The sequence below is a fragment of the Gopherus evgoodei genome, chromosome 1 (genome assembly GCF_007399415.2).
Source record: "Gopherus evgoodei ecotype Sinaloan lineage chromosome 1, rGopEvg1_v1.p, whole genome shotgun sequence".
Lineage (NCBI taxonomy): Eukaryota > Metazoa > Chordata > Testudines > Testudinidae > Gopherus > Gopherus evgoodei.
Window position 1 is genome coordinate 120,701,095 of NC_044322.1, and position 288,358 is coordinate 120,989,452.

At 43.0% G+C, this 288,358-nt stretch overlaps 1 protein-coding gene and 1 non-coding gene across 2 annotated transcripts; one reads left to right on the forward strand and one right to left on the reverse strand.

Annotated features, from left to right (window-relative positions):
* Nucleotides 1-31,645: 31,645 nt before the first annotated feature.
* On the reverse strand, nt 31,646-191,306 carry ATP10A (ATPase phospholipid transporting 10A (putative)). The gene is made up of 21 exons (XM_030571040.1): nt 190,568-191,306; nt 126,178-126,382; nt 106,481-106,566; nt 94,959-95,065; nt 94,728-94,859; nt 92,317-92,447; nt 90,225-90,477; nt 69,260-69,477; nt 65,946-66,140; nt 62,681-63,242; nt 56,020-56,123; nt 55,722-55,848; nt 48,896-49,080; nt 47,178-47,500; nt 46,072-46,147; nt 43,140-43,265; nt 39,154-39,354; nt 36,168-36,248; nt 35,976-36,080; nt 35,504-35,691; nt 31,646-34,989 (listed from the first exon to the last, which is right to left on the reverse strand). Exons 1-21 carry the CDS (start codon nt 191,014-191,016, stop codon nt 34,275-34,277), a joined length of 4,569 nt encoding a protein of 1,522 aa, XP_030426900.1. The 5' UTR covers nt 191,017-191,306; the 3' UTR covers nt 31,646-34,274.
* A 389-nt stretch (nt 191,307-191,695) lies between these two features.
* TRNAK-CUU lies at nt 191,696-191,768 on the forward strand. Its single transcript has one exon. It is a non-coding gene; the product is annotated as a tRNA-Lys (tRNA).
* Nucleotides 191,769-288,358: the final 96,590 nt, after the last annotated feature.

Consider the following 288,358-nt stretch of genomic DNA (forward strand, 5'->3'; position numbering starts at 1 on the left):
CACACTCCCTTGTGATGCTGCATTAACCTTGATTGTGGCTCCAGGTGCCTGGGGAGAGCATGGACTGGGCACCTGATACATACGTGAGTAACTGCGCAGAGCAGGGCATAAAGAGGGGTGGGGAATGGGTAGAGCCATGGCTAAGCCCCACCACTCACCAGTCAGCAACACTGGCCAGGCATGAGAAGGGCAGTAAGTGCCCTGAAAAGCAGGTATGCTCCCCGCTTTACACTGCACTAAACTAAATGGCTCCCTCTAGCCCACAGTGACATTGTCTAAAATAGAAACAGTAAAATAAATAGTGTTTGAGATAGTTAATTCAGTGAAGTGAAGCTTGATTATATCACACATGTATGGGTGTAAGGGGCATTCAACATAGGGTTTATGCTATGGACACAATGTAAGACCTATACTGGGTTCCCCATTCTGGTTGTTCAGCCCCAGATGGCCCTTCAGATATATCACCTACTGAAAAATCCACTAGCTTAGTCAGACCTCTCACAACCTGGGAACACCTGTATGCTTTGCTAACAGAGAAAACTGTGTGAGAGCACACCACAGAACGTAGGGCTTAGTACTGCTACTCTTATTCGCATTGTGCTAGATCACTGGCTGGTGTAAATGAGATCTCGAAGTCCAGGCAGCTAAGCCCATTGAATAGTCCCCTCTGTGTGAAAAGTCCCATTGAGTCCAACAGAACTGACTGCACAGGAAGCTTGTCACAGGAGAGTCCACCCCACAGCACCTTTTCTGGGGGAACCATGGTGCTGCAGGTGCTCCCTGCTTCAGTTTCCTCCTCCACGGTGGTTCTCCAGCTCAGTCTTTATAATGTAGCTCGTCCCTCCTGCCAAGTCACTAAACAAATTTAAGCTCTTCCAAGATTACAAAAGCCCAAACAATCACCATATTCTTCTGACCCCTTGGACTATTCTTCAGCCCATCTCCTCAGCTCCATTGTCAGCCCCTTCTGAGCTACATTTGCTTTCCTCTGTTCGGTTATACAGGGCTAGCTCCCAGGCTGCCCATCTCACATGCTACCACTTAACCGGAGCTTCCTGCAGCCCAGACTGTAACAATCTTGGGGTTCATTAAATAACAAGCCAGTGAATGAGAATGTTATATTAAAGTTTTATTCCTAACTCAAGAGCATCCCTGGTGAACTAATGCCCACAACCATGTGGTGATCCCAACCCCTGTCTCCAGGGCATATCTCCAAATTCCCATGTTCATAATACTGGCTCTTAAGAGGGAGCATCTCTAAATTACAATCTTCTACAAACATGTCTACACAGACCTCACTGCCTGCTACGGGAGCCCAATCTGCTCTGCACAGTCCTTCCCACCTGAATTCTCTCAGCTCTTATGAGATCCAGGGGTTCTTCAGTCCCCATTAGTCCCACACCCTCAGGCTAGGAAGCAGCTAATTATGGAACAGGTGAGGTCAGTTCAGCCAGGATGACTGGCCTAAGTCCTCCTGGCCCTGAAAGGGGCAGGCTGTCCTGTTCCAAAGGTTCTACTCAAACTAAGGTGCCCTGGTGTCATGTGCTTCTGGCATCATACACCACTTTATCAGGGGGAAAGGAGGGACCGTGTTTTGTAGCAGCTTCAGTTTGCAAGTGGAGTTAAGATGTAGCCCTGCACTGAGTGCAGTTTGAGATGACTAAGATACAGATAACTATAGCAAAATCTGTAACTGATCCAAAACAATCAAAGCTTTCTGACCAAAAGTAGACTGAAATAAAACCCTCATCCTGGCCATGGTTACAAAGTGGGGATCCTAAGCTGTGGACTCAACACTATCCCTGAGTTGTGAACTTGGTGACTAAGGGAATATGAGCACTCTCAATCAGAGGAGTAGATATTATTGCTGCCAATGCCTACAGTTACTTTCCCCACAGTCTACCATTACCACTTAGTCTTATCGAGAGTGAGCCTAAGCCAGATTGCTTTCATCTGTTCTTCCCAAATTGACTCAGGAAAAAAACGTGAATTTAACTTTATGCTTCAACTGATTGCCTTTGGCACAATCAGATTCTTTTACTGGTGCTCTAGCCATCTTCCTCCTCACTTCATTTGTTTCATGTTGTCTCTAAATCAGGGTTGGTTTTAGGCCTCATCCTCAAAGCCATTGACAGAGAGGTTTGCTGAAAGTACAGTATTTTCCTTGAAATATCTGCAAATGCACTGGTTCTACTATTCTCTGAGGGCAGGCCATCAAAGCATGTCCCTTGCCTCAATAGGAGAGATGTTCTCCTACTTCTAAACATGAGACAAATGTTGGTCATCATTGGCAATGATGGCATCAGTAGACTTTCCAGTTCCTTAATCTCTAATCCAATTTTTAGTTTCTATTTTTTATCTATATTATTTCTGATCCTCAGGTATACTGGGGCTGCTTTGTGCTGCTCTGAGCATGCAGATCCAGTCCCTAGTGGATTCTCCCTGCAGATAGGGGATCTGTAGTTGGCATAGAGCCATCATAGCAACTCCTAAGGCATTCTCCTTCTGGCTGCAAAGTATAGGTGATAAGACTGGGAGGTGGGGAAGGAGGCCTGGCTGTGGCTTCTTTATGCCATGGCAATTCCAGGCTGTCATGATGGCCCTTTGGGGCTGTTGGCTGCTGGCACAAATTAGAATAGCCTTCAGGATGTTCTGCTTACATTGGGTACCAGTTCACTGCCTTGATGGCCCCAGAATCGAGGGAAGTCAAGGGAGACCTAAAGACATCTCTGCACCACCTCATTGGCACAGGACTCTTCTCAAATCACCCTTGAAGTTCTGCTCTCATCACCTGGTTCAACTGGCCCCACAAGTACCATAATTAGTTGCCTCCCAGCCTGAAGGTGTGGAACTAATGCGGTAGAACCCATGGCCTCATGAAAGAACTGAGAGAACTGCTCACTGCAACATATAACAAGGATTTAATTGGTGTTTGTGGCATTACAAAAATCATACATTTATAAACAGCAGAATCTCCCTTGAGAATCTCTGAAAAGCTGTAAGAACTGAGACTCTCCAGCCCTGCTGCCACCATAAAGTTCTGAAGTCATTTCTCAAAGAAGGTTACTTGATTTGATTACTTTATGTATATTCTTTTCACCCTTAAAGATTATGGCAGAATGAAACTGCAATAAAATGAAATCTAACTAACAGAATTCACTCTAAGAGCACTGTAGCTGGGAGAAGTCTCTCTAGACCTAAGAGACCCATTCTTTTCTATTTTCAGGTCCACGTTTAATTATATCTCTAGTTTAGCCACGTAAAAAAAAAGCCTCCGAATTACTTGTATAAACTGAAAAAACAGCAAAAAATTCCTGCTGGGCTTTTAAATGAAAACTTTGCCTCTAGCAGTGAGTAGAAGAATCAGCTCTCACCTACTTTGCAGGGCTTGTAACCTCAAAGCTCTCACATCTGAGTAATCTTTTTGTTCCTGAAAGTGTTCATTACTGACAGCTGGTGACCCGCTTGTAACTATTTACCAGCACAAGGCTGGGCCTTCAATTCAGATTTCAGACCATAGCTGATGATCTCTGGACTTCCTTTGTCTGGATTCCTTTCTTCTCTCATACCACCCCCCGGCCTCCTTTTTTTGTACGCTTGTTTTTTTTTTATCGGCTCCATCAAATGAACTGAGTGTAATCATAACAGACATCTGTGTTGAGTTAAATGTTACTAAACATTTTAAAGCATTGTTAGAGAACTGAGTGCCTCCTGTGTGAAAATGGAATAGTTAGATATGAATCTCTTCAAGCAGTCAAAACATAATTTGAAGCAGTGTCATCTCATAGGCATTATAGATGTTCAAGCATAACACACACCTTTCCTATCAGAATATTTCTGGATCAATACAACATTTTGAAATCACATGAGGACCATGCAGGAAGGGAACAGTAATAAAGCTTGCCTGCCTGGGAGTAAAAATTGGGCTCTCTGTGTCCACTAACTGGGAAAGAGAATTACAGGAGAGTGATGCTGTGGGGAATGGGCTACTTGTACAGATGCAGGTTTGAACTGGATTGAGGTTCTGTGATGAAAGATGTTATTTAAAGGCTTAGTATCTCCAGTGGGACAGAGAACATTTGCTTGTAGCCCTGGTAAGTCCCAAGTCATCAGATGATAAAATCATGATGTTAGTGTGCCTATGCAATTTCAGGTTATTTTTAGAGGTAACTGACGGGGTTTGGGATGTGATCAAGACCAGTGAGCGGTTATATCACCACTTGTCCTGCTATCCTGGGTGTTTCACAATAGTTTGCTACTGTAGCATCCAGCCTGGGACACTCATAACCAGCCTACAGGCATGCAAGTCACACCCTGAAGTGTCTGTGTGCTAGACAGCGTGGTTCAGCAGTTCTGACTCCAGCAACCTCTCTACAGCCCCACTCTGGCTTCCACCAGCTTTGGTTACAACCAACAAGGTGACCCCAACACAATTCCAGTCTTGAGTTTTCCCAGAAGTGTGAGATCTGCAATATCCAGCCCTCTCCTTGACAGTTTAGAAGAACAAATTAACTATATTATTTCTCTGAAGACACAAAAACTCATCACAGCCTTATTAACTTAACAGGGGAAAATACACTCTTCCATTTAAACCCAGCACTGTGTTGGTTTATAGGAAAACTAAAACAGATTTATTAACAATAGGATATAGCAGGCGTTGGCAACTTTCGGCACATGGCCCATCAGAGTAATCCGCTGGCAGGCCATGAGATATTTTATTTACGTTGACTGTCTGCAGGCACAGCCCCCCACAGCTCCTAGTGCCACAGTTCACCGTTCTCAGCCAATGGGAGCTGCTTAGCTCAATGACTTTGTTTCAAGGGACAGGATGACCTCATGCTGTTCTTCTCTTTCTGTGGGCCTTCCATCACCCTTTATGTAATGGAGCTTCCATTCTTTTGATTCCACCGTGTTTCATTTACATAGCAGACAGGTAAATAGTACTCTCTCTCCTGTCTTGGAGGGAAACTGTTTCTCCCTGTTTGGCCACAGACTTTAAAACATTATATCATTAAGTATCTATATTTCCTCACAAAGTGTTCATACACATGTAACAATGCCAGAGTGTCTTTTCTGAAAGCTAAGACCTCACTCTATACACTCTTATAATACAGTAATAGTGTGCAATCAGTTGATTTAATTGCTTAGCACTTCATTTTCAGACCCCCCTTTTATAGACTAGTAAACCTTTGAGGGGTAACCCTCAGAAGAATCCCTTTCAAAGTAATGTTTATTCATTCTGTGAGGAAGGTGACACATGGAGTACTGTGGTGAAGGAAGTTCAATGCTCTTTCTTCCCTCGGTTGTGTTTGTTAAAATGGATATTGTTCTCTTTCGTGCCATCTCCTGCCCCTGCTGTCTCTTTACTGCTTATCTGTAAATCAAACTAAACACCCATTCCTTTGTTTAGGGCAGACCTGTTTAAACAAGTCCCCCTGACCTCTGGTTTACACACACTTCAGTCATAATTCTAGCATATATCCATAACTCAATACCCAGCACGTACATACATCATGCAAGAAAATTATAAGAGAGTTATTAGTTTTCAAATGATACCTCACAAAGCACGTTTTGTACAAAAATTACTACACTAGTGTGTTGAGTATGACTACAGGAGTTAGTGTTACAGCAACACTTATTAGTTATTATTTTCTTCTTCCTGTGAGATCCGTACAATTGGATATATGGCACTGGGACACCTAATTGGCAGAGGGAGATGAAACCTAGTGCAATATACTTATTTAAAACTCTCCCAAACTTTTTGAAAGTAATTCTTCTGTAATATATCTGGCATGTACAGAATACAGGGTTGGAACACGATGATGTTGGAAGGGAATATATCACCCTCAATGTTTTACTATGGTTTCCTCAGTATGCTGTAAGTCTCATGCACTCTCTTAGAGCTTGCCTATAGGGCAAGTAACTCACTGTGTGTCACTGCTACAGTGCAGTGGAAGTCCCAAAGTTCAACTTAGCATGCTGAGCTTTCAAGCACCACAGTCCTCATGGTGAGTTACTGTGCAGCAAGCGGGTGCACTGTAAATTCATACCCTGGTTTGCTGAGCAATAACTCACCATGTAGACAAACTCTTACCTACCCTCTTCCCCTGGACTTCAAACAGGTAATCACTGTACACATTGAAACTAAAATGGGCCCTAGTATGTACTTCAAGAATCTCCTTGGAAGCCACTTTCTGTACCTGAAAAAGTCACCACTTCTGATATATGTAAGGCCAGATTGTTATAAACTAATATAGCTTCATTGAACTGTCCCATACTCTATGAAACATCCTCTACAACTCTGCACATAATCATTCTAGCCTTCCAACAGAGGTCTCATTGTCATTACAGTGCAAATGTATATGGTGTCAAATACTATGAAGAATGAATAAGAACTAAGGCTGTCAAGCAATTAAAAATTAATCATGATTAATTGTGCAATCAAAAAATTAATTGTGCTGTTAACAATAGAATACCATTTATTTTAAATATTTTTGGATGTTTACTACATTTTCAAATATAATGATTTCAATTACAACAAAGAACATAAAGTGTACAGTGCTCACTTTATATTCTTTTTTATTACAAATATTTGCACTATAAAAAACAAAAAAATGTATTTTTCAATGAACCTCATACAAGCGCTATAGTGCAATCTCTCTATTATGAAACTTGAACTTACAAATGTAGAATTAGGTACAAAAAATTGCATTCAAAAATAAACAAAAATATAAAATTTTAGAGCCTATATGTCCACTCAGTCCTACTTCTTGGTCAGCCAATCACTCAGACAAACAAAGTTGGTTACAATTTGCAGGAGATAATGCTGTCCGCTTCCTGTTTACAATGTCTCCTGAAAGTGAGAACAGGTGTTCTCTTGGCAGTGTTGTAGCTGGCATTGCAAGGTATTTGCATGCCAGATGCACTAAAGATTCATATGTCCCTTTATGCTTCCACCACCATTCCAGAGGATGTGCTTACATGCTGATGATGGGTTCTGCTTGATAGTAATCCAAAGCAGTGCAGACTAACGCATGTTCATTTTCATCATCTGAGTCAGATGCCACCAGCAGAAGGCTGAGTTTCTTTTTTGGTGGTTTGGGTTCTGTAGTTTTCGCATCAGAATGTTGCTCTTTTAAGACTTCTAAAAGCATGCTCCTCACCTTGTCCCTCCCAGATTTTGGAAGGCACTTCAGATTCTTAAACCTTGGGTAGAGTGCTTTAGCTATTTTTAGAAATCTCACATTGGTACCTTCTTTGTGTTTTGTCAAATCTGCTGTGAAAGTGTTCCTAAAATGAACAACATGTGCTGGGTCATCATCCGAGACTGCTATAACATGAAATATATGTAGAATGCAGGTAAAACAGAGCAGGAAACATACAATTCTCCCCACAAGGAGTACAGTCAAAAATTTAATTGACACTTTTTTTTTTTTTTAACAAGCATCATCAGCATGGAAGCATGTCCTCTGGAATGGTGGCTGAAGCATGGAAGGGGCATATGAATGTTTAGCATATCTGGCATGTAAATACCTTGCAACGCCAGCTACCAAAGTGTCATGCGAATACCTGTTCTCATTTTCAGGTGATATTGTAAATGAGAAGCAGGCAGCAGTATCTCCTGTCAACGTAAACAAACTTGTTTGTCTTAACGATTGGCAGAATAAGAAGGACGACTGAGTTGACTTGTAGGCTCTAAAGTTTTACACTGTTTTGTTTTTGAGTGCAGTTATGTAACCAAAAAAAAATCTGCATTTCTAAGTTACACTTTTACGGTAAAAGTACTGACGTGCAATCTCATTATGAGGTGAACTGAAAAATACTATTTCTTTAATCATTTTTACAGTACATATATTTGTAATAAAATAATATGAAGTGAGCACTGTGCACTTTGTATTCTGTGTTGTAATTGAAACCAATATTGAAAATGTAGAAAAACATTCAAAAATATTTAATACATTTTAGTTGGTATTCTATTCATATAAGTGTGATTTATCACGATTAATTTTTTAAATCATGATTCATTTTGTTTAATTAATCACGAGTTAACTGTGATTAATTGACAGCCCTAATAAGAACCTTTAAACTTATTTTTAAGAAAACTAAGCAATTTTCAGAATGATTATTAATTGGCAAGCTGTGCAGGTATATCTATATCTATATCTTGGGAATTAGCCAGTTTCACTACTGCACTGTCTCAGCCACTCTCAACCTCCAACAGGGAATTCAGAATGATTTGTTTTAACTATAGTGGAGAGAATTGCTTAAACAGCTCATCCAGTCTATGGTACATATGAAATATATGTCTTGAAGGCCCTGTATTTAGATTTTTGGATGTGTGTTTGTTTAATCTGAAATAAAAACAAAACACCACCACCACAGCTCCTGCTTTGTGACTTGCTCCTCCAGTCAGGCTGCTGTAGTTTTCCTCTTCCAGGTGGGGTGTGTGTCTCAAAGTCTCTTGGGACCTCTTGTTCCAGGCAGTAATTCACTGCCCATTAACTATGCCACGTCTCTAGTGGCTCGGAGGGAAATGCAGGCCAACCCTCTACACTGGATTCCAGACCAGAGACCATACAACAAGTAGTCAAGGCCTGCACAGTCTTCAACCTTACTGCTGTATCCCTGGGCTACTTCCTACCTTGCCTTCATTCACCCTGAGAGCAACTGTAGCCTCACTCTCTGCATCCCCCTTCTGCTCTGAGCTACTGGGCTTTATGCAGGTCCCTTCTGCTTCTGTCCAGCTAAGCCTCCTCTTTAATCAATCATCATTGTTCCCTGGATGCTCTTCCAGGTACAACCTAGGCAGCTGATTGGCCCATCTGGCCACCTTCACCCCTTCAGGGCTTGTATGAGGTGGACAACCTGTCACAGTCTTACAGTGCCTATTGATATAGTAGACATATCCTATCAATACAACCAGATTTAGTTTGTTCTATCCAGTATTTACTATAGAAAAAGGAAGGAGAGTTTAAAATGTGCATAATGTATATGTGTACTGTTTCACAGGGAGTGAAAATATATAATCAAAACAGACATGAAACTGCTCAAAATCTTGGAGAGCAGTTCATTTTCCTCACACTAAATTTATTACAATTCATTCTGCAGTTGGGTTTACATTTGAAGGAAATAGTGTGACATAGAAATCTGACAGCTTTTTGTTTAGACTCCTGGCAAGAACACAGTGTTCCCCTGGGGAAAAAAAAAAGTTAATCAGATGTCATTAAAGGTACATTCCTAATACAAAAAATAGCTACAATTCCTGGACAATTATTTTACGGAAAAAATTCATGCTCCTCCATCACATTCCTCAGCTGCCAACTTCTCTATGTACTAACTCTATCACAGCCTCTTTACCAAGGCACCATTAAATGCTCGGGAAATAAACTAGGGGACATTTATCAGCACAAATGAAAAAGTATAGCGTTCAGTGGGATGTGATTGAGGCAATCCAGATATTTCCCCTATAACTGGCTTTATTTTTCAACGATTCCAAGGCCAGAAGAGCCCATTATGATCAGCTCGTCTGTTCTCTTGTATAACACAGGCCATCAGACTTCCCCAAAATAGTCCCTAGAGCATATTTTTTTAGAAACCCATTGAATCTCTATTTAAAAATGGTCAGTGATGGAGAATCCACCAGAACCCTTGGTAAACTGTTCCAATGTTTAAATCACTCTCACCCATAAAAATTACACATTATTTCCAGTCTGCACTTGTCTAGCTTCCACTGCCAGCCATCATATTTCTCTATTAAATTGAAGAGCCCATTATTAAATATTTATTCCCCATTTAGATACTTCTAGTTTGTGATCCTCACCTGTTAACAGTTTAGCTATAACTATTGCAGATTTTAATATTGAAAAAGCACAACGAAAATTAGGACTGTAAAATAATAGTTAATTCTAGTCCCAAACCCTTTGGGACAAATTCTACTCTGGCATAAACAGAAAACTTCATTACCTGTTATCATGGCTGAACTTGACCCATTGTCAAAAACCAAAGTTGTAAACGTTTTCATAATGTGGACTACACTTTAAAACAGTGGATCATCTCATGGACCATCTGCCCTCTCATTCACATAACAACCTGTGGCAACTACAGCAATTCTCCATGAGGAAAATGATTATTAAAAGTAGTTTCTTAAAATATGTGTTTAGGCTTCTGGAAAGAGGAGAAAAAGCCAGTACTATGTGACCAGTCAGATTGTTGTTTGAGAATCTGGTTCCCATGGGTTTTTTTCATGAGAGCACTGCCTGCTGTTTGCTACTTTATTCAATAAATCATTTTCAAAAACTGACAATTAAAAATATTGTAAATCCATTTTTTCACAGTGATTCCATCATCTAGATTCATAGGAAACTGAAGTAGGAGTCTTCTGTTTGCTGTGTTGCTTAGGGGTACCTCTACCTTTACTGTATACACAAAAGGTGTGTCTCTCTGAGGTGTACGTGGCTATGAGTCCTTTTCCTGCACTTTTAATTGTAATCTGCTAACCATTTGCTGAGGTGACTGTGTGGGGAGGTTCTGACAGAATGAGATCCTGCTTTCTCTCCCATAGAGATATCATTGTTCTGTCTTTGAATTCTTTCGTAATCTAAAATAAAAGCCACCCGGAATGAAAGTTCATATTTTGTTCTAACACCCTTATTTACAAACTACATTTTACAATTACCACATCAAAATATACTTGTGAGGTGCCAGGCCAGATAGGTGCTGTTCCATAAATGCACAGGTCAGCAGGAACCTTGCTGGACTGAGTTGCTATATTTAAGAGAGATGTTTGTCTGAGTAAATATTCTTCTTCAGTAAGTAAAGACTGTATCATTCATTTGTGACAATATACGTGGAGGGTAATGTAAAAAACATGGGACTAATCCCTGCAGTTCACCTGCTAAGAAAATGATACTTGGCTGCCATTTCTGGAGCACGTTAGGAAAAAAATAATCAGGGACAAATCTTTGCACTACTCAACTGGAAAAAGTGATGGGTGTGAATATCTAACAAGTTTTGACAGTGCTTGCTGTGCCTACTTTGAAGAATGACAGTGACTGCAAGATGTCCCAGCTGGAATCTCTCTGTTGAAATGGATGAGCCTGGATACTAATATGTTTTTCTCTTCAAAAAATTGTGAGTGGATTTAATCTTCATGGAAGCGAGGCACTGATAGCACAATCTTGTGCCAGGCACAGTGTGAGCAAGTGGTAGGAAGGTTTCCCTCGCATCTCTTCAGTGAATTGCTCTGAGCTAAAATACCCCTAATCTCTGCTATTACAGTCCTGGATATTCCTGATACAGAGTGCTAACTGCACTAAACTCTGGTGATTTTGCACTGTATAAAAGTATGAATTTATAGGACAGTTATTCTCACATCTCTGCTAAGTCAAAGAAGGCCTCTGCAGGTCAAAGATAATGCACCAACCCATAAAGCAAATGCCCTCTGCCCTCCAAATGGTGTTAAGTTCCAGACTCTCAGCAATAACATAGAAGATGTACTAGAAAATAGGAAGAATTTCCCACATACAATTCCAGCAACAGTTCCTAACATAGGTAGCATAGCTCACCTGAAGCTCTTCCACAGGGGTTTTCTGCATGAAGATGTTCAAGTAGGTGAATGAGCTAATCACCAACATTAAATGTTGCTTTGCAGCTCAGAAGATCCAGTTTCACCACCACCTGAAAAAACATGATAAGCCACCACATTTGTCACAGATATCTTCCATCATGGAGATGAATGGAACATATAATACACAACAGCACTATTCTACCAGAACAGCCTTCAAGACCAAACCTGTTGTTGAGTTTGTGTGTTCCTTGTCCTCCTTTAAAAAGATACAGCTTTTTAAAGGGAGGACAAGGAACACACAGAAAATTGAAGCATTCCGGGTCCTCGTAAGATTTACACAGGATAATTCTGAATGTTTGCACTGATCTGGATAGCATAGGCATCATTTGCTATGGCATAAGGGGGGCAGTTGCTCCTCCCCCCTGACTTTTCATAGTTGCATATGCTCCATTGTGTCTTCTACTTTTTGCTCCCTGTAGACGTCTGGCGTTGGGGCTCAGCCCTCTAAGGTACAGCTGGGAGTCAGGGCGTCTCACTACCGGCGGCAAAGAGTTTCAGGCTCCGGTCCTTCAGCAGGGGTTAGACAAATAGTCGATAGGCCTAGGCCCTGGGGTTAGGGCGGGGCACTAAGCAGTTCAGGGCTCCGCTCCTTCAGCAGGGGGCTGAGCAACAATTCAAACGAGGAAGACTATAAAGCCCAAGCCCTGGTTCAGGGCGAGGCAATAAACAGGCACAGGGCTCAGACCCCCAGGCAGGGGCACAGCAGCAGTTCAAACAGTAAGTTTATAAAGAAGGCCTCCTCAGGCCAGCAAGAGGGGGAGTCTGCCACCCTTGGATGGGTGGCAGGGGGAACGCAGGCCCTCCCACTCCACTGCGTTCCAGCCCGGGGCCCTAACAGGGGCCAAGACTTGCTGCTGTCAGTGGGGATCCTGGCTGCAACACACTGACATTGGTTCAGGCTCTCCTGGAGCCAAACCAAGGTCAGTTACCCCAGGACCACTTCCGACCTCCCCCTCTCTGGGTATCTGTCGCTCACTGGTGTCATCTGGTGGGTCCCAGACCATGGGCTCCTCTGGATACCGGGCGTAGGGAAGCTCAGGAAGCTCCTCGGGATACCGGGCACAGGAGCTCGGCCGCTCGCATCTGGTCTTTTCGGCAGTCAGCCTCCAAGTGAGCGCCGGGGCTGGGCTTTTATACTTCCTGACCCGCCCCTTGACTTCCGGGGGGTGGGAACTGGCGGCGGTGGCTCCACCCACTCTGGCAGCGTCAGTTGTTCGGCCCTCTCAGGTGCAGCTGGGAGCCAGGGCGCCTCACTACACTCCCCCTTCTGTAATGATGCCTCTGCTGTATAGTCAACCAACTGGCTACAAAAATTTGGAATCATAACAAGAGATGAGTCCTTGGGGTAGGAATGATGGATGGCTTAGAGGTTAGGTGATGGTCCAATCAATCCTTCATCTCTAGGTCACCAGTTTAAATTTCAGCCAGGGCAGTCATGACCAAAAGTTGATGCCATATGTCATCTGCATAGGGAACCTGTGTGATATCATTGGTGATCTCAGCTCATTTCCTAATGGATGAGTATCTACACATCACACATAACCAACCATTGAATGAGCCATAAACACTGCTCTCTCCTTACTCTTTCCTTTCTCACACAACACAATTGCCACAAAGAGAACTCACGCCTCCTTCCACCATCACCAATGACATCAGTTCTTGTCAGACTTTGGGGGACCACGCTTCATGGAGATGATATCCAGGTGGAAGGGGAGTGGGTCAAGATGGAATGGCAGCCCAAATTTGGGAGTCCAGATATTTGCTTAGAGTTTAAAGAAATGTTTTCCTATGGAGAAGGCGCACATGTAAGGTGAGGTGGTGCCTTGGGGGAGAATAGGGAGCAGGAGGTGAGAAAAGGGGGTGGGGGGAATTTGGGATGTGCAGGGCTGCGGTGACCAGAGAAAGAGGCAACTTTCCCCAGCTTCAGGGCTGTGGCGAGACCCTCATCCTTCCCAGCCTCAGCTAGGGGGCTGCTATTGCAGGGGAAAGAGGGCATATCCATTGCACTAGAAAGATAAGACTACTGATATTAAAATAGGAGTTGTGTGCTTTTATTTGTAGAACAAAAAACCTTAATTATTATTATGGTTTTTCTTTTTTAATATAGTGCTTTTATCCAAAGTGCTTTACAATAGTTAGCTAACGGTACAAACAACATTTGGAAAGATCATTAAGTGGTCTGCCAAGATCCGCTGCAATTTTCAAGTGGTCCTTGAAGAAAAAAAAGTTTGAGAACCACCGTTCTAGTGGATATATACTTTTATGTCTGTCTCCCATCAGCTTTTATTTCCTCCTCCCAGCTCCTGTTCTGTCCCCCCATCGAGTTCCTGTCTCTGTCCCACTTAGCTATTTAAATTTCCTATTTGGATTTCATGCAAAGTGATCTTCCCAAGATCATGTAGAAAGCCTGTTGCTGAGCAAGGAGCTGAATTCAGGGTTCCAGAGTCCAGGGTTCAGGGTAACCACAAGGCCATCCTCCTTTGAACTCATGTGTAGTGATATGTTGTTCCACCTCTTCTGGTTTCTCTGAGTGCACCCTGTCAGGTGTGAGGCCTCTTTCTTTCACCTGTTCAGGAGTGGAATCCTACAATTCTCCTACTCTTGGACTGCTGCTGGGCTACCTACCTGCACGTCTTCCCTTTGGGAGCTGTGATCAGTGGTTAATATGGTGACCCAAAATAGCCTTTTCAAAACAGCAGTATGAACAAAGCATAACAAGAGCAAAAAGGGTTTATAATAAAAGGTCTACATCAGGGATAGGCAACCTATGGAACATGTGCCGAAGGCGGCACGCGAGCTGATTTTCAGTGGCACTCACACTGCCTGGGTCCTGGCCACTGGCCCGGGGGGCTCTGCATTTTAATTTAATTTTAAATGAAGCTTCTTAAACATTTTAAAAACCTTATTTACTTTGCATACAACAATAGTTTAGTTATATATTATAGACTTCTAGAAAGAGACCTTCTAAAAATGTTAAAATGTATTACTGGCATGTGGAACCATAAATTAGAGTGAATAAATGAAGACTCGACACAGCACTTCTGAAAGGGTGCCGACCCCTGGTCTACATACATATCTATCTTAGCTAAAGGTTTCGGTAGGCCTACCTTATCCACATCCCTTTGCTTTGGGGAAAAGGGGGCTCAGTCTCTGTCCAACAGTCTCTGCCTCCTTTGCCCTGTCTGTCAATGAATGAATTTTTATTCACACAAAGTTCTTTGTTCCAGTTTTTCCTGCTTGGATCCCCTTGTGGTTACAAGTGGAACCCTCCAAGCTGGACTGCTGAGATCAGAATGAATGGAGATAAAACTTCAAAGCGAATGACACCTGCATTCAGGGCTGGTGCAACCATTTAGGTGACCTAGGTGGTCGCCTAGGGCACTAGGATTTGGGGGGCACCATTTTCTTCGGCAGCGACTGCGGCGGCTGGATCTTCGGCTGCCCTGGTCGCCACCAGCATTTAGCAGGGAGGGAGCTGGGGAAGGGGAGCGTGGGGAGGGCTGCCTGCAGCAAGTAACGGGGGGGGGTGGCATGCAGGGGAACTCCTCGCCCCAGCTTACCCCTGCCCTGCCTCCTCCCAGAGCACACCATGGCCGCTTCACTTCTCCCGCCTCCCAGGCTTGTGGCACCTAAGCTGATTGGCACCACAAGCTTGGGAGGCAGGAGAAGTGAAGCAGCCATGGCGTGCTCATGGAGGAGGCGGGGCAAGGGTGAGCTGCTTCACTTCTCCCGCCTCCCAGGCTTGCAGCGCCAACCACCTTAAGCGCTGCAAGCCTAGGAGGTGAGAGAAGTGAAGCAGCAACGATGTGCTTGGGGTGTTCGTGCTCATGTGCGGAGCAGGGGTGAGCTGGGGTGGGGGAGGTGCCTCAGGGCTGAGGGTGGGGAGCTGCCGCAAGGGGGGCACCTCAGGGCAGAGGGGGGAGAACCTCAGGGTGGGGCCATGAGGGGTGGGATGGTGCAAGATGGAAGTTTCACCTAGGGCACGAAACATCCTTGCTTGCACCGGCCCTGCCTGCATTTTCCTTTAAGTATCAATAAATAGGAGGTTATCTAAAGCTATTGTCCTCTTTCCTACATAGTCAACTAGCCCTTGCTTGAATTAACCACTTGTAATCATGTAGCAAACACCACAATAAGATAAATGGACAGAACATATAATATTACAGGCAGCTCCCACATCCTTCACACAGGAAGCATGCAGTGCAAGATAGTATATTCCTGAGGTACAAGGCTGGGAGGATTTGGCTGGTGCCTTTCTCTGAATGATTCATGAGTGGCTCTGGGAGCAGTCATGCAATGTAGCTGGGTGTGGGGCTCCACAGGCAGTTGTGCTGAGTGATCACAGCGCCTGGAGGGGTTTGCTGCTTGTCACTAGCAGAGCATTGTGAGACACAGCCCAGGCTGGAGAGAGAAGTGGTCACAGTGGTCCCACAGTTCCATGCTGCAATCCAGGGATCTCATCACACAGGGAACTCTTTAAAGGGTGTTAAAAGTGCATCTGCAAATACTTTGAAAAATAGTCTATTTTTAAAATTCTGCTTATATTTCTTGTTTTCTTTTTTGTTTGTTGTTTCCTCTATTATTTATCACTAAAATATGTTTCTCATGTAAATATGGTTGCTCTTTGCAAAACATCCACTTTTCCTTAAGACAGAATTCTTCTCCCTGGGCCTCATCCAACCAACAATGAAGTCAATGGAAATACATCCCTGGGGCTTGGATCAGGTTGCAGTTTTTGTTGTGGAAATGATTACTATATAAACAGAGGATTATGAAGTCAAGTGCCAGGGCAGATTAATTAAAGAAGAGATCCATTTTTATACAAATGGCCATATCCAGGAAGAACTAATATGACAAGCAGAATTGTTTCTTAGCAAAAGGTTTTCCCCAGGTTTCCTAGGAAGTCTCAGCAGTATCTGAAGTTTCTTGCTGACTCGCTCACACTGTTAGCAAAGAGAATTGCTGCACCAGAAGTCCCCGAGTGCTCGTTTGCAGAGCGTGCCAAAATCTACAGCAGGGGGAACCTGTGAACAGTTTTTATGACCGTACACTGGAAATTAACAGCTGACAGCCTCCACTGACATCCCCTTTCAGACACAAGGAGACAGATGATGCATTTCAAATGTACACTTCTTTTCGTGATAAAACACCCTCTGACAACATACATCCTTAGAAGCTATTAAGACATTTGACCCAGATCCTAAATTCTGCTCCCAACTGCCACTAGGTTCTTTTCTTCCAAAGATGATATACACAGGGACCTGCCCTTAGTGTGAGGAAGCCTTTTCTGCCTGCCAGGGGTTAGCTTCCCAACTCCGCTGGCCACAGGCAACACCAGCATCCCCCTAGGTCTTGCAGGCCTCGCTGTCTCTCTCCAGGTTAGCAATAGGGTACACTTCAGCCCTTGAGCCCTCCAAGCCTCCCCCGGGAGTGTGCAGCCCCTGATCTGCTGGAACCTTGCAGTGTTCACAGATTCACTGCTTCCAAAAGATACAGTGCACCCCAGCTTATCAGTTTTACCTCACCTCACCCCTCCGCTTAACTCACAGCACTTACATTTGTTTGTAGTGAACTCAGGTTAACAAAGCACAGAGATGCAAGTAGTAGTAAGAAGTAGTATTGGAAGTAAATGGTCATAGATGGAATAAAATCATAACACGCATTCTAGAGCCTCGCCTTAACTAACAAGATACTCATGTTCTGTAGAATATTGCTCACCCAAAATCCTTGCAGCATTTTACAGCCAAGCTGGCTGTGATTCGCCTTTCACGGGACAGACATGTTGTCAGTTTGCTTCCCAGCTGAAGGATTCTGTGTGTTTCTTTGCCCCCCACAATATACCAGTTCTGTCCTTTGTCTTTACCATAAACAGGGAACCCCTTGTTACTTGGTTCATCCTGTGAATTCCCTCTCTGGTAGATTTTGCAATCTATCCTTTTGCCTGTGAGTCAGTATGCAAATAGGCCTACACCGTGAAGCAGACAATGCACAATACCCAAATGTCCAGATGGAATGAACTACCTTAACTCCAAGACATTAGAACATAAATTTTAGCATAGCTACTCTTTTAATATTATCTGTACACACTTTTTGCAGTGATTATGACTACCAGTGCGTTACTGGCTCTCAGCAGAGATCTCACATACTACACTGTGGTGAACTATTATGCATATATCTGACCTGGAGATTCTTGTAAAACTCTATCCTCACTCCCATGTCCCTGCCCTGTTGGCACCAAAAGGTCCCTGGGGCCCAGTGGTTTTTCATGACAGGTAGGAGGTCTGCAGGCCATTGGAACAACTAGCCATCATACAATTGTCCACAGCCATTAGACACATCCAAACCTAGGTTATTTCTCATGCCAGCCCAGCCTCAGCCAGGTTTGCACCTGTGTGGTTCTCATGTGACTGAAACTCAATGAATCACTCAGTTATTCACCCATGTGAGTGGAGAAATCAGAAGATGAATGTGATTTGGTCTGCATGTGCTGCAGCAATGCTGAAGAAACAATTACAGAGAAATACTTGGCTTACTGCAAATCTCTGACTATGATATTTTACATTTTCTTTCCCATCAAATCAATGACTTTGTCACCTAGAGCAGAGGACAGGTAGCAGAGCTTACTTTTCCCCTTCTGTCCAGATTTAGAAAGGTGGTCAGCCAGACATGGATCATACTGTTATAGTTCTAAAATCCATGTGGCAAGGCACTATCTGTACTATCCTGGTCACTGAAGTGGCTGCACTACTGTGAGGACTACAAGCTTGTTAGGTTAATTAGCCAGTTGCTGGGGGGGGGGGAATTACAGACACCTGGGTGGTGACTGCTGCGCTAATGAGACAAATGACTCAATACCTGGAGGAATACATAACTGGGAGGACAAGACAGTAAAAGGAGAGCTTACAAGATAAGCTAAGGAGAGGAAAAGCAGCTATGTTAAAAGCTGTGGCTGTTATATATCTGTAGTATGCCCTGCCCTCTGTGGAAACAGAAAAGAAACTGTCTCTGTGTGTGAGAGAAAAAGAGAATGTGACTAGGAGTCTAGGAAAACAGGCTAGGCAATGTTGCTTGCTGGGTACCTACAGAAGCACTTTGTGACAATCCCCAAATGTTTTCCACTCTTTTTGGATGCTTACTTCTCCCTCTCACCCTAGGAGCTAAGCCCATGAGCATTTATAACTTTCTAACTGCTACCACACCCTGAAGAATGTTTCTCTAGTACTGCTGTTCTGAATTAAAGTACCATGCCAGAGCAGAATCAGCCTTACCAAATGAGGATTTTGTATGTTTAATAGAAGAAGCCAGTCCATGATTTCAGTGTGTTCTATATCTCTCTTATGCTCAGAAAGTCACTCGGGAGGTTTCCAATTGCTGAATCCTTCTGTAAGAGCATGTGATCCCCTGGAGAAAAGCTTCTGTGCAAAGCAGGAAACACAGCCGGTAACTGGAGAGTAACTAAGCCAATACCATGCAACAGCTTCATTGTTATGCAGACAAAATGAAGAAAGGTCTTTATGAAACAATTCTTCTCTTCACTGCAATTACCCTCACAGAAGTCAGGAGTTTTCTACATCCCTCTTTCTACACACAGCCAAACCTTTAGCATTCCCAGGCCTTGTCTACACCACAAAGTTGCAGCGCTGGTGAGGGGGTTACAGTGCTGCAACTTCGGAGGTGTACCCACCTGCAGGGCATTACCAGCACTGCAACTCCCTGTTTGCAGTGCTGGCCGTACACCCGGTCAAACCTCGGGTGTAGAGGATCCAGCGCTGGTGAGCGCTGGTCATCAGGTGTAGACACTCACCAGCATTTTTGTTGACCTCCGTGAAATAAGCAGGTATCCCAGCATACCTGAGGAAGCCTCTCTGGTAATCAAGCAAACTCCACTGCCCTGTGCTCACCTGACCCCTCCTTTAAATGGCCCGGGAAATTTAAAAATCCCCTTCCTGTTTGCTCAGCCAGGTGTGGCGTGCAATTAATCTATCAATCACTCAGCGACCATGCCTCCATGCACCAAACGAGCCCCAGCATGGACCAATGCAGAGCTGCACGACCTCATTAGTGTGTAGGGAGAAGAGGCTGTGCAAACACAGCTGCGCTCCAGAAGGAGAAATTATGATACGTATGGTCAGATATCGCAGTCCTTGATGAGAAGGGGCCATGAACGGGACGCCTTGCAGTGCAGAGTAAAAATTAAGGAGCTGAGGAGTGCGTACTGCAAAGCTGTGAGGGAAATCGCCGCTCAGGAGCTGACCCCACAACCTGCAGGTTTTACAAGGAGCTGGATGCCATACTTGGGTGTGACCCCACCGCGAATCCTAGGAGCACGATGGAGAGTTCAGAGCAGGGAGAAGTGGGGGATGGTGTAGAGGACGGAGACAGTGAGGCTACTGGCATGGAGGGAGACACCCCGGAGTCCCAGGACACATGCAGCCAGGATCCCTTCTCCAGCCCGGAGGAGGCTAGCCAGTCGCAGCAGCTGGAAGCTGACGGTGAGGAGGAAGCTGAGGATTGTGCTCGTGGTAAGTAGATTTCAATGTTTTGGGAGAGGAGGATTTTGGTTATGGCTGCCTGCATGCATGCCTAAACGTGGAATAGCCCATTGATTTGATCTATCCTTCCCTGCGGTTTGCTCTGGTGTCCCCCGAACCCCCTCTCCAAGCAGGCATCCAGCCCTGCGGTGTGCTGCCGTGTTCCCCAGCCACCCTCCAAGCAGGTATCCTTCCCCGCGGTTTGCTCTGGTGTCCCCTGAACCCCCTCTCCAAGCAGGTATCCTTCCCTGCGGTTTGCTCTGGTTTTCCCCACCCCCCCTCCAAGCAGGCATCCAGCCCCGCGGTTTGCTCTGGTGACCCCCAAACCCCCTCCCGAAGCAGGTATCCTTCCCCGCGGTTTGCTCTGGTGTTCCCCACCCCCCCTCCAAGCAGGCATCCAGCCCCGCGGTGTGCTGCCGTGTTCCCCACCCCCCCTCCAAGCAGGCATCCAGCACCGCGGTGTGCTGCCGTGTTCCCCAGCCACCCTCCAAGCAGGCATCCAGCCCCGCAGTGTGCTGCCGTGTTCCCCCCCCCCCAAGCAGGTATCCTTCCCCGCGGTTTGCTCTGGTGTCCTCCGAACCCCCTCTCCAAGCAGGTATCCTTCCCCGTGGTTTGCTCTGGTTTCCCCCTCCCCCCAAGCAGGCATCCAGCCCCGCGGTGTGCTGCCGTGTTCCCCAGCCACCCTCCAAGCAGGTATCCAGCCCTGCAGTTTGCTCTGGTGTCCCCCCCCCCAAGCAGGCATCCAGCCCCGCTGTGTGCTGCCGTGTTCCCCAGCCACCCTCCCAGCACGGAGGCAGCCACGCGGTGTGCAGGCATCCAGCACCGCGGTTCCAACCCCCCCCCAGTATCAGGACGGGTTGAAAGCGGACCAAAAAAAACCCCAACCCCCCAAGCAGCTAGCTCACCACCTTCCTGTTCACTACTGTCCCTTCTTCAGGACACCAGCTACCCCCTGTACCCACTGCTGATAAACCCCAGTGACCCAGTGGTCAATTCTCACTCCCAAGGGGTAATTTTTGCTAAAAACACTCACCCCATTGCTCGCCATGACTTAGCTTGCTTGCCCTCTCTGTGTTATGTGAGGTATGTGAGAAGGATGCTACCTAAAGTCTCAAAAGTCCTTCAAAATTTGATAATAAACAATGATGCCTCTGTGTATTACATGTTTCTATCTCTCTGTTTTCTAGGGACCTTGACTACTGCAGCTGTATCACCGCCCTCACGTAGGTTGCAGAACTTGAGACGCAATCCTAGGAAATCAAAAGAGGAATTGATCAAGTCTGTTCTGAGCCACTACAACAGGGAAAGTAGGAAGACAGAGGAATGGAGAAGCAGTGTACAGGGGTGGAGAAAGACTGTACATGAATGGAGGCAAACAGAAAGCAGGAGAAAGGAATTGTGTAGGCAAATAGAAAGCAGGAGAAAGGAATTGTCTGCCAAAAAAACAACAAAGCAGATGATAAGCCTCCTGTCTCGCCAAACTGAGTTTTTCGAGTCTCTTGTAGCCATGCAGACAAATATGTACCATGCTAACCCACAGCCCTCCCAAAGCCCTCTTCCTTGTCACCCTGTATATTCACAAAACAACTTTCTCCAGCAGCCAGTTCCTTATTATCCCCAGCTGCCCCCAACACCTATAAGATCACCTACTAGCCCTGATAACTATAATTCTTACCCTGTTCACTCCACCTCCATCATTCTGCAGCTTAGTAATGCTGAAGTGCAACAGACAGTGAATATTGATCAAAATAGGACATAGTAAAACCTGTAAATGTACTGTCAACCACCCCTACCCCCTTGCATGTTTTGTACTGTATGTTGAATAAAGTTTTTTTTTTCTATTTCTTTCACTACGTTTTATTGCTGCTGGAAGTGGTAAATAATACACAATGAGGTAGAGCAAAGCACATCAAATGCATCAAACATTACTGCTAGCTCTCAGCATCAAATTGCTCCCTTAAAGCATCCTTAATCCTTGAAGCCCTTTCCTGGGCCTCCCTATTAGCCCTGCTCTCTGGCTGAGCAAACTCATTCTGCAGGCGTCTAACCTCGGAGGTCCATTCCTCATTGAATCTTTCACCCTTCCCTTCACAAATATTATGGAGGGTGCAGCACGCAGATATAATAGCGGTGATGCTGCTTTCCATCAAATCTAGCTTCCCATAAAGACACCTCCAGCGAGCTTTCAAACGGCCAAAAGCACACTCCACAGTCATTCTGCACCAGCTCAGCCTGTAGTTGAACCGGTCCTTGCTCCTGTCAAGCTTCCCTGTATATAGTTTCATGAGCCATGGCATTAAGGGGTAAGCGGGGTCTCCAAGGATCACAGTGGGCATTTCCATGTCCCCTACTGTGATCTTGCGGTCTGGGAAAAAAGTCCCAGCCCTCAGCCTCCTGAACAGGGCACTGTTCCGAAATATGCGTGCATCGTGCACCTTTCCAGGCCATCCTGAGTAAATGTCAGTGAAACGCCCATGGTGATCCACAAGCGCTTGCAGAACCACGGAGAAATAACCCTTGCAATTAACATACTCTGATGCCAGGTGGGGTGGTGACAGAATAGGAATATGAGTCCCATCTATTGCCCCTCCACAGTTAGGGAACCCCATTTCCGCAAAGCCATCTACAATGTCCTGCACGTTCCCAAGACACACGGTTCTTCTTAGCAGGGTGCGATTAATGGCCCTGCAAACTTGCATCAGCACCATTCCAACGGTAGACTTCCCCACTCCAAACTGGTTCGCCACCGATCTGAAGCAGTCTGGAGTTGCCAGCTTCCAGATTGCAATAGCCACCCATTTCTCCACAGGCAGGGCAGCTCTAAATCTCGTGTCCCTGCGCTGCAGGGTAGGGGCGAGCTCAGCACACAGTGCCATGAAAGTGGCTTTTCTCATCCGAAAGTTCTGCAGCCACTGCTCATCATCCCAGGCTTGCAGGACGATGTGATCCCACCACTGAGTGCTGGTTTCCTGAGCCCAAATGCGCCGGTCCACGGAGCTGAGCACGTCTGTTACTGCCACAAGCAATATACTGTCTTCACAGTGAGGCAATTCAATATCATCGTCTGACTCACTGTCACTCTCACTATCACTCACTTTTTGCAGGTGAAGGAATAGCTCCGCTGCCAAGCGCGATGTGCTGGCAACATTCATCAATAAGGTCGTCAGTTGCTGAGGATCCATTTTTAAAAAAATTCGCAGAAAAAGCGCAGTACAGTCACAATGCTGCCACACTGCTCCGCATGTGTAACAAAGCACTGCTGGGCATTGGAACAGGAACAGGAAGCGGAAAGACAATCACACTTCCTTCCCCTTCCCACAAGCCACAGCGCCGATATGGGACGAGGTGCTCTGTGGGATAGCCGCCCACAATGCACCACTCCCAACAGCGCTGCAGCGTGGCCACATCTAACATCACTTGCAGCGCTGGTTGCTGTAAGTGTGGCCACTCTGCAGCACTGGCCCTATACAGCTGTACTAACACAGCTGTAACAACCAGCGCTGCAAAATTGCAGATGTAGACATACCCCCAAACCAAACTGGCTGTTGTTTGCATCAAATTTTCTGCATAGTGCAGGATTTGCAGAAACTTGATCAGCAGTAGACACATTTACCATTTTTTCTTGCACCGCTACTGTATTTCTATGGCCTTTCCTTCTGCTTGCAAATTTTCAAGGTTACTGGCTCCATGTTGCTCCCCATCACTTTTTTCAGTCAATTCAACTCTCTTGCAGAGGTTTTCTTGGGTTTTTGTAAAACACACCAAGGTTAAGCTTCACCATTTTTTCTAAGACCTCTGTTGCTTTCAAGCTTTTTTGTTGTTGTTTGTTTCTGCTTAGCGTCCCCACTTGAGTAGCACGGTTGGTCTACAAATCCAAGATTTGCAAATTTGCATTCAGGAGCACTTGGAATATGTCATCAATGCCAGCAGGAGCAAACGTACAGAGGTATGCCCATTCATTTAAATGCTCATGCTGCAGTTCAAGCACATGGGTGTTTGTCTAAAACCAATCAGGCCACATGTCAAAAACATGCAAGCCTTTTTCAAAGGATGTGCGTGTGTCAAGTGTGATTAAATAAAAATGGCAAACTATTTACTATTCTTACACTGATGTACACAGGATATAGATCTGTTTTAGGGCCTCATAAACAGAAGAAAGAAAGTGGAAGATTAAATATATAAAATCATAATTAGTAGTCTTGTGGGGGCTCTAGGCTTGGGGACCATAGGGCAGTCCATTAATGCAGCCTTGTATATGACATTATAATCCTTGAGGCAGAGGATCTTGCTAGCAATGGCTAGGAAATACCTGGAGGAAAATGACCACCACTGGGGGTTAGTGTAAGGCCTTTGTGATGTGATTTTCATTCATCTAGGGATATTTTTAGAACAGTCTTCTATCAACAAAATTACATTGGCCAGCTGATTTGAAGAAGGGTGAAAATGAATTCCTCATGACATGTACATCTTTAATTGCCCCTCCCTGTATAAATAAGTGTTTCATGAGCAGCTTGGACATGCTCGGTGACGTCTGTATCCAGGCCTCACTACAGCTAAGACAAAAGGATGGCTCCTGAGATTTTGCATCATTGTAACAGGATGATCCTGCCTGGTGCTGAGTCAGCTCCCACTAAAATCAAAGATGCTCAGCACCTCAAAGCATTGGGCTGGGAAGCAATGATTTTACATGCAGTGCGCTCTCATAACCCATTGATAGAAAACATCAGTTAGCTCGGTTTTTATAATGCCAGTGGGGATTAAAATTACACTGAGATGGAAAGATCACAGGACAAATGAATCAGTTCCAATGCCATTTTGATGAGTGTTGGGCTTTGGCCAATGAGCTACCTATAATGTGCAAAACCAACAGTGAGCTAAAAGCATTAAAAATACAATGTGGTGGATCTCAAGGGAGATCGGTTCTCATTTATACACTGAATAAATAATGGGTCTGACTCTTCCCTGCCTTGCACCTTGTGCAGTCATGTAAAGTAGAGCAGAATGCTGCTCTGCTGAGTTGACACCCACTATACAGAGATGTAAATAACTGCATACAGGCCCAGTATCAGCATAGTTCCTGCAGAGTAATAATTGTGCATTAATCACCCACGTTCCTAACTGGGTCTGAAATGTCTACACTGACTACCTGTGGACTTCTCCTTGCAGAACAGCTTTGCTCCAAGTATCTATGCATATTCCTGTATGCACAGAGTTTGTGGGGCTTGTTTCGTTACATTTTACTAGGGTGTGTGTTTCCATGTTTTGACTCTGATATAATATTCTGTTTTTCTTACTGCATTATTACTGATGGAGGTTCAGTCCTAATGCCAAATGTCAGGGCACAGATGTCTTCATGAAGGACATTTTGCAGAGGTGGCCTCTGATGTTGGGAGCCCAACTACAGATGGGGAGGTGCTGAGCAATAAAAGTTGGGCACTGGTGAAAATCAAGTTCAAGTTGTCTCAGATAACAGGACACCTATAAAATAAACCACTCAGAATCAGAGGCTATATGGAACACTTTTGGCTTGGAGAGGTGTGAATTTGGGAGTGGAAGGAAGGAATTTACGGTGGGCAGTGGAGCCAGTTCCAGCAGAAAAATTTAAACTTGCAAAAAGCTGCATCAGGAAGCAGAAATAGAAAACAGAAGATTGAAAGGACCTCTGAGGAAGTCATCTGCAGGTGCCGATGCACCTGGGCCTTGTTCTTATTTTGTGCATTATGTCAGTTATTGACTGGAGGGAGAGTTTTGCACATTCACACTTTTCAAATAGTGCTTCACGGCACTCAGAAATCTGTTTCATATCACACCTTGCAACCTAATTTAACACAACATATGTTTCCATGCATAAAATGCTATTTCTCCTAAGCACTTAGTAGAAGCACAGCAATAAAATAAAATAACAAACAATAAAAGCACTTTGCATGGTTCCCGCAAACACTTAGCTATATTCTTACAGTCAAGTAGTCAAGTGCATGTATAGTACTTTTCATCTCAACAGCTCAGACATTAATCTTCACATTACCTGATCCCCATCCAAAAAGGTAGGCAAATACTAAATAATTTGACAGTCATTAGAATAAGGCATCTCTGTGGTAAATAAAGGGGCAAGTTTGGAAATATCAAATACCATTGCTGATAACCATTAGTAAATGTTCACATTTTAATAGGAAACCCTTTAAATTAAAATTTCCATTTACGCAAAATAAATTTAGAAACCAACTTAATTTGGCTCTGTTAATTTTTTTCTTTTAACTCTGATTTCCTAGTTACTGTAATCTGTCTGTGGAGTTATGGATAGTGGCTGCCATTAAAGAGTCACTTACCAGTTCAGCAGTAAATGTGGGGAAATGACACTGCAATTGCAACTACTGTATTTCCACGGAAGAAAGCATGCTCATAGGTATGGGGCTGAGAGTGGGAAAGCATATGCTATTCTCATTTGCAAAGTGATAAGTATCTGAAGAACCTTATTGGTGAAACATCTCTATAGTTACTCATGTGATGGCCTACACAAACCCACTCTAATTTATAAAGCTGCTCATGTCAGTACTGGGCATGAGAATTTTCTCTCCCTCCATCTATCTATCTCCATGGTACCTGAGCCCCTCCCATGAGTTAAAAGATAACAATGCTCTCTCTTTCTCCTTCCTTCCCTGCCACCAAAAAAAAGCAGTTAGGGCTTTAGGTGTGTTTCACTTTTAATGGCTTTGTAAGAACGAGGGGGCTATTGTGGAACTCTAGGGCAAAGAACTGTCATTTTTGGATGTAGCTCTGAATGCAGTGAGGTTTGTGGGTGTTATTTCTGCAAGCAGTGGGTTCCATACACTTTGTGTGGTTCCTGTGAAGAGTGTGTCTCCTGTAGTCACCACTCTACTCCTATTGATTGACAGTAGCATTGCTCCAGTGGAACAGCTGCCAGGGGAGACCATTTTGAAGAAAAGCAGAATGCCTGGTGCTCTCGTGTACATGGCAACACCCAGCATAGTCTCACATTTCACAAATATTTCACAAAACTGGTGAGGTCCAAGCTCTGGTGAGAATAAATGGGAAGATTTATGTGCACGATATACCCTGGCTTTGACCCTTCACACCAGGTAAAAGGGCCAGGGCCTGGGCAGCGTAAAGGTGCCCTAAAAGCTGTGCATCCAGCTGTGGGAGAATTTCACTGATCTAGGAATGAGGGAGATAGTAGAGGACAGTCTGCTGAGGACTCCCTCGCAAGCCTTGGTATAGTGCGTGAAGCTGCAGCGCATAGTGCTAGGGTGATTCTGGGCAGCCCAGGGCATCTGCCATAATTTAGACAGCCCCACAAGGTTGTCTAATGATAAGTAACATCTTAACATCCTGCTGTGGACAAGCCAGGTATAGTTTTACCATGTATTGGCAGGTTGAGGGAACACTGGGCTACCCTCTAGTGTTTACCTCAACCTGCTAACTTGTGTTAAAATTACCATTGCTTTGTCCGTAGTAACATGCTCTCATGTGCTAGCTAACAACATTAAGAGCCCACCTTTTTTCCTAGTGTGGATGCACCCTCAGAGGCACAGCATATACCGAGCTTCTGTCACCTCATGGTCTTTTCTCTAGAAAATGCATGGAATAAATCAAGAGGGTGTCTCTTATTCTCAGTACATTGGCCTTCATAAACTATTCCAGAAATGGGTTTCTGATTGAAAATTCACAGTTGTTTTCTTTTTAAAAAGTCGCTGACCTTTCTGCTAGCTCACATCCTTTGGACACAGGAACATTTAATTTAACTAGGGGAAGGAGAAGGTGTTGGATGGAGTGTGAGAAGCTAAACAGGATAGAATCCTGTAAGCTGAACTTTATAGTGGTCTTAGTAGGTTAAAAGAAATAGAATCATATCCCCACTGAACTTGAGTGCAAATGGATTAACTTTCATTAGGCTCAGAAATTTAGCACAAAACCTTGCTAACTTTAGGGTATATTCCCCCCTTGATATATGCAGTCAACTCACATTAACGTTAATGATTTTCATATACACTGAGAGGAGAACTCTTTAGCCTTTAATTAGTGTCTTAATTTAAATTAAGAATCAGTGAAATAATTTTGTCTTGTTTCCAGTGACTGAAATAAAGGCATCTTTACATGGATTTTAAGATTAATTCCCTTTTAGCTATTGTAATAGTTCTCTGGTTGCAGAACATAAACTAACTAAAAGTTAACCGTATCTACAAAAGCAAACAGTATAAAAAGAAGACAGAAATATCACAACCCCCCAGTCCATTCAGAAACATTTAGTTCATGTGGGGATAAAAGTGCTAGCGATAATTAGGGCTACTAGAAAATTTTCTGTTGAAAAAAAAATCACCTGGATTTCTGACTGTTACAAAGCTGCTACCCTCAGAGTGCCCTTTCATGGGCTGGGGAGACTCTGCAGAAGATCTGCCTCAGTTTCCCCTTCTCAGCCTGCTTGGGCAGCTGCAGTGACTTGCTGTTGTAACTCAGTGCAGTGATTTGACTCTCCGGCTAAGTCACTAAATAAAAGTCCACCCCCTTCTGGAGTATCCAAGTCCAAAAATAAATTCAAAATAAAGTCTGTCTTACCCAGTTCCTCTTAAGCCCAACAGACTCTAAGAGAGCATGAGAATGACTGTGCAGCCGGTAGCACACTCACTTGGGAGGGAGGGACCCAGGATCCAGCCCCCCTGCCAAGTGCGTGCACTGCAGGTTACACTGATCAAGTTGGTAACAGCAAACGGGACAAATGCTCACTTTTGCCAAAAAAAGTTGGGATGGCCGGGACAGGGCTTAAAAAAGAGACTGCCAGGCAAAACAGGATGTATGGTTCCCCTACTTAGAGCACGCTCAGGAGAAGTGGCAGAGCCCTGTTGAAATCCCTTCCCCCACCAGGTAGAGGGGGAACTTGAATTGGGGATTTCCCACATCCAAATGCCCTAAGCACTAGGCTGAAAGTTGTGAGGGAGGTCATCATCCCCCACCGCCAGCTGTTTTGTCTGAGCTTGCTATAGTTTTGTTTCCTGTGAGCTTCTCCCTCAGCAGTGTCTTTTGATGTAACTCCTGGCAGTCAAACAGATTACTATCAAACATTTATACACATGTCCCAATTTGTCACAAATGGCACTTTAAAATTTGTCCTAATAAGAATTATCACATCGGCAAAACAGACTTCAAGAATTTGTGGACTTTACCTTCTCTGGGTACAATATGCTAACCCTTCTCCTGCATGGATATAGGTGGTGGTGCACTTTAAATGTCAAAGGGAAACTTACTGGACAGAGCAAACACCCCTAAAACTACTTGGAAGGCACTAAGTATCAGAGGGGTAGCCATGTTAGTCTGGATCTGTAAAAAGCAACAGAGTCCTGTGGCACCTTATAGACTAACAGATGTATTGGAGCATAAGCTTTTGGGGGTGAATACCCACTTCGTCAGACACATTCACCCATGAAAGCTTATGCTCCAATAAATTTGTTAGTCTTAAAGGAGCCACAGGACTCGCGGTTGCTTTTTGGAAGGCACTGTTCAAGTTGGAGATAAGGCCAAAAGATAAACATATGCCCCAGAGTTTAGTTTCTTAATAGGTTCTGCTTTCAATATAACTTATGAGCCTTGGAACCTGGCCCACATTTTCAAAAGTGGCCACTAATTTTGGGTTGCTTGGTTCTTGCGTTGCCAGCTTCAGTCACCTGGGGCTTGATTTTCCAATGTGCTAAGGCCAGGAAATCCAGCTGAAATCAATTCTGCTCCAACTAAATTTCAACGGGAATGTAGGTGCTCAGCACACCTGAAAAACAGACTCCTACACATTTAAAGCTGGGCATCCAAAATTAGGGGACTCTTGAAAATTTGGCCCTGCATGTACCTCTTAGGTTACCAAAAAGGATATTTTGCTGTAATTCCAATTTTATTTTTTGATTGAAGACACACAGGCTGGAACTGTTAAATGGCTTATTCATTAACATTAAGAAATCTTAATTAGCTTCGCACATAAGCGCTATCAGTTGTTGGAATTCTTTTCACTAATTAAGCATCCAGAATCCCCACGGCAGCAATCCTAGAGAGTCGAAGGCAGCCAATAGTTAGCACAGCACATTTTCAATAGTGTCTTAAACTGCAGACTGTGCAGCCACCTGCATAGATTTTTAATATAAGGGATTGTTATTGGAAAGTAAGGAGAAAATTAGACCCTGCCACGTTGTTTGGGGAGCCAGATTGTTTAGGTGGTTAGTAATGGAAGAGAGGATACGTCTACATAGCATTTTGGAGCAAATGGAAGCACACCTCTAGGCTGACAGACTTGAGCTAGAGCTCAGGCTCTGAAGCTTGGGGAGTTGGGGGTGAGTATTTGCTACTATTCCACTACAGTACATATTTATCCGGACTGTCTGGCCTACTATACCACCACCATTTCCCAGAACTCCTACATGTGTCAGGACACAAAATACATTTCCAAATTTAGTTGAGAATGAATAATGCTTCAGGGGCCTATAATTTGAACTGAAAAATAGCTGTGGCAAAAGATGTTTTATTTGGTTTGGGTTTTTTAATGTGGATTCCAGGATTAGGGCAGATCTTGAAGTGGAAGCAGATCACTGAACCACCAAATGAAGCAACATCCAGGTTTGGTGTAATTTATTTGATCCATACTTTAACACATCCATATATTGCAATATAAACAATATAAGTGCAAAATATTTTTTATATAGCACCTTTCATTAATAAAGATCTCAAAGTGTTTTACAAAGACTATCTGTCCATTGATAGGGATCACTTAACCCATGACCAAAATTCAGGCAGTGAGAGAATGGAACGAGCTTAGTGGGGCACTGAAACACTACACAGTTGCTTAAGACAGGAAATGACAAAGTGGCACAACGTCATAACCGATTGAGTGAAGTCTGGGACATTAGTTGTGGAAAGAATACCATCATGAGTTGTCATGTAAAACCCAATCTTGTAAGATGTTGAGCATTCTCACCATTCAACCCATAATTTGATATTAGGTGGATGGGAAAATTGCCCCTTGAAATCGGAAGCAACCTCTCTAGCTGTGTAACTAGAGAGGCCTGAGGAGCTTTCATTCCCTAGCAGCTATGGAATCAGCTGTTTTCCTCAACAAAGCCCTTAAATCAATGTGGAATGTAATCCAAATTGGGCTAGGGTCACAGATCAACTGTATCACCTCTGAACTTGTGAAAAGGACCAGAGTAGTGGTTCTCGAAGCTGGTCTGCCGCTTTTGTAAGGAAAGCCCCTGGCGGGCCGGGCCGGCTTGTTTACCTGCCGCATCCGCAGATTTGGCCAATCGTGGCTCCCACTGGCCGCGGTTTGCCACTCCAGGTCAATGGGGGCTGCAGGAAGCGTCACGGACTGGCTGCCCTTCCCATAGCCCCCATTGGCCTGAAGCGGCGAACCATGGCCAGAGAGAGCTGCGATCGGCTGAATCTGCGGACACGGCAGGTAAACAAACTGGCCGGGCCCGCCAGGGGCTTTCCCTGAACAAGTGGCGGACTGGCTTTGAGAACCACTGGACCAGAGGACTATCAATAGTCACCAGTGGCCACGGTCTTGGTTTTACATCTGCATCAAAAATAGAGGCATTATGATCTTGGCGCATAATTAAATACAGGTTAAATACAGCTGAACCAAGTAATAATACTGGGGTACAATTTTGCTTCCACTTCAAGATTTTATATGCCAGGTTTTGCCTCATAGTAAATATTTGCCAGAAATATAACATCTGAAATCGAGGCAGTAAGATGATAGAGTCCTTTGTGAATATTACTGTGCTTATATCTAGCTATTGAAAATCAATGTACAGGTCACTAGTATCGGTTTATACAGTGCCTAGCACAAGAGGGCTCCAGTCTTGGTTGGTGCTACTACAACACAGTAACAATAACAGAGAGAGAAGTGGAAGGGCCACATGATCTGCATTTACATGGATCCAGTGGCCCCAACACCCTGCACACCTGCTGTGGGGCATCTGGATCTGTGCTGCAATCGCAGCCACAAGGGCCATACAGAGCATCCTCCTGCCCTGGCCACAGATATTGTTGGGCAGGGAGTGGATTTCATGGCCCAAGCCTCTCCAAACTCCACCTGCTTGGTATCTGACTATTCTGGCTTTATGTGGGTGGAGTGGATTTCACCCTGACATCCTGTTTTACAGTTGAGGAACTGTTGCTCCCAGATGGCAATATTTTCACACTGATATTGCTTTAAAAAGATGAGCCATTACTTCCTTTGCCATTAAAAAAAGAGATTGTAGCTCCACCTAGGAGAGTTCTTTGTTCTGGCACATTCTGCATAGTCCATGTTAAACATCTGCAAGATCAATTGGACAAATGAATCCTTCCAACAGGATTCTGTGGGATGCATTTGGTGATCTAAGCATGTGTAGAAATCTATTGCCTAATTCCTAAGGCAACCATATAGAATGTAGATGCATTACAACACTTTCTGCCAGTAAGAATCTGTTAAAAAGAAGAGAGATTTCCTCTATTTTAGACCTAACACATTCTTTTTGGAGGTGAGGAAAAACTGATAACATCCTGCTTGAATCACAAGTCCTTCTCCAAGTCAATCTCATGTTCAATGAAAAGTTAGAATATATGAATGTGGTGGATATATTTAGCACATTCAACACCTACTTCATAATGAGGATAGAAATATTCTCATTCCAAAATGTAGTTTGATGTATGATTGCGTGTCACATTTTATCAGGGCATCATAAATAAAGGCTGATACTAATCCTTTATTGATATTGCTTTTACTTCTTCCCTTTGTTCAGGTTTCACATTTTGATATGACCAATTCTGTCTGTGTTTGTGGGAAGAGACCAACATGGAAACCCTTTTAAAAATACCCAGAGAGGCTTAGAAACCAGTGTCTGGCAAATATTGGGGCTTAAGGTTGAGGGACTCCATGGGAGCCAATATGGCTGGGGATTTCCTGTCAACACACAGCGAATGAGCTGTGCAAGTTTTGAGCTTATATAACTAATAGTAAATAATAGGATGTTCTGAAAACTCAAGCTGCAAAGACAATACATGACAACTATATCCCATGTTAGTTTGTGTGTGGAGATGGCACATGCTATGTGATTATGGATGCAAACCCAAAACAGCCTCCCAAGGTAAAGATGGTCACTAATGACTCGGGCTTCAAGTCACTGGACTAGAAGTGAAAGAGGCTGTAATCTATAACAAAGGGCTCTCCCTGTATTCTTTAGCAAACTGGACCTACATTCTTCAGCAAGTTCTGTGGCATTTCAATGGAGCAGACTGCTGCATGCTGAGAGTACTCTCAGTTCCCACTGACTGATATCATACTGCACATACAACATACAATCACCCCACCCCCAACATCTCTTTACAAAGCAAAACAGTCTTTTTTAAAAATGAATGGCCTGCCCTGCCAAATGCAAGCTTTTTTTACTGACTACAAGTGAAGCTCTGAACTCTTATTAATGCCAGATTGGGCAACCACTTTGTATTATGGATGGTCATTTATTTATTGTTTTATCACGAGAAATAAAATGCTGAGGAGATATTCAGTTATGGTGACATTTATAAGATGCTGGTGTATTTATATGGTGGTGAGATAACTGTTAATATTTACAAAGAGGTATGTTATTTTCAAAAGATGTGTCCAGCAGTTTTCACCTTAAAAACTTGATTGTCAGACCTCACAGAGGTTTTTTATTTTAAATCAGATGACAAATTATCCAAACTGCTGGGATGTAGTGTTATCATTATATTTTTTCCCCTCCATGATTGCTGAACCAACTATAATCATGTCTATAATTGCTCCTGAAATTCAAACCTTTTGGACAAGGTAGGTAGGTCCATTGCTTGCAATACTTGCCAGAATGAAAGAGAAGCAACTGAAAAAGAAACAACCTGCATTTTCTTATAAAATGAGATGAAAAAAATAAAGAGAGCGAATTGGGAAATTCAAGTGTATTTTCTTCTTTATATTTAAAGCTCTTATTTTAATATATAGCACTTAAACATTTTTTTAAATAATTTTTTTGTACCTTTGATTGCCCGTTTCATCTCTGGAAACAGAGTAATTTCACTATACATCTGTGCAAATAGAAAATATATAAATGTACTCAAGGCCCATATCATAAGAAGGTGGTTTCAAGAGTTTCACTTTTACAGCAATTAGTTGGGGTCCCTTTAAGTTGTTCCTGGAAATCATTTGAGTTCTTCCCTGTTAAGCCTTTGAAATCCCGATGCAAAGAAGATATGGAGCCAAGCACACACATGTTGTCCTGTGCTTCATTTTGTAAACGATGTGGTGATAGTTGTAAAACTCTCCCAAACCGACTGAACAGGGGAGTTGATGTGATCCAGTTCAATAAACTAAAGCCTGACTGGTCGACTGTTGTGTTCCATGGGAACGTTTCTTCTACAGACATTGACTCCATCTCTGAAGTGTTGTGAATAATTTCATGAAATCCCAGGGATTGTTCTTGACTGTTTGCCACTGAGGAGCGTTTATTTCCCCCACATAACAAAGATTCAGGAGGAGAAGCAGTGACACTCAATCCTGTTGTGTGTTCTGCCTTTGTATTTGATGGGAAAGCTGGATCATTTCCATACTGAGATGATTGCAAAGAGGGGGTATGGTTGCAGGCCTTAAAACAATCACTATCATTTGACAGAGGATTCTGTGGGGAATGTTCTGCACATGGCGGTTTCTGGGGAATGGTTTCCTTTTTGATATTCAACCTGTTCAGAATCTGGCTGTGAGTCTCTGGAGGCAATCTATTCAATTGGCGTCCAAGCTGAAGTTGGGTTGGGAAGATAGTTCCCTGAAGGGTTCTGTACAGAAATCTGAAGGAGGAAAAATGTACGTATGAAAAGAAATCAAAGAAAGAGGATCTGCTTGAGATTTTATCAAGAGAAAAATGTCCACAGAACAGAGTATAACAATTACTTTAACAGAAAGAGTTTATACAGGCAAGTACCACAGTTAATTCATTTTCCTTAGATTAGACATTTAAAATAAAAAGATTGCCCAAAGAGCTCTGAGTACCCTGACAATAATGTGACCTACAATAACTACCCACCAGCGATAATACCAATACACAAGTAATTGGACTCTGCTAGCCAGCAGCCTTAAATAATCAAATGAAGCTAATAATATACTTCAGCTGACTAACAATAAAAAAGAAAAAAACAATTAGAAATGCCCATCACCCAAATCATATTCAGGCACATCCCTTCATCCTTCCTCTCATTCTATCCCAAAGTAGACAGCCACTAACATATACACACATATACACATGTATATACATATGTATATACATATACACACACATATTGGGGAAGGGGGAAGATACTATACCTGGGCAGTAATGCAACAACTGGTGATATAATACAAATCAAGTAAAACACAGGCTCTCCCATCAATTTTTCCATAGTCCAGTAGGGATTGGATGGAGGATAACATATTGGGCAAGAAACGTTATAAACCAGAGCCACAATGAAAAATAAAAGGATACTGAAGATACAAGATGACCAGTGGAACAAAGTCTAGAAGAAACAGCGAAAAAAACTGATTTTTAATTTTCTGGTACAAAATCCATGCACAGAATGTATTTACACCAGTGTAATTTCATAAATCCTCATTCTACAAACAGGATTACAAAGCTGCTCACTGCTCACAGTTTCAAACCATTTTCATGTTTGGTTAAAATACTTGATAAAAATAGTGCTGAGGGAGTAAAACACACTTTTCTTGATTTTAAAGAGTGACACTAAGGAAATAGGTAAAATATCCCCAAGGCTCCTATATAATTTCCCTGTGGATGACTTACCCAAGTTTTGGTTTCAATAGCCAAATGTAATATAATGGTGAAAAGAGCTATCACGGTAATGGGAGTTCCCCAGGAGAATAGATCCACCTCTGAGTCATAGTAAGTCTGAAAAGAAGGAAAGGGGCTTTAATCTGTATTTTCAGGTCTGCTCCTCACACTGCATGAAATAGGATGTCTGAATGGATAACTTACGAAAAAAGGGATGTAAAAACAAACTAGACTTTGATAGAGCGCATCAATCATGTTCATCCAAAACATGTGTGGTTGGTACTCCTGTGACACAAAAACATACAGTAAGAGTCTAACGAAGAAGCCATTTGTTAGTACTAGACAAAAATCTGAATTGAAATGTATTTCTTCCAGTGCTTGTGCAGACAACCTCATCACTCTTCTCCTTTCCGAGGCCAACAAACCCCACCCTCTTGATGGAGTGATTAGTTGGGATTTCCATGACCTGAATTTCTGCCTCTAAAGCATCCTCTTCTGTTTGTTTTTCCACAAGAGGGTATAATTTCGAACTAAGCTCCTGATCCAGCACTGACTTGTATACATGCCTAACTTTTTGCATTATAATTAGTCCTATTGACTTCAGTGGAGTTACATACTTGTGGTATTCAGACTTCAACACATACTTACATCTTTGCAGGACTGGGGTTTAAGGGCCAGGTTTTTAAATTTATTTTGTGCCTGATTTCAGTGGGGAGTTAGGCACCTAAACACATTTAAAAATCTGGCCACAAGTCTTGTACATATAAAATAAAAAACTATATATTCAAGAAAGATTAAATGTGGAAGTATGCAGCTTACTTTGAAAGGAAAAGCCACAACAATATTTAATTAATATTTACACAGCAATATAATCAGTCCTTAAGAAACAGCACTGAATTTTACTAACCCATTAGTATAAATAATTTAACGATTTTTTACATTCACATGAATTATTATACAGAACAACTGGATATAGAGGAAATTTTGTAAACATCAGATTGGTAAAATGCTCATTTATTTTACTAATGTTCTTATGCAGGTTACACATTTCCCATGATAATTTTTTAAAATGAATTCATTAAGCTCTTTTTTTCCTCTAGTTCATGGTTTCCTAAGCCTAGAAATGAGATTTTCATAAAACTCTTGTGTTCTTTGGTCTAATGAAACAACATGTAGACTGTTCCAATTAAAATCTTTTCCAAAGAGGAGTGAGAATATTACTGGCTACTGTGACAAAGTTCCTCCTCTACCTTTGTAGGTCCTGTGCTTATCTGGCAGATTTGCTCACCTCAATGATCTTCCCCACAGTCTGGGACAGCCTCTCCTGTGTCTGATCAGGAGTTGGGAGGTTTGGGGGGAACCCAGGCCCACCCTCTACTGGACTCTGAGAAAGAATTCTACTGTGAACATGAAAGATTTCTCTTGTCAATCTGCTGACTGTTTGGCCAAACCAATCATCCTTTAGACTGGTTTGTCAATGAAGAAAACCAAATAAAACCTCCAAATCAGCTTAAACTAAATCAGTGACTAGCTATTTTTGTCATCTTTCGGTTGGGAAGTATATAGGGGCATTTATTTTGTGGAACTTTAATTGCAATGTTCTGGAGCAGCAGGCCAAAGGGCAGAAATATAAAACCCAGAAACAGCTGATGAAAAAGAAGATAAAGACAAACACACTGTAAATGAGCAGTTCTGCAATTCCCCACCTCTTCTTTCAAGTATAGCATCTAGAAATACTACTTGAAATGTAACGCACCAAGCACTGGGTGCACTGTTGGTTGAGAGTCAATGACTCCCGTTAGAGGCCAAGATGCCAGTTGTCTTTGAGGAAGCTGTTGTAAGGCTTCTGATCAAGAAGACTTCTCTTGACAATGATAGTCTGTTAACCTGAGAAGCCACCCTCATGATAAAACTGCAGTTGCAATCAGCAAAAGTGGTCTAGCTTAACAGCCTTATGCCCCTTTCCTTGCAGTTTACACAGAAATGGGCTGCAGCCAACGTGTTTTCCGTGAAGGGTTTCTGACTCTCAGGGGCGGCTCTAGGTCCCAGCATGCCAATGGTACCGAATAAAGCTAAAGAATGGGAGTCTGAGAAACTGTTTTTCTTGCTTGTTAGCCTTTCTAGGTGCAAGTCTGCACTGGGATAAAAGCTCCACAGCTGGTCACAAGGAGCGAGGGTCTCAAAGCCTGGCTTCCAGTCCAAGCCCAAACATCTACACTGAATTTTGTAGCTTTCAGCCAGAACCCCACGAGCCCTAATCAGATGACCCGAGCTTGGGGCGGCTTGGGGCGGCATGCTGCGGGGGGCGCTCTGCCGGTCGCCGGGAGGGCGGCAGGCAGGGTGCCTTCGGTCCTGCGCCTCCAGTGGACCTCCCGGTGGAGCCGCGGGACAGCGACCGGCAGAGCGCCCCCGCGGCATGTCACCGTGCTTGGGGCGGCGAAATGTCTAGAGCTGCCCCTGCTGACTCTGCAACTCACTTCACCACTCGGGCCACCAGAGCCCAGATTTGTTAACCCTCTGGGCCCACTTCCTGGTTCATCCTCCCCCACTCCTTGTGGAAGTGCTGGGGATTGAGCAAGTTCTTGTTTTTGGTGGGTAAACAGCATTATGTTATGGTAGGAACAGTACATTTTACTCTGTTACACAATATATAAAATGACTTATTTTGTGTTTATATTTGAAATTTGTAACAGCACCTAGATCCTAAAAGGGTAGGTGCTCAGTATAAGTTGGAGGAAAAAACAAACCCACTAACAAACATAAATCCATATATTTTAAAATACTGTTTACAAAAAGGCTTTTTTCTGGCATATTTAGTTTCTGGCATTTAGATATTTTGGTTAGGATTATTATAGGGTATATCTACGCTGCAAGGAAACACCAAGTCTCAAAGCTCGGGTCAGCTGATTAGGGCTTGTGGGGTTCTGGCTGAAGGCTACAAAATTGCAGTGTAGATGTTTGGGCTTGGACTGGAAGCCAGGCTTTGAGACCCTCCCTCCTCGTGGCCAGCTGTGGGGCTTTTATCCCAGTGCAGACTTACACCTAGAAATGCTAACAAGCAAGAAAAACAGTTTCTCAGACTCTCATTCTTTAGCTTTATTCGGTACCATTGTGTCCTTTGCCACCAAGATTGGTTTTCATTTAAACTCATGACCATCAGAAACAATCTTCTGAAAGGCAAAGTTTTTACCTCCATTTTCTGGCCACTTTTGTAGAGGTGAGGTACACCAATTAGCACTTCAGCTGGTATATCCTTATCCAGCACACCAGTGACCAGTTGTGGAAGAGAAGAGAATAATACATTAAAGAAGATCAGGTACCACTGATCAATCATTGAAGAGCCAGAGAACCCGCAATAGAACTGGTACCAGAAGAGAAGGGCCACAAACATCTGCAATCAAAACAGCAGTACAGGAAGCATGATCAGTCAGGAATTTAAAACAAGTAGGAAAAAAAACCAGTGTAAATCTCAATTCATCATCTCTCTGTGGCTCTGTGAAATCATGTTGAGTTTGATTCTGCAAAGACTTGCACATGTGCTTAACCTTAAAGTCATGAGTAGTCCCCACTGAGGACATCTGATCTTCTATTATTTATTATTCCCATTCCCTCTACTCATGCTTAAAGTTAAGCATGTGTATAAGTCTTAACAGGATTGCGGTCTTGGATATGACTGGGGCTTTGCCTCACATGAAATTAATTTTCAATCCAATTATAACTCTCGAATACAAAATGCAGCTAAACATAAATGAATGACACCATTTTTTGTGGCGTTCCACATATATTTCATGAATGTAGATCTCATTGTGTTGTTTATTACTGTCATAAGAAGGATCCTGTTTCTGTTTCAATATCTTGTGTTAGTCTGAGAATTTTCTGGAGACTTAGCTAGCTCACAAAGGCAAAGTAGATAGCACAAGAATAACTGGGCTTTTCAGCTCTTTTCAAGACTGTAATGAGAAAAGCACAGCCAGGAAGATAGAACTATACATTGCAGTGAAGTTGTGTTTGATTTGACCACCACAATATCTTTGATTTTCAATGTCATCAGATTAACAGCAGGTGGAGATTCATCATTCTGCAATCCTCACTGTAAAATGAAAAGGTAAATCATTCACGCTGAGGGAGTGTGATGACCTGGGTCTTGGGAATGTTGCCCCAAGCTTGGTTGGGGTCACCCAGGGATGGACAAAACACATAACCCACTTTTGCTACCATGTATGTGGGCTAGACAACCAGATCAGAAAGGCCAAAGTGTCCGTAGAACAGCTGGGGTTCATTTAAACTACCGAGCCCAGCTGTTAGTGATGTGTCTACCTATCAATAGAGGTAAAGTGTGTCTGGAGAGGAAGACATGCTTGTTTCAGCTTTGAGGGGAAACTGGATGCCACAACTTGCATCCTGGAAAAGGGAGGTGAAAACTGCTTGGCAGGTTTACAGCCAGGGAAGGAAATAAAGCTCCAAGCCTCAGTCCTTCTACGTCCCTGTTCTCCAGACTCGTCGATTATCCACCAAAGAATTACGAAAATTTAAAGCAAATCAACTGAAAATACTTGACTGTCATTCCTGAAAGGCTCTCTCTGCTTTAACTAGCTAGGAGGGGAGAGGCTGTGCCCTTTCCCTTAGCTCCCATTTGACCCAGCTTTCTCTTCCTTTTATACGCCGCCCGAAGCAGCCATATGACCAGCTGGGACCTACCCTGCAGCACCTTTTAAAATCCTGCAGCGTGGTTTCTTCAGCAGTCCGGGGCTTAAACTATGAGCTAGATAAATTCTACTGCAAAATGGAAATTGACACAATACAAGCAAACGGAAAAACCCAAGGAGGTAGAGATCTAGCAGAGTGTATGCAGCACAGTTATCCTGATTCCCTGTGGACAATTCATCAAGAGTGGTCTGCCTGTGAATGAATCCGGTACTTGCATCTTAGAGGAAGTTAGAATTCTCCTTCCCTGAGGGAAGCCACTATATGTCTGACTCATTCAGGTCTACTATACATTCTATTTCCCACTGTGGTTTCAGGGTTGGTAGCAACTAGGATTGCTCTTACGGGCTCTGAAGGCAGCAGAAGCAGAGCAAACACAAAGAGAGATTCTTAAGTTTCTTTCAAGCCTGGGGGCAACAGCTTCAGAAAATGTCTGCAGTTGGATGTCTTACTAAATACAGCATGAAAAAATAACACTTGTAATTGGGGGCAGGGGTGGGGAAAGGGTGTATTGGAATGTAAGATTTTACAAGTATTGAACAAAAATGCAAGAGAATAAATTGAATCCTTGCATGCTGATCACTGGGATGTACCTATATATATTTCTTGAGAGTGTTTTGATTTAAAAATAAAATTGCTCTGAGTACACTTCTCTAAAAGTATAATATTCCACTTTCATTGATGGGGTTCAGTTTTATCATGGTGATGGGCACAACAGAAATATATAGATAGGAAGGTGCAAATGCTCAGCACATCTCAGGATCAAGCCTAGAACCATGAGTCTGTGTACACCAGCATTTACCAATGGTAGCAGCACTAGCATAGGCCAACTATTCAAATTTGGCTTGCTTTTTAAGGCTTAGTGAGATCTTTGGAACTTCAGCACTTGGAAGTTTTTACTTTGATTATTTTTGAAAGCATGCAAGTATGACATTCTTGATCAGAACATGCTTGGAATATTTTTATCGTGCCCATGTTAACACAAAGATAGTTCAACCAATGATTATTTTTGAAAGCATGCAAGTATGACATTCTTGATCAGAACATGCTTGGAATATTTTTATCATGCCCATGTTAACACAAAGATAGTTCAACCAATGATTATTTTTGTTATTTACCTAGCACGCATGATGTTCCTATCCTGGTCAGCAATTTGAGCAAAAATACAATCCTGTTCCATGACAATTAAAAGTTACCTTTGGACTGAGACAGGGATCGGCAACCTTTGGCACATGGCCCGCCAGGGTAAGCCTCCTGGTGGGCTGGGCTGGTTTGTTTACCTGCCATGTCCGCAGGTTTGGCTGATCGCGGCTCCCACTGGCCGCGGTTTGCCGCTCCAGGCCAATGGAGGCTGCAGGAAGTGGTACAGGCTGAGGGATGTGCTGGCCGCCACATCCCACAGAGCCCATTGGCCTGGAGCAGCGAACCATGGCCAGTGGGAGCTGCGATCGGCTGAACCTGCAGCTGCGGCAGGAAAACAAACTGGCCCAGCCCGCTATGAGGCTTACCCTGGCGAGCCGTGTTCCAAAGGTTGCTGATCCCTGGACTGAGACCTGACATGGCATCTTTAGACCAAAAGAAAATTATGAGAAGGGATTATACAGAAGTTGGAAATCAACTTTAACTAGACTGGGTGCTACTTGCCCTCTCAGTTACACACGAGGCTATATTCTCACTCCCATTATGCTCTGGAGCATCAGGAGTGCTGTGTCTGGCCTGGTCCCACCCCATCCCACTCCTTCATGATCCCTACTTTCAACAGAGTGTGCAGGCGATGCAAATCCACAGTATCTTCATGCCAGTCAATGATTCTTCTGTGCTAAAGGAATCCTCAGCTGCATCTTTGAATATTGTGTGAGTGATACAAAGGGACTCAGGCAGGGCTGAGGAGGTGGGTTTCTAATAGCCCCGTATTTAGTAATGGAGTTATTCATGACTGGCACTGGTCATAGTGTAACTGGGAGGAGATACAGGCCCACACTTGGATAGGTATTGCAGTGTGCTCCTTTCTCGATGTATTTATTTGGCTGAAGGAAGTCAGGGAAAACAAAAACACTTCCAATATGCTTGGCTGATAAATATAGATGGCCCAAATTAGCTCAGATCTCTGGGGACAAATTACAGTTTGCACAAGGATTAGGAAGAGAAAACTCATCCGCTAGGGTGAACTTGGCATTAAAGGCTCCTATACCTAGCCAGCTAGATTTTTGAGAAAGGTACTGCTCTATAAAGAAACTTTCGTTAAGTAGCACTTCTTATTCATGTTACCTAATTTGCACATTCTGCAGCACACTGTCACTGTCACAGAGTGGGGCCTGCTATTCCTGTGAATGGCAGCCAGTTGTCTTTTAACTCTGCAAGCTTCTTTGGAGCTTATTTATAAACCCTTTGAAGGCTCACCTCATGTTCATTTCACACAAAATAAACCCTGGAAACATGCAGAGCCACAAAACTGTCAAGTCAAACACTTACTGCATTTTTGTAGAAGAAATACAGCACCATATTGGCAAGCCGGGAATAACACCAGTGCCCGTGAACAAGCAAGAGCTTTTCCAAATGCCGAAATCTTGGGACTGCAAAGTCACTCGCCATCACTGCCTTCAATGAAAGAAGAGTTGAAATCATTATTGTAAAGTGTCACCTAAGAGAGACAGATAGTACGTTTGAGTATCCTGCAAACATCCACAAACGTAAAGAAAGAGTAACTGCATTAAAGTCCAGTGGAGCTGGATTAGTTCCACTCTGGTATAAGTGAAAGAAGAGTCTGGCCCATTGTTTCCTCAATGCTTTCACAAATCGTTATAATTTTATAGTGCCCAAAAGCAAACCAGGTGCTTCAGAAAATACACAAAATGACAGTGTCCTTGCTCCTAGAAGATTACAATCTACACTACTACAGATGGTGACACGAGTGACAAACTGTAAGAAGGAAGTGGGGTGAGGAAGGACCAAGAGTTATAGCTGTGGGATGATGGCTGTGAGCTTTTTTCTTTTTAAGAAATACAAAGAAGATAGTATTATTTTGTGCAGAAGAAGGGAGTTTTCAGGAGGGATTCAAATGACTGAGATAAATAATAATACGCTACATTACAATTAGTGGAGTTAAAAAGGCAAAACACCCAAATAATTTATTTTAATTAATGATCATGATCTTGACTTGCAAAGATTTGCCCAACCCAATTCCCCTGAGATCTCAGTATTCTGAGGAAATTTGTTTTAACTATATTCAAGTTCCCTAAATTGTGAGAAATCATTACAGAAGAGGTTTCCCTGAAATTTTAGAACCTGCCAAATCACATCTATGGTATGAATCACCACCATTTCTTTCTATATCATAGCTACTTTTGACTGGCTAAATTTCAAGGTAAAGTATACTTAAGATTTAAGACCTCACCAGATCCCTCCAGGTCATTGAGTTGGCCACAGATTCCACCTACAGTTGTAGTGCTTTTTAAATTTACATTTTGTTTATTGTCTTATTCATTCACAAGGATGCCTACATCTGTTTCCTTCTCCCCTTCCCATTTTCTAATTCTATTATGGAATGATGAGGTAAAATTGTTTACTTTTCTTTATGTTTACACCAAATTATTCCAAAACACATTCTAAGAGTTTTTAAAGGTCTATTTTTGATATGGAGGGAGGAATGGAAAGATAGTTTTATCCAATTACACTTGCATGTTTATCTTATCCCAAAAAATCAGCTTGGATTTGACATTTTCATTCTCCTCCATCCCCCAGGTTTTGCATAGGAAAGCATGGTTCATGCTCCATGCTGCTCCTTCCATAGGATGTGAAAGAAAAATAAATCAGCCAGTTTGCTGTCTCAGAGATCCAGATGCTTGACTCCTTTGAAGTACCTGCATGTATACAATTTTGACAGCTGATTATTGTACAAAGGCATGCATGATTTCCTACGGAATCCTGGGATCAAAGGCAGGGAATCCATAAGCCTTCCTACTATGTGTGAACATTCATTAAAAAATAAACATAAAAAGAGAAATAATCCAGGTGGTTTAATGGAATAACAAGCGAAATGACAAGCTTTCAGAGCAGAATGCACTGAAATGGCTAGGGACACTGAAAGACCAGATGTCTCCGAATTACAAGATCAACTGAAATGAGGAATTGGAAGGAGGAAAAAGAAGAGACAGAGTGAGGGAGAGACGTGGAGTATTATATCTGGGAACTAAAACGATGTTCATGAGAAATCAGGAGTTTGAGTTCATGCAGAGATGCTAGGAGGCGATTCAAAGTGCAATGAAGTCAATGGAAAGACTCCCACTGACTTCAGTAGGCCTTGGAATAGGCCCTGTTACAACAGCCTGCTCAGGATTCCACACTTCTTAGGCTCTATTCAACCCAAATGTCCTCCCATGCTTGTAAAGCCTGGGGAAGCTGTGTGAGGTTCCCAGGCTCAGCATCTGCTGAGTTTACTCCTTACTCTGATCCTGATTACAGCAGAAAGCTGTGTTAAAAAATCCTATTTCAGTCTTAGCCCAAGCTTTCGTCTTTTACTGCCCAACTGCCCTGCCATATATAGCAATTAGGCTGTCTGGAGTGATGGCCAGAGACACAGGCATACTGAGTGAATCCCCCCAAAATCTCAGCAGGGGCAGCTTCTTCCCAGCTGATTGACAGATGAACGGAAAAGATTTTACACGGACTGCATGACAATGGGGGGGGAGGGGGTAGGGGGCTGAGCTCCCCTCCCCACCCAAACTAGCAATCCCTTAACTCTCCTGCAGCTATTCACATTACAAGGGCTGTAGAGTAAAACTCATATCCGACCTGCATGTCCCTGCAGGGAGAGGAGAGGAGGCCTCGTGTACTACTTAGGCATATTTTCTCAATAGGCTGGCCTGGAGTGCAAGTGGGATATGCAGCCTTCTGAGGCTTATACACTTTACTGCCACCTATCTTAGCTGCATTCGGTAAAGAGATTTGTCCAGCCACACCACAGGATAATTTTACAGGACCAGAGCAGGAAATAAGAAGAATAAAAGCCAGAGGAGGAAAACGAAGGAGGGGGAAGTCAATTTAATCTTTATTTATTATAGAAATAGGACATAGGTGAGGGCTTTTTAAAATTAATAATCGATTTCTTTAAGAAGTAAATGTGCTGAAAGACCTCCTGGAATTTGAGTTTTATGAGGTGAATGTAAAATGTTTAAGGTTACCACAGATTGGATAAGAAACATATGCTCAAACTCAAGCATAAGTGATTTTTACAAATCCCAACTGGTACACCTCAGGGCAGCTTGCAACTTGCTCATTTACTTTTGCTGACTGTTAAGAGGTAACTTGCTCTCACTGACTGGGAGGCAAGATGCAAGCAGATATACGGAAAACATTTAGTCCAACTTTTTCCTGGGGAAACTTTTCAATAAACAACCCACATTACCTGCATGCCCTCTGGACCAGAGATCCCCACACCCACGTCTGCTACCTGGATCATGCTGACGTCATTAGCTCCATCACCGAGTAACAATAGGATGCAACATTGTTTGATATTAATAAAGCAGAGATGATTAATGGCAGAAAAACAAAGGAAAAAATAGGTGACTGTAAAGCATCAGGGACCTGTTTGAAACACCTGTACTTCATGGAACTACAGTTTCAAAGCCTTAGAAGGGACCACCAAGCCCTTAACATCTTTCTATCTAGGTTTTTGCTATACCATGCCAAGGAAACATAAACTGAGTACTTCTGTATGAGTGAGTCTCTTTAACGGGACCTGGAATACAGAGATCATGTCTGTGTTCCATGGATACTAAGAGGTCCATGTGCAACAGGGGAACAAACTCCTGAAAACATTCCTGCCGCAAACCAACCGACTGGAAGTATGAAGGGACCCTAAAATTGGGCATGAGGCTGGGCACAATAGGATAAACTCTATGACATTAGACTCAGAGTGAGGAAAGGAGGGTTGTGTGAGGAATAAGGAGAGCCTTCTCAATTTAAAGTAGGGGAACCTTGTGGGTGCTGCAGGATTCTGACCTGGATGACTGACAAAGAGTCCCCACAATCAACCACATATTGGAAAATGGTTGTGAAGAACTGCATTAGCTGACATGATGCTGATCACAACTTTATAATCACTGTAGTCCTGGACAACTGGTGTTCAGCACCGACACCTACTCATGATAAAAAATTGATGGCCTTGGGTTTAATCATGAGTAGCTGAAATGATGCTGAACACATATTTGTCCTGATCTATACTCCCAAGTGATGGTCAATGGTGTCAGCTCTCTCAATTCTTTACAAAACGTTGTTTTATTCAAACACCATTGTGGAGTAGACCACTCCATTTGGCCAGCTTCTGCAGGGAGTAATCCTAGATGCCACCTTAGAAACTCTATTTCTTTTTGGAATAAATGCTCTTATGCTCACAGAAGCATCTTCAAACTAAAATTGAAGGGTTTAGGCTTCTAAAGTGTCCAGAAGAGAAGAGAAATTCAGAAGGGGTGTGTGCATGTAAATACAGGCTCATTTAAATGGAGATACTTGCCTATTGCCAAGGTCATTGCTTTGAGTTTATCTCTGATTAGTTTTACTACCATGCTTTTTTGCAGTGGGGTAGAGCGACAACACAGAACTGAGCGACATCTCCTGGCTAGTGAAAGAAATTTGTCTTCTAGTGTTTTATCCAGTGCATAAGCCAGAGTCTTTCCATCAATCACTAGGCCCAAGCTGGAATGCACTGAAGATGAAGATGGAGAGAGGGGGCAAAACCCAACTGTCGTGTTTCCAGCAGTCTTGTCTATTGTGTTGTTTGAAAACTTAGACTCTATATATTGTAGACAGTGGTCCAGCAGAGCAGCGCTTGTCTCCTGAAATACAATACAAAAATAAATATGTTTAAGTGAAAGTTGCTGCTGTGGGATCATGTAATCAACTTACTGTGCTCGTTATAAATTTCGAAATGGGGAACATTAGAGTCTGCACAATTGATTCCACTTTGACAATTTTTATTTCTATTATTCTTTCCCTCTTTACTCATCTAAAAACACTTAATTTTTGTTGCAGAAGATACTGCCAGCAATGGATAAATAAAGGGCTTAAAAGCAATTCTGTTTACTTTTTAACCCGCAGTGATGGCTTTTAAACTGATTTATTTCAGATTGTCCTCAGAATAGCAGAATTGACATGTGATATAATGAGAATCCAGTGCTGAGCTAACTATGGTGATGAGCATCACAGAATGCCTATTAATCAAATCATTGATCAGGTATTTGTAAATGCCAATTAAAGGTTATTTAACTAATTTTAAAATCTATATCCTAACCAAACTTAATTAACAGAATGTATAACTAACACATGAACATTTAAGATAAAATGTTACCAGTCTTGCAGCACAATATTTTTCAAGTTATCAGAAGTAAAGAAGTGAAATAATAGGAAATCAATTTACCAGCTAACTTGCTACACTAAGAATGGACCATAGTTATCTTTTCCTTCCTTTAGAAAGGAATTGTAGTTGGATAGTGCTAGTCTACCTCCAGTTCTGGATTTGAACATTGATTTAATCACCACATTCAATTACCTTGGTGCTATCAACCTAGTCCCTTCTATGTTTGACCATATCAGCAAACTCCTTGCTATTGTGTATTTAAGACAAGCTGAGCAATGCCTGACTGCAGCTCGAGTTATCAGTCCATTATGACTATGAGCACTGAAATTCAAACATTTTCTTTACTATCAAATGAAAAAGTCAACGTAGTAGAGTCTGAATTACTGAATTATCTAGTATTACTGTCCATTGGTATTAAAATAATTATTCTCAACAGGCAGTTCATTGTTTTCACCTTCAAAAACATATGATAGATTGCTTTTGTATTTTTAGAGGGTGCCAAAAAGAAATAAGTGAATACTATGTCCCGGCATGTACCTTACTATGGTATGCCGCAGTGGCTCTCAAGTAGGGGTCTGGGGCTCCCTGTGGGGGGCACGAGCAGGTTTCAGGGGGCCTGCCAAGCAGGGCTGGCATTAGACTTGCTAGGACCCAGGACAGAAAGCCTAAGCCCCACCATATGGGAGTATAAATAATTAATAAATAAATATCCACATACAAATCCTATCCCCAAAATATAGATTGCACAGGAAGAAGAAAGATAAAAAAGAAGAAAGCAATCAACCTTTTAACTGCAGCTGCCAAAATCAAAGCAAAACTACCCCACATTTGGACTTCAACCTAACATTTAACTATCTGATAAGGATCTGTTTACCAGTGATTCAGCATTCAAGGTGATGATTTCCTCATCATGACCTAGTAGCTTGCATGCATAAGCTATATTAATGGCTGTTTCTTGCTTGTCTCCAGTGAGAATCCAAATCTGCAGCCCAGCTTTGCGTAAGTTGGCAATGGTTTCTGGCACACCATCTTGTAAACGGTCTTCAACACCAGTTGCACCTGAACACATGAACAAAGCAAATAAATCAGTGTTAAATAAATACTTGGTTACTCAAACTGTTACGTCATGAGTTCATCTTAAAATCTGACTTTGGAAACACCACCAGTCACCTTCATTGGCAGATAATTCCTCTAATCTAACAAATGTATATGAAATTCTGACCACCATGATCAATAATGATGACATGTTCTTTGCAGGCAGCAGAGGGACTGTGAGGAGAGGGGAAGAATGAGGTTGGGGAAAATAACAAATCAGTCAACAGACAACATCATCCAGAGTTAAAATCCTAAAAAGCAGTCTGCTGACATTACCAGTACCAACAGCATTCGAATGTATGGGGAACCTCCATAGTACTCTTGTTGGGCCTCTGCCTGCTCTGGGTCCGGCTACACTGGCACTTCAAAGCGCTGCCGCGGCAGCGCTTTGAAGTTTCAAGTGTGGTCGCAGCGCCAGCGCTGGGAGAGAGCTCTCCCAGCGCTGCACGTACTCCACATCCTCTACTGGTGTAGCTTGCAGCGCTGGGAGCCGCGCTCCCCACTGTTTACACTGAGGCTTTACAGCGCTGTATCTTGCAGCGCTCAAGGGGGCAGTTTTTTCACACCCCTGAGCACGAAAGTTGCAGCGCTGTAAAGTGCCAGTGTAGCCATGGCCTCTGTTGCCTCCATTACTTCTTCTGGCTGTTGCTAGGGAAGATACTGTTGCTGCCAGGGGCTAGCTGCACCCCAAAAGGTCTTGTTCTGCTTCCCTCAGGCTACATGGCTAGTAGGGTCACAGGGTCTTGTGCCCTTTAAGGGGATCTCCAAGAGGGGATTTCATCAACTACCGGCTGGATGTTGGTAACAGAGCAGGAGGCCTGGACAGGGCCACTCCCTGCTCCACTGCTGGTTCTGGCTGCCACAGTATGACACTGGGTCCCAAATGAGATTGGCAGAGGATAAATCATAGAATCACAGAAATATGGGGCTGGAAGGGACTTCCAGAGGTCATCTAGGCCAGCCCCCTACATTGAGGCAGGACCAGAGTAAGCCTATTATTTCTAGTCTACCTTCAGTGGACAAAGAGAACAATTAATCACCTTCCTCTTTATAACAGCTCTTAACATATTTGAAAACTTATTAGGTACCCCCTTAGGCTTCTTTTCTCAAGAGAATACATATTGTTTTCTTATCTTTTCATCATTTTGTTGCTCTCCTGTGGATGCTCTCCAATTTGGCCACATCTTTCCTAAAGTGTGAATCTCAGAACAGGAGACAGGACTTCATCTGAGGCCTCACTAGTGCTGAGTAGAGGGCAATAATTATACCCCGAGACTTATGACACTCCTGTTAATATACCCCAGAATGATAGAAGCCTTTTTTACAACTGTATCATATAGCTCACTCATATTCATTTTGTGATAAACTATAACCCCTAGATCCTTGCCAGGAGTACTACTAGCCAGCCAGTTATTCCCCATTTTGTAGTTGTGTATTTTATTTTCCTTCCTAAGTATAATATTTTGCACTTGTTCTTATCGAATTTCATCTTGTTGCTTTTAGACCAATTCTCCAATATGTCAAGGTTGTTTTGAATTCTAATCCTGGCCTCCAAAGTGCTAGCAACCCCATCAAAAGTGGTGTCATCTGCAAATTTTATAAGCATACTCAACACTCCATTATCCAAGTCATTAATGAAAATATTGAATAGCACTGGCCCCAGGACAGACTCCGGAAGGACTCACTAGATGTGTCCCCCTAGTTTGATAATAAACCATTGATAACTACTCTTTGAGTATGATCTTTCAACTAGTTTTGCATCCACTTTATAGTATTTTAATCTAGACCACGTTTCCCTAGTTACTTATGAGAATGTCATGTTGGTTTATGCTAAAATGCTTACTAAAATGAAGGTATATCATGTCTACTCTTTCCCCCAGTAGGTTGGTCAAAAAAAGGAAATTAGATTGGTTTGGCATGATTTGTCCTTGACAAATCTCTGCTGGCTATTCCTTATAACCCTATTATCCTCCAGGTGCTTACAAATTGATTGTTCAATAATTTAGTCTAATAGCTTTCCAGGAATAGAAGTTAGGTTGAGTAGTCTATAGTTATCTAGGTTCTCTTTGTTCCTCTTTTAAAACATAGTTATTATATTTGTCCTTCTCCAGACATCTAGGACCAAACTCATCCTCCATGAATTTGCAAAGATTATTGCTAATGGTTCCAAGATTTCTTTAGCTAGTTCCTTAATTACCCTAGGATGAATTTCATTAGGCCTGCTGTTTTGAGTACATCTAACTTATCTAAATATTCCTAAACCTGTTCTTTCCCTATTTTGTGTTCCTTCCCCCGTGTTGTTAATATGAATAGTGATAACCATATGGTCACAATTTACCATTTTAGTGAAGATTGAAGCAGAATAAGCACTACACACCTTCTTAATATCATCTATTATTACCTCTCTTTCCCTGCTATGTAGTGCCTCTACACTTTCCTTCATCTTTCTCTTGCTTTTATTGCATTTATAGAGCTTCCTCTTATTGCCTTTTATGTCCCTTGCTAAGCGTATCTCATTTTGTGCTTTAGCATTTCTGATTTTGTCCTTACATACTTGTGTTGTAACTTGTAAATCTGACTGGGCTGCATTGTGAAGTGTATAGGAAAATGCCCCTTCTTAGTGTCCCAAGGAATGTTGGCTGCAGTATGGTTTATAACAGACTGGCAACATTCCTTCAACTTTAAAACGTCAACTGAGAGAGACAAGGCTTTTTGTAACAAAAGTAGTTTGGAACTAAGGGTATGGCTACATTTGGAATTTCAAAGCGCTGCCGCGGCAGCGGCAGCGCTTTGAAGTGTGAGTGTAGTCAGAGCGGCAGCACTGGGAGAGAGCTCTCCCAGCGCTGCATGTAAACCACATCCTGTACGGGTGTAGCGTGCAGCGCTGGGAGCCGCGCTCCCAGCGCTGCTGCCCTGATTACACTGACACTTTACAGCGCTGTATCTTGCAGCGCTCAGGGGGGTGTTTTTTCACACCCCAGTTGCAGCGCTGTAAAGTGTGAGTGTAGCCAAGGCCTAAGTTAAGTGTCACCACAAATACATCATTGTTTCACCACATTCCAGAAAGACTCTATTGTGATGCAATACAAGTCTTGACTAGTGGAGGATATAGAGATGAAAGGTGTGCAAATTAACTGAAACAGCAAGGAAAGCAAAGTAAACTTCTCCCAGCTATTTATATGTTCAAAGACATAGACTCATAGACTCCAGGACTGGAAGGGACCTCGAGAGGTCATTGAGTCCCGTCCCCTGCCCTCATGGCAGGACCAAATACTGTCTAGACCATCCCTAATAGACATTTATCTAACCTACTCTTAAATATCTCCAGAGATGGAGATTCCACAACTTCCCTAGGCAATCTATTCCAGTGTTTAACTACCCGGACAGTTAGGAACTTTTTCCTAATGTCCAACCTAAATCTCCCTTGCTGCAGTTTAAGCCCATTGCTTCTTGTTCTACCATTGGAGGCCAAGGTGAACAAGTTTTCTCCCTCCTCCTGATGACACCCTTTTAGATACCTGAAAACTGCTATCATGTCGCCTCTCAGTCTTCTCTTTTCCAAACTAAACAAACCCAATTCCTTCAGCCTTCCTTCATAGGTCATGTTCTCAAGACCTTTAATCATTCTCGTTGCTCTTCTCTGGACCCTCTCCAATTTCTCCACATCTTTCTTGAAATGCGGTGCCCAGAACTGGACACAATACTCCAGTTGAGGCCTAACCAGTGAAGAGTAAAGCAGAAGAATGACTTCTGGTGTCTTGTTTACAGCACACCTGTTAATGCATCCCAGAATAACGTTTGCTTTTTTTGCAACATTATCACACTGTTGATTCATATTAAGCTTGTGGTCTACTATGACCCCTAGATCTCTTTTTGCCATACTCCTTCCTAGACAGTCTCTTCCCATTCTGTATGTGTGAAACTGATTGTTCCTTCCTAAGTGGAGCACTTTGCATTTATCTTTATTGAACTTCATCCTGTTTACCTCAGACCATTTCTCCAATTTGTCCAGATCATTTTGAATTTTGACCCTGTCCTCCAAAGCAGTTGCAATCCCTCCCAGTTTGGTATTGTCTGCAAACTTAATAAGCGTACTTTCTATGCCAACATCTAAATCGTTGATGAAGATATTGAACAGAGCCGGTCCCAAAACAGACCCCTGCGGAACCCCACTTGTTATACCTTTCCAGCAGGATTGGGAGCCATTAATAACTACTCTCGGAGTACGGATATCCAGCCAGTTATGCACCCACCTTAGAGTAGCCCCATCTAAATTGTACTTTCCTAGTTTATCTATAAGAATATCATGCGAGACAGTATCAAATGCCTTACTAAAGTCTAGGTATATCACATCCACCGCTTCTCTCTTATCCACAAGGCTCGTTATCCTATCAAAGAATGTTATCAGATTAGTTTGACATGATTTGTTCTTTACAAATCCATGCTGGCTATTCCCTATCACCTTACCACCTTCCAAGTGTTTGCAGATGATTTCTTTAATTACTTGCTCCATTATCTTCCCTGGCACAGAAGTTAAACTAACTGGTCTGTAGTTTCCTGGGTTGTTTTTAGTTCCCTTTTTATAGATGGGCACTATATTTGCCCTTTTCCAGTCTTCTGGAATCTCCCCCGTCTCCCATGATTTCCCAAAGATAATAGCTAGAGGCTCAGATACCTCCTCTATTAACTCCTTGAGTATTCTAGGATGCATTTCATCAGGCCCTGGTGACTTGCAGGCATCTAACTTTTCTAAGTGATTTTTTACTTGCTCTTTTTTTATTTTATCTTCTAACCCTACCCTCTTCCCATAAGCATTCACTATGTTAGACATTCCTTCAGACTTCTCAGTGAAGACCGAAACAAAGAAGTCATTAAGCATCTCTGCCATTTCTAAGTCCCCCGTTACTGTTTCCCCCATAACAACAGTAACACACCACCAGTAACAGGTGTCTGTCCTATAGTCTGGTCACATAGGTTAAACCTCTGAAAAGAAGCACTGAGTTCAGCTGTGGCTTAATGCTGTTGACCAAAACATGGGCGACAGGAAGGCACAGAATCTGGCCAGGGCCCAAGCCAATGTCTTGGACCTAGTCCAATGCCTGTTAAAAATCAATGAGGGTCTTTTCACTGACTTTTGTGTGCCCTTTTGTGTAGTACCATTTTATACCAATAGAATTCTGTTGACGTCATCAGAGTTTAGCTGATTTACACCAGTGTAAGCTAGAAGAAAATCAGGCTGATTGTGCCTCAGTTAGGTACAATGTCTCTAGGAGATGAGGGGGAGTTTTACTTCTGCAGCACCTGTTCATAGGGTACAGCACATCTACTGGTTTGCTGGCTGGTGCTGAGGTCCTGTTGCCTCTCTGAGTACTCTGGGGAGACTAGTTCCAAGAGAGGTGCTAGCCTGGAGCAGTCCATGTGGTTACAAGGAATGCTATTGCCTATGCACAGCTGCAGGGGGAGAGATGTATCTCTCCCAGCCTCACTGGTGCAATCCTGCAGTGCTCACCATAGTGCACCAGTAGGTGATTAGACTCAAAGTCTCTTCTACCACAGTCTGAGGTTGTCAGAAGATAACTGGTGGAACAGATTGTTTAGTTCTGGCTGGAGTCTATTTGTACATATCCAGCTGTGGTAAACTATGTTTTTATTTATCATTAAGATGTGCCTGTACACGCAGTCAATAGAAGCAGCCCAGTCACATTTGCTTGAAATGATTAAAAACATTAGCACTGTTCCAGTTATCTTTGCCAGAGAAAGAAACTAATTGTCTGAAGAAATAATAGATATTTATAATTTATTGAGCTTTTGATATTTTAGTTAACTAAATAAATAGAAATACTTAGCACTTGTACAGTCCTTTACATTTACAAATTTTAATGACATCAAGAGATCCCTAGGAAGTAACTGTTATTATCCCCTTTCTTCGGAGCACGCAGGGCCTGATCATCCGAACATGCAAGAATTGAACTTTATGTAGACGCTGTCAGGAATCAGGGCCTGCAGCAGAGCTAATCTCCAGGCAGCCTCAAAACTACAGCTGGCTTGCAGCAGGCTGCCTGATTGGCCACATCACCTGATTGACTGGAGGGACCAGCAGGCCACTCTTAAGCCAGAAGCAACAGCAGTTCGCTGGATGCTCAATGCTCATGCCCAATACTGTGCCTGTTTCCGGCCAAAGGGAGCTGCGGGATGTGGTGGCCTGGCCCGCGCCACTTCCCGCAGCTCCCATTGGCCCAGAACAGTGAACTGCGGCCACTGGGAGCTGTAAGCGGCTGTACCTGCGGATGCTCAGGTAAACAAAGAGTCTCGTGGCCGGCTGGGGCTTACCCTGAACAAGCCATGAACCAAGTTTGAGAACCCCTGGTTAAGTTGGTATTACATCAGGGATAAAATTGTTAGCTAAGCAAGGCAAACAGGATGTGTCTTATGTTAATTATTATCCCATTCTCTTGCGATGCTGCAAGGGACACTCGTGAGGAAGTCTAGTAATAACCAATTTTTGTATGCATAGAAATCATTGAAAAGATAGAGCAGAGTTTTAAAATTGAACTTTGAAAATGTTTAACACATTTTAATTTCATGTCCAGCTCTCATGTAGTTACCGAGTAGATGCAGATTTGTCTCTATACGAAGTGCAGATTGAAACAGCAGCTCTTCACGGTTTTCAACAGAAGATTCTGCTTCTAAATGACTTTTTAACCAACTAGCATATTCCTCTTTGCTTAGAACCTATTTAAAAGGAGAAGGTAAGAGTACATCCAAAAAGATGCATAAGCATTCATGCATTACTGAGTAAAATGAAAAAAAATATTCCTAATAAATGTTCTTGCTAATGGACTGCAACTAAAAGATTTGTCAATACTCTCCTTAAAAGCAAACTTAGAGCTTGCATATACTTACTCTCTTGGCAATACACAAGGTCCGCAGCCCGTCTACAGCATACAGATTAAGGTAATTCTGAGTTTTGCTTTGGATTTTTTTTTGATGATTGCCTCTAGGGTCATCTAGTTAAAAATAAAGGAGAAAACGAATGAATGAAAAATAGCAGCAATTAAATGGCCTTAGAGAATATAATTGTTTCTTCAGCACTTACTGTACAAAAGCTTAAGAAGCGATACTTTAAAAGAGCTCCTGACGTCTCATGGGAAACTTTGAAAAGCTTTCTATTTAGAAACAATTCTCTTTACATACTATCTATTTTTTTAATTCCCTGTTTAAAAGTCACCAAGAACAACTGTATAACAATAAGATCTTTCCTTATTAAGCATTCATCTGCTCCTCAAGTATATTGTGACATCACGATAATCTCCACAGCAACCATGTATGTCATGAACAGAGGTATGATTTCAAATTAGCAATAAACAGAAGCAGATGGTCTATGTATCAAAAATCTTATTATTAACCAAATATTTTTAAATAAATGTGGGTAGAAAAGATAATTATATTTAGAAATAATACGAAGTTCTCAAAATGAGGTTGTCAAGAGTTGGAAAGGGATGATATTTTCATCCTCCAAGATCAAGACAGACTCAAGTACAATGTATGATTGCAGCAATAACCAATAATAAGAATTAATTGTAATAGTGATAAAGTGAACATAGAAACAGACAAGAGAAAGCATTTTAGATTGAAACAATGGAGTTAGTACACCTGAGAAACTTCGATAGCTTGAAGCAGCAATTTTTCTATAAACCAAAATAGTTTCTGAAAGTCTACAAGTTGTCTAGGTTTATAAGTCCTGTGACTTCAGAGAGATAGGCCTATGCAGTGTTTCTCAGGCAATATTGGTGTTATTGGTACTTCCTGCTTTACATGGGTCACAGTTGTGATTGAAACTGGAGATAAGGGGTTGGGAAGGCACAGTCTGGTGGATATAGCATTAGCAGTTCTTGGTAAGTTTGCTCTCATCCAGCAAGGATATTAGCAGCGGGTATGGAGAATAGAAAACTTTCTAATATCAGATCAAATGAGGAGAGTGATGATTGATATATTTATCCAGGGTATGGACATGTGATGTCTGTCTTATCTATCTCAGAGTTTTATACTGGCACTCAGCACCCTAGTATCTGAGCACCTGACAGATAAAATCAACAGCAGCAGCAAAGTCCCTAGTGAACTTCATGGAGTCTCTGGCCCTTTTTCCTTTTCATGGTAAATAACTCTGCTTTTCTTTTTGATCTTATTAATTTCCTATTTTTATTGTTATTTTCTGGTAGTTGATTTTTTGGGGGTAGACAAGAGTATTATTTTCTTTCAGCGTTTCCTTGTTTCAGGGCAGCAGGTCCCTGTCCTGAGTTTCCTAAGCAATGGCAGTGCATATTACTAACAATGGCTTAGCAGACTTACAGTAGAAATTTTTTTTGTCATTGTTTGCCCAACCTTGCTTAAATCTGGTTTGGCTTCACAACTTCAAGTTTCACGTTTCTTTTAGGAAACAGTTTTGAGGGAATACATATGCATATCAACAACGGAGAAAGTATCGTATCAAAAGATATGTGCTGATACTGAAGTAATTTAAGACAGGTTTCTTTGCCGGCATTCTTGGATTTGGTGCGTATGCAACTCTTTTACAACAATTGGCAAGATAATTCTTTCAAGGATGTCCAGCATTTAAATCTGGTGTCACTCTTCTGGTAGTGTTCCAATTCTCTTATCTGAAAAATCTGTGATAATAATCTTCAACAATTATATAATCTAAGTTGTTGCAGATAAACGGATGATCTTGTTGGCATTTCAGTAGCATCCTTGCTTGTTTTGTTTCTTAATAGGACTCATACACTGAACCTTTCAAGTGTTACTGACATCATTAATGATACTTTTCAATTTGCTGACACATACACAGCTAAAAAAGAACATCTTGGGCTTAGTTTACATTTTCCCATGTCCATGAACCCACACAATATTGTGTATTACCACAATGTACGTTCATGTTAGCTGTTTTATATATATCTATTTTCTCTCCTTTAAAGATTGTGCCATCCAAAAGCACATCTCTGTAGTTCCATTAATCTATAATGCTGGGAGTACAACTTTTCTACTGTCTGGCCATTCATCCAGTATTACTGGCTTCAGAACCTTTATTTGTTCATTTTCAGTTCCATCAATTTCTGTCATTTTCTGGAGTACCATCTGTAGCTGCATGCCCATTCATTCACTAATCTTATGTGGATATTTTCTTGACAGAGTACCTGCAACAGATTTTATCTTTGCCTGGAAGATGAGCAATTTCAGTATTGTATTTATGCAATCGGAGAGCCATTCCTGGGTGCTTTTGCCAGAGACAGAGATTTCTTCAGGAATTATTCAAACAGTTCACAAGCTGATTCAGCTGTAACACAGGGCTGGAGCACACATTTACAGAACTTGCAGCCAACTACAATTACATATAGTTTCTTTTATACATGTACATGATTATTCTCTCTAGTGTATGAGACTTGCAAAGATATGGCCTTCTGGGAGCAGTCCTAAAACAAGTCCATTTTAGATGAATCTAGTTTTAGAGAGTCAGCATTTTTTTAAAGGAACAAAACATGGAAGCACCCAACCTATTTCATCGTGATAAGATATTTTGTATTCTAGAAAGCAATATTGTTTGCTTGCTTATTCCAGAGGAAGTATCTCACTGTAGAAGCCATTACAGTGATGCAGGGACTTTGGATAGGTTTGGTGCAATCTTGGACAGGTGGTTAAAACACATGAAGAACTGTTTCTGTCACTATAAGCTTAAGTGGCATTAACTGGATCTGGTTTAATACCACCACCATTAAGAACAGGTTGGAAAATAGAAAATGATTTTCTATGGATGGAGACATATACCTTTTTCATATGATCTCTCATGTACAGCATGGAGGATTGCATCACATTCCTTATTTTATTGAACAAATAACAGGGAATCAACAATGAAGGCTGCAATTCCTTTTAATCCTTCATATGCCTCATCAGTCTTGCACTGAAATTCACTTTCTGGTCAGATGTAAGTAAGTAAATGAGTAAATAAAAAGGCAGAGAAAAGGAATCTGCTAAAGTTATCAAAAGATATGTGCTGATAATCAAGTACCCTAAGACATGTTTCTTTGCCAGCATTCTTGGATTTGGTCTGTATGCAAGTGTTTTACAACAGCTGGCAATTATAATTCTTTCAAGGATGTCCAGCACATGTAGCCAAAGGAATCAGCCAAAATCTATTTTGAAAGTTGATAGTTGTGATGTCTATGCAGTTGTTCAGTACCTTGACCTTGCATTCACCCACTCAAACAGTGCACATTCGTAAACGTGTATGTGATGTCTTCAACAGCTGGCACAGGATGACATAGTTCTTTAATTACTCAGAACCAAAGAGAGTCAAGTTTGCTTGTTTGGGCTTTTTCCATGACCACAAGTGAGTTAATCAAACTTGTCATTGCTTTAGTAATGAGACCTGTATGTAATCTGATTTTGGCTCAAGTTGATTACTCAGTTTAAACAGTAACTTTCCTCTTTATGGACTGTAGAGGTCCCTGTTTGGCAAGGTGAAAGGAATATTCTCCTGGGAATAATCCAAGTGCTTTGAAAAATTCTGCATATTGTGTGAAAACACCAGCTTTCATAGTCAAAACAAATAGCTCCAATGTAATAAATTCAGAAATTTCACAAGTTTTCAAGCTTATTGGTGGTTTCTGATTATTTACTAGATAACACTCAAGCTATAGCATGGCATTTTTGCATCTGCTTTCTGGCTTTCACGTACATCATACTTTAAAATGTCCTCCTGCGTAGCAAGATAGTTTGTTCCAGTAATGGAACCTGACATTTGGCTATTGTAGTGGTCTCTTGGTCTCAGTCTTGGAGGGAGGCCACTCTGTCTTGCTGCATCAGGCACCAAACAATAGTAAATTAGCCATCAATGGCTCTGGGTCCTCTGGGTGGGACAGAGCAGTAAGCAGTCTCTAGTCCCAGCTTCCTGGCTAGGGCAGACAGCAATCACAGTTTAAGGCTCTGACCCACTGGGAGGGCCAGAGTAATAAGCATGGTCGCAGGCCTTTGGGCCTAAGGGACTATTGAAGATCAGGACCCTGCAGGATGGATCCTCAAGTGCAATTCCATGAATGAAGCTGAACAACCAAGATAGCATTTGTACCCATAGACAGATTAACTGATACTTAAGGTCACTCAGAGCAGTTTACTAAAGACAACCTACTTATGGCAGCTGATCATAGTGCTGGGAAGGAAGGTAAGAGCAATTACTACACTTTGCTACATTTATGAATCCAAAAGTTATAAAACATCATGACTCAATTCTCGATAAGAGTCTTTATTAAAAAAAAAATCCAAAATTGTAAAACCAGGATCAGTTTAGACATCTCCAAGTGCTGTGGTTAAGAGTTGTTCTATTTCCGTGTGCCCATCGGTAACATTTACCCCTTCCAAACAGCAATTTTCAAAGCTCTCCCCTTATCCTTCTCTGACCAATACCAGAATATTTGTTTTACATTAACAGCAGATTTTTTTTTGCAACTGCCTATGTCTGAAAGAAAGCCGTTTTTTTCTCCTAACTTTAATCTCTTGGTGAGTTCTATTAAACTTTCCCGGCACTCCAAATTTTTTATTAACACTTTGGAGGGAAACAAGTAACTTCAGATGCGTTATGTGCATTCCTTGATATCAGTAACCTTATCAGACATTATTCAAGAATACTTTACAGTGAGCTAAGGACAAGTTCTTGAATGTCTGCCTCTGCTGTGACCTGTATAGCTGTAAAGCAGAAAACTAATCATGACAGACTGAAATCCTGTAATATCCTGGACAAACTTTATTGAATTAAGTTAAACCTTATTGAATTACGGTTAATACCTCTGTAGTCCATTGTATTAAAAATGCAGTTGTATATTGTTATTGTGGAATTGTATGTAATTCCCCTAGGAAGACAGGGATGCTGATGTAATTCCTCTGGTTATCAGCCCTTTGAAGCCACTCCATGGAGAGCTACACATATACAAAGTCAAACTTGATTTTCAAGAGTCCAACAAAGAAAGGACCTGGGATCCTGCAAATAGACAGGATTCCAGGTCCATGGAAGGCCCAATCCTTATGGAAGGGTTGGAAGGACTTGGCCTATTGAGGCCCCATAAGACTGGGTATTTGTTATGAGCTGATGCTGTGATGAACTTGAAACTAAAACAACCCTCCTTAGGAGGAGTGTGGAAGGATTGCTCCTGCCAGAGCCCATGTAAGGGGTGGGGTGATCTCTGGTAAGCTTATTAGCAGGTAGCAAGATTCCTTTATTGTTTTTAATATGTTTTCTCTGTAATGCTTTTTACCTTAAGAACAAAGTAGGCTTTCTTAGAAAGAGCTGTGTGATAACTTATAACTGTGGGCAGTCACACTGCTAACACTCTCTGAAGAGGACGCAAGCACATGTGCTTGGCCAGCCTGTCCAAGCACATGTGACAGTTGTTCTGAACTGTGACATTAAATTAACATTTCCTGTAGCTTTTTAATGAAAATCACACAGTATGATCCTTTCACTGGTATTTACTGCAGCAGCCGTCAGTAATGTGAAAGTAACCATAAAGCCATCACACTAGTGAGATACAGAAAATTTCTAATACATTAGATTTCTGTCCAGTCACACTGGGTTCACATTTGAATGTTGTACATAATTAAATGTTGAACACAGTAAATCAGACATCACACATATTGAAAAACCTAGGTCTCAAATAAGTGCATAAGAGCCACCAAGGTCATCTTTAAATCCAATTGGTTATAATAAAAAGGCATTAAAATTGCTTCTGGTTCACAGCATGTTCACATATTTGAGACTTTGTAACTGAAAAAACACCTTCCAAAAGATAAGCTTCCTGTTCACAGTTAGAAGTCTATTCCTCACTAATCATCTGCATCTTTAAAACTAAGACCACTTTTAGTAATTACCTAAACAACATTTCTCTTAATACAAAAACATCTGAGTAAGCAAGCAATGTTGGGAAAATGTACTCAATGAAAGGTAAATTGATTTGGCAAGGTCTTGAAAAATGTTCACTTAAAATAAGGTTTGCCATTGGGAAAGCTGATACTGAAATCAATATTACTGACATTTCTTTAGGCAAAGTACCAACAATCCACTTTAAGAAGTTACTGGTTATTGAGTTTATAAAAGAAGCAGAGAGGTCCACTATAATATATTTCTGCAGACCCGTAAATGATATAGACTTGACTCTGTGCTAGAGAACTGCAATCAGACATGCTGAGATCAGGGGCGGCTCCAGGCCCCAGCATGCCAAGTGCGTGCTTGGGGCGGCATGCCGCAGAGGGCGCTCTGCCGGTCACCGGGAGGGCGGCAGGCAGGCTGCCTTTTGCAATATGCCTGCAGAGGGTCCGCTGGTCCCGCAGCTCCAGTGGACCTCCCGCAGGCGTGCCTGTGGAGGGTCCACTGGAGCTGCAGGACCGGCGACCGGCAGAGCACCCCCAGCGGCATGACGCCATGCTTGGGGCGGCGAAATGTCTAGAGCTGCCACTGGCTGAGATTGAAGTTCTCTAGCACTGTCTAAGGGTTAATTGGAAAAAAAGTAAGCGAGAACTATACCTGAAGAACAGGGCAGAAGAAGATCCATAATAACCGAATCCGCTCCTTTAGTGTAAACACTTATTTCATCTGTAAGGGGATGCCTAACTACCACTGACATTCTTTTTCTGATGGAATCAAAGCCCAGTGTGTGCAAGAGTTCAAAGGTTAACCTTCCCAGATGAGGTAGCTCTACTGATACCTGGTCAGACAGTCTTCCAACCAGAGCACAGTTATATGCCCGAGCTGCGTAGACAAGTGCAGCTTCATCTGGAGACTCTGCCTCATAACGGAGTTCTCCTTCTTCAGGTCTACCCCCTATAGCCCTTCTGTCCTGCTGTGACCTATAGTCATTGTTATTCATCTGCGGAGAGTGCGCCAACTTCTCTTCCAGTTTTAGTAAAGTGCTCTCAGAGGATACAGATGAAAGAATACTAGAACCGAGTCTGGGCATTGATTTACTGGTAGTCAGGCTTGATGAACTGCTGCTGTTAGATCCAGAGGTCAGACGGCTGGGAGTGAATCTTCGAATGAAGTCTTCTATGGTCTTTACTGGTGACTTCAGTTCAAATCTAACTCTAACCTTGAGAAATAAAAACCAACCACCAAAAAAAAGGATATATAAGAAATCGGACATTGTCATTTGATAACTCAAAGTAAGAAGCAAATCTCAGTGTGTGGCAAAAAGCTATGACAATCAGAGATGGACAAGTAAGTGAACAAGAACACCTAGGCTGATACTGTACCAGAAATGTTACTGGAACCAGTATGTATACACTTCAGAATTTACACTATTGTTGATCCTTCCTTGTGGAACCAATGTTAGAATTGCACCCTAAAAATAATGTTAATATAACTAAAACCTTTTCATTCTACGGGTATGTTTAAGTGTGTAAATTCAGCTTGAGGAGACATATCCCTGCTAGCTCTGATCAAGCTAGCACATTAAAAATATAAGTTACTCCTGGGGGAATTCTGTGCCACTGCGTATGTGCATAATTAATGAGCCACGCATATTTTTATTTTTTTGCTCAGAAAAAAGCTTCTGCTGGAATGTTGCTGCAGTTCTGCCTTTTGCCCATCAGAGGGCACTGTGGTGATAGACTAAAGCAGCGGCTCCCAGGCAGCTAGGGAAGAGAAAGAGGCTGCAGTGCCTTCTCCACAGCACCTGTTGGATCAGGTCATGCAATGGGGCCAATGGGGAGGCAGACAGTGTGGGGCTGCTGGGGGTCAGACAAGTGATCATAAGGGCTAGTGGGGGAGGACAGTCTGGGGTAGGGGCTGAATGGGAGTGGAGGTGTAGGGCCACATGGGGATGGAGTGGGGGTGCAGAGCTACAGTGGGATGGGGGATGGCTGAGTGGGGATGGAGGGACACTTGGGGACAGGGTCAGTTGTGCCTGAGTGAATGGGAGATGCTAGAGGTCAGCCAGGGTCTGCATGGGTCAAACTACCTAACAATCACTGCCCACCCCCAAAGTGTGTTCCATATTTTTCCCACCCATATGCAGCAGTGCTCCAAATCACACCCGCGCTCCTTCCCACCAATTACTTCCCTCTCCCTCAGCTCCTCCATTACCCCTGACTACCTGAAGTCTTTGCACTGCTTCTGAGGGGTGTGGGAAATACGGTTCTGTATTGTAGTTTAAATGAATTAGTACTCAGGGTTCTGTATTAATATGCCTAGTAAGGAATCTATTTGTCAAAAAACATTTCCTGAATCTTTTTTGTTGTCTGTATTCTTACAGACATACTTACTGACAGGTACTTTGAAATACATGACCAAAAATAATTGACACTAGTGTGATTATATTGTGGTATTTTGACAAATAAAATATGCAGAATTTGAAACTATTGTGTGCAGTATTTTAAATATTTTATTGGAGAATTTTTCATTTTTTGGTGCAGAATTCCCCCAGGAGTAAGAAGTGTAGCCATGTTGGTATGAGCAGCAGGAGGGGCTACCCACACCAAGTATGATCCCATCTGAGACTATAGGTATGTAGTTGGGGCAGTGAGCTCCTCCTGCCACTTGTGATGCTGTGGCTACACCACTATTTCTAATGCACTAGCTTGATCAGAGCTAACCAGGCATGTCTCCTCCTACTGGAATTTACACATTCCAGCTCTAGCGTAGACATACCACTTGTGCATATTCATTAAAGTTGGTAGAAAAAATGTTTCTGGAACACTTCTGTGGGAAAATGCAGTTTTGATGAAACCAAAATGTTTCATGGGAATGTGTCCATTTCAACACAATTTTAGACCAGACGAAGTTGAAACAAATCATTTCAACTTTCTCTCTCATTTTGATAATGTTGAAACATTTTGTTTTGATAAGATAAAATGTTGTATTCTGATATTTTAATTCATTTTGTTCAGACTTGTATATTATACTAAAATATTAATTTACAATTATATTATATTCATTACATATAATTTTACATATTATAATGTTTTAACATCAAAAGAAAATGTTTCAATGGTTCCAAATTGAAATTCTTTGGAATTTTCATTTTGTGGGAAAAATTGACATTTCTGCTAAGAGAGAAAACAAATTTAGAAATGTTAGTATTTCCTGTGGAATGGAAAACTCCAGCTTCTGATCAACTCTAATATTAAGTCTAATTATATTTGTGTGATATGCATTAGATGATGAGTTTTGTTCCACTTCTCATTAATAAATGATATTACTTTCTAAGTACATAAGTCTGCCAAATCATCAGCGGTCATAATCTTGCCCAATTTTTATTATTAATTTTCTTTTACATAATTTGCAACATTTAAGAGGAGATTTTGTCAGCACACTCTCTTTATAATATTTTTAAAAAATAGCATAGCCTTCTACAAATGTAGTTGACATAAGCAAAATATTTACAAAGAACTGCCTATGTGCCCCTTATTCCAAGGGACTCTGACAAATTAACCTAAAACATGCCCAGAGATGTGAATTATGTTGATTTAAGAAGTTTCAGTATGTGAACTCAGTAAGGAAAACACAGTTTTAGAACAGCTTCAAAAATTGCAGTACATACAAATAATCTGTTGGGGTTAAGAGAAACAGTTGAAATACATCTGTTAACTAATGCTTGACCTCACCACTAATTTTAAACTTATATATGTTGTTTTCCTCATTGATGTATGAATTGGTGCCAAGAATTGTATCATAAAATCTCTGTTTCCTTCAAGGAAAGGACAGTTTTATGTCTCCTATTTATACATCTCAGAGATAATCAAATACAACATAATGGAGACTCACATTCCATTTTGCTGTCTCTCTAACCTACCTTTTGCCGTGGCTGATCTGGAGAGGTAACAACAACTGTATTGCAAATAGTCAATGCTATGAAAAAGTCAAAGATGTCAGAAAGTTCAGGTGTGAGCTTGGATAATGGCTGTTCATGGCTTCTCGTAACCTCAAGACTCCTTGCACATTCATTTACTTTTTCTAGCAAATTAGGATCTGGAGTGATGTCTTTTTCCTAGAAATACAACAGGAACAGTGTTAATACTTTGCAGGTTCGTATATTATAAAGTCTCAGACTGAACTGGTTCTGCCTGATGCATCAGCACCTCTCTGGTGGCCCCTATATATTTCTGGAGAATTTCAATTTTCCATTAAATGACACTTCCCCTGTCCTCTTTCCCCCAACCAGACATGCAGAAATTTGTACAATTGTAGGCCTTATGATTGCAACATTAATTTTGTGAATGTAAACAGATGCAGGGGTGTCTTCCTCTCCCTGGTAGACCACTTAAAATTGCTCGAAAAATGATGTGGACTGTCTCTATTAATTTCAAATCATTGTTAATACTGAAGCCTAATGATGACAATTACATTGTAAATGAGCTATTGTTAATCCTTTAATTGCTGATCATTGTAACAGAAACATTCTGCTATTTTGGCATTATGGAATGGAAATCGAGTAATGTCCTGACATGTCGTCCTCTCTTCAATCTTACCTGAGAGAATTATTTTAGGCTGCCACAATATATAGACTTATATCATGAAAAACAAGACAACAAAACTAAGAGCTAGTTCTGACATCAAAACAGTAGGCTTACCCATTTTGCACTACTAAGAAATTGTTTACCTCCCCTATATTTTAACCACTTTGAACTTGAGAGAAGCTCATATGCCACTGAAATCAAAATGTGGCATGTTTTCCACTGTGATTAAACAGCTATTACATTCCTTTCAGAGCAGAGATATCCATTTCCTAAGAAGGCATAATGCTGGTTACAGAAAAGATACAAAGCGTGCTCCATAAAGATATGAGCCCTAAAGCATTGTCTTTATTGGGAATATACTCCAGTTTCATCAGCTGTTGCACAACTAGTGAGATAGCTGCACCAGTACAAACCTCATGTGTCAAAACAACAAGCTGAACGCTGTGCAAATAGAGCTTACCTTTGATTAAACCTGAGGTTAGCTCCATCAGTGCAAATTGCAGCTTTCCTTTTCTACACTTGGGGTTTGCACTAATGCAGCTTCATTGCTGACTGAACATCAAGAGTTGGAATTAGGGGAGACTCTCAAAAAGTATAGGTTTCAGAGTAGCAGCCGTGGTAGTCTGTATCCGCAAAAAGAACGGGAGTACTTGTGACACCTTAGAGACTAACAAATTTATTTCAGCATGAGCTTTCATGAGCTACAGCTCACTTCTTCGGATGCATAGAATGGAACACACAGGCAGGACATAGTTATACATACAGAGAACATGAAAAGGTGGAAGGATGCATACCAACAGGAAGAGTCTAATCAATTGAGATGAGCTATCGTCAGCAGGAGAAAAAAAACTTTTGAAGTGATAATTAAGATGACCCCTAGAAGGTGTGAGGAGAACTTAACATAGGGAAATAGATTCAATTAGTGTAATGACCCAACCATTCCCAGTCACTGTTTAGGCCTGAGTTAATTGTATCTAATTTGCATATTAATTTGAATTCAGCAGTCTGTCTTTGGAGTCTGTTTTTGAAGTTTTTTTGGTGCAAAATTGCCATCTTCAAGTCTGTCACTGAGTGGTTAGAGAGGTTGAAGTGTTCTCCCTCTGGTTTTTGAATGTTATGATTCCTGATGTCAGATTTGTGTCCATTTATTCTTTTGTGTGGAAACTGTCTGGTTTGCCAATGTACATGGCAGAGGCGCATTGCTGGCACATGATGGCATATATCACGTTGGTAGATGTGCAGGTGAACGAGACCCTGATGGCATGGCTGATGTGATTAGGTCCTATGATGGTGTCACTTGAATAGATATGTGGACAGAGCTGGCATTGGGCATTGTTGCAAGGATAGGTTCCTGGGTTAGTGTTTATGTTGTATGGTGTGCAGTTGCTGGTGAGTATTTACTTCAGGTTGGGAGGCTGTCTATTAGCGAGGACTGGCCTGTCTCCCAAGATCTGTGAGGAGATCTTTAAGGATAGGTTGTAGATCTTTGATGATGTGCTGGAGAGGTTTTAGTTGGGGGCTGTAGGTGATGGCTAGTGGCATTCAGTTATTTTCTTTGTTGGGCCTATCCAGTCTCCAAAGAGAGACTGCTGAACTCGAATTAATATGCAAATTAGATACAATTAACTCAGGCCTAAACAGAGACTGGGAATGGTTGGGTCATTACACTAATTGAATCTATTTCCCCATGTTAAGTTCTCCTCACACCTTCTATGGGTCATCTTAATTATCACTTCAAAAGTTTTTTTTCTCCTGCTGACGATAGCTCATCTCAATTGATTAGACTCTTCCTGTTGGTATGCATACTTCCACCTTTTCATGTTCTCTCTATGTATGAATATCTCCTGTCTGTGTGTTCCATTCTATGCATCCGAAGAAGTGAGCTGTAGCTCACGAAAGCTCTCAAAGTATACAGGACCTAATTCTTCTCTCCATTCAAGCAATTTAACTTTGGCAAAATTGCATTGGCTTCCATGTAAAAACACTGTAACAGAGTAAAACAATCTGGCTATGCAATATTAACGAGATAGCAATTTGCAGGAGGAAAACCATACACATGACACTTAAAAAGACATGTAGAAATTAGTCATGGAAAAATTATGAGAACATTGTTCCACTTAACTTTTCTGCATATGCAGGAAGTTTTTCTTTGTTTTTCTTTTTAATGTAACTTGCTCTATTTAATGATAATCTTGAACCATTTACACTTGAAACTGTGGAATGACCTACATTTGCAATTACAGGGTGAATCTGAATATATTAATAGCACAGTTCCCAATCCAGTACTTACTATTCATGCATTTGTAAATCACTGCTTCCCAAAAGCTAAAATAGCAGACATAGACCAATTAGAACCCTTGTTTCTAATCCTTAATCTAACATCAATAACTGTAAACAAAGGGATGAAACACGTTGTTCTTGAAAATCAAGGAATACCCAAAACAAAGGCTTGAGTTTATCTTTCTGAACTCGGGCGATGACTCTTTATATAAGATCTCTACATACTTGGTTGTTTTAACAAAAAAAAGTGATGAAAAGGAAAAAGCCAAGAAGATGAAAGCTATGAAAAGTACAGATTTCTTCGTCTTTTCTCTTTAAAGAAATTGATACAAAAGATACAAACAAAGCACATTTGTTACTCACAACTGACCATGGGGCTACTGAATGCAGTGTGCTTTGAGAGAATGCTTGCTCTTTTTGCTTCAGCCCTGCTGCCGGTGCGTCGGTGGGATTTCATACTCAGGCTTCTGTGGACAACCTTAATGCTCTGATGACTGCTGACACTGTTCCGCTGGGATAATGTTCCTCCTTTAGCTGCTGTTTCTTCCTCCTCGGAATCAGCTTCCTGGTACATGGCTAAACGTCTGGCTATTGACAAAAATACACAACGTGTAAGATTACACGTTTTTTAGGGAAGAAGACAGAAAGAGAAGTGGTGGCTAAAACTCTCTCTATGTGGTCTAGTTTTGGTATTATATTGCACTTTACTGTAAGAATGAATGATACTATTATTACAATATAACAGGCTAGTCTTAACTGAACAGCAATATCTTTTGACTAATGCAGATAAAAGAATTAGCAATTTAATTCAGTACACTGCCTGCCACATCTTCAGCTCAGAGTGACAAGGCTATTCAGTTCTGCAGCTGCTCACAAATCAATTGATGCCCATTATAAAATCTCCCTCCATAACATTTTTCTTGCTAAAACTATCGAGAAAATTTGCTTTTCAGTTATGATCTGTGAAGGAAAAACCTAAACTTTACTGTCCTGCAGCAAAGATTGGGAAATTTCACCTCATGTATTTCTGCCCACAAAAATTTCAGAATGAATCTATCTATCTATTGTACTTATAAGGCCTTCATTATCTTAATATCGGAGAACTTCACAATCTTTCCATTTTATAAAGGGGAACTGAGGCACAAAAAGGCTAAGTAACTTGCTCGAGTTCACACAGAAAGTTTGTAGGAGAGCAGGGCCAAGAAGCTAGGTTCCCAAGTTCTAGGCTAATCATTGGACCATCCTCTGAATGAAATCCTAAGCAAAACAAACATGACAATGCTAGGTAAAAGTACAGTAAATGATCAACTGCAACACCTCATCAACAATGATTTTTAAAACCTCTCTCTATGTGTAGAGTCATACTGTAGTTTATTAGCGCTGTAGGATTGAAAACTGCTATGAATCGGGGTATTGCAATGGCTTGATTCTATTAGTTATATACTGCAGAGCACAAATATTAAGTGTACAGAATTAAGTTTGCTTCAGAGTTTTCCCAGCAAGTTTTCCCATTTTTTAAATCAAATCTTTGATCAACTGTGAAACTACAAAAGTTTATGATAACAAGCTACATTGGCAGTTTAATCCACATAAGGAAGATACCACTGAACAAAAAAATGTGCAAGGCAGTCTTGATGTAGTGCACATCTATTTCTAGCAGATTTCATTATTTCTAGGGCTGTCAAGGCCAAACCCAAAATTTGCGTTTTGTCAAAACCCAAAATTTGCGTTTTGTCACAAATTAATTGTGATAAATGGTGAGATAAAAAATAATCACAATTAATCAGTTATAATCACACTGTTAAACAATAACAGAATACCATTTACATAAATATTTTTGGATGTTTTCAACATTTTCAAATATATTGATTTCAATTACAACAGAACACAAAGTGCACAGTGCTCACTTTACATTATTATTTTTGATTAAAAATATTTGCACTGTAATAAAGATAAACAAAACAAATGGTATTTTTTTCAATTCACCTCATGCAAGTACTGTAGTGTAATCTCTTTATTATGAAAGTGCAACTTACAAATGTAGAATTATGTATAAAAAACTCCATTCAAAAATAAAACAATGGAAAACTTTAGAGCCTACATGCCCACTCAGTCCTACTTCTTGTTCAGCCACTCGCTCAGACAAACAAGTTTGTTTACGTTTATGGGAGATAATGCTGCCTGCTTGTTATTTAGTGTCACCTGAAAGTGAGAACAGTCGTTTGCATGACATTGTTGTAGCCGGCGTCACAAGATATTTATGTACCAGGTGCCCCAAAGATTCATACATCCAGTCATGCGTCAACCACCATTCCAGGGGACATGCGTCCATGCTGATGACAGGTTGTGCTCAATAACGATCCAAAGCAGTGCGGACTGATGTATGTTCATTTTCATCATCAGAGTCAGATGCCACCAGCAGAAGGTTGATTTTCTTTTTTGGTGGTTGAGGTTCTGTAGTTTTTGCATCAGAGTATTGCTCTTTTAAGACTTCTGACAGAATGTGTCACACCTCCTCCATTTCAGATTTTGGAAGGCACTTCAGATTCTTAAACCTTGGGTCGAGTGCTGTAGCTATCTTTAGAAATCTCACATTGGTACCTTCTTTGCATTTTGTCAAATCTGCAGTGAAAGTGTTCTTAAATTGAACAACATGTGCTGTTTCAGTGCACATTATAGTGCTAGATGAAAATGTACTTGTTCTTCACCAACATTTGATTAAAAGTATGAGAATTTTTCAGGGCAAATGCATCTAATTAAACTTTGTCTCCATTCTCTCTTACACATACAGCAGAACCTCAAAGATATGAACACAAGAGTTATGGACTTACCAGTCAACCGGACACTCTATGAAACCACACATACAGAGCAAATACTTTACTGCCTCAGGGATTTTAGCCCTGGGACTCAGGGCTTCAGCTGGGGGAGATGGGGTTTAGGGCTGCAGCCACTGGGTGAGTGGGGTCAGGGTTCTGGGCAGGGGGTAGCGGTCAGGGCTTCTGGCCTTCAGAAAAGACGGTTACTCACCTTTGTAACTGTTGTTCTTCAAGATGTGTTGCTCATATCCATTCCAGTTAGGTGTGTGCGCCGCGCGTGCACATTCGTCGGAAAACTTTTACCCTAGCAACTCAGTGGGCCGGCAGGTCGCCCCCTAGAGTGGCGCCGTCATGGTGCTCAATATATACCCCTGCCGGCCCACCCGCTCCTCAGTTCCTTCTTGCCGGCTACTCCGACAGTGGGGAAGGAGGGCGGGTGTGGAATGGATATGAGCAACACATCTTGAAGAACAACAGTTACAAAGGTAAGTAACCGTCTTTTCTTCTTCGAGTGATTGCTCATATCCATTCCAGTTAGGTGAATCCCAAGCCTTACGTAGGCGGTGGGGGCGGAGTGAAATGTGGCAGAATGAAAACTGCTGAGCCAGAGGCTACAGCATCTCTTGACTGTTGAACCAGGGCATACTGCGAAGCAAAGGTATGGACCGAGGACCAATGGAGCTGCGCGACAGATCTCGTGGGTAGGAACACGAGCCAGCAAGGCGACAGATGAAGCCTGAGCCCCGGTAGAATGCACGGTGATGTGGCTTGGGGAAATATGAGCCAAATCATAACAAGTGCGGATGTACGCCATCACCCAAGATGAGATCCTCTGAGAGGAAAACAAGCAAGCCTTCCCTTTGGTCTGCTACCGTGACAGAGCTGGGGCACCTTACAAAATGGTTCTGTCAGTGCAATATAAATGCGAGCACAGATGTCCAGGGAGTGCGACTGTTGCGCCCATTGCGTTGAGCTGTGGGTAACATGAAAGGCCGAAACCAACTTAGGGAGGAAAGCCGGGTGTGGTCATAACTGCACCTTGTCTTTGTGAAACCTAGTGTACGGCGGAACCACCGTAAGAGCTCTGAGCTCGGAGACTCGTCTGGCCGATGTAACAGCTACGAGGAAAGTTGTCGTCCAAGACAGGTATAGCAGAGGGCCGGTCGCGAACGGCTCGAATGGGGGAGACATAAGTCTGGTTAAAACTAGGTTGAGGTCCCAGGTTGGGGCTGGGCGGTGCACCCGAGGGTGCAAGTGCTCCAAGCCCTTGAGGGATCTCGAACCCATAGAGTGTGAGAACACGGAACGTCCACCTTAGCCTGGCTGGAAGGAAGAGACGGCTGCCAAGTGTACCCTCAGCGATGATACCACCAGGTCCTGCCGCTGAAGGCCAGAGGCAGGCCAAATAGAGGGGATCGAGACCTCAGTAGGAGCAAGATCGAGCGTATTGCACCTGTAGAAGAAATGCTTCCACTCGGCCAGGTACGTTGACCAGGTGGAAGGCTTCCTGCCAGCCCGGCTCAGTTACGCAGCAGCCACACCGTGAGGCGAAGAGGCTGCAGGTCCGGGTGACGAAGCCTGTCATGGCCCTGAGTGATGAGGTCTGGGTGGGGTGGCAGGGTAATTGGGTTGGTTATTGACAGGCCGAGCAACGTGGTATATCAGTGCTGCCTGGACCACGCTGGAGTGATCATGATGATGTGCGCTCTGCCCCTGCGGAGTTTGAGTAGGACCTAATGAACCAATGGGAACAGTGGGAAGGCATAAAGGAGTTGGCCTTTCCACGGCATCAGGAATGCGTCCAAGATTGATCCCGAGGAGAGACCTTGGAAGGAGCAGAACATCTGGCATTTTCTGCTCTCGCGGTGAGCGAACAGGTCTATGTGAGGAAAAATCTCCACTTCTGGAAAGCAGAACGCCTCACATGGGGCAGAGTGACCACTCGTAAGACAGGAAAGACCTGCTGAGTCAAAGCGCCAAGGCGTTCCGAACACCTGGGAGAAAGGATGTCACCAGCTCCATCGAGTGGGCCATGCAAAAGTCCCAGAAATGGATGGCCTCCTGACAAAAGGGGGGAGGACCATGTCCCTCCCTGGTTATTTATGAAGCACATGGCCGTTGTGTTGGCTGTAAACACCAAGATACCACGGCCTCGCAGCTGCCGCTGGAACCCCTGGCATGCCAGGCAGACTACTCTCATTTTTGGGGCATTGATGTGGAATGCCAGCTCCCGAGAAGACCAAAGGCCTTAAGCTCGGAGGTGACCATGAGCACTCGAGCAGAGAGATGATGCGTCCGTCGTCAGGGGCAGTGAGGGCTGGGGCGGATGGAACCCTGCCCACACCAGGGAGGGAGTTAGCCACCACTCTAGGGAGCCTAAGGTGCTCGAGGGAACGGTGACTACCATGACCATTGGCTCCCTGTCCGGGCGGTACGCCGAGGTGAGCCGGACTTGGAGAAGATGGAGGTGGAGCTTTGCGTGTTTGGTTACAAACTTGCGGGCAGCCATGGACCCAGGAGACTGAGACAAGTGCGAGCCGAGATCGTTGGGAAAGTCTGCAGACCTCGGATGATTGTTGCCATCGCCTAAAACTGTGGCTGTGATAAGCAGGCTCCGGCTAGGTCAGAGACCAGGATAGCCCCTAGAAAGTCCAACCTCTGCGTGGGAACCAGAGTGGATTGCTCTACAGTAATCATCAGGCCTAGACCTGTGAATAAGACCGTGACGATGCCCACGTGCTGAGTGGTTTGTGTCTCAGAGTCTCCTCGAATAAGCGAATCGTCCAGATATGGAAAAACGCATATCCGACATCAGCGAAGGTAGGCGGCGACTATGGCCATATACTTGGTCAATACCTGTGGGGCTGCAGAAAGGCCAAACAGTAGGACCGTAAACCAGAAGTACTGACAGTTGGCTAGAAAGCGGAGGTATCTCCTGTGCGGAGGGAAGATGGCGTTGTGAAAGTACGCGTCCTTCATATCGAGGGCGGCATAGCAGTCCCCAGGAGGCAAGGATAGGATAATGGTTCCCAGGGATACCATGCGGAACTTCAACCTTATCCTAAACTGGTTGAGTCCGCGCAGGATTAGGAAGGTCTGAGACCTCCGTTCGAGTGGGGGACTAGGGCATAACGGGAGTAAACCCCCTTGCCCCTTTCGTCCGTCGGCATCTGCACCTCTTGTACGAGGAATTGCTCGTGAGAGGGGTCCCTGAAGGGGGACAGGGTTGGAACAAATTAGAGGTGGTACCCATGCTCCACCGTGCGCAGGACCCAGCGATCTGAAATTAACTGGGGTCACGCCAGGAGAAAGCGGGATTGGGATCCCGGCCTGTGACTGGTACACCGCCCTCTGGCGCACCTTGGAAGGTTCGTCTTTGGTCCCAGTGGTAATTGTGAGGGACCTTGACCTTGGCTCTTTAGGGGTCCTGACGTTTGTCTGCGACCACCTTGGCCTCGCCGTTTGCCAAAGTCCTGTCTCTGGCTAGGCACAGAGTATGGCGGCTGGGGACAGAAAGGCCTGCGTTTGGTCGCTGGCATATGCATGCTGAGAGAGCGCATTAGGACTCTATTGTCCATCAGGCTTCGCAGCCTGGGGCTGTCTTTGCCGCGAAGAGGCCTTTACCAACAAAGGGTAAGTCCTGAATGGCATACTGCAGCTCCGGCCGGAGGTTTGAAACCTGAAGCCATGAGATGCACCTCATGGTGACACCAAAGGCCAGAGTCCTGGCTGCTGAGTCTGCTGCGTCCAACGAGGCCTGGAGGGACGCTCTGGGTACCTTTTTCCCCCGTCCTCCAAGACGGCAGCGAACTCTTGGCGGGAGTTTTGAGGGAGAAACTCCATAAACTAAACTACCTTCACCCAGGTGCTATAATTATAGCAGCTAAGCAAGGCTTGTAGCTTTGCTACCCAGAGCTGCAGGGCCTCTGCAGAGTACACCTGGCGGCCAAGTAGGTTCATTCGCCAAGCCTCCTTCGGTTTCGGGGCTGGTGCCAGCTGGCCATGCCAATACCTCTCCTTAACAGACTGAAAGACTAGTGAGCAGATAGGAGAGCGGACAGACGAGTAGTCGTACCCCTTAGAGGGCACCATACCGGGTCCTCTACCTCTAGGACCTCTTCCGCCTCAGGTTGTCGGGGGGCGTATCAGAATCGTGGTCCTGAGCATAAGATCTGCGCATGTGGGATGACACGGATACATGTCTGGATGGCCATGGAGGTACTAAAAAAAAAAGCAAGGGCAGAGTCTCTGACTCTATCGGACCTTGCCCAACTCGGCACTGGGGACTGGCACCGGGAGGCGTACCAGTACCTGGAACGAGATTCAGACCTGCAACCAGAAGGGTGCCAGGAGGTCGACCGAGATCTCGAGGCTCGGGGAGAGGTTACGGGAGTCACGGAACCTGTTGCGGTGCCGGGAGTCGGAACGGTGCCGATAGTAGCGGGTCGGTGAACGGGATACTGACCAGTGCGGCGAGTGCGAGCAGTACCGATGAGGAAAACAGCACCGGGACTGCAAGTGGTGTCGGGTGTGCCGACGGGACCTGGAGCGTCTGCGGGACCGTGATCATGAACGGTGCTGCTCTGCTGTGCTGACAGAGGACGGTCATATGAAGAGACTGTATTACCCACACTGGCGGTGCCGGGGTCAGGCAGCATCGACTCTGTCATGGCAATGAGATCCCTCGCCGTTGGTAATGTCTCTGGCATGAAGGGAACAGCAGGCTCAACCACAGTGCATACTGGGGAGCTGTCAGGCACCGGATTCGACGGACCTCGCGGGACCGGGGTCGACGGTACTGAGGTCGTCAGAGCTTCGGTAGGTGTCGGTGCCGGGCGATCCGACTTAGACGAGCTCTCTGGCTGCGGTGCAGTTGGCACGGAAGCAGCAGGAGCAGTAAGCTCAACCACAGAGCGTGTCGGGGAGCCGTCAGGCACCGGATTTGACGGCCCTTGTGGGACCGGGATCGACGGTGCCGACGTCGTCGGTGCCTCAGCAGGTGTCGGTGCTGGGCGATCCGACTTAGACGAGCTCTCTGGCTGTGGTGCAGTTGGCACAGAAGCAGCGGGAGCAGTAAGCTCTACCATGGCGCGTGCCGGGGAGCTGTCAGGCACTGGATTCAATGGCCCTGGGGGATTGGAATCGACGGTGCCGATGTCATCGGTGCCTCTGCAGGTGTCGGTGCCGGACAATCCGACTTAGACGAGCTCTCTGGCTGCGATGCAGGTGGCACGGAAGCAGCAGGAGCAGAGGGCTCAACCACGGCGCGTGCTGGGGAGCTGTCAGGCACCAGCAGGAATTGTAGGCTTTCTCGACCTCGGAGAAAGGGAGCGGTGCCGAGTCGACTTCGGTGCCGGCGACGGCTGGTGCCGAAAGGCCTTGGCAGTACCGGCGGGGTCCGGTGCTGAGGAGGCGCTTCTGCCAGCCGCTTGATCATCGCTCGGTGCCAAAAGGTGGAGGGGTAAGTGAAAGTCCCACTCCTTTTTGTTCTCGGCTTAAAAGCCTTGCAAATGGGGCACTTAGCTGTCAAGTGTGATTCCCTGAGGCACTTCAAACAGGAGTCATGTTTCGGCATGGGCTTCTGGCAAGCCGAGCCCATTTTAAAACCCGGTGAGCCGGGCATGGGCTCCGGCACCGGGTGCAGGAAAGGGGCTACTTCCTGAACCCCGCTAACTATTACTAAACTAACTATGTTAGCAAAGAAAAAATGTATAACTATACAAATATATATAAAAAAGGATTATAACTGCATAACTATATACGAGAACTATGAGTTGCTAGGGAAGTGGAGGTCAGCTAAGCCGCGCTCCACTGTTCCAACGACCGACACAGGCGGTAAGAAGGAACTGAGGAGCGGGTGGGCCAGCAGGGGTATATATCGAGCACCATGATGGCGCCACTCTAGGGGGTGACCTGCCGGCCCACTGCGTTGCTAGGGTAAAAGTTTTCCGATGAATGTGCACGCGCGGCGCACACACCTAACTGGAATGGATATGAGCAATCACTCGAAGAAGAAGCACCAAGGCTGAGGGCTTCACCCCCATGTTGGGTGCCGAGGCTTGGGGCTTTAGCTATGAGGGGAGTGCCAGTTTCAGTTCCAGCGGTCCTCCCATAGGGAATGCCCCAGCATGCTCCCCCCAAAGCTGAAACCGGGATTGGAGCTGTGGGAAGCCCAAGCCCTGGTGCTCCCCATGGTACAGAAGCCAGGAATGGAGTTGCGGGTCTGAAATTCTGAGCCGCAGCATGCTTCCTAGATCTAAAGCCCAGATCCCTGGTGCTCCCGAGGGTCAGAAGCACTGACTCCATGCTCTGGCTTGGAGCCCTGACATCCCTCCCCCACATGGCTGCAGCCCCAACCCCCCTCAGTGGCTGAAGTCCGTAACATCTTGTTCAGGGTTAAAGACATTTCAGAGTTACGGAAAACTCCCATTCCCGAAGTGTCCGAAACTCTGAGATTCTGCTGTACACACCAATGTACTCTGGGAAACATATGCTCATTTTCATTAGCATGTTTTCACCTCAAAGCAGTATTACCAATTCACTTTGCTAACCATCACAGATACACTTTTACAGCTGATCCTGCAAGCTTTGGAGCAGCACCCTCAATTCCCAGCAGAGTCCATGGGAGTTGTAGGTACCCAGCATCTCACAGGAACAGGCCCCAGTGGCCTAAGATTGCAGACTCAAGTTTGCCACAAGCAATAATCTTTCTTACAGTTGATAATGTGCACTTGAATGGCATGCCCAGTGAATGTCATACTGCTCTGTATTATGCACCTTTGCCAGGGAAAAGGACCAGACAAAATGACTATTTTTATCTTTATAAAATGTTCCACACAGCTGGTCAAGCTCTTCTCCAACTATATTGCTTAATAACAGGCCATGGCAGTTTTGGTTGAATGCCTGACTTGCAGAGTCTTTCCAAATAAATATGAGATCTTATCATCACATTCAGGAAAAGTTTCTGTTTTGAAAACATCTTTCAAAATGCAGGACTCCAAGCACAAACCCCGAGCTAATTATTATTTTATTCTACAGATGCACAAATCAGAAACTAAGTGAAAATGCATTACATGGAAAATGTACCAAAGTCGCCTTTGCATTCCTTATCTATATAATTATTCATTGCTTTTGTCTCTTCTATTTTTAAAAAATCTTTTGTTTACTGAAGAAGCATAGAGTAAGTGTTTTCCTTGAATGACGTTCAACAAGCTTATCAATATTATATGTATATTGTAGTCATCTCTAGTCTGCACATAAGCAAATGAAAATATTCCGTTCCCAAGAGAGATTTTCTTTAGAACTTTAGTCATTCTTGCCATTTTAAGCCTAAGCTTTACCCCTAAGCTGAAGTAGATATAAGATCACAGTCTGAAGTACAAACACTCAATTCTCATCTCATGAGAATTTGTGTTCAGCATCATATCAGCTAATCTCTGGTGGTCCTCCAGATTTACACCAGCGTACATGAGATGAGGCTCAGGCCCACAGAGTGGAATAGGATTTTGCTGTTTCTGAAACAGTCTTATATTGTATATGGTAATTATTAAGAGGTGTTAGAAACTAGGATATGTGGTTTAATCTATGCACTATGGTTCATAACTCTTCAACTGTGTAAAACATGTTTCTTTAGGCACACTATGTTCTCTCCACCCATCCCTCCTTCTAGTCTCAAATTCAGAACCTTTTCTATGAACTTTACATCATGAAAGACATTGTTTTGGGATGGTTTCCAGTATCAACAGCTTTTACTCACTGAATACTGATGTCCTTTCCCCATGTAGAGGATTCTTTATTTGGAGTAAATACGTACACACCTTTCAGAACCACAATAATGTAACTGGGAATATCAAATTACACAATCACATGGCTCATGTTCTATAATCTTTCATATTAAACAGAGTAATAAATAGAAAAAACATTGATTTTTTGGTATGAAACAAGAAGCTCACTTCTATTACATTTGTCCTATTCAAATGCAACAATAAAGTGTTTAATATAACTACACTATACTAATAATCAACTAGGGTATTTAGTGAGATTTTTTTTAAAGATTTATTTTTACTTAGCCCTTTTCTTCACTTATTAATACAAAATGACCCTCCATGTCATCCTGCGACCTCTACTAGAGTAGCACTGTAGCTTCCCTATTAGGATAAAGGAGTCACCCTGGCACGTTGGTAGCTAGACACCTGCAAGAGGTAGTCATGACACACCAGGGGAAGCTCCATGATCAATATCTTCCAGGTAAACTACAATCAGTATTCCCCCTCCTATACAAGCGATTTTTCAGCTGCTGTATTCTATGTCAGGAATACAGCATTATAAACATTGCCCTGCCACCATGAGCTGAAACAAGGGAAAGATCAAAATTAAACTTATTTAAATTAGTAAAAATGGAGTGGTGACAGTGAATCCTAATGTTACAATGCATATAAATGTGTAATTGTTTATAATTATAAGGATGTAATAATTAATAAAGACAGTTTCAAGTAGTTACAGCTAGGGATAACAAGATGGTGGTTTTGGAATAATTCAGCCTATAAGAATCAGGCAGGCTAAGATGAAATAAAGGTTACTCCAAAACCTGAAGGGAAGGTTCAATTGAGCATGGCACAGGTTTTCAATCAGATCAAGCTTTGATTGAGAGATGAATTCAGTGACTGTGACTGGTTCACAAGAACAGACCAATCAGGGAAGGCTTAAAGATGATTGGTGGAGGGTATGCTAATAATAAGGATTGAGGAAATAACCAATCAGAATAGGCCAAACTCTATATATAAGGCAGAGGACTGACAAACTTGAGTCACTTAAGAGAAGAGCAAGTGAAAAAGCAGGAGAGGAAGAAGGAAGATCAGAAGAGGGCTGAAATCACTTAAAAAGGAAGGAGCCATGGCAGCAATCGTTAAGAAGTAGCCATGACAGAATACAGGGGAAGAAGATGGAAGAGAAATAAGCATGAGGACTATAGTATAAGGAATCAATAGGACATATGAGTTGTCTGCCTGAGATAACAAAGTTGGATGTCCATGTATGTGTGTATTTATTACTAAGTATGCAGTTTTAATGTTTAAGAACTTGCTGTCAGCATCCTAAATGTGACTGATGACTGCATGTAGACTGTAACCACTTAAAAACTATTTCCAATTGCATAGTATTGCAGTATTGGGTACTTTGATATGCATACCTGAGCCACCCCCTTTCACCTAACCAAAACAGACAAATTGACAAGTGGGTTACTGATATAGGCAGACCATTGTGAGGGTGCCTGGAGTCTGATTTTGGGGGAAGCATCTGAGACCCCCTTCTCCCCTCACAGATCAGTGCATGACACTCAGCCCCCTCCCACCCTGTTGCCACTTCTGAGGAAGAAAAGTGCCAAGGTTCCACCCTTCCTTCCCCTCCAGTTCCTTAAGGCAGACTCACCAAACCTTTTCTTCCCTTAATGCCTGAGAACTATTTTAATTCTTATGAGAATTTCCCAGGGCATAAGCTAAGAGAAAACTTCCTCTGTGTATTGAAGGCCTCCGATTACATCCATGCTGAATGCCATTGTGCTTGCGTATTAGATGGGTTAAAAACACACACTAAAAATACACTTAAAACACATAATTCTAGCTTTGCTGACCCACCTTCCTTCCTCAGGGACAAATTAAACTATTATCCTTTTCACAAAGCAAAAGAAAATGAAATAGGAAAAAACAAATCAGCTACATGAATGTGTTTAAAACATCCCACCCTGTTAGCAGGTGTTGAACCTGTAGGGAAAGGGTTAAGTGGGCCCTGACACTGATGACTTGTTACCCTGTATAAACATAAGGGAGGTGAGCAGTCATGAGGGTGCAACAGCTGACTGTGGGGAAAAGAACTGAGTTGATCTTTATCATCTTTTTTAAAATTTCCTATTAATAAAGTGAAATCCCCAGGATGGATGCAAGGTGAGTTTGGACTGGGCAAATTATGTCTGTAGGTCAGATAGGGAAAGACATCTGTGTTGGGATATGTAAGGGTTAAGTAAAGACCTGGGTAACCACTAGCATGGTATTAGGGAGGAATGCACGGGCAGGCACTGTCTCTTTGCTTGATAGATAAAGTGCTATCCTTCTCCCTTCCCTTCTGCTTGTTAAGGATCGATAAGCGTTGCAGCTGCATAAGGAATGTGGGTGTCTAAAGAATACCCTTTGTGTAAAGAAGTGTTATCTCTTCCTTCCTTCCTTTCCCAGCTACATAAACGAGCTCTGGGTCATGGATCCCTCTTCCCTTCCCTGTGAACTGCTCATTAATGGAAACTGTGGCTGCAATTACTGCAAAGAAATATATCTTCAAGGTAAAAATGTCTGTAAAATATGCTTAATGCTGTAAACAGTAAATAGGGGTGGGGATAATTATATTAAGTGTATGGGTATTCATATTACTAAATAAGGGTTTGGGGGGCATTGTAGTAAATGTGGGTATTTCCATACGAACTTGGATAAAAGAGCGTGATGGAATTAATTCAGTGCTTACTCGACAATTAGGTTGAAGGGAACAAGTACTGCAATAAAGAAGCCCATTTACTCCATCTGCCTCTGGCTCAGCCTGCTCTTCTTTTCATTCTCTAACAATCTGCTCGCAAGAAAACAACAGTTATGGTGCAAAACTGACGTAAAACTGAGAAAGTGATCTTGCTGCATGATGTACGCCACCCCAGCCGAATCTTCACCAAGGACAGACAGACCACATGCCAAGAGGGATCTCATTTTCCCAAGACAGTGACTAAGAAATCTGGCTAATCCAAATGGAAAATGATAGGGTTTTCACCATTCCTTTCCCTCTGAGCTTCCCTTTCACTCTTCCACTCTCTGGATTCACCCCTCCCAAAAAAAATTGGAGGGAGGGGAAAATGCAAAGAATGAAAAATTATAGGTTCTCTACTGTGTGTGACTGAGCTCTTGGGAATAAACTTGGGTTTGGACAGTCAATCATTCCATACACAGTGAAAAAGTAAAATTAGAAGGATTGGTGACCACATCCCTGGACGAGTCTACTATAAAGTTAGATTTTGGAAAAACATCTGGGGCAGAGGCCAGGCTGATCATCATCTGGCTGTAGCTAAATCATATCATGTGTGTCACAGACACAATCAGGTCATTAACTGCTGCAGGGATCTGTATGGTCAGTTTTGAGACGTTAGGTGTCAACTAATTGTGTCAGTAATTCCATGGATGTTTGAAGAAGAGCATTCTGAAATCATGGTTTTTATTATAAGATGGGGATTATCTTTTCTTTGGTTGTCTATACAGTTATTTTTAGACTGCTAGTGTGAAGCCTACTAGCCTGAGTCTGTCGACTTGGGCTGGAAGGTTCACTCCAAAATGCTGCGTAGACACTGAGACTCTGGCAGGATGATGCTCTGAGCCCTATGCTGGCCTATCTCATGCGCCTGCCCCCACACACACTCAGCCCATCACAGACCCAGACAGCAGAAGGTGGAAGTGGTGCTACATTTATCTATTCTTCACACCTCAAATCTAACAGAGGTGCCTCAGATAAGGCATCTTCATTCCAATTCATTCATCTGACAACAGAAACCAGAGCCAAAGCTCATTGACACCTTGTGCAGACCATCAGCTCATTAAGAAGGCATCAGAGCTCTCCCAGCTCCCAGGGAACAAGAAAGACCTCTAATCCCGATTCAACCACAAAGACCTATGGACTCCACCAAATTCCCAAGCAAGTTAAAGGACAGAGGCACTCCCCTCTACATCACTGAAAATATCACACGTTTGGGATGGCTTTCCAACAGCCTGGATCTGTTCCCCCTTTGTTGGTGATTTAACCAACAAAAAAGTTACCTGCATTCCCAGAGATCAGCATATTTAATTCTCAAGAAGTACTGGAAACCCTGAAGAAGTCTTGACCCAAGCTCTGTGAATCCAATCTATGCCTTCACAGTTCAGGCAACTGCATTTGTCTGGTCAACCCTCAGTAGTTCGGCCCAGGTACCCACTCTCAAGCTTCCAGCTTCCCAGCTATTGCCTTTCTTGGGTGTCTCCCTCCCTTCTGACCAGGGTATTTCCAGGCTGCGGAGTTCCCTGTCTTCACTGTGTTATTCCCAGCAGAGACAGGATGCCTAAGCTCTCCTGCGTGCTCTCTCTTGAGGGAGGGTTAACAGAGTGACTGCCCACAGCTGCCATACAGCTCCCGCTGTGCAAGCCCATTTTATTCCTAAGGTAAAAAAGCATTACTGAGAAAACATTAAAAACAATAAAAGAACCTACCCTAACATGGGCTCAGGCAGGAATAGTCCTTCAGTACCCCAGCCAAAGGGTTTCCTTGTGGTTTCAAGTTCATACTGAACTTGAATTAATATGCAAATTAGATATAATTAACTGAGGTTTAAACAGAGATTGGGAATGGTTGGGTCATTACACTAACTGAATCTATTTCCCCATGTTAAGTTCTCCTCACACCTTCTATGGGTCATCTCGATTATCACTTCAAAGGTTTTTTTTTTCTCCTGCTGATGATAACTCATCTCAGTTGATTGGACTCTTACAGTTGGCATGGCTACTTCCACCTTTTCATGTTCTCTGTATGTATAAATATCTTCTGTCTGTGTGTTCCCTTCTATGCATCCGAAGAAGTGAACTGTAGCCCATGAAAGCTTATGCTGAAATAAATTTGTTAGGGCTTGTCTACATCAGAAAGTTGCAGCGCTGGTGAGGGAGTTACAGCGCTGCAACTTAGGAGGTGTACACATCTGCAGGGCACCACCAGCGCTGCAACTCCCTGTTTGCAGCGCTGGCCGTACTCCCGTTCTGTCTCGGGTGTAGAGGATCCAGCGCTGGTGATCCGGCGCTGGTAATCAAGTATAGACACTTACCAGCGTTTTTCTTGACCTCCGTGGAATAAGCAGGTATCCCAGTATACCTGAGGAAGCCTCTGGTTATCAAGCTGGTCTCCTTCCCCGGCTTGCTCTCGCGTTCCCCGAACCCCGAGCAAGCAGGTCTCCTTCCCTGAGGTATGCTGGGTGGTTCCGGGAACGCGAGAGCAAACCGCGGCGAAGCTGGTCTCCTTTCCCGGTTTGCTCTCTCGTTCCCCGAACCCCCGAGCAAGCAGGTCTCCTTCCCTGAGGTTTGCTGGGTGGTTCCGGGAACGCGAGAGCAAACCGCAGCGAAGCTGGTCTCCTTCCCCGGTTTGCTCTCGCGTTCCCCGAACCACCCTGCAAACCGCAGGGAAGGAGACCTGCTTGCTCGGGGGTTCGGGGAACGAGAGAGCAAACCGGGGAAGGAGACCAGCTTCGCCGCGATTTGCTCTCGCATTCCCCGAACCACCCTGCAAACCGCAGGGAAGGAGACCTGCTTGTTCGGGGAACGCGAGAGCAAACCGGGGAAGGAGACCAGCTTCGCCGCGGTTTGCTCTCGCGTTCTCCGAACCACCCTGCAAACCTCAGGGAAGGAGACCTGCTTGCTCGGGATTCGGGGAACGCGAGAGCAAACCGGGGAAGGAGACCAGCTTCGCCGCGGTTTCCTCTCGCGTTCCCCGAACCCCCCTTGAAGCCGCCCAACAGCGCTGCAGTGTGGCCACATCTAACACCACTTGCAGCGCTGGTTGCTGTAAGTGTGGCCACTCTGCAGCGCTGGCCCTATACAGCTGTACTAATACAGCTGTAACAACCAGCGCTGCAAAATTTTAGATGTAGACATGGCCTTAGTCTCTAAGGTGCCACAAGTACTTCTGTTCTTTTTAAGTTCATCACAGTTTCAGCTCAGAACAAGATCCTAACCTTATAGGGCCTCAGGAGGCCAAGTCCATCCACCTTTCCCTAAGGACTGGGGCCCTCCATTGACCAAGGACTCGTCCATTTGCTGGATCAGAAAGAAGGACCTAAGCCCATTTAAAACCAGGTGATTTAACCAAAAATCCTTTCTTTGTCTGGAAAATTCCATTTGAATTAGTATATGGATACCTCTTCAGGGGATGGCTTCAGATAAAAAGAGGAATTTTACATTAGCATCCCCCTCGCCCTAGAAGAGTTATGTGCACAATTGCCTATTTAATAAAATAGATTCCAAATGGTATCAAACCTAACTCAGTAAGGTTTATCTTAATTCAGTAAAGTTCATCTTAATTCCACAAGGTTGGACCACAATGTTGCAGGATTTTGTCAGTTTGTCACATCTTTCATGGTTCGTTAAAGGGCATCATGAGCAACTGGTGTCACTCCTGACTGAAAATAGCCAATGCCTTATTCAGGGAAGAAATTTTTCCTTCCTCATCTGAACACACAATAGCTTGACCAACACTGAAGAAACCCACTTCGGATATCAGTACTAGCTAACTACTGGCCAGAATCCAATCTCCTGTTCCTGACCAAGTACATAGAGAAGCTAGCTAAAGGCCAATTATACGCTTATCTTATTGAAGCTAGTATCCTAAATCCAGTGCAATCTGGATTCAGCCCAGGATGTGGGATGCAAACAGCTTTAGTGGCACTGATGCATTATCTCCTGCTGTCAATGGATAGAGAGTAGACTTCCATTATCATCCTCCTGAACCTCTCTGGAGCTTCTGATATTGTCAACCATTAGATACTTCTGTCCTGCCTTAGAGAAGTTGAAGGGGACCAGGGAAATGTGATATAATGGTTTAAGTCCTTCCTTGTGGACAGTTCCCAAAGAGCAGTGATGGAAAATTACACCTCATCACTAGACCTCTCATTTGTGGAGTCCCACAAGAATCAATTCTTTCAACTGTCCTATTCAACATGCAACACCGGTGTACTGATCAAATGACAGGGACTTAAGTACTAGCAACATGCAGGTGACACACAATTCTGCCTGTCCTTTGCTATCTACAACCACATCATGACCATCAATATGCTTGGACAAAATCAGCTCATGGATAAAACACAACTGGCTGAAGCTGAATCCAAGCAAGACAGAGGTGATGCTGATGGGTTGAGAAAAGCAATCTGAAGAGCTCACAGCCACAGTTCAGTCTTCTTTGATTCAAGATACACACTTGCAACTGATCAATTTAGTCTTAATTTAGAAGTAGATTTCCCACTAACCCTAAGCTCTCACATCGCAGTGTCCCTGAATAATACTTTCTACCATCTCCAGTTGGCTAGGAGATTATACACAACTTTGTGACCTCCAATCTGGACTACAGCAATGAAATATATCTGGACACATCAGCCCTTAGGACACTCTAACTCAGACAGAATGCTGCAGCAGTTCTCAGCAACACAGGCTACTTGAGAACATCACACCTATCCTCTTCTCCCTATACTGACTTGATATTCTGTGGGAAGCCAAGTTCAAGGGTTTAGTACTTATCTTAAGGTTCTCCATAGTCTTTGCCCAGGATATCAAAAAAAAAATCTAAAGCTTTCGGATGAAGATTATGATTGACAGTTCTGCTTCTCAGGCACAATAGAACTTTCTACCATAAGGGTTAAACTTGTCTGTTCTGGAGACAAGACTTTCTCAGGGGCTGGTTGAAACTGTGGAATGAACTCCACATAGGAAATAAGGATCATCACAAACCTCATCATCTTCCAATTCAAATGCAAGGTACATTTCAACCTTGCCTTCCCTAACATAAACACAGGGTAGTGTATACATTAAACCAAAACCAAAATTCTACCAAAACAAAATTCTGCACGGTACATGCAAGTTTCACAGTGGGAAGAGGATGAATGAAAGTACACAAAGCACATGTGACAATTGTTACTTATGCTGCTTAGTGCACTGCTGGAAGGTGCTAAAATACTGTGGTGATGAGGGCAGTATAAAAATCTAGACAGAACAGAAAAAAAACCCGGGTGTGAACAAAGTTTGTAAACATAACACAGGTCACAGAACTAAGATGGGAATACCAGGCCAAATCTGCCAGATGAGTTACCAGGTACCACCAGATTACATTCCTATATAACAAGCTCAAACCAAAAAGCTCAGAATAGAATTTCTACTTCAAGTACTTTCGCTCCCACAAGGCACCACAACAGAACATGAATTGTGCATTTCAGCATCTAAATCATGACATTGACGTAACAGTTTTAAATCAGATCTTGCCATGAGTTTTAATTTTATTTCATCACCTCACAGACTATTCAGTTTGGTTCCTAGTGTCAAATTACTATGACTGAAAGAAATACTATGATTAACAGAAAAAGGCATGGATCTTTAAAAACAATAGCTAAGATTATGCAGGGAGGCCAATGGGTTTAGTCTGGTTTTCTGGGTCCTTAGTACTCAATCAGTTTTAAACTTGCATATGTGGCAAGACTGGATCTTGTTATAAGTGGCTGATTTTAGAGTTCTATAAACCTCATTTTAATCCGCAGCCAGAACTGACTGGGTCAGATGGACAGCATCAGTTATTAAATACATCCCAAACACAGCCTGGTAGGATTGCTGGCTTCTGGTATGTATAATGGAAAGGCTTCCTCAAATCCTTTGTATTTAAACACAGGAGCATAAAGTGTTATAGATGTTTTTAATGACAGGAAAAACAATTGAAGGAGGGATCTTATGTGACCTGAACTAATGGGTAGCCAGCAGGTGGGGAGACAAAATATCAGTGGAGTAACTTCACAGAAAGAATGGGCCTGGGAATCAGCCAGGAGAATAGACATTAAAAATCTTGAGTGAGAACACTTATTTACTGTGTCATTGATCCTGAAAGTGGAGAATAAAAACAATGAAAATTATGACCATTTATACACAGAAAGGCAAAGAATTAGGTCAAGATCACTTTATAGAGAGAAGAGATTCAAATACTATGATTAAAGGGAATTGCAATCTTAAAAATCACATTTCAATCTGAAAATTTTGCACCAACTAGAATTACAAGTGAGCATAAAGATGCCTATAAATGAGAGATGGTAAAGAAAAAACACTACTGTATTTTGTTTGCTTTGTGTTTTTGATAATTTTGTATAATTGTCAGTTTTGCTGTTTTGTTTTTATTATTTTCTAACATTTATCCTGTAATCCCAAATCACTTAAAAAAAGTATGAGTAGACTTGAAAATGATATTACATGGTAAGATAAAACATTTGACACTTAATTTCTTCTTTACTTACCCATCAAGACCCAAGTATAGGCTTTTGTATTTGCACTGCAACACCTGATGCAATCTAACCCATAAAATACTGCCCTTCCTGCACTGCTTTAGTTAACCATAACGCCATTAACTCTTGGAAGGAACACAATATGCCCTGAAATATGAGGGTGGGAGGTAAACAAGAAGAATGAAGAGAAGCAGTATGGTCTACTATTTAGTGCACAGAACTGGGAGTCAGGAAATGTGCTCTAGATTCTAATTCTACTTCTGTCTCTGACTCACTGTGAACCCTTGGGGAAGTTTCAACTTCTCTTTTTCTCAGTTTTACCATCCATAACATAGTGTTAATAATATCATCCTACTACCTCTGGTAGGTGCACTGATTTCTTCTTAGGAAAAGTGGTGCAAGTGCAATATATGATTGCTATTTAAAAATATTTTATTTTAAAAATAAATTCACTCTGTAATTTAAGCCTCCACAATATTCTGTTACTAACTTGGGATCTCATACAATTGTAAATGTCTTTTTTAAGTTTACAGTTCACCTTTAATAAATCTCTCTTATTCCATTTCTGATGTGTTAGCTGAACTCGCCAAATGAACTTCAAGGAAAGAATAACGAACTGCAGGTTAAAAAGCTTAATTACGGCATTTAGAAAGCCAATAAAATATCTATCAAGTAAGCAAAGAAATTTGAGAATGTAACATCTTTCAAGTCCCAAAGGATACAGCTAAAATGTTAGGGGGGAAATAGTTTAATACAAATTACATACAATCACAAAATCGGAAGTCAATTAATAATTTTAAGAGGTTGACGAGATGACACCTGGGTGACAACTAAAGGGAACCTCATTCCCTTGGGGTAATTAATTACATTTTAATGCTTCAAAAGTTAGCTACTTGAGGATGTTCTGTTCAGTTACAATATTTGTTTGGCAGCAAAAGAATGATAATTCAGAGATACTCATCACACTGGGGCACTGAAGTGAACAGGATAAAGCTTAAATAGATGAAATATTATTACAACAGACTGTGCTATTGTGTTAACATGAAAGCCACACTAGTAACCTTGTTCACCTTTCGTTCTTCACACTGATTGAGTATCTTGGAGTGAAGTTACACATTAAGGGATAGATCTAGCAGTGTAGTCCCATTGATATCAATGGTACTATTCATGTGTTTAAAGTTAAGCACATTCCTAAATGCTTTGCAGGATCAGAGCGTAAACCTACAGAGAATAGCAACCTTGACAACATACTCGAGATCCCATAGAATTGCTGATAAGATTATAATTCCAAAATGAACAGACATCAAGTTATAGCTATTTTAAAACCATCATTGTGGTGTCTGATGCACATATCATAAATCCTACATGATTTGTTGTTTGTTTTAAGATCATAGTCACTTTTTTGTGTGATTGAAATCAAACTGAAGTAAAACCCTTGGATAGCAAACAAGGCTCACCATTAGCATCGTGGGAATACTCTATTCCAGAAACAGTGCATCTTCGGAAAACCATCTTGTTTTCAGTAAGAGTACCAGTCTTGTCTGAGAATATATACTGTATCTGCCCTAAGTCTTCTGTGATGTTTAAAGCTCGACACTGTAGCTGAGAGTCTGTCTCTTCATCATATAAATCCTTGTCTTGATGAATGAAAAACACTTGACATGCTTTAACTATTTCAATGGATACATACAAAGAAATCGGAATCAGAACCTAAAATACATGAAAAAACACACTAATTAGAAGAAAATAGAGGCATTGATATAATCTAATCAACTTCATGGCAGACGAAAATCACAAAGAGTGTATGTACTATACTGTACCTTAAAGAGTTTAATAGGCTTAGATTCAATATTGTAAAGTAATTAGAATGTTTGCAAGGAGTTTACTTGGACAGATTAGAAAAGCCTACGGTGCAATTGTACAGCTGAAATCCATAATTATGTCTGGAAATGTGATTATCAAGGCTTGGAGAGAAGCAAACGTTTTCGGGGTAACAAGATGAGCTTGAAAGAAGCTAGGAAAGGAAAAGAAGGGAGGGGGAGAGGAACATACAGTACAGTCAGAATCCTGCAAATACAAAAGAGTATCTTGCATCAAAAAAGGGATGAATAGCTCCCACATTTTATCTGTGTAAATAACAGGCTCTACTAAATTAGCTTTCCAGGAACAGGAGAGGTAAAGTGAATGATTGGTGGAAGGTTCTGCAGAGAAAGCAATATTGTCAGTTGCAAGTTTTGAGCAGCCGTTCAGCTGAATGAAGAACATATTTTGTAATTGCTGAACAAAGTGTTAACCTAAGAGAGTTTTCCTGAAAAAAAAATCAGCAGTTTCTTGGGGATTTTCAAAAATCCATGAAAGGCATTGTCAAGGTTTCTTTCCCCACTCTGAACTTATGGGTAAAAATGTGGGGACCTGCATGGACACTTCTAAGCTTAATTACTAGCTTAGATCTGGTAACACTGCCACCACCCAGAATTCCAGTGTCTGGGGCACTCTCTGTCCCCCCAAAACTTCGTCCCCTCCCTGGGCTGCCTTGAGGGACTTTACCAATTCCCTGATGAACACAGATCCAAACCCCTTGGATCTTAAAACAAGGAGAAATTAGCTATACCCCCTCCTTTCCCCCCACCAATCCCTGGTGAGTCCAGATCCAATCCTCTTGGATCTTAAAACAAGGAAAAATCAATCAGGTTCTTAAAAAGAAAGCTTTTAATTAAAGAAAGAAAAGGTAAAAAATTATCTCTGTAAAATCAGGATGGAAAATGCTTTACAGGGTACTCAGATTTATATAGCCCAGAGAAAACCCTTCTAGCCTTAGGTTCAAAGTTACAGCAAACAGAGGTAAAAATCCTTCCAACAAAAAGAAACATTTACAAGTTGAGAAAACAAACATAAGACTAACACACCTTGCCTGGCTAATTACTTACAAGTTTGAAACATGAGAGACTGATTCAGAAAGATTTGGAGAGCCTGGACTGATGTCCCATCTCTCTCAGTCCCGAGAGCGAACAACAACAACAACAACAAAAAAAAAAGCACAAACAAAGACTTCCCTCCACCAAGATTTGAAAGTATCTTTTCCCCCTATTGGTCCTATGGTCAGGTGTCAACCAGGTTTACTGAGCTTCTTAACCCTTTACAGGTAAAAGAGATATTAACCCTTAACTATCTGTTTATGACAGACGTCATTTCTAGTTGAATGTTCCTTGCACATGTTTTTCAGTGCAGAAATTTCTGGTTGTATACAAAATTTAGCTTGGTCAATTAGACTAGTGGAGTGAATTGCGGTACATATACAGGTACCAAGGATGGCTATTTAAACAAAACCTATAGTAAAGGGTGAATACTTCCGTAAATCTGTTCTGAGTTTTCTTTAATAGAAAAAAGCCTCTTAATACATTAAAATCATAATCTAGAAAAGGCAAAGACCACTATTTAATCCATCGCTCTTCAGTGCAAGATCATTCCCTTCACTAGTATGCTATTTTCTAGTGCTCTGTCAGTTCTAGTTTTACATGTCCCAAAGACATAGACATTCACACTTGTTACCTGAAAAACTATTATCATTGTCAAAAATATATATACTGCAGCTAGAACTGGGGATAAATAGTTGCCATCAAGCCCGGGAACATCGAAAACTGGTTTCTTCTCACCATATTGCCACACCCATAGGCCATGACCTGCAGAAAAGTTGAAATAGATGGAAACTTAAATTAACATCAAGAAATTAAAAAAACCCCACAGCATTAGTTTATTTTGTATGTGTTTGTCTTTTAAAGTGACCAGCAAAGGGGAAAAAAGGGGAGAGGGAGCTTGTGCCTTTTCCTACTTTGTTCTAACTTATGAAATAGGCCTGACATATTTTTTTTTAATATGCATTTTTTACATTGGAAACTCAAGTCTTGTCTGCCCTGGAATACACCATGGTGACTGGAGAACTGGTGAAAAGGTGATCATCACAAAAGTCAAAGGAATAGAAGCTGAGCAACTAAGACGAGAAGAGATTTTAGTCAGACTATTTCAATCTCTTTGTTTATTGTCTTTCTTTGTTAATTCCGATTTAGTGCAAGGAAAGTATTAACATTTTGGAGCAGTGATGTCTTTACCAAATATACGGCAATCCCACCCTTTTAATTAGGGTGTGAGAAAAATCAAACATATACTCTGAGACATATAACAGGTTCTCCCATCCCAGACAGTAAAGACCTGAGTTGATATTTCTGATATTGGGTTTTTTCTGCTTGATTTTAATATAAATACCTTAACACCCCCCACCTCCCACCCCGAAACCTAACAATCTTTCTCACTCTATTCTTTATATGTTATAAAGCAACAAAAAAGGAGTAAAGCCCATAAAAAAAAATCCTTTGTAAGGCACCTCTATCAAGTTTCTAAACTGCCCCTTGTCCCACAATGAAATAACAATAAATAAAAATGACATTGTCTCACTAACTATTTTGCAGCAGTTCAGAGATTTACATTATTTATGCTCTGTTGTGTCGATAGCTATTTTTAATAATCTGGAGTAAAAATGCTAAAAATTCTGCACTTGCAATGAATTATATCCAATTTCTTTTTATTAAATGTTTTGATTTTTAAAAGACCTAGTGATTTTTGATGCCACAAATTTATGAATTCCCAACTTATGGAGATGTCTTAAAAGGGCTTGGTTTTCAGAGGGTGGGTACTCAGCACTCTGACAAAACAGGGCCCTTCTCAAGGTGATTCAAGACGGGCAACCCAAAATTGAGGACCCCCAGATCTCTAGTCACTTTTTCAAATCATGGCCTCTCATTTTAGTTCATCTTTGATAGACAATATTTATAAGAAAGTTATGGGGATACACAACTCATTTTTAACAATTGTCAAAAAAAAGAAAAAAAGAACCACTACTGTTACTAGGGTTCTACTCTAAAACAAATTGGAAATTGTTAGGATGAAATGCTGGTTTTGGATATGCGAGTTGCCCATTGAACTCAGTGGGAACAAAGAGCATAATAATAGTTTTGCCCTCAACTTTCATATTTAAAAGAGGATTAGCAACAGCTGGAAAAAGGACACAATTAAGGGTATTAAAATGACATAGAAGTTTCAGTAAAATACATTTGGGGTTGCCAAGAAAAATTCCGAACTTATGTACTACACACAACCAGAATAAAACCCAAACATAACAAAATATGGAATTCAAAACAAATAGCTAAAGAAATGTTTTGCATACAAACCTTTACATGAAATTCTCAGTCTCAGACCAATACACACACACACACACACACACACACACACACACACACACACACACACACACACACACACACACACACACACACAGAGTCTAACCGGAACTCAAACAAACTTACCCCTGCCCCTCTATTTTTGTTAAAATTTTTGGTGCCAGTAACAATTCCATTGAAGTCAATGGTAGTCTTTTCTTTGACTTGTCCTTTGAATTTGACCTTTAAATATTTTTTAATATTATACGTTTGGATACTTAAGTATGGTAAGTTAATACTGTATATTATGAGTCCCTGTTTTCATCTAATAGAGCTAGGTGAATGGTATTGTGCTAGTTATGTTTACTCTGTGTTCATATATTACCTTGTCAACTAAGTATGTGCCAAATTCTGCCACCTTTAGTCATGATCAATTGATTTCAAAGCTACTACTTTTGAAGTAGGGCACTACTCATTGCTACTGAAGGTGGCAGAGCCTGACCCAATATTTGTCTGATTTGGTCTAGTAATGGTATGCAGTTGATGGTTATTAAAAGATTACTATTTGGATGAGCTTATGTACAAAGCTGAAGTTTCCTACAAAAAAACCCACCAAACTTTACATAGAAAAGGAAGTAGCTACATGAATCAAGAGACAGAAGATATACATTTTTGAATTTTGAAAGCAAAGCATGTGACTCTTAGGATAGAGTTTGGTCAACTTAACTTTTATTTGTAAAGAGGACTTACCAATGGTTGAAAATAGACACATGACTATAAGTATGAGGACACACCAAAGAACATCAATATTCATCTGTCTTTCAAGCTTACTGCGCTTGTAACGTGGTCCACTGTTATTTAACAAAGCTTTGGTCTCGTGCCCTGCAGAAGCAATTACATTAAACAATATAGACATTTGTTGACAGTCTAAGGAAAATATCAAGTGAACATGTAAAGTAAAAGAGAAAAGCTGTCTTTTACCTGCATAGATTACTATCCCTGCAACCTCTTCTGTGTTCCTAACAGTACATCCACGCAACAAAAGGTTTTCTTTATATAGTCCATCCCTTTTCCCACTTGTATGTACACTGCAAAAGATTTAATAACAGAACTCGACACAGAAAATGAAAACTTTCAGTTACTGAATCACATCCCCACTGAGTAAAACAAATCTGTGGATTATCCAAAGCTTCAATAGTCAGCTGCCCATACACTGGCCTGAGGACAAAGGATTCTGGGGCCACGTCCAGACTACCCGCCGTATCGGCGGGTTAAAATCGATTGCTCGGGGATCGATATATCGCGTCTAATCTAGACGCGATATATCGATCCCCGAGCGCGCTTATATCGATTCCGGAACTCCATCAACCTCAACGGAGTTCTGGAATCGACAGGGAGAGCCGCGAACATCGATCCCGCGCGGTGTGGATGGGTGAGTAATCCGATCTTAGATATTCGACTTCAGCTACGTTATTCACGTAGCTGAAGCTGTGTATCTAAGATCGATTTTCCCCCCCCCTTGTGTGGACCAGCCCTGGGATTCACAAGCAGTCTTGACAACACAGATATTACATGGAGGATATATTTGGGTCCAATGAAAGGGAAGTGAAGGGGAAGGATGTACGTGCATGAGTGAGAGCAAGATGACTGCACTACATATTTCTTACTGACTGCTCTTGAAAGAAGAAATGGCATGTACTTTACAAGTATGGAGTTCCTAGTTGTGGCTGTATTTCTGAGTTGAATTTTGCACTTAGAGAAGTATAAAGATTATTTTTGAAGAATTCTACAGAATATTTTATAAGTATCCAGTGTGTCTCTGTTCTTTTCTATTTTCTAACCAGTGAATTTTTCTTTTCCCCTTTCCAATTCTCAATCTCTTGAATTCCCTGGGCCTTTTTGGCCCAATTCTGTCTCTGGGAACTCTGTGACCCCTTTTGTGTTGCTCTTCTCCATTCTCTCCACAGCCTACTCACCCTTACTCTCTTTGGCCCCCTCACTCTGATCTCCTTACTGCCTGCTAAACAGGATCAAATTAAGAATTCTTGGGGTTCTATCCACAGAACATCCTGAAGCCCCATCCGGTTATAAAATACTTAAACTTTCCTGAGATGATTAAAAACATGTCATTTAAAGAATTAACAGCTTACAGGAACAACACAAGCACCATAGCCAGACATTAAGAATTATGTGTTTAGCTAAAAATTAAAAATTCACAGCTAACAGGTTCCCACTGCTGGCTTGATATTGTATGTGAATTTAGACATTAAATATCCTAGTTATTCCATGCAAGCACTGACAGAGAAAAAAGTTCACTACAGAGGAGCAGAGGTGGGTCAGGTAATTGGTTATTGCACCAACTTCTGCTGGTGAAAGAGACAAGCTTTTAAACAACATAGAGCTCTTCTTCAGTTGAACAGCTGAGAATCAATAATCTCTGGCTCGTGTCAGCATTTAGATTGTGGAAAATAGTTTTCTATCAATATGTGTATCTGAGCAATTGTTAACATTGCTGACTCCAATTACATTTAGGGAATGTGCAGCACACGGCACATAGTCTTTTGGTAGATTTTCCATGACAGATGGGCCCAAAGACTATTGGAACGATCAGTCACATCACTAGCATTATCATAGAATTGCCCACAGCCGTTAGACACATCCAAACCTAGGTTATTTATAATAGACAGCACAGCTTCAGCCAGATTTGCCCGTGTGGTTCTCAAGTGGCTGAAACCCAATTATTTGGCCCTCTGAACGAGAAATCAGAAAATGAATGTGAGCTGGTCTACAAGTGCAACATCAGGTGGTGAATCAACAATTACAGAGAAATACTTGGCTTGCTGCAATTCTCTTACTATGGTGTTTTAATTTTCTTTCCTATCAATTCAATGAATTTGCCACCTACAGTTGAGGACAGGTAGGATGGCTTTCTCCTTCTGTCCAAATTTAGCAAAGTGGTCAGCCAGACATGGATCAAACTGTAATATTAGCTCAAAAATCCCCAAATCTCTTCCATAGCTTTTGGATCCTAATACTTCATCCTGACCCTGGAAGACAAGCCCACAAATACTTAAACTTTGTAACTGTCACCACACACTGAAAAATGTCTCTTCAGTACGGCTGTTCTCAATTAAATTGGTGTGCCATAGCAGAGTCAACCCTACCAGATTGTGATTTTTTAAATTTTTAACCAAGTTAGCACATAGGTTCAGTGTTTCGTACCCCTCTCATGTCTGAAAGTTGCTTCAGATGTTTCCAATTCCCAAATCCTTTTGTAAAAGCATACAATGAGCTCGAGAAAAGCTTAATTGCAAAGCAGTAAACATTTCCAGTAGATGGAGAGTAAATAATCCAATATCATGTAACAACTTCACCACCGAAGAGACAAAATGAAAAAAAAGTTCTTCAGAGAACACTCTTTTCTTCTCTGCAATGACCTGCACAGAAATCAGGAAGTTTTCTACCTCTGCATTTCTATGCACAGCTGAACCTTCAGCATTCCCAAACAGTCTGTTGTTTTCATTGAATTTTCTCCACAGTGTGGGATGTGGAAATCTAGATGTTCTTTTTATCCAGGTAAATATAAGAAGCCTAAGATATTTCAAATTAACCACTAAGTGGTAATAATATCAGCCTCTATAAACAATTGCCTGACCACTGAAGCCAAACAGACAAAAAAGTGGGGCATCAGGATATATGAAAAACTCTTAGTAAACAAAATAACATCTATCCTAGCCGAGTACTTACTGTTTGTTATTTATGTACTGACAAAATCTGCAATTATGTCAGAGAAAGAGGGGAAAATGCCTGGGAGAATGGATTGCCACAAGGGAAATATTAAGAATAAAAAATTAACTTCTTAGATCAGTAGCACTAGAACATTGCTAAGGGGGAGAAGGGGGGAAGAAAAGTCAAATAGCTTTTATAGACTTGCTGTGTATGAATCCTGTGGCACCTTATAGACTAACAGACGTTTTGGAGCATGAGCTTTCGTGGGTGAATACCCACTTCCTCAGATGCATGTATTCACCCACGAAAGCTCATGCTCCAAAACGTCTGTTAGTCTATAAGGTGCCACAGGATTCTTTGCTGCTTTTACAGATCCAGACTAACACGGCTACCCCTCTGATACTTGTGTATGAATGAAATTCCACATAACACACTCCAGTATCTTAATGCTGTAGAGCAGATGGCGAAGGAAAATTGGAAATATTTTAACTACTGTGCATTCATATAAACAGCACTGGAAGTAGAATTCTTAATTTTTCAAAACAAATTGGAATGCAGAGCTAATAAATAAAGAGAAATGTTGAGAAACTGAATGCACTAGAATAAAGATATCTAACTGTTGTTGCTGCAGCATCCAATTTTATTTTTATGTTTATTTTTCTATATGTTATTTTATATAGTAGATTTTGCCACCCTTAAGTATGGTACAGTTTAACACCATGTATTGCAAATCCTGAGCATTTAAAAAAAAACACCATGAAGCAGGCCCCCCAAAATCATGAAATTGGCTAAAACATTGAGATTTTTTTCATTAAAAAAATTGGGTTCCTTTTATTTGTCTTTGGTTTATGAGCCTTTAAGATGCACTTGGGTCATGTGTTCATGATTTTCTTCACAACCTTGAGTGCTAGAAACTTATGCTTTTTAAAAACAAATGCTGAGATTCTAACCTTATCACATGCCTTTAGGAGCTGTGGCTTTAAAAACCACACCAAATATCATGAGACTATCAGCAAAATCACCAGAATTGGCAACACTTAATCTGTGAAAACACTGAGACTACTCTCAGAGTAAGGGGTTGCTCATTTGACTGGCCCTCAATGTGTGCATAAAGCATTACACAGAAAAAAAGAAAACACAGTCCCTGCCTCAAAGAGTTTGCAATCTGACTTAGATGACCAGGTGACAGAAAGAGCCATTGCCAAGCAGTGGGAAGGCACGGATTTAAGATATGTTATAGATACAGCAGCGATTATATCTGGCAAGAAACCAGAACTGAGGAGAGAAGGAAAAGGAACTGGTGAGATTACCCCGAGTTTGCAACTTTGAAGCACAAATGGTTTCTGCCACTCTAGTAGAGAATTCCCCTCAGCAGTTCTAAGATAGCACAACACATTTTCATTTTATTGATTTCAGAGTTACCAACATTCTGCTTTTGTCTGCTCTCATCACCGTCCCATCTCTTGATCATTGATTTCCTAAGTTTGTGCTCAGCACAAAAAGCAGCAGTCATTCACTGCCAGCTTGGAAGTCTGAATATTTGAGATGTATAAAAGATTTATACAATCTAGAAGGAATATTATTCACAAAGGAACTGCAGTAATCCTACTATTCTGAGTACTATACCTTCTCTTCTTTTTAAGACCAAATCCTCCTGCAGCTTGACTTGTGAATTACTAGGATGTTAGCTTAAGTTTCCAGTAAAGTCTCCAAATTGTAGTTATCTTACCTGTTAATAAGTTGACTTGATTTTCACAAATCTACTGGAGAAGTAATAGCTCTTGTTTATGATTTCATATCCCACATGTTTTTTATAGATGACTGTTAATGACAACGGACTGCGATATATATACTGTTCACTATAAAATTGTGTATACAGTTATAAGTAGGGCCCTACCAAATTCAGGGTCTAGTTGGGTCAATTTCATGGTCATAGGATTTTAAAAATTGTAAATGTCATGATTTCAGCTATTTAAATCTGAAATTTCATGGTGTTGTAATTGTAGGCGTCCTGACCCAAAAAGGAGTTGTGGGGAGTGGGTATCGCAATGTCATTGTGGGGGGGGAGTTGCGGTACTACTCCCCTTACTTCTGTGCTGTTGCTGGAGGTGAACTGCCTTCAGAGGTGGACAGCTGGAGAGTGGCAGCTGCTGGCCTGGAGCCCAGCTCTGAAGGCAGATCTGCCAGCACAGAAGTAAGGGTAGCAGGGTATGGTATTGTCACTCGTACTTCTGCACTACTGCTGGCAGGGCGCTGCCTTCAGAGCTGGGCACCCGGCCAACAGTCACCACTCTCCAGCCGCCCAGCTCTGAAGGCACTGCAGAAATAAGGGTGGCAACATCCCAACTCCCCTAAAATAACCTTGTGACCTCCCTGCAACTCCCTTTTGGGTCAGGACCCCCAATTTGAGAAATGTTGGTTTCCCCCATGAAATCTGTATAGTATAGGGCAGTGGTGGGCAACCTGCAGTCCATCATGGCAATCCGCTGGTGGGCCACGAGACTGTTTGTTTACATTGACTGTCTGCAGGCATGGCTGCCCGCAGCAAACAGTTGCTGCAGTTCGCATTAGTAGGAGCATTGCCAGCAGATCGAGGGAGGTCATTATTCCCTTCTATTCAGCACTAGTGAGGACACATCTGGAGTACTGTGTCCAGTTTTGGGCCCCCCACTACAGAAAGGATGTGGACAATTTGGAGAGAGTCCAGTGGAGGGCAACAAAATCATGAGGGGGCTAGGCACATGACTTATGAGGAGAGGCTGAGGGAACTGGGCTTATTTAGTCTGCAGAAGAGAAGAGTGAGGGGGGAATTGATAGTCTTTAACTACCTGAAGGGGGGTTCCAAAGAGAATGGAGCTAGGCTGTTCTCAGTGGTGGCAGATGACAGAACAAGGAGCAATGGTCTCAAGTTGCAGTGGGGGAGGTCTAGGTTGGATATTAGGAAAAACTTTCTCACTTGGAGGGCGGTGAAGCACTGGAATGGGTTACCTGTGTGTGTGTGTGTGGGGGGTAGAATCTCCATCCTTTAGAGGCTTTTAGGGCCCAGCTTGACAAAGCCCTGGCTGGGATGATTTAGTTGGGGTTGGTCCTGTTTTGAGCAGGGGGTTGGACTAAATGAATTCCTGAGGTCTCTTCCATCCCTAATCTTCTAGGATTCAATGAATTTGGTAGGGCCCTAGTTATAACATGCTACCGGCACAGGAAAGTAATACAAGGGAATCTCAAGCGTACTTGTCTTGTTATTAAAATATTTCAGTTGCACTCAGCAGCTCTCGCCCACCTCATGCCCAATGTATTCTTATTCATTTAGCTCAGATAAAACACTGAATTCTGACAGAACACAATCTGTGCCTACTCCACAATGGTGCAGCATTTCAAACTGCTCTGTGGATGCTCAAGACCCAAATCTATTTTCTTTCATTCATTGACTGGGCCTTCCCTCAAAAGCATAAGGAGGAAAAGTTGAAGAATCCTATGGCAACTTTTCCCCATCACTAAACAAATAGCATTTGCTACTAATTTTCATTTGTACATAACAGAGTAAATCACACTCATCCACTGGTGTTCTACATACTCTTAGAAACTGGCATGGAGGAAACTAAGCTATAGGAGAGGGGAATTGGGGGAAATAAAAGCAATTTATTTTCCTCCACTTTTCCCCACCCCATCCTACAAATGATTCACTAACTAGGTATATAGAAAAATGATGAGCTATTTGGACATGAAAATTTAAGGAAAGAAAATTACAAACTAGGGGATGTGCACAGAAAAATTTCAAAACCAGCGTGCTGTAAATTAGACAGGTCTGATAACTAGCTGTCCCAGGCTATACACAAATGCTGTGGGTCCACTGGGGAGATGGCTGAGCTCCCATTTCTGTCTCTGCGGGGTTGAACCTTTAACCTGGCACTGGTTCAGCACTGAATTTTCCCCTCCTGGGACTCATTCCACTATGATTTTCGAGGGAAAGAAGGAAACTTTTCTCTAGGAGTATTTTGTTTTTTTAAGTGGTGACTTTTTGAAGCTGCTCAGAAATTTGAAATGTTAGAGCTAGACTGCAGGAAAATGGATTAGTGAACAGAGTGTAGGTGAGATGGTCAAAGGTGCCTGATAAATACAATATGTCTCATGGCTCTGCAATTTCTCACATGGACATCATCCCAAAATATGTGACATATAAACACCCACTGAACATGCACATATCTATTATGAGAAATGGCTACAATAGCTGCATTTAATTATTGTTTCAATTCATAATTGAGAAGGTATTTGCACAGAAAAAGTCTTGTTTAACAGAGTAAACTGAAAATGAGCCTGTCTCCAACTAACTTCTGCGCTTTCCTGTTTGTTTGTCTTGTTTCCTATTTGCGAGAGTTGGATCAATAGGATGATGTATCAATACTGTAACAATTAAAAAAAAAAGGTAGAAAATGCTTCCTCTCACCTCCAACCCCATGCTTTTCAGATATCCTGAAAAATAAATTGTGGGGTTGTCATTATTTTCTTAATAGCTGAAGAGATATTAACAAATATTCAGCAATCCTGTAAAATATCTGCATGCCTGTGATTCCTGCTGCTATTGCCAGATGAAGCGTTCAATGTGAAATTAAAATCTCCCTGAATTTGTCTGCTTTTAAAATATGAAGTTCCTCCACAAATGTGCAGTGTTTACTGTTGCCTTTTTTTTTTTTTTTTTTTTTTTTTTTTTTTTTTTTACAAAACTGTTTGTATTGATAAAGATTTCTAAACTGAGCAGGGACGGATTTGTGTTATCTGGATGTCTGAATACTTCAAGCAGCTTTTACTAGTGTATTTCTAATTTTGAACTGGAATTGATTACATGGTAGAAGTCAAATGGATGAAGTCACTTAGCCCTTGTCTACACTGGGGAGGAGGGGAATCGATCTAAGTTACGCAACTTCAGCTATGTTAATAACGTAGCTGATGTCAATGTACTTAGATCAACTTACCGTGGTGTCTTCACCATGGCAAGTCGACTGCTGCTGCTTCCCCGTCGACTCTGCTTGTGCCTCTCGCGGCGCTGGAGTACAGAAGTCGATGGGCGAGCGCTTGGGGGTCGATTTATCACGTCTAGACTAGATGCAATAAATCAATCCCCGCTGGATCAATCACTGCCCGCCAATTTGGCAGGTAGTGAAGACATACCCTTCATGTGTTTTCTAGATCTTTGACTTGCCGAGCCTAACCCTTGCAGTCAGGAGGATTAGCACAAGTCAGTTTGACTTATTTACCAAAGAGAGTGTCCAGATAGTGTGTGCTCCTTCTAATTCATCCAAAAGAAAAAAATATATAGGAAAATCATGGCATCTCTTACTTTTCCATTGGCTTGAAACTTGAGCTTTCCCTAGCAATTACTCACCAGGGCATATGTGGGGCTGCTTGCCTCAGAGGCCTTTTAAGCAGATTCCCAGATGTTGTATGTAGGGGAACACTACTAAGCACCTCCTCTACCAGAGACCATGCTGACTTTGGAAGTGGCGGCAGTGGTCTTCTCTTTGAAAATAACAGAGGAGAATGGGCCTCTGGAGGGGAGTAGCAGACTACTAGTTCATTCCATGCAAGATGATGAAACAACAGATAAAGGGGATGAGGATTTGCTCAGAGGAAGATGTGTTGCAGGGCTTGTTGGGGAAGGTTGATTGCAGCAGGCCACAAAGAAAGAGAGACATTGAAACTTTATTCTGAAATGGACTTCTAATTTTTGCATGTCCCCCTATCACTAGCTTTACATTTATTTATTTATTTGATGATTTGCACTATGGTTTTGGACACATTTGTATGGTGTGAGTTAACACAACTCTCTTATACATACACAAGATTACCAGCTCTCACTATAATTGGTGTTTCTTAAAGCCCCAAGCTTCTGGAGTCATGTGATTATGTGAGGTTTTCAGCTTTTATTTAAAATTTAAAAATAATTCTAGCCCAGATAGCTCCAGAGCAAAGCTATAAAACCAGAAAGCACATACAGCTCCCATGCATTTTTAAAACAAAATCTCAGTATTTTTAGGCAAATTTCATAATTTCTGGGGCCCGAGTCATGGTTTTTGAATGCTTGCAGTTAGCAATACTGTATATGGTTTGGCTATGCTTATTCTGGGTTTTGATTTTTTTTTTTTACTTTATTCTTCTTGCATCACTAGAAGCAGGACAAGAACTATTTAAGGAGTGAGGGGAATGAGGAAATGAGTTTGGGATCCACAGAAGAGCAGAAATTGTGGCCATTATTAAATCAATTGTTGAGTGGAACAGACCATTTGCTTGCCACCTCAACATGCATTGGGTATGTTCAGTGCAGTTTATGACTGTGAGTAAAAAGGCCAGCTTCAGTAATGCGTCACATTTGCAACATTGAGAAAGCTGGGAGCCAGGCCTGCCTCAATGTATTTTACTGTACTTTTAATGGCTCATCGTGCCAACTAGTATGCTGGTCTGCATAGAGTGTACTGACCACCAGTATTGGTAATACTTTGTCATTCTGCTAGGGAACAGGTCAGCTTACTTGTTTCTGAATGTGCTGCTGCATGCAGAATTGTTAGTGTTTTAAAAGATGAGTGATGACTTTCTGGCATGCAGCTTACTAGACTGGAGTCTTGGTATCTAGAAGCCTCAGCAGTGCTTGCACTGGGATGCTAGGTTTCCTTGCTCTTTGGTCTTGATGGTGACTTTTCACTCCTCTTGGACTGTCTCTCAGGGGAATGGGGACTTTAAGTTAAGTCTGAGTGCCTAAAGTTGCCCCATGGTCCTGATTTACCAGAGCTGGAGATGAGAAAGTCACTGGAGTGCTCTGAGTGGCTGAACCTGAGGTACAGGGGGTGAATCGGACCCCATAGGTCCCAGAGAGCACTCTAGAGAGCAGTTTCTGTCTTCTTTCAGCTTCCTAGATGTGCTCTTGAAGCTGGAGCGAGCCTTATATTGCCATAGGATGTGGGATGCCCTCCTGGTCTACACTAGGGGCGGGGAGCAATCTAAGTTACACAACTTCAGCTACATGAATAACGTGGATAATGTAGCTGAAGTCGACATACATAGATCTACTTACCGTGGTGTCTTCACTGTGGTAAGTCAACAGCTGACGCTCCCCCGTCGACTCCGCTTCCGCTTCTCGCTCCGGTGGAGTACTGGAGTCGACGGGAGAGCGCTCCGCGATCGATTTATCGCGTCTATACTAGATGTGATAAATCGACTGCCGCTGGATCAATCGCTGCCCATCGATCCAGCGGGTAACGTAGACAAGCCCTCAGCGAAAAGACCTGTGGCAGGTCTGGCAGGGCTTTAATCCTTGGGGTTTTGGCATAACCTGCTAGGATAGGCTGCAAACAAACAGGGGCCAAAGGCAAGAAGGCCCTCACCACAAAGGAAAACTTAGAGAGGAACCCACCCCCCAAAACTGTATTGTATTAAAAAAACTCAAACTGAAAAACAAACAATAAGTAAGTAATACCAGCTCTCATCTTTACATGAAATGTATGTCTTGTGCGACTAGTACAGGGCCGCATTGTCAGCTGGTCTAAAATGATGTAGCTGCAAAGGAGCTATGCTGATTTGCACAAGCTGAAAATCTGTTCCATGGCACTGATAATGTTTATAATGTTTCAAATAATATATGAAAAAGTGTCCATCCTGAACTCATACTCTTTGAAGCTAATATGGATAAACACTTTATGAAATCTAAGGGCAGGGGGAGTGACAAAAATAACAGTTTGTGAGATGGAAGGTAATATCGATTAAAAGACTTTTTTTCAGTTTTCACACTATTCATCTAGTTTATTAACAGTGCTCATCACTGCTAATAAGAGACACAGGAATACATCACTGTCCACTAAACAGAATTATTTTCTTTTTTATTGTTTTTAACTGAAGTTTAGACAAAGATTTAGGTAAAGAAGTCTCTCATATTGTAGCTGACTACAGATTAAAGAATGCAAAGTTATTCCAGGACAATATTTCCTAAGCCAACCCCATTAAAACTAAGACAACTTTCTTCATTTTCTTGTAAGACAGGAAGAAAACATCAATGTGAGTGGAGAAATATCATTTCTGCTTCTGAGTTTCCTCCATGAGAACCATTTAAAAAGAAAAATCAGCCAGAGACAACTTAACAAAAATAATGTGCAACTGATTCCTCCCCACCTCCTTTCCAGGTGGGCTTCTTTTGCTTCTTGGGGGAGTTGGGGGGAGGAGTCTTTTATCTATTATTTCCCTGCTTCAAGTGTTTATAGCCATGGCGTTAGATGACCAATACTGACAAATTCACCTTCAGGAATGGAAGTGAGAGACTTCTAACTCAATCTGAATGGAGAGGCAGGAGTTTTAAATGACTGCCCCAAGACATGGAGTATTCAATGAACAGATGCACTTTACAAAAGAGAACAATTGCAGCCATTACTCTTGATAAGCAAGATAAAGCATTCCAAAGTTAAGAAATGCCAGAATTAAAGTTTCCTGTGCAACCTTAATTCAGCTCTCTTGTGTGCATGCATTGTGATACAGTCTTGAATTACATGATCACATACTATTTTTTCCTGTAGAACTGGTACCTCTGTAAGTGCACAAGATGGTCCTGCTCTGGGGATGAATCAGGGCTGTGTAGTGAAGGAGGCTGTTTTCTGTAGGATTCCTGACCCATTTGTTTCAGAAGTTGGAAGCAGTGTAGGAAATGAGGCAGGGGACCAGAAAAGGAGAGCCTGGAAGTCAACTGTGTCTTATAGAGAAGGGGCTGCAGACTGAAGGTAATTATATGAAATACTCACATGTAACCTCGAAATCTACTTAAGTCATTGTTTGGCTTCTCACATTCAATGACACTGGTGAACTTCAAGGGGTCAAATTCAGAGTCCTGGAATCATAAAAGTGTTAAATATTTAATCTTTTCATTAAGCGTTTAATTTATAAGCATAATTGTTTGGGGTTTTTTTGCACAACATCCATAAGATATTATGGATGGGCTTTTTAAAAGCACCTCCATCAAAATGTGTCACTGAAAGTCAATGAGACCTGTGCTTCAAAATTCCTTGGGTGCTTTTGAAAGTCTCCCCTTAAAAGGATGATTTACCACCCTCCAAAGTAAAAGAACACAAGTCTCAAAGGCATGAAATAAACAAAAAGTCAGACTGAGGAGCACATGTATTTTGGGTTGGAGAGGAAAGACCAAATTTGTTTGAGTAGGCTGGAAATATTCAAAGTATCATTACTAGGTTTCAAATACTTCAAATTTAAACAAAGCAACTACAAGTCTGGAACACTATAAATCCATATATTGTGAATTAGGAAAAAGTTAATTTGAACTTTCTGAAATATAAGCAATATTTCTTAATTACTTTATACTAGCTCAGATATATTAATCCAATAGAGTAATTAGACACAGGGCCGGATTCAGGTCACAGCGCGCCAAGCACACGCTTGGGGCGGCATGCAGCGCTCTGCTGGTTGCCGGGAGGGCGGCAGGCGGCTCCGGTGGGTTCGCTGGTCCCGCGGCTCCGGTGGCAAGCCTGTGGGAGGTCCACCAGAGCTGCGGGACCGGCGAGCAGCACAGCGCCCCCCGCGGCGTGCCACTATGCTTGGGGAGGCGAAATTGCTAGAGCCGGCCCTGATTAGACACCTACAGTAGGATTCTTTATTTCTCCTAATTAGCACTCAAAACTCTACTTGATACTCTGGCTAATGAGGCTGAAGTTGGTCATTGGACATTTACCAATAGCTAACAGGTTAGGGTGTTGAAGACAGAATGGTCTATCATAGAGCAATTATTTCATTTCATTAATGAAATGAGATGCTTCCTGTGGATGAAGTATTAAACACAGGGTGGACGGAGTTAAATCAAAGCCATTTAAATACTCTATCTCGATAATTTAAATCAGCAAGCAGCTTGATTTAAATAATTTATTTTAATCTTATTTTGCATTAGTAGTTTTTATTTATTTTCCTAAAGAAAAGTTCATTCTCATTGGTTGCCAACCATTATAACATATTGATTGACAACCAAATACAGAATTTACATGGGCTTGAAAGAATTAGATTTTTATCGGTATATATCAGTAAACGTAAATTTCACCGTTCCAATGAAAATCTATTTCTACCGATAACAATAACAATTTACAGATAGGCAAAATAAGAAAAATGCTGCTTGACAACTTATTAGAGTTTGATTTAGGGATATTTACTTTGTGATATAGTCACATATGATAGTGATAAAGCTTTATAACCATTGAAACACAAATTAACTTTTTGAATCTCAACATCTGTCATTAAATAATTATTGTCCAACTCCCCCACCCATAATTTATGAGTTAAGTAAAACTACCTTAAATGTATCATATACAAGAGAAAAAACGTTTAACAAAACATGTTTTGCATTTAAAACTAACTGATTTCTTAAACAAAGGAAATTATTTATTAGGCTATAATTGACTATAAGTAGTGAATGAATGGACTTTTTCTGGTCACCAAGGGTTAGATTTTTCAAAAACACGTAGGTGTCTAAAGATGCAGATTAAGTGCGCTGTGAGATTTTCAAAATGCCCGCCTATGACTTTGTTACATTTGTGAGAAGCAAGAGAAGAAGCAAGGCTGAGAAGATGGGATGGAGGACTATAGTGCATCTCAGACGGCCACAGAATCAGGTGACAGAGAGAGTCACATTTGTATACAGAATTCAACTTCCAACCAAGAAAAACAAACAAATAACATGAACAATGGGTAACTGTGAGCTGCCAGGAAGAGCATATCCTTGTAAAGCAAGCATCAAAGAACCTAAGACACAATAGGTAATTTGAGCACATATTGGGAGCCAGATAGGGAGTCAAAATATACAGGCTGAGGAGAATCGTTAGTGTTATCTCAAACAGATTGGGCTTTTGAATTTTTTAAGTGTAGTTCATTAAGAAAAGTGACTGTAAAAGAGCATTATTAGGTTCCATAGTTATTGTGAATCAATGACTTGTACATCAAATTGGTCAGTTTATGAGTAAAAGTGCCAGCCTCTCACATTCACCTGGAATCTAACAGTTAAATCTGGGTTCTTGCCTTCTCTGTCATATCAGTAGAATCATCATAATATTCGTCCAGAAGAAAGTAATGCAATGTGATATTGTGGAAAAATGTCTTAACCCCACGTTGTAAAATACCCCCTGAATGTTGTGAAAACACAACTGAAGAGTTTGTCCTGTTGGACAAATTTAGGTTCCAATCCAGCTATGCACTTGAGCATTTACTTAATTTTACATCACTTCAGAGGAGCTACTCAGGTGCTTAATTACTTAAAATCACTATGTATTACATTTAAATATTTTTTAAAAAAACATTGTTTTCTGAAGTCAATGGAAGTATTCAGATCTCAAGATTCCAGGCCAACATAAGATGAGAATATTGCATAAATTACACATTCAACCCTTTGGCCATGTGTTCCTCTACTACTCCCTTTAACCACCTTCCGAGTGGCGTAGACAACTTTTCAGATAGAACTGAGAGTTCACCAGTGAGAACACTCTTAAAAGTCTTCAAACCGTGAAGTCTGAAGTCTGCTTCCAAACACCTCAGTTGTCTCCTATCTCAGACTAGTCTCATTCCTACTTCCAGCATTCAAGGGTTCACACCACAAACACACTACCTTGGCAACTAGCACTATCTGGGAACTTCCCATTATATGCCTTAGCCACCAATCAGCAAAGTGCACGAATGAGGACTGGGTGATGTCCCTCCAAGTCAGACTAAGGCACATTATAGGGAGCAGGCTGGAAATCTTGCACTGCCCATATAATCCCGGTGTGTGGATAAATAGAAAAATGGGTCCACCAGACTGTCAATCCAGCGTCATTCACCATAAAAAAATATGCATAGGAGAAAACTGAGTTAATCTCTCTCACATACACCAACCCAGCAACATATGAAAATCATTCAAGATATTTCAGTAAGACACATTATTGTCCTAGCTGCGTATTACATGAAGGGTTAGTGTCACACCATTTTAAAGTATAGGGGTACATCTAAAACAGTGATAAAAGACCCATGGTACAGCTGCAACTGGTCTGGGTCAGCTAACTTGGGCTTGTGTGGCTTGGGTAGTGGGGCTATAAAATTGCAGTGAAGATGTTCAGATTCTGGGGGGTGGGTCTCAGAGCCTGAGCCCAAACACTGACACTGCAATTTTATAGCCCTGCAGCCTAAGTCTTGTGCCCGAGTCAGTTGACCTGGGCTCTGAGACTTAGCGCCGCAGGCTTTTTATCTTAGTGTAGACATACCTTCTGTGTAAACGGAAGGACAAACAATATTTAGGCTGGGAAGGGAAAGATTTTACCTTTCATTATACTACACAATGATGTCACTTTTGAGCACGCTTTAGTTTATTGAGCATACATTTTCATTCAATGCTCTTAAAAAAAAAGTCTTAATTCCTTTGATAAACGTCTCTCAGGAGATCCTAGAGACACTTAACACCAAAGGCCAAGCTAATCAAATGAAAACTCTCCGTGGCTGCTGAACTCAGCAAACAGAGTATGGTTCCAAAGCTGTGTAGCTACATTAGCTTTTACAGAAATTGCAAGTTTATGGACTATATTTCCTTCCTCCCAGGAACATCTGCCAACAAAGCCAACAGCTTTAAAAAAAAGTCCATTTTACATCAAGAACAAAGTCTATCTAAACAAAAATCCTGTCAAGATCTGAAAGAAGTAATATTAGCAGACTTCCACATCAGCACCATAAAGCATATTTGTTTTATCCTGCCTGGTGTATAATTTTCCTATATGACTCCTTTTTGGAACTAAAATTCTACCTTTCACTGCGGCTTGTATACTTGAGTTCTCTTACAATTTCCTTAAAAATATACCACTATAACCTTTAACCAGCTAGCATCCGGAATAGGGGAAAATCCAATTACAGTAATAGTCTGAGGTAAGCAATTCTGATTTACTGCTAAAGCTCTTTAACTCATAAATAAATCAGATGGCTTCTTCCTTTCCTTGTGAAATGAAAGTGTAGATACATTGTATTGTATTACAGATGCTGACAGTTTTGACATGAAATTGCCTTTTTGTAAATGAATGAGCAAATACATTAATACTGCCTGCATGAGGTTGCTTTAGATGCATATAAAGAAGTTACTAAGTTAACACAAGGTTTCATGCTGATCAAAGTTTTGCTCCTTTTTATGCTGGTCCTAATACATCAGCAAGTGAGAGGCAACTCTGTCTATATTCTTGTATAAGACAGCATCTGAAGGTGTTGCTAGGAGAATGAGGCCAAATGAAGACTGCCGTCTACTATCAAAGACTGTAATTCCTAGTGTACAAATAAGTATTTTGATTGTATAAGGTTAAATTTATATAGTCACATGCAAAAAATCCCCCTCAGCCACCCCCTAATATTTTTCCTCTCCCAATGGATTTTATTTTCCACCCTTAAAAAATATTTAATCACAAAAAGGGAGAAGTTGTTTAGCAAGGAATTTATGTGTTCAGATTCACTGAAGCCTGAATACATCGCAAGTCTAGGGTCCCTACAGCAGCGTACATCAGTCTTCATGGTAGTACTCAGCAGTGGTGTTACGTTAGCACCTACATACCCTCAGCTGAGACTAGAGTCCCATTGTGTTAGATGCTGTAATCCACCCTGCTCTGAAGAGCTTACAACCTAAAAAGACTTGGGAGAAAGGAAATATTTTTATCCCCATTTTACAGATGGGGAACTAAGACATAGAAGGATCAAATGACTTACCTAGGATCTTGCAGAAAGTCTGAGGCACAGCCAGAAATTGAACTCAGTTCTCCTAAGACCCAGATCAGTGCCTTAACCACAGGATCATCCTACAGTTCACTGTCAACCCTCCGGAGGCTACTTCTACACTTTGACTGAGGCATGTGATTTGCAGCTTATCTGCACATACTTGAGGTAGCTCAGGAATAAACAGCAGCATGGCTGTGGCAGCATGGGCAGGGGCAACACTGACCAAGGGCAAGTATGTGTATACAAGCTGGGAATCACACCCCTCACTCAAAGTGCAGACATAGCATGATACTGATGGCAACACTCTAAACTGTCATATCTTAGGAAGCAAAGCCCATTGCCTTGCCAAGTGAGACAGTTTTATGTTAAATAATGATGTATATTTACTATTAAAATGTTCTCATTCAGTGGTCTGGTCTGCTCTAGTCTACCACATAAAAAAATCTATCGCAGCCCTAAGGTCTTTTTCCAACATGGTGTCTGTATGGCCAATTGTCGGTCATCCAAAGGTCACACTGGTACTGTGTGCAGCACCGTGGTGCGGTGTGCAACATTAGAGTGCCGTGTGCATTTTTCCCTCGCTCTTTTTCCTGGTCACCTAGGGGTCAGGCTAGTGTCGTGTGCAGTCTCTCGCTCTTCTGCCTGGTAACCCTGGGGTCAGGTTAGTGCTGTGTGCATAACACCAGCGTGCCGTGGGCAAAAGGGCCCAATCTGACCAATTGTAGTTCAGTTCAAATGGTCAGATTAGGGTTGTGTGCAAAACTATGCTGGTGTGCTGGGTGCAGCTTCTAGCAGCTTCTAGTGTGCCGTGTGCAAATCCCATCTACGTAGGGGGCAACAGCTCGGAACCTGGAGGGCGTAGGAGCTAGGGACCAATCAAATCCTGACAAGTGTAAAAAGGGCCTTTGAATAAAACCATGCCTCGTGCCAGGATCTGCAGGAGTATCCACGTACTAACTGAAGGACCTGATCAACCCTTCGGCCAGGGGTCTCCTCCGGATATAGCCGGCTCGGGACGTGTCGTTTTATTGCTTTTTCAGCGTTATCTTCTACGGATTCGGTATGCTTCTGGTGTCTGTTCTGCTGGTCAGCTGCGCCTGGAATAGGGTACTTGCTTTCTAATTTTCCTCTCTGTGCTTTGCTTAGCCTATTCTTTTTTCCCCTCTCTTATTTGGTACAGAACTGCATATATTGTTATCTAATGTAAAGTTGTGCGTATATGGTATATAAGAACTAAGTCGCTATAATAACTGCTGTTGAAGTTAATGGGTGTTGTATTTGGTTTGGTAATAGTGTTTGGTCAGTGTGCACACAGTTTGTTTATTTGATATATTTGTTACCTGGTTTTACAGAGCGGTTAATTTTGAATCATTTGGTTCCTTGTTAATAAATGTAAATAGATTGCTTCAGGTTGTGTAAAGGTTTCTTGTTCCAATAGTACTGTTAGTTGGTAAACGTGCTCCTCCCCAGCCCAAGTTGTGATTTTCTCCCTGTTAATAAACAGCCACGTGGTGTTTTGAAGTTTACATTTGTCTGGTGTTCATTTTCCTCTCTCAATTAAATAATTCACCGAACCTGCATTAGGGACGGACAAAATCGAGTTTGATTTCTGGTCCTAATCCAGACCCTCCCCGGAATGGCATGAGCTGGCAGGATACTGGAGGAATGTACTCAACCCCTTGTACATGGGGATGGGGGAAAATAATCTCACATTACACAACTGTGACTTTTCTGGCCACTAGCCAGAGCATCTGGTGTTAATTGATGTTAATTCAGTCCTTTCCTTGAAGGATAATAGCTGTGATGGAGGCTTTAAGATTTTTTTTGGGGTGGAGGGAAGATATGCAAGTAGTCAAAACTCTAATTCAAAAGTTCACAAAAATAACAAAAACATATTCAGTGTTGATATATTTTCCCATGTTATTATTGCCTTATACAGTAAGCTACTTCATATACTGTCTAAAATTAATCTAGCATTTTATTAATGTGCAGTCTGAATTACATAATGATGTTATTTATCCAAAACATGCAGACTGCACTCTTAGCACTTGTTTATATATTAAAGTAGTGATCATTTTAAAATGTCTAAACAACATTAGCATTAGCAACAGAATTTATCTATGCTGCTAGTTCACAAGGGAAAAAAAAGCTGTTTGATCTATGGTATTTGGGGTGGGGGGACCAAACAGTAAATCAGAATTTAACAGCTTTGTTTTCCTCATTGACTACTACTATAACTAGATTTTTTTTCAGCCAATGTTTGTTTAAAGAGAACAAGGATGTATAGTTTCACAAGCCAAAAACACTTGGGGCCAGATCTAATGGAAAATATTATGAGTCATCGGAACAACATTCAATATGCAGGAAAATTTGATGTTCCTGAGAAGTACTTCACCATTCCTATCTAGCAATTTGGTGAAAAGATCTTAGCCAGACATGGGACAATCCACTAACCAAGAAGTTGACACATGTAGAACGTTTATGAGCATTTTTTTTCATATACTCCTATGCATCGGTGAGGTCTTGAGCAGAACATTAAATATTACACAGCTGCCAGAGAGATGTGAACAAGACAGATGGCTGAGCACAAACTTATTGTTTTGTACGGCAAGCGAGAGGATAAGCAATGTTCTAATAACCAAGTCCAGAGTAGTGAGCTAGTGAATCCTCTATTTATTTAGCGTGTGCATAGTCATCTAGCCAAGTGATGGCATCTTCAGTGGTGTGATGCAGTTCTTCTAGGCCACTGCTGAACCTAGTCAGCAGCCATTCATGGACAATGTGCATCGTCTGTGTTGTGCTACAGCTAAACAAAGAGCTGTCATAAAGGCCCCAGCGATACTGGTTGATTGCACAGAGATCTTGCCCAGTCCAGAAGCTGTTCAACAGGGACCATTGGTGATGGGGCAGGTCAAAACCAGGCAGGCAAATTGTGTGGTCAGTGACCAGGGACTGGCTGGGGATTATAACATATATCCATTCTTCTCACCAGAGTGTTTCCGCCCTAATATCCTGGTGTGGCGGATGAGACCATAATGGGCGATGTGGTGGCAAATGTGCAGCTGGTGGTTTTAAAAGGTCATTGTGTAGCGGCAGGCTTGAGTTGGCATGTAGTTTCTCTAGAAACATGCCAGTGGCAACCTTTCGTCTGATATGAGGAGGAGCAATATTGCTCAGAACTGGGAGTCCTGGAAGTGGAGTCAGACGCAGGGTGCTGGAGATGATACACATGGCGGCATGTAACTGCTTATCTGCCAGTTTTGTGTGTGACGATCGGCTCCATACTGGTGCGCAGTACTTCGCTACCGAATATGAGGTGGCAAGAGCTGACGTTTGCAGAGTTGGAGCACGAGCACCCCATGAAGAGCCTGCCAATTTGCTAAGAAGATTGTTGCTCATCTTAACTTTAGCTGCTGTCTTCTTCAGGTGGGCATGGTAACTCAGTGGGTGGTCTAAGGTCACACCTAGATAGACCAGTTCTATTTCATGCTTCATCTTCTGACCATTCAGATCAGTTCTCGGGTTGCATTGGCGTGATGAAGATGGAACAAACTGGAGACTGTTTTTATGACACTTGGCTGGAGGCGCCAAGTCTTACAGTAGTCAGCTAACTTTGTCATGTCTTGGTTTAAGATGGCATCAAGCTTGTGGAACGTCTGGACCTGGGTATCACAAAAGATGTCTGCTAAATGAACTTTCATGACTCTGTTGTTGGCAGGTCATTGATGTAAAGGTTGAACAGGGTTGCCGAAAGCACAGATCCCTGGGGTAGCCCATTGCTCTGCCATCTCCAAGCACTCATCCTCTCCCCCACATGGACTCTGAACTGCCTATCATGGAGGAACAGTTTGACGCCTGTAACCCAAGGTAGCAGAACCTGTGATACCTTCACGAGCAGCTCAGTGTGCCATACCATATCGTACGCCACTGTTAGATCAATGAAAACAGCGCCTGTTTTCAAGTTTGCCTGGAAGCCATTTTCAACAAATGTGGTCAGCGTGAGTACTTGATCATATGTGCTATGGCTTCGGCAAAAGCTGGTTTGGTTAGGGCTCAAAATTCTCTCCACATCGGGTAATATGCGCTATAGGACCAGGTGCCAGTGCCTTGAAGCACACCAACAATAAAGATATGGGACGATAGCTTGATGCTTGACTTGGATCCTTTCCAGGCTTTAGGAGGCCAATGACTTTTGCAGTGAGCCATATCTTCAGTAGCCTCCTTTCACTGATGACCCTGGTGAAGAATTTAACAAGTCATAGCCAAGCACGGTGGCCAAGGTTTTTTAGGAATTCTGGAGATATGTTGTCATAGCCCACGGCTGTTCCACACTTGATGCTACCCGGTGTCTGTTTCAGCTCTGTTCCAGTGAATGGTTCCAGGCAGCTTCTGATCTGATATACACGTTTAAACACACACCATTTGTTCCTCACTTGTCTTCGCACCTAAAGGAGACTAACACTGTAAGGCGGTAGTTATGAGGAAAAAGAGCATTTCATGGTTGAAGTAGCTTCCCAAATATGGATCCAGAACTTGACTGAAGGTTAAGAATGTGGAGACCATAGCTACCAAAGGCCAGACAGTGGAATGGATTAACTGGTTTATACTTAACAAGAACCAACCCAAACATTAGCCCAACCTTTGAATAAAAACAGAGACCAGAGCTTTAGTGTTTGAAAAAGTTGTGTGTGCAACATGGGCTGTTACCTTATAAACTCTTACTAATTTCATCCTCACAACCCCTCCAAGAGGATACACTGATATTCTTCCATACCTTGTCCATGTCCTCATAACTCCCCAGTAGTCCATGCTCTCCTCACCTTTGCTTGATACTGTTGCTCAACACCTCTCCTAGTCTTTCTGCTGGCTGTCAAAATTGCTAAATTAAAATCTCACATGCTGTGTGTTATGCAGTATTTTAATTTTCATTTGCACAAAATTTTAATTTGACAGCACTAAGGCCTAAGAAAGCTTCCAAAAATAAAGGGGCCTGCTGCTGCCGTTACCACAGCCTCTTAGGGTGTATCTACACAGCCTGTGGCAGCAAACCTCCCAGCCTGGGTAGAGAGACTTGGGCTTGTGGGGCTCACACTAGCGGCTCTAAACATAACTTCAGACAGCTCAGGCTTTGTAGCCTCGGGAGATAGGTGGGCTTCAGGGCTTAAGTTCCACCCTGAGCCATAGCTTCAAAGCAATGTCTACACAGTTGTTTTTAGAGTGCTAACTTGAGTATGCTGACTGGGACAGGGAAGCTCCTGCGAGCTGTGTAGACATATCCCTAATAGTCAGGGGTGAGGGCTGCTCAGACTACTCATGAGTAGAACTGTTGCTGGGAAAAGAAAAAAAAAAGCAGGAAGCAGGAAAAGTGCATTGTTAAGCCTCCTCCTCATCTCTTAAACCAAGCTGCTGGCAAGAGGGGAGCCCTTGGGCATACTCTCTCCACTCCCACAAAGATCTGCCAAAACGAAAGGGAAGGAGAGAAGAAAGGGAGGAAGAAGGGTCTCTGCCCTCACATGAAGAGGATCAGTCAGAGGGTAGGGGTGCAACTCTTCCATGTATTTATGTTTCTCTGATATTTCATGAGTTCTCTTGGAAATTGTAAGATAGGCTCTTTCATTGGTGCTGGCACACAGCTCTCTTGCTTTCTCTTTGCTGCACAATTTTAAAATGGAACTCCAGAGCCCCAACAGCACAAAGCAGTGACAGGTGATGGAAATGTCCTTTATAAATAGTAAATTCTGAGATTAATTGGATACCAGATGTGAATAGTGAAGCTAGATGTACCTATTGCATTTCCATCTCAGAAATGCAATTTAGATAAAAGAGTTTATTTCACGACATTACACAGAAGAAGTGTTTATATAGGCTGATTCTAATCTTATTTTGCAAATGGGTGAAATCTGTAACCTGCAGGGACCCTCTGCTTCTGTGAGATTCTAGTTCTCGCTGTTGGAGAAAACAGAACAGTTCTAATATGGATAATGAAAATAGAGCATTAGATTTGACTATTATAGGATACCATTAGTGATGACACCGCTGTTACATTTGTGCCAGTCTTTCCATTATAGTCTCTAATTTCTAGGTTATATAACTAAGTAATAACAATGTTCTCCAAATCAGAAACTGGCATAAAGCCTTAGCCTGGAATCATATTTTTTTTAACATCATCCATTATCACAGACTTGCTGAACTAGTGTTCCTGATGCTATTATAGTATTAAGAAGACCCCATCCTCACATAATACCAGAGCCAAGTACCTCTATGATAGCTCTGCTGAGGGAGGAGCAGGGGAGATGAGAGGATTAACAATAAATCTATGATTAATAACTCTGTAGTTGACATACACCATATCGGAGAGAGTTGGGGAACTTGAGAACCACTCTGGGTAAGTTAACATTTCTGCGATGCTGTTGTCTGGACCTAGCTAAGTGTCTGTTTTAATAATTAACTTGAGTTCCTTGTTGCGTAAATGTTGACAAGCCCACGAGCCATGCTTTAGAAACACAACCTCTCTGCTGCCTCCCCTACCTTTTTGGAGGAGAAATGGAGCCTGTGAAGCCCAGTTGTGGTTTCATGAAATAGAGGTGGTCCCATGCTGCTGAGCTTACCTCTGTGGAGTGGGAGGAGCCCTTGCCATTGCCCCTCCATGTGAGGGTGTGGCTATGGAATGGGAGTCGGGCACTAGGGGCAATGCCATGGGGAACTGCATGTCATGCTGCTCCTAGGGCTCCAGAGTGCCTTAGGCCACGTCTACGCTAGTACTGTACCGATGCAGCTGTGACTCTGTAAGATTACTCATGTAGCCACTCTATGCTGACGAGAGAGAGCTCTGCTGTTGATATAATTAAACCACCTCCAATGAGCAGCAGTAAATATCTTGATGGGAGACCGTCTCCCGCTGACATAGCGCTGGGCATACCAACGCTTCTATCGATGTAACTTATGACACTTAGGAGGGGTCTTTTCATACCCCTGAGTGACATAAGTTACACCAATAAAAGTGCTAGTGTAGACGTAGCCTTACTCTGGTCCTGAATTAAAAAATGCTCAGTGTTTGATAAGAAAATATCATATTTGGTAACAGATATTATAAAATGATTTCCCCTTCCCAACAGGCACAGCAATTAGTATCTACGACTAAGGAGTAACCAACCACGACATTTGGTTTTGTTAAAGAAAGCCATATTTAAATGATGCAAAACAGCCATGAAACATTGGAGTTGACAGCTCGAACCAGCAACAACCAGGAAAATGTAAAGAAAAGGCCAAAAAACCTGCTCTAAACATGCTTTAAATTTAAAAATGTACTCCTTTTGTAGCAGAAAATTAATTTAACATTTTTTCCCCAGATCTGAAATGTTTAATTTTTCCATCTGAAAAACTGTAATGTAGAGGTGCCAAACTGACCTCCTGGATTATGAAGTCTCCTATTTCTCCACAGAGCAGATATATACATGCGCAGTAGCATTACACATCTACCTCCCTCTCCCCCTCCCTCTAGCTTTACCCCTGCACCTTGACCCTGGGGTGAAGGAACCACCTTTAGGAACACAAGGGTATGTCAGTCTCCATGAGTAGGATTTTCAACCCTGGATACTTTAAGTTAGGCCCCATAACCCATATTTGAGCACAAAAGTAAAGGTGGCCTATGTCAACTGGAGATGCCAAGTGCTCAGCGCCTTTGAAAAAAAAACCCACACCATTTATTTAGGAGCTTTGGGTTAAATGACAGGTTTGAAAATTTTGACCTATACCTACTCAAATCCTTAGCCTCTGGAATGAGACTGCCAATAAATCTTGACAGTAAGAATAGTGATGTGGACACTTACACACTGGAAACCAGAAGGAGACAATCAACTCATTTTACATCGAACACACAGGAACAGAACTATTCTTTGATAATTTGCATAACTTCCCCCTGCCACTGCAAAAGTAATCACAAGACAACAACGCAAAGGTAGTGAAGGAGTGAAAAAGTGCTAAACTATTATATTAACAAAAAATTATAAATGTAAACAGATTTATAATCCTTCCACTTGCTAAGGACCCACTTTAAATTTTATACTCAATAAGATGTTCTATTTGTTGCTGTTTTACTTTGTCTTGCTAGTTGCTATATCATCTTGTTAGAAATATATTTTTATAATTAGAGACATCAACAATTTTCTCAGAAGGTGTCTCTGAACACAGCATTACCTGAAAGGATATGGTACAGCAGTACGAATGGTGTGCTTTTCACCCTGTTTCAACTTTTAAAAAATACATTTGTGTTGCTTTGGAAGGTTTTACTACTACTGACATGGTGAAAATTAAAAGCCTGCCTTTGAACTGTGGTTTTGAATGGGCTTGATGTGTTAGCATTTTGTGTTGCATAACAAAAAGCCTATATAATACGGTGTGACATGTCAAGTTTGGGAATTCTGAAAAAGACATGTTTCACTGAAAGCTTAAACTAAAAACTGACTATTCTTTTAGCTGAACTACACTGCAGTACGGCAGATACAAAATGAGGAAGTTGGTTTCTCTTTTTTGCTTGTTGTGGTTTTTTTAAAAACTCTCTTTTCCCAGTGGTGAATCTAATTTTGGCAAAGTGTGTGGGATAGAGCATTAGTCTGCTATTTTAACATTCACATATCTGGAATTTTAAAGTAACTTTACTTAACTCCATTAACTTTTTTTTTTTTTTTTTTTTTTAAAAGAGTGCAGACGGAATTACACCAGAAAGTTGCTAGAAATGTAGTGCGGCCTGCTCATGTCCATCCAAAGTATGCACACCTCTAAATAAGACCAAGCATTATGATTAGTCAATCTCCATCTAATTATTCATTAGAATTTAGTATTTTTACTAGTCCTTTCAGATAGGTACACACAGAGCTAGACTGAGGCTGGTCCTCGATGGATGGATGGATGGAATGGGCAGGAAAAGGAAAGAGAATTAAGGATCCTTCTTTTACCCTCCTTGTCCCTTCATGGGGTTCAGCCACAGTCTCTCAGGGCTAGTCAATATTATAAAGGCCATCCCCTTTGTGGAAACACAGCTTATAGCAGCAAAAGGAGTTCTTTTGCCACTACAGTTAAATTTTCTCCCCAGATAACAAGCTATACTGGCAAAAGCACTCCTTGTGCTGGTATAGGCTGTGGCTATATTGGGAGTTTTGCTGGCAAAGTTATGTTGGTTAGGGGTGTGATCCCCCCCCCCGCCACATCCTGACACAACTACGCTCGCAAAACTTTGTAGTGTAGACCTGACCTCAAACATACAGCTAGTGCACTGGTTTAACTTTAGGGAGTTACTTTAAACTAGTGTAGTTAAACCAATGCAGAAGGCTATGTGTGGATGTTCTTATTTAGGTTTAGACCATGTTTATTTCCAGTTTAGCGTAAGTTGATTAGGACTTGCAAATTGATTTTTTTACTGACTTAAGTTAAATTGAAACAGGAAAGTTTGAATCCAAAGTGTCAAAAATAAACCAAAATAAATGTGCCTCCACACAGGAATTTTCACTGGTTTAGCAGAACCACTTCATCTAAATTTATTTAATTAAACCAGTACACAACTGTGTGTAGACAAGGCCCAGCTCTTCAGAAAGAAAGAGGGCAGGGGTGTCATGGTATAAATCCCCACTCTGAACCTTAGCGTCCAAAAGATGGGGTACCAGCATGAATTCCTTTAAGCTTAATTACCAGCTTAGAACCTGTAGCGCTGCCACCAACCAGGAATTCCAGTGCCTGGTACACTCTGGTCCCCCAAAAACCTTGCCCGAGGACCCCCAAGACCCAGACCCTCTGGATCTTAACACAAGGAAAGTAAACCCTTTCCCCCACCGTTGCCTCTCCCAGGCTTCCCCTCCCTGGGTTACCCTGGAAGATCACTGTGATTCAAACTCCTTGAATCTTAAACAGAGGGGAAAATTCACCTTCCCCCCCTCCTTCTCTCTCCCCTTCCCAGACTCTCCCTGAGAGAGAAAGTAATCCTAACACAGAGAGAAATTAACCTCTCTCTCCTCCTTCCCTCCTTTCTCCCCACCAATTCCCTGGTGAATCCAGACCCCGTCCCCTGGCATCTCACACCAGAAAAAAAAAACTCAATCAGGTTCTTAAACAAGAAAAGCTTTTAATTAAAGAAAGAAAAACAGTAAAAATTATCTTTGTAAATTTAAGATGGAATATGTTACAGGGTCTTTCAGCTATAGACACTGGGAATACCCTCCCAGCCTAAGTATATAAGTACAAATTAAAATCCTTTCAGCAAAATACAAAATTGAACTCCTTCCAGCCAAATACACATTTGCAAATAAAGAAAACAAACATAAGCCTAACTCACTTTATCTACCTAGTACTCACTATTCTGGACATATAAGAGACTGTATCAGAGAGATTGGAGAGAAACTTGGTTGCACGTCTGGTCACTCTCAGAACCCAGAGAGAACAACAACCAAACACTAACAGCACACACACAAACTTCCCTCCCTCAAGATTTGAAAGTATCCTGTCCCCTGATTGGTCTTCTGGTCAGGTGACAGCCAGGCTCACTGAACTTGTTAACCCTTTACAGTCAAAAGAGACATGAAGTACTCCTGTTTTATTAACCCTTAACTATCTGTATATGACAAGGGGTTAAGACATGATCCTCCACTGTCCAGCTATGAAGAGAAACACAGTCCAGCTTTTCAAAGGGTGGTGCCACTGCTGCTCCAATATGCACTCCCCCCAGAGCCTTGTCCTGGGACTCCTGCCAAATTGATGCTCTCCACCTATGTCCCACAACATGGCCAGTGATTTTATGAACCATAATCTGGTGAACAACATCTAAAAGAGACTTTGTGGATTTTGTTAGGAACACACTAGATACAAATATTTGGGTTGTTTCATTCTGCAGTGCATTAAGACTGTAAATGTTTTTCATGAGTCTAGATTAATACTAGCAAAATATTCTAAATCATCCTTATGAAACCTGAAAGGAAGGATTGATTCCTGTAATGAAGGCTGCATCTGCTTAGCTGCTCTCAGAAGAGTGGTTGGACAAAATATTTTAAACACATGTACAACATTCCATAAGCAATTATAGAGGGTGTGGTGGTAAAACAGGCTGCACAGTAATACAGAAAACACATTGATTTTTCTTGCACAATGTGTCTCCTATTAGGTACAGCACACTCAAATGTTTGCTGTGACATAAGGAACAAATAGGGTGGGTTAGCGTTTAGAAGGAACTTGGTATATCACCAAGATACACTAAGCTTTTCCGAAAAGAGTGCTGGTTGTTCACTGCTAGAACTTTAGGTCACTCAAAACTTGGGTATAGCAAAGTATTCTCAGCTTAACTTTCCAATGTGTCTCAATACACACATTGATCTGATCCATGCCCCAGTATGAAATAAATCCCCTATATTTTTCTGATCTAAAGGCAAATTATATGAAAGGAAATTTCTGATTATTTAAGGTTTTTGAATATAACAATCTCCATAGTATCTAGGTCCAGAGACTACAGTACCTAAATATTAAGGGGGAGAATTTCTAAGGCATAAATGCCTTTGAAAAATCTCTGCCTATATTTTCCTTCCCAGAAGAACCATTTAAAAAAACCCAGCACTGAGTATCATGACAAGTTAAAAGAAAAAGAAAAATTTCTGAAATATTCCATTTCATGAGCTGCTTTATTAATTTTAAATAGAATTGTTCTCCAAAGATTTGTTTACATAAGATCAGACATACAGGGATACTGAAATAAAAGCTACTGGTTAAGTGCAAATCAGTAAAAAAAAAAAAAACTTAAAAAGAAATTGCCTCATAAATTTATGGCAAAATGAGGAAAAAAGATTAGTAAACTCAATTACCGTGCAGTAGCACTTCAAATATTGATTGGTTTCAGGAGAATCAGATCTTTAAACTGCAATTACACAAACAGATCTCTCACCTACTTGCTTAACTGATCGTTTATTTGCTAACCTACCTGATGTAAATGTATACCAAAGAATCACACATTCAAATTAGATTTTTCAAAAGCCAGAGAAATGGCAATACAGCCCATGAAATTAAAATCATGTACAGAGTCAAGGATTGATTTCACAGTTTGAGTATCAATGGGACATATGATCATATACAGAAAGTATAGGTTTTATGTCAGAAGTATCACATTTATTAACATACAAACAATACTAAGTAACAATAGTGTTCCCAACATACTAATATTTATTCAGATAAATCAAGGCAGAATTGAAATAATTTATATTTCTAGATACTCCATTCCAAAAATTAGGTTCTTGGGATTCGCCAGCCGAGAAGACCAATAGCAGCCACAAATGCTGCAGAAACAATTCTAGGATCTTCATGAGCCTTCTTCACATTTGTTTAGAGTGTGATAAGGCCTGCAAAGTGCTGCATCCTCAGTCTCAGGACTGCCACTGTAGTTGCTTGCTGTGATTCAGAGTACTGCTAACAAAGGACCCATCCAATCTCTGGTGGACAGATGTTGTTCCGGTAAGAAAACAGTATTTTCTGAGCACAGGACTGGCATGCAGGAATTCTGACTCTCTCTAGTTTTGGGAAAGTCACTGTCTGGGCCCTGCATACGTCTGTATGAGCAGAGGACATAAAGAGGGTACAGACTGCCCTGGAAGATCATACCTCTTTGCAGGGGAGTTCTCAGACCAAAATAGAGCTGGCATAACAGCTCTGCACAGGCTTCTCAGTCTGACCCTGACACATGAGAATGTGTTGGTATCTAGAAGAGGCATGAGTGTCAAGCACTACACTCTGGCTAGTCTGTATTGGTGACATGGCTCTTTATGGCATGCAACTTAGAGTAGACTTGGCATGCTGTAAATTGCATGGGTGGGAACAAGGTAGAGACTCTGAACTGGGACAGAATTTGGGAGTCTTGAAAGTGGCTTTCCCATCTCATGTGGCGTGCCACCTCCTCTCTTCCTCATGCCCAGCACAGGAAAGGGTACTAAAGAATTTGGCCCTCTCTCTCAGCTTCCCTGTCTGTAAAATGAAAGCCATTGTGACTTCTTGACCTACTTCACACATTTAAGAAAAAACTCATTTTGCCTAATAACATAAATGCAAAGTATTGATATTAAATCTTTCTCCATGCTTGCTACGGGAATGTTAGCTCAAATCCTGTGATGTGCCGCTGATATTTTAACAACGGGTTCCCACATCTTGCCCTCGGCCTGTGACGTGTGTGTGCTATAAAGAGGAGGGAGGAAGGATTGCACAATCTATTCATTTGTTTCCCATTTATACGAGAGTGCTGTGAAATGAGCCAGTGCCACATGGCAACAGACGTATTAAGAATAATTTTACTGTACATACTGATAATGTAGCAGCATTCAGCTTCAATGAATTAATGGTGTGGGGTGGACTTCTTATAGGGAATTTGGGGACAGGCTCCTATGGAATTTCTTTTACAATGATACTTAACATTTGGTGGAAAAAATATGCTCTTCAGAAACATATTTCTGAGCCCCAGGAATAAACTATCTCTGATGGGGATGATTTAGCTGGGTCCAGAGAAGAGGTGAACTTCATTTTAGGAACAGAGAACCCACTCCAATCTTCCCTGTCATTTGGTTGTCTAAAAAAGGGACACAGAGGAACTGCCTCTGACATATCACTGTTCAACACTCACCAGGGCAAGTTTTTCAAAGGTTGTAAAGACTCTTCTCATCTTAGTGAGACACATATAGTGACATCACATGCCAGGGGTTTTGGCCAGTACTTTAATAAGGACTGCTCACATATTGCTGAGGGAATTACAGGATGCTGCAGTTGCACTAGACTTTGAAATTTCAGGTACGCATGCTGCTGACAACTTAATTGACATTGAAACCAGGACTTGGGTATTTAGTCTTTCTGAGTTATTCTAGGAGGAGGTGGTCATGTGCTGTTTTCTTTGGAGCTCTTTTTCAATATTTGACTTTAGGAGGGGATATCGTTGAAATAAATGGCAGTTTTGTCATTGACTTCAATCTATATTTGGTACTTACATGGGCCCCATTACTGCAGTATTGGAGTGCCTCACAATCACAGCACCCTTGTGAGTTAGAGAAGTGCTATTATCACTATGTTACATATGATTAATACTCAAGTACGGTCGCTAGATTAAGTAAAAGTCAGGCTAGTTTTCCAATCATTTCATACAAAGCACCTCCTATTCCCGACCTTCTGGGTTTGTTCGTTTATTTGCAGCACAATGCTGTTGTGGAGAGATGAATGCCAACAAGAGAGCAGTGAGGCAACTTTTGTAGCTCGTGCTCTCACCAGCTGAAAATACACCATTAAAATACATGCATGCTGTACCTTTAAAGTTAGAGGGACATGGATTTTTATGTAGAATTTCCAACTGAAAGTGATTTGGCCCACAGACATGAAAAATAGTTATTTTCTATGTTGAAAACGATCTACAGAAAGAACAGTTGAAAATGTGATACAAAAACCAAAATACAATACAAGTCATTAAAAAAAAAAAGTAACATTTGCCTGTCCCACACAATTACCAAATATCTCCATTTTCAAATACGGGGAAAATGTAGCAATAACTGCATAATGGTATCTGAGGTAACTGTTGGCATATCCTAACAGTTTAATTCTAATTGCAGGGGAGCACCAGTCCTGCTAGAAGAAGAAAGGTTAATTGATTGGTGTGCTTTTGGATTGGTGAATCACTTATTGAGTTTAAACAAACCATTATCTTAAATAAAAATGAAAGATGTTGACTTACCAACTCTAAGAATCTCCTCACTACCTGTCTTTGTTTTAAATTGGTCTCCCCATCCAGGTTAGCAGTTTCTATATGACACAGCCCATCAGGGTCACTTGAAGAGAGCAGCAATATGTCAGCAGGTATGATTTCATTACAACGAAGCTGAACAAAGTCGCCAACTTCTACTTCTTTCCAATATCTGTTCATATATTTCTTTTCATTCCTGACAAAGAGACATGTACAGGAAATACATCAAAACACTGACCAGGTAGGGATGTCTCAGTCTAGTCTGTTTGGATTTTAGGCTGGACCACAGAGTCTTCGTGAAAAATCACCAAGATATTCTCAAATTCTCCCTCTTTAGAAAAATCAGATGGCCATAAAAAGGGTGATGAAGAGGTAATGTGGCTGGATAACAATTATTAAGGGCTAGATCAGACACCTTCCTTTCAGCCTCTAAATGGACTACCTACCTTGTGGGCATGAGTACATTGGGGTAAATAGGTTCTGTACACCCATTACTCCTACCCTTGACAGATGGGTTGGCCATGGCTCCTCCCTCATCGCAGTGCACCAATCAGTTCAGCTTAACTATTGCAGGGGAGGGGGTTAGTTACCTGCTACTGATGAAGGCCAGTAATAGATTTGTACCCCACCTCCAGGGGCGAGGGTAGGACAGGAAAGGAAATGGCCAGTCCCCTCTGAGGCACAACTCCTTCCTTGCACTGTTCCTGAGGCACCACAACTATGTGCCACCCTTTATCAGCCCAATCTAGCCTTCAAAAGAAGCAATGAAAATATTTGCACACATTGTAATGCAAATATATAAAGAGTCACTAACATCTTTGGGAATTACTCTTTAAAGAAACCCAGCATACAAGTGTTTTTCCTCTCTCCAATGACCACTAACAACTACTGTGACTTATAAGGATGAACTTTTTGTGGTGCTGCATGTGAAACTTAGACCCAAGAGCCAAAAATACACAACCCAAATGAATTCCAGTAAAAAACCCACTAAGCTAGAGTCACCACGAAAAACGCAGCCTCAAATAGAGTGTGGGGAGAGGACATTCTTGTTTCCTTAAAGTGAGCTTTTATAGTGACACATTAACTAGTGATATCTGTTGTATACAGTAGTTGTCTCTCTGCCCAACAATTATAAACCTTCTATTTTGCAACTGAATTTCTTTGTCACTTCAAAGATTTATCTAGCTGAAAAAGACGGTTACTCACCTTTGTAACTGTTGTTCTTCGAGATGTGTTGCTCACATCCATTCCAGTTAGGTGTGCGCGCCGCGCGTGCACGTTCGTCGGAAACTTTTTTACCCTAGCAACTCCAGTGGGCCGGCAGGTCGCCCCCTAGAGTGGCGCCGCCATGGCGCTCTATATATACCCCTGCCGGCCCGCCCGCTCCTCAGTTCCTTCTTGCCGGCTACTCCGACAGTGGGGAAGGAGGGCGGGTGTGGAATGGATGTGAGCAACACATCTCGAAGAACAACAGTTACAAAGGTGAGTAACCGTCTTTTCTTCTTCGAGTGATTGCTCACATCCATTCCAGTTAGGTGACTCCCAAGCCATACCTAGGCGGTGGGGTCGGAGTGAGAAGTCGCGGCCCGGAGCACCGCAGTTCCGAAGGCCGCATCCTCCCTCGACTGCTGGACCAGGGCGTAGTGGGAAGCAAAAGTGTGGACCGATGACCAGGTCGCTGCCCGACAGATTTCCTGGATGGGCACACGGGCTAGGAAAGCCAGCGATGACGCCTGCGCCCTGGTAGAATGCGCAGTCACACGGCCCGCAGGGACATGGGCCAAGTCATAACAAGTCCTGATACAGGACGTAACCCAAGAGGATATCCTCTGGGAGGAGATAGGAAAACCTTTCATACGATCTGCTACCGCCACGAAAAGCTGGGGGGATTTTCGGAAGGGCTTAGTCCTGTCTATGTAGAACGCGAGAGCCCTACGGACATCCAGCGAGTGGAGCTGCTGCTCCCTGCCCGAGGAGTGAGGTTTTGGGAAAAAAACCGGAAGGAAAATCTCTTGGTTGACATGGAAGGCTGAGACCACCTTGGGCAGAAAAGCAGGGTGTGGTCTCAGCTGCACCTTGTCCTTGTGGAAGACCGTATATGGGGGGTCTACCACAAGAGCTCGGAGCTCCGACACCCGTCTAGCTGAGGTGACAGCCACTAGAAAGGCAGTTTTCCAAGAAAGGTAGAGCAGGGAGCAAGTAGCTAACGGCTCAAAGGGGGGCCCCATGAGTCGGGACAACACCAGGTTAAGATCCCAGGTGGGAGCAGGGGGACGGACGTTAGGGAATAAACGTTCCAGCCCTTTAAGGAATCTCGACACCGTCGGGTGAGAAAAAACGGAGCGACCGTCCGCACCCGGGTGAAAGGTGGAGATAGCAGCTAGGTGGACTCGCAACGACGATAAGGCCAGACCTTGCCCTTTGAGGGACAAAACGTAGTCTAATATTTCGGAAACCGAAACTTCCATAGGGCGGAGATTTCTCTCTACGCACCAACAGGAGAAGCGCTTCCATTTCGCTGAATACGTGGCTCTTGTGGACAGTTTCCTGCTGCTCAAGAGCACCTCTCTCACAGGCGTGGAGCATCGCAGCTCTGGGCCAGTCAGCCACGCAGGAGCCACGCCGCTAGGTGCAGCGACTGCAGGTCTGGGTGACACAGGGTCCCGTGGTCCTGGGTAATCAGGTCCGGATGAAGGGGCAGGGGAACTGGGTCGGCTATGGCCAAGTCCAGCAGCATGGTGTACCAGTGCTGCCTGGGCCACGCCGGGGCTACCATGATCACGAGCGCCTCGTCCCTGCGCACCTTCAGGAGGACCTTGTGGACTAGAGGGAACGGGGGAAATGCATAGTACAGGTGGGTCGACCACCGGATGAGGAAGGCGTCCCCTATCGACCCCGGTTCCCTGCCCTGAAAGGAGCAGAATGCTGGGCACTTCCTGTTCCCCCTGGACGCAAAGAGGTCCACCCGGGGATAACCCCACCTCCGGAAAATGGAGAGAGCGACATCCGGGCGAAGGGACCACTCGTGCGACAGGAAGGATCTGCTCAGTCGATCTGCCAGAGTGTTCCGTACTCCAGGGAGGAAGGAAGCCCTGAGGTGAACGGAGTGGGCTACGCAAAAGTCCCAGAGACGTATCGCCTCGTGGCACAGGGAGGAGGACCTGGTGCCGCCCTGCTTGTTGATATAGTACATCGTCGTCGTGTTGTCCGTAAACACGGCGACACAACGACCCTGAAGCTGATGACAAAACGCTTGACAAGCAAGGCGGACCGCTCTCAACTCCCGTATGTTGATGTGGAGCCCCACCTCCTCCTGGGACCACAGGCCCTGTGTCCGCAGGGTCCCCAGGTGGGCCCCCCAGCCCAGATCTGAGGCATCCGTTGTCAGGGATACCGATGGCTGAGAGGGGTGAAAGGGAAGACCCGCACATAACACGGACTGGTCCAACCACCAGCCGAGAGAGTCCAAGACCTTCTGGGGGATTGTGACTAACATGTCTAAAGGTTGCCTTTGCGGCCTGTAACGGCTGATAAGCCACAGCTGGAGAGGCCTCATGTGGAGCCGAGCGTAGCCGGTCACAAAAGTGCACGCTGCCATGTGGCCTAACAGGGTTAGACATGTCCTTACTGACGTCAACGGGGCTGACCGCAAACGCTGAACGATCGCCGCCATGGTCTGGAACCGTTGCAGAGGCAGCGAGGCCCTGCCCATCGTGGCGTCCAAGACCGCCCCGATAAATTCCACCTTTTGCGTGGGCCTCAGAGTGGATTTGTCTGTGTTTATCAGGAGGCCCAGACTTGCAAATACGGCGGTGATCAGGCGGACATGGCTGCTGACCTGCTGCTCCGACGTGCCCCGAATCAACCAGTCGTCCAGATAAGGGAACACGTGGACACGGTTGCGTCGAAGATGCGCCACGACAACTGCCATGCATTTTGTAAACACCCTTGGGGCCGTGGACAGGCCGAAAGGGAGGACTGCAAACTGATAATGAAGAGCCCCCACAACGAAGCGGAGAAAGCGTCTGTGGCGCGGCCAAATGGCAATATGAAAATACGCGTCCTGCATGTCGAGGGCGGCGTACCAGTCTCCCGGATCCAGGGATGGAATAATGGTCCCCAGGGATACCATGCGGAACTTCAACTTCACGAGGTATTTGTTGAGTTCTCGCAGGTCGAGGATAGGCCTGAGGCCCCCCTTGGCCTTGGGGATCAGAAAGTAGCGGGAATAAAACCCCTTGCCTTTCTCGTTTTCCGGAACCGCCTCTATGGCTCCTTTGCTGAGGAGCGTCTGCACCTCCTGTCGAAGGAATTGCTCGTGAGAGGGGTCCCTGAAGAGGGACGAGGAAGGAGGGCGGGAAGGAGGAAACGAAACAAACTGCAGGCGGTATCCCGTCTGCACCAGGTTTAAGACCCAGCGGTCCGATGTTATTTGGGACCACGCCGGGAGGAAAAACGAAAGGCGGTTTGAAAACGGGGGGAAAAGATCCATAGGGGAAACTGCTACAGCGCCCTCGGGCGCACCTTCAAAATGAAGGCTTAGGACCAGGCGGGGGTTTCGAGGAGCCTTGGTTCTGCCCCCCTTGGTTCCCAGACTGCCTGCGCCTGCCGTTCCTGCCGCGGCGCCTGTAAGGGTCCTGCCGCTGGCGGAACTGGGAAAACGGCCTACGGTACGGCTGCTGCTGTGGCCTAAAGGGTCTACGCTGCGTCACGGGGGTGTGCATCCCGAGGGACCGCGCAATGACCCGGTTGTCCTTCAGACTCTTGAGTCTGGGGTCTGTCTTTTCCGAAAACAGGCCCTGGCCTTCGAAAGGAAGGTCCTGTATCGTGTGCTGGAGCTCTGGCGGAAGGCCGGAAACCTGCAGCCAGGAGATGCGACGCATCGTAACTCCCGACGCGAGGGTACGGGCAGCCGAGTCCGCAGCGTCCAAGGATGCTTGTAAGGCCGTGCGCGCGACCTTTTTGCCCTCGTCCAGGATGGCCGTAAACTCCTGGCGAGCATCCTGTGGCAGCAGCTCTTTAAATTTGTCCACTGCCACCCAGGAGTTAAAAGCGTACCTGCTCAGCAGGGCCTGCTGATTAGAGACCCTGAGCTGCAGGGCCCCAGCCGAATATACCTTACGGCCAAGGAGGTCCATGCGCCTGGCCTCTCTGGATTTGGGGGCCGGAGCCTCCTGGCCGTGACGCTCCCTATCGTTCACCGACTGCACCACCAGTGAACCGGGAGTCGGGTGAACGTGCAAGTATTCATACCCCTTGGAAGGGGCCATGTACTTTCTCTCGACTCCTTTCGCTGTCGGAGGGATGGAGGCCGGGGACTGCCAGATAGTATTGGCATTGGCCTGAATGGTCCGTACAAAGGGCAGGGCGACCCTGGTGGGAGCATCCGAAGAGAGGATGGTAACAATCGGGTCCTCTATCTCCGAGACCTCCTCTGCCTGCAGACTCAGGTTTTGGGCCAACCGCCTGAGGAGGTCCTGGTGCGCCCTGAGATCCAGCGGGGGGGGACTGTTGGAGGAGGTACCCGCCACCGCCTCATCCGGGGAGGAGGATGAGGAGACCCCAGGCACGATAGTGTCCAACTGAGGGTCTTCCTCAGCCCTCGCCTCTACCTCCGGAGCCACAGCGGAGTCCTGCTGTTTGGACCCTTCCTCCGCCTCCGGGGAGGGAGGGGGGCGAGACAAGGAGGCTTCAGGGGCCCTACGCTCCGCATTCGCCGGTGTGGGAGGGAGCTGCTGGGGGCCCTGGGCCTGATGGTATGCCCAGGGTGTCCAGAATCCCCACTGTGGTGGGCCTTGGTCTTCCAGCGGCGGATCCCCGAAGAGCGCCGCCTGCCGGTCGGTGCCGAGCGCATACGCACTGTCCGCCTGCGAAGATACGGACGGCTGTCTCGAGGGCCACGGCGGGGCCGACCCCGGATGGTACGGGCCGGCGCGGGTCGGCACGGAGGATCGTCTCGGTGCCGGGGACCGGTGCCGGGAGTCGTATCGGTGCCGGGATCGGGACCGGGACCTGGATCTGTCACGGTGCCGGGATCCTGATCGGTACCGGGTGTCGCTTCGGTAGCGGGACCTGCCACCAGCTCGGTGCCGGGAGGTCGACCGGGACCTACCACCGGCTCGGCGCCGGGAGGTCGACCGAGACCGGGACCTGCCACCATCTCGGTGCCGGGAGGTCGACCGGGACCTACCACCGGCTCGGCGCCGGGAGGTCGACCGAGACCGGGACCTGCCACCAGCTCGGTGCCGGGAGGTCGACCGGTGCGGCGAGTAGCGATGGGACCTGCTCCTGGAGTCGCGGTGCCGGTGACGCCGACTGGAGCTTGACCGCGACCGTCCGGAGGTCGACCGTTGCCGCGAGTGCGACCGGTGCCGCTGAGGGGAGCGGTGCCGGGACTGCGAGCGGCGTCGGGATCTGGAGCGCCCAAGACGTCGGGACCTAGATGGCGAAGGACTGTCTCTGGGCGGCGCCGACATCATGGGCTTGCCCCTGGACACGACCCGCACCGGAGGTACCGGGGGTGGCAGCCGAGTGGGCTCCGTCAGGGCAATAAGGTCCCGAGCCGAGGCGAAGGTCTCCGGTGTTGACGGGACCACTATCTCAACCCCAGATCTCATGGGGGAGCTCGGCGGCACCGGACTCAACGGACCCGCCAGGCCCGGAGTCAACGGTGCTGACGGTGCCGGCGGTGCCGCGGCCGATGTCGAGGCCGGGCGCTCAAGCCGGGTCTGCCTGGCCGGAGTAGCAGACTTCGACGGCCTAGGCTGTGATTCCGGTGCCGGAGAAGGTCGGTGCCGAGGAGTCTTCTCGGTGCCGGAGCGATCCGGTGCCGGTGCCGAGACCACGGTCCGCGAAGTCGACGGGTCAAGTGCCGCCTCCATGAGGAGAGTTCGGAGCCTCTGATCTCTCTCCTTTTTTGTCCTCGGCTTGAAAGCCTTACAGATGCGGCACTTGTCAGACCTGTGCGATTCCCCGAGGCACTTCAGGCACGCTTCGTGGGGATCGCTGGTGGGCATGGGCTTCTTGCAGGCCGCACACTGCTTGAAGCCCGGCGAAACAGGCATGAGCCTGGCGCCGGGTGCCGGGAAGGGCTAAGCCCCCGGCCAAGAACTATTTAACAACTATTGACTAAACTATTTACTTAACAACACTAATTAACACTATATAGAACTAGAGATAAGCGATTGAAAACTAGGAGAGCTAGGGACGTGGAGGACAGCTAAGCCGCGCTCCACAGTTCCAACGACCGACACGGCGGTAAGAAGGAACTGAGGAGCGGGCGGGCCGGCAGGGGTATATATAGAGCGCCATGGCGGCGCCACTCTAGGGGGCGACCTGCCGGCCCACTGGAGTTGCTAGGGTAAAAAAGTTTCCGACGAACGTGCACGCGCGGCGCGCACACCTAACTGGAATGGATGTGAGCAATCACTCGAAGAAGAACATTAAGATATATGTTGTTAATCTAAAATCTGCTCATTAAACCTCTCTTTTTCTTGAAATGAGTTAATTGGTAACTTATTTTTGTTAGGAGCAAGGGGAAAAAAGAATAGGTGCCTGTTTAACAAACTCTAGTTAAAAAAATGCTTTTTAAAAAGCATTAATGTAAATTCTTCACTTTGGTATTTTAAAAGAAATTTATTTTTAAAACAGCCAAGATATTAACTTTGCAAAACACATACTGCAAATGGGAAATAGCTACTTTTGACACTTTCCTAAACTACCAGTACATAACACTTAATGAAATGACACAGCACAGTATCCTAGATGGTTGCCATTGTTGTTACATTGCAATTGGCACTGCCGTTGTTCTTCCTTGACACCACCTATGCCAACAGAACAGGATTCTGAAATGGAAAAAAATTGGCCATTTTATGTATTTTACATGTATTCCTTAAAAATGTTTTGTATATGAAGATCCTGAATAGATTTTTAACCAGATCAAAACACAGAAGACCTGGTAACTTTTAGAATTACTGTTAAAGATTATGACCCAGATTTTTAAAGGTATTTAGGTATTGCTGCACTCAGAGATTGCAACGTCTAAGTGGTTCAGGAGCCTAAAACTCATTTTCAAAAGGCGGTTTAAGCATTAGGTGCCATCTCTTTTTAAAATGAAAGTTGGGCTCCTAAACCCTGAGCAAAGTGACACCTAAATACTTTTAAAAATCTGGACCTATGCATCTAATTCATTGTTGTTTTGACTCCACTGGTGTCAGAGTTACACAGCATCTATGTATTTATTTAGCATACACATCAAACAATAAAATGTCAGGTAATGGGGCAGAGGTGTATCTTTCTTAGCTGTCCCTTCCCTGTGCCCAGTTTATAAGAGACGGAATGAAAATTATGGTTGTATCCTCTCTTTCAATAAAGATCACTGCAGATTAATAAGAGCTCTAAGTGTAAAACATGATAGCCTAACAATGGCAGATAATTTTCACACTGGCTGTAGATACATTCCTTATTCCCTCCACCATCAGTCTGAAACTAGCATTTAACTTTTCCTACTAATGAGTATGAATTGCTTTGAAACCAAGAGTGCAGTAATGTAGTACAAAACACTGGATCACAGATCTGAAAAGTTTGTTGGCTATGCAGGCAGTAACTCAAGAACACTTTCACATGTGACTGCTACTCTTGATCTTTTCTAATTTAACTATGGAAGTGAATGAAGTTCAAATGCATTTGTAATCAGTGGTGCTATATAAGTGTTACAAGACTAAGAATGAGAGAACAGTCCTGCAGGCTATAGTGCCTAGCAACTTTTCATTATTTTTTATTGTTTAAAAAGCATTGCACTTCAAGCATTTCCTAATCTCCCACACACTTGGCAACTATCACACCTGTATACTATCTGCCACAGGAAGTGAGATCTTGGACTAGAATGCCAAATGCCTTGTTAAGGATGGATATACTGTAAGAGTGTTTGAACACATACCAGGGACAGAGAGTAGCTCCCCCTTAATTAGGAACAGAGGAACTGCCATATCAGGTCCATGTAATCTAGTTCCTGCCTCTGACACCTTGTATTGAGCTGTGATACTCTGAGTACCTTTCCCAGACCTGAAGAGCACTGTGTAGCTCAAAAGGTTGTCTTTTTCACCAACAGAAGTTGGTTCAATAAAAGATATTACCTCGTCCACCTTGTCTCTCTAACATATATTGTCTACTCATAGCTCCAGTCTTTCTGAGAGCCCCAGTTCAATCCCTCTTTCATATGAAAATCTTTCCATGCCTCTGAGAGCACAGTATTCCAGGAGAGGGTGTACCATAGATTTCTACAAAGTGGCATTATAATATGTTGGCATTGTCTTCCATTCATTTTTATGCATTCCACCTTTAAAACAAACAAACAAAAATTACTGCTGCACTTTGAAGTTCCATTTTTACTGAACTGTTCACAATGATGCCCAGGCCTTTTTCTTGAGCAGTTACAGTTAATTTAGAAGATAGTAAGGTGGAAGTGTAGTTGTTTGTTATTCCTTCTTATGTGTATTTGCCAACCATTTTTTTTTGTGCCATTGTACTGCTCATTTGTGAAATGGAGAGGTGAAGGGTCTCCATATCTTTTCTAGTGAATAATCTAAATTGTGTATCATCTGCAAATTGTGCCACCTCTCTTTTCACTATTTCTCAGCTCATTAATAAATACATTAAATTAATTGTGCTAAAATAGATCTTGGGCCACCCTACTGCGACCTCCCATGTAATCCTCTGCCACACTGAAATCTGTCCGCACATTCCTACTGTGTTCTTATCTCATAGCCTGTTTCTAATTCATGACAATACTTATGCCTATCACCCCTGACTTTAACAGCCTCTTGTGAGGAACTTTATTTAAGCTTTCACAAAGCCTTTGACAAACGTCAGATGGCTCTTGTTTAGCCACTATTTTTGACAGGCTCCAATAATTCTAGGGAGATATAATTTTCTTTTAGCCTATAAAACTGGAGGTGTAGATAAATGCCTCAGAATCTAGGTATTATGATGTACTACTGCCAGGCTATGGTACAGAACAAATGCTGTTACTGATGCCTTATGGTCCTCACTCTCCAGCTCCAGACAGCAACTGACTGACTCTAGCACTCCAGCTTCTTTTATATGGCCCTGATGGGCCCTGTTTGGCTGCTCCCTGAAGCCTCTCTGACTGGCTGCTTCCTCCCACAGCCACTCTAGGCAGCTGGGACAATTTCTCTACTGTTCCTTTCTGAGATGGGGTATAGTAGGACCCTGAGGCCTCCAGCTGGGGCCTCTGGGTCTAGCCCACCCTGTCACAAACACTAAGCATCCCCCTACGTAAACTTTATGTTGTCTTCAAAGTCTTGTGCAGGCCCTTAACACTCAAATTAATTTCATACCACCCCCATTCCAAGATAACCTGCCGGCTAGCTTTTGAAGCAACAATGGCCTTCACTTCAAAGGAGATCAGATGCTTTAGGAGGTAGAAAACTGATCCCTAAAGGACAAGATAAAGGCGAGAAACAAAAACAAAACAAAAGCCCACCAAGACACCACTTGGATCAGTGCTGGATGCCAACCAATTCCTTCACCCATTCCTTCTCAGGATGACATCAAATGGTGTGGGACAGGACTAAAAATATTAGGTCAAGCTCTGCCATAAAAATCCACTTAAATTAATTTGGCTACAAATGCAAAACTGGTGACAACATTCAAGATAGTCTTTTTTTTTTTAATTGTTGTGGTAGAAGTTGTATTGTTACCTAAACAGTAAAAGAGAAGGTGCCAGATATATAAGGTAAGACAATACCACAGAAGACAAGCAATATCAATCATCATTAGAAAATGGAGGGAATATGACAGGTTTAAAACAGTTAATGAAGTCAAAGTTATCCCTGAGCCTAATGTGTTTATTACTTAAGATTGAACAAGCTAAATAGCTACAGACACATGCTGAAAACCGTTTAAGTAAGATTACAGTGCTGAGGCAGAATTAAGGAAAAACATGTAGTAGAAACTAGAACCAAAGCAAGTTACACAATGTCCAGAATATCTCTCTGTTCCACCATAAACCGTAACATCTGATTCTAGGGTAAGATTCGCAAACAGAATCTGAATCTGATACTAATTAGATAGAACAGATGAAGAAAATATACTTCTCTTGAGGAACTTCTAATATAAAAGGCAGGACTCCTCCACGACAGAAGTTACTAAATGGATTCCTTGTCTTTAATATTATACTGAGAGTCCTTAACATTTTTTCCCTTGTTCATCGTCCTCTAAGAATTTACTATCAATTAGCAATTGGGTAGGTACATAAAATATGTTAATCTTCTCAAAAGAACAAGGAATGTGTATGAATAAGAAGACATAAATGTGCCTTTTAATGAATTTCAGAGCTTCTATCTTTCTTGTTACAAATCAATCTAATTTCACTTGCTCTGAGAAACCTAACCCCCTGGAACCTCAGCAGCTCAGGTTTTAGAATCTGAAGCAAATGCTGATTTTTTTTTTTTTTTGGCATAGTGCTATCTTCTGTGCTGAGAGCAATCTTACATTTGTTCACTGTAATGAAACATTTGATACCCGGAATAAATGATTTTTCAGCCAAGAAACTTAGTGTTGAGATAACAAGATTAAATGTAAAAGCAGAACACTTAATGAGATCTGACAAACAGAAAAAAGAAACACTAGCTGCCAACAACTGACTTTCCACTCAAAGTATTTTTTTAAGTTACAGGAAGCATTATAGTTGGATGATAAAATCCCCTCAACGTATATTTAGCGTTTATTGTTTTAAGTAATAGAATTTTTTACACTTCTCAATTTATTGCTGCAAATAGAAATAAATGAATATTCTCCTCCCAACAAGCAGACAGATTGTGAAGAAAGAATACCTACTGTATAGTTTCATTGTGGCTAGGTGTCATGTTGGTGCTCAAAGGAGTGCCCAATAGATACTATATAGTAATGTGGGGAAAGTGTAAAAATTGATTGGGGAAATTTGACCTGGCCATGGAAATCCATGCATTAGTCAGCTTCAGGCTTGACTACTGCAATGTACAGTATCTGTTGCTGAAAGTCAATGCCACACAAAGTTTCAGATGATATGATACATTGCAGCCCCTCTCCTAAGTAAGGCAAACATTTCACACCATTTAATGAAAATTTTTCACACCATTGCTCTACACACGCAGTTCAGACTCTCTGTCCACTTCTACCTTTTCTGGTGTAGGGCCTTGATCCTGTTCTTCAGGACTCTGAATGATCTTTGTCCAGGACGTCTTTGGTCTTGTCTACATGGAGTAGCAATGCTTACCAGAGCGGTATGTTTTCTAAAGCACACCAATGTGTTACTCACTAACTGGTCTGTGTAGAACCTGCTGGCATGAACTAAAAATTCCGTAGTGAACATTAAGGTAGTGCTGTTTCAAACAATGTTAGATTAACATGCAGTAGGGAACTTTTAGTTGTGCCAGCAGGATCTACCCAGGCCATTTAGCATGCAACACACTGGTGCACTTTAGAAATCACTCCCCTCTAGTGTACACTGCTGCTCTGCATAGACAAGCCCTTAAGAATCACCTCTTAGCAACAATGACATACCATGACAGCTGTGCTCTTCAGGTAGTAATGATACCCAGGATGAAACTCTCAGTTGCAGGGGACTGAGCCTCCTCAGTAACAGGCTCACACCCATTGAACTCCCTCATGCTGAATCATAGAGAGATCATACACTTTATTATTAAATGCCTATATTATGGTAGCACCCAAAGGACCCAATTGGGATTGAGAACCCATTGCGCTGGGGACTGTACAAACACAGAGGAGAGACAATACCAGCCCTAAGCAAAGCCATGATTCTTCTAGGATACATCAGACCTAAATTATGTAGCAGGCACCCCAGAATTTTAAAGCCCTCCTCCCTTAAGCTCTCTCCCATTTAATGCTCTCCCCTAGTTTAGCCAGTGCAATATAGTTTAGGATGTTTATTTGAATTTAAATCTCAAATTAAATTGCTTTTGGCTGCCTCATCATTGCATAACTTCCTTGCACAGTACCTTTACTGTTTATTTTGATCCTATCCAATCACACCTAAACTAATCTAACCAAGTGGGCATTTTTAGTCAAACACTTAGAGAGTTCCTCATACCGGTTCAGAAATCCAGAATGTATTGGGTTGTTTTCACTTCATATCCTAAACTATAAGTGTAGTATTACTGTGCCAAGTAGGTGGTGGAAACCACCTTTACAGTTTGGGACACGGACACCTAAATGGGGCAAAACATAGATAGCAGTTTGTAAAGAAATGGTAATTCATGAGAAGAAAGGCACTGCTTAAAGCAATATATTATTTTTATTTTTAAAATATTCCAAATCTTCCAGTTAAAAAATTAATCAAGGAAAGAATTCCATCAGTAAAAGTATTTCCTTGCCAATTACACAGAGACCTGCTGTAGATGTTGCTATCCTATTTGCAAGAATATTTCTTCACATATCCTCCTGCACATAACTGTGCCATGCAAAGATATCCCCTTTAGACACTGCTTTGAAACCTAAACATTATCTAACCACTCGGCTGTGTAAGCAGAAAGTAAACCAGAAACTATTGTGGCTCAATAACTGTAGTTCTACGTTAACGAGCATTATTAAATCATACGGAATTTCATAGCTTATCTTTACTTAGAACGAGACAAAGTGAATGAAGTTTCAGGATTTCCCGTCCTTCCTGTTCTTTTTGTTATGTTCCTGTAAGATTAAAATGACAAGAATCCCTGCTCCCTTCTATTCTTTCATTCATCAAAGAGAAAGTGGAAATAGTGTAAACCAAATTTTAGTTCAGGATCTGCAAAAAATTGCCCCTCCAAAGGCCAGGTGCATCTCAGGCATCTGAGCTTGTGATATTCTAAGTTTGGTTCAAGTGAGATGCAGCTTTGCATGCTGCTATCTGTAAGTCCTCTCAGGTTGGATCTCTATATTAAAGTTCCAGGGGGTAGCCGTGCTAGTCTGTATCCACAAAAACAACAGAGTCTGGTGGCACCTTAAAGACTAACAGATTTATTTCGGCATATGCTTTCATGGGTAAAAAACCCACTTGTTCAGATGCATCTTTTTTTTACCCACAAAAGCTTATGCCCAAATAAATCTATTAGTCTTTAAAGGTGCCACCAGACTCCTTGTTGTTTATATTAAAGTTGACGTAAACACTGGCACTGGCTTGTGCCACACTTTGCTGTATCCAACAGCACGCAACAATAAATGCCTAGAAGGGATCACCAGTAAAAGAAAGGAAGAAAAGCACCAAGACGATAGTCTTTAGAAAGTACCTTAAAGAAGGAGCAGTAAATAGGACTGGAACTTGCAAAAATCCTGTTCTTCATTGTAGTTGGCAGCACACTAGGCCTTAACTTGTACTCCAGTGTGGTGGATCTGAGAAGTATAGTTAAAGGCCTGGTCTACATCTAGGTCGAACCATATGCATCACTGAGTGTATGAAAAATTTCAGACACTGTGTGACATAGTTAGGTCAACCTAACTCCCACTGTAAATGAAGCTAGATTGATGGAAGAATTCTCTTGTCAACCTAGCTAGTGCCTCTTGAGGGGATGGATTTATTACAGTGATAGAAAAACCAATCTGTCACTCTAATAAGTGTCTACAGTACAGCACTACAGCAGTGTAGCTGCAGTGCCGCAGCTGTTACCCTTGTAGAAATACCCAAGCTGTATACTTAAAGCAGTAGTGATTTATCATAGATTATGTGTAGTCCAACTTCTCTATATTTAGCTGCTATCTCAGGTTATGTTGTCTGTCCTTATCTTTCTGGATCACTGCTTGCCCCAACAAGACAAGAATAAGTCATGTGAGGAAAAGGAAACAGCCTCAAGCTATATTTCAAGTACTAAGAATGCCGAAAGAACCATATTGGTCTCACAACAAACTCATGTTGTAGAAGTTCTTTGACTATTTATAAAAGAGTCTCCAATACTTTAGTATAAAACAATAACGAGGTGGTTCCCAAGGAGGGTTTTTTTGTTAAGGTTGGCAAAATAAAACTTTAACTCAGAGAGTATACAAAGGAGGAATGCCAATGAACCACCTCCTCCCACACCAAATATATATACAGCAAGGAACAGAGATCAGTCCAAACTCTATGAACATAACTGCATATAGTGCTATGATTCTTGAAGAGTTGGATTATGTAACCAAATCTCCATTTTTATGTGTGCCAGTTTTAAATCCAAAATGAATGGTGGCTTGCAAAGCTATGCCCGAAATAGAGGTTCTAATTGAAAAAAACTAAGAGCTATAAAATCTAATAATTCTATTATTAAAATTAAGTGAGAGTATTAGTAAGTATTACCAATGCCAGTATGCAACTTAAAACTAGAGTCCATATATATATATATATATATATTTTTACACATTTCGAGTCTGCTGCTGAAGTAAAGTCAGTCTTTCTATCTATCTCAATAATGTGTCAGACTTGCTGGAGCCAGTCATTGAGGATAGGTGGATCTCATAGACTCGTAGACTTTAAGGTCAGAAGGGACCATTATGATCATCTAGTCTGACCTCCTGCACAGTGCAGGCCATACAATCTCACCCATCCACTTCTATAACAAACCCCTAACCTATGTCTCAGTTATTGAAGTCCTCAAGCTGCAGAGAATCCTCCAGCAAGCGATCCGTGCCCCATGCTGCAGAGGAAGGTGAAAAAACCTCCAGGGTCTCTGCCAATCTGCCATGGAGGAAAATTCCTTCCCGACCCCAAATATGGCGATCAGTTAAACCCTGAGCATGTGGGCAAGACTCACCAGCCAGCACCCAGGAAAGAATTCTCTGTAGTAACTCAGATCCCATCCCATCTAACATCCCATCACAGACCATGGGGCATATTACCTGCTGATAATTTGGCAATTGATCACTGATCAATTGCCAAAATTAGGCTATCCCATCATACCATTCCTTCCATAAACTTATCAAGTTTAGCCTTAAAGCCAAATATGTATTTTACCCTCACTACTCCCCTTGGAAGGCTGTTCCAGAACTTCACTCCTCTGATGGTTAGAAACCTTCGTCTAATTTCAAGTCTAAACTTCCTAGTGTCCAGTTTATATCCATTTGTTCTTGTGTCCACATTGGTATTAAGCTTAAATAATTCCTCTCCCTCCCTAATATTAATCCCTCTGATATATTTATAAAGAGCAAGCATATCCCCCCCCCACCTTCTTTGGTTAGGCTAAACAAGCCAAGCTCTTTGAGTCTCCTTTCATAAGACAGGTTTTTCCATTCCTTGGATCATCCTAGTAGCCTGTCTCTGAACCTATTCCAGATGAGGTCTCACCAGTGCCTTGTATAACGGTACTAACACCTCCTTATCTTTGCTGGAAATACCTCGCCTGATGCATCCGAAAACTGCATTAGCTTTTTAACGGCCATATCACATTGGCGGCTCATACTCATCCTGTGATCAACCATACTCCGAGGTCCTTCTCCTCCTCTGTTACTTCCAACTGATGTGTCCCAAATTTATAACTAAAATTCTTGTTATTAATCCCTAAATGCATGACCTTGCTCTTTTCACTATTAAATTTCATCTTATTACTATTATTCCAGTTTACAAGGTCATCCAGATGTTCCTGTATGATATCCCGGTCCCTCTCTGTGGTATCAATACCTCCCAGCTTTGTATCATCGGCAAACTTTATTAGCACATTCCCGCTTTTTGTGCCAAGGTCAGTAATAAAAAGGTTAAATAAGATTGGCCCCAAAACTGATCCCTGAGGAACTCCACTAGTAACCTCCTTCCAACCTGACAGTTCACCTTTCAGTATGACCTGTTGTAGTCTCCCCTTTAACCAGCTCCTTATCCATCTTCCAATTTTCATATTGATCCCCATCTTTTCCAATTTAACTAACAATTCCCCATGTGGAACCGTGTCAAATGCCTTACTGAAATTGAGGTAAATTAGATCCATTGCGTTTCCTTTGTCTAGAAATTTGTTACCTTCTCAAAGAAGGAGATCAGGTTGGTTTGGCACGATTCACCTTTTGTAAAACCATGTTGTATTTTGTCCCAATTACCATTGACCTCAATGTCCTTAACTACTTTCTCCTTCAAAATTTTTCCAGACCTTACATACTACAGATGTCAAACTAACAGGCCTATAGTTACTTGGATTACCTTTTTTCCCTTCTTAAAAATAGGAACTATGTTAGCAATTCTCCAGTCGTACGGTACAACCCCTGAGTTTACTGATTCATTAAAAATTCTTGCTAATGGGCTTGCAATTTCATGTGCCAGTTCCTTTAATATTCTTGGATGAAGATTATCTGGGCCCTCCAATTTTTGTCCGATTAAGCTGTTTCAAGTTTGGCTTCTACCTCGGATGAGGTAATATCTACCTCCATATCCTCATTCCCATTTGTCATCCTACCATTATCACTAAACTCCTCATTAGCCTTATTAAAGACTGAGGCAAAGTATTTATTTAGATATTGAGCCATGTCTAGATTATCCTCAACCTCCATTCCATCTCAGTGTCTAGCGGTCCCACTTCTTCTTTCTTTGTTTTCTTCTTATTGATATGGCTATAGAACCTTTTACAATTGTTTTAATTCCCTTTGCAAGTTCAACTCTACATGGCTTTAGCCTTTCTCACTTCATCCTTACATGTTCTGACCTCAATAAAGTAGCTTTCCTTGCTATTCCTCCCATCTTCCACTCCTTGAGGGTTTCTGCTTTTCTTAATCACCTCTCTGAGATGCTTGCTCATTCAGCTTAGTCTACAACTCCTGCCTATGATTTTTCCCCCTTCCTTGGGATGCAGGCTTCTGAAAGTTTCTGCAGCTTTGACTTGAAGTAATTCCAGGCCTCCTCCACCTTCAGATCCACGAGTTCTTCTGTCCAATGAACTTCCCTAACTAATTTCCTTAATTCTTTAAAAAGTTAGCCCTTTTGAAATCAAAAACCCTAGTCCCAGATCTGTTTTTGTTTATCCTTCCATCTAGTTTGAACTGAATTAGCTCATGATCACTCGAACCAAGGTTGTCCCCTACAACCATTTCTTCTATGAGGTCCTCACTCACCAAAACCAATCTAAAATGGCATCCCCTCTTGTTGGTTCTTCAACTACTTGGTGAAGAAATCCATCAGCTATCACATCCAGAAAAATCTAAGCCCTATTATTGTTACTAGCACTTGTCCTCCAGACTATATCTGGGAAGTTAAAGTCTCCCATGATCACACAATTCCCATTAGTATTTACTTCATTAAAACATTAAAAGAGATCTCTATCCATGTCCAGATCAGATCCCGGCGGTCTGTAGCACACCCCAAGCACTATCTCAGGGGAGGCTCTAGTAGCTTTCTTCCCCAATGTGATTTTTGCCCAGACAGACTCCGTCTTATCCATTTCATCACTTCTTATTTCTTTACAGTTAACTTCATCATTGACATACAGTGCTACTCCACCACCTTTGCCTCTATTTCTGTCTTTCCTAAACAGCACATAGCCTTCAATACCTGTACTCCAGTCATGACTACTATTCCACCATGTTTCTGTTATCCCTATAATATCCGGTTTCACTTCCTGCACCAGTAGCTCTAGTTCCTCCATTTTGTTACCTAGGCTCCTCGCATTAGTGTACAGACATCTTAATTTTTGCCATTTGGCTTCACTGACATTCGTTACCTGATTAGGCACAGACATTCTTCCACCAGTATCACCTATTAGACTGGTATCTACACTACCCTTCCTCCTTATGTCCATTCTTCTGCCCACGGCTGTATCCTCTCTAACTTTGTTTTCTTCCCTCTCAATGTTGAATTCCGGTGTGGAGATCACCTGGACATCTCCAACCATCTTCCCTCAATTCCTAGTTTAAAGCTCTCTTAATCAGTTGTGCCAGCCTCCATCTTAAAGCCTATTTCCCTCCCTACTCAGGTGAAGTCCATCCCAAGAGAACAGTCCTCTGTCCATGAATGCTTCCCAGTGGCTGTACATCCCAAAGCCCTCCTTATAGCACCACTGCCTGAGCCATCTGTTGATCGCCATAATCTTGTTACACCTTTGTTGCCCTTCTCTAGGAACCAGCAGAATCCCACTGAAGATCACCTGAGCCTCGATTTCCTTAAGCGTCTTCCTCAGTCTGGCATAGTCTCCCTTGATATGTTGAAGCGAGGATCTAGCCGTATCATTTGTTCCCACATGAAGGACAATCAACCGATTCTTTCCCGCTCCCGTTAGGATCTTTTTCAGCCTCAGATTCACATCCCATATCTTAGCACCCGGCAGACAGCACAGTTTTCTGTTCTTTGGATCAGCTCTAGTTACAGGCCTGTCTGTTCTTCTCAGTAAGGAATCCCCACTCACGTAGACCTGCCTTTTCCTGGTAACAGTGTGATTCTCCGTCTATCCCTGCTCCCACAGGCTGCAAGTCCTCTCGATTCCTATTCACCCTTGCAATCCTCCGCAACCCTTCCCGTATCCTCCTGGGGCTCATATTTGGTGTTCTCTCCATTGACTCTTCTCCTCTTCCTGTAGGACTAGCAGGTCTTCTCTTTTTCTTTGCTCTCTCTCCTTCAGTGACCACCTGCTGTGCCCCTTCTTCATTTTCCAAATCCACAAACCTCTTCCTGAGCTCTATTTCCCCTTCACTGGCCGTCTTTTCCTCTGCCTGGTTCTCTTAGTCACATGCTTCCACCGTCCACTTTCCTCACCCAGCAGTCTCCCCTCAGAATTCTTTGGTTCTGCTTCCATCTGCAAGTCTGAGCTTGTCCCTTCAACCTCCTCATGTTTTTGCTCCATCATCTGCTCGAACCCCCTTCTAAACTCAGGCCATGGCTACACTGGCACTTTACAGCGCTGCAACTTTCGCACTCAGGGGTGTGAAAAAAACACCCCCCTGAGTGCTGCAAGACACAGCGCTGTAACGCCTCAGAGTAATCAGTGCTGGAAGCGCATCTCCCAGCGCTGCAAGCTACACCCGTAAGGGATGTGATTTACGTGCAGCACTGGGAGAGCTCTCTCCCAGCGCTGGCGCTCCGACTACACTCACACTTCGCAGCGCTGCCGCGGCAGCGCTTTGAAATTTCAAGTGTAGCCATACCCTCAATCAGAGTTTCCACCTGCATCTCCAGTCTTCGGATCTTTTCTTCCATCAGCTCTATCAGGCGGCACTTATGCAGACAAAACTCTTTTCAGGTACCCCCTACAGGATCATGTACATGGCGCAGCTTTCACATCCAGTCATCCTCATTGTGTCTTTCACTGCTGCCTCTGTATCGGTCATAGTCTTCCCACCTAAAACCTGTTAGTCCAGAAACACAAACCAAAACAAACCCCCAACAGGCACCAGAACACTGGCAGACCACCACCCGTCCCTTCACTAGCCTGTCAGTTCCTCTGCCTAGGTATCTACGTCTCCCCCGCAACCTCCCCCTGTAAACTCCCACAGAAACTCCTCTGTTTACAGCTCTGTTTGCTGGCTGCTGTGCCGCTGTGTCTGTTTCTCTATGCTTGAACATATCTTTTTTCCCCTCATACAAAGAGAGCTCAGGTTCCTTGTTCTGTCCCATTGATTTACAATCCATATGACTGTCAAAGATCATAAATGGGATAAAGTCAGCTGAAATACTCTATATATTTCTTAATATGCTGACATACCGGTATTCTTTTCAAAATAACTTACGTTTAGAGATCTCCGAAGAGATGCAAATCATGTTGCCATTTGCCCTCAACTACCATCAATAAAGGAGTCATGAATGAAGAATGAAATATTGTCAATATACATATTTATATGCTTTTACCATCAGTTTACTAGACAATACACTGTTTTAGACCAAAATATATCCTTCCATATCTAATAATGATCCATAATCTTTCTTATCAGTCAGACAGTCATCTTTAGAAAAGCATCCTGGTTGCCATACATACAAGAATCTTATTTGTATGACTTCCTGAATCTGCATTAGGTAGGGCATTCTACAACATCGTCTAAAATACCCGCCTATTCACTGAAACCTTTTAAGTTCACTTGAAGACTTGCATTTGTTCAAAGAGGTTGTATATTCTTAAAAATAGACCTGGTCAAATAACAGTCGTGAATAATGTTTTTTCAATATTTCTCTCCCATGGAATGAATATATTTGTGAATACTTTTTTCCTTGTTATTCAGCCGGGTCTATGCATGGTCTGGTCAAATAATTAGTTAGGTAAATTATTTGCAAGTTTTCCTCTCACAAATCTCAAAAACATTCAGCAATTACTTCTGGTTATTATTCACTAAGCTCCATTAACAGATCTGAAAACCAAGGCCCTGATTCAGCAAGTTGATGAAGTATGCACCCAACTTCAAGCCAGTGAATAGTCACATCGGCCTAAACAAGTGGTTCTCAAACTTTTGTACTGGTGACTCATTTCACATGGCAAGCCTCTGAGTGTGAATCCCTGCTATAAATTAAAAACACTTTTTAATATATTTAATGGCATTAAAAATGCTGGAGGCAAAGCAGGGTTTGGGGTGGAGGCTGACAGCTTGCGATGCCCCCCATGTAATAACCTCATAACTCCCGGAGGGTTTCCAACCCCCCAGTTTGAGAACCCCAGCCTAAACCCCAAAAGAAAACTTTTTGAGTTAACTTTCAAGTGGTCTTTGAGAGAAAGCCTGACAGAACATCAGAATGCAGTATCATAGAAAAAATAATTTTCACCTTAGCCAAAAGAAGAATGAAACTTTAGACAATTATGTTTTTGAAACACACAGAAACTGAAGTTGAGAGCAGGTGATACACAGGAATTATTCACTGGAAGGTTTCAAAATCATTAAAAGGAGAACAACCAACCTAAAAGGTTTTGAATCTGAAACACCTCAGCAAATTGCAGATAACCCAGAAAACCAACATTAGCAGCATTGTGCTTTCACAGAGACCAAAAAGTTACACTTTGCTTTAGGATTTTAACATAAATGTAATAAAGGCCAGAAAATTCAGTGTTAAACTGACACTTTGACCTCCTCTCTCAACAGAGCATTCAGAACAAAATCTCTCTAATCTGTAGCAGCAACACCGGACACTGCATAATAATTGTTTTTCTAAAAAAACTGTAAATGTACGAGAGAAAAAGAAACATTTTAAAAACTGTAATTCACGCCTCATCATCATATTAAGTTTAACAAGATCAAAGCCAAACTCCTAACCCTCCCTCCCAAACCTTTTCTACCTCCTGTGTTCTTTAGCAATGTCAACACCCCAACCTTTCTCCCTATTACTAAAACCATAATCTAGTACATATTTTTTACTCCCTCTCATTTGATCTATATACATCCAGGCCATATCCAGTATATAATATCTAGCATTTGTGCTTTTCTGTCTAGCCCTACAACTAAACTCTCAGTCAGGCCCACATTTCTGGTCTCAGCTAGTGCAACATCATATACCCACACTGACCTCTTACAACACATATAATGCTGCTACTAAAATCATTTTCATTACTCCTCAGTGTTGACTGTCACCCCCGCCTTGCAGTTGAAACCAGTGGTTCTTCTTCGAGTGATTGCTCACATCCATTCCAGTTAGGTGTACGCGCCGCGCGTGCACATTCGTCGGAAAACTTTTACCCTAGCAACTCAGTGGGCCGGCAGGTCGCCCCCTAGAGTGGCGCCACCATGGCGCTCCATATATACTCCTGCCGGCCCACCCGCTCCTCAGTTCCTCTTACCGCCCGTGTCGGTCGTTGGAACAGTGGAGCGCGGCTTAGCTGACCTCCACTTCCCTAGCTACTCGTTTTCGTATATAATTATGCAGTTATAACCCTTTTATAATATATTTGTATGGTTATACGTGTTTTCTTTGCTAACATGGTTTAGTTTAGTTAGCGGGGTTCAGGAAGTAGCCCCTTCCATGAGCCCAGTGCCGGAGCCATGCATGGCTCACCGGGTTTTAAAAGGGGCCCGGCCTGCCGAAGCCGCGGCCGAAGAGAGATCTACATGACTCCTGTTTGAAGTGCCTCAGGGAATCACACTTGACAGATAAGTGCCCCATTTGCAAGGCTTTTAAGCCGAGAACAAAAAGGTGCGGGACTTTCACTTACCCCTCCACCTTGGGCGCCGAGCGATGTTCAAGCGGCGGGCAGAAGCGCCTCCTTGGCACTGGACCCCGCCGGTACTACCAAGGCCTTTCGGCACCGACCGTCGCCGGCACCGATGTCGACTCGGCACCGCTCCCTTCTTCCGAGGTCGAGAGAGCCTACGATTCCTGCTGGTGCCTGGCGGCTCCCCGGCACGCGCCGTGGTTGAGCCCCCTGCTCCCGCTGCTTCCGTGCCACCTGCATCGCAGCCAGAGAGCTCGCCTAAGTTGCGTTACCCGCACCGACACCTGCAGAGGCACCGATGACTTCGGCTCCGTCGATTCCAGTCCCCCAGGACTAGGGAATCCGGTGCCTGGCAGCTCCCGGCTCGCGCCGTGGTAGAGCTTACTGCTCCTGCTGCTTCTGTGCCAACTGCACCACAGCTAGAGAGCTCGTCTAAGATGGCTCGCCCGGCACCGACGACGTCGGCACCGTCGATCCCGGTCCCATGAGGGCCGTAGAATCCGGTGCCTGACGGCCCCGGCGCGCGCCGTGGTTGAGCTACTGCTCCTGCTGCTTCCGTGCCAACGGCACCGCAGCCAGAGAGCTCGTCTACGTCGGATCGCCCGGCGCCGACACCTGCTACGCACCGATGACGTCGTCACCGTCGATCCCGGTCCCACAAGGGCCGTAGAATCCGGTGCCTGACGGCTCCCCGGCACGCGCCGTGGTTGAGCGTATTGCTCCTGCTGCTTCCGTGCCAGCGGCACCGCAGCCAGAGGGCTCGTCTAAGTCGGATCGCCGGCACCGGCACCTGCTGCGGCACCGATGACGTCGCACCGTCGATCCCGGTCCCACAAGGGCCGTAGAATCCGGTGCCTGACGGCTCCCCGGCACGCACCGTGGTTGAGCTACTGCTCCTGCTGCTTCCGTGCCAACGGCACCGCAGCCAGACAGCTTGTCTACGTCGGATCGCCGGCACCGACACCTGCTGCGGCACCGATGACGTCGGCACCGTCGATCCCCGGTCCCGCAAGGGCCGTAGAATCCGGTGCCTGACGGCTCCCCGGCACGCGCCGTGGTCGAGCTAATGCTCCGGCTGCTTCCGTGCCAACGGCACCGCAGCCAGAGGGCTAGTCTAAGTCGGATCGCCCGGCACCGACACCTGCTGCGGCACCGATGACGTCGGCACCGTCGATCCCGGTCCCGCAAGGGCCGTAGAATCCGGTGCCTGACGGCTCCCCGGCACGCGCCGTGGTTGAGCTCCTGCTCCGGCTGCTTCCATGCCAACGGCACCGCAGCCAGAGGGCTAGTCTAAGTCGGATTGCCCGGCACCGACGCCTCTGAGGCACGACAACATCGGCACCGTCGATTCCAGTCCCACAAGGGCTATCGAATCCGGTGCCTGACGGCTCCCCGGCACGCGCCGTGGTTGAGCGTATTTCTCCCGCTGCTTCAGTGCTGACGGCACCGCAGCCAGACAGCTTATCTAACTCGGATCGCCCGGCACCGACACCTACCGAAGCTCTGATGACCTCGGTACCGTGGATCCCGGTCCCACGAGGGCCGTCGAATCCGGTGCCTGACAGCTCCCCAGTACGCACTGTGGTTGAGCCTGCTGTTCCCTTCACGCCGGAGATGTTACCAACGGCGAGGGCTCTCAGTGCCATGACAGAGTCAGTGCTGCCTGACCCGGGCACCGCCGGTACGGGTAATACAGTCTCTTCAGGGGACTGTCCCCTGTCAGCACAGCAGAGCGGCACCGTTCATGATCACGGTCCCGCAGACACTCCAAATCCTGTCGGCACGCCGGACACCACTGGCAGTCCCGGTGCTGTTCCTCGGTACTGGTCACACTCGCTGCCGGTCGGTATCCCGTTCGCCGACCCGCTATCGGCACCGTTCCGACCTCTGGCACCGGGGCAGGTACCTTGACTCCTGTAGCCCTTCTCCGAGCCTCGAGATCTCGGTCGACCTCCCGACACCGTTCTGGTTGCGGGTCTGGATCTCGTTCCAGGTACCGATACGCCTCCCGATGCCGGTCCCCGGTGCCGAGTTGGGCAAGGTCGAGAGTCAGAGACTCTGCCTGTGCCTTCTTTTAGTACCTCCATGGCCGTCCGGACACGCATCCGTGTCATCCCATATGCGCAGATTTTATGCTCAGGACCACGATCCTGATCTGATGGCCAGGGGCGCCAGCCCCGAAGCAGAAAGAGGCTTGGCGAATGAACAGGCTTGGCCGCCAGGTGTACTCTGCAGGGGCCCTGCAGCTCGGGTAGCAAAGCAACAAGCCTTGCTTAGCTGCGATTATTATAGCACCTGAGTGAAGGAGTTTCTCCCTCAAAACTTCCACCTGGAGTTCGCTGCCGTCTTGGAGGACGGGGGGGAAAGAAGGTTCCCAGAGCGTCCCTCCAGGCCTCGTTGGACGCAGCAGACTCTGCGGCCGGCACTCTGGCCTTGAGTGTCGCCGTGAGGTGCATTTCATGGCTTCAGGTTTTAAACCTCCGGCCGGAGCTGCGGTATGCCATTCAGGATTTACCCTTTGTTGGTAAAGGCATCTTCGCGGCAGAGACAGCCCCAGACTGCGAAGTCTGGTGGGCAATAGGGTCCTAATGCGTCTCAGCATGTATACGCCAGCGACAAAACGCAGGCCTTTCTGGCCCCAGCCGCCATATCTGTGCCTAGCCAGAGGCAGAACTCTGGCAAACGGCAGGGCCAAGGTGGTCGCAGACGAACGTCAGGACCCCTAAAGAGCCAAAGTCAAGGTCCCTCGCAATTACCACTGGGACCAAGACGGACCTTCCAAGGTTCACCTGAGGGCGGTGTACCAGTCGCAGGACGGGATCCCGATCCCGCTTTCTCCTGGCATGGCCCCAGTTACTTTCAGATCGCTGGGTCCTGCGCACGATGGAGCATAGGTACCACCTTTAATTTGCTCCAGCCCTGTCCCACTTCAGCGGACGAAAGGGGTAAGGGGTTTTACCCCCGTTATGCCCTAGTCCCCACTCGAACACAGGTCTCAGACCTTCTTGGTCCTGCACGGACTCAACCGGGTTAGGATAAGGTTGGAGTTCTGCATGGTATCCCTGGGAATCATTATTCCATCCTTGCCTCCTGGGGGCTACTGCCGCCCTGGATCTGAAGCACGCGTACTTTCGCAATGCCATCTTCCCTCCGCACGGGGGATGCCTCCGCTCTATAGCCGACTGTCAATACTCCCGGTTTACGGCCATAGTCGCCGCCTACCGTCGCTGATGTCGGATATGCGTTTTCCGTATCTGGACGATTCGCTTATCCACGGAGACTCTGAGACACAAACCACTCAGCGCGTGGGCATCGCCACGGTCTTATTCACAGGTCAAGGCCTGCTGTTTATTATAGAGCAATCCACTCTGGTCCCCACGCAGAGGTTGGGCTCCCTAGGGGCTATCCTGGTCTCCTACCTAGCCGGAGCCTGCTTATCGCAACTGAGATTTTAGGCGATGGCAACAATCATCTGAGGTCAAGGCTTTCCCGACGACCTCAGCTCGTTCTTGTCTCAGTCTCCTGGGTCCATGGTTGCCCGCAAGTTGTAACCAAACACGCCAAGCTCCGCTCCGTCCTCTCCAAGTCCGGCTCACTGCCCCTGACGGCGGACGCCTCATCTCTCTGCTCGAGTGTTCATAGTCACCTCTGAGCTTAAGGCCTTTGGTCTTCTAGGGAGCTGGCATTCCTCCTCAATGCCCCAAAAGTTGAGAGTAGTCCGCCTGGCATGCCAGGGGTTCCAGCGGCAGCGGCGAGGCCGTTGTATCTCGGTGTTTACAGCCAACACAACGGCAGTGTGCTTCATAAGTATTCAGGGGGGAATAGTCCTCCCCCCTTTTTTGTCAGGAGGCCATCCATTTACGGGTCTTTTGCATGGCCCACTCGATGGAGCTGGCGACCGTCCTTTTCTCCCAGGCGTTCGGAACGTCTTAACTCTTGATCTCCAGCAGGTCTTTCCTGTTCTTACGAGTGATCACTCTGCCCCATGTGAGGCGTCCCGCTTTCCGGAAGTGGAGATGTTTCCTCACACAGACCTGTTCGCTCACCGCGAGAGCAGGAATGCCAGGTGTTCTGCTCCTTCCAAGGTCTCTCCTCGGAATCGATCTTGGACGCATTCCTGTTGCCGTGGAAAGGCCAACTGCATATGCCTTCCCACTGTTCCACTGGTTCATTAGGTCCTGCTCAAACTCCGCAGGGGCAGAGCTGGCATCATCATGATCACTCCAGAGTGGTCAGGCAGCACTGAATACCACGTTGCTCGGCCTGTCAGCCCAGACCTCATCACTCAGGGCCCCAACGACAGGCTTCGTCACTCGGACCTGAAGCCTCTTCGCATCACGGTGGCTGCTGAGTACATGAGTCGCGGTGGCACGGCAGCCTTCCACCTGGTCAACGGACGGGCCAGGTGGAAGCGTTTCTTTTACAGCTGCAATACGCTCGATCTGCTCTGCTGATGGGGCTCGATACCCCTCTATTGGCCCTGCCTCTGGCCTCAGCGGCAGGACCTGGCTGGTCATCCGCATGAGGATACACTCAGCAGGCCACTCCTACCTTCCAGCAGGCTAAGATGGACGTTCAGTGTTCTCACGCTCTATGGGTTCGAGGTCCCTCAAGGGCTTGGAGCGCTTGCACCCTCGGGTGCGCCGCCCAGCCCCGACCTGGGACCTCAACCTAGTCTTGGCCAGACGGGTCTCTGAGATCAGAGCTCTTACGGGGTTCCGCCGTACACTAGGTTTCACAAAGAAAGGTGCAGTTATGACCGCACCCGGCTTTCCTCCTAAGGTGGTTTTGGCCTTTCATGTTACCCACAGCTCAACGCAAGGGCACAACCGTTGCACTCCTTGGACATCTGTGGAGTGCTAGCATTATATTGTGCTGACAGAAATCATTTCCTAAGGTGCCCCAGCTCTTCCCGGGTAGCGGGGCCAAAGGGAGGGCTTGCTTGTTTTCCTCTCAGAGGATCTCATCTGGGGTGAGGCGGACATCCCCACTGTTATGATTTGGCTCATATTTCCCCAAGCACATCACCGTGCATTCTACCAGGCTCAGGTTCATCTGCCGCCTTGCTGGCTGTGTTTCTACCCCGAGATCTGCGCGAAGCTCCATTGGTCCTCGGTCCATACCTTTGCTTCGCAGTATGCCCTGGTTCAGCAGTCAAGAGAGGCTGTAGCCTCTGGTCAGCAGTTTATTCTGCACATTTCACTCCGACCCCCACCGCCTTTGTAAGGCTTGGGATCACCTAACTGGAATGGATATGAGCAATCACTCGAAGAAGAAAAGACGGTTACTCACCTTTGTAACTGTTGTTCTTCGAGATGTGTTGCTCAATCCATTCCGCACCCGCCTCCTTCCCCACTGTCGGAGTAGCCGGCAAGAAGGAACTGAGGAGCGGGGGGCCGGCAGGAGTATATATGGAGCGCCATGGTGGCGCCACTCTAGGGGGCGACCTGCCGGCCCACTGAGTTGCTAGGGTAAAAGTTTTCCGACGAATGTGCACGCGCGGCGCGTACACCTAACTGGAATGGATATGAGCAACACATCTCGAAGAACAACAGTTACAAAGGTGAGTAACCGTCTTTTCCCTTTCTGCTACACCAATTAGCTCTTCAACTGCATTTAAGAAAAAGCAAGGCTGTAATTGTGTTGTGACCACTGTTTATCACTTGGCCAATTGTTATCTTGTGCTCTGTTTGTGTGTTGTTGTATTTGCCAGTTGTCTCTCATCATACTCTTAGACTGTAAGATCTTTGGGCAAGGCCATCTTTTTTCCTCTGTATTAGTACATCACCTACCATAACTGGGTCCTGATCCCTGACTGGAGTTCAGGTAAAAAACCTGACACCTAACAACCCTAAATACAAGTAAATGAATGAAAAAATAAATACTTTACTAATGTTATTTTTCCATATGATCATTTGCTGTAGTCTCCTCGAGGATTTTATTCCATCAGAAGCAGGAGGTGGACTGTGTAGTTAAGAAGCATAGGGGAGAAGAGAAGCACTTCTCTAGACTGTCTAATAAGATGCAGTCCACACCATGAAAACCTTTGAAACTCTCCGACCTCCTGTGCTAAGCCAGCTACTATGCATGAGCACTGGGTCGGCATGCTAAAATTCCATATACACTACTGCATGACTTCAAACAAAATATTTAAATATTTTCTAAACAATCAAAAATGAACAACACAAACAAATGTGCCAGCCCACATTTGGATTTGGATCTGATTATTTTTTTTGTATAAGACAGGGCTGTTTTTGTTTTACAGAAAGTCATCTTAATTTTTTGTTTTCAGATTGTAAAGAAAGCTGCCAGTTGGCCAAGACCTTGTTTGAGAAATTTCTGTCCAAAGCAATTTTTTCTTTTGAACAACAGAGTAAGGAGAAAGTTAGCAGTGGAAACAATGACACACCTTAGTCACATAGGTGGGAATGAAGCTGCCATCGACATCTCAAAATACATTGCCTGCCCACAAAGCACTACCATTTTTGTTACTTGACAACTCCTCCAAAACAAACAGAAAACCACTTTCTGGATCGTCCACATGAGCAACCTAATGATCCACACTCATTTCTAATTATAATACAATTGGGCTTGACTGTGGCTTTGCCACAATTCCTAGGGATGCAGTCCTGAGCCACAGATTGCTGTGATCTCTCAAGAGTAGATTGGAAACCAGATTGTGAGTGTTGCAATTTGGTCACTGCTTCCCTCTAGCTCCAGGGCTGAATGAAAGGGCACGGCAGTAATCTATACAGCACTTGCTGATTGTGACGGTTCAGGAGTGAGCTGCATCTCAGCTCTCTCCTCCAGTTATGCAGTAGGGCTCAAAAAAGAGTTACAAAACAGAGACCACACTATGAAATCCCTTAGTGTTGGATTGAAGCTTAGAAGTCTCTAGAAACCCCAGCATAGGCTGAACTACAGCAGCAGTGACCCTTTGCAGCTAACTGGCTCTCCTATTCTAAATCCCTGCTCATAGCAGAGGCTGAATTGCTCTGAATTAGAGCTTTTGGTCTCCCACTGAAGTTAATGGATGACTTCATAGAATCATAGAAAGGGACCTCAGGAGATCATCTAGTCCAACCCTGCTCAAAGCAGGAGCAACACCAACTAAATCATCCCAGCCAGGGCTTTGTCAAACCTGACCTTAAAGCCTCTAAGGAAGGAGATTCCATCACCTCCCTAGGTAACCCATTCCAGTGCTTCACCACCCTCCTAGTGAAAAAGCTTTTCCTGATATTCAACCCAAACCTCTTCCACTGCAACTTGAGACCATTACTCCTTGTTCTATCATCTGGTACCACTGAGAACAGCCTAGCTTAGTGGTGGGCAACTACGCAGCCTATTATGGTAGCCCACTGGTGAGCCGCCAGGCAGTTTGTTTACAATTGCAAAGGTGCTCACAGCTCCTAATGGCCGCGGTTCACCATTCCCAGCCAAGGGGAGCTGTGGGAAGCAGCAGCCAGCACGTCTCTGTGGCCTGGCCGCTTCCTGCAGCTCCCATTGGCCAGGAATGGTGAACTGTGGCCACTGGGAGCTGCAGGCAGCTATGCAAATGTAAACAAACTGTTTGGCGGCCTGCCAGCAGATTACCCTGATAGGCTGTGCGTGGCCCACGGGCTGCAGGTTGCCCACCACTGGCCTAGCTCCATCCTCTTTGGAGCCCCCCTTCAGGTAGTTGAAGGCTGCTATCAAATTCCCCCTCACTCTTCTCTTCTGCAGACTAAATAAGCCCAGTTCCCTCAGCCTCTCCTCATAAATCATGTGTCCCAGCCCCCTAATCATTTTTGATGTCCTCCACTGAACTCTCTCCAATTTGTTCACATCCTTTCTGTAGTGGTGGGCCCAAAACTGGACACCTTAGTCCAGATGTGGCCTCATGAGTGCGGAATAGAGGAGAATAATCACTTCTCTCAATCTGCTGGCAATGCCCCTACTAATACAGTCCAATATGCCGTTAGCCTTCTTGGCAACAAGGGCACACTGTTGACTCATATCCAGCTTCTCACCTACTGTAATGCCCAGGTCCTTTTCTGCAGAACTGCTGCTTAGCCAGTCAATCTCCATCCTGAAGCAGTGCATGGGATTTTCTAAGTGCAGGACTCTGCACTTGTCCTTGTTGAACCTCATCAGATTTCTTTTGGCCCAATCCTCCAATTTGTCTAGGTCACTCTGAACCCTATCTCTACCCTACATCTTAGTGTAATCCATGACTTGCTGAAGGTGCAATCCATCCCATCATTCAGATAATTAATGAAGATAGTGAACAAAACTGGCCCCGGGACCAACCCTGGGGCACACCGCTTGATACCGGCTGCCAACTAGACATCGAGCTGTTGAGCCTGATGACCTGAGTTATGTAGTGTAACTTAGGTTGACTTACCCTGGTAGTGAAGACAAGCCCGTAGAGAAGTGGATCCCACAGATAGAGCAACTCCTCCCCTAAAACCCAACCAACAGTGAGGTAAGTTTTTCCATTGAAGACTTTTTTCCTCTAGGTAGGACCATAAGCTTCTGTCCTCTACCTAGCCAACATTAGATATGCCACAACATGTACTCATATTTGTAGGAAATAGTATCACCAGAAAAATACCTGAATGAAGTACTGCCACCTGGATTGCAGAAAAAGCACAGAATAAGATTTAGGTGCAGAAGATTAGGACTTAATATTTGACATGAATATAGATGAACCCTTCAAAATGCTTATTTTTAATATATGGTTAAATATTAACATTTTAGATTAAAGTTGCATTAGAAATCAATAGGAATTTTATTATTGATTTCATTGGGGCCAGGATTTCACCCCTGGAATGTAGGCCTTATAATTAGCTGCTGTTATTTTTCTTTTTAATTTAGAAAACAGCCATTTGGTTTAAGACATTGCCACTTTTACATATCTCTATGACATTCAGAGTTATGATTAATAATAAATCATCATCATAATATTAATAGTAATATGTAGCACTCATATAGTGCTTTCCATCTGTAGATCTGAAAACACTTTAAAGAGGAAATAAATCATCAATAACTCCATTTTACAAATGGTGAAACAGAGGCAGAGAGCAATGAAGTAACTTGTGCGAGGTCACTACCTGGCCAGTGATGGAGCCAGAAACAAAACCCAGATCTCCTGAGTTGTAGTTCAGTGCCCTACCCACTAAGTCACACTATAAACAAAATACTTGCAATCTGATAGTCTCTTGAGCCTATTCTCTGCCAAATTAGTTTGACTTCAGTGCAACAGGTATATTTATTCCTAAGAATTAACTCCGTCTCTTCTGATGATTTTTTGCTCCATTGTGTATTTCTTTGAAAACAGTATATGATCAGCTTCAGTCAAATTGGATGACAAGGCACAGAGATTACAGAAAGCACATGACTAGTGAGAAGGCAACCATGAATTCCTGATTTCTGTGATAGTATATGGAATACCACTAAATATATTCGCTGATAACAGAAAGCCTTCTGGGTGAGTGGCGATCTGTGTTGCCACATGCAGCACTTTAAGTGAGATGCAACTTTTAAAGCACAGTAACATTATTTAGTTTGATTACTTTAATGGAAGAGAGGAGGCTATGATCAATTGAGGAATGCATTTATTTTAGCCCTTGATCCCTTATTCATAAATATGCAGCTTTCCGGGCTTAAATTTTTCACTGTGTCAGTCTGGAACAAAGTAGTTTTACCAGAGCATGAAAAATGCATGCACTCAGGATGAGAAGTTTTTCCCAGGCAAGTGAGCTGAGGGGGGCTGAGCTGTTGCTGTCTCCATCTTTTACGGGACACCAGAAGGAAAAGAAGAGATTAGTCCAAGTGTTGCTGCTGTTTCAACAGATGAGATAAGGAAGGCAGGGAGCTGAGCTGTCCCCGGAGTTCTCATTGCTCTTTGAGGATGGGAAAAGGGAGGGAGGGAACAGAGCGACTTGAACCTCTATATTTCATAGCCAGGGAAAGATGATTGTAATATGAATGTATGTATTTAGAGCCACACCACACCTACCTTCCCCAATACTCCCTGCACTGCAACATATAGAACTCAGCTAACCCCAGTAGTTTTTTCAGTGTTAAAGATAATGGCCTAATTGTAGTAACAATGCACAGGGACACAACTCTACTGACTTTGCTCCTTACACTAAGAAGGAATTTGACCCAACAATTGTAACACTGACATTTTGTATACACTGTTTGAACAGTACTGCAATATAAATGTATAAAATTCTGCTGTACATGCGTTTATCCTTTACATTTAAAAATAAAAGGTTTTAAAACGTTCTTTTCCCCCCCGATACTCGTTTACTAAAAGTCACTTTTAAACAATCATCACTTGAGCAGTAGATAAAAGAGGCTGGCAAAGTGTGAAAGAACTGACCTCACAAAACAGCTTGCTAATGTGAGCAAAAAGCCAGTAAAACACATACTGCATACAGAAGGCCAGATGCTCTTAGGAGGCACAGCACAGAAAGCACAGCGCAGGAGGATGGTGGACCCACAAGGCTTGCTTTATGCCTCCTTTGTATCACTTGGATTCTGGGCTTCTGCAGGAGCTGAAACACCTGTTGGCATAAGCATCTCTAGGGCTGCTACAACAAGGCTGCTCATAAGCTGCACAGTCTCTGCAGAGCTGAGAAATACAGGCTGCTCATGGTAACTCCCAGCCCTGCCCCTTTCACTGGGGTTTGCAAAGGAAGGGTAGATCCATTTTCTCCCCCAATCTCTTGCTCCTTAATTACAATCCCTTATACACTATTGGACCTAGGATACATTTGGCCTCTTTAACTGCACTCAGTTTAATTATTCTAATATCAGAGATGTAGCTGTGTTAGTCTAGATCTGTAAAAGCAGCAAAGAGTCTTATGGCACCTTATAGACTAACAGACGTTTTGGAGCATGAGCTTTCGTGGGTGAATACATGCATCCGACGAAGTGGGTATTCACCCACGAAAGCGCATGCTCCAAAATGTCTGTCAGTCTATAAGGTGCCACAAGACTCTGCTGCTTTTATTATTCTAATAACATTCATTAAAAAAAAGAGAGTTTGTACTTTACAAGCCACTAGGTGTGAGGCTTCCTGGATGTACCCAGGATTGTGTGGCACCTCACTACCACCTGCCCTGAGCACAGGGAAGTCTTGTGTGTGCCTTCTGGTGGTCAGCTCCTTAATTCCACCGGTCACAGGCAGCACCTGCACTTCCCCCCTAGGCCTGTGCAGGCCCAGCTGTGTCTTTACAGGTTAGCAATAGGCACACTCTAACGCCCCCACCCCCCCCAGCATCTCTGGAATGTCAGCCCTCGTTCCATTGGACACTCACGCTATTTAGATTCACTGCTGTGCCTCCCTAGAAATATGAGTCCCATCCTTTGTCTTCATTCATAAACAAGACACGTCCTACCGTTTTGTTCCTTCATGTAGATTTTCTTTCTTACAGATTTTGCAAACTTTCAACTGGCACCTAGGCTCGGTATGGAAATAGGCCTCCATGGTGAGGCAGACAATACACAGATGACCAAACTGGGAAATAAGTGTCTGTTACCACCTGTTTGAAAGGAACCTGCCTAAGGCATGTCATCTCCTGGTGACCTGCCTTAACTCCAAGACCTTTAGAACCTAATTTTCAGTATTGATACATAACTTCTTAAATATTGTCCATACAAACATTCCATGATGATTAGGATGACCAGTGGGCTACTAGCTCTCAATAAAGACCTTATTTACTGCACTATTATGCATATATTTGACTGAGGGGATCGTCACCCTATGCACCTTTGTCTCTGCCAGCTGGCATCAAGAGGTCCCAGGGTCACACTGGGTCATCCTCAAGTTGCCACCACTATTCCTGAATAGTTATCCATATCAAGCACATATCACATATCAAATCTAAAGATTTGAACTTCTGACTCTAACATCTCCAGACAGAGCCTGTGCTGTTTCATTGATTGTAATTTAATGACTGTAAAATAATAAATTGAGATACAATCATACAACTTTTTAACAATGCAAATTTTATAATCTCTTTAATTAGAAGGCTGCAGCACATGAAACTATGCTGCTTTGAATTTCAGCACAACTGATGCCCCAATCCTGCAGTCTATTCCAAAGCAATGTCCCTACGGATGGCATTAAATAAGGACTGCATACGGACCATAGGCTTGGCCCTATTAAACTTCGCATTGATGATTACAAAAATTTAGGTTAATGTAACATTCAGATTACAAGTTTATATATTCAAAAGAAGTGAGAATGTTACAAGACAGGTTGCACTCAAGAATATTAACTTGGCTATTTTGCACACCTTGTATGTTTTATTGCACGTATTCAGTAACTAATGTATATTATAGTCAGCTACAACTTTAAAAGCGAAGGCATGAAAGGAAATTGTCACAAGGCCTAGTATTCGTCAGTACTGACCCCGGTGTGTTGAGAGGGGACTCAGCAATTGGGTCCCATATGCTTCTGAGCTCCCTGAGGTCTGGGCTAAGCCTAGGCTTGCCAACTTTCTAATCCCTGAACACCCTTCCCAGCCCCTTCCCCCAAGACACTGCCCCTGCTCTGTCTCTTCCTCTGAGGCACTGGCCCCAACTCATCTGCCCCCCATTATTGATCTCCACCCCCGCCCCTCACTCCCCCATCCCCTGGACTCACTTGCTGCCTCCACAGCCAGGCTGGGAGGAGCCAATGTGGAGCCTACCAACCTGCCGAATCAGGGCACAGCAGAATATGGCAGGGCTCAGCCCCCGGAGCGAGCAGGGTGGGGAAATTGGGGCATAGCAGGGTGGGGGGGGTCCCCTGGAGTGAGAGCTGGGGAGGGGAAATTGGGGCACAGTTGGGTGAGGGGGTCAGCCTCTGGAACGAGGGGCCAGACTGGGGAAATCAGGGCACAGAGGGGTGGGGGTGGTTGGTCTCTGGAGCAAGGGGGCAGGGTGGGGAAATCAGGGCACAGCAGATCGGGGGAGGGAGGCAGACAGGTTAGCCCACACACACTGGATTGTGCTGGTACCTACTTTGGAGCCCGGCCCAGGAGCGAGCCAGTTCTCTCCATTAAGGTGGGAGCTGGGAAAGCAGTAGCTGCTAAGCAGAGCTGCTCCTCCAGGCTCCAGCAGCAACTGTTGCTCTTCTCAACCCCCATGGCAGAAGCTAGTTACTGAAGGTAACTGGACTTTTTGCATCCAGTCAGCACAACTGCCAGACTCCTTTTCGGCCACACGTTCTGGTAAAAAACCGGACACTTGGCAATCCTAGCTGGTTTCTAGCTCAGGGTGTATAGGCACACTTTCAGGCTTAGACCTCTTACCTGACCTGAGCCTTTCCATGAGACATGGGACTCCAGCTGTCCTACACTCTGAAACCAATGTCTCAGAACTTCTGAGCCACTAGTGACTTCTACATAATCCCCACAGAGTTCCACCTAGACTGTGGGCTCTGTGAGTTTCAAGTTTAGCTGCTTGAGGGACAACACTGCATGGAAGCAAGGAACATAGGAATTTCTTCACCACAGTCACTGTACTTAAAAAGCTCTAGAGAGGTACAGACCTGTGCAAAATAACAAAACTTCTGTGACACACTCTCCCCTTGTCTGATCTTCTGCTTGTAAGTCTGACATTTCAGGCTAGGCAGAATTTATCCTGTCTCTCCAGCCAGGCCTTTCTACATGAGGCGATAGTGTGCCCTGCCTAGCACAGTCACACAAAGTCTGTGACAAAGCTGGAAATGGAACCAAGACCCCTAGTCCTATGTTTTAATCCCATGCTGACTCCAAATCCTATATTGTGAATGGCAGAGTAGCATGTATACAGTATTGTTTTTATTTTAAAAATTATACCAGTTTTAAAGTAGGTCAAATTCTGGGCATCTCTTAGTCCTGGATCCTGCAAGATGCTGATATGTTGGCCTAATGCAGCAAAGCACTTAAGCAGGTGAACTGCCTTATTGAGTTCAGTGAGTTCAACAAGTGCTTAAGTTAGGCATATGATACTGGATTGTACGAGCACTCTGGCCCATCTCCAATCAAAACCCTTAGGAAAATTGTAACATTTTACTGTTAAGAAAACCTGTTGGTATTTATTTCCTGTTTTACCCATCAAGGTTGATTAACAAGAGGTATGTGTAAAAAAAAAAACTCTCTCCTTTCTTAGGCATATTTGGGAGCCTCCTTACTAGTTCTCTTCCACCAACTCCACTCTGCCCTGTTCCAGGTGGGAACAACTGAAGAGCACTATTTGGATTAATTTATAGGTAAAGGGTTAGAATGATACAATTAGATTGTCCTTTAGTTTTGGCTTAAAAACTGACCAGCATGTTTATATAGGGCAAGTTTTGTTCAATATGGTGTCAACACCATTATCATTCAAAATACAATGGAAATCAACTACGGAAGAGAATTCTTCATCTTCTAAAAGAGCAACACTAGAAATTAGCATCGAAGGATGCATTTGCAGATCATAAAACATAGAAATACAAGTTATCTTTTTTTAAAAAAATTAATCCTTAATTTTTCTGAGTAAAGAAGGGCAAAATGCACCAATGTGAACAAAATAAGATTTGTAAATAGGGATAAATACCTAAAGAAAATGGATGGAACAAGGGGCAAATCCACACCAGTTATTAAAAAATATTTTGTTTGGGACTGATCCCAACAACTAGGAAACATTCTCTACAGTTATATGAATGAGCCTCTCTGTACACACTAGCTCCAGCAGCCTGAAGGGTTTGCATTATTAATATTGCTTAACTTACAATGTGATATATGACTGAAGAACAATTTCGAGTCAGGTTTCTTCCGATGTCAGTGATCTTGAACAAGAACACATGAACTCCTAAATCTCATTACAGTAGGCATCAGATAAATTAACTGAAAATCCCTCTCTCAGGGTGCAATGTACTGAATTCTTTTCCAGTCCTGACAGTAACCATTAATTTTTAAGTTTTAGATGTAAATCTTTTCAGGGACTGGTAATAAAAGTGGCCTCGAACTCTTTGGGTGCTGTGATGATCTGTTACATGTCTAGATTTGATGGAACAGTAGCACTTATGATGTAGGTACTGGGATACAGAATATGCTTCCTCAAGGATCTGAATTTTCCTGTTTCAAAAAATGGAGACATTTTAATAGCATGACTGTCATTGGTTTTCTACATAAATTGGACGCACAGATTTACAGAGAGAAGAACTTATTTATTGAGCTGAAATTTAATGATATTTCAATACTTCCTCACAGCAATCCCCACATTGGGATGGAATCTGAAAGCAATTGTTTCTGATCTAGTTATATCAGCAAGAATCTATTTTATATAATTTCAGCAATTAAAAAAAAGTGTTGCTACATAGTTAAGCAGTGTATTTGTGTTGGCCTATGAAACTAGTAGTAATAATAATCCCTACAAATGCCCAGCAATAATGCCTACAATTAGGGATGACTACTTGTCTTCTCTCCTTAGAACAGTGATACTCAGACCTCAGTGGTTTAGGAGCCAAATTAGCAATCAACATTACCCAAAAGAGCCATTATAGTGTGAATTCATTGTTTGATTTACTGTGGCACTATATATTCATATTTAAACCATATGATGGGGAAATATTTAGGTTTTATTATATTTAAATATAATTCTCACAGAGAAATGACTGACCAAGGATATTATTTTCAGGGCTGGCTCTAGGTGTTTTGCCACCCCAAGCAAAAACATTTTTGGCTGCCCCCATCCCAGCCCTGGGTTCTCACCCCCTCACCAGTGCCCTCCCCCACCTGCACCCCTGCCGCCCCAGTGCTGGGATCTCCTTCCCCCGCACCAGTGCTGACTCCGCCTGGTCCCTCCTCACCTCCAGCCAGTTTGGCACTGGCAGGGTCGGGGTAAGCAGTGGGGCTCTCGGGCCGCACCCCATCCTAGGGTGCCTCCAGACCAGCCTCCCGCCTCCAGGACTGGCCAGGACCTAATAGGGCAGAGCCAGGGGACCGCCTCATCAGGAGGCTGAGGAGCCGGGTCAGGGTAGCCCCAGAGGGAGCAGAATCCTGGAAAGCGGGACATGGGCCCCGCATGGCAGCCCCACCCTCTATGACCCCGCTGCTGCTGCTTCTGGCCACCCTGCCACAGTCCCTGGGCAGCTCAAGCGCTTTGTTCAGCTCCGGCTGCGGTGCTGGGAGAGGCTGCTCTGTGGCACCTGCAGGCGGCTTTGTGTGCCTTGCGAGGTGGCCCCCAGCCCAAGTGTCCCCTGCTCGGAGCCTGCCCGGCCCAGACATAAGGTGCGGGCGCTGTCCCACGGGCGTGAACCGCAGTGGCCCCAAGGTGCTGCCTGCGCACAACACTGCTACTGCCAGGGCTGGGTCTAGACTTTTGCTGCCCAAAGGGGACCAAAAAAAACAAAAAAAAAAAAAAACAAAGGATGGCCGGAATGCCGCCCTTGAAAATGTGCTGCCCCAAGCACATGCTTGGTTTGCTGGTGCCTAGAGCTGGCCCTGATTATTTTATCAACTACAATTGGTTAATAACATAGTAAAAACATCCTGATTAGGTTAATAATTAAATCACACCGTATTTTAATACAGTATTACAGGGGCTCAGCAACCTTCAGAAGTGGTGTGCTGAGTCTTCATTTATTCACTTAATTTATAGGTTTCGCGTGCCAGTAATACATTTTAATGTTTTTAGAAGTTCTCTTTCTATAAGTCTGATAATATATAATTAAACTTATTGTTGTATGTCAAGTAAATAAGATTTTTAAATGTTTAAGAAGCTTCATTTAAACTTAAATTAAAATGCAGAGTCCCCCAGACTGGTGGCCAGGACCCAGGCAGTGTGAGTGCCAGTGAAAATCAGCTTGCATGCTGCCTTTGGCACATGTGCCATCGGTTGCCTACCCCTGCAGTATCATATACTGCAGGAGACACATTAAAGAGCCAATTGCAGCTCATAAGCCTCAGTCTGACTATCACTGCCTTAGAATGTAACTCGATTGGCTTTTTTTTTTTAATATGCAGGCCACTCATTTCCTTTCCTAGTCCAAAATCATCCACATGCTTTTTAAATATTTAATATGAACTGATGGCTTGGTGGCAAACTTGGAATTAATTAGAAGCCTGGGGAGCATGACTATTTATAATATGTTAATGTCCTTCATTCAACTTATGCATAAGTAGACTACTTACAAGATCACTGCGTGTTTGTTTTAGTATTGAGACACAGTGGCCTTTAAATAGTACTGCTGGTTTTACTTTTTATTGGGAATATTTTGTCATCATCAGTTTTAAAGCAAAATACTTCCATTGAAATTAATGGAGAAGACTGCCTAACAATTATGGAACAATGTGGTCCCACATTATGATTTATTGTTTGTACTGCAGTAGTGACCAGGGACTCTAGTCAGGATCTGGGACACAGTCTAAACCACAATCATTAAGACCCTGAGTTTATCCAGCAAATATAAAAGGAACGGAACATATTTTAGTTTTGATTGACAGGGTATATAAAAATCATATCATCAGCATGTAATGAGACAACATGAGTTTAATTATCCTATTATATTCCTTGGAATTTAGGATAATGGCCTAATATGCGAGCCAAGAGTTTAAGTGCCAAGATGAATAACAATGATGAAAAGAGCAGACTTTTTCTGGTGCCACATTTTAAATTAAAACGGTAATCAGAGTTACCAATTGATCCAAAATTGCGGATTTTGTTCTCGCATGCCTGGCAGTAATACAGTGATAAAAACTGACCTATCAAGTCTATTTTGGACAAGACCCTAAACTTGATTACGTTTTTGAAAACGTTAGTAGAGCACAGAAAACAGTGGATATAATATTTTTGGATTTCAGTTAAGCTATCAATACAGTGCTTCATGAAAGTTAAATTGAAATGTTAATTTAAACTGGCTTGTGTATAAAGAGCACTTTTGCATGAATTATAAACTAGTTGGAGGACTGTCACCCTAGCTTAATATAAATGTCAATCTATCAAGTTGGGGGATGTGCACAATGGAGTGCTGTATTAAATACAGTCTTATTCAACATCCTGACTAATGACCTGGAACACAGGGGTATGTAGCCATGCTTGATTAAAAAACAGATGAATTAAACTGGCAGCATTGTAAACCACAGCTGAGGAAGATTGGGTCATTGAGAAGTGTCTCCTGGTAATTGCTACTATAAGTCGAAGTCCAACTGCAGCGTCTCTGCTCCGTCTATTGTCTCTCAGAACTGTGATCTCTTGGCAATTGAGCTTTCTCCCTAATGTGTTGCAATAAGTTCAGAATGATCTGTGAGGAGGGTAAGTGAATTTAACAAGTAATTCCATTTTGGGAGCCTGCAGCAGCCAGTGTATTTTGGGGTGTGTGGTTCATTTCTGAAGCTACAATGTTCTCTAGAAAAAGGAGTAAAATTCTTCCATACAGGGTGGGTACAGAAAGGTGGTTTTCAGATAAGCTAGTTCAATCTTTAAATAATTCATCATCTCCTCTCATACCCAGGATAAATAAATACTGCTTCCAGATAAGTTTTAGGTTTGTGTATCTCAAAACAATTTTGATTTCTTTTTTAATTAAGATTCCTGGAGTGATCCTTGACATATCCCCACCCTGTGGAAGATTCTGAAAATATTTAGCTTTTAATCCTCACTAAGTGCACTAGTATCATTTTCCCAGCTGAAAAGCGGGCCTTTTGCTACACACAGCACACCTTTGAAGTATAGTCAAAGCACACATGCATGCGTGCACACTCACACACACTGTCAAAATGGGAGCCTAAAGTTAGGTTCCATGGCTAGCATTTTCAAAATTGACTAAGGATTAAGGGTGCATCAGTGTTTTGGTGCCCAGCTTTGGTGATACTTTTAAAAAGGCCTGATTTTTTCAAAGTGATAAACAGCCCCACCCTCTGAAGTCAGTCACCTTTACTATGTAACAATTGCGCACCCAAAATCATCAGTCACTGTTGAAAATGAAGACCCTGATCCTGGAATTAACCCACATTGTTGCTGTCACTGAGCATGGTTTCAAGAATCAGAGAGTTTGTTGATGGATTGGAGCCTAATCCTCATTTAGATGCCAACATACCGTAAATAGCCTGATTTCTCACTTCTGAAAATCATGCCACTTATTCAGACACCTAATAAAAATTTAGGAGCTTAACTTAAGGCACTTATTTCTGAAGCTCTCGGCCATTACATGTACACATGAAGGGTTAAGGATAATCCAAGATATGGAAAGTTAAGGCTGCCACTTCACATTAATTTTTTTCCCTCACATTGGTTTTGGAGACTGGAAAGAGCAAAAGGCCTGGTATCAATCAACCTTAAACCAACAAAACCCAGGAAACAGAAACTTAAGTCAGGTTATATTATCAACAACATTTAAAAGAAAAGTTATGTATTCAGTATAATTTACTCTGGACTAAGTACAAAGCTTATACTTGTGTATTCTTTGTGCTGTAGTGTATACGCTGCACTGATTCTGAACAATCAGCTTGAGGAAACACTACTACAAAATAAATGCATTTTTTAATTCTAAAGGGAGAAAAAACAAACAAGGAATTTAAGTATACACCCAAAAGTTTTTTCCAAGAACATTTTTTATTAGATCAGTAACTATACTTCGCTGACACATCAAAGCACTTTCATTTATCTATAATCATTCTGTAATAATCTTGTAAGAAAATATCACTTTTTCCCTTTAACTTAAAAGAGCAAACAGGAAAAAATTATCCAGACTTCAAGCTAGTGCCCTATATCAAGTTACAAATCTTTCTAATCTTGACTAGTCCCTAAGAGTGGATTTTAAAAACAATGAAGTTCACTTTCTGATTCAAAACCATTTGTAATTACAAGTGTTTGTACTTTCCCTTCTGGAATGATCTAGTGCTTCATCCAAAGCCTCTTGAAGTCAATGGCAGGTTTTGCATTGACTTCTGTGAGATTTTGGAGCAGGCTCCTAGTAAAACTGAGATTTCTGGCACACAAAAGGTCTTAAATAACCTCCAGATTTATAAATAAGATGGGAGTGAGGAAGGAGAGCAGGACTGATTCTCACACAATGCTTTGTACCATCAACCACACCATGAATTCCCCCTGAAGTTAACTGGAGTTTGCAGAAAAAATCAATGGCAGTGCTGACAAACCAGCTGAGAAAAATAATTTGTTTATGGAATGAAGTTAAACAAAGAGGAAAAATTCATCAGGGTCTAAAATAAGCTGAATATATGAACTCTATCCAGTAAACTGACCTCATCCAAATCACTCACTTCTGATTTTATGTACAGTGTGAAAGTATGGGACTGATCTTGTGCCATTAAATTAATGCTATTGATTTCAAATTGGAGCAAAGCCCTATATTTGTTAAAATTTATAACTCAGGTTGTCAAAAACAAATTAACATTTAAATAAATATATTTGCCTTATCAGCTAACAGATCATCTAAAAATGCATAGGAAGAAAATCTAAGCAGAGATTGAACTGGCAATACAATCTATAACAAGAATAATACTGGGTTTCTATGTCATGTGCCAATCTATTTAGTTTAACGGAGAATGCTGATAGGTGACTTTATCACAATCTGAAAGTACATACATTGGGGAGAAGATGCCTGACAGTAGTGGGCTCTTTCATCTAGAAGACAAAGGCATAACTATCATAAGATCCAGTGACTAGAAGCTGAAGCAGGACAAATTCAGACTAAAAGGCACAAAAGGTAAAAGTGAGGGTAATGAGCCATACTGGGTCAGACCAAAGGTCCATCCACCCCAGTAACCTGTCTACTGACAGTGGCCATGACAGGTGCTGCAGAGGGAGTGAACCTAACAGGTAATGATCAAGTGATCTCTCTCCTGCCCTCCATCTCCACCCTCTGACAAACAGAGGCTAGGACAGTGTTTCTCAAACTAGGGTTGCCGCTTGTGTAGGGAAAACGCCTGGCGGGCCGGGCCAGTTTGTTTACCTGCCCCGTCCACAGGTCCAGCGGATCGTGGCTCCCGCTGGCCACAGTTTGCTGCTCCAGGCCAATGGGAGCTGCTGGAAGTGGCACAGGCTGAGGAACTTACTAGCCTGTGTTATGGCTATGGATGCAGATTCCTGGCCTAGCATCCAAGAAGTCTTGAACTCTTCCTAATGATTAAAAGGAACAGTATGAGTTTTCTGCCTTGAAATGTTTTCTACCTTAAAATGGTCCTTCTTTGAGAAGTCCTCCAAGTTATCAATTTTTTGAACTGGTTCTCCCATTACTGACATATAAAGTAATAACTAAAAAGCCATCAAGCTTGAAACAACAATATTTTGTCATCACGAGCTGCTAAGAACCACCATTCTTGAAAATGTGCTGGGGAAAAATAATGCTTGTGGAAATATGTCTGTTTTGCCAAGAGAAGGTGCTTATAAGTCTGTGTGTATGTGTGTGTTTGTAAGGTGTTAGTAATGTAGCTTATTTTAACTCCCATCTAAATTGCTGCAGAAAAAAACCCGTAAAAAACAAAAATACAAATGCTTGCCAAATGTAAAGGACAACATTGCTAGGAGAATAAATATTTACTTGCAGGCATCTAAAATTATTAGAGAGAATGGAAAGCATTTAAGAAAACCCAATTTAAAATTACTCAAGTATTCCTTTAATATCCATAAATGAAAGAAAACAGAGTCAATTCTATAAATCCTGCCACTGTTCTTTTTTCTCAGCAGTTTAAATTAAGTTAGCATCACCTCAGATTGCAACCTTATTGCTTCATCACCTTGGCTTTGTGCCTGTAGAGAGAGTGCACACATCCATAAAAATATTAAGTATTGAATTACCCTAAAACACATAGTTATACCAGAGGTTAAGATGGACCACAGCCTAAGTGAAATTAGACTACATTCCAAAGGATAGGTTGCAGCTTTCTGTGTTATACACCATATGCTCTGAGAGGTCGGTGTTCACTTTGGAGCAACATTGTGATTGTACTATGCATCATTTTCTTCATGATCTCTCTGGGTTCTGTGAGAAAGCACCTACCACTGCACTTGTACTGATTCATTCTCTATACCTGGTACAAAGTTGTCTACTGGGATGCTTTTTGGAATACAGACCCTGTATTGCATGCCAAACATCTTGAACATTTACAGATTGAGTAAATTCCCCCACCCCGTCTACAATCATCACGCTCAGTGTACAGCGTGCCACCTGCTTCACCAGAGCTAGCTGTCAATTCACTTGCCTTTGACAAGACAACTACACCATCACCTTGCCACCGGAGAGAAGAAAATGGTCTTATGGCTAACCCCTGGATTCTGTTTCTGACTTTTCCCACAGATTTCCTGAATAACTTTAGCCCCTTGATCCTTCTGTGCCTTAATTTCCTCATCCACATATTTTTCTAACACACTAATGTGTTTCAAGACTAAATTAGTGATGTTTGCAAAAAGTGTAATGTGTTCTTTGGATATAAGACAGAAATCCATAAAGGTGTTAAGTTTCATATGCTCTTTAAAGCCCTAACCAGCTCCCATTTCACCCTCCTCCAGACTTTCCTCACTCCAGACATTGAAAATTTTACAGCCATATTACCCTTTACTACTGACAGTGTTTGGAAGACATCTTAAAAATTCTACAATGGCAGACATCTTAAAAATTCAATTCCTTTGTAGTTAGGAATATACTCTGCTGTGTAAAGCACTATGGGCAAAGTTTAAAATATCTTCAGACATAGATGAAATGTCAAAATGAGTGGGGATTGAGATGATGAGAAGGTCTGAGATTAGTTTTCTGTAGCACTACATAGAATAAGATAAGGTTCACGGTCATCTGGGTTTCTGGGGACTAATATGTTGAGTACTTTTCATTCTTGATAAACATGTACCTACCTTTCATGATGGGTAAAGAGGTCAATCATTAGATTAATGTTCTTTGGGGGCATTTTAATGTTGTCTTTTCATCATATTTACTGAAATTTTGAACATTCTGCCTTTCAGCTATTATGGTTCTTGAAATTATATTGTTCTAGTAAGAGTTTTTCCCTTTGAACTTACAACTGTAACTACATTTCCCCCCCACCAAGGAACACTTATCCAACATTCATATTTACAAATGTTACATAGTTGGCTATAGGTAGCACATAAACATTTTTTTAATTAATATATTGGATAATGACCATACCATAGTGTACAACTATAGGTATTATGGTAAAGAAGTGTTTTACTAGCAAAGAGTATATTATTTTAAAAATCCAGAAATTAAATCTGGTCTGATTGAAGTCAATGGGAGTTCTGCCATGGACTTCCATGGGGCCAGGATTTCACTACAGAACTTAATACTGTACACATCAAGCATCTAAGCTATCAAACTTCGTATCTTATGATTTCTCTCCTGTATGATTCTGAAACCTGGTGTGAGCGGCTTCATTGCTGTAAAAACATTTAGTAAGTGTGTTCTCTTCAGTTTGTTTAAATTCTTCATAGAAGTGGATTTAGAGGACAGACATGCAGAACAATTTATGCAACATTCAGCTTCACTTGTTTACACTGGCATCTTTTGAACTTTTAAAACTTAATAGTGCTTTTTGCTGCTTTATGACAAATGTGAATCAAGTCGTACTTTTATTAGCACCGATATAGTAAGTTGCATCAGTTTCTTATGTCACATTTTAAAAAAATAAACTTTTGCACAAATGTTCTATTTATTCTGATTATTTTTTCATCATCCAAAATTGCTAAGAAAACATTGGGCCAGCACAGATGACTACATTTTAACATTAGTTTCATTAGGGTAAAACTGGAATAACCCCTAGGAAGTCAGTCAGATTTAGCTATATTACTCCTGTAGACATTAGTGGGTTTCTATGACTAGCTCTTTACAAACTGAAGATGTTCTAAAGCCATTACTGAAGTTCTAAAAATTGATACTCAAGAAATCAGTTCATCAGCTGCAGATTTAAAAAATGTATTTCTTTAAGATTTTGCCTATCATTTGACCATCGTTAGGGCTATGTAGTATGAATAAGAGTATAATATTTATATAGGCCTTTTGGAATTTGGACTGTGTCGCATAACACAGAGCTCTCACTAAATAAATAAAATATGGTAGAGGTATACAGTATAATGTATACTATAGGGAAGTTATATCATAAAGGATTTTTTAAAATCCTATCCCATATACATTTAAACTGAATTAAAAGTTTATGTTGTATATTATTCTGTGGAACTAATTGCTGCAGAATATTATTGGAATAAATCACTTAACTAAGATCAGATCACAAAGGAATTAGATATTTATATGAGAAGACATTGCCTACAGATGTTAAACAACATCTATGTGTAAGGCAGGTACATGGGAATTACAGGAAGTACAATATCCTCATCTTACAGGGCATAGAGGGATCATCAGTAGGATCAGAAAAAGTTTTGACACAATTAAGTTTTTCCCCCTATGGTAAAAGGCTATCAACACAGCACAGTTTTCTTCAGTCAGAACTCTTTTTGTAAGGATGTGGCACTATCTTCAAAGGTATTTTTTAAAGTTGAATTTGGAGAGCAATAAAGATGTTCCAGAAGCTGTCAGACAGGACAGCCCAAGGAGCAGTTGTTATGACTAAAAGACTGGGCTTGCTGCAAGAAACAGTAACAGCCAGTGATAAAACACAAAGTTCAAACAACTGGGCCCAAGACTGTCAAATAGAGAAGGGAAAGTTTCCAAGTTAGGAGCTATGGAACAGAGAGACAGTTTAGTTATCTCAGAACTGAGTCAGGATATAAAAATCCTTAAAGATAAACTAAACGCTACTGAAAATAAACTTAAGGACAAAAACATTAGAAATCGGGCTTTGAATTCTAAACATTCTTTCAAGATTGAGAATACTTTGAAAATCTCTGGCAAGCACTGGGACACAAATGTTGAGGGTCCCTGAGTCCTTTTGTGCTTAGAGACGAATACTGCAGTCCCTTTCTTGCTAGAACTGCCATTGACTTCAACAGCATTTTTATCTGAGGAAGTTCTGACTGTCCCCTTATAAGAACTGAAATGATCAAAATGATTATCGCAGTTTTGAAATCTTCCTTTTTAATTTATGAATGCAGCAAGGGCTTGAAGCTAAATTATCCTCCCTTCCAAAATACCCACAACAAACAACCATAACCACCACCCCTGAACATACACACACAGTTATATATATAAACCCTACCTACATTGGTGGTTTTCTTTCCAGTACAGATATTCGGTGGCATTAAATATGATGTAAGGTGGATCAGTCAGGGAACTATGTTTTGATATTTCTTATTAGGTTGCAGGATGCTTGAGGTGGACAAATGTACATCTTCCCATCTCCAACTGCCAAGCCACTTCACTGATATATTATTATAATAGCTTATGATTATATTTTATGGGTATTAGAGCTTTAAAGATTAAATCCACTCTTCAGTAACTGCAGCATTATTCAAATTGCTTGTATTGTATGCGTTGTTCATTCCATATTAATAGCTGTTATGGACCATTAGCTGGGCCACTGGTCCCCGTGCTGAGGAGAACAGTGAGAAGTCATCTCTACTGTATCCCCAAGAGTCATAGCTAGCTCAGCTCTTGCACAGACTTTGCATTAAAATTGCAATGTGAAAAGCACACCTGAGGATCAGACAGAAATAAATGCTCCCACTTACAATGATTACTTATCATAGAAGCAACATAGAAAGTAAGAACGGGAAAATGAGTGGAGGAAGAGATATCCAAGACAATAAATAAATAAATAAATAAATTAGAATTTAAGAAGGGGAAAAAAGGAAGAACAGAAGGTAAAGGAGACAGAGACAGTAAATAAAATCTGAAATATCACAAGGGGCTGAATGTCAACAGTGCACTACCATTAATATAAAATTTAGAAAGTTTAATATAAAAGATATACTTTACCATAAGTGGACATGGTGCTATAGACTAGCTACATAAGAAAGGCCATACTGGGTCAGGTCATGGTCCATCTAGCCCAGCATCTTGTTTTCTGACAGTGGCTAACACCAGGTGCTTCAGAGGGAATGAACAGAAGAGGTAATCAATCAAGTGATCATCTCCTGTTGCCCATTCTCAGCACTGGGCAAATAGAGGCTAGGGACACTTCACAGTATGGTTTTGCATCCCTGCCCATTCCGGCTAATAGCCATTGATGAACCTCTCTAATTTTTTTTTAGCCCTGTTATAGTTTTGGCTTTTACAACATTCTCTGGCAAAGAGTTCCATGGATTCACTGTGTGTTATATGAAGAAATACTTCCTTTTGCTTGTTTTAAGCCTGCTGCCTAGTAATTTCATTTCATGACCCCCTAGTTCTTGTGTTATGAGAAAGAGTACAGAACATTTCCTTATTTACTTTCTCCACATCAGTCATGATTTTATAGACTTCAATCATATCCCACCTTAGTCCTCTCTTTTCCAAGCTGAAAAATCCCAGTCTTTTTAATCTCTCCTCATATGGAAGCTGTTCCATACCCATAATCATTTTTGTTGCCCTTCTCTGTACCTTTTCCAATTCCAATATTTCTTTTTTGAGATGAGGTGACCAGATCTGCATATAGTATTCAAGACATGAGCATACCATGGATTTATACAGTGGCATTATATTTTCTGTCTTGTTATTTATCCCTTTCCTAATGGTTCCTAACATTCAGTTCACTTTTTTGACTGCTGCTGCACATTGAGTGGATGTTTTCAGAGAACTAACCACAATGACTCCAAGATCTCTTTCTTGAGTGGTAATAGCTAATTTAGACCCATCATTTTATTACTTTGCATTTATCAACATTTCAATTTCATTTGCTACTTTGTTGTCCAGGCACCAAGCTTTGTGAAGTCCCTTTGTAACTCATCACAGTCTGCTTTGGACTTAACTATCTTGGGTAGTTTTGTATCATCTGCAAATTTTGCCACCTCACTGTTTACCCGTTTTTTCCAGAGCATTTATGAATATGTTGAATAGGTTCCAATACAGACCACTGGGGAACACCACTATTTAACTTTCTCCATTCTGAAAACTGATCATTTATTCCTATCTTTTGTTTCCTATCTTTTAACCAGTTCTTGATTCAGGAGAGGACCTTGCCTCTTATCCCATGACAACTTATTTAGCTTAAGAGCCTTTGGTGAGGTACCTTGTCAAAGGCCTTCTAAAAATGTAAGTACACTATAGCCACAGGATCACGCTTGCTGACCCTCTGAAAAAAGAAATCTTGTAGCTTGGTGAGGCATGGTTTTCCTTTACAAAAACCATGTAGACTCTTCCCCAAGAAATCATGTTCATCTAGGCGTCTGATAATTCTGTTCTTTACTACAGTTTCAACCAATTTGCCTGGTACTGAAGTTAGGCTTACTGGCCTGTAATTGCTGGGATCACCTCTGGAGCATTTTTTAAAAATTGGTGTCACATCCTTCAGTCATCTGGTACAGAAGCTGATTTAAATGATAGTGAATACCATCTGGTCCTGGTGACTTATTACTGTTTAATTTATCAGTTTGTTCCAAAACCTCATCTAATGACACCTCAGCCTGGGACAGTTCATAAGATCTGTCACCTAAAAAGAATGGCTCAGGTTTGGGAATCTCCCTCACATACTCAGTAAAGAATTCATTTAGTTTCTCCACACTGGCCTTATTGTCCTTGAGTGCTCCTTTAGCATCTTGATCGTCCCCGCTGCTTCTGATGTATTTAATTTTTTTTTTTTGCTGTTACTTTTCGAGTCCTTGGCTAGCTGTTCTTCAAATTCTTTTTTGGCTTTCCTGAGTATATTTTTACACTTCACTTGCCAGAGTTTATTCTCCTTTTTTCCTCAGTAGGATTTAACTTCTACTTTTTAAAGGATGCCTTTTTGACTATAACTACTTCTTTTACTTTGTAGTTTAGCTACGGTGGCACTTTTTTGATCTTATTATGTTTTTTAATTTGGGTTATACATTTAAATTGAGCCTCTTTTGTAATGTCTTTAAAAAGTTTCCATGCAGGTTGCAGGGATTTCACTTTTGGCACTGTACCTTTTAATTTCTGTTTAACTAACTTCCTCATTTTTCTGTAGTCCCCCTTTCTGAAATTAAATGCTACTGTGCTGGGCTGCTTTGGTGTCACTCCTCTCCCCTCCAAGCACGTACAGGGATGTTAAGTTTTATTATGTTATGGTCACTATTACCAAGCAGTCCAGCTATATTCACCTCTTGGACCAGATCCTGTGCTCCACTTAGGACTAAATCAAGAATTGTCTCTCCTCTTGTGCGTTCCAGGACTAGCTACTCCACGAAGCAGTCACTTAAGGTGTGAAAAAACTTTATCTCCACATCCCATCCTAAGGTGACGTACCCAGTCAATATGGGGATATTTGAAATCTCCCATTATTAGTGAGATTTTTATTTTTACAGCCTCTTTAATCTCCCTGAGCATTTCACAGTCACTATCACCATCCTGGTCAGGTGGTTGGTAGTAAATTTCCACTGCTATATTCTTATTATTCAAGCATGGAATTACTATCCATAGAGATTCTATGGTACAGTTTTGTTCATTTAAGATTTTTACTTTATTTGACTCTATGCTTTCTTTCACATACAGTGCCACTTCCCCACCAGCATGACCTATGCTGCCCTTCCAGTATATTCTGTACCCTGGTATTACTATGTCCCATTGATTTTCTTCATTCTAACAAGTTTCTGTGATGTCTATTGTGTCAATATTCTCATTTAATACAACTCAAGTTCACCCATCTTATTTAGACTTCTAGCATTTGTATATAAGCACTTTAAAAAATGTCACTTTTTAGCTGTCTGCCACAATGTGATGTAATTGAATGAGACTCTTTCATTTGACTGTTTCTCATCAGATCCTACCCATGTTTTATCATCTTCCATCCACTCCTTCTTACTAGTATATACAGACTGTCCATTAACAGATCCTCCCCTAAGTGATGTCTCTGTCCGAACCATGTGTTCCTCCACACCTTTCAGCTTTCCCCCAGCCCTTAGTTGAAAAACTCATCTACTACAACCTTTTTAATTTTCCATGCCAGCAATCCGGTTCCATTTTGGTTTAGGTGGAGCCCATCCTTCCTACGTAATACATAATGCAAAGAGAAGGACAGCAATTCAAACACCGAAGTTAAGAGATTTAGGGTCAAATCGTGATTCCACAGAAGTCAAACGGGAGTTTTACCACTGATTTCAGTGGGGCCAGGATTTCATCATGTAATTCAAACCCTGTTATGTAGCATCATTATTTGTTGTATATAACATCTATACCTAGAGAGTGAGAAAACTTTACAAGTCTGTATACAGGACTGGTGCTACCATTTAGGCAGACTAGGCGGTTGCCTAGGGCGCCAGGATTTGGGGGCACCAAAAAGCAGCGCCCTTCAATTTTTTTTCAGTGTTTGAGTGGCCACTGCCCTGGGAGGGAGAGGGAGTCTGAGCTGCCACTGGCAGCCCAGGGTTTCCCTGGGGTCAGCGGGCCGCCGCTGGCAGCCAGCAGCCCAGGGGTTCCCCGGGGTCAGCGCATCGCCGGCAGTCCAGGAGTTCCACCGCGCAGTCGCTGCTTCGCTTCTCCCGCCTCCCAGGCTTGCAGCGCCAATCAGCTGTTTGGCGCCACAAGCCTGGGAGGAGAATTAGAGCAGGACAGCGTACTCGGAGAGGACGTAGAGCAGAGTTGAGCTAGGGTGGGGAGGTACTGCAGGGCTCCCCGGGCCTGGGGGCGGGAAGCTGCCGCGGGGGGCGGGGAGCTGCTGCAGGGGGGAGCCTCAGGGCAGAGTGGAGCTGCTGCAGGGCTAGGGGGGTGCAAGGTGGAAGTTTCGCCTAGGGGGCAAAACTTCCTTGCACCGACCCTGTCTGTATGTGACACTTTAAAGCTACTTTGAAATGTAAGCTTAATTTTCTGTTTTGCAAAACAGCAGTAAGCATGTTGAACACATACACACTTCTGTGTTTTTAGTAAATTATATATATTAAACCCTTTTAGTTGACCTAGTGTGAAGTGATTAACATAGAATCAAACACATGCTACAGTAACTCATATTTTAAAAACAAAAAACAAACCGCCCCCCCCAAAAAAAATAAAACAAGCAGACTGATAGCTATGACTTGAATGTAAAAGCAAACAGCAAAAGCAGAAAGAATACCACTTTATAGACTGACAATTCCACAAAAAGGTCATCGGTTATTCAAGGGAAAAAATTATTTATTAACAACACCTAATCTCTTACATTGTTTCTTAGCTTTGATATAAATTATGTAAATAGAATGTGCAAGTGTGAATAATATGTTAATGGATAACACTGAAAGCAGAATGCAATTTGAGATAAGGCATTTGAAACTAAATTAACCACTTCATCTAACAGAACACATTTAATCTATACTTTTTAAAATCTAGTTGTTAAACAGGCCATTTAGAAAAACAGCAGGACAGACAATGCACCCAGGATCCAGAAGTCTGATTGGATATTGATTGAAATGATGCATACATTGGAATTATTAAAATCCAGTTCCTGTCTGTCTCAGCGAGAGAAAAAAAAACCAAACTAATTACTTCAGACAACAGTCTGTCAGGTCAATGACACATTAATGGATCAACCTTTGTGTATGTGGAAGACACGTAACTGTACATGCAAAAAAGACCAAACAACCTGTCCACTCAGGGAAGAGTTATTTTCTACAATAATGAATAAAATGCGAATATAGAGTAGGTATTGGGGTTCAGAGAAGAGAGGCCACAATGCTCTCAGGTGTGCAAATATCATTCAGATGCTAAAAATAAAAGATCCCTTTTTTCCTGATGTGATGTATATGCTCAAGCTTTTATTTCACAGATCTGCAGGACTATAACAAAGAAGAAGGCAGAAGGAAAAAGCTGACAAAGTAGGCAGCCAAGACACTGGAATCCTGAAAGGGAGAGGCAAAATCCTGATGAAACGCAACAAACATCTGAGCCCTAACGATAAGGAGTAAATTTGTGACAGTGAGGGTAATTAACCATTGGTAGAGCCCTGCGCAGATACAAAATTTGTATCTGCATCCAATTTGCGATCCACAAACATGGACTATAGATATAAAGCAGATACCCATAGATTTGCAGGGCCCAAGATACAATATTTGGATCTACATCCATCCACGATCCACAAACATGCTCCATGGATATATCCACGGATATAAAGCAGATATCTGCAGATTTGCAGGGTTCTAACTTTTGGAACAATTTACAAAGGCTAATGGTGGATTCTCCATCACTGACAATTTTTAAATCAAGATTGGGTGTTATGCTAAAAGATCTGCTGTAGGAACTATTTGGGGGAAGTTCTCTGGCCTGTGTTAATCATGAAGTCAGACTATCAGTGGTCCCCAATGCAGTGCCCGCGGCCACCATGGTGCCCGCCGGGCATCTATGTGCACCCACATACTGGCTGGTGGACAAGCATCCGCCAAAATGCCACCGAAAAGCAGCGTCACCAAGAGGCATCGCTGTCGAAATGCCACTGATTTTTGGCTGAGACACCTCTTGACGTTGCCGCTTCTCGGTGGCTCGTCATCTGGCGCCTGCCACCCGGAAAAGTTTGGGGACCACTGGACTAGATGATCACAATGGTGTCTAGATCAGTGGTTTTCAAACGTTTTCTGGGGACCCAGTTGAAGAAAATTGTTAATGTCCATGACCCAATGGAGCTGGGGATGGGGTGTTTGGGGTGTGGGAGAGGCTCAGGGCTGGGGCAGAGGGTTGGAGTGCAGAATGGGGTCAGGGCTTTGGGCTGGGGGGTGCAGGCTCTGCAGTGGGGCCAGAGATGAGGGGTTTGAGGTGCAGAAAGGGGTTCCAGGTTTGGGGTGGGGCTCAGGGGTGGGGTAGAGGACTGGGGCACAGGGTTGGGGTGCAGACTTAACTCCAGCGGCTCCTGGTCAGTGGTGCAGCCGGGGTGCAGAGGCAGTCTTCCCACCTGTCCTGGTACTGCAGACTGCACTGCGCCCCAGAAGCGGCAAGGAACAGGTCCAGCTCCTAGGTGGAGGTATGCAAGTGGCTTTGTGAAACTCTTGTCCGCAGGCACCTCCCTCCAACTCCCATTGGCTGGTTTCTAGCCAATGGGAACGTGGAGCCAGTGCTCAGGGCAGGGGCAGTGCATGGAGCCTTGTAGCACCCTTGCCTAGAAGCTGGACCCACTGCTGGCTGCTTCCAGGGTGCAGTGCGGTGTCTGAAAAGACAGGCACCGGCCTGCCTTAGCTGGACGGCACTGCCAACGGGATTTTTAATGTCCCAGTCAGTGGTGCTGAGCAGAGCAAGGTGACCCAGTGCCTGACATGCTATGACCCAGTACTGGGTCGCGACCCACGGTTTGAAAAACACTGGTCTAGATGATCACAATGAAATCTATGAAAACATGTAAGTGACGACCTGCTGTAATCACTGTACTATAAGTGCAAGATTATCTGTTAGTTGACTTGATTTCATATAATTTACTTTTGATCTGAATTGATTTATCTTACTTTTTCTAATCATCTTCTAGTTAAACTCCTTTTGCATTAAGGAGTCCTGCAGCTAAGCACCAAAATCCATCCATAGGAGCCTAAATAGGTGGCCTGATTTTCAACGATGCTGCGCTCACTTAAATCCCATTGACTTCAATTTAGGAACCTAACTTTAGTCATCCTACTTTGAAAACGTTGGCTTAAGTGTTTTGGGGAAATTCAAGACATCCTGAGGAAAGGCAAACACCCCCCCACAGCGAATATAGGCATGCCTAAGCCACTCAGGTTCTCAGCCAGAGAACAGAAGAAGAGGGCCAGCAGCACAGATATGGTCATCCTACAGAATGACTAAAGCCTAAGACATCAGACAAAAGACAAGTCTAAGGGACCAAGGTGGTAGTTTTACAGTAGATAGAAAAAGGGGAGGAAGGGGAAATAAAAGCAACAATTATTTTGCAATGTTGCTAACATGTTAAGTGTTAAAAAAGCAGCATGGACACAACACAGCCAAAAAGCACAACCATCTAGACTGCTAGCATTTAAACTCTTCCTGAAAGTGGGTCATTACTTCTAGGCAACCAGAACATAAAACAAAACAAATCATCTCTGTACTCCCCAACAGAGTCTGAGTTTATGCAATGGCTCTTCATGTTGCAAAAGCTGGCTCTTGTTCCTGAGAGACCTGCCCATTTGTAGCACCACAAGGAGAAAACATGACCAGGCAGTGAAAGTATTTTAATAAAATACGCAAGAGGAACATAACTTTTTCCCATCTCTAGATACTATTAAGTAATCCCCTGCTATGCATGATTGTTCTTAAGGATTATTCTTAAGGGTGCGGGGTGCACTAGGTAAAGATCTGCATCTGCTTTCCTTTAGACATGGGGAAAAAGCAACAACCAGTGAGAGCAGGGGGCATATGGCAGTCTGGCAAGGTCAAGTGGATTAAACAGACATCTAGCAATGATGCACAAGACCAGGTTTATTTTCAGTTGGGTGGCTGGTTGGTTTCTGTGGGCACCATGATGTATTTCTGTGATCCCTGAAACAGTAAGATGAATGCTTTTGAAAAGTTATGTCTTCTGTGCATTTTAGAGCTCTCGGTTTGAAAAAACAGAATCACATTATTTATTGAAAGACACAGTTGGAGGGATACTCTTCCCCCCCACAACTCTGGCCCCTGTTTCAACACCACCATCCCTTCCACACAACCCCAGGGAGGAGATGGGTGGTGACACAATTTAGAGTACAACAGGGTGATTCTGAGCTGCTCCACACTTGTAGGTAGCCCTGAGGAGACTGCAGTCAATTGAAGGAGTCTAATTTATGCTATACCAGGGGTCAACAACCTTTCAGAAGTGGTGAGCCAAGTCTTCGTTTATTCACTGTAATTTAAGGTTTCGCGTGCCGGTAATACATTTTAATGTTTTTAGAAGGGCTCTTTCTATAAGTCTATAATATATAACTAAACTATTGTTGTATGCACAGTAAATAAGGTTTTTAAAATGTTTTAAGAAGCTTCATTTAAAATTAAATTAAAATGCAGAGCCCCCCAGACTGGTGGCAAGACCTGGGCAGTGTAAGTGCCACTGACAATCAGCTCATGTGCCGCCTTCGGCACACGTGCCATAGGTTGCCTACCCCTGTGCTAGACACTGATCCTCAGAAAATCCCAGATTCAGGAGAGTGCAAAGGTGGCTGACAGACACCTCATTCCTATCTCCACTCCCCAGGGGTTGTGCCTCATGGAAACGCAGCAAAGGAACTCTGCCAATGTGTTTTAAAATGTTCATGTCACCTTCCTCAAACTGGATTTTCGGTTTGTTTTATTCCTTTCAGGCACATATGCAAAGATTTGATTAAAAATGCTTCTGCATTATACTTTTTCTAACTCCCAATTATGAACATTAATTATACCTGTCCACGATCTAAATGCAAAACCAGCCTTAACTATAAAAGGACTTGAGATAACGGTACTCTTAGGAATGGGATTCGTTATTCTCGTGCCAATTTCAATGTGAAAAATTGGCTTCATAAGCAATTCAGACAGGTTTTTCAGGTTTTTTGTTTTGTTTTGTTTTAAACCACCTTAACTTGTCTGTGTGAAAGCTGGAACACTTTCCCAACCTTCAAGGATGACAGGGGATGAGAAGAAAGATCCTTTGAAGAACAATAAAGATATCACAATCAACAACTTCTGTTGCTGGAGATAGCTGGTAAAAGAGGGAGGCTTTCTTTAGTATTTGGTGTGTGTTTGTGCTCACAAAAAGCTGAGATTAGAGTCTTAACTATGCCAGTAATGATGTATCAATGAGAAGCTTCCTGAACAGTGGTCTACAGAGCTCTTTCTGGTAGTCTGCAAAGAACATGGTCACATGGTGCTGTATCTCTTTGCTAGATCACATTAAGTACTTTCTGAGTATTACTCTTCCAAATAAACAACTGCTGCGGAATGTTATTTGATCAACACAGGGAGGGAATGTGGTATACACAATTATGGATGGGCACACAACACTCTCTCTCAAGATGTGGCTATACTGTGAATCTGAGACCCCCTTCCCAATCTTATTGCTGGTGTACGGTGCAAATCTGGACCATAGTTCTGAGAGGTTTTAGTTCTGATGGTCCTGCCTCCCAGGGGAGGACTGATGCATGGCTCCTGTTTGTTGGGATGTTAGAGCTATCCATGTGCCTGAGGGTGATCTGTGAAGCAAAACCAGATTTTTGGACATAGTAAGTCCTCCAGTGCACAGTGCCCAAGGAGTGAGACAAGAGGGCTAACGATGCAGTCTTCATGAAGGGAGTGGCCAGCAGAAGCCTTTGAGATCAGAATTAAGTGTACAGTTCCCTGTGAAAACTCAAGAACTCTTAAGCTTGGTTGCCACCAAACATGGAAATAAGTGTCCCACTGCACTTCTTATAAAAAGAACCCAGGCAGACATGCCAGCTTGGATTTCTGATCTTATATTTCAGGCATGGTCTAGCCTTAGGCCTACCTTCCTGAGTCTCCGTGCATTAGTGATGATACACTGTCCACAGATCAACACAGGAACAGCAGAGTTTGTTGCCAGGCCTATTCTGCCTGAGTGTTTATTTTCTCTACTTTTTAACTACACCACCACTTTAAAAACCTCCGATAGGTCAATTAAAAGTAGACTTCACCTGGAGCTTGTTTTTAAAAACAAAAGTTTGATGGCCCAGCTCTCGCTTCCACACCCTGGCTGGGGAGACAGGCTGAAGGCATTACTCCAACATCATCAGCAGAACTTGTTGACACTGGGGATTTGCCCTAGTTACAATCACTGGTCGCTAGCCACCAGCATAGCTGCACCACTGCAAACTTCCAGTGTGGAAAGGCAAAATAGTTCTAAGTCATGGGGAGCACTACAGAAGGTAACTCCTCCAGCCTGCAGCAATGGTAATTTACAGGAGTGCATGGTCTGGCTTATAGCAGCTTTGCCTGTTTACAATAGGAGTTACAATGGGCAGCAATACGAGATAGCTGAAATCCACTGTTTGGCCAGGCCTCTGCCTGTCAGTTCCCTTGGGTCTCTGAATCTCTGCCTGGAGACCAGAAATATGACCCAATACCTTATAAAGTATGCCTAGATCATTTCTATAAGGCTCTCCTATGCATCATAAAGGGGCTAAAATATTCATTTTTTTAAAATGGGGAAACAGGTAGTTGAGGAAATTTGCCCAAAGTCACACAACAAGACAATGGAAGATCTGGGAACAGAACCCAGCTCTCCTGATGCTTGGCTTGGTTTCCACCCAACCACGATTGCTACAAAACACTTGTGTGTGGCAAGTCGACATAGTGAGTAAGTGGTGCCATCATGCTTCCCAATTAGTTATTCACAGTCAGTCTGGACAGAACATAGAAAACAGACAAAAAGAGAGTAACATTAAGAGGAATGTTCCCCTTGCCAGCTGAAAAAGGATACTGACCCCAATCACACAATCCTACTGTATTATTCTCTACAGTCAATTTCTAGTGTAAAGAGCTCCCACCAGAGGGAACAGACTAATCCTAAGTAGTTTCCTTTTGAATCAGAATCAGGAATGCTTTATTTCTGGAAAGGATGCAGAGAAGCGATTCCAGCCACCACATGGATGTCTTAGGATCCCAAGGGGCGTAACTTGCTTTGCCCCTGTTCCTCAGATTGTGCGTGGAGGTTACCTTGTGTTTCTTCTGTAGGGCTGAAAACCTGTTAATTAAGTGAAGATATTTTGGAAATGCCATGAAGCAAGTTCCTCATGCTCTCTTTTCTCTTTCCCTTGGGTTTTACTGAGGGAGGATAATCTTGATTTTCTAAGGCAATAAGCACCTGCAGCTCCCATTACAATCAATAGGAACTGAATAGTAGGAGTGCAACACCACTGGAAAAAACAATCAGGTCAGAAGTTTTGATTTGATAAATCTACATTTCCATGTCCACAAAAAAAACAGTATGGCCTTCTGATCTGTAAACAGAGATGCTCACACACTGCAGCAATACTTTTTCTGGACCTTAAAGACATTAGAGTAGGCACTAAAACTGAAACCTTTCATTTTGAAAATAACACTCCCTGAAAAATGTTAATTAACAGTGTTTCAGCACCATTGCATGAAGTCACTTACAAAATATAAATCCATACAGCTGTGTTTCCCAAACTTGGGATGCTGCTTGTGTAGGGAAAGCCCCTGGCGGGCCAGGCTGTTTACCTGCTGCATCCGCAGGTTTGGCTAATTGTGGGTCCCATTGGCTGTGGTTCACTGCTCCAGACCAATGGGAGCTGCTGGAAGCGGCGGCCAGTACGGCCCTTGGCCTGTGCCTCTTCCAGCAGCTCCCATTGGCCTGGAGCAGTGAACCGTGGCCAGTGGGAGCTGTGATCGGCTGGACCTGCAGACACGGCAGTTAAACAAACCAGCCCGGCCCACCAGAGGCTTTCCCTGAACAAGTGACGTCCCAAATTTGGGAAACACTGCCATACAGGATGAATTCCAATGTTATTCATATTAATTTTCTATTTATACAGCATGTGAATGCATATCATGCTTTGCAAGAATATACTGAAAACAAGACCTCTGCCTAGAAGAGCTTTTAAGACATGCACTCCCAGCCCACACTTGGTGTTGCCAAATATTTAAAAACAGCAGCAATGTGTATATCTTGGAATCAGTCTGAGAAAATGTTTCAGTGTGCAATCTGCATTTTTTTCTAGTGCTACAGGGCTTTGACTGACGTCTGAATTCACATGGCAATGATGACCTTATAAGGAGGGGTCATCAGAGTTCCCATGGGGGGAGGTAGGAGGAGAAAGGCAAAGCCCCTGCCACAACTTTTTTCGCATCCTGCTTGTTGGTGTAATATCAACCCTTCCTATCCTATTCTGTGATGTACAGATACAGGAAAGGTCTATTTGTATATTTATTACTGAAAGCCTCTTACTGAGGTTACTGCTTTTGTCAATATCTTGTTGGGGCCTTGTCCTGATTAGCTGACACTGACAGCAGCAGGCTCTGCCTATCATTACATTTCAATTTTGCAATTTATGCTCAAATAAGGAATGGATACTGTAGTCACGAGTAAAGCAACACAGTGACCAGAGATGAACAAGTCTAGGTAATGTAAGAACTGACTTCCATCTTCATCTGAACAGAAATGTTAAAACTATTAGAAAGCAAAGGCCAGTCTGTTCTGCATGGGCATTATTTACCAAAAAAGAAATGGTTTTCCCTACCATTCCTGGGGAAAAAAATCCCTGCCTCTGGCTCTTGAATATTTTGGGAGCTAATTGTCTGCTGCTGTCTCCCCCAGAGGTGGCTCCATTTCAACAGTATGGTACATAGATTCAGTAGTCTGTGAAGCACTTTAGGATCTTTTTGGGAGTACAGACATTACCATACATTTAAATTACTTAGGCTCAATGCATATGCTAAAATAGAGAGGGTATTGAGGGCACACAACTATCCACACAGTTAGGAGTAGATCACACAGCTGAAAACTTCCCCTTCCCAGCACAGCCACTTTTCTTCTCCAGAAGTGTGAAGTTCTGGCCTTCAAGGGAAAGAGCCCACTTGGGCTTTGCTCCTGGATGCAATTCCCTAACTAAGCAGCATTCAACTTCCATCCCGATTCAGAAATTTTTATTTGAGTAGCTGGACACACGGTTCTATGCTTTCAAGTTTACTACACCACAGGGAATAGATTGATTCAAAATCAGAAGGGTACCACCCAAGCTATTCCCCATTAACTCAGTAAAACTGTAACTCTAAAGTAATGTAGTCCACAAAATACTACGACTCTAATTTTGAGTTTAAACACAACATAAATGCTAAGCATAACAAACTAGAACAAAGTACAACACATTAAACGCTTAGCTGTGAATGTCAACGAGCTTCAATATCAATTTGAAAGCGACAGTAAAAGTACACATTTTCCATTGGTCACTTTTAACCATTCAGTTGCAGTTCAAAAAGAAAAGTTTTGGTGGGAAAAGCCAGCCCAGAATTACTATTAAGGCTTTTGAATGGCTTCTACAACATGTAGTTTTTCAGTTTTTAACTTTGGAGTCTAGATTATCTGTTCTACTTTATTCCTATTTACTAGCAGACAGATTTTGGAACTGCTCAGAATAAGGTACAGGAAAGTAACTGAAATACTTTCCTCATGGATTGTATTTTCTAAATGGACAACCTACCTAATTCTCAATTACTGAGGGACAGTCTCCACTCATTTTTATATTTTGCTTTCCACAATCAAATCTCTATACAACTCTTTTCATGTGTTATATACCCATGTATTCAGATTCTAATATCTAAACCACGGATCGGCAACCTTCAGCCCACGGCCCACTAGGGTTTGTTCACCTGCTGCGTCGAAAGATTTGGCCAATCGCGGCTCCCACTGGCCACAGTTAGCCGTCCCAGGGCAATGGAGGCTGCGGGAAGCGGTGCGGGCCGAGGGATGTGCTGGCCATGGCTTCTTGCAGCCCCCATTGGCCTGAGACGGTGAACTGCGGCCAGTGGGAGCCATGATCAGCCGAACCTGCAGACGCAGAGGGTAAACAAACTGGCCCAGCCCACCAGGGGGCTTATCCTGGGGTGCCCCATGCCAAAGGTTGCCGATCCCTGATCTAATCTGTATTGTTAAATCTATTCACCTAAATTTGGGATATTGCTGATTATGTACTCTATATATCATTTGACTTTATCCACAAATACAAAGTTTGCGTTTAATCTGAGCATTATACCCAGCTGTACAGACACTCTTTTCTCAATCTATGTATTATATAATTTTTTTTAACATTAGCTTTAATAAAAATTTTAAATCTGTTCCACGTCAGTTGAGGTGTCAGAATTTGGTCCTAACTAAGTGTTACTTGTTTGCATGTGCTTTGCCTTGGTTTAGTTATTACAGTTTTAGCCAACTGAAATAAAACCCTTTTACTGTCTTTCCCGCACAAACATAACTATAGGATGGGGAAAGAATAGGTTAAGATTTCTTGATGTGAGATGGGACTGGGAAAAGACAGACAGAATTTGATGAAGACTAGAAATAAAGCTTACTGCAAGTATTTCTGACTTAGTCTGTTCTGACTTGTAATGAGAGAGTTGCTGCTGTTTGCTGGAATGCCTGTCTCAGTCAGGACCCCCTCACCCAGGAAGAGACAACATAGACTTCTTAACACGTGTTTCACATTCCTGCCTCACTTTACTGTCTGTACTGTAATAGCAGCAGAAGGATCAGCAAAACCAGCTCTCTTGGAAACTGGTGCATAAGACCACCCTCCCACTCCCCCACCTCGGCTTCCCAAAAAATCTCAGCCTGAGCTACAATTGGGTAAATAATCAATGGTGCTTTAAAAAGGAACTGCTATAAAACTCTAAAGGCTAGATCCTCAGTTGGTGTAAATCAGTGTAGCTGATCACATGTAAAAGTTCATTGCAAAGAGGAAAGAAACAAATGGACAAAAACTCCTCTCTCAGCAACAGGAGGTAGCAAATTCACACTGCATGATGACACTTGAGATGATAAATGATGGGCTTCTGAAAAGCAAATATTGACTGATGCCCTTATCTCAAATTCTTTAGAAACGCAAACACAGCAGAACCCCATTAATTCATACTTCACTAACCCACACCCCCCATAATTCAAACAGAGAAACCTGAGGCCTCTACCCTCTGCTCAGCAAAGATTTATTAGCACATTGCTTGAGTGTGGTTTCATGTTACTAAAACTAAATCCCTGTTAGCAAGTATACTGCAATAGAATTGACCACTTACACGATGAAGTATTCTTACAGATCAAATACTTGTCCAGTAAATGAATGAAGTTCATTTTGTGATGCTGCACAAGCCTGTTTTTTTTTAAACACACTTTGCTTACTCACTAACTCTCACAAGTCCGTAATTCACTGTGGGATTCCCAGTCATCCGAATGAATTAGAATTTTTCTGTTTGCAAGCACAGCTTATCTCAAATGCTTTGGGAATGTCAAAAATTCTGGATAAAAGGACAGCAACCTGGGTTGGTGGGATAAATGCCGAAGACGTGGATAACAGAGTGTTTTCATTAAGCTGAGTTTAGTGTTGTAAATGGAAAAACTTCAGAGCATGTCACCTGCTCACTCTCCAACTTTCATTATAGTACTGTAGCATCTAAGAGCCCTAATTATGGGCTGGGAGGGATCCCATTGTGCTAGGTGCTGTACAAACATGCTCAAAAATACAATCCCTCTAGACCCTCTCCCACATTTCATAGCAGCAAACATATGAGGAGAGAGACAAATCCTTGTTGGGTGATATCAATCCCTCAACATGCCCCTGCCCTTCTTATGCGCCCCCATCTCAGTCTTTCCATTGAAACCAGTTGCCATAATGCTCCCCCCATGTCTCTGCCAGTCTCCCACTCTCCACCCCATGCACACAGCATGCTCCCTCACCTGCAGTAGACCAGACACTCCGTGTGGTTAATCTCATTGTCAGAGCGGTAGCGGCTGTAATCCTCCCACAGGTCCTTGATGGCAGTGACAGCCAGGATGAAGAGCACAGGGGCCAAGGCCAGCTCAGGCTGGAAGGCATTCACCGCCGGCACGAAGTTGAGCAGTGCGATGAAGACAAAGTAGACATTGGCCAGGCGGTGAAACTGTTCAAAGAGGTTCTTGGGCAGGAAGGACAGAGCAGTGTACTTGGTGGTCTTGAGGCGATTATTGGCCATGGGGCTTCTTTGGGGCTTCTCTGCCTCAGGCCCAGGTAGCAGCAGGTTAGAGCGCACAGTCCGTGTCTTGCTCTCCTTCTTCTTCCTCTTTCTTCGCCTCCTGTTCTTCCTCTCCTTCTCCTCTTCCGTCGGCACCTGGGGCGCATCCCTGCCCTCTTCAGCATCCTGTGCCATCTCTCCTGTCCTCCTTCCCAAACACACAGGACAGAAGTGAGCACTTTTGCAATGGGAGCACTTGGCAGAGCCTGGGAGAGAAAGGCCTGGCTGCCCCTCCCTGCTCTGTACTAAGTTCTCATCCTCAAAGCGTACTCACTCCTCACTTTCCTTTCCCAGAAGGGGAGGAGGTTTCCTTCAACTCTCTCACTGTTTTGTTTGGCCTCTGGCTCTCTTCCTCCTCCTCCTGTGTTTGGGAGGAGAGAGCTTTTTTTTCCCTTCTGATTCTCTCACCCTCCCTGGCTCAGTCTCCTCTTCTCCTTGCTAAAGCTAACTAGGGCTCTAGGAGCGAGGGAGGGTGGACTGAATGACTGTCCCGTTGTCTGTCTCTCCAGGAGAGGAGACATACAAAGTAACCCTTGTCCTGTATGTCATTTCAGCCACACTACTCGTTTCCGCTACAAAAAAAGGGGGGCTTGCAGAGACGGCAGCAGCAGCAGCACGTTAGTAGTGGAAACACGAGAGAATCACACACACAAGACCGGGATTGGGGGAAGAGACAAGCATTTTTTAAGAGCAAGAGAAGAGGGAGGGAGACAGAAAAGCAGCCACACTGGGAACTTTAAAAGCAGAACTTTTGACTCCACAAAGTTAGTAAGTTGAAGTGTGATCCAGTTACTGGTGTGTGTGTGTGTTAAATGCTTAGCTAGCTCAGTTGGCAGTGCATCAGACTCTTAATCTGAGGGTCCAGGGTTCAATTCCCAGGTCAGGTGATAAACTAATCATGAAGAACTTCAAAGTCTTTGGCATTGCTGGAAGCTGCACCTTCATTTCATCCTCTCAGTCTTTATTTACACAACCAACCAAGGGCAGGCACTTCCCTCCCCCTCCCCCTCCATGTAAACCCACAGATTACACTTATGTGCTGCCTTTGACTTTCCATTACACATAAGGAGTGGGAGAGTTTGGTTTGCTTGTCCTCCCTACCCCACCGCACTCCCCGCATTTGATAGGTGCAGTTCTGTACTGCTTTTCATCCAAGGGGATCTCAGGAGCGCTATATAAATCTGCACTTAACCACAGCAACTTGGCCTTTATAAACTGATGCATTTCAAAATATTCCTGTTTGATAGAGCACTCTTTAAAAAAATAGTATGTCATTATTTATTTTTACACAGACACACACACACTTAACATGGGCAAAACATATTTTCCCCTAACTTTGTTCTCAAAAACAGAGTCCTTTACATCCTGCCCACAGTGGTGGGGAGCTCGGAGCCCTTTAAATCTCAGCTGCAGCCAGGATTCAAGGAGCTCTGGGCTGCCCGCAGCTGCTGGGAGCTCGGAGCCCTTTCAATCCCTGCCGTGGAAGTCTATGTGGTCCAGCACGGCGTACTGGCTCTTGCCGGCATGCTGTATCGGACTGCACCGGCTTACTTTCACCTCTGCTAAAAGGTGTCCCCAAGATTGCACAATAAGATCACTGCAGACCCAGGAATAAAGTCCATTTTACATGGATTGCCATACCTATGCCTTAAACCACAATAATATCTTTCCTCTCATCCCCTTTGTATCTTCATTTCCTCCATTTGGGAAGTGGTAATAATCACTCAAATGTCTTAGACAGCTGTTTTTTGGATGATGCATATGAAACACGTCCAAGATATAAAGCCCTATACAAGTGCTAATTAATGCACATCTTCTCAGAACCAAGCCCAATAGTGGTATAGCATGCCTTGCACAGTTAAAGTATGAACTCTAGCTTTGCGCGAGTGTGGAGATGGGAGCATCTATGCTAACCCAAGTAAAAGTAGATGTTCAGATTAGTAAACTTGCTGTAAATCTGAATTTGTAAGAATGGCTTTTGCACAACATTTTGATGGTAATACGGTCTTTAAAAATAAGGTTATGAAATACGCCAGCTAAACGGTGCCTTTCCTGTGTTGCCAACTCTTGTTGTTTTATCATGAGTCTAGCAATATTTGGTGTTTTCCAGGAAGCCTCAGCTCCTGGGATCCTGTGATTAGGGGAGAATCTCAGCTTTCATTTCTTTGTTAACATTATATTTCTAACCTACATCATTGCAGAAAAAAGCTTGGAAATGTGACTCTCTGCAGGTTCAAAAACCAGAAAACACACAGAAAAATTCCAAAAGTTGTTATTTTTAAAGATCTCATGATTTTTAAGCCAGTCTCATGATTTCTGGGCACTTGGGATTAGCAATATACTTGTATTTGGTATGAATTTGAGAGTCCCAGTACTGGATATGAAAAAAAAAATTGTGCTTCTTTTGAGTGCAACACAGGTGCTGATTTTTGGGTAGGGGGAAAATAGTGGTACTTTTCCAAACTCCAGCTCATGAGATATCAAAATGAGAATCAGCTTCCAAGATGTTGGGCAGATGTTCTTAGTACTTCTTGGACTTGGCGCACCACCCACAGAGTTCAAAGAGCTGATGGGCTCTGTTTAACTCCTCAAGCCTGTCTCCCCCTCATTGAGGCTCAGATATCAACCTGGTTTTCAGCTCTCCCTGGGCAGGCTTTGGGTGCTCCTTTGGCTTGTTGAATCAATGGGTCAGATTAAGGGGGAAGCATAAGTGGCTGCAGTTACCAAAGCATCACTCACTTGTGGAGCCATAAGATGATGTCAAAGTAGACTGTGCAGATCCTCATGATATGATCACCCTTCTCCTCTCTTATATGCTTTGATCAGTGAAATAGTTAACCATGTTGACATGAAATCATCATCCTTAGGCTTCTGAGTTAACACTTCACTGAGAAGAGTGAGCTCTTGTTTCAGACTCTGCGGACATCACCACTTCATTGATACTATTTACACATTTTTCTGCACAACCATAAAGGCTAGAGATTTAGGGCCAGATTTTCAAAAGGACTCAGCACTCACAACTGGGGCCAGATTTTCAAAACAGCTCAGTGCACTAGCTACTGACTTCCTGCTGGGTGGAAAGCATTTCTGAAAAAACTTGGATGTATGAAATCCCGGACCCATAGAAGTCAATGGCAAAACTATTAACTTCAAAATGGTCAGGATTTCAGCCCAGTGCCTAAATGAGAGTGGTGCTTTTCTGAAAATCTGGCTCCAGTTGTGGTTGCTGAGAATCTGCAAATCCAGCCTTGAGCTCTTTTGAAAAATTGGGTTTCACCTTTTTATTTTTTTTAATGTGAGCTGACATCCTGGAGCACATGGAAATCGCAAAAATAAGACATACTGACGCTGAGTGGCTGCTAGCCAGGTCAGTCTGAGCCTTGGTGCCATGCATGAGTCTTTCCTTCATGCTTTGCATTGTGTGTGTTTGGTGAAGAGTGACAAAAAGTAAGTTCTGTACTAGGTATGGAATAGAACCAAGAACTGCCTTTTCATCACAAAGTTGAACACAAGCCGAGAAAAATCGAAAGCTGACACCATCCATAACCCATGCCTCTAGGGAAAAAAAGTGTATGGTAGTTAAGGATGGGGAGCCTTACTGGGAGAGGAGTTGAGCACTCTCTTCTCCCAAAGACATTGGTTACACTTTTCAGGAGCAGAATTGCTAACCTCAAGCATTCAAAAATCATGAGCAAGGCCTCCCCTCACCCCCAAGACTGAGACTGGCTAAAACATCATGAGGGGCTGTTTTTTTTAAATTGGTATCTTTTTATTGGCTTTCTGGTTTTGAGCCTTTAGGGTTCTTGTTATGAGCTTTTCTCCACAAACACGAGGGTTAGAAACTTACTTCTATTTAAAATGAAGAAATCAAAAAGAAAAAAAAGAATGTTAAAAAAGTCTCATGACACTAAGAGCTGGAGCTTGTTAAAAAAAAACCCACCAATATCATGAGACTCAATCTGAGCACTGTAAAGTGGTTACAGATTTTGTATGACTTAATTTGAGACTGTTTCATTGTCTTGTCAAGCACCCACAAAATCAGTGGCCAGTTTTGAACAGCTTGTCCTTAAATAAATGAAGAGAGTGATCAGCATCCCACAGGATCAGGTTTTTAAAACTCTCATTGAGAACTCACTGATTTTTACCCCTCTGTGTTGCTGCTGTGTTGCCACTCAGCTGCTGCTCTCACACAGGCAAGAGTTTAACTGGGCTGTTTCATTTGAAGATTTTTCAACTGTTAACAATATATCCTCTCACTCAGTCATATGGGATATCCCCAAGTGTCAAAAATCATGGATATTTATTTAAATAATCATGCTGGTATAAACAAGAGTTCTGCCTTATTTTAAAGTGTCATTGTTGGTGACTCAACAGCTTAAGCTTGCATTGCAATATTGCCAGCCACAAGAGTTAAAAACCATGAATCACCCCCCTGCCCCCCCAAAACACCATGTGATTGGCCTAAAATCATGCAAAGGTTTAAAAAGAATAAATACTGGGGTCATGTGATTATGCTACAGGCACTACAGCAAGCCAGCTATAACGCTGCAGCTGTAGCACTGGAGTGCCGACCTTTATTACTGCAATGGAAAGGGTTTTTCCCATCACTGTTAGTAATCCACTCTCAGAGCAACAGTAGCTAAGTTGATGGAAGAATTTTTCCATTGACCTAGCTGCCTCTATAACGGGGCAGTTGTGTTGGCATAGCTTTCACATGCTTGGGTGCCATAGCTACGTTGACCAAACTTTTAAGTGTAGACCAGGGGTTTTTCTCTTTCATTTGTTTTTGTATCCCCTGCCCACCTTGTGCATGTGTGTGAGTGATATGACAACTACAGGTTGAAAATATATAAAAAGTACACACACAAAAATGCAGCCCCCCCGGTGCCCCTGTGTACTGCTCCCTCACTCCTTTCCCTGATATTGCCCAGAGGGCTTTGCATTCCCCTGGGCCCCTTTTCCCTGACTGCCCTGATTCTCCCCTCTCCCATTGTCCAGAGTTCTCACTGAAACCCCCCACTACACACACACACTCACTGCCCAGACCCTCCCTTGTTGTGGGAGCAGGTTTATATTCTGATTTCTCAAGGGCTAGCACACAGCCTGGCTGAACAAAGAAGGGGTTTAAAAACATAAGTTACCCACATGTGCAGAGTGACTGAGTGACTTAGATGGCCAGTTTCATGGAGTCATCACACCATAAGTTAGTTCTTAAGGAGGGACACACCAGTGTTCAATTTTGTCATTGATTTTAAATAAGATTTCATCTGAAGCAATTTCTATGTCAACATACCATCTTTTGGAAGTCAGACACAAGATCTTTCTCACCTTTTCAGTGCTGCCAGATCTTGCGATATTTGAAGTATTACTTAAAGCCTCCGCTCCTGGAATCATGTGAACACATAAGAATCCCTGTGTTCATTAAAAAGAAGTGTAAGTGCTTAGTCCTCATCACTGTGAAGAAATGCTTGAAACTGACCTGCACGCAACTTAAAGGTAAAAATCCCCAAGGCAGATAAAAGATTTCTACGATATTGCCAATCATGTGTCAAATTACCCCAGATTCCCACACCATCAGCCCCATCTTTGCCTATATAGCCACATTTTAAACTATTAATACTCTTCATCTTATGGGAATGCCCTAAGGCCTTAAATCAGATTCTGGGTTCCATGGAGTCAGTCATGGGACAAAGAGTTAGAGAGAGGCACTGCCCATTGTGCAGAATCTGTCTGTCTGTTTGCAGCTCAGGCTCTTTCCATTTGGCTCTCATTAAGGCTGAGAACTACCTGTATTCACTTTTTAGCCAGACGTACATTTTTAAGGCTAGATCATGCCTACAATTTTTCTGTGTGGAGCTTTAAATAAGCGGATAACCCACTAAAATGCCCCACATTTAATCAAAGGAGAGGGATTAGAGCTGGCCAGGAATCTGAGGCACAGAGAAATGCCAATATAGTGAATAGGCTGCTGGTTAGGGAAGTGAGAACCCAGATTCAAGTCCCTACTCCAGATCAGAGAACCCAGGTCTCCCACACCCCACCTGCCTGTCCTAGCCAAAGAGCTAATGAGTATTCAGGGCTGAGTCTCCCTCTTTTTCTGAACATTTCAAAGGTCTTGTTTTTGTTCTGATGTGGAATGTAAACAAAATGTCAAAATCTCAATATTTTTCAAAAAATGGAATTCTGGTTTTCTAGCCAGACCAAGAGAGGAAAGAGCCAGCACAGCCTCATTTCCTTTCCACTCTGCAGAACTAATGTTCTGAGATGGAAGCCTGAGGGAAGGGGGAAGAAAGAAGTGAAAGCCGTGTTCGCTGTTCATCCTTTGTCTCCTCCAAAGCACTGGGGAATTTTTCCATTCCTTAGTTTCAGACTCCCACTGAAGAGAAATTCTGACCTGGACACAAGCTGTATGCCATGTTTAAAAGAGAGGCCAGTTAAGTTCTGTATAAAATAAGAGAGAGAAAGGAGGGGTTATATTAGAACAGGGATTCTCAAACTGGGGGTCGTGAGATTATTATGTCAGTCTCCACCCCAAACCCGGCTTCACCTCCAGCATTTATAAAATAGTGTTTAATATAAAAAAATGTGCTTTTAATTTATAAGGGGCAGGGGGAGTTGCATTCAGATGCTTGCTGTGTGAAAGGAGTCATCAAGACAAAAGTTTGAGAATCCCTGTATTAGAACTTTTTAATGTGTTGGTGAGGCTATACCTTGGGTACTTTACACAGTCAGGCCCCCACACTTTTTAAAAGGGAGATGTGTATAACTAAAATAAAAATGAAACTTCAGGGTATTAGGAATGAGGACCCGCAGTTGAACCTGGGAATGGCAGGCCGACAGTTCCTTAGTCCTGACTCTGGTGCTTGGTTCTTGACTCTGTCCCCTGACTCTGGCTCAACCCCTGGGCTCTGGATTACAGCTCTGACCCTCAGCTCTGGTTCCTGGTCCTGATTCACTTTGACTCCAACCATTAAGCAAGACTGCCCATGCTTTAATCTCGACAGAGGGAAAGGCAACCAAAGTGATTCAGGAACTTGAAAATGAAGACAGAATAATTCAGGTAGATGTGTTTACTCTAAAGACATGAGTCTCAAGGGGAACACCACTATGTAAGTACTTAAAGAGAACTAATATCAGAGGTGTGATGACTTTTCACACTGAACACACAGAAGATCACATTAAGACTTTGAAGCTATGAAGTATGGTAACCTTGATCTAATGGTCGCAGGCAACTTTTCAAAAAGATAAGTACTATATTTATTAGACAAATGTACCAAAATTAACTGAGTTTCCTAAAGCCACATAGCGAACTGGTGACTGAGTCAGGAACAGGGCTGGCTCCAGGCCACAGCACGCCAAGAGCGTGCTTGGGGCGGCACGCCGCAGGGGGCACTCTGCCTGTTGCTGGGAAGGCGGCAGGTGGCTCTGGTGAAGCTGCTGCAGGCGTGGCTGCGGACGGTCCGCTGGTCCCGTGGCTCCGGTGGACCTCCCGCAGACACGCCTGCGGCAGCTCCACCAGAGCCACGGGACCATCGGACCCTCCGCAGAAATGCCTGCGGGAGGTCCACCGGAGCCGCGGGACTGGCGAGCGGCAGAGTGCCCCCCACGGTGTGTTGCGGTGCTTGGGGCGGCGAAATTGCTAGAGCCGGCCCTGGTCAGGAATAGAGGCCCTCTAACATCTAGTCCTCTGCTCTAATCATTAGATCAGTGGTCCCCAACCTTATCTAGCATCTGCCAAAATCCCGCTGAGAAGCAGCAACGTCAATAGGCATCGCTGCTAAAATGCCGCCGACAAGCAGCGTCATCCAGAGGCATCACCGCCGAAATGACGCTGATCTTCGGCAGCATTTTGGTGCCAACACCTCTGGATGACGTTGCTTCTTGGTAGCATTTTGGCGGATGCTTATCCGCTGGACAGTACATGGGCGCACATAGATGCCCCGGCGGGAACCCTGGTGCCCGCGGGCACCACGTTGAGGACCACTGCATTAGATAATGCTGACTCAGAACTATGGCATGCTTTCAAAGCATCTTTTATCTCAGACAGCTTTACCAGGGAACTAACTTACCCATTACTTTAGTCCAGCAGCTGTTTAACAGCTCACAGGGACACTACAGAACAATTTAGAACAGGAAATGAAGGCTAAGATCACATGCAATTAAACTGCAAAAAGAGGCAGAATCTAGATATTCAAGCTGGAATTTGGTAGGACACAGGGATTAACATCCCTATTTCAACATTGCCAATTATCATAATTTTATCATGAGTCTCATAATACTTGGTGTTTTTCTTAAAGCCTCTGCTTCTGGAGTCATATGATTACTTGAGAACCTCAGCCTTTTAAGGAAATAAGTATCTCACCCTCATGATTGCAAAGAGAAGCTTCAGAACACAAACCCTAAAGGCTCAGACAGCAGAAAGCAAATAAGAAGATGCAAAGTCTATTATATTTTAAAAATCTTGTGATTTTTAAGCCAAATTGTGTGATTTTGGGAGGCCTGACTCAATTTTCAGACAGGTAGGGCTGGAAATACTGCTACTCTTACAAAGCATGCCATGGGATTTTAAGTGGCCACGAGGGGTTAGGACTGTAGCTTTATGCCTTGAATCCCAAGCTGGGGCATCAATGCCTCAGAAATCTGAGTGACAGCTCTCAAGATCCCTTTTTGCTGTACATCTCCCATTCCCAACAAAGTACTGACTTTTGCTGATTAAAATGTCCTTCGCAAATAATTTATCGGAGGAGTGTAGCCCTTTCTTTGTTTGAGAGTTAGGGAAGAACTGTTTGTTTCTTTTAATTGTTTGCTCATTATCCAAAAATTGTGCGACAAAAAATTTGTGCAAACAAATTTTAGCCTGTGCATTGTTTGCTAACGAGTCACTGTGATCTAGATTTTGACTTGGGTTGTGTGACCACATAAGAGCACAGAGGGAAATAAGAACAACACCCCTGGTATCCCAGTGCAGGCTACTGAGTTCATGGGGCTGGTTAGGCAATAGTGAGCAGCTGCTGTATGCTTAGTGCTTCTTCCCCTCCTGGAGCAGCTAGTGCAACACAGTTGGCACAGGGGGGGTCTTAATTTGTAGCTGGTATGGGCCAACAGCAATGAGTTCACACAAATGTGGAGTAGTAAATTAAGAACAGAAGAAAAAAAAAATTCTTTGATACCAGATTTTTTTTTTTTTAATAATACAGGAAAAATGTGACAGCAAGAACCATTAGGACGGGCTTCCTGCCTGTGGAGAAGTGGCTTGTAATGTTTGAACCCTATCTAAAATCATCAGTGCTTGGACCCAACCCAATTGTCAGTCAGTTACTAGTCCTTTTAAAACAGCTGAGTATAGATAGCCACAAAACCCCGTACAATATGTAACAGTATATTCTGTGTAAGAGAATTACTATCTGTTTTTACCTTATATGCCATTGACTAATGGGTGCCAAAATCGGGCTTCATCCAGCTCCCACTGAAATCAATGGTAAAATTCTCATGAATGTAAGTGGGAGCAGAATCATTTATTTAATGTTTTAAATGCCCCTTTAAAGATATAAAGTGCTATTATTATTATTATTTCCTAGTAAGTAGTGAGCAATAGAACAGGGATCGGCAACCTTTGGCACGAGGCCCATCAGGGAAATCCGCTGCGTGGGCCGGGATGGTTTGTTCACCTGCAGTGTCCACAAGTTCAGCTGATCACAGCTCCTACTGGCTGTGGTTCACCGTTCCAGGCCAATGGGGGCTGTGGGAAGGGTGGCCAGCACATCCCTCGGCCCATACCGCTTGCTGTAGCCTCCATTGGCCTGGAATGGCAATCTGAGGCCAGTGGGAGCTGTAATCAGCCAAACTTGTGGACACTGCAGGTAAACAAACTGTCCTGGCCCACCAGCGGATTTCCCTGACAGGCCACGTGCCAATGTCCTTGGATGTACTATGTCACGGAACCACAGATTACTTAGGTTGAAATAGTATGTTTACCAACATGTTAGATAATAGAAACCATTTACTCATGCGGAATATGGAGTTTTCTAATGTTTAGTTAATTAGCTTTTGCTGGCTTTGAAAGAATAGAAAATAAAATATCGACATTCTTCTATTCCACACAGGCTTTTCTACCACACTCATTACCGTAGTATCTGAGTGCCTTCTAGTAATTCACTATGTTAGCTACATTAATAATTATAACTTTAAAAACAATACCACACTCAGATATTCAAAACCCATTATTCTGTATTTGAATAGGCAAGTGCAACATTGGGTCTGAGAGGCCTGTACTTTCAATTAAAATATGTTAATATGTGGGAAACTGGGGAGAATGCCAGTGGAAGTTGATGTTTTGAATGCAGTCAAAAGAAACCCAAAGGGCAGCCAGTATAATAAATGTAAAAGGCCGAGAAGAACTGTGATAGTAACACCGTTTTCATAAAATAGAAAACTTTCATATAGGTAGCAAAGCAAAAGCCCTAGTCCTGTAGGCCCTGAGTATTTCACAAGCAGAAGATGCTGTAATTATAAGAATTAATACAGTTCTGTTTTGATTTAAGAATAATTCTATGTGTAATTCTCACATAAACACATCCTATTCGCCAGTCGTCACACACACACACACACACACACACACACACACTCACACACACACACACACACACACACACACACACACACACACACACACAAAAAAACCAAGTGGAGAGGCCTGCAACATAATAAGGAGGAAAGAGTGAGCTCATATTTTTAAAAAGTGTGTGGTCTGAGTAAAAGCCCAGCCATAAGCACTGGGGACTACAATTTATTTTTAGCATTCTTATTTTCTTTGGAATAGACAGCCATACCACTGTAAACTAGGATTTTATTAGATTTTAAGCAGAGACTGCCTGCATTAACATATCAACCTCCCACTCCTCGCTAATCTGGCTCTCTCTGCCGCTTGACCCTGATGCCTTCTCTTGCCTATCTTCCCCAGATCTTGTCCTCACTGTGGAATTCAATGTGAATGTAATGTTTCTCAGCCCTACCCAGGCCTTACCCATTTTTCCTTTCTATGCTTGATTCCAACTACCTTACCTCATCTGTCGTTCCCGTGCCTTTCAATCCCCCCTTTTAATCTTTCCTATTCTATTTCTGATTTTACTACTATACCTTGGTTATGTTTGGACACATTTGCCAAAGCCTTATGCTGTCCCACCAAAAATTGCTTTTTGATTGCAGCACCCTGATACCATGATAATACATCCTGATGCAGTGTTACCAACAGCAAGCATTTAAAAATAATGAATCAGCCTCCCAAATAATGAGATTTTACAAATAATAAACGTTGGGATCATTTTCTGCACCTTCTAGTGCTGGAAACTTTAGGGTTTGCATGTTCTAGCTTTTCTCTGACACCACCAGGACAGGAACTTACTTTTTATTCTATAAGAAAAGCTGGGATTCTCAGGTAATAACAAGAAGATTCCAACAGCTGGGGCTTTAAGAAAAAGCACAAAAATATCATGACACTGACAATAAAGGAAAAAATCATATGTTGGCAACACTTTGATGTGCTTTCTTAATCCTGCTTTGATGAACCACGCTCTCCCCTCTTCTGTTAATACCTTCAGTGCCTTGTCCTCTGTCTTTAACCAGTTAGTCTCGCTTAACACTCACTGTTTCTCAAGGTTCAGCTTAGGGAGGCTGGGGAGTGAAGGAAGTACACAAACTCCACCAATTGATATAGTTAATAATGTTGGCATTGTAAATAATCCTCATTAAGCTTCAATGTTCACACCATTAAAATGAATGGAGAGAATTCACAAATCTCTTGAGGAAATGCTCCTATATCCCTTCTAGAGCCTGTAGAAGGCCCCAAATGCAGCAAAACCACTGTGGTTCTGCTTTGCACACAGACTGGGCAGTGAAGAGGCTGGACAGGAGTTTGCATTCTCCTATGTACTGTAGCACCAACCACTACACTGCTCACTCCTCACAAAAATGTTGAGGGCATAAGGATTAGGCCAAGGAATGTTTGAGGTCCACCCCAGTGCATCTGAGAACTGTACAATTCCAGCAGCCACAGACTAAGATTCACATTTTCAGACTCACAGTAAACCAAACTGTGGCCTGGAGCAGTGGTTACAGACCAGTTGTACAGGTGCCTGATGCCAGGTTGTGGGAGGTTTCTCTGACAACCAAAAGAGCTAAAATATATATATTTATATAACAAAAGGTTAAATTTGACTGACAAAATTGAAGGGGTCATCACAGAAATGCTGTTATCCACTCCTCTGGTTTCCTTTTGTGTAAATGTCTTCAAGTGAACTGAGGTTAGCGCCTCGATCTTGAGTCTAGTTTCCAAAAATGCTGGTAATCCTTGCCTTCAGTTCCATGCCTTTACATTACCTTCTCAACCTAACTAGCTTACTCTTCCCCCAGCATGAAGCACAGAATTTGTTTCCTCTTTCTTTCAACCTCAGATCACCTCATTTCATAACAGCATAGTGTACAACAGAGCAAAACATGGTAGTGCAGTAGGCAGCAGACAGATAAACACAGATCAGAGGGTTCAGGAAATACACCTTTATTGTGTTTTATAAGACCCCGCAGTTACTGGATCCCTTCACAGATGGAATTTTTCCTGCACCTCATTTATCACCAGAAGAAAAAGCTGCTGTTTTGCTTCATTTCCAAATCATCAACAGACTGATAGCACACCAGGGAACTGTCATCATCCAGCTATTCCAAATGCTCAAGTCCTCTTTCCACCATATCTCCTCCATTCCTGGTCTTATACATTTTTATGTAATGAGTACATTGGGCAATGTTTGAGAAATTCCTTTCCCCCCAGAATTAAACAGTAAGAAAGAGTAAAAATGCTTCTGGTTTTGATTTTAAATGAATGTTTATCACAAAAGAGCTACCAGAACAGACAGATTTAACAGCAACAATTGGTATATAATAAGGAATGCATACATTTGTATGATGCTCCTCCTTCACTCCACTCAGGTTCATACTGGGGTGTTGCCTGGATTTGGTTAGCAGGAAAAGGAGGTGCGCAGGAGGGAGTGCTGCTCAGACTGTAGCACAGGGGTAGGCAACCTATGGCACATGTGCCGGAGGTGGTACACGAGCTGATTTTCAGTGGCACTCTCACTGCCCTGGGCCTGACCACCGTTCCGGGGTCTCTGCATTTTAATTGAATTTTAAATGAAGCTTCTTAAACATTTTTTAAAACCTTATTTACTTTGCATACAACAATAGTTCAGTTATATATTATAGACTTATAGAAAGAGACCTAAAAATGTATTACCGGCACACAAAATGAAGACTCGGCACACCACTTCTGAAAGGTTGCCGACGCCTGCTGTAGCATGAAAAATGTGGAGGAAAATAGTTTCCTCAACTCTTAGTCAACAAAAAAATAATCTCCATGTGTCAATAGAATTTTTAAAGCAGATATTGTAAATGGCCAAACTCATTCCTTTTTCAGTTTGAACAGTGAGCAACATCAAAGGCATTTATAAAGACACATTGTTTTGGTGTTCCTCAAGGGCTATTTTTTTGGTTTGTAAGCATAGCGTGGCTATCATGTGAGGGTCCAACAGACTGGCTGTCCTTGTGCAGAGCAATACGTAGAGTCAGAGAGCGAGAAAGGAACAACTGAAGGAAGAGATTAGAAGGACAAAAGTCAGATCAGCGGAGTGGATGGGGACATAGATTAAAGAAAGATTTTGAGAGAATTACACACATGAAAAGGATGCTGTGTTAATCTGTGGGGAAATAGACGTGGAAAAGGGTGAGGGAATGATGCATTATAGTAGAGACAAAAATGTAGGAAGAAAAATAATGTGGGATTGTAGTAAATGACTGGTTTTTTTAGTTGTATAGAAAGATTACTTTATTCAGCATTTTGAATTCCAGATTTAATGGGTTACTTCCAGTCCCAAAACAATTAAAAACCTCGGCAAATTTTCCCATCCTTTGCCTACAGAGGGTGTAATGGCCTGGGATGATGGATAGTATGCTCTATACTGTATGGATTGTAATGAGTCTGAGAGGTGGTGGGTATAGATAGAGCTACAGCCAGGAGAAACAGCCCCTGTACAGATGAGGAAAGCACATGTGAGCTGCCCTGGCTCCATAGGCCAGCAGGGGCCGAAGGAGATTTGTGGGAGGAGTTTCACACAGAGATTTGAGGGAGTTCTGTAGTCTGTCATTCACAGGAGCCAAAGCTGGATGGAGGTGGGCAGGAAATGGGTCCTCCCTTGCTCCCCCCCCCCAAAAAAAAACAAATGAACAAATCATTTCTGCTAATTTTTCTTTCTAGAATAAAAAGCACTCCCCCACCCACCCACCCACACACTCTATTGAAAACATGGTCACTAGATTCACATCTAACAGCTTTCAGAGTAGCAGCCGTGTTAGTCTTTATCTGCAAAAAGAACAGGAGTACTTGTGGCACCTTAGAGACTAACAAATTTATTTGAGCATAAGCTTTCATGGGCTACAGCCCACTTCATCAGATGCATGCAATGGAAAATACAGTAGGAAGATGTATATGTATATGTATATGTATATATATACACAGAGAACATGAAACAATGGGCGTTACCATAGACACTGATCACTCTTGTTAGAGTGTGTATGGTAGCACCCATTGTTTCATGTTCTCTGTGCATATATCTATCTATCTTCCTACTGTATTTTCCATGGCATGCATCCGATGAAGTAGGCTGTAGCCGACGAAAGCTTATGCTCAGATAAATTTGTTAGTCTCTAAGGTGCCACAAATACTCCTGTTCTTTTTACATCTAACAGCCACCTCCTTATCCTAATCCCAACCTCACATCTCTCTTAGCCATGGCAATTCTACCTCATTACCCACCATTAACAAGCAATGGGGAAAATGGGGTATAGGCGGCAGGGTAAGTAACCTACTGACTGTACTAGAGATAATGCTTGGTCCAGACACACTGACTGAACCGGAAGATAGAAACAGCCTGTAATAACCAATCCCACCATCTAGTGGTGAAATGGGAGCCTAACATGACACTAGCTAAACAAACACTGGACCACTCCAGTTATTTAAAAAAAAAATCTTATTGACATATAATGTACAGAATTAACATTGTTTATAATCCTTCTCTACTGAATTGCTGTATTGCGCTGAAGTCTTTTGCAAGGGAGTTATAGCCGCCTAGTAATAACCAGGTGTCCCTGAAGCACTAACAGAGACATCTTGTGCATTCCATTTTCTGAAAGGCTTTATTTCACCATACATTTATTCTAAAGGAAGCCAAGTCCATTGCAATTAACATGTTTTTTTTAAACTATATTTCCAAATAGTTAATTTTGTGACCCATTTGTACCCTTCCCTAAACTCCTGAGTATCTGAAGAAATACTGTTTTACCTTGTCAGCCCTGGCCTAAAAAATCAGAGTGCGAAGGGGCTGCAGTCACAGTGGGAGAGTCTCCAAGAGTCTTAAGAAACTGAGCTGGAGGCCTACACACAGGTTCCTAACACCAAGCTTTAGATTCTAAACTGCTCAGCTGCTTTTTCAGCTTAACACCTGAGGTTAGAGAGGGAAGCGGGAGCTCCCCGCACAGGGCCCAGGATGGCCCTATTGGCATCCAGTGGGGGTGGGGAGGACCCACAGGTCTGGGACACCAAGTAATTACGGGGGACAACTAATGAAAAAACAGGATCGGGAGTGAGGTCAGAGGGCTAAACGAAGGGAACCTGATGGGGACACCGAGCAGAGAACCCCGGACAACGCCCACTGCTCCTCGAAGGCGTCAAGGGAGCCAGTGGACGCCGCCCAGAGGAACTCTGTCCGGATGCATGAACAGACAGAGGAACGGAAATAGGCCCTACAGTCGCAGGAAATCCCGTCGGCCAACCTCCTCTCCCTGGTGTTGTAGGTGGCCAGTTTGGCCAGGGCCAAGAGGAGGTTGAGAAGGAGATCCCGCGACTTCGTGGGGCCACGGATGGGGAGCGTGTAGATAAAAAGGTGAGGGGAAAAGTGCAACCAAAACCCCGGAAAATATTCAGGAGGAGCCGGAACAGGGGCTGCAACCTGGCGCACTCCAAATAAACGTGCGCCAAGGTCTCCCTCTCACCACAGAAAGGGCAGGTGCTAGGGACAGATGTGAACCGCGCCAAGTACACGCCCGTGCTCACAGCTCCGTGAAGGAGCCGCCAACTGATATCCCCGGCGGGCCTCAGGACCAGGGCAGAGTACAAGCTGGCCCACCGGGGCTCCTCACCCTCGAGAGGAGGCAGGAGATCCTGCCATTTGGTATCGGGGCGGGACGCGAGGGTGAGGTAGTGAAGGGTATGGAGCACGAGCAAGTACAGATGTTTCCGTGGTGCGGTCTGGAACAAAACCGGCTGCAGATCATGCAGCCGGCTGGCAGTGAAAGGGTGAGGGGGCCGATTGGGTCCATGGGGTAGGGGCCCGATAAAAATATCCACGGGGCCTGGGGTGGAGGGTGGGCGGGGTGTGCCCTCTCGCAGGACCCGGTTGAGGTAGGCCCGAGCAGCAGGCAGTAAAGCGGACTTCACCTCCTGAAGTACGCGCTGGGGAGTACGAGGTCTGGAGAGCCCCATGCGCTGAGCGAGCGTCAGGGGATCCAGCCAGTCTCCCCGGTCGTAGTCCAGGAGGTCTCCGACCCTGGTGACTCCTGCCGAGACCAGCCTCTGGCACACCGTGGGGGACTCCGCCACCTGCACATGAAGCTGGGGATTGCGTAGCAGGGGCTCCGCGAGGATGTCAACCCCCACAGTGGTCGCCAGGGACCTGGTCGTTGAAAAGAGCTTCCAGGTCCGGAGGAGGTCTTGGTAGAAGACCGGCAGCCCGGAGAGGTCTCGCGGAAGACCTCTCGGATGGAGGTAAAAGAGCTGCCGGTCGTATCGGAGCCTTCGGAAGCGGCGGAGGAAGGCGTGCGCCAATACGATCCACGCCGGACTACCCGCACCAAACAGGAGCCTCTGCAGGGCCTGGAGGCGGAAGACATGGACCTGAGCGCGCAAGCACTTCAGGCCCTGCCCCCCCCCCTCCAGGGGCAGGTGGAGGACCCCTGCAGAGACCCAGTGCGTCCCTGGCCAAAAGAACTCCAGAATCGCCATCCGGAGGTTGGCCAGGAAACCCGGGGCCGGGACCAGGGTGTTGAGCCGGTACCAGAGCATGGACAGGACCAGTAGATTAAGCACCAGTGCCCTCCCCCGAAGGGAGAGGCACCGGAGTAGTCCTGTCCATTTCCAGAGCCGCTCCGTCACCCTGCCCCCCAGGATGGCTCTAGGCACCAGAAAACCAAACACCTGCTTGAGGCAGTCCATTTGCAGGGGCGGCATGGGAGCCGAGAACCAACAGGGGGCTATGGGAGCTGTAGTTCCTTGGTTAGCTCCCTGCCTATAGAGCCAGCCCTGGAGCAGGGAAAGAACTACATTTCCCAGCATTCCCTTGGCCACTACCAACTGGAAAGGAAGGTGGGGGACCTCATGCGGCAGCGGTGCTGTGAATGGTAGGGAGACTATATTTTAACATTCAAAAAACAGGACACTCCAGGGTGAGGGAAGCCTCACCCTGCCACCATCCACTCCCTCTGACTGCCCTCCACAGAAACCCCAACCCATCCAACCCCCCCCCCCCGCTCCCTGATCATCCCCTCCCAGGACCCCAGCCCCTATCTAAGCACCGCTGGTCTTTGTCCCTTGATTGCCCCCTCCTGGGACCCCACCCCCTATCTAAGCGCTGCTGCTCCTTGTCCCCTGACTGCCCCCTCCTGGGACCCCTGTCCCCCAGGACTCCACCCCCATCTAAGCCTCCCTTCTCTTTGTCCCCAACTGCCCCCTCCTGAGACCCCCCAACTTCCCCCTAGGACCCCACTCCCTACCTATCGCCTATCCCATGCCTATCCAACCGCTGCCTGTCCCCTGACTGCCCCCCCGAACCTCCTCCCCATCAAACCCCCCGTTCTCCCTGCCCCTGACTGCCCCCCGATCTTCTGCCCCATCCAACCCCCCCTGCTCCCTTTTGTCCCTTGAATGCCCCCCTGGAACATCCTACCTCTTCTCCAACCCCCCAGCCCTCTTACTGTGCCAGTCAGACTAGCATGTCTGGCTCCGCGCAGCTCCAGACATGCTGCTGCATACATGATGCCGTGCTCCCCCGCAGAGCCCACAGCCCCCTCCTCCCCCTGCCCACGCCTTCCAGATTTGAACACCTCAAAATTCAGGAGTGCTTAAGCTCAGTTTGGGCAGCCATTACTTTATTTCTCCCAAATCAAATATACTAATCCACTGTAACTTGCTGTAGAAGAAGTAGGATAAAATTGAGCAAGAAATGCTTCCCAGTGGTTATTAGGACTGGAATTGCTATTTTCAATATCCATTGCCTTTTTGTTTGTTTAAAAGGAAGACAATGATATTGCATTGGCAAATTCCCCAAAGAAAGAAAGAGTGGAACAAAAGAATAATAAAGGCACCTCAACTTTTCCTCATTTATGGAGGACAGTCTCATAATATGCATCCAGATATCCTCCAGTCACACAAACTGAAAATTGTTCCACTTCACTGCAGCTCTGTAACCATATAGGAACCAATCCTATCTGTGTTTTGTGCACATCCAAAATTCCTGCTGAATGACCCACCCTGGGAGCAAGTTACCAGTGACCCAGGGCTGTGGTGGAAGGAGGGTGCAGGTGGGGGGGGAGAGCCCAAGGCTGGGGCAGCAGGAGGTGGGGGGACACTGCTGGGGGGGAAAGGGGGAGCCCAGGGCTGGGGTGGCAGCAGGGTGGGAGGAGGGCACTGGTGGGAGGGAAAGGAGGAAGCCCAGCACTGGGGTGGCAGGGTGTGTGTGTGGGTGGAGAGCCCAGGGCTGGTGGAGCAGGAGGGTATGGGGGGGAGCCCAGAGCTCGGACAGGGGGCAGCCAAAAATTTTTTTGCTTGGGGCGGCAAAAACCTAGGGCCTGCTATTCATGCCCTCATTCTTAAGAAACATGCCGATTTTTGTCTTCTTCCCAAACCCAGCCTCTGTGGATACACCCTTGCAGCCCTAATTGCAGCAGCAAGAATATCTTTCCCCATGAACCCCCAGTCTTGCATCTCTCCAACCAACTGCAGGGAACTCAGTTCATCTCTCCCTCCACTCCTCCCTAAGATGCGGGAGCACCCTGAAGCCCTCAAACTTCTCCCAACCTCCTACCCACAAATATCCCTCCCCACTCTCTATTTCCCCCTTCCCTTTACCTGCCCCCACCTGAAAAGCAGTTTCTCTCTCCATCCAAATTAGTTAAGTCAGTTAACAAGGCCCTACACAACCTTCCTAAAATCAACTGCAGAGAGGGCACCCTATGGCTAAAATCAGGGGCTCCCATCTCTTTAGCTCTTTTTGTGGAACTTTTGCTGCAGCTGCTCCTGCTCCTCTTCCTAGTGCTCTCCCTTCTGAGTTCCCCACCTCCCCCTGAACAAACTGCTTTGCTCCCCCTGTGAAGAGACAAGCTCCAGCCCTCTGTTCTTTCACTATCCCCTGCTGTTAAAGCAGCAGTCGCAGCTGCTGCTCTGCTCCTCAGAGGCTACTTTGCCCCTCCCTTCCTGAAGAGAAAGCTATCAAGAACTCATTTTCAATTTGTAAACAATTAGACACATTTACTTCTTAACACAATTGCCTCAATTAACACCCCTTTTCTAATAGATGTGGGGCAAAAAGGGCTAAGCAGTTGCAAATACCTGCAAAGTCATTAGAGTTATACCAGTCAAAATTGGCCTATGTAATTTACTTTCTGCTCTGAGCAATTGGAGGTATGTGCTGGAGGCACACACAATGGGTGTATAGATTGAGACAGGATCAAAATGTGTCTAAATGTGTTTTTTCAAAGGCTATGTAATTAAAATGCTTACATTTGTATTGCGCCTAGCATGCATATATGGACAACTCAATTAGCATATCTACCGCAGATTCTTTACTGTCACCTTGCAGATACTGTAGCATTGTTTATTTTAGTGCAAGAGAGACTGGCCACTTATCTGTGTTAAATTACATTCACATTCTCTGGAGTCACTTGCAAGAAATAAATCACTGCAAATTAACTTTTCCCTGATTTTTCATACCCACAGATCTAAGGAGCAGTAATTAACCACAGATATTTTAAGTTCTGCTCTAGTTTGCCATCTAAGTAATATTATTGAGTACTTACAGTATTTGGGGCTGATTTAGAAACTTATATTAAGAAGAGAAGTGACAGGACAGCTTCCATTCTACTCTTTACTACCTTATTTGGGAGTTCCTCATCTCAGGATGAGATACCAGTTTTCTGAGGTTTCCTTTCAAGATGAATTGTCAAGTCGCACGTGCAAAGACAGAATTTGGCATTCTCTTCTTTTAATGTAGTCTTTCCTTTCCTGTGAGTCCCTTCATTTGAAAGATACACCTCTACCCTGATATAACGCTGTCCTCGGGAGCCAAAAAATCTTACCACATTATAGGTGAAACTGTGTTATATCAAACTTGCTTTGATCCACCGGAGTGCGCAGTCCTGCCCCCTTCAGAGCACTGCTTTACTGTGTTATATCCAAATTCATGTTATATCGGGTCGCGTTATATCGGAGTAGAGGTGTAATTTTTAAAAAATGTATTTAAGTTAGTGCTCATGTAGAATTATAGATTCGCAGTTTAGATCCAGAATAATTGGGATCCAATAGTTTTGGTTTGCTGGTTGCAGCTTTGGTTTCCTCTAAAGGGTAATCACAGGGTATACTACACAGCAAGAACTTAGTTGCATTGCCATCAAAAAAGAGTGGTGCCAATACAAGCAATCTCCACTGCGTGAACAAGATGAAAACTTCCAACCATTTTTGAGGGAAGAAATAAAAAACTGAGTGAAATCAGTGAAAACAGAGAGAGCCTGCAGTTCTGACAATGTATCACCAAAGCTACTACAACGTACTAGGAAGAAAAGCCAGCACTGGTTGTCCATCTCATGTCCCGTGTTGAACAGGATAACATGATACCCAAGCTATGGTGAAAATATAAGGTGATCGTTTTTACCAAAGCCAGGTAAAGACCGCTCTTCTGCAGCAAGCTATTTCCCAATATCATTCCTCAATTGCAGCTTCAAACTCCTGGAGCAAATAGTCCTTGGGATAATTATTCCCATGGCAGAACAACTTTTGAGTGATGATCAGCCAGGTTTCTGACTAAATCAAAGCATCTGTGGCCAAGTACTCATTATGTACAAAATGGATTTTTGACCTTACAACAGCTCCTGATACCATTTGGCACAATGGTTTGTTCTACAATGTATCAAGAGTTCTTCCTAGATGAGTGGTCCTGGCAACTGAGCTTATACTCCAAGATAAAGGTTTTAAGGTGGCTCTGGACCACAAAACCAGCACCTGGAGATTCCAGAAGAATGGATTACTAGAAGGCCTGGTACTGGCACTAACTTTATTTAATGTATTCACCAGTGACCTACCTACTAAACACCATCTCCAGGCAGATCATTTAAGCTGACAATATCTGCTTGAAGAAAACCTGAATAGAAATATGGCTAACATAAAAATATAAGAGCTGCCATACAGGGTCAGACAATGGTCCATCTTGCCCAGCACTCTGTCTCCAACAGTGTCCCAAACCAGAGTTTTAGAGGGAGTGTACAGTACAGGGCAGTTATTGAATGATCTATCCCTGTCTTCCACTCCTGGCTTCTGGTAGTCAGAGATTTAGGCTCACCTCAAGCATGGGGTTGTGTCCCTGACCATCTTGGCTAATAGCCATTGACAGACCTGTCCTCCATGAACTTATCCATTTCTTTTTTGAGCTAGGGTGACCATATGTCTCAATTTTATAGGGACAGTCCCGGTATTTGGAGCTTTTTCTTATATAGGTGTAACCCTTCTGCCCCTCTAAGTTGGCAGCAACAAGGGCTGAGTTCAGTATCGAGGGGTTCCGTTTCAGTAACACAATGCATAACCAGCTCGAGCCCCCACCCAGTGACCTGGGACACTTACATACCACCCCCCCGGGCGCCTCTACGAGGCAATACTTCCCCTCTCACAAGCACGGAGTCTGAGTGTAGCAAAATCCTTTTAATAAAGGAGGGAAACAATGCGGCATCACACTGGAGAAACACCACAAACAGGATTATAACACAAACCATAAGCAAAAAACCCACCTCCATGTACGTTTGACAATGTCCTTTCCCCCTTAGGGTCTTAAGTCCAATCACCCCAATCACCCCAACAACCCAAAAGTCTCTGGTCAGTGCCACCCCAGAGTTCAAAAGTTTATCTGCAGAGTTTTACCCCCCTCAGCCTGGGTGGAAATGGAGGGGGGGCCCACACAGAGTGGTAAGGGGCACCTTACGTGGGCCAAGGCCAACTGCTCTGCCTCTCTGTGGAGTTCTGCTGCAGCCTTCACCACGACCAGATCCACTACACCAGCTGTGCCGCTCCTCCAGCCAACCTGCGAGCCACTCCAGCCGTCCCCGCAAACTGCTCCACTCTGCTCACTGTTCCATGGCCTGCTCCAACATGCTGCAAACTGCTCCACTCTGCCCCGCTCTGCCAGCTGCTTAGCGATAGGTCTTCAGGCTCCCCCACTAGTTAGCACAGCACTCAGTGCTCTCAGCTCAGTAATTCCAGCTCTTCAGTGATTTCAACTCTTAGCGATTTCAGCTCATAGTAGGGGAGCCCCGGTGCTGGTGCACCATTGGCCCAACATGAATTCAGCTCAGCAGCCTTTAGATGGACTTCTAATGGAATCAAAATTAGCTCTACTCTTTAACAGTGGAGAGAGGAGGCTGTACAATTGGTGTTCCAGGCCCTCAAAAGGGGCCCATACCATCAGGTACACACACCAGTCCCCAACCTCTTTCAATTCACTGAGTTTTGGAACCCATGTCCCTTGTCTAGCAAGTGCTACTTAATTCAGGTTGAGTCATTTCTGTCATAAAGCAGTCTTATAGTTCCTCATTCACATAATCAGGGTAACACCACTTTTTCTTTGTTATTGGGGCAGGAAGAATATTGGTGATCCCAGAGCTGTCAAAATAACCATCCGAGGCTGCTGTGGGCTATGCCAGGTGAGGTGGGTATGCCAATGCAAATACCTGAAATTCCTTTCCACACTCCCCATAATTCACCACCAGATGTCAGGGTAGAGCTCATCCTGACTCTGCTTACATCTGTGCCAATTACCTCCCCCCCCCATCCCAATTTTTCACACTTACTAGCTGGTCACCCTATTTTTGAGGCCAGTTACACTTTTGGCCTTCACAACATCCCATGTCAATGAGTTCCCCTGGTTAGTTATGGATTGTGTGAAAAAGTACTTCCTATTGTTTCTATTAAATCTTCTATTAATTTCATCAGGTAACTCCTGGTTTTTGTATTGTGTGAAAGGCTAAATAACACTTCCCTATTCCCTTTTCCACACCATTCATGATTTTATAGATTTCTATTATATCCTCATCTCTTTTCTAAGATGAACAGCCTTAATCTTTGTAGTCTCTCTTCATGCAGCATCCATTCTATATCCATGATCATCTTTGATGCCTTTCTCTGACCCTTTTCGAGTTCTACTATATCCTTTTTGAGATGGAACAACCAGAACTGAACACAATATTCCAGGTGCACACACACCATTAATTTATATAGTGATATTATTCAATGTTCTGTCTTTTTTTATCTCAGTCCTAATAGTTCCTTTGACCACTGCTGTGCATTGAGCAGAAGTTTTCAGAAAACTATCCATGGTGATTCCAAGATCTCTTTCTTAAGTGGCAACAGCTAATTTAGATCCAATCATTGTATATTTATAGTTGGGATTATTTTTTCCAACTTGCATTACTTTGCACTTATCAACGAGTTTCATCAGCCATTTTGTTGCCCACTCACTCACTTTTGTGAGCTTTCTCTGTAACTCCTAGCTGTCTGCTTTGAACTTAACTATCTTGCATAATTTTGTATCATCTGCAAAATTTGCCACCTTACCGTTTGCGCCCTATTCCAGATAATTTATGAATGTGTTAAACAGGTCCCAGTACAGATCCTTGGGGGACCCTGCCATTCACATCTCTTCATTGTGAAAACTGATTATTGTTCCTGCTCTCTGTTTCCAGTCTTTTAACCAATTACTGATCCATGAGAGGAACTTCCCTCTTATTCCATGGCTATTTAGTGGCCCCACTGCCTGTTTGGCAGATTTCCTGCTTCTGATGTAACTTAAAAATAATATTGTTAGTTTTAGCATCTTTAGCAAGTTGTTTCTCTAGTTCTTTTTTGGCCTGCCTTATATATACTCCTTTCTATTTTCCTCATTAGGATTTAACTTCCAAATTTTAAAGGATTCCTTTTGTGCCTCTAATGGGCTCCATTACTCTGCTGTTTAACTAAGGTGGCATTTGTTTGGTCTTCCTGCTCTCTTTTATTTGGGTATACATTTAGTCTGAGCCTATATTATGGTGTTTTTAAACAGTCTCCATGCTGCTTGCAGACCTTTTATCCTTGTTACTGCTCTTTTTAATTTGTGTCTAAGTAGTGTCCTCATTCTTGTGTAGTTCCCCTTTTTAAAGTAAATGTTACTGTGGTGGTTTTTTTGTTTTTGTTTGTATTTCTCCCCGGAACAAGGATCCTAAATTTAATTACATTATAGTTACTATTACCAACTGGTTCAGATGTAGTGGCCACTTGGACCAGATCCTGTGCTCCACCTACGACTAAATCAAGAATTGTCTCACCCCTTGTGGATTCCAGGACTAGCTGTTCCAAGAAGAAGTCTTCTAAAATTTTTATCTCAGCAACATGCCCTGAGGTGACATTAAACCAGTCAACATGGAGATTATTGAAATTACCCATTACTATTAAGTTTTCTGGTTCTGTAGCCTCTTTAACCTCCCTTAGCATTTCACAGTCACTATCACCATTCTGATCAGGTGGTCAGTAGTATATCATACTAACTAGGTGACTATTGCAAAGAACAGACACTGAAGCCAAGTACATCAAAGATCACGTCAACATGTTTCCAGTTATGCCATCCACAGAGCTAGGTTGAGTTTAACATCTTTTTGAATAGCCAGTGGCTGGCACACGATACAAAGCCAGTGTATTTAGGGGTTACCCTAGATCACATACAAATGCCATCTCACTAAAGTAGCTGAAAAGATCAAGAGCCGAAACACTTCTAAACAAACTTGTAGGGAGCCAATATGCAAACGCTGCACAGTTCAGGGCTTGTGCTCTGCTACTCAGGTGAAGAATACTGTGTCCCACTTTGGTTAAACTCTGTACTATTAGACTAGTAGACAAACAGCCTAATCATACCATGAGAACTATCTTGGGCGCACCAAAGCCAACAAAACTTGCATGGTCACCAGGCCTTGCCAATATTCCTTTGTCTAACATCTGGCATCAGAATGCAGCCAACAAACTGATCAGCCAGGTACAGCGAATGACACACAATGTTCAGCAATCCTATCTGGACAGTGCTGTACGCTCTCCATCCAGCTAATAACATCATCAGCTCACTGTGGTGGGCAGACTGGGAGAGAGCCTCTGCCATGACCAGGAACTCCCACACTATCACGATGAACGGTGACCTAGCTCTGGGCACTCACACCACCTCTGGAGCCAGCTTAATAGGTTCAAGTGCGGCATGGTTCACTGTGGCAAGACCGACCCTCCCAGGGGCATCCAGGGCAGCCCACTACGCATCTGTGGTGCTGTGGAGGATGTGGCACATATACTGGGTGGTTGCTCTTCTCATGTTGGGCTCCCATGAGGTCTTCCCAAGCTGAACACTGTTGACTCAGAGGCACTGACTGGCTCAAGACTATATACATGCATACACTATTAAAAAATGAAGTCCTCATTCAACAAAGAGAACACATACCACTTAAAGGGCAGTGCCACTGCAAGCTTCCCTGCCCTTGTGTTCACCTGTGACCTGGAAGGAGAAGTTCTAAGAGTGAGGAAGATAAAGAGGTAACAAAATACAATGGTTTTCTTGCAATAAAAAGCATTATGGCCATGAATTTTTTGCTAACTCATCTGATAAGACACTAAATAGTGCTTAACAACAAAAAGAGATTATTTGATTTTTTTATAGAGAGATTATCCATTAACTATTGAGGAAAAATGTTAATTAATTTAAGTACTATAATTCCAAATTTGCATACATTTATGGAAAACCTGTTCTTGCTGTAACTGCATATGTCCATCTACAATACAAAATCCCAGTTAACAACACTTATAAGATCTGTTTGTGTAATGTTGGAGATAAGATTTTTCTAAGGCAGTGTAACATGAATAGCTTCATTCTGAACAGATTCTCATTTCAGATTCAGTTTGAAAACTTACTATAAAAATATACTGTTGACCTCAAATAATATTAGATGGTCTCGAGGAGCACAAAATAATACATGCCATTATTAAAGACACTACCCCATTGTTTCCTGATTTCAAAGGCCATTTAAACTAAGGCAGACTAAATGTGTCCCTGCTAAACAACCAGTGCAGTCACTGGATGATTGAGGTGCTAAAGGAGCACTCAAGGACAATAAGGTCATTTCGGAGAAACTAAATGAATTTTTTGCATCGGTCTTCATTGCTGAGGATGTGAGGGAGATTCCCAAACCTAAGCCATTCTTTTTAGGTGACAGATCTGAGGAACTGTCCCAGATTGAGGTATCATTAGAGGAGGTTTTGGACCAAATTAATAAATTAAATAGCAATAAGTCACCAGGACCAGATGGTATTCAACCAAGAGTTCTGAAGGAACTCAAATGTGAAATTGCAGAACTACTAACTGTAGTCTGTAACCTATCATTTAAATCAGCTTCTGTACCAGATGACTGGAGGATAGCTAATGTGACACCAGTTTTTAAAAACGGCTCCAGAGGTAAGCCTGACTTCAGTACTGGGCAAACTAGTTGAAACTATAATAAAGAATAATATTATCAAACATATAGATGAACATAATTTGTTGAGGAAGAGTCAACATGGTTTTAGTAAAGGGAAATCATGCCTCACCAATCTACTACAATTCTTTGAAGGGGTCAACAAACATGTGGACCAAGGAGATCCAGTGGATATAGTGTACTTAGATTTTCAGAAAGCCTTTGACAAGGTCGCTTAGCAAAGGCTCTTATGCAAAGTAAGCTGCCACAGGGTAAAAGGGAAGGTCCTCTCCTGGATTGATAACTGGTTAAAAGATAGGAAACAAAGGGTGGGTATAAATGGTCAGTTTTCAGAATGGAGAAAGGTAAATAGTGGTGTCCCCCTGGGGTCTGTTCAGAGACCAGTCTTATTTAAGATATTCATAAATGATCTGGAAAAAGGGGTAAACAGTGAGTTGGCAAAATTTGCAGATGATATCACATTACTAAAGATAGTTAAGACCCAGGCAGACTGCAAAGAGCTACAAAAGTATCTCTCAAAACTGGGTGACTGGGCAACAAAATGGCAGATGAAATTGAATGTTGATAAATGAAAAGTAGTGCACATTGGAAAGCATAATCCCAACTATACATATAAAATGATGGAGTCTAAATTAGCTGTTACCACTCAAGAAAGAGATCTTGGAGTCATTGTGGATAGTTCTCCAAAAACATCCACTCAATGTGCAGCGGCAGTCAAAAAAGTGACCAGAATGCTGGGAATAATTAAGAGATAGATAATAAAACAGAAAATATCATATCACCCCTATATAAATCCATGGTACACCCACCTTTTGAACACTGCATGCAAATGTGGTCGCCCCATCTCAAAAAAGATATATTGGAATTGGAAAAGGTTTAGAAAAGGGCAACAAAAATGATTAAGGGTATGGAACGGCTTCCGTATGAGGAGAGAATAATAAGACTGGGGCTTTGGAAATGAGACAGCTAAGGAGATATGATTGAAATCTATAAAATCATGACTGGTGTAGAGAAAATAGATAAGGAAGTGTTGTTTACTATTTCTCATAACACAAGAGATAGGGTCACCAAATGAAATTAATAGGCAGCAGGTTTAAAACAAATAAAAAGAAGTATTTCTTCTCACAACATACAGTCAACCTGTGGAACTCATTGTCAGGGGCTGTTGTGAAGGCCAAGACAGTAACAGGGTTCAAAAAAGAACTAGATAAATTCATGGAGGATAGGTCCATCGATGGCTATTAGTCAGGATGAGCAGGAATAGTGTCCCTAGCCTCTGTTTGCCAGAAGCTGTGAGTGGGCGAGAGGGGATGGATCACTTGATGATTACCTGTTCTGTTCTTTCCGTCTGAGGCACCTGGCACTGGCCACTGTCAGAAGACAGGATACTGGGCTAGATGGACCTTTGGTCTGATCCAGGAGGGCCATTCTTATGTTCCAACCAGTAGGATTGCAGTTTGTGCACAAACTGAGGAGAAGGAGGATAAGCAGGGAAAGGGAAAAGAAAGTCATAATTAAAGATGGTCAACAACTAAGATTTTTTGTTTTATAAAATTCAAGCCAGGTTTGGTTGAGACTCAGAACTCGTTTGACCAGAAACCGTAAAGCTCAAGAAGATGCAGTAGGGTTTGAATAAATGATTCACTTTTAGTTCATTCCTTGTTACAATCCTACTACACAGATGCACTATTCACTGGGTGGTGGCAGCAAATGAAGAGGGATAAAAGAACAGAGAAAAAGAAGGGTTGAGGTCACTTTTGTTATTAATTCCCTCAGAAGCAGAATAGTTCAGTGGCTCAGGCACTGGACTGGGAGTCAGGAGACCTGCATTCTATTCCTGGCTCTGTCACAGACCTCCTTTGAAATTTTAGGTAAGATACTTTCGATCTCAGTGACTATTTCCCCATTTGTAAAATGTTGATACTGACACCAGAAAAGAAGCACTGTGTAAAAGCTAAGTATTATTTAAAATTGTGGATTGATTTGAGTTTTAGAAACTGATGGGGGAAGGAGTGTCATGGCTCTCCTCGCTTCCCCTGAATTGGAGGGGGGTGGAAATCAAGTTTTGTAGCAACATTTCTAATATCAATGTTTGCCTTTAAAAAGCCCTAGTTCTGGTATTCATGTGGGACATTTAGGGCATGGGGATTATTTTCTCTTTTGTCCCAGTGTTTTCAACACATGGGAGGTGCAGTAGCTTCACTGAAACTCTTGTTTTTGTCAGACCCCTCTACCAAAGTCAATGGATGCCGACACAAACTATTTTGGTATTTAAAATCCATATAGCTTTGCCAGCTTGGCAATGGACTGTGATTTAGCATGCTAAGTAGGCTGGAGCTCACTGATATTTAACAGCCTCAGCACAGTAGCTATTTCCCTTTAATTACAGAATCACCATGGCTACATTAAACACCAGATGCTTCTTGTTATATTTCAGTTCCAGTTCACTTTAGTTAACACTCTGACTAGCACATCTGGACCGTAACTCTTTTTTCCTTGTAACATTTTTTCAGCACAATACTAAGGCCCAGATCTTCAAAGGTATTTAGGCTCCTAACTTCCACTGAGATCAATGGACGTTAGGACCCTAAGTACTTTTGAGGATCTGGGCCCAACTCCTTATCCAGCCAAATCGAAAACAAAATGCCCAGCCACATAGGCAAGTCTATCTGACTAACATTGACTTTAATAGAAACACCCAGAACATTCTAAGTCCTTTCCAAACTGAAAAGAAGGCCCAGTTTCTGCCCCAAGGAGCTCACAGTATGTGTAGAGCAGGGGAAGAAGTTGCTTACTTTACCATGCTCAGACTCATATCACATTTAGTGATACTTATTTAACCTCTACAACAAGTAATCACAGTATGGTAATAAGCTGAAGGAATTCAGGAATGAAGGGGGAAAGTTCTCATGTCTGCTGTGGTTACTTAGGGCTCTTGGCCAATGCAAATGGGCTGTAAAGCTCATTTAAATGGCTACATGGGAATTCTTTCAGCAAAAGGCAGCTCTGAATGGCACAGAGCTGGGATTACAACTCTGTGCCCTCCTTTTCATTGCTCCTGGGCTAGGCAGCATGGCTGGAAAGAAAAGGAGTATGGTCGGAGTGTTTCTATGCTCTGACTATTCCTGATGACTGCAATGGGTCACTGGGGCCATAGACATCCTGGCATAAATTAGAGCTCTCTTAAGGCTGCTGTAACTTACACCAGGAAACAAACTCACTTCTGCCTCGCCTCAAGATTTGGTAGCCAGGAAAGTTGCCTTTAAAACTACCTTTGTCCACTTCTGCCCAGGTCCTGTGTTGACTGACTGGATCTGAATGGGGGGGTGCTATTAGTTTTAGTTGTGATTTATTTAACAGGTAAAAGTCATTCATCTCAAAAAGATGCATTGACTGTTGTGGAGCTTACATAAAATATTTCATACCTATTAATAAAATGTCTTTCAGGGCAAGTTTGTGAGATGTAGTTTCTCTGGAACTATTTAATTTCTGTTAATATACACTGTGAGCTTGCATCTAATTCAATTTATAAAAACATCAAGTGCTGTTTAAGATGAACTCATGGATTGTTAGGTGGATGCATAACCCAGATGCCTGTATAATTCCCTTCAATGTCATTAATTGGACTGACTGAATTATTATTTACATGAGGCTTCTGAATAATCTTCCGAGATGGCAGTATACTGAGTACTCATAGGGTTTTTGTTGTTGTTTTCAGCGCAATAGCATATGGGAACCTCTTAATACATTGTCTTAAGACCTGGATCTTCATTAATATTAAATATCACAGTCTTTAAAAAAGAGAAAGAGGGGAAGGATGACTTTTTTACTCCCTTAGATATCAATACAGTTCGATGAGTGTCAGAGTCAACAATGCTGAAACCAGGATAATTCAGGTTCCACTACATCACAAGTGTATCATCAGACAGCAGCAGCAGTACTGGAGTTTGGCTCACTCACAGTCTGTTTTTAATTAAATCTGTGTAACCGACCCTCCTCAGTAATCAACCCAGTTGCATGAAAAAAAATAAGTGAACCAAAACCAAACAAACACAAACCCTTAGTGCAGTAAGCCAGTTTGATTTATAGGACAAGGTAAAATTTGTACATTCCCCCACAGTAGACCTGCAAATTCTTTTATTGGGGTATGCTAATATCAGTTCTGAAATCTTTGCTATGCAACTGTTTTTCATTCCTCCAGGGGCAAAGCCACTTCTGCACTCCTAGCTTGAATGGATCAAATTCAATTGGGCTAATGTCAGGATTAACTGTTATTAATGTACCTGAACTGGGAAAGTTATTTATTTGAAAAATGGACCCAAATTTCAATAAAGTCAGTCCCCTGGACAATAAACAAGTCTGATAAATGGAAACAAAAATGTGAAGGCTGCACTTATGTTAGCTCTAAACTATTTATTTATTAATAAAGGCACACCACTACTGTTCACACATTAGATTATGGAATAGGTTCTCTTCTCATTTAGAGTGCTTGAATTCAGGTCCCCAGATATTGTAGTGAGGAGCATAATATAAAAATCAAGATGATTATTGGTATTACAGTAGCACATATAGGGTCCCATGAGCGAGATGCTGTATACACACTTAGTAGCAGACAGTCCTGCCTGAAAGAGTTTAAAGTTGTGTGCCCTGATCCAGCACTGAGCTCCCTACAGGCTCAGGTGTCTGCCATCTGTCTCCAGGCCTGCTTACAGGTGGGGCCCGGCTGATTTAAAAGGGGGGGGGGGGGACAGGCCCTGGTTGCTGCTGCAGCTGGCAGCATAGTGGAGCTAAGGTAGGCTTTCTGCCTGTCCTCTCTCTGTGCTGTTCCTGGAAGTGGCCAGAACGGCCCTTTGGCCCAGGGAGGCAAGGGGACTCTGCATGATGCTGCCATCACCAGTGCTGACTCTGCAGTTCCCCTTGGCTGGGAACTGCAGCCCATGGGAGATGCAGGGGTGGTACCTGTGGACAGCAGCAGGCAGAGACCCTTTGTGCTGTGCCCTGCTCCCCCCCCCCCCCGAGCTGCTGCCTGAGGAGTGTGTTGGTTGCTTTTGGGAGCCACTCAAGGTAAGTGCTGAACCCCGGACCCCCTCCTGCACCCCAAGCCTAGAGCCTGCACCCAAACTCCCTCCCAGAGCCTCCACCTGATGCCTCTACCCCCTGCCCCACCTTGGTGAAGTGAGTGAGGGTGGGGGAGAGGAGTGACAGAGGGAGGGGAGAATGGAGTAAGCATGGGGTGTGGACTTGCAGAAGAGGCTGGACAGGAGCAGGTCCTCAGGGAGGGGGGGCAGGATAGGGGCAAGGCAAGGTTATTTGAGTTTGTGCAATTAGACAGTTCCCAATCCTACTGGGTGGGCATGTGGATGCCCTGGCTGTGCATGAAAAGTATGCACAGCAGCGCAGCTGGCAGCTCACTGAGCACCAGCCAGTGCAGGCAAAGCACTGCCCAAATGTTAGGCAGACCGAGTCTGTGTGGAAGCAGCTTGTGTGTTTGTGGGGGCCCATTGACTGTTCTGCCCTGGGGCCTGGAATTGCTGTCAATGGGCCTGCCTGTCTCTCAGTGCAGGATGAAGCAGTAGATTTTTTTTTTTTAAATGGAAGAAGGTAGCAGGTGGCAAAGCAAACAAGCAGTGTATAAGACCTACTCATGGGGAGAAGACAGGGTACTAGTGATACAAGTATTGGCGCTCAGGCTCCAGTCCAAACCCAGAAGTCTACACAGCAATGAAACAGCCCAACTCCAAGACTGCTGGCACAGGCCAGCTGTGGGTGTCTAGTTACTGTGTAGACATACCCTGAGTGAGTATCACAGCTAAAAACAACGTGGGATACAGAAAAATTATTAAAGACAAACACCCATCACCTGTGGGTGAATACTTTTCTTAGAGTGATCACGCTACATCTGACCTCTCTGTCCTCATTATCAAAGGACAATTGAACAACACCTTCAAAAGACAAGGGTGGGAGACTAAATTAATAACTTTGTTAGAAACCTCTGTGTAAGCCTAAAAGCTTAGTGCCTTCGCATACAGAAGTTGGTCCAATGAAAGAGATCTCCTCATCTACCTACTGTCTTTAATATCCTGGTACCAATGTGGATAGAAAAACATTGCATACAATGATTGCCATGTCAATTTCTTCCTCAACTACCAGTCCTGAAAATTCAGCATTATATCATCTTGGAATGAATCGAGGCTCTTTCCTTCTGATACTTGAGGCCTTGGCTACACTACAGAGTTGCAGCGCTGGTGAGGGGGTTACAGCGCTGCAACTTAGGATGTGTACACACTTGCACAGCACGGCCAGCACTGCAACTCCCTGGTTGCAGTGCTGGCTGTACACCCGGTCGAGCCTCGGGTGTAGAGGATCCAGTGCTGGTGATCCAGTGCTGGTCAGCAAGTGTAGACACCCACCAGCATTTTTATTGACCTCCGTGGCATAAGCAGGTATCCCAGCATACCTTAGAAGCCTCTCTGGTAATCTTGCAAACTCCACTGCCCTGGGCTCACCTGACCCCTCCTTTAAATGCCCCGGGAATTTTAAAAATCCCCTTCCTGTTTGCTCAGCCAGGTGTGGAGTGCAATTAATCAATCAATCACTCAGCAACCATGCCTCCACGCACCAAACGAGCCCCAGCATGGACCAATGCAGAGCTGCAGGACCTCATAAGTGTTTGGGGAGAGGAGGCTGTGCAAGCACAGCTGCGCTCCAGAAGGAGAAATTATGATACCTATGGGCAGATATCGCAGTCCTTGATGAGAAGGGGCCATGAACGTGACACGTTGCAGTGCAGGGTCAAAATAAAAGAGCTGAGGAGTGCTTACTGCAAAGCTCGTGAGGGAAATCGCCGCTCAGGAGCTGCCCCCATGACCTGCCGTTTTTACCAGGAGCTGGATGCCATACTTGGGTCTGATCCCACTGCCAATCCTAGGAGCACGATGGAGAGTTCAGAGCAGGGAGAAGTGGGGGAGGTTGTAGAGGACGGTGACAGTGAGGCTACTGGCGTGGAGGGAGACACCCCGGAGTCCCAGTACACATGCAGCCAGGAGCTCTTCTCAAGCCAGGAGGAGGCTAGCCAGTCGCAGCAGCAGGAAGTTGATGGTGAGGAAGAAACTGAGGATCGTGCTCGGGGTAAGTAGATTTTTATGTTTTGGGAGAGGAGGGTTTTGGTTATGGCTGCCTGCATGCATGCCTAAACGTGGAATAGCCCATTGATTTGCTCTATCACGTCTCTGTAATCTGCCTCGGTAATCTCTTGAAAAGTTGCAGCCAGAGCGTGCGCAATGTGCTTTCTCAAGTTGATCGGGAGAGCCACTGTGGTCCTTGTCCCGGTCAGGCTAACTCGTCCGATCCACTGTGCAGCGAGGGGTGGGGGGACCATGGCTGCACACAGGCAAGCTGCATAGGGGCCAGGGCGGTATCCACATTGCTGTAGAAGATCCTCCCTCTCTTCCCAGGTAACACGCAGCAGTGATATGTCTGGCAGTAGGAAACCCTGTTGAGAATTTAGGGATACTTGAGTGCAGGGCGCCAGGTTCGCGTTTCCCCAGCCCATTGCGCTCTGTTGTTAACCCTCCCCCCTCCCAGCACGTAGCTAGCCCCGCGGTGTGCTCCGGTGTTATGCACCCCCCTCCAAGCAGGCATCCAGCACCGAGGTGTGCTCTGGTGTTCCCCACCCCCCTCCTAGCACGTATCCAGCCACACGGTGTGCTCCAGTGTTATGCACCCCCCTTCAAGCAGGCATCCAGCACCGAGGTGCGTCCCACCCCCCCTCACCAGCAGGACGGCATGAACGCGGACCAAAGCCCAAACCCCTCTCCACTAGCAGCTCACCACCTTTCTGTTCACTACTGTCCCCTCTTCAGGACACCAGCTACCTCCCGTACCCATTGCAGATAAACCCCCGTGACCCATTGGTCAATTCCCACTCCCAAGGGGAAATCGGGGGAAAAACACTCACCCCATTGCTCATCATGACTTCGCTTCCCTGCCCTCTCTGTGTTATGTGAGGTATGTGAGAAGGATGCTACCAAAAGTCTAAAAAGTCCTTCAATGTGTGATAATAAACAATGTAGCCTCTGTGTATTACATGGTTCTATCTCTATTTTTTTTAGTGACCTTGACTAATGCAGCCGGATCACCGGCCTCAAAAAGACTGCAGAACTTGAGACAAAATCCCAGAAAATCAAAAGAGGAATTGATCAAATCTGTTATGAGTCACTACAACGGAGAAAGTAGGAAGACACAGGAATGGAGAGAGAAAATGTATGAATGGAGACAGAGTGTACATGAATGGAGGCAAACAGAAAGCAGGAGAAAGGAATTGTCTGCCAAAAAAACCTCCAAAGCAGATGATAAGCCTCCTGGCTCGCCAAACTGAGTCTTTCGAGTCTCTCGTAGCCATGCAGACAAATATGTACTGTTGTAACCCACAGCCCTCCCAAAGCCCTCTTTCTTGTTCCCCAGTATTTCCACAAAACAACTTTCTCCAGCAGCCAGTTTCTTATTACCCCCAGCTGCCCCCAACACTTGTGCGATCACCTACCAGCCCTGATGACTATAATTCTTACCCTGTTCACTCCACCCCCATTACCCTGCAGCATAGTAATCCGGAAGTGCAGCAGACACTGAATAGTGATCAAAATAGGACATATTCAAACCTATGAATGTACAGTCCACCACCCCAACCCCCTTGCCTTTTATGTACTGTATGTTGAATTAAGGATTTTTTTTCTTTTTCACTACGTTATTTTATTGCTGGAAGTGGTAAATATTGTGCCCCAAGGTACAGCAAAGCACATCAAATGCATCAAACATTACTGTTGGCTCTCAGCATCAAATTGCTCCCTTAAAGCATCCCTAATCCTTGAAGCCCTTTCCTGGGCCTCCCTAGTAGCCCTGCTCTCTGGCTGAGCAAACTCATCCTCTAGGCGTCGAACCTCGGAGGTCCATTCCTCACTGAATCTTTCACCCTTCCCTTCACAAATATTATGGAGGGTACAGCACGCGGATATAACAGCGGAGATGCTGCTTTCCCCCAAATCTAGCTTCCCATAAAGACAGCGCCAGCGGGCTTCCAAACGGCCAAAAGCACACTCCACAGTCATTCTGCACCGGCTCAGCCTGTAGTTGAACCGGTCCTTGCTCCTGTCAAGCTTCCCTGTATATGGTTTCATGAGCCATGGCATTAAGGGGTAAGCGGGGTCTCCAAGGATCACAGTGGGCATTTCGACGTCCCCTACTGTGATCTTGCGGTCTGGGAAAAAAGTCCCGGCCCTCAGCCTCCTGAACAGGGAACTGTTCCGAAAGATGCATGCATCGTGCACCTTTCCAGGCCATCCTGAGTAAATGTCAGTGAAATGCCCACGGTGATCCACAAGCGCTTGCAGAACCACGGAGAAATACCTCTTGCGATTAACGTACTCTGATGCCAGGTGAGGTGGTGACAGAATAGGAATATGCGTCCCATCTATTGCCCCTCCACAGTTAGGGAAACCCATTTCTGCAAAGCCATCCACAATGTCCTGCACGTTCCCAAGAGTCACAGTTCTTCTTAGCAGGGTGTGATTAATGGCTGTGCAAACTTGCATCAGCACCATTCCAACGGTAGACTTTCCCACTCCAAACTGGTTCGCCACCGATCGGAAGCAGTCTGGAGTTGCCAGCTTCCAGATTGCAATAGCCACCCGCTTCTCCACTGGCAGGGCAGCTCTCAATCTCGTGTCCCTGCGCCGCAGGGTAGGGGCGAGCTCAGCACACAGTGCCATGAAAGTGGCTTTTCTCATCCGAAAGTTCTGCAGCCACAGCTCTTCATCCCAGGCTTGCAGGACGATGTGATCCCACCACTCAGTGCTGGTTTCCCGAGCCCAAAGGCACCGTTCCACGGTGCTGAGCACGCCTGTTGCTGCCACAAGCAATTTAGTGTCTTCACCGTCAGGCGATTCCATATCATCGTCTGACTCCTCACTGTCACTGTCACTCTCACTTTGCAGCTGAAGGAATAGCTCCACTGCCATGCGTGATGTGCTGGCAACATTGATCAGCAAGGTCGTCAGCAGCTCAGGCTCCATTTATAACAAAAATCACAGAAATCGCGCTGCAGAATCACAATGCCGCCAAACTGCTTGGAATGTGTAGCAAATCACCACGGGGCGTTGGAACAGGAAGCGGAAAGACCCGCACACTTCCTTCTCCTTCCTACAAGCCACAGCGCCAAAATGGGATGAGGTGCTCTGTGGGATAGCTGCCCACAATGCACCACTTCCAACAGTGCTGCAAGTGCTGTAAGTGTGGCCACTCTGCAGCGCTGGCCCTACACAGCTGTACTAACACAGCTGTAACTACCAGCGCTGCAAAACTGTAAGTGTAGCCATACCCTCAGTCACCAGCAATAAAGTTTCTGAAGATTATATTAGATCAGTGTTACCTGGTTAAACCCTACTGCCTCCAATAGATTTGCACAGGTATAGTTGCTTGGCAGTAAACAATTCCACCAATGGTGCAGAGGAGTAAGAACAAATCCACTTTCCCTCCCTCTGACACCTGATGTTTCTGCCCAGCTAACAGGAATAAAAAGTGGTGACTTGGCTTAGCAGTTCTGAATCAATACAGACAGGAACAGATCTTCTGAATAAGAAGCTGCCCCTTTTACACTGTTCCTTTTCAGTGTAGGAGTAGATTTAAAGTCCTACAATACTTTTTATACAGGATGCTAAGCATGGTAGAATGCATCAACTATAAACACTATTAGTCTTTGAGTTTTAACTGATGCAGTATTTTGGTGTAATTTTTCATATGTGACTTAAGACTTGGATCCAACACCTTTATATATAAACTTGGCATCAAGCTGCTAATTGCCAAGCCCATTGCATTTGGGGGTGTGATGTGGAAACTTTAACTTCTGTTTAGGTGTTTTGAGATTTCACCCAGGTGAAAAACTCAGGAAGTAGTTTGCTTCACTTTCCCTGACTGCCTCAGCAGCTGACTGGTGCTCTCCCAGGCTTTAAAAGTAGACCACAGACAACAGCCCCCAGGCACTTAGAAATAAAATCTAAGCAATTCATCTGATTATCAGCCGTTCTATACCTTTTGTCCATGTGCCCTACCGACTTCAAAAATCTTCTTTTACAAACCCTTAAAGACTAATCATATTTGATGGCCTTTTGGGGTAAGAGACCTGCACACCTTTAATTCTGGATTTCATGCAAACACTACGATCTGCTTGGTTATCGCAGTGCTCTGGGAAGCAGGAAAGTACTGAGTTCAAATTTGGGACTTAAAATGGTGACTTATTTTTTGACTTCTAGTCAGTTCCTTGCTTTCCTTAGGTCTGGTTATCTACAATAGCTATAAAATTGAGTAAAACCCAGGAACTTAATGAAAAACAGATGCTGCTTTGGAGCTGTGCATCCTGAAAAACAAAATAGAGAATACCCGCTCCATTATTGTTTCCGATAATATATATAGTTAGTGATGAATCAATAATTCTTAGGCCTTAGCTCGTGTGGAAGTTCAAAACATAATCCTGGGTTTGACTTCTCTCACATTGTGGTAGAACTCAGGAACAATCCTGTTAAAAACTGGAGACACTGACACAAAGGTGTGATGAGATCAGAATCAGACCCACTTTTTTTTTTAAATGGCAGAAAACAGCTTTTCTTTACTCATTATAGGACATATAGTGTTTGTATGTGCAGAGCAAGAGGTATGCTCAGGGTCAGTGCAACCATTTAGGCGACATAGGCGGTCATCTAGTGCGCTGGCATTTGTGGGGTGCCATTTTCTTCGATAGCGACCACAGCGGCCGGATCTTCAGCCGCCCCGGTTGCCGCCGGCATTTAGGAGAAGGGAGGTGGGGCAGGGGTGCACGGGGATGGCTGCCTGCAGCTAGTAAGGGGGGGGGCACGCAGGGGAACTCCCTGCACTAGCTCACCCCTGGCCCACCTCCTCCCTAAGCTGATTGGCACAGCAAGCTTGGTAGGCGGGAGAAGTAAAGTAGCCATGGAGTGCTCAGGGAGGAGGCAGGGCAGGGATGAGCTGCTTCACTTCTCCTGCCTCCCAGGCTTGTGGCACCAATGAGTTTAGATGCCACAAACCTGGAAGGCAGGAGAAGTGAAGCGGCCATGGCATGCTCCTGGTGCTTGTGCTCATAGCAAGGGTGAGCTGGGGGGGGGTGCCTCAGGGTGGAGGGGGGAGCTACTGTGGGGGGGTGCCTCAGGGCAGGGGCATGGGGCAAGGGGAAGAGCGCAAGGTGGAAGTTTCACCTAGGATGTGAAACAACCTTGCGCTGGCCCTGCGTATGCTGTTTAATACACATAGCACCACCACCTTTGTTATGAGAAGTCTATGCACAGCCCTCCATGATAAACTTTCAAATGCATTTCATAGCCAAAGTGCACCTGAGCCTGATGTTATGGGGACTTTAGCTCCCAATGACACTCCTGAAGCTACTGCTGCTGGTTAAAGAGAGATCCTCCTCCAGATCTTTGGATCCAAATTCCCTCCCTGCACTGGATAAGAGATCCAGCATATCCCCTGAACTTTGGGGAAGTTCATTCTGGGTTTAAACACTGTAAGTTGGTGTTATCCCTACTTCTATCAGCTTTTGCTGCCATCATCACCATCAAAAACTAGTTGATTACTAGTGACTAAATAGTGTTAATTATGGCCTTTTTGATCTACACCAGGGGTGGCAATCTTTCAGAATTGGTGTGCCGAGTCTTCATTTATTCACTCTAATTTAAGGTTTCACGTGCCAGTAATACATTTTAACGTTTTTAGAAGATCTTTCTATAAGTCTATAATATAACTAAACAATTGTTGTATGTAAAGTAAATAAGGTTTTTAAAATGTTTAAGAAGCTTCATTTAAAATTAAATTAAAATGCAGAGCCCCTTGGACTGGTGGCCTGGACCTTGGCAATGAGAGTGCCAATGAAAATCAGCTCATGTGCCGCCTTCGGCACCTGTGCCATAGGTTGCCTGCCCCTGATCTACACCTTCATACAGGAGCTCACTCTCCCAGATTCCCCACACCACATACAAGTGCCTGCCTCTGCCACCTTTAATCCCCCACCGGCAATACCATCCAACTTCAGCAGGCTCTGACAGAAATTGAATACCTAACTGTCCTGCCCTACTCTTTGCTTGGGCAAGTTGAGTTTTACGTTTACCCTCTGGCTTCTTGGTTCACCTAAGGAGATTCCACAGCCTCCAAGATGGGTGAGGCTTTCCTTTTAGTTTTGTTTTTAAAACTATGGCCTAATGATGTCATGTGACTCCTATCTCAGATAACCGTGTTGTGATTCATAATCCCTCTCTTTCTAACCTCTTATTTTCTCCTTTCTATGGCCTAGCTCTCACCCATGGAAAATTGGGAACTTTTCTCTTGCTGTAGAATGGCAACTATCACCTTAGGGTCTTTGATTTGCTCCAGAATCTGCTTCAGTGGCTGGTGGCACATAGTGTCTCTTTGGAAATATTCCATTAATCACTGAAGACTGTTTTGGGTGTATCTTGGCACTGATGCACATTTCTTTTGAAGTCTTGGTGCTTGTCTTCACTGCCAAGTGTGTGTTTTACCTTTGAGTGACAGGCATGAGTTATTCTGAGGACAAACACACTGAAGATAAGGCACTGTAGTTTTAGCTGGAGCTAAACTCACTGAGGTCAATGTCAGGAACTCAGCTGGCTCCAGGCACAGTTGCCTAGCTGGGCCTAATCAGCCTTCACTAAATGACCATACTCCTTGATTGGACAGAAGGACCAACAGATCTCTTAATGGGTTCTATGCCTGTAACTACACCAGAGGTGCTTTCTGGTTAGTTCTAGCTCCTGTCTATCTCTGCTTCCCGGCTCTGACTCTTGGCTTATCTTCTAGCTATGACTCTGCTCGGCAATTCTGTTCTTGACTCTTAGCTTGCCCCTGAGCATGCCTCTGGTTCTACCTTCTGCTCTGACTGCTGCCTACACCTTGATGTATGATAGTCAATCCCTGGAGGAAGCTTGAGACTGTTTACCTCATGGTAAAATTCAAGTACCTGTGCTTCACTGAGTGAAGGTGGATAAAGGAGCAATTTAATATCATACTTAAGTGAGAGGGGAATTACTGAACCCTACTAACTGGTATGTGGGGAAAGGGCTAGAATCATTAAAATCCTGATCTGCAGAGTTTAGTTAAATACCAGTCCAAGTTCTATTCATTGTGGGTTTTTTATTTTAAAGACATTCTAAGTTAATATGTAATTAGTTTGTTTTGTTTGGGTTAGATATGGGATGGAAGGATTGTGGCTCGGTAGATAGTAAAAATAGTTCCCTTAAGTTCTTCCAGACAGATAAATGTCTCCTAATTAGTTTAGTTTAGTTATTAACAGCTTGGAAAAATGTCCACCTGCTGAGCAGGTGTGTATACATGAATTTGCCATTAATTTACACACTTTGTGCTGCCATTTCTCCTTTATATTCTGATTTTAAAATCAAAGAACAACATAGTTATCTTTAAAGTATGAACACAACTCAAGTTTCTAGTCTCACTGTTACCAACTGCAGCTATTAAGTCTTGATTTGTGAAGGTTAGCATCACCTGATCACCTCTAATTCATTTGTACAGCTAAGCCTATTTAGAGTTCACTTTTTTTATGGTATCAGTGTTTTTTAGATTAGGCTTAAGTAAAGCACTGTCATGTTTCGATGATAAACCCTTTTTGCAGGGGTTGATATTTTATTTCATCTCAATGTAATTTCAAACATGTTTGGAGGCAATATATTTTTCAACACAATTATTTGAATATGCTATCATCTGTTATAGTTGCAAAGCAGCAACACAACTCACTTTAAGTCTGGCAGGTGAAATAAACATCCAGTAAATTTTTTGGTTATACAGAAAGAATTTTTCAAAGAGGACTTGGGGATTTAGTGACAACGGCTATTGACATGAATGGACATTCTGTGGCCAAATACCTTTTTGTCTGCTTGGAAAATCTTAACCAGATTGTTGGATTTCTGCATGGTCTGGAGGTGGCTCTGAGAACAGACCAAAGCCAGTGTAAGGCAACCCCTTTCAAATATGTAAGTGAGACCACAGCACCTCTTGATCAATGATAGCAAAGGCAGCTAAGAGATCAATAAGGATAGCTGAGATTCACACACAGCCAGGAGCAGGTCATAATTCAGTGCCATCTGTAACTCAGACAGGACCAGGTCTGAAGCCAGCAAGGCAAGTTTATTTTAGACATCTAAATGCTTTGTCATCTCAGCACAGTCTTGGCCATAATCTTAATCAAACATGGAAAATGGCCATGAAGACTGTAGTTGACAAGGTTGCTCAGGCAACCATCACTTGATATTGACAAAGGCTGTATACACACTTTAAGGTATCTTAAATGACCTGCCCCACAAAGGGCCCATTATTTTCCACTGGCCTTCACTAGCCAGGAAGGACGTCAGTTCAAAACAGGTAATGGAATTAAGTTCTTTCAGCACATCCAAAACTTCAGGGAGCACTGCCAGCCTGAACTCAACATTTTCTGTTCTGCTATCTCAGCTGTGTATTGCTTAGTCCAAAACTGAGCATGCGTCCACTCTCTCTCCCTCCAAACCAACAAGAAATTCTCTTTTAAGGTGGTACCTGAATGAGGTCTCCCACCCTAAAGCTATATTTGCTATAGTGTGTCCCTTTGGTATGGGAGTCCTGGGATAAATAACAGTGGGCTGCTGTACAGCATGTACTGCAATAGCCTTGTATTCACTTTTTTCAGAGTTCTGTCCATTGTAGAAATACCAATAAACAAGGTACAGTATTGCCCTGCTACAATAATGACAAGCATTAGTTACATCTGCTTTAACAGCTGATCCTGTGGGGGAGGGAGGTGGTTGGGGGCGAGCAAATGCTACAGTTCATCCTCGTCCTGGTGGGTCAGGGAGAGTGTGTGCAAGCAAGAGACCCAGAGCATGGGGGCAAGAGGAAAGACAGCAGTTGGGGGCAAACATAATTCAATTCAATGACACTTTATCGCATGACAAATTACCCAAGCATTGCCAATGTACGAAAAAGACTGACCCCTTGGCTGGCTGTCAGAGGCAGGTCTGACTTGCCCAGAAGTGGAATCCATCCTGTGTTTGGGCTGTAGTCCTTTGTCATTACTGTCAACTCCTGATCAGGTAGCTACATAGCATGATGCCTTCATTGCCATCTCTCCTTTTGCCCAGGGCTGGGTGCAGCTGTTTCTCCTCTCTTTTTGATTAGTTTTTAAAAAATGATTCCTGATCATTGGAAGTCTTTCACACTCCCTTACATTTCTGACATTGAGGTGGAAAGTGTCTCTTTCTCACCTTTAGTTTGTGACGGTGGATGCTATATGTGGGTGAGAGTCTGCCTTAGTTTGGCCCATTTCCTTATTGTGAGGTAACCTGCTAGTACGATAGCTATGTGCAAGGATCTAGAGTAGTCAGCAGTTTGGTGGTTTTAATTTATTCTTCCCAGTGACTCAGATCATGAGGGCGGAGGGGGGAGGAGGTTAGGTACTGATCTAGTATTTTGGGTGGGGTTGTTTGCTCCCGCTGGCTGAGAGATTTGAGTTGCTGAGAGTGGTGGGGCAGGAATGATGAGATAGACACAGGATCATGTTTTCATATAGCTTTTTTTTGTTGTTGTTGTTGTCCGCCTAAATTCTGCATCATGAAAGGAGCTGCTTTGGTTGAGATAGCACTGACGTCTATTGTTCATTTTGCTGTAGATTAACAGAAGAAGATTGACCCAGTTCTACTCTGCAGCCATTTTTTGCTGAAGTTCCCATGCAAGTAGAGTATTTGTTTACAGAACTGCATCTATGGGGTTTCTATTGGGGTTTTATCCTAATCAGCTCAGTTGTTAAAGTTGAGCCCCAGATATAGCTCCACTATTGTAGAATGGGTTGGATTATACTGCCAAATAGTTTTTTGGGGGGGTTTGTAGCTATCTAATTTCTTTATGGTACAGAAGGTTGACAGAGATTTACCTTGTAATATTTTTATAGCCAGTATGTGACTCCATGATACATTTATTATGAGGCCTGGTATGTAAATAGAGTGCATTCAATTTCCATGTCTCTGTGGTAGAATTTTCCTCTGCTCTGGCTGATCTGAAGAACCGCTTTGTGTAGCTTGAAAGCTTGTATCTCTCTTGCCAACAGAAGTCGGTCCATCTCACCTGCTTTGTCTTGCTAATTTCCTGGGACCAACTTAGCTACAACAACACTGCATACATGATTGGTTTGGGACTTTTTCTGAACTAGTGTCTCTTTAGGGTTTTCTGCCAGGTTGACCTGTAGGGTCTATGCACTGCAGCATGCTTCTCAAAGGGATACGTTTCTTTGGAAACCCTTCTGTGTAGGTAATGATCTGACACTGAACATTTGGTGAGTGACAGGCAGGTACAGAATCCTGGGGTAGGGTAGACACAGAGCACTATACAAATATACATAGAGGTATGGTCATGCACATGTGAAGACATTCATACTTATATGCTATAAATGGAGAACATTGTGTGTTTGGGATATTATGGAAGAAGGAGCGTCTCATCCTCCTCCCCTCCTTTCTTCCCCTCCCCCACAATTTATTTGAGGGATTGCTCTTATGCTAGCTGGTTGTTTTGATGATTAGTCAGTAATAGTCTATGTACTGTAAGCATGTATTGTTTCAAACATCTGAATGTAATCAGAAATTTAAAAGGGAATTCTTTTTTAAGATATACACTAGGTCTGCAAACTTTGAAATGAGTTACTAAGGTATAATTTTGGCTTAGTGGAGCCCAGATCAGCTATCCCTCTCTGATGAGATTACCTAAAAATACACAGGGCTCCGAGGAAAAGTGAAACCTCCAAACCAAGTGAATCCTCTTGATAACACTAAAAAAAAAAAAAAAAGCCCATACAGTGGAGTACTCATCTGCACTTCCGTAGGTTGGTTTGTGGGTCACTCATTTGTCCATTTAGTTCAATCATTTTCGATTTGTTTGTTCCACTCCTGCATATCTACTGTTACTCCTCCCAAATTACATACAATTCAGTAAAGCTAATTCCCTTCTGAAACCATTTGCTTCACAGCATAGCTGTAGGAACCTATTCACTTAATAGGGCTATAGGATTCTATCAATAGGTGGGTTTATTTCTTACAAACTGGTAACATACCCCCTACATATAAGCCTCACTAGTTGTTTAGTGGTTCCTAAGACTGTAGGCCATTAAATATTGATACTTGCACCTCATTATTTGATAACATTTCACCTCAAGCTGATTCTTTTAAATTGCACTTTCCCTAAGCCAAAATGTCATCAGTTTGATCTACATATTGGAGATGTATGTTGTATGTGGAGGAGGGGATGGAGGGAGAGCTATTACAGTGAAACTGACAGTCTCTGGTATTGCATGTTTACTTATCTACCCATTGAAAAATGTTGTTAAAGAACTGAAATAACTTGAGAAGCACAATCTTTTATAAAGATGAGCCATAAGCAGCCACATTAAATGATTCCATAGGTTTATAATGTTATTTGTTCTCCATATTTCCAATATTATTCATAAAAAATAACTGACCCTGGTCTGGAGATCCTTTGTTTTTTTTGCCTTATTGGAATGTGACAGCTGAATATTTAAATTCCATTATCTGAGAATTAGCAAGAACAAAGCAAATTTGGGGTGAGAGCTAATTTTTTAAATCTATTTGATGTGCACTTTCCTACTTTGTAGAATAAAGCCATTTAGTTACCTTCCCCATTCTGTCCTTATTCAAACAAAGGCTTCAAGGGGAGTCTTGCTGGAGGAAGGGCTTCTGAGTTTTAACTGATCATAAAGCTATTCCTTGTGTCAGATTGAAAAAACATGCAGTTATGCATGCAGCAATTAAATATCTATTTCATTGTGTGAGAAACACTCCAACATTTTAGATCTCGTTTTCTCTTTATCCCTCTCCTATTATAGTTATTTAACCTTATCACCGCCTTAGGATCTGTGATGTATTCTCTCTGCAAAGGAAAGGAATATGCATGTGCTCATTGAATGTCTTCTGTAGTACCCTGTCATAGAATAAGTGGGGAATGCCTTTATCTAGACTGTGGTCCTTGCTTTGCCAGTAGAGACAGCAGGGATATGTGTATCTATGAAATCTGATTTTACAGCTGTCAGAGTACATGCAATTTTTTTGTGCTAGTCTGCTTATTTTTCTTGAATAAAATGATTGCACAGCCTGGGGAAGCATTCTTGAGGTACAGAAAGAGAACCCACATTTGCATTCATGTCGTCATTACACCCAAATTGCATGTCATAAAAAAGCAAAGATACAATATATAAAGGAGGAAGGCTAAACAGTGAGCCAACGAAGTACAGGGTCCAAATTGTGTCTGCCAATAGCAATCTAGGCTGATTCAAAATGAAAAATCTCAAAAGAAATATATAATTCAATTAGGAAACAATGTCGCATGATTTAAGCAGCATGATTATCTTTAAAATATGCCTTCCATTTTGAAAGTATTACTCATTACCCTGGCATTCTCCCTTTTGGGCTATGACTTGGGGGTTGTCTGTAACCCTCTCCTGTCCATGTACAACACCCTTTCACTTGAATTCAGTGGTGCTTCCATGAGTGCTAACTGGCCTGGCTGGGGGTATGGGCTAGACTGAGCCTAGGCCCTACCTTCTCTTGTGCTGATTCCTACCATGAGGGCAGGTTAAGACACAGGCTAAACCACTCGAGTGCTGATAGTCCTCCAGTCCAGTGCCTTCCCACAATACACCCTGTGTGTACCAGAAGGACAGAAGTTCTTCCACAATTCACTGGGAAATGAGCACAGAGCACCTCGGCTTACTGTAGCACAAGAACCATGGGATATGCCTACAGAAGGCTAATGATATTCCTCTCCAGTGAATGCTGTACCAGTAAGCACATCATAATTCGTGTGATTTTAAGTGTTAGGAGCCACACTACAAAACTAATCCAGGTGCTGAGCTCTTGACTTAACTCTGCAGAGAAAAAAAATGCCCTAAGAGAAACAGACACTGTCTTCTTCCCTCCTGTCCCCTGCTTGAATCCCAGTTATGGCCCCAACATCTCCCTACTAGCTTTCATCAGCAAGGAGGCAATGAGATTGTACAACATCCATTACTCAGCAAGTATCATAGCCTAAAGCACTAGCAGACAAGACTTTGTTTTTGTTCCAACAAGAAATTCTGCTACTACAAAGACAGATTTCCATGTTGTCACATAAGTCTTACCTGAAAAAAATCTGAAACTGTAAATGAGAAATGCTTGCAGAGTTGGCTAGCTTTTGCTAATATGATCTTTTTCAATTTTTGTAGTTCAAGCTATGGAAAGTTTCTTTGACTTCTCACACAGATGACTTTCTTCATTGGTAGCACATTCCACACTCTAGATACGGTAACCGATTGAATAGTGTGCATCTGGTATCTTCCAACCAAGTCCCTCATATGTGCCAATGAATGTTGTTAGACTATAGCCTTTCAATCTAATTGTTATTTTTGCTGGCTTGATTTAGTGTAAAAAAAAAAAAAAAAAGCCCAAAGCAAGCAGAGCTCAAGGGTTATTTCCTCAAGATATTTAGTTTTGTGCATTTTCCTGTTACAGGGCATGTTACCCTTTACTGTGTAGGATTGTTAGACAATTGCTATGTTTCACCCCAGCAGCAGCTGGATCTGAGGTGGTCCAGAGAGAGAGAGAGAGCCTAATCCTCCAACACTTATTCAGTTGTGAATTCAATGGGATTACTCACCTGAGTATGAGTTGTAGAGCTGGATCCATAGTTTTAGAATTTATAGGCTTGAATGTCTGACTAATGGTATGAAAGTCTACATTATCATTAATCACCATTAATGGATGGAGGATTTTCCCCAGTCACATCCCTTCCAGCATTTATTATCGTTAGAATGAGTATTTAATGTTGTTTATTGGGTTGAAGTCTATGGATGTAATTTATCATTAATATCACTTAACACTTTGGGACAGATTATGCCTTCCTGTGAGTTTTTTATGTAGCACCTAACTCAGTTGGGCACAAACCTGATTAGGGCCTATGGGCACTACTATACTACAAATAATAGATGGGAAAACTAGTTTGGTGTGATTTTTCTCTCCATATTCTCTTCCCATGTTCCTTGCCAGCTGATTTCACTAAATTTTTTTAAAAGTGATCTCAAATGTACAGCAACTTGATCTCTGCCCCTTTGCCAGTAGTAGGCTACATAATGTTTTGAGAGAAGGTCTTTGAAGTAAGGGATGTTTCATCTGTTGCACACTATCCAACACTCTACTGACCAGGGTATAAAGGTTTAGCATTAGAAGTTGCAAATATTGTAATAAAAGAAAGAGCTTCTAGGATAAATGATGATCAATTTCCAGTTTTCTCTATTAACATTGTACTCCATCCTCCCCAAATGACGAGGAATGGAAAGAGATAAGGATTCATTGAAGATGCAAAGATCTTAAACAGTTTCCTCATCTCAGAATCAAAAGACAAAGCAGATATTCATAGATTATAAGGCCAGAAGGGTCCACTGTGATCATCTGAACTGACCTCCTCCATAGCACAGGTCATAGGACATCCCTGAATTAATTCCTGCTTGAACTAGAGCATAGATTTTTAGAAAAAACATCCAATCTTGATTTTAAAATTGCTAGTGGTGTAGATATCATAAGGCATTGTTCTGCGAGTCTACTGGAGGTGTAAACAAATTGGAGTTTTATTATCCCTTTGTGGCATGTTCCCCTTCTTGAGGTTTGCTATCTCTACAAACTCTCCAAGAAAAGATTGTGGCTGTTTTATGTCAGGAGTAGGGGGACTATCTCTGTGAGCTGTAAATCCAAGCCTTTATTTAGCCTTAATTTTCAATATAATCTATTTTTGGGGAGGCCTTTTATTTGAATCCATTGTTGCTGTAAGCTTTGTGTCTAGTCTATAACCAGTTGCCCAGTAATAGAACTTAGCGTTGCCAGTCTCCCGTCTTGACAGTCTCCCATTAATACATCCATTTCTAGATAGATTTGTCTTGTTATGCTAGAATTTTGTTGGGACTGGAGGGCAGAACTGCTTGGAATAAATAACTGGGAGAGGCACTGGCCTTTCCATCTGTTCAGGATACTATTAATTTACTCTGAAAATTGCCAGAGATTTACTCTAATATTTGAGTCTGTAGGGCTACCTTGATATTGATCATACCTAAAAGCATAACTGAATTCAACATGTGGTTTTAATTATTCCCTCTCATCTGCAGGCTACAGCTTCAGACTTCCTATGAGACTATAGCTATAATACCTGTTAATATCCAGTTAAATTCTGAGATTCTTAGTATAAGAAAGGTGTAGACATATCAAAGAGGGATCAGAGAAGAGTAACAAACATGTTTAGTAAGTAACTGTATCCTCGAAGGACTTTGATGCCAGTTCTCAGCACTAGCAGCATGGTGCTACTGTGCTTGCATGGTTCTGACCAAGCAAGCTATCAGAAAGGAGATGAGTTATAGTGATAGTTTCCAAGGCCATTAGGGACCATCAGATCGTCTAGTCCGATCGTCTGTATAACACAGGCCCTACATTGCACCCAGTTACCCCTGTATCAAACCCATATCATAGCATCATAGTCATCTTGGGAGTTTTATCCTCATGGCCATAACTTGGAGGGGCCCAAAGGAAGAGGAGATGAATGTGGATTTCCCTTGTGACAGACAGAGCCAGGTTTTGGGTTCGAAGGTGGTGTTGTCAATGGAACATGGAAAAGAGCTGGCTGGGAATTCCTCCACAAACACAGCCCAGTTTGGAACTGGGGTATATGTTCTGAAGTATGTGCCTTCTTTCCACGCCTGTGAACACAGCTTGTTTGGATTTAATGATGAAGGCATCATAGTTTGAGAGCAGAGGATCCCGCTGCTCATGTGTAGAGTTGAACATGGAAGTGGAGGACATGAGTATCTTTCTCTGTGTGCCAAAGAAGTGGCTGTATCCCTCCTCTGTAGCTCTCAGTCTTAAGCAAACACAGCATTAATATAACATTCTGAGGAAAGGGTATTTGAATACACATCCACCAACCCTCTATTTGCTGATCTCGGAGGCCATTCATTATATTAAGGAGTCTTGTGGTGAGTGCACAGTTAAGGTTGTGACCCTCAACTGCTGAAAATATTCTAGTTTTGACACTTTGTAGCTTCCTCAAAGATCTTCCTTTTTCACCTCAAAATTTCTCTCGTCTTCTTTTGTGCTAGATAACTATCTTTGGTAATTTTGAGTTCGTTACCCAAACCTTTTTACGTTTTTTTTTTTGTTTTTTCCAAAAGATATGAGAATTTTTGGGAAAAAAAAAAGTTGGCCCTAAAAAAATCTCTTAACTTTAATTTGTCTGTCTCAATCAAACTAGTGTCTCTGGTGCCTGAGTGGCTAATTTGGCCATTATTTGTTACAAATATTTGTATCTTTGAGAACTCTACCTGATGATCTGCTGGAACGTAGATAATTTGCTGGCACCTGGGTGTATTGCTGGAGTTTCTGAAGCTCTATCAGACAAACTGCTCAGGTTCAAAGAGGTTACATACTACTGGCATAGCTGGCAGAATCTGTCAGTGTCACTGGCCATTGTCATCCATCTTGGATTCAAGGTTTACATACCTTGGCTTGATTGATCTGTCCTATAGAATTTAATGGGGATGAAAGCAGCATAGAAAGTACTCCAAAAGTTACTGAATGTGATAGAGAAGTATATCCTTTCTACAGAATTTAAGCCAATTTACAGAATTTAATAGAGCACTATATCCAACTATAGAATCCCATAGGTTGGCTTAAAATCTTTATAGAAAGTCATCTACCTCTCTCTAATTCTACAGGCCCTTTTCCATGAGGGTTTAGAGGGCACTGCCACAGCCTGTAGACTTTGTAAGCAGCTCAGATGAATCATTCAGGTTTAAGAAGGCTAAGACTCCTCCCACGCAGTCTATGATAAATATAATGTCAACTGAACCCTTCAAATGCAAGAAAGCTACAAACTCTGCTGCTGAAGTATTTGCCTGGGACTTTGTTCTGTTCTGTTTCACTGAACTCCACTTAAATTATATTTTGCTATATTAATATACATGGTTTTCTTCTCATAGTGTAGCTAGAGCTCAACTATCTGTGGCAGGAGTGTTCCCCCCCATAACTCCCACACCATTTCTTCTTGAAGAGGGAATAATCCATATACAAATCTCCTGCACATACAGAAAAGTGAGTGGGGAGCCACCTGCACAGCTCTGTCACAGGACCCACACAGCCCTCTAGTGGGCCTAAGATCTGAACACTGGGCAGGGACTAGGGATGGTGGAGGAGGGAAGAGCTGGAGATGTAGTTGAACAACCGTAATGTTTTGTACAGAGTTACAAACATTCCAGAGTTACAAACAGCTTCCATTCCCGAGGTTCTACTGTACATTCTACCCTCTTACACTACAGACTATGGAGGATAGATGATTATATTTTATTTCTATTCTATTAATTTCCTCCATTTCCCTCTCATCCTTCAAGCAGTCAAGCTGGTGTACAGCATTAGCCACAGTGTGTGTTTTTTTGTGTGTTTTATGTAGAGCCACTCACAAGCTTCAAAGTCCTTTCCAGAATGCTGCACACATGGAGGGAGCACGTCATTTACAAGTAAAATACAGGAGTTGGAACATGACAACCATGTAATGATTCCAGCAACACTACTTGACAGCTTTGGGAGAGGGACTGAAGAAGAATACCTTATCTATTTGAAGCAACAGGGATTTTAAACTACTGTAGGCAATTTACCTTCTTCACCCCAACACCAGGGTTAACATCCTGACTTTTACAAAAAGCACTCTTACATGACTATAATTAATTATACTTACACGAGCTTTAACGATCACACACTTAACCCTTTAGTATTTATTCATCTATCATATTGCTTTCCTATTTTACATTACATAATGAAATAATTCACTGAACTTTGAAATAATAAAGCTGTATTCCAGATACCATTGTTATTAACTGCGTGCTGGCGGTGTTGTGCTCAGAAAGCCTATGTACATCTATGTATCCTGCAGCACACATCTGCATGGGTGTAATGTTTCATGACATTTTAATGGTCAGTTGCTTTCATCCCAGCAGTACCCATCTCCTCTCCACAATCTCTGAGATAGGGAAGTCCTATTTATCCCCATTTTACAGATGAGGAACTGAGGATGAGGACACACAAGAATCCATGACAGAACAGGGAAACCTGGGTTTCCCATATCCCAGGCTTGTGCCCTCCACACCATCTGTCCTTTCTGCTCATACAGCAGAAAAAAAATAAGTATTTGATCCCATTTTAAGATTATTTTTGGTGGTGGTTAAATCCAAGACATCTGCCCCACACTGATTGAAAAGCCAAATTTTAAAAATTGTAAGCAGTTAGTTTTTGTGGGTTTTTTTGTTTCATGAGGAATTGTTCCTACATTGTTGGATAGATGTAGAGAAGGGAAGTAGTAAGAAATCCTTCCCACCCTGGGATGCAGAGTGACTGAAATATCCTTTCACTCCCTTTATATGTTCCTACTCTCCAGAGTGCCACTGGAGAAAAGCAACCTACTTCATTCATTCAAAATGTGTCCATTCCTTCATGCTCCTTCCCACCTGCATGCAGCAGAATGGGTCTGCGATGGGAAATAGCTGAAGTCAGACAAGGATTTGACCCTTAAAACTGGACAGGAATTTTGGTAATAGTTAAAATCTACGGGATAAAATTCATTCTTGGTGTAACTCCATTAACTGCAACAGTGTTAAACGAAGGACAAATTTGACCTAGAGAATTAATATCTGAAAAGAGCTAGTGAATGCGAATAAATGCTGCTTTTTGTAAGTTGTGCTATGTCTCCATTAATTGTGATTTGACTTTGTACTTCTCTGACTTTGAAATTGGGGGGGTAATGATACTCATCTACTTTGTGTAATTAGAGCTACATGGAGGTTGGAAATTCTGTTTCAAAAAGGATTATGAAATTTGGCTTCGTTTTGAATAGGAATGCAAACTGAATTTTGAAATTTCCTATGAAGGAAAATTAAGCAAGGAAACAGTAGTTTAGGGTCTATTGGAACATTTCATATTGACAAAATTGACATATTTTGTTTCACTTCTGACTCTTTTAAAATTGTTTTGTAATAATTTTTTTAATGAAGAAAAGCCAATTCAAAACAAATTGAAAAGGTTAGCTGCAAAAATGTCATATTTCCCCGTGTTTCTTCTGGAAAGAAATCTTAGTGAAAATGAACTGATTTTGTGATGTATTTTTGTTTTATTGGAACAACATATTCTGACAGAATATGGTTCACTGAAGCTTCTCCAACTAGCTCTGCTGCTACTGGTACATGAGCCAGAAGGAGGGGGTGGGAGGGAACTCAGTCCAAAACCCACAACTAGACTTTCAGAACTCCAGGCTGAGTGTGCAGGGCTGGCAGGCAATAAATGTAATTTGTGAACTGAGCAAATTTAACTTGGAAGATACTGAGACACAACATGAAATCTCTTACAGAATCAATTTCCAGAGTTTAACCATACTTCATCTCTATCAAAGATGGCACAACACTGAGAGAGACTACACAATAACAATGGAGTATTACCACTAAGAGTTTACTCTGTGTGCCTGGGTAGAGTGTATACTCACTGACTACTGTGATGCCTACTGCAAAATGACAAACTTCTGTGGAATGCAACAATATGAAATGTGCATTTTATAGACCATGTAGCTGACATCTTGAAATCTACATTACACATCACATCTCAGAAAAGATTAAGTTTTACAGTGGAATGAGAGTCCAAATGGGTAGCAAAATACTATCACATACAGGTAAAATACCCTTGAAAGGCGCATGCCAATTTGGGGTTATGATCCATGAGCACCTTGCCAAGTTACCACATGGACTAGGTGAAAGAACTGTGGTGGCTAACTCACAGTGCCCTTGCTCTTTGGAGCTTGTGTCTTCTCTTATGAGTCATTGCATACTGCTTTTTCAATTAGATTTGTTTGGTATTGGGCATTTATGCTAAAAATATTTGTGCAAACTTATAACACAGTAGAATCATGGCACAATGAGGCCTCTAAAACATGGACTGTGGATACAATAGGTACAAAAACATACTGCATATAAGGTTAATGCTAAGAGTTTAATTTATATTCTGGATAGACTTGTTTATATTTAAAGTAGTATACAGTATCAGAAACCATTCATTCTGTATTAAGATACACTCCATAAACTCACTACAGAAAAAAGAAGAAAAAAAATAAGCATACATAAGTGCAGAGCTGCCCGGGGGGGAAAGTGGGGCAATTTGCCCCAGACCCTGCAGGGGCCCCCACGAGAATGTAATATTGCCCCTTTTCTAATGGAAGAGGCCCCTGAAAATGCTTTGCCCCAGACCCCCTGAATCCTCTGGGCAGCCCTGCACAAGTATGTGCGTATACTACTTAGGAATGGGGGTGGATATCAACTACTCCTTTTAATTAACAATTGAGTAGTTAATGATGATGATGATAAAAATAATCTGTGCTAAGGCTAATTCTGGATACTTCAGTGTAACATCAGCTGCAGGAATAAGGCCAGGGGAACACCAGATTCATTAGTGCTTCTAAAATTCAGTATCTGTGTTATACTTCCCTAGCTCTATATGAATAATTAACCTGAACCTTCCACTGATAAAAAATTAAACTGTATAGCACAATCCCCATTTTTTTTAAAAGCTATTTACAGCACAAGCCTCTTATCTCCAGGGTTTTATTTGTTTTTATCAAGTGTTGGAAGGCCCATGCAGACCCAGTCAGATTACACGGCAAGGAGGCAACATACCCGCACCTTTTTTCTAAATGAGATGGTGACTCAAGCTAGGGAATTCCAGTAAGTGAATTAGCATAATACTGTAGTTCAGAACCTCCTCGCCTTGGATTTCTTGCAAAACATAAAATTGCCGTGCTTGTAAATTTTGGCAGGCCGAATAGTCACATGAACAAAAATCAGAACTCAAAGAAACCAATTAAAAATCAGATCCTCCGCATCCAGATTTCTGTTCTCAAACAATACAATCACTCTTAAGTACCAAACACAGCTTTCAAACAGTGGGGTCAGATTTTGTAACCTTCACCCTAAACTGTAATCTGAGACCAATCCCACTGAAATCAATGAGCCTTCTCCAAAAGTAGGATACTACTCAGTGTGAGTAAGGGTAGCAGAATCTGTATAATTAACACAATTATACCGTATAATCAGTAGATTACCATTTTCCATGAGATTGCATTTACATTTTGGGAACATCATAATTTAATAAAATCTGTGCAAAATAAGTTAAAACACAAATGAATATAACAGCCATTTGAACATCTTAGGTAGGCAAGAGGTGATTCTGATATGGGGAAATGTGATCCAAAATAACATAAAAAGCCAAGGCCCAGCTTTTGAACTCATTAATACCGGGGAGCAGTAATTTACCTGGATAATTCCATTGATTTCAGTAGGGCTGTTTGTTTAAGTAACTGTTCACCGACATGACCACATAGTTCACAATCTGGCCCCATCTTAGAAGGAGAATAGGTTAGAGTGACTTAGTCTACATACAAAAGTTGTACCATTTTAACTATACCTATAGTCCCTTATTGTGGACACAGTTATACTGGTATAGCTATTCCTCTATAGGGAAGAATAAGCTATACTGCTATAAGCACTCCTATAACTAGTGTATGAATTACTAGTATTGATAGGAATATAACTGCATCCATGCTAGAGGTTGCACTGTTTTAACTATTTTGATTTAAAAAAAAAATCACACCCTTAAATGAACTAGTTATATTATTACACATTCTGTGTTGACTAGGCTAGATGAGAATATCCATCTAACTGCAAAAGTTAAAGAAGATACAGATAGGGCTAACCTGACCTCCATCCTGAGCCTACATATTAGGAGCCTTTTACTAGGGTGAGGAGATCCTTCAGCCATAAAGCACTTATACAGTCTTCAAACTCTGCTAGACTAGTCTATCCTACAGCACTTCTACTCTTCTTCTGATACCAGTTGTAAAAATGGAAGCATTCCCTCATCCAACATGGCTCAGAAGATTTTATCGCACCCCTATGATCTCAGAAAGACCTGCCCTCTGCTTTATCCCTGGTCATCAAGCTGCAAAATAAATTATGAATATCTGCTCCCATCACATTCAACAGTACTTTTCCTGTCAGAGAAGATTAGTTTGAAGCTCTTTTCTGGTGTAGAGGTTATCTGGTCTCATATTAAGGTGTTAGCTGGCTTATTCTAAGGTTCCTATCTCCCCAATACTAGGATCTCTCTCATATTACTTAAAGGTAATGTCTTCACTGCCAAACAGATTTCAGAGGGGTAGCTGTGATATTCTGTATCAGCAAAAACAACGAGAAGTCCTTGTGGCACCTTATGCCCAAATAAATTTGTTAGTCTCTAAGTTTTTGTGGACTAAAACCCACTTCAACAGATGCATGGAGTGAAAAATACAGTAAGCAGAATAGATATTATAGCACATGAAAAGATGGGAGTTGCCTTATGGCTCATTAGCACTGACCTCCCCACTTGGTAAAGCGACTCCCATCTTTTCATGTGCTATAATATCTCTTCTGCTTACTGTATTTTTCACTCTATGCATCTGAAGTGGGTTATGCCCAAATAAATTTAGACTTTAAGGTCAGAAGGGACCATTATGATCATCTAGTTTGACCAGCTGCACAATGCAGGCCACAGAATCTCACCCACCTACTCCTGTAACAAACCCCTAACCTAGTCTCTAAGGTGCCACGAGGACTCCTCATTGTCTTCACTGCCAAAGAGAGTCTGTTTTTACATGGTGAGATCTCTCTCTAAAAATCCAAGTGGAGACTAGGCACTGTAGTGTTTACCTTGATGTAGCTAGTTGAGGGGTCTACTCTGTGGAGGTAATGCTATACAGCCCATCTCATCTCCATCAGGATTTTAGCCAATAGCCAATTCAAGTTAGGTATCTTACTGTAGAAACACACCTTTTTGGGCAGTGAAGACATAGCCATAGTTCCAGTTATTTCATCCCCTGAGCACACTGTAGCTGCAGTTGTTGTTAGTCACTCATCTATAAAGTCTCTGGGTGTTTATTTCTATCCACTTTTTCCTTTGTGGAAGAATGATCCATGTACCCTTCCTACTGTTTGTCACCACCCACTTATTGAGTCACATCTGAATGTAGATTTTAAGTCCTTTTGGGCATGCAATGGGTCTTCTCCATGCCTTCTGTGAACCACCCAACACACTTTTGGGTAGTAAAAAAATGTGTTTGGCTATTATTAATTTATGAATTAATTCTGCTCCATTGTAACATAGTGGAGAGCAAGATATTGTTATAGAAGAGATGTTAATGGCCTGCCATTTGAGGTCCTGGAAGCAAAGATCATAGAGCTTATTAAAGTAAATGGACTTCATTAAGCACATAGTTGAAGCTCCTTTGTGTATTTAAAAAATAGCTGCAAAGGAGAGGGCTGGCACCTGGTGCTACTTGGCAAGACCATGTGTTATGGCGGGGAGTGTGGAGCTAATGAGGTTTTTCTACATTTCACACTCATGAGCAAGGGGCTGGAAAAACTGTTGTGGGCAGTCAGCCGAAAAGTCTGTATTTTTCCTTGGGTTAGCGTGAGTCCCTGGAGAGAAACAGAGGCAGAAGATTGTATTTTGGGATAGGGCAGAGATGACTGGGCTGAGGCTTCTGGAGAAAAAACTGCCTGCATGCAGTTTTGTTCCCATCACTGGTCAGGGAAACAGGATGGGTGAAAAGAAGTCAATTACATAAAGAAAATCACCTGATTGTCACAGATTTCTCATCTGAACAGAAGTCACACTGCAAGGCTCTGAATTTCAGCTATTGCTCAGCTAAAGGAGGACCAGTATAAATATAATACCTAGCTTAGTATATCTCAAAGGACTTCACCATCATTCATCCTCATAACAGCATTTGCCTACCAAAGGTGTTATCACCATTTTACAGATAGGGAACTGAGACACAGAGGCTAAAAGACATGCCCAAAATCACACAGGAAATCTGTGGCGGAGCACGGAATTGAATTCATGTCTCTCAAGTCCTAATTTAGTATCCTAACCAGTGGATAATGCTCTCACATGGGATTTTTATAGTTTAAGATAGACTAAAGCATGCCATTTAATTCAGGCTATATTTTACATCAGGGTAAGCAAACTTTGCTACAGTAATGCCACCTTTGGATAGGAAGCTCCATAACTCTGTGGGACCAGTGGGCACTAATTAGCATGGACCCTGCTTTCTTGGGATCAGTTAAAGTTTGCAAATGCAATAACTTCACCATCCTCAAACTGGCTAGTACATGTAAAGTTAAGTCAAGAATTTCTTCGAGGTTTATTGAGGATTATTTAATGAAGGAAGTGCACCTATAAGGATTAGTTAGTCCAGCCACAAGATTTTATATTTGGCTAACTAGTTTGAATTTCAAATATTCACATCCAACTTTTTTTCATACTTTACCTGCTGTGCTGCAAGGATACCTACAGCTCCTGTTTCACAGAGTCATAGATTTGAAGGCCTGAAGGGACAGTTATCATTATCTGCTCTGGCCTTTTCATAACACTGGCTGCAGAACCTCATCCTGTGACTTCTGCATCAAGCCCATAACTTCTGGTTGAGCTCTAGCATATCTTTTACAAAGATCTTCAATTCTGATTTAAAGATTTTTCAAGTGCTGGGGAATCCACCACAACCCTTGGTAAATTATTCCAATGGTTAATTACTCTCATTGTGTAAAATGTGCCTTATTTTCCATCTGAATTAGCCTAGCTTCAGCTTTAACCACTGTGTCTTTTCCTGTTAGATTAAAGAGCTGTCTGCCATAAGAAATCTCTTTCCCATGTAGGTACTTGTACATTGTGATCAAGTCACCTCTTAACCTTCTTGGTAGATTGAGCTGCTTAAGTCTCTTACTGTAAGGCATATTTTCCAGATCTCTGATCACTTTGGAGCTCTTTTGAGTCCATTTCAATATTCCATTATCTTTCCAGTGTGGATATCAGAACCGGATACAGTATTCCCATGATGATCTGATTAATGCCATATACAGAGGTAAAACAACCTCTATACTTGTATTTGATATTTTCTTGCTTATGCATCCAAAGGTCATGTTCACCTTCTATATTAGCTACAGCAGCACACTGGAAGGACATGTTCAGTTGGTTATCCACCATCACCAACTAAGGCCAGGTCTGCACTATTGCTAAAGTCAATGTAAGTTACATCAGTCGGGGTGTAAAAAATAATCTCCATGAGTGACGTAATTTACATCAACTTAACGTGGTGTCTACACTGCACTATGACAGTTGGAGATGCTTTCCTTGAGGTGGATTAATTACTTTGAAGAGTGCGCTCCTGTTGACAGCTTGTCTTCACCAGATGTGCTAAACCCACGCAGCTGCATAGATTGCAGTGGTGTGATTCAGCGGGGTAGTGAAGATAAGCCCTAAGTCATTTTCAGCCTCCCTGCATCCCTGGGCATTATCTCCCATCTTATAAGCGTGGCCCACTTTCTTTGTTCCTAAGTGTAGGACCTTGCATTTTCTTGTAATAAAATGCATGTTGTTTGAAGGATTGGTCTGTATAATTGACATATCTCCATAATTATTTACCACTCCACCAATTTGTCATCTGTAAGTTTTGTTAGCAATGCTCTTTATTTTTTTCCAGATCATTAATAAACATATGAATAACATTGGAATAAGAACAGATCACTGAGGGACCTCACTAGATATACCCTCATATGATGATGAATCCCCCTTTATAATTTTGAGATCTATCGGTATACCAGTTTTAATACATTTATTAACATCTACATTAATTTTGTATGTACTAATTTTTAATCAGAATGTTCTGCAAATGCCTTATAAAACTGAGTATTAGTCACTATATTAATCTACCAAACTTGTAATCTCATAAAACAAAAACCAGCTTTGTTTGACAAGACATAATATTTTGCATATGACCATGTTGATTGGTTTTAATTATGCTCCCATCCTTAAATTTTGAACTGATTGTTTCCCATATCAGCCTTTCCATGATTTTTCCTGGGATCAATGTCAGCTCAATGGCCTATGGTAAATTAAATGACTCAGGTCACTCTCTTAAAATATTAACACACTAGGTGTTTTTCAGTCCCCTTGGCCTTCCCCAGCATTCTAAAATTCATATTAATGGTTCAGGTAACTTGCACTTGAGTATTAAAATAGGCAGGATCAGATAACTCCCAGGCCTATTTCAAAATATTTAACTGTAATAGTTGGTGTTTGCCTTCCTCTTGGAATAGAAACTATTTTCTTATCCCTCTAAGATATGAATATATCACCTTGGTTATATCCAAATACCGAACATAAATACTTATTGAATACTTCAGTCTTTACTACATCATGACTGACAATTTTACCATCCTTTATTTAGTATCACACCCCATCATATTGTTTAGGATTTTGTTTGTTTCCTGATATACTTAAATAATTCCTTCTCATTGCCCTTAACCATATTGGCCATAGGGTTTTTTTCCTCTGATACTTGTAGCTTCACTTTATCAATTGTCTGCATTTCTTAACTACCTATTTGTTCTCATTGCTATCAACATCCTCATTTTCGCATGTTATACATTGGATTTTTTTTTAATTCCCACTCCATCTTGATCAGAATATATATATATATAAAATTTATTTTTATTTTTATTTTTAACTGAAGAAGTCATCTTAAATGGCTTCAGTATTGTTTTGGGGACATTTAATACATTAAGTTTCAATTAACATTATTCCCCTGGGAGAGATTATAATATATAGCTACAAGCAATACTCTGGAACAACTCAGTCGGGGTTTCAGTTTCTTGCATACTTTTTAATATTTTCTAACGCCTGGTCTACACAAAAAGTCAGCGTAACTATGTCACTCAGGAGTGTGAAAAATCTGAGCTAGGTACCACCTCTCAGGGAGGTAAATTACCTACCCTGATAGGAGAATCCCTCCACTTAGCGTACATGCTATTTAAACTGAAGTGCTACAGTGGTCCAGCTGCAGCATTGCAGCTGTGCCACTGTAGCGTTTCAAGTGTAGATGGGCTCTAAACATCTGTCAGGAGTGAACCTTCACTGCTATCTGTTATTGCCTTAACACACAGCATGAAGCACCTCTGGTCTAAACCTGTTGTTCACCTATGGAGACTGGCCATTTCCCTGGTCAATCATTCCTTTTGGACACAGAGAACATATATGAATTATGCAGTGGTTAGAAAAGTCATAGAAGGAAGTATTTTCTGAGCTTGAACCCCAAGAGTACTAGGACTGATACCCAGGTTGCTCTTATTGCTTCTATAATTTAAGAGTATGCTAGTTGTCACTTTAATCAATGTGATTACTCAGTCCATGGTCACAGGCCCCAATTTTCAGTCAGGGCAGGGCTCTCCTTATTGTGGAGTGTATTATAATCTACTAATTGTGCTGTTGTCCTATGAAAAATTCACTTTATGGACATTGCTGTTGGTCCAAAATAGTTTGCCATTTTCCTCTTTCCATCTGTCTTGAGCACTGCATTTAAGAAATCCAAGGTACAGTGCCAGTTGTCTTTTTTGACTTCATCCATTTCTAACAAGGACAGTTGTTTTTCTTTTAAAAAAAAAAGTCACTTTTGAAGAGAGTGGAAAGAATCTACAAGGGAGCCAGGGGGAAAACTCTGCTTTATTAAAGAAGTTTAATTCAACTGCATGAGCAGAGGAGTGGAAATCAATGTCTGGCTCAGTGTTTACAGAATTCCACCAACCCAGCTTGATACTGTAACACCAAATGTAACAAATGCAACACAGAAGAATTACATTATCATCTCATGAGTTGGTCAGTGACTTGACCACTTACTCTCTACTGTACCAATTTCCACAAGCTGATGAACTTGTCATGTACATCCATCTATCAATGAAATTGCTCTGATCCCTTATAAAAAGGAGGGGAGAACCCCTGAATAAGGAACAAGGAAATGAAGTTGTCGTGGGGTTTTTGTTGCACTATATAAATATGGGAACTGGCTGCTTATTCTCAACTTATAACTCCATTTTGCTTACATTCTAAATAATTGATTGGGGACCAGCTTGCATTTTATAAGCAGAAAGAAAAGTTGAGAGTTGGAAAAAGCCAGGTTCACAGAATGTGGAGTGGAGCAGTTTAAAAAAAAAAGTTTACATTCAGCATAACTTCTTGTGCTAAAATAACACAACACCCCTGGGATGGGTTGTCGGCAGAACAGTGAAGCCTGGCAGGTGGATTGCTAGCTGCAGCCCTCTGCACGTGCGCTTCTCCTAGGGCTAGCTATATTAGACTGCCAATGGAATGAACAGGGAGTAAAGCAGGAGACTGTTCAAAAAATCATCTGCAACGGTACCGGGTGTGCCTGCAATGGTGGGTGGGAGTAGAATTGGTGTCAAGGCCACATTTTAAAAGATTTCTAGATGCCTAAAGATATAGTTAGACACCTAGTGGGATTTTTAATAGGAATCAGTGGGAGTTAGACACCCATATGGATCTTTAGGTGTCTAAATACCTTTAAAAATCTGGCCTATATAGCTTTTATTTAACCCAGAGCTGTGCCCTTAACCACCCTGCCCTTAGCAGTATCTCCTTAATGAAAGCTTACTCACCAGTTAGTGGAATACCCTCCTCCTCACACAATCAGGACTCATTGTGCATATCTATTAACATACAGTACTGCAACTAAGCCTCCACCCAGGACTCTTATAGTCTTCAGGGATGCATTCCTCCCCTAGCTGAGCTACTGGCAGTCTTGCTAACACTATTCTCAGGAAAAGATGATGCTGGCAAACTTTGCACTATTTTTTTGTCCCTTTCAGGGAGACTTAGGAGGAAATTATGTTGTCACATTGAATGATTAACCACCAATTGTGTGGTGCACTGAACAATTAAGGAATGGAGCCAAGAATTCTGAAGACACTTTCTTTTACCTTCACACTGCCAGGAATACAGCCACCAGTTGCTGCAACTCTGCACTGCCCACTAACTGTCTTCCATGTTAAAAACAAACTGAGCAGGAGTGGCTTGTATTTTTAAGGGGTGGGGTTAACTTAGCAATAAAATAGCAACATCTTCTGGCTAAAGAACTCATGTAAGAGTTCCCCTTCTCCATCAGCTGAGTTATGAAACAAAGCCATCCTGCAACAAATGCCCTGGCCACTGCAGTCCCTTTGTCTCATAGAAACCTGAAGAGTAGGTTTGTGTGACTCTCCTCAAGTAGTGAAAGCAGGCATAACCCCTATGGCAGGAATTAAGCTCCTTTAATCTGTGACAGTGGTTTCTCTCTGGGACCCACTTCCTCCCTTGCCAGAAATAACTTCTCTCCTTCACTTCTGGTGTGCTCCAGACTGGTCATTTCTGCGATCTTAACAATTCAGACTTTCCCTCTAAATAAGGACTGGTCTACACTACGGGGGAAAATCGATCTTAGATACACAACTTCAGCTACGTGAATAACGTAGCTGAAGTCGAAGTATCTAAGATCAAATTACTCACTGTCCTCATGGCGCGGGATCGATGTCTGTGGCACCCCCTGTTGATACTGCAACTCCGTCCGGGTTGGTGGAGTTACGGAATCGATATAAGCGCGTTCGGGGATCGATATATTGTGTCTAGATGAGACGCAAAATATCGATCCCCGAGCAATCGATTGCTACCCGCTGATACGGCGGGTAGTGAAGACGTACCCTGAGAAACTTTTTACAGTAAAACCTGCTGCTGCTAACACATTAAAACTTTTGCTAAATCCTTGACTACTTTTAAATCACCAGCACTGGGTTGTGGAGATTTTTTGCTGAGACTTCTTATTTTACTAATAATATCTCTGCTCTCTCTCTCTCTCTAGTTTTTTAATGCTTATGGTCTGCTTCTCTCTCTTACCAAACAGTTTCCTGAACTTCACCTGGGGAACTTCATCCCCAACCAATCATGCTGTCATATCATTTAGGCAGATGGAGGGAAAGTTTAGCACACTGCCCTGTTGCAATGTAACCACCTGGTTAGAATAAACAATGCACATTTAAAATACTCCAGAAACAGCTTTAATGAATGCAACTTTGTAAAGAAAAAAGAGGAACAACTAATGTGAGGGGCGGGGGGGGGGGGGGTCAAAGGATAAAATAGCTTCCTTGCTCAGTTCTGCCACTGACTACAGTGTGACCTTGGGCAAATTACCTCTAATTTCCCCTCCACCTGTCTTTTCTATTTAGTTGTAAGTCCTTCAGGGCAAGAACTGGCTCGTGCTATGTATGTGGACATTGCTTAACACAGGCCCCATCGCATTTGGGACTTGTAGGCTCTTCTGTAATACAAATATTATTATTAATAACAACAGTGATGTCACCATTAAAACTTGCAGGCAGACTCTTTCATAAATGGCAGGAAAGCCTGTTTAAGGTGAAAGCTGTCTGACGTACATAGTTCAGTAATACTAACAATATACAGTATCTCAGAAAAGCTTACATATCTCTCAAAACCTTCATGTGCAGAAGAATGTGACTAGCTCAAGGGTAAACATCTTGCCAAGAGCATCAGAAACCTTCATGGCTTTCGTTTGCTTCCCAATTTAGGGCTAGAGTGGAAGGGTGGTCTAGTGGTTAGGGTGTTTGCCTAGGAGTAGAAGATTCCGATCGAAATCCCTGCTCTGCCACAGACTTCCTGTATAACTCTAGGCTAATCACTTAGCCTTCCTCCTTGTGCCTCAGCACCCCATCTGTGAATTGGGGGAATAGCAGTCAGGTATCATGATAACAACCTGTTTGTGAGATGCTCAGATACTATGGTAATGGGAGCCACATAAATACCTAAAATAGATAGACAGGCTTCTCCTAACGCTTTCATCCAAAATTCATGGAAACCATCTAGATTTCTTCAGCTGTCTTTCAATCTGAAGGGAGTAGCTTGCCTCTTTAAACCTTTGTTCAGTTTCTCCATATACATCCTGTCATGACTTGTTCACTATTAGTAGTGCTATTACAGTCACACCTGTAGGTCCCTATCCACTAGTGATATTTATAGTAACAGATAGCCTGGACTCTTCATGGATGGGGCTAAATCTAGCCTAAAGAGACAAGGCAGACAAAAAGGGAAGAAATGAAGTAGGGAATCATAGCATCACAGAAGATTAGGGTTGGAAGAGACCTCTGGAGGTCATCTAGTACAACCCCCTGCTAAAAGCAGGACCAACCCCAACTAAATCATCCCAGGCAGGGCTTTGTCAAGCTGAGCCTTAAAAACGAGGAAGGATGCAGAGTCCACCACCTCCCTAGGTAACCTATTCTAGTGCTTCACCACCCTCCTTTTGAAATTGTTTTTCCTAATATTCAACCTAGACCTCCCCCCATGCAACTTGAGACCATTGCTCCTTGTTCTGTCATTATCATTATCTCTGTTTTATAAATGGGGAACAGAGGCACGGAAAGATTAAGACTGCCCCAAACTCACACAGGACACCTGTGACACCATTGGGAACTGAATCAGGATTATTTTTTGTATAATAACAAATTTCCCAGACCAGCCCCTGCTTTTTATCTCTAATATCTTTCCTAAACAAAATCAAGGCTTCCCATCAAATGCTGAGTAATGGGCTGCATTTGAATACTGACTGTCCGGTTCCAGTGTTGGCCAACATGTCATGAGATTACTGTGTCCAATGGTAGGCATCCAGCCAAAGATCAGATTAAATATGTCACTTGAGAACAACCACATACACACCCCATGAGTTGTTACTCATTCTTATTTGAGGGAAACTACTTGATAGAATACAACTGCTTGGGAAAAATGGCTCTATTTGTGTGTGTATATATATGCACAGAATATTTGTCACATTCCCAAAAACCAGTTGCACTCCTTCCAGGAGTATTTCCATTGAAAATACAAAGAAAACTGTGACAGTAGCCTTTGCAAACACATAGTTTGTCACACCTCAGCTTGTATGAATATTGGTAATGAGCAGGAGTGAACATGAAGGCTCAGTAAGGGTTTGTTTTTTTTTTTGAGCTACCAATAGTTTCCTATTGACAGTAATTCCAGCAAAGACTCCATGGTTATGCAAACATTCCCAACAGCTAGAGTAGGGAAGGCTCGCTTTATATCTTTTACTTCACACCTGTCATCTAGCCACCACCTTTACTCATAAAGAGAGATTTTCCCCCCACGTAGGGCCTAGCAATAGGGCAGGGGCAGAGGAGAGGTGGTTGTGCCTCTCCATTTCCATTGCTGCTGAGGGTCTGAGTGAAGGCTAGGGCAGCCCTCATGATTGCCCTTGCTTGAGCATCTTGCTGCTTTTGGCTCTCTGGAGCTTGCAGCAGTGGGGAATTGGAAAGACACAGTTCTGTCCCAACCATGCTTCCTCCCACCAGAAATAAATCCACTTGCTGTCTCTGCCCCTCCCCAAGAATATACCCGTGGAGGGGCAGAGACTATGTAGGTGGTGCTATGTAGGTGGTGCAGACTTGGCAGAGACAGCTCTGCACCTGGCAAGTGACCTTGCTGTCTTAGGATTTTATATTGTGGTTGTGGTATCTGAATGCCTACTCGTCCAGAGCTAGTCACCAGGTAGGAATACAGCCCCTTTATATGACTGTAGCTCACCCAAAGTGGCCACAGCATAGGGTTGAATTCTCCCCAGTATCTTTGCACTTATCTAGTTGAGTTGGAAACTTCCAACGCACATCTAGGGGCAGTTTTAATTCAGTGGACACGATACTGTACTGTGTGCCAACAGTGTTCTATCCCTGCTATCACCACACTCTGTGCGCTCAGGTAAATCATTTAATATTCCTATCTGCACACTAGAGATAATTTGCACTTTATGGATAAAGTGTGCTGTATGTGTTGAATAGTATTTGAGTTCTACAGCTGAGTCTTTCAGATTGTAATACACTCTTCTTTCCTTTCACTCCTAAAGAAAAAATACTTGCTATAAAAAGGTCTCACTCTGAGAACAAGTGTATTTGGTGAATTTGATTAACATTTCTAATGTGAGTCAACAGATTAAGCTTTTTTAAAAATTCAAACAGCATTAGGTTGTCTTCCTTTCTAGTCAGTATTCTTCACAATGTGTCTTAAATAGCTGGGAATTGGAAAGGAAGTTTCATGTTCCTCCTGGGATAAAGCGTATTTTGTCTTTTGCAGCCCCATTAAATGTTTCTGCAGATGAATACTGCCCATTTTGAAGTATGAAACACCATCAACAGGGTGTCTGTGGTAGAAGTGAAAATAGCACCAAGTTACAGGAGCGTTAAATCAAGATTAGAGGATTTTCTAATGTGCTGTTGCAGAAAGAAAGTAAAGAAAGCACATTTGCATCAGCCCTGGCATGCAAGATGATTATAAGAAATGAAATAAAGCAGAGATCCTCTAAAATGGACCACATTTATGTTGAGTAGTAATAAGTCAGAACTTATGAAATTCATGCACCTCCTAAATGTATAGTACCTCCAATAATGCCCAATACAAATTTATTTTCCTTTTTTGTAGTTTATGGGCTGTGATGGTGCTTATAGACCTTGCCAAATATAATGTTTCAAGAGTGTAGAATTACATGTTCTATGACTGAAAAGGCCAAGAAGGCTGAAAATATTAGCATTTATTTCCTGCAGCACCTGAAGTAGGACAAGCTACTGCATTCATGCGGCTGGAACAGGAAGTGGGAATTTTACCAACCTCTAAGCCAAGTATAGATTTTGGAAAAAACAAAGAGGACAAACCATTTCAGTGCTCTTCCTGGTTTGCTGCCTTTCAATATTTTCTTATGCACTGTATGCCATCTTGAGCTGTGAAAGACCAGCAAGAGTAAAGCAGCAATAGAGTGAATTGTATTTAAAAAGAAATATGGCAGAGTTAGGTATTGGAGAAAGTCAGGCATCTGAACTAGACTCAGTGGGAATAAAAGAAATCATTCCTGCTCTTCACTATGTTTATCTGGTATATTTGGATGTTGTTAGAGCCTCACTTTTGTCTCTTTCTTACAGAGGAGACAGAGCTGAATTGCTATGGGGATTTAGTGCAAAGAGAATGTAAGACAGACACAGATGTTGGTCATGTTGCTTAATGCACTACTGGAAGGCACTCAGATACTATGGGGATGAGGGTGGTGTCAGAACCCATGTAGAATAAAATGGACACAGCTACAGGTGAGAAAACAGATGTTAGCAGAAGGAAACAGAGAGGGCAAACCACAGCAGCAAATATTCAGAAAATTCCAAAAGGGATACTGGTAATGTGAAAGATGAATAATTAGAGAGTGACTGTTTTCTCTAATACAACCCCTGACAAATTCAAAGAGATGAAAAAGGAGGGTGGTCACCAAGCCAAGTTAAATAACTGGACCTTAATGTACAAGGACAGTACAATACATGTTCATATTGCAGGCTGAAGACAAAAAGTAGGTTCAGCACATTATACCCAAGCCAGGAGCCCTGCTGAAGGGGAAATCATATGGAGTTGAAGCAGCAAAGAGTCCTGTGGCACCTTATAGACTAAGTGCCACAGGACTCTTTGCTGCTTTTACAGATCCAGACTAACACGGCTACCCCTCTGATATGGAGTTGAGTGCCTGCTGAGAACTCTTACGCACTTTTTATATGCTGTTTTCCCTTCATGCACAAATAAAATAATTTACAACTCCGAGGGTGTTTATGCTGTGTGCATGTGTCATAACTTTCCTACTCAGATCTGAACCTTAGAGTTAAGAACATGAGAAGCTAGCATGAAACCTCCAAACTTAATTACCAGCTTGGATCTGATATCACTGCCACCAGCCAGAATTCCAGTGTCTGGCTCACTCTGGTCTCCCCAAAACCTTCCCTGGAGAACCCCAAAGACTCAGATGCCCTGAGTCTCACCACAAAGGGAAATAACCCATTTCCCTTCTCCCTCTTTACCTCCTCCCAGATTTCCCCGCCCTGGGTACTCTCGGAGATTCCCTGCTTCAAGTCCTTGAAACACAAGTACCAAGAGATCAATCTCTCTCTCCCCTCACCCAGAGGGTATGCAAAGTCAGGCTTAGTAAATCTAACACAAAGAGATTTTCCCCCTCCCTTTGTTTCTTAGCCTTAACCAGAGAAAAACACTTAAACAGGTCTTAAAAAGAAAGCTTTATATAAAAAGAAAGCAAAAGACATAAAATTGGTCTCTGTATTAAGGTGACAATATACAGGGTCAATTGCTTAAATGAAAAAATGAATAAACAGCCTTATCCAAAAAGAATACAATTTAACACATTCCAGCAACTACACACATGTAAATACAAAAAAAACAATATAAACCTATTGTCTTACTATCCTTGTACTTACAACTTGGAAACAGAAGATTAGAAAGCCTGGAGATAGAAAGATCACTCTCAGAGCCGAGAGGGTCACTGAACCAGGACAAAGAACAAAGAACTCACACCCAAAACTTCCCTCCACCCAGATTTGAAAAAGTCTTGTTTTCTGATTGGTCCTCTGGTCAGGTGTTTGGTTCTCTTTGTTAACCCTTTACAGGTAAGAGAACATTAACCCTTAGTTATCTGTTTATGACAGCATGCATACACATGGGTTTTGTGTGAATAGTGTTATCTGTTTGTGCAGACAATAGTGCACATAAATGCATGTGCACATGCATGCGCCCACACACTTGTACATGCAAAATTGCACAACCACATAAAAGCCCAGACTTTAAAAACTTTGCTTGAAATAACATGAAGCATATGAAAAAAACACACACACTGCACAGATGCAAAATGAATTGAGAACATAGTTAGAACAGGGTTGGTTCCCTTTGACCTAATACAACTGATCTGTGTTTTCTCCATGATAGGGGCCTACCATATTTAACCATGCCCCTCAACTCAGTAGTTATAGTGCAGACCTTTACCTGAAGCTGACGCAAAATTCTGTGTACAACCATGTCGGGGCAGAGAATGAATATTCTCTTCCAAACAGAATTACCATTCTCCACCCAGGGCTCCTGGGAGCCCCAACTCTGAGCGAGTGCACCTGGCTAGCTGTCCTAGAGCCAGGCACCATGGAACACCAGGCTGCTGGGAAATCCTCAGACTGAGAGCTTGGGACCTGGAACTCCTAGCAAGCTCCTTGCTCCCTTTCAGCCAATTAGGCAGGCTACCAAGCAATGCCTGAATTACAGGGGGGTTTGGAGAAGTCAGGCCCCCTTAGTACTTTTGGGGGCTACCTGTTTTATGTTTTATGGCCCCTTTATTTCTCACTAGTATTTAAATGAAAGCAAGCCACTTGACATTCAGGGACCCCATACTTTTTTCCTCATAATATGAACGCCGCTGCTGAGGAGTTGGGAGCCTAAAAACCTGAGCTGCCGAGGAGCTGGCATCTAGGGGTCCCAGGTGCTCAGTTCCCTCCCATCCTGTCATGTGGGCAAAGTGGCAGGAAACAGACAGGTTCCTGACCAAAAGCTACCTGGCAGGCAGAGTTCCATTAGAATCCTTCCTGGTTTTCAGTAGAATTTTTAAAAAAATTGACACAGTTCTGCAGAATGTTTCCATATTGAAAAATGGGCAAATTCCAATGAAATTCCAAACAAGTTCATTGAATTTTTTCTCGTCAGTGTTAATTAAACCAAACAGTGATAAGACTAGGATCCATGGGAGAGGACTCACCTTTTAAAATAAATAAATAAATAAATAAATAAATAAATATCAGATTCTTTCCTCTCTTTGGAAAGATAACTGTGCTATCAGGAGAGATGAAAATGATGCCAATACCTAACATACAATCTGAGTGAAAAAGGACTTGTGACTCCTGTTTGTTTCTGTCAACTTATGTGGTTCAACTATCATACAGTATGTTTGAGGTAAAAATGAATATTTTTGTCCATTTTTACTTTTAAGTTATGTCATATTAATATCCAGGGCATAGATCATCAGTAGGACCCTACCAAATTCAAGGCCATAAAAAAAACATCACCAACCGTGAAATCTGGTCTTATGTGTGCTTTTAGCCTATACTATACAGATTTCATGGGGGAGACCAGCAATTCTCAAACGGGGGGCCTGACCTGAAAGGGAGTTGCGGGGTGTGTGTTTGGGGTTACAACATTATTTTACGGGGGTCGTGGTATTGCCACCCTTACTTCTGTGCTGCCTCCAAAGCTGAGCGGCCAGAGAGTGGTGGCTGTTGGCCAGGCACTCAACTCTGAAGGCAGTGCTCTGCTGCAGCAGTGCAGAAAGGTGGCAACACCATACCATGTCACCCTTACTTCTGTGCTGCTGCCTTCAGAGCTGGGCAGCTGGAGAGTGGCGGCTGCTGACTGAGGGCCCAGCTCTGTAGGCAGCAGTGCAGAAGTAAGGGTGGCAATACCATACCATGCCGTCCTTCCTTTTGTGCTGCCGTGGTGGTGATTCTGGGCTCCCAGTTAGCAGCCACCGCTCTCCAGCTGCCCAGCTCTGAAGGCAGAGCCTCTACCACAGCAGCACAGAAGTAAGTATGGCATGGCATGGCATAAGTAAGGGTAGCAGTACCGCAGACCCCCCTGCAATAACCTTGTGACCCCCCCCAACTCCTTTCTGGGTTAAGACCTCTACAATTAAAACACTGAAATTTCAGGTTTAAATAGCTGAAATAATGAAATTTATGATTTTAAAAATCTTATGACTCTGAAATTGACCAAAATGTATGGTGAATTTGTTTCTCGTGCAACAAGACTAAAATGTACTGTTAACAAAATAGGATAATGAAAATGAACCTGCAATAAGATTTGAGTAACTATTTGCACTGACTTATCATGATGTCAGCTTATGTAGGGCTAGATTCAAAGCCCATTAAAGCCAAAAGGAGTCTTTCCATTGACTGGTACAGAGAAGCAGGACCAACACTCCCTCTCCTTCCTGCTCCCTTTGTAGTGATGTTAATATTGTCAACCTCAAGTGTTAAAAAATGACTGGTTTACAAACCAGGAAATTTTTTTGAAAATAGTAAGTTTGTAGTTTTTTTTTTTTTCTGGTTTCTGAGCCTGTGGGATATATTAGCTCCCAAATTACTTCAGCTTGGGTTGAAGCTTTTTGGTACAGTTTGAAAGAATTTTCTTTTTCTGCCAAGAAAACCAAAATACTTTTGTTTGGGTCAATTTTTGAAACAATTTTTTTTTTCAGTTTTTCAGTTTGGATTAAAAAAAACCCAGTTCACACAGATCTAGATATAAATGCCCAACCCAGAATGAAAATGCTTTCCCAATCTCAGATATAGTATTTTACACAGTTATTGCAAGAACAAGTAGTTATTTTGTTCATAAACACACATTTCTACATATTTATTTATAAAGTAGGTATAAATCCATCTCAGACGTTTCAGCATATACTGCAACTGCCATTTTTGAAAGATTAGAATATGTGCAGTAATCTATTGCCTCCTTTTATAAACTGTTCTCATTTTCCATTTTGATGTTCTATTACCTAATCCTATTTCTACTGATCAGAACTTAAATAAATAAATAAGGAGAAATATTTAAATACAGCAGAAGCTTGCTAATTTGCACTAATGATTGGAGGCTCCTTTAAAATTATTGCATTTTTTAAATTAACAAATGACTGAACAAAATAAAAAGAAGCAGAGTGAATCACAAGATGTATTTTGTGCTTTTATGTGGTTAACTGTAGATTGTTATGTATAGCAATACTTCATAATATATTAGTCAATGTACTATGATACAGTTTGTAGAAATGATGCTATTAATAGAAGACTGCAGTATCTTTCATTAAATCTTCAGTGAGAGGCTGCCAATTTTTATTACTGATTGTAAAGTATATAGTTCAGGAAAGTGCATGTTAGTTAAGACCTACTATATATAGAGACAGACACACACACACTCTACCACTAACCCATTTTAAAATTTTGACAATTTTTCCATTCTTGCTGCCATACCAGAGAGATAAATATGAGTCGTTTTGAAAAAGGTTCTTGCTACAGTTGTTTCCATTGGTCACAACAATCAGTAGTAAGTAGTAAAGAACTCCCACTTGCCTGCTTCTGTCTTTGAGCCACAGAAGCATTCTGAATATGTGTTGGCTAACATTATAAATGAAGGCGGAGCATGGCTAAAATTAGCTGGCTCACATAACTAAATTTTCTTTGGCCCGGTTAAACCCTACAGCAAAGGCCAGATCCTCAGCTGCAGATGAGGAAGGCTCAAGGCAGCTGCATGAGGTGAGCACAAAAGTTTCTTGTAGTCAACCCTATTCTGGTGGAAAGGAGGTCATCTGAGTGCCAGTCCCAGGCATAAATTAGAACACAGCCTTAGGGCTGCTCTACTTTATACCAGCTGCCAATGGCCCCAAGAGACCATTCCGGTTGCTGAGGTTCTCCCAAGCACAAGGACAACCACCCCATCCAGGCCTCCTTATCTCTTGTCTGCATTCTCTATGCTGGCAGTTGAATGGCCCTAAACTAAACAAAGAGCCCCTAGATTTCGAAGAGACACAAAGCAGACCTAATACATTGGAAGACTGTGCTCCAAAATAAGCCAAACAAAAGAGAGATTGATTGATCGCTAGCTTTTGTCTCAGGTAGCCCCTATGACATGCCAGGTGCTGTACAAACAAATCAAAACATATAGTGGCTAACACAAAGAGTTTATAATCTTACAACAGGATAAAAGAGGCCACTGTAAACAGAGGGTCAAATTACCTGTGAGGTATGGGACCATAGTTTCTAATAAGTTCTATTTTAGTGATTAAGATGTTAGCTTTGTATCTCACTATACATAAAGCATCTAGTGAGTTGGATTATGGTTTCATCTATTACCGGTGACCCAATGATTTGTTGTTTTTAATTAAATCCTCTAACAACTATTACCACTTTGCTTTAATCTGGTAGATTGTAGTACTTCAGAAATGATGAATCTGACTTCATAAGGCAACATGAATTTTTTTTTTGCATTAAAATTAAATTAGTTGGAGAATTCAAATAAATTACTAGTGGAAAGAAAAATGTACAAAGATGTCAACCTAAAGAATCTATTCCTGGGCACATGGCAGAGACAGACAAATTAATAGCTGGGACATATAAAACTTTTATGGAGGTGCCATTTCAAACAACAAAATGCAACATTGTAAAACGTTGTGGGAAATGGAACTGAATATATTTTCCATTATTCAAATCTCTCTGCTGTGAATGGCTAATGAACCAATCAGCACACAGGGATCTGCGTATGGCACAGCAATTGAGGGACAACCATAAAATATCTATTCAAATCTGACTCCACTAATCAGTCAGCGTTTAGGGGAACTGCAGAAGTGAAACATAAGTGTACAGCTCTGGCGAACAGGCAGGCGTGTTGGGTGGACAGAGGGTTCGCTCTGCTCACTCTTTCCCTAATAGTGTGGGAGGTAAGAAAAAGTTGCAGCTACTTTTTTCACGTTCCCACACCCATGCAGGTTCTAGCGATGCAGATAGCCCACATGGGAGAGTAAAAAGGCTCCCTGTGCTTGCAGCAGGGATTATGAGTGCACCTCAGTCATTGGGTCTTTTTTTCCTAATGGTTCTGGCCAAGCAAAGAGAGGCCCTGTGCTCAGCTTGATGGCTTTGTCTGTTTGCAATGTGATAACTTAGGATGCCAGTTCCAAAAGTTCTGAGAATGTTCTAGGCATTAACGGGCAAAGCCCTACTGATTTGGAGGGAAAACTGGAAAGGAGAAAGGGGGGACATATAGAGCCCCTTGCATCTGCTTACCACACACACCTGCTTTAACCATCTCTGGTAATTGTCTATAGATCAAAGAACAGGCTGATGGCAATCTTTAACGCCTCTCCAGAATAAAAACATCACCTCCCATCTCAGCTCTGCCCTTTGTCTCAGTAGTGTTTAACAGGCTGACCCCCTGCATGACTCCTCCTTCCAGTCAAAATGAAAAGGGATAATAGCTGGGAGAGCCAGAGGGAGCGAAAAGAGAAGGAAGCTTCAGTTTAACTTGCTGTATGGGGAAGACTGTGTAGCCAGGAGTCTAACAACAGACATAAGAGGGCCTTAGAGGTAGGGTTTTTAGAGGGGGTAAAGGTGAAGGTGGGAGAAGTAGCAGTGACTGGACAGATGGGGCAGGGGTGGAGGAAGCAGGGACTCTAAGGGAGGGAAGGCAAAGGTGCTAACTCCCTGCGTGCTCCATGGTTGGAGTACCCACAAAAAAAAAGGTGGGTGCTCATCACCCACCAGCCACAGCTGCTTGGGGGCCGCTGGTGGTGAACTGATCAGGGACCGCCACCGATGAGCTGCTTGGCAGCTTGGGGAGGGGTTTGGGGGAGTGCAGAAAGCAGCAAGCGGTGGGCAAACGGGCCTCAGGGAGGGTATGGAGGGGTGGTGGGAAGGGACTGAGTGGGGCAGTGCCTTGGGGTAGAGCACCCCCGGAATACTAAAAGTCGGCGTGTGTGTGCAGGGGGGGAGTGTGGATAGGGAGCAGGGACTGTTTATAATGAACCCTGGAAGGGGAAAGGCAAATGTGTGTGTGTGTGTGTGTGTGTGTGTGTGTGTGTGTACGTAAGAACGATTCCCAACCGAGAGATGGGGGCTAGTTTCTGATGAGGGAGAGATGTGAATTTCTGGGGCCCAGTGGGAAGGGGACAGGGGTAGTTTGATGAATAACTGAAGGGTAAAAGACAAAGCAAATGGCTGCAAGTAGAGGAATCTCTGGTGACACCCTCTGCTGCTTCCTGCACATACCACAGGCAGCAGCTTCATACGCTGCTCTCTTTCATTGGTCATACAGCTCAGCCTGCAGCAGCGACACAGTGTGTGACCTTATAGTTTATTGAATTCAACATCTGAGTTGTCCTCTGTGGCTATATTTGTTCATCACATTTATTTTTCACTATGATCCTGCAACATTGGAAAGATAACAAAAATGCTTTTACCCTACAACATAGGATTTTTGGTCCATCCGTGGATGAAAAGCTGGATATGAGTCAGCAGTATGCCCTTGTTGTCAAGAAGGTGAATGGCATAATGGGCTGCATTAGTAGGAGCTCTTCCAGCAGATCGAGGGAAGTGATTATTCCCCTCTATTTGGCACTGGTTGAGGCCACATCTGGAGTACTGCATCCAGTTTTCGGCCCCACACTACAGAAAGGATGTGGACAAATCGGAGAGAGTCCAGTAGAGGGCAATGAAAATGATCAGGGCACTGGGGCACATGAATTATAAGGAGAGGCTGAGGGAATTGGGCTTGTTTAGTTTGCAGAAGAGACGAGTGAGGGGGGATTTGATATCAGCCTTCAACTACCTGAAGGGGGGTTCCAAAGAGGATGGAGCTAGGCTGTTCTCAGTGGTGGCAGATGATAGTGGTGGCACAAACAATTGTCTCAAGTTGAAGTGGGGGAGGTCTAGGTTGGATATTAGGAAACACTATTTCACTAGGAGGGTGGGGAAGCACTGGAATGGGTTACCTAGGAAGGTGGTGGAGTCTTCATCCTTAGTTTTTTAAGGCCTGGCTTGACAAAGCCCTGGCTGGGATGATTTAGTTGGTGGTGTTCCTGCTTTGAGCAGGGGTTTGGACTAGCTGACCTCCCGAGGTCTCTTCCAACCCTAATCTATGATTCAATGCATGCCTCTAGCTGTTACTATGAGTATTGCAGTGTTGCTTTGCACTGTTAATACTCTATATTCCAGCTGCAGATGGGTGAAAAAACTCAGCGTATGGGCCTCACCTATTTAACGGGTGAGCTGTGATGCCTAGTTAATGTTTGTTAATCACAGTGATATCCTTTGAAGAAAGGTGAAATGTGTATGCAGAAAGGTCCACTGAGGACTAATATGAAACTCCTAATAAGCTTTTCTTCTCTTTTGTCCCCAGGGCACAATTTCAACCCAAGTCTACAAAGATGAAAAGCACATTTCCCAGTTTCAAATTGGCTTTATCTCACAGAACTGCTAATTGTAACAGCATTTTTAAAAACTAGTGATGACAGAAAACACTGTGAGTTGCTGAACGTGATCTCTTTCTGAAGACAGTGCAGTCCCTAAACTTCAGTCCTCAGGCTAAATGCAAAAGATTGTTAGATCTACTCAAACCTTTTAGTATTTTGCTATACACATATCCCCAGTCTTCACTTTCTGAAAAGGTTAATGGGATCTCTGCAAGATCAAATGTTTATATGAGAGTGGATTAACCTTTACAGTTAAATCAGTTTCTTGCAAATGTAAGCAGGGATACCTTATTATCCAATAGGGTCAGCAGTTCAAGTCTTCATTTACTAAGTGCTAAAATACAGTAATAATCATATAATTTTATACCATACAGGAGCTCTTTTATTGCTTACCACAGCAAGCAAACATTTTCAATGACTATTAAAGTTTTAAAAAGCAACTTAGAAACAATAAACAGTATATAAACACACTATGCAGTTTTGTCTTGATATCATCCTACCCTGCTTTTGAGAGAAGTACAAGACCCTAGATAGACAGAGCTTATTAGTTTCTTTAAAGACTTTGGTTGTGAAGTCTCTTGATCCAAATTTGGATTAGCTGGTGCTTTAAAGTAACATTATGATATCAATTGCCACCATGCTGCCCACTAAATACTTTTCTACAGTTCTCCTGATAATAGAAGACCTGGTTCCTGTGTGCAGTACAGTTGCTTTATGCTGCACTTACGGTTGCTGGGCATCCACTGACCAGTCTGTTTAAAAAAAAAAAAACAGGTTGGCAGAGCAGCGTGGCTGAGGCAGACTTCCTGCCTGTCCTAACTCCACATGGCTCCCGGAAGAGGCCAGAGAAACTCCGTGCGCTACCCTCGTCCTGAGCGCCAGCTCTGCAGCTCCCATTGGCCAGGAACCATGGCCAATGGGAGCTGTGGGGCCAGCACGTGTGGGTGGAGGCAGTGTACACCATACAGAGCTGCACCTTTGCCTGGGGCCAGGAAATGCCGGCTGCTTTTGTGAGCAACATGGCCTCAGGGCAGGCAGGGAGCCTGACTTAGCCCTACTGCGCCACTGACAGGAACCGCCTGGGGTAAGGGCCATCTGGCTGGATTCTGCCCTCCCCCACCTGCACTCCAAACCCAACCTCCTGCTCCAGGTCGGAATCCCCTCCCACACATAAATTCCCTGCCAGATCCTGCGCCCCAACTCCCTGTACCAGCCCTGAGCCCCCTCCTTCATCCCAAACCTCTCATCCCCACCCCCACCACAGAGCCTGCACCCCCAGCTGGAGCCCTCAACCCCTCTTGAAGCCCAACCCTCAGCCCAGAGCCCCCTCCCACACCCTGAGCCCCTAATTTCTGGCCCTGCCCTGGGGCCTGCACACCCAGCTGGAATCTTCACCCCCCCCCACCTCAACCCCTTGCCCAGCCCATGAAAGTGAGTAAGAGTAAGCGATGGAGGATTGATGCTGGAGTGAGTAGGGGAGGGTCCTCAGATAAGGGGCAGGTCAGGGGTAGGGCAGGGATGTTCAGTTTTGTGCAGTTAGAAAGTTGGCAACCGTAGCTGCACTGCTGCCAAAATATGACCCTAACATCTTGTTCAGCCAACCACAGGAGCACCAAACAATAGAGGGGGGATCCTCTGATGGCAAAAAGACAGCAGATCAGCTCTTTCATGGCCTTCTGCTGCTGACGTATCAGACAGCCAGAATAGATAGTGTGGCCAAGCCTCCCTGACACCTCACTGAACTCCGATTGGTATATTGGCTCATTGAAGCTGTTGACATTTAACAACTTGCAGAGCCTACTGTGCGCTGAACAAGGCTGAAGGCTGCTCTTAATTGTGATAGGATCATGGAATGCAAAGATCACTCTCTTGGGTGCTATTCCTTGTGCACTTCAACTGTAGGAGTGTATCTAGCCCGCAGTGTGTAATTAAAGCCTTTAGCCAACTCCATTCTTCCTGTGCATCAAAAGTCCCTGTATAATTTTTCACTGAGGGCAGAGTTGTTTTGGACTGAGTTAACCTAATTACTTTTCTCTATATTATAAAAATGACATTTCTCTATGTGCCAGTGGAAAGGAGGAATACCGGGCAGTTCAGATAAGTATGAATAAAGGGATGGACTGTAGAAGATCTTCATTGTACTTGACATCTTTACTGCTGACAGTTGTGTTGAGAAGCCTGTCTCAACTGCTAGCTGTGACAGAGACAGTTGTATTATCTCTGGAGAACAGATATTACAGAAGATGTGGATGGAACCAGAAACAAGGAATTTGTTTCTCTGGTTTTATTTTGAAAAGGAATTTTGAATATTGCAAAATTAAAATTCACCAATAATGAAATGGATTCCACACAACTTAGCAGCTTATGGCCAAATAATATCCTTCATAGTAAAAACAAAACAACTCCCATCCCCAAAACAAGATAAACATAACTAGCCATTATGTATTGAAAGATATGCCAAAAATTAGCAACGTTAGCTAAGACATCTCACACCATTATATACACCGGAAAATCATTTGGTTCTACCCACCAATATATTAGGTTAACGAGGGAGGAAGTAGGGAGATGAGAATTACTCAAATTAGAAAAACTGTTGTTATGTTAGAGAAAGAATCAAAATGATTGATAAAGCCTCTCAAGAAAGTGTTCATCCAGGTCAGAAATACCATGTGCATAGACTCTTTCGAAAGTCATTTGGTTAAAATCAAGCAGAGCCACGTTAAACATATACGAAAAGGGAGGGGGAAATCTACAACTTTTTCAGACCTCAACAAATTTCTTGCCCGGTTCAAGGGATGGATGAAGTTTTGTGTAATTTCTGATGGTGCTCAATCTGTTTTACCTAACTAAATTTGCTCATTCCTAAATGTTAGGCCATATCCTCAGCAGATGCAAATTGGCATAGCTCCTTTGACTTCAGTGGAGTGTCAGAGAATTTCACCCTTATTTAATATAGTGTCTTGTGAGAGTGGGACTAAATACTCCACTGAAGAACATTAAAAGTTCTTTAGGTTAAACATTTGGGGCACCCAGTAGACAACTGGGAACAAGAAAAATGTTTGTTAAAGGGCTGACTGCATATGTAGATTTGTGGCAGTGCAATGTGTACCTGCTTTTTTTTTTGCTTTTTAAATAACATGTATCAGTGTGACACAGAGGCCTACTGGTGGTTCACCACTCTGTGGCAACTGCTCTTGTCAGGCCTGGCATACTACAACTAATACACGGTTGCCATAATCAGTATTTTAAAAGGTGTGATGTAAAGTATCATACAAATTGGTCACATGCTGATCCCGAATATCACTGCTGAGTGGATATGCAGGTAGGGTTGCCAACCCTCCTGTTTCACCAGGAGTGTCCCAGAGTCAGCCTCTATCTCCCAGAAGCTACAGAAACAAAACCGGGAGATTTTAGCTGCTAAAAGTCCATCAGTGCAGTGGGGCTAAGGCAGGCTCCCTTCCTGCCCTGGCCCTGCACCACTCCTAGAAGCGGCCAGCACCACATCCCTGAAGCCCTGGGGGGGTAGGGGGTCTCCACTCGCTGCCCTCACCCCAAGTGCTGACTCCGCAGCTCCCATTGGCTGGGAACTGCGGCCAATAAGAGCCATGGGGGCAGTGCCTGCAAGCAGGGGCAGCACATGGAAACCTCTTGTCCCTGTGGCCCCTGGGGGGGAGGAGGGTGTCTCCAAGCACTGTCCTCACCCTGAGCACTGACTCTGCAGCTCCCATTGGCTGGGAATTGCAGCCAATGAGCCATGGGGGAGGTACCTGCAGGCAGGGGCAGTGCATGGAGACCTCTTTCCCCATAGGGGCTGCAGAGACATGCCAGCTGCTTCCGGGAGCAGTGCGGGGCCAGGGCATGCAGAGACCCTGCTTTAGCCCCACTGCACTGTCAACCCAGAGGTAAGCGCCACCCGACCAGAGCCCACACCCCTCACTCCCTCCCACACACCAACACCCTGTTTCAGCCCTGAGCCCCCTCCTGGAGCCAGCACCCCAAACCGCTGCGACAGCCTGGAGCCCCTCCTGCACCCAAACTCCCTCACAGAGCCCACACCCCTCCCACATCCCAATCCCCAACCCTGAGCCCCCTCACAGAGCTTGAACTCTGCACCCTCTCTTGAACCCCAACCGTTGGCCCCAGCCCAGAGTCTGCACCCCAATCCTCTGCCCCAGCTTGGTGAAAGTGATTGAGGGTGGGGGAGAGAGAGCGATGGAGGGTGGGGGGATGGAGTGTGCAGGGCGGAACCTCAGGGAAGGAGCCGGGCAGGAGCAGGGCAAGGGTGTTTGAGTTTGTGTGATTAAACAGTTAGCAACCCTATATGCAAAGTGTGTACAAAGAGTTATAAATATGTGCTAGGATTATGTTCTTAAAATGTGTTTGGCAAGCAGTATCTAAGGCCAGTGTGCCCTAGACAAAATAACCTGTATTTGCTTGTCTGGCCATCAGGGAGAGACAATGGAAATAAATATACATACAAGGTAAACAAAGCTATCAAGCGAACAAGCAGGGAAGAAGACAGCACAGTACCCCAACAAAAGAGAGAAACTTACTTTTCTAGGAATACTTATCTGGGCTTATTTTTCAAATAATTAGTTTCAGAGGTTTAATAGACCATAAACAGAAGGGGAGGAAACCCCATACTTATCCCTCACCTGAGAAGTCAAAGCAGCCCAGAGCTTCTAGCTCTGTGTATTGGGTCCTGGAAAAAGGTCTATTGAGCCATGCTGGAAGAAATACTATGATGAGAAAACTTCTTTGAAAAAAACCATTAGTTTATTGAGTTTTAGTCTTAGAAGTGTATTTTTACTTGTGTTTGTTTGTAACCATTTCTGTCCTTATTCCTTATACTTGGTAACATTTAAACCTTAATAAACTTGTTTTACTTTTACCATAAAACCAACTCAGTGCTTTGATTGGAGTAGAAGGTTTGTCAACCCCAGTTAATTTAATAAGCTGTTTTGTACTGTCTCTTTAAAGAAGCAGCAAAGTTGATAAGGTTTTGTGGGTGCTACAGAAACAGGGACTGCACACTACAGAGAAGATGTCTCTGAAACTTAGGAATTGAGGTTCACTGATTGTCACCTGCTAGGCATGGTTTGGACAGGCAGAATCCTGAAGAGTTTGCTGGCAAGGAAGACAAGCTGATATGCCGGAGAGCTGACGCACATCTTAGCAGCAGCAAAGCTCTCCCTTGCTGAGGCTGACGGGGTGATGAAGTGGCTCAGAGTTCTGGGAACCCCAGCAGAATGTCACAGTCAGCTCTATCAGATTAACTTATTTCTTACAGATCTCAGAGTCACTCTGTATACATGAAGGGAGTTTGTCTTAATAATCAACAACTTTCCATTTCATTTAATATTCCCTCAATCTGATCCAGCAGCTCACCCCTTCTCAAAACAACATCAGCATAAAGACAACCAAGAGTATACAACAGCAGGAGGCCAAGAAGGAAAAAGCAACATATGTATGTAAAGTAGTATGTCATCTTCGGTTCTGCATCTTAAATAACTACTTGAAGCTTCACCTTGGCATCATTCTAATTGACCATATAAATCTGAGACTTCTCATGGAGGAAGGTACTCCTCAGTAGGGGTGAGGGTGGCAGAATCAGGTCCTAAGTGAACTAGAGTTGTTTCATTAGATTTAGTCAGGATTCCCTGTTTACAAAAGTACTGTGGCTTAGAATTTCCATAGGCTGCAATCATTAGCTACTAGTAATATTATTGCACACTAGACATGACATTCCACTGCAAAAGGCAGTAGCATGCTGTAAGCTGTCCATTTCAAGGTCTAAGTTCATATCCACACTCTTTCTTGATGACATAGGGCCTGACCATGTCTTCCATTTATAACCCAAGAAGGGCATTTGTCATAAACAGATAGCTAAGGGTTAATGTCTCTTTCACCTGAAAAAAAAAGTAACCTGAAGCACCTGACCAGAGGACCAATCAGGAAACAGGATTTTTTCAGCTCTGGGTGGAGGGAAGTTTGTGTCTAAGTTCTTTGTCTTCTGTCTGCCTGAATCTCTCTCAGCTATGAGGAGGATTTTTCTATTTCCTGCTTTCTAATCTTATGTTTCCAAGTTGTGAGTACAAAGTTGGTTTGTTGTTTTGTATTTACATGTCTATAGTTGCTGGAGTGCTTTAAATTGTATTCTTTTTAAATAAGGCTGTTTATTCATATTTCTTTTAAGCAATTGCCCCTGTATTTGTCACCTTAATACAGAGAGATCATTTGTATGTATTTTTCTTTCTTTTTTATATAAAGCTTTCTTTTAAGACCTGCTGGAGTTTTTCTTTAGTGAGGAACTCCAGGGAATTGGGTCTGCAGCTCACCAGGAAATTGGTGGGAGGAAGAAGTCAGAGGGAGATCTGTGTGTGTTAAATTTACTAGCCTGACTTTGCATTCCCTCTGGGTGAAGAGGGAAGTATTTCTGTTTTCCAGGACTGGGAACGGGGAGGGTGGAGTCCCTTTGCTTAGATTCACAGAGGTGGCTTCTGTGTAGCTCTCCAGGAGCACCTGGAGGGGGGAAGGGAAAAAGGATTATTTCCCTTTGTTGTGAGACTCCAGGGATTTGGGTCTTGGGGTCCCCAGGGAAGGTTTTTGGGGGGACCAGAGTGCCCCAAAACACTCTAATTTTTTGGGTGGTGGCAGCAGTACCAGGTTCAAACTGGTAACTAAGCTTGGAGGTTTTCATGCTAACCCCCATATTTTGGACGCTAAGGTCCAAATCTGGGACTAGGTTATTGACAGCATTGCCCAATCCCTCCAGGAGACCTGGGTTCAAACACTATGAATCCCTCAAGATTCACTTGGATTTTAGAGGATATCTTAGAAATGCAGGCCCTCTGTATTGGCTCCTGCACACCTGCAGCCCTGTCCCATCTCTCAGACAAGGAATTTTCAGTCAGTCATTGAACCAGGATCACCACCAGACTTTTAATGGGGATGTTCCCCCAAGCACAAGAGGCTCTGTCAGAAAGCTTCTTAAGCATCTTTCATGGACTTGGTGAGAGGATGATGTAGATCTGCCCGAGGTTCTGACCTCTAGCTTGCATCTCCCACTCTGTCCTTTGTGTTACCTGTCCTTCCTGCTCACTCTAGTGGGGTCCAGAGCAAGACCGGGGGAAAATTGCCAGACAGCATCTGATCTTCTCAACTGTCCACAAGGGGTGACATCTGATTGCCTTCCTCCTATTCTGTAGTCCTTTTAGTTCTTCTCTGTGATGGAAAAGGTGCCACTATCCTGCTAGAAGTAAGGGAGGATTCATAATTAACAGACTATCAGTGAGAATTCCTTCAGGTTGTTTTCTACTTTTTTCATTCCTGAGATCATAATCTTAGCTTTTGGAGAGATTTAGCTAAAAAAAAACAACTCTCTCTAATATTGACTTCGAAAGGGCTCCTCTTTTAGGATTATATTAAAAATGTTTTAAAATATTTTTGTACTTCTTTTGTATGAGATTTTAAATTTATTGTTCCCTTTGCAAGATTTGCTGTGAAAAGTAGCCCTTTTAATTATTTTTTCCTGAAAGTTCAGGATTTCCAATATCAGAGGGTAGCCGTGTTAGTCTGGATCTGTAAAAGCAGCAAAGAATCCTGTGGCACCTTATAGACTAACAGAGGTTTTGGAGCATGAGCTTACAAGGTGCTTTTCCCAAGTAAATAAGAGATCATTGACACTCTAACTGTTTAGAGTTCACATTGGAAATCCTGTAAAAGCAGCAAAGAATCCTGTGGCACCTTATAGACTAACAGAGGTTTTGGAGCATGAGCTTTCGTGGGTGAATACCCACTTCTTCAGATGCATGACATGCATCTGAAGAAGTGGGTATTCACCCACGAAAGCTCATGCTCCAAAACCTCTGTTAGTCTATAAGGTGCCACAGGATTCTTTGCTGCTTTTACAGGATTTCCAATGTGAACTCTAAACAGTTAGAGTGTCAATGATCTCTTATTTACTTGGGAAAAGCACCTTGTATTTTTAAGACCTGTGCTGGGTTTTGGAGTTAGGTTTTTTAACATCTGCTTTGAGTTCACTTTCTGAAACTGTTGAATACTTTATTGCTTATTTTTAAATGATATTTTCTCTTTTTTAATGGAGTCAGGGCTGTTATTAAGATTTCACTTCCTTCTTGGATTGGTATTTGGTTGAATCACTATTTTAAAGAAGGTTTCTTGGGAGAAGGGAACATTTAAAATTATACTCTGTTGTGCTGGATAATAGATTTTAAAATTATTTTAAAAGAAATATTATCAGTTCACATGCGGGTCCTTATTACTTGCCCTGCTCCCCCCAGAGAAATGTAAAACAAAATGGAAAGATAAATATTTCTTATGTATGTTCATCCTATGGAATTACAAGACAAGATTTTTTCATTTTCCCTGCCCTTTGCTGTGTCCTGTTGCAACTCCTGAACTCCTGAACTCCTGAAAAGCAATCACCTTCATATCCAACTGCCTTAAAAACTTCTAAAAATACATTAGAAACTGTTTTCCTTGCCATACCGGGCCTGTGGTCAAAAGGTCTGATTCTGTTGCACCTAAATTTGATTATTAATTTATTTGTAACTTTCTCATTATTGGAAAAAAATAAAGCCTGTCAATGATTCTTCAAAGAAAAAAAAATAGTGTACATTTTTTAAATTAGTGACAGAAAGATAATTCAAATACTTCAGTAGAGCTGTTTGAAACATTTGTAACTAAATGAAATTTAACTAGAATATTAAGTTTTCATTAGGGGGTGGAGGGAAACAGAGCCTTTTTCTGATTCTGTATTCTGGTGGTTAGGGCTTTAGGCTTGGATGTGGGAGATGCCGGTTCAAATCCCTGATTCAGAGCAATCTGGGATGAAAAACTCTGGTCTGAATCAGAAAAATAGGCAGGAAGTCAAACCTGGGTGTCCCACATCCCAACCCCCTCCTTTCCCAATGGACCCTGAGAAGTTCTGGCTTTTACCTGTAAATGAGCATTTCAACACAATTATGTTTTCATAAAAATGTATGCCAGGGTTTCTTCTGTTCCAATTTTGAATGAAAACAAATTTTGAAAACTTGCCACAAAACAGAATTGTTGTCCTTTGCTCAGCATAATATTTAGCCACTGTTCTCATTAAAAATGAAGATAAATTCAGAGTCAGGTATAAGTTAGACCCAGTAGGCTAAATTCTGGGGCTCAGCCAACTGTTACTGTCAGACTCCCTTAAAGCTACTTACAGCCACAATACTGAGACCCAAAGATGGATTTTAAAAGTTCAGAGGGAATTAGGCACCCAGCCCCATTAATGAGGTTTGAGTACCTAACTCTTTGAGGCTGCTTTGACAATCTTAGCCTAAATTTGTGCAGTTTACATGTTGAGGTGTTAGAAGAAGGCTTATGCTAAAGAAGGATGGGAGCTGTAAAAACAAAATAAACAGGATTTCTGATTCATATAAACAGATGTACTCTCCTGGCTACTAATGCATTGGTACTTTTTCCTGCTGAATAATGTATAACTACTGAAATAAAATATAACACTCTTTTGGAATAGACTGATGCCATAACTTTAACTCAAGAGCTTAAAAAATAGAAGGATAACATGACTGATGACAAAGTCATAGCTGATTAATTGTTTTCTAGATAGGAACAGCTTTCTCTTCTGTTGGCTGCATTTGTACTTGTTCATATAGTTGATAGTATGTGCTAAGATAGCAACATTTCTGACATTATTAACACATCATTCTAAGTGTTTACTATTAAAGAATCCAAGCCTGGATGGATGGTAGCTGGTTGAGTTGGGGATCTTCTATAGGTAGAATAAACAGTACCAGGGACCGGGCTGGGGGAGCAAATAGGAACAGTGTCATTTGACTGAAGCTAAGCATGACAAGGAATGACCACAGACAGGTCAGTTTCTACACAGCTGGGATGTCCTTTGTCATGATGGACAACATGTTGACATTATTATATTATCACAGAGAACAACTGTCTCCCTGGTTATATACAGCAAGTAGCTGGTCTCCCATTTGATTTGGGGTATGACAATACTGCAATCATGGGATGCAATTGCAGCTTGAGTAGACATACCTGAGCTAGCTTTAATCTCGCTAGCTTGACTCCAGGAACTATAAAACTGTGGCGGTGTGCACTTCCATGGAGGTTGTAGAAGCCTGGCTGGAACTCTGGGTAATTATTTGTGCTGCCGTGGCTTCACTAACCCAGGACCCAGGGTGACCAGATGTCCCGATTTTATAGAGACAGTCCTGATTTTTTGGGTCTTTTTCTTATATAGGCACCTATTATTCCCCCTCCCCCATCCTGATTTTTCACATTTGCTGTCTGGTCACCCTATCAGGACCCGAGTTAGCTGCATCTACTAGAACTGTTATCTCACTCCTTGATTGAAGTATAGATGTACTCTTGGATTGAGGAGAACCTGTCATTCTTACATGCATGGCGCATAAAGGGTAAATCAGTACCAATGACTTCAGTGGGATTACTCACGAGTTATTCATGTGCGTAATGCTCTGGGTTGAGAGGATTTTGATTGACAAATCCATTCTAATTTATTTCCTTTAAATATTCATTTGTTGATGTAGTATCTAGGTATTCATATTACTCATAAAATATTAATAAAATTAGTTATAAACAGCCTCATCTCAAAACATTTCTTTTCTCTCACTACGGTTTCTTCTGCAAGCTCTCAGGAAACATGTTTTACTCCCATTATATGTAAGAGATGCTAGTGATGAACATCCCTCATTATTACTGGTATATGTTGATAGCAGAGCACTTTGAAGATGAAAGATCTTGGCTCTTTATCAAAATAATTAATTGTAATCTGTCTACTTCAAAGTCCTTTATAAGAAGACCATTTTTAGTAATAAAGGAATTAAACTGTCTGCGAACAGTACTGGATCATCTTTATCTTCATTGCTGCACACAGCAATGCATTTTTATTTTTTTTTGCTTTTCATGCTGTTTTTCTGAATTTTTACCAAGATCTCTACATATTTCACTTTTGTTAGTAGCTAATTCACCTTACTTATTGCATCTTTGCAAGCTCCCAGCCAGTGTTCCAAGTGCTTAATATTCTGGGTCATCTTTTGTAAACCCCTTTTTGACTTAGACTTTGATGATTTCTTGATTTATTACAGTACAATCTGCTGACTGAGCAGGAGTTCAGTGTAGGTAGAAATGAATTTATGCAGGAAAACTTTTTTGCCGTAGTAAAGAAAGTGATGTCTCCTGTTTTTTGTTGTTGTTTGTTTGTTTGTTTTTTCCCCCAGAAAACTGCCTTTATCTGGAGATGTTTTTAGTTTCTTAGAATGAGGTCCAGATTCAGAATGAGTTTCATTTTGGTGTCAGCCTCTAAAGGATCCATTTTTCTACTACCACCACCCCACCATCAGTGAAGGAAGAAGAAGTTGAACTTAAAGTGAAAGCATTAACATTGAGAAAGCATACCTTCAACCATTCTTTTTGCATGTAACAGTGAATATTGGCAATCCAACACAGAGGCCAACTAGAGATGGATACCTAAATAATCCACCTGTGGATTTTGTCTGTTGCCTTTTCTGCCTTTCTCCCGTGCTCCCACTGCCATCTGTACTCTGTTCCCCATCTGGTCCCTGTTGCTGAGCAATACTATGGTCCTTGACCAGGCCCTGAAGCACATAAATTTTTCATAGCCCCGGCTGGGGGTAAATCTTTGGGCTGGTGAGTCCACAGTTCAAAATGGGAGAAAGATTGGGGCAAATAAGGGAAAGACTTTGGAAAGGTATTTAAAAGCTCTGGGGGAAAAAAAGACCTGAAAATGGAGAACTGCCAGGAAAAGAAAAAGATGTATTTGGGCATGACCATGGAAAGAGTGATGGGATTTTTTTATTCTTAATAAGGTTTGTAAAAGTAGTGCTGTAGTTGAGTTGAATGCTCCGATGGCCATTGAATACATTTTAGGTGAAGAGTGCACAGAATGGCAGTATTATTTAATAATCTGAATTTGAATAGAAATCTAAGGTCTGGAGGACTTTCCCTTTCTAATAGGTAGTGTGAAGTGCATTTCAGATAATCACAATGTTATGCAACAAAGGATGTAATAAAGTGCTATAACCTATTAGAAGTAAGATTGGTATGTAGTGATGCAATAGTTAACTCCACCTATATGTACCTATCAACAGCACTTTCAGAGCCAGATTATAACTTGCATCAGAAATGATAATATGGCCCTTAGTATTATCTTTTCTTCTGGAAGGTGGGCTAGTTTATCTAATTTCTGGAGTGCAGAGGAGCAGGAAAGTGGAACCCATATATATTGGGAGTCTTGGACAGTGAGTAAGAGAAGCAGACACTCCAGTGTGCCTACCTTCTCAGTGCTAATGTTGATCTAAATGCAATAGGGTGCCTTTCATTGTTCCTTCACAACTCTACGTGGAGCTCTTACTTTAAGCCTTTTTTAAAAACCACCTTAACTCCCTTCATGAAATGGGCAACATATATCTTGCCTCTAGAGACACGGCAAGGGGAATAAAGGACACAAAGAAAAAGCAAGGGGGGAAATGAAATGTAACACGGGAGAGACCAATGCAGTCTGGACAGAGAATGGGAGAAGTGAATAGAAAAAGAGAACCAAGAATGAGAAGAAAGAAAAGGCAAGACAGAAAAATAATAAGAGAAATGAGAAAAAATAAGGAGGCATACAGTTAGAATGAATCACATTCTAAGGAAGGAGTGATAAAAATAGAAGAACTAAAACTAAGATGTGTTAGGGTAATGATTTTTTTAAAACTTCCCAAGTGATCTTATTTCTTAATATTTTACTTCCTTGGCAAATGCCCTGCACAGTCAAAGCCTATTTGCTCCCCAATTAACCATAACTCTCAATTATGTGAATGTCATAAATGTTCTCAAAAGTAGCTGCAATATAAAAACACCTCCCAGTTAACAAAAACCTCTGGTTATCTGAAGGTTGTGGATGTTCAGAGTTCTGTGGGTTGCTTCAACCTTATTCTTAAAATCTCGAGACTGCCCCAGATACTTCACCATTGCTTCTCTGAATTCAGAAGCAGTGAACATTCAAATGTGTGACCTTCTTCCCCAGCAGCCCTCTTTGCCATTCACTGTGATATCAGAGTGTATTCCATCATAAAACTAAACTCAGCGAACAAGAGTCTTGAGAGAACTCATCTGATTCTAGGGCTGCCCACCAAACTGTGTCCCATCAACCTTTTCACCAAGTACCTTTAGCTGACAAGAAAGCAGTCCCATCTACACAGCCTTATGCACTACAGCACAGCATTTGAAGGCTAAAAACTCAGTATAAGTGCATGTACCTGATAAGAATCAGTCCCTACTTTTAATTTTCTTAGTTAGACCCTAAAGATCCTGTTAATTTCTTGGCTCTTATTTTAGGCCTTTCTATTGTCTTTAGCTGCTGGAAGCTAAACTACCTCCATCAAACAGAGGTCAATTTTACATTTACACTCCCTACTCTCACAAACAAAGATTAGTTACTTGCTGTACAATAACTGTAGTTCTTCAAGATGTTGTAGTGAATGTGGATCCAACTGTAGGTGCTCATGTGCTTAACATAGAATTTTGTTTTGAATAGCAGTATCCATCAGGGTTGTGCATATGCCCTGAGATTTCTCCTGCGCCATAGGAGGGCATAAAGAAGAAAAATGGCTGTAACCCTTTCCCAGGTTCTTTACAAATGAAAGCCTGTGATAGGAGGAGGAATCTGGAAGCAGGGATGGAGTTGGCCTAACCCTGGAGGTCCCTTTCAGTTCTATGTTCCTACAACTGCACAGACTGATGACATGCCAAAATTGCCTCAAGCTTCAGCTTAAAAAGAACCAAATGAAAGGCTGGTCTACTTTAAATGCAGAAGGTAGCCAAGGATCTTTGAACTGAGACCCAGACAAATCATTGAACTGAGACCCAGACAAATCATGTTGGCTTGCCCATACCAATCTCTTCTGTTTAGAAGACTATGTTTTCCTGCTCTGTATAAGGTTTTTTTTTTAGACCTGTAAATAGCAATCCCTGCCTGTGGTATGCAGCCAATCAACTGCCATGCTGTCTAATAAATGACTTTGGGTTCTGGATGGAGTATCTAGCTATGGTGTTGTGAGATTAGGTCCAGGCAGTCTGGTAGCTGGATCAGAGCCTGGATGTAATAGGCCCATCAGCCAAAACTGCATTGCCCAGTGGGGAGCCATGTGAATAATCTTAGCATTGTCTCTTTTGATATTGGAAATCATCCTGACACTCAGGAAAATCTGGGGGAAGGGATACAGGAGGCTTTGGAACCACTGCAGAAGAAAGATATATGGCAATGATCCTGGACTCATGTTCCTTCTAGCAGTTGTTGTTGTTGCAGATGGTGACTAAGTCTATCACCAGGGTCCTTCAGAGATGGAATGGACCTCCACAGCAACCACTCAGAAGTAATGAGGAGTGCTAACAAATTCACAGTCCATTTTGGTCAATTTCATGGTCATAGTGTTATCCAGGGTTTTCAGAACCCCCAACAGGGGTAAGATAAGAATTTCACTCCAGGTGGTGTAAGGAATAAATCAACAGGAACACAGCAATTCCACCTGATAAGATTCATGCATGTAAGTGTGCTCTATCTAAAATTGCAGTTTATTCAATTTAAGCACACACAAACATGAGCACTAGGTTTAGAACATCCCAGATATTACCTAACATCTGGATTGGCATTGAGTAATTAACAGCAGGCTTGCAGTGGCCAGTTGCTCGCCCACCAGGGAGAAAGGGCGTCAGGAAAAACGTCTCTGAAGATGGCTTCAGAGGGCTGCTCCAAAGTACACTCTTTTAGCTAATCTTGTATAACTAACTTCTACAAAATACATAGGTCATAATGACCCCTATTGTATCATCATTTTTCTAATGTTCAATAAGCTTTGAATATCAGAGGCATCTAGATTCAAGGTTTCCTAACCACCCGGGTTTTCTGTCTCAGTTGTTTACTGTTGTCCCCTCCTCCCATTCTGATTAGCAGAAAGTGTAGCTAATTTTGACCTTGCTTCTGAAGCCTGCCTCCGTATTAACCCTTAACTATATGGTGTTCTGCTTCATTAATTCATGGTGGCTGAATGCACATAATAGGGTTGCAATCAGTTTGATCACATTCTGGGGTATATATGTGACGTGTAGTCCATAAGGCTTCATGGGAATATGCTTATGAATGTATCTATAATATAACTGAAATATGTTTTATGTTACATATGCCATGCGACATATCTCTGTAAAGATTATGCTCTACTGAATTTATTAATCCTAGCTGTATGCATGTATCATTTTTGTATTCGAAGTTATGAATATTGGCTGGGCATTGGTTTGATTTTTAAGTAGCCTTTGTAAAGCATTTGGTCAGCTTCTTGAGAAAGGAATGTGCAAATTAAGTGCCCAATCAAGAAGCACTTAGGGGACAATGTGTCTTGGGATGCTCCAATCCACATAAGAAGTCTATATGAGGACGTTCAAGGTAGCAGGTAAGCCATGGCTGCTGCCTGTAAAAACTCAGTCATGCATGGACATGTGACTTGCTCATGTGACTGCAAAACTCCATCTTGGAGCTGGACTTTGCACAGGAGAAAGAGGGGGTCTCCACCCACAAGATAAAGTCTATTTAAACCTGTGGGAGACCCCTCCATTTTGTCTTCAGCTGGCTCAAAAGATAGCCTTTTCACCCCCAAGAATACCTGAAAGAAATGGGAACAAAGGACAGTAACTACAGGGGATGTGAGTGATTGCTGGACCCAGACAAAGAGGAGACTAGTCTGTAAAAGGAAGCTTAGTGGGTGAGGTTTTATCTGTATTCAGCTTTCTTTGATATAGACTTCCGTGTTCTATTTTATTTTGCTTGGTAATTCACTTTGCTCTGTCTGCTATTACTTGGAACCACTTAAATCCTACTTTCTGTATTTAATAAAATCACATTTTACTTATTAATTAACCTAGAGTATGTATTAATACCTCACGGGGGGAGGGAGGGACAGCTGTGCATATCTCTCTATCAGTGTTATAGAGGGCAAATGATTTATGAGTTTACCCTGTATAAGCTTTATACAGGGTATAATGGATTTATTTGGGGTTGGAACCCTACTGAGAGTTGGGCATCTGAGTGTTATAGACAGGAACATTTCTGTAAGCTACTTTCAGTTAAGTCTGCAGCTTTGGGGCACATGGTTCAGACCTGGGTCTGTGTTGGAGCAGGCAAACATGTCTAGCTTTGCAAGACAGGATGCTGGAGTCCCAAGCTGGCAGGGAAAGCAGAGGCAGAAGTAGTCTTGTCACATCAGTTGGCAGTTCCCAAGGGGGTTTCTGTGATCCAACCCATCATAATATACGCCTCTCAAATCCAGGGCAAAAATAGGATTTTTAAAATTGTAAATTTCATGATTTCAGATATTTAAATCTGAAATTTCATGGTGTTGCAAGCAGTGTCATGTATGTGAATGCCAACATTTGGCCTTGCAACTCCAGACACATCCATATTATTGTAGTCAGGTTTGATTCAAGCCCATGCTCTAGTGACTGCATTGAAAGGAGGCACCTATCTTGAAGGAGCCATGCTTTTGCTGACATAGAGTCAGTCAGGACTCCGATGAACTCTGTCATCTGTGATGGGATAAGAAGCAGTTTTCACACTGATGAACTCTGTCATCTGTGATGGGATAAGAAGCAGTTTTCACACCTCACTAGTGGTGTGCCTACACAATCTGTGGCAGTGAGCCTCCCAGCCTGGGTCAACAGACTTGGACTAGTGGGTCTTACACTAGTGCTCTAAAAATAGCTGACAGCACTTAGAAGTTGTGGCTGAGGCTCTGAAACCTAGGGAGGGGGATGGACTTCAGAGCCTGCTCTTCCCAAAGACAATCCCCAACCCCTGCCGCTCTGATGGGGGAATTTTCCTCACCAGGGGATCATCCATCATGGCCCCTGTTCCACTAACCTTTTGTCTAGATAGATCAGCATCCCTTCCACTGCTCCCCTGGCTCCAGCTCACCGACATGGAGATGCTAACAGCCCCGTCCCCTCCCCTGCTGCTCTTGAGCCTTGAGCCCACTGGCCCTGGCTCTTGGGTTTGGGAAGGTCAGCCAAACCTCTTTGCTGCTCTCCTGCCTTCCCCCAGGACCCACCTACAGCTTTCTCCAGGCACCTCCCAGTCTCCTGGGCTCTGGCAGCTCTCACCTCCCAATCTCTCCCCTCTAGGACCCAGCTCTCTCTTGAGCTCAGTTGGGGTCAGCTGATCAATCACAGGAGTTCTGGCCTCTTCCAAGGGACAGTGTCACCTTGTGAAAGGATCATTTTCTGATGGTAGGGGAGAAGGGTCTCTGTTTGAATCAGTGAGAAGGACTATGTTGATGATAGCAAGGAAGAGAAGACCTCCTTCTCAAAAGCAGTGTCAAGAGGTGACATGGTGTGATACTTTCTCACGGTGTCCAGGACTGAGAGTCACTCTCCTGCATCCAGCAAGAGGGAGAATTGCTTGTGCTTAATTGGGTTTCAGCTCTGACACCTCCAGTCTGTTAGGGCTGGTCTACACTAGAAAATTAAATCAACCCAGCTACATTGCTCAGGGGGTGAAAGTCCACAAACCTAAGCAATGTTCTTAAGCTGATCTAAGTCTCTGTGTAGACTGATTCATTCTCCAATGTGCTCTTTTCCGGTTGACTCAGTATGTAAATGGGGTTCCCATTCTGTTGGTTTACAATGCTTAATTTACATTTTGACAGACAGACACCTTACCTCCTGCCTGGAAGAAACCTGTTTTTCCTCTTTGGTTGGTGGCAGACTTTAAAACACATTTTGAATGCATATACACAACTCCTAAAGTATCATCCCTACATACATCTTGCAGCTAGTAGGAAGATCCATAGGGCATAAACTTGTTAGAGAACTCACACTATAATTTACTGCTAAAATACCATGAAAGTGGTGTGCTAGGTATAGTGAGTTTGTCAGGCTTGTTAGCAGTTATTGTTACACAGCAGTGAAACCTTTCATGGTTGGCACTGAAGAGTTCTTAAGATCACACTTGGGGCCAGTGCTGGTCACTTCTTCAGTACTTGGCCTGCACCTGGGGGTGATGTCCAGGGCATATCATGGGCCCTTGCTTGGCTCTATCATGGATAATGGTACTGGGAGAAGTGCTGGATCTCTCATTTGCTCAGTTGCTTAGGGGTTTTGTCCTTGGAGGCATATCATCTAGCATCCTCCCTCTGAGACTTCCCTTCAGTCCTATAGCTCTGTTTTAAGTTTGGTCCAGTTACACAAGTCAGTGTCCCCCTTTATGAATGGGCATAGGTGCTGCTTTACTGCCTGGGGTGCCAGATTCAAGGCATCTGGTACAGGCTGGTCATGGAGCTGTTGGTGCCAAAGGCTTCACAGATATTAAGGGGACAACAGGGCCAATTCTGCCAGTGTCCTCTTCACCTTCTTTCCACTGTCTGATCCCAGAGTATGATGTGTTCAAGGGAGAACTGGCTGAAGCTGGTTTATCTGGCCTCTCTCTTGTAACCTCTGAGCCTGAAGTAGCCTGCATGGACTCCATTAGCAGATGTAGCTTGAGCCAAGAATCCTGGACTTGTGTATCCTAGAGGAAAAGGACTTGAACACAAAGGAACTGTCTGGGATGTGGCTTTCCTGTAGCCAGACATCAGCTGTGTCCATCCTTGATTGCAATCAGTCGATTGAAGGATGATACGATTTGAACCTTGAGGGTTTGGATTCCACCATGAGGCATAGTGGTTGACTGATTAAATTTTAAAGAAGGGAAAGGAAAAGCCAAAGTTTTTCCTCAGATGAGAGTGGGAAGATGAGAATTCTTCACCAATTTGGTTGGAAAAGAGCCAATTTAGGGTCTTTGAAGAGACTAGCATATCAGATTCTTGCTGGGTTCTGTCTCACTTACATGGGCAGTATGAAGTAACTGAGGGAGGTTGCTGCCGTTCCACCCTTTATGCCCTCACATGGGAGCATGAGGAGGCATGAGGCACAGAGCACAGGTATGGCCCAGACAGACATGGATATTTGGAAAAACTCCAGTCTCATACACACGAGACCCAAGCACACCTAAAATGGGATCTGCACTGACGCTTGTGACAAACAACCACAACATAAATGCATAATGGAAGGCATGAGGCAAGTGATCAAACAGTTCCTTGCTCAGGACTTATTCACAGCTATCATTCACAGAGACATAACTATATATGCTAAAAATATATCAGCTAGTCCATAAGTCTTAAGTAAATATTGCCTGTCGCAGACAGAATGCCTGACCTTTCATAACTGGGCCTTTCAGGATAGGTTGCCATGGTGACTGCTGTACAAGACAACACAAACTGTCTTCCACTATGAACTTGTGAAAAACAAAGGCTTAAAAATTATGATTAGAAGAAATTTAAAATACTGTACATATAATCAAGGTCCTTAAATTCTATGGTGTTTCTAGGTGAAAAAATAAAATCTATATGGACTTTTGCAATGGGCATTACTTCTATTTAAGGATTTTGTGCTCAGACTTAAAAGTGCAGACATTAAAATTTCATCATGTGCTTCCAAGAAAAATGTCCTCTGCTTAGTAAAATAATTAAAAGCCTGCATGTTTACTGCAGTGAATGGCTGTGGAGCAATGAATGAGAGTTTGGTAGGAGAAAACGTGCTTTATTTAATCAGCATTACATCAACCAGGAGGGATTCTTACAAGAGAATTGCTAACATCTACCATTCTCTAGAGCCACAGAGCTCCCAGATCCATGGGGAAGGCTCAGCCCTGCTTTGCATTTCATACACACTGTGACTGGGTCAGAGCAGAGTAAATCTAAAACATATCCCTCCCCAGAGTGCCCAGATAATTCTAAACAAATAAAAACATCCTGCAATACAGTGTAATATATCAATAAACCCTTTGTCAAGGTATTTCTGCCAGCTACAGGGCTATTTTAAGCTCCATCTCATACATGAGGCTCAGCTTGGTTCTGAATCCCAATGATATGAATGCAGCTTATCCTAATTCATTTGCAAGTTGCAGAAAAAGGGAGGATGTAGGGAATTTGCCCTAGAATCCTTATGAGAAGGCAGAGAAAGAGGTTGGCCATCCTACTGGCCATGCTACCCTGAAAATATACAACATAGACACAAAGTTCTGCTGCAGAAAGTTTGCAAACTCTTTAAAAAGTGGTTGTGATTAAAGGAATTGTAGGAGGAGCCAAATCTAAAGCACAATCAATGCTACCCTGGAAACAATTATTTTAGAAAACTGATCCAAATTACCACTGCTATGAGAAGCACTGACTTGCTATTAGCAAACATCTGCATCCTTTTGTGCAAAATGTAAGTGTTTAATTGGTTGTCCAAGCATACAAAGACTACCTGTAAATGGGACTCTACCCTGCAAGGTGCTGAGCACTCTGGCCACGAGTAGGCAATTCCCTTAAGCATGTGCTTAATGGTAAGCATATGAGCGGTCCCATTAAAGTCAATGGCAGTACTCATGTCCACAAAGTTAAATACCTGTTTAGTACATTCTTGGCTTGGGGTCAAAATGCTCAGCAGCCTGCAGGATTGAGCCTGTGGTAGGGAGGTGCATGCTTCATACCGGAACAAAAGGGGC

Coding starts and splice junctions, on each gene's coding strand:
- ATP10A (XM_030571040.1), bottom strand. CDS start 191,016: ATGGCACAGGATGCTGAAGAGGGCAGGGATGCGCCCCAGGTGCCGACG. Junction 69,478..90,224: donor GTATTCCCACGATGCTAATG/GTGAGCCTTGTT, acceptor TTTTGTCAATAG/CCAGACGTTTAGCCATGTAC. Junction 43,266..46,071: donor CTGGTCCAGAGGGCATGCAG/GTAATGTGGGTT, acceptor CTTTCATTGAAG/GCAGTGATGGCGAGTGACTT.